The 266,648-nt window shown below is 42.1% G+C and overlaps 6 protein-coding genes, 1 long non-coding RNA gene and 1 pseudogene across 28 annotated transcripts; 3 read left to right on the top strand and 5 right to left on the bottom strand.

The window, feature by feature from the left end:
• The first annotated feature begins 23,279 nt into the window (after window positions 1–23,279).
• trdn (triadin) lies at window positions 23,280–79,166 on the top strand. Of its 20 annotated transcripts, none has more exons than XM_071413575.1 (36): window positions 23,280–23,709; window positions 25,542–25,751; window positions 28,192–28,230; window positions 33,100–33,156; window positions 34,331–34,462; window positions 37,331–37,357; window positions 38,932–38,958; window positions 41,163–42,587; window positions 45,158–45,379; window positions 49,669–49,707; window positions 49,840–49,905; window positions 53,552–53,596; window positions 53,768–53,809; window positions 54,068–54,112; window positions 54,421–54,459; window positions 54,560–54,607; window positions 54,861–54,917; window positions 55,100–55,147; window positions 55,930–56,286; window positions 56,532–56,573; window positions 56,659–56,697; window positions 56,910–56,939; window positions 57,025–57,072; window positions 57,159–57,206; window positions 57,317–57,364; window positions 57,469–57,513; window positions 57,591–57,659; window positions 57,748–57,795; window positions 57,909–58,052; window positions 58,159–58,200; window positions 60,164–60,199; window positions 61,686–61,736; window positions 62,496–62,729; window positions 62,835–62,864; window positions 76,253–76,300; window positions 76,559–79,166. In XM_071413575.1, the coding sequence occupies exons 1-36, from the start codon at window positions 23,691–23,693 to the stop codon at window positions 76,717–76,719; spliced, it is 4,107 nt and encodes a 1,368-aa protein (XP_071269676.1). In that variant the 5' UTR covers window positions 23,280–23,690; the 3' UTR covers window positions 76,720–79,166. The 20 variants fall into 20 exon arrangements, with proteins under 20 accessions (XP_071269676.1, XP_071269686.1, XP_071269685.1 ...); XM_071413585.1 differs by having other exon boundaries at window positions 55,903–56,286; window positions 57,909–57,971; window positions 60,167–60,199; XM_071413584.1 differs by having other exon boundaries at window positions 55,903–56,286; window positions 57,909–57,971.
• An 8,075-nt stretch (window positions 79,167–87,241) lies between these two features.
• Window positions 87,242–103,045, bottom strand: clvs2 (clavesin 2). Its single transcript, XM_071413570.1, has 5 exons — window positions 102,657–103,045; window positions 101,749–101,923; window positions 93,083–93,193; window positions 92,565–92,785; window positions 87,242–90,312 (listed from the first exon to the last, which is right to left on the bottom strand). Exons 1-5 carry the CDS (start codon window positions 103,043–103,045, stop codon window positions 90,219–90,221), a joined length of 990 nt encoding a protein of 329 aa, XP_071269671.1. The 3' UTR covers window positions 87,242–90,218.
• Window positions 102,973–136,008, top strand: LOC139582999 (uncharacterized). Its single transcript, XR_011676465.1, has 3 exons — window positions 102,973–103,081; window positions 134,656–134,748; window positions 134,878–136,008. It is a non-coding gene; the product is annotated as an uncharacterized lncRNA (long non-coding RNA).
• On the bottom strand, window positions 117,923–130,318 carry LOC139583641 (cyclic GMP-AMP phosphodiesterase SMPDL3A-like; annotated as a pseudogene).
• A 4,602-nt stretch (window positions 136,009–140,610) lies between the features above and the next one.
• On the bottom strand, window positions 140,611–142,259 carry LOC139582998 (fatty acid-binding protein, brain-like). Its single transcript, XM_071413571.1, has 4 exons — window positions 142,083–142,259; window positions 141,776–141,948; window positions 141,391–141,492; window positions 140,611–140,902 (listed from the first exon to the last, which is right to left on the bottom strand). The coding sequence occupies exons 1-4, from the start codon at window positions 142,153–142,155 to the stop codon at window positions 140,852–140,854; spliced, it is 399 nt and encodes a 132-aa protein (XP_071269672.1). The 5' UTR covers window positions 142,156–142,259; the 3' UTR covers window positions 140,611–140,851.
• Window positions 142,260–143,528: 1,269 nt separating this feature from the next.
• On the bottom strand, window positions 143,529–168,674 carry pkib (protein kinase (cAMP-dependent, catalytic) inhibitor beta). 2 transcript variants are annotated; one of them, XM_071413567.1, is made up of 3 exons: window positions 168,514–168,674; window positions 145,573–145,732; window positions 143,529–144,357 (listed from the first exon to the last, which is right to left on the bottom strand). In XM_071413567.1, the coding sequence occupies exons 2-3, from the start codon at window positions 145,703–145,705 to the stop codon at window positions 144,269–144,271; spliced, it is 222 nt and encodes a 73-aa protein (XP_071269668.1). In that variant the 5' UTR covers window positions 145,706–145,732; window positions 168,514–168,674; the 3' UTR covers window positions 143,529–144,268. The 2 variants fall into 2 exon arrangements, with proteins under 2 accessions (XP_071269668.1, XP_071269669.1); XM_071413568.1 differs by lacking the exon at window positions 168,514–168,674 and adding an exon at window positions 159,940–160,074.
• A 14,328-nt stretch (window positions 168,675–183,002) lies between these two features.
• On the top strand, window positions 183,003–188,184 carry serinc1 (serine incorporator 1). The gene is made up of 10 exons (XM_071413566.1): window positions 183,003–183,157; window positions 184,148–184,309; window positions 184,642–184,835; window positions 185,017–185,096; window positions 185,202–185,339; window positions 185,487–185,656; window positions 185,801–185,891; window positions 185,997–186,141; window positions 186,477–186,701; window positions 186,841–188,184. The coding sequence occupies exons 1-10, from the start codon at window positions 183,119–183,121 to the stop codon at window positions 186,977–186,979; spliced, it is 1,383 nt and encodes a 460-aa protein (XP_071269667.1). The 5' UTR covers window positions 183,003–183,118; the 3' UTR covers window positions 186,980–188,184.
• hsf2 (heat shock transcription factor 2) lies at window positions 187,833–191,676 on the bottom strand. 2 transcript variants are annotated; one of them, XM_071413565.1, is made up of 12 exons: window positions 191,484–191,676; window positions 190,885–190,993; window positions 190,677–190,804; window positions 190,435–190,559; window positions 190,254–190,329; window positions 190,026–190,087; window positions 189,849–189,930; window positions 189,472–189,581; window positions 189,127–189,384; window positions 188,849–188,951; window positions 188,680–188,736; window positions 188,416–188,554 (listed from the first exon to the last, which is right to left on the bottom strand). In XM_071413565.1, exons 1-11 carry the CDS (start codon window positions 191,574–191,576, stop codon window positions 188,680–188,682), a joined length of 1,203 nt encoding a protein of 400 aa, XP_071269666.1. In that variant the 5' UTR covers window positions 191,577–191,676; the 3' UTR covers window positions 188,416–188,554. The 2 variants fall into 2 exon arrangements, with proteins under 2 accessions (XP_071269665.1, XP_071269666.1); XM_071413564.1 differs by lacking the exon at window positions 188,680–188,736 and having other exon boundaries at window positions 187,833–188,554.
• Window positions 191,677–266,648: the final 74,972 nt, after the last annotated feature.

Below are 266,648 nucleotides of genomic sequence, written 5' to 3'. Positions count from 1 at the left end.
AGTTGAGTTCATAGATGCTAACTATCTTAAGTGCCTATTCTGGATGGGGGTGTTTTGTTAAGAGCCCAACGCTTGCTCTAAACGGTAACACGCATCGCTTGCGATAACATAAGGAACACATCTTTAAAATCAGCGAGAGAGAATTTCCCAAAAACTAAAGGTTAAATGACTACACACGGGTTAAGGTTCCCACACGGCCATATTTCCATGTTACAGCGCTTGTTTACGGAAAACAAACGGAAGACAGAGTCGACTATCTGTGCTAATTGGCTATCTTCTTCTCCAAACACCTGCGTGTGAACTGAAGATGGACACCACAAATGTGTTGTTAACTGTGTACAGTGCATGGCCCTAACTACATACTGCATGAAGTCAGCGAGGTCCAGACCTAGGTATTTTTTATGTATCTTTCTTTAAATATATACACAGTAGTACACAATACAGAAAATCAATTACGGGTCAACATCTAAATATTAGGCTACTCCCAGCGTTGATCAAAGTTCAGAACCCTTTATATTCTCGATCCGACTAAGTTCTGATGGATCCAACATTTAATTAAATGGAATTGAGCATAAATAAAACCACTACCCAGCTAACAATTCTAGTGAGAGAGAACGTTTTCTGGAGGCTACCAACTAGCCCACTATCTAAGGGGACCAATCTAATTGCACACGTAAAAGGATGCAAACTGGGTCAAACATCCTTTTACCATACACCTTTGAGTAGGCCTACTCATAACAACAATATTTACAAATTAGCATCACTTAGGCCTAATTCTAAACAAAACCGAAGAGTGGAGCTAGTACACCATGTCCTTCGTCCCTGCTTGTCCTGCCTGTAAAGTTAACAGATCTGCATGACAGACAGTCAATCAATCAATCAATCAAATGTATTTCTAAAGCCATTTTTACATCAGCCGATGTCTCAAAGTGCTGTACAGAAACCCAGCCTAAAACCCCAAACAGCAAGCAATGCAGATGTAGAAACATGGTGGCTTGGAAAAACTCCATAGAAATGCCGAAACCTAGAGAGGAACCAGGCTCTGAGGGGTGGCCAGTCTTCTTCTGGCTGTGCTGGGTGGAGATTATAACAGTACATGGCCAAGATGTTCAAATGTTCATTGATGACCAGCAGGGTCAGATAATAATAATCACAGTGGTTGTAGAGGGTGCAACAGGTCAGCACCTCAGGAGTAAATGTCAGTTGGCTTTTCATAGCCGATCATTCAGTTAGAGACAGCAGGTGCGGTAGAGAGAGAGTCCAAAACAGCAGGTCCAGTGAACAGGTCAGGGTTCCATAGCCGCAGGCAGAACAGTTGAAACTGGAGCAGCAGCATGACCAGGTGGACTGGGGATAGCAAGGAGTCATCAGGCCAGGTAGTCCTGAGGCATGGTCCTAGGGCTCAGGTCCTCTGAGAAAAGAGAGAGAGAAGGAGAAAGAGAGATAAAGAGAGAGAGAGAATTAGAGGGAGCATACTTAAATTCACACAGGACACCGGATGAGACAGGAGAAATACTCCAGATATAACAGACTGACCCTAGCCCCCCGACACATAAACTATTGCAGCATCAATACTGGAGGCTGAGACAGGAGGGGTCGGGAGACACTATGGCCCTGTTCAACGATACCCCCGGACAGGGCCAAACAGGCAGGATATAACCCCACCCACTTTGCCAAAGCACAGCCTCCACATCACTAGATGGATATCTTCAACCACTAGCATACAGTGCTCGGCAGTGACCGTCCTTCAGCTAGTGGTGGAGGTTGGAAGACTGTTGCAGCAAAACAGTGAGAGGGAGACACAAGGTTTGAGTTGACATATAAATCCTCCCCTAGATTAATGCCCATTGCTTGAAATAAAGGAAAGTGATTATTGCATGAGTGAGCCCATAGGTTAATCAGCAAGCGTGGTGAAATTGCCTTAGTCTGTCATGGATGAAGTTAATAGGCGAATGACATTTCACATGCTTGCTAATAGTAAAGGAAGAGGAGACACATGATGCTGTGCTCACGAAGTAACGTTATAATCGTTAGTAATGATTAAAACGTTACCTCATCAGCATAGCCAGTATTTATAGGGTAGTGTTTATAATGTGATAACATTACAAACGCTATCCTATAAATACTGACACAGGCGGAAGGCTAACTTAGTAGCGTACAGTCCTAGCTTCAAAATGGACCAATAGAAGCATAAAGAGTTTGAACACCCCCTATGCAGGAACGCATGAATTGCGGGCTGCAATGTCACCTTTGTCACTAATACTGGCTCATTCGGGTGCACTTTGGGACGCACCGCAGAGCACATGACTGGCCAGTGGAAGCACGACAAGAACACAAACAAAAGAAACAACTATATTAAATTAAACATAAAGCAAACCTCTACCTCGCTAACAATTCTAGGGAGAGAGAACGTTTTTGTAATGTTTTTGCGTTAAAACTAAAGGCTGATTTACCTAGCTTGGTAGAGACATGAGGGACCTGTGAGTTAATCAACCCTGTGAGCGGGAATAGTGCCTCAAATATTTATACTTAAACAGAGAAGTGAGACATGTTGTAAGCTTGTGCAGGAGAACTTTGTAAACAAAAAGGGAGACATTAAGTGATCTATGGGAATTCAGAAAGGTCCAGCCGACCTTCTGATAAAGGATACAGTGATGAGTATTAAAGCTGTCACCTGTGATAAAGCGAAGCGCGCTAATGTCCACTGCATCCAAGGGTTTTAGAGTAGTGGCTGCTGCATTCTAATAAATGGTGTCACCATAATCAAGAGCTGGCAGGAACGTTGCCTGTACAACCTGTTTCCTGCTGTTTAGGGAGAGGCATGATCTATTTCTATAAAAGAAGCCTCCTTTAAATCTCAGCTTCTTAACTAGCTCATCCATATGTTTTTTTAATGTATTTTTTTTGTCAATCCAAAAGCCCAGATATTTATAGGCAAGAAAATGCTCGACGAGAGAACCATCCAATGCATAAATGTGTATAACCAACGGAAATACTTCTACGAGATTTAGAAAACATACATTTAGTTTTTCCTGCATTTAGTACCAATTTGAAATAAACAAGGGCTTTCTGCAAAGAAGCAAAATCTGATTGCAGCTCTAGCATACCCTGGTCAGCTGTAGGGGAATAGTGTACATAAGTGTCATCTGCATACAGAGGAATGTTTTTGCAGATAGACCATTATTACTTATATAAATAGTAAAGAGGACAGGTCCCAAAATTGACCCCTCTGGGACACCTTTAGTAATAGCGAGGTAACTTAACACCATCAGAAAGCACAACTTGTGCACTGTCTGAGAGATAGTTCCCGAACCACTTGCAAGACGCCTGGTCGAGGGCCATTTCAGACAACCTTTGAATGAGTAGGGGATGGTCGACAGTATCAAAGGCCTTGGCTAGGTCTATAAATATGGCATATAAATATGGCAGCACAGTGATTCCTACGATCTAAGCAATTGAACACATTCTTTAAGACAAGCGTAGCTGCTTAAACAGTGCTATGTCTAGGTCTAAAACTAGACCGGTGCACATTAAGAATATACAGTAATTTTAAGTTTTAAAAGTTCTTAGCTGAGCATTTGCCAGTGATTTTAACATTTTTGCAAGGCAAGATAGTTTAGAAATTGAGCGATTGTTATCTAGGTCAGAAGGATCCCTGGAGGAGGAGGAGTACATGCGCCGCCTTCCAGATCTTAGAGATAGCACCAGAAGCAATTGTTAAATAAAAATGTAGTTCAAAGTTTCAACAATGAGAGGGGCAGAAAGCTGATTCAAATTAGGAAAAAAAGAGTGAGTTCCTGGAAGTGAATCATTCTCTACTATCTGTTTAGAGGTGAATAAACGACTCTCTCTAGTGGAACTATAGGAATTTTCAGAAACAATTCTTTCAAACAGGTGAGAAAAAAATGGTTATTAAAAGCACCACGACATGGGACCTGAGGCTATGTAGATAAAACAACAGCTAATCAAATGGCTACCCAAACTATTTGCATAGGGGGAACATATTGAATATACTGTATAAATGAACATGCACAAAATCTATTCCATGTCAATGTGTAGATTAGTGAAAATCCACTTTGACTGAGGATGATAGAGAATTAGTGTGAAAGGAATTTGACAATACAGCTTCAATCTGATTCCATTATCATGTATTATGGTCAATTTAGACTGAGAATAGTATCTAGTGATGGTAAGTATAGCCAGTTATAATTGTAACAGCTTAGCATATTATTAAAAAAATAAGATCTGTCTTTATATGGCTAAAATTGTAATGCGTCTGTGTGTAGCTGGTGAGATGAGTCAGGCGCAGGACAGCAGATATGAGTAATGAAAGCAATTTTACTCAATATTATAACAATACACGTCGTATAAATACAAGGCCACAAATACGGACTGCAATACAATAAACAATTACTCACAAACAAACATGGGGGAACAGAGGGTTAAATAATGAACAAGTAATTGGGGAATTGAAACCAGGTGTGTAAGACAAAGACAAAACAAATGGAAAATGAAAAGTGGATCGGCGATGGTTAGTAGGCCAGTGACGTCGACCGCCGAACGCCGCCCGGACAAGGAGAGGGACCGACTTCGGCGGAAGTCGTGACAAAAATAAAAGGAATATAACATATACTGTTTACAGGAAACTCACGGGAAAAGGAATGGGGTGGTGAAATAATTTTCTGTCATGGACAAAGGAACTCAAAAGGTGTGATGATATTAATTAACAAAAATGTTGATCTGTCAGGATCCTTTTGAAAATGAAAGTGGATGAAAAACAGATTTGGCTCATTAATCTATATGGTCCATATCAAGATGATCAATACTACTTCAAAAATAGTTATACCAATATATTGAACTTAGAGGCAACAAACGATCAAATCATTATGGTGGGAGACTATAACACAGTGTTAAGTACACTACCGGTCACTTAGACATTTCCTTGTTTTTGAAAGAAAAGCACATTTTTTGTCCGTTAAAATAACCTAAAAATGATTAGTAGACATTGTTAATGTTGTAAATGACTATTGTAGCTGGAAATGGCTGATTTGTAATGGAATATCTACATACTGTAGGCATAGAGAGACCCATTATCAGCAACCACCACTCCTGTGTTCCAATGGCACATTGTGTGAGCTAATCCAAGTTTATCATTTTAAAAGGCTAATTGATCACTAGAAAACCATTTTGCAATTATGTTAGTACAGCTGAAAACTGTTGTTCTGATTAAAGAAGCAATAAAACTAGACTTCTTTAGACTAGTTGAGGATCTGGAGCATCAGCATTTGTGGGTTCGATTACAGGCTCAAAATGGGCAGAAACAAAGTACTTTCTTCTGAAACTCGTCAATCTATTCTTGTTCTGAGAAATGAAGGCTATTCCATGCGAGAAATTGCCAAGAAACTGAAGTACCATAAAGAAAAACAATACAAACTATCATCACTGTGCCATTGAGGAAATCCCAAATATTATGGACACATTACAAATGATAGATATTTGGAGACTAAAAAACCCTGACCTAGTGAGATATACATGGAGGAGACTTAATCAAGCTAGTCGGCTTGACTACTTTCTTGTCTCTTTCTCTCTTGCATCAAAGGTTAAACAAGTATTGATAGGAGAGAGAATGCGATCAGATAATCATCTGATTGGCCTTCACATAACTCTTACAGAATTTCCACGTGGACGGGGATATTGGAAATGTTATCAAAATTCAACTGTAGGACAACTTATTTTGAACTAAGACAAAATCATTTATAACTGAATTTTTCCAGTACAATATAGGTTCCAGAAAATCTCCTTCTTGTTTGGGATACCTTTACATGTACCTTCAGAGGACATTCAATTCAATATTCATCAATAATAAAAATACAAAAGCAGTTTCTGTCTAAAGAGACAAGTCTAACAAGCGAAATACATGAACTAATGGTACAGGTAGATAGCAATAAAAACGATACTACAGAGATACAAAATAAGTTAGAGGAAAAACAAAACAAACTGGAGGAACTTATTCAAGAATGATCTAATGTAATCTATTACAAAAACAAAGCAAACTGGATGGAATATGGAGAAAAATGCACCAAATTCTTCCTGAATCTCCAACACAGGAATGCTACCAAAAAGAATTTGCAGAAACTCGCTACTAAAGATAGAGTCATCTATGATTCTACAAATTATATTTTAAAAAAGGAAGATAAATATTTTATGCAGATATTTTCTTTTCCATCTCATCCTCACCCTCTGAACAATGATTATTGTAAGGAATTCTTTCCAAATAATAAATACAAAACAAATGTACAAAAAGATCAGTGTAATGGCTATTAAATCCTTTCAGTCTGGAAAAACCCCAGGGCTTGATGGCATACTGGTAGAGGTATATCCAGCCTTTTTTGATATACTAAAAGCTCCATTGTTAGCTTTTTTTTAACTACTCCTATAGAAATGGTAGTCTGTCAGGTACTCAGCAGGAAGGTCTGATTTCACTATTACTAAAACAAGACCCTGATGGCAAATATAAAGATACAGTCTATCTAAAAACAAACTAGAGGCCTCTTAAACTTCAAAACTTGCGTTGCAAAAATACTAATGAAATGCATAGCACTCAGAATTCAAAATGTTTTAGCAGGTATTGTTCGTCCTGATCCATGGACGATACATTGGAGATAATAGAACAACATGAAACATCTAAGAAGCCAGGCCTGGATTTTGAAAAGGCCTTTTATTTATAAATGCAACATGAAACATATCAAAATCCAGGCCTGGCTTCTTAGATGTATATTATCTCCAATGTATAGCAAACCAAGGCGTAAAATAGTAAATAGCGGCTATTTATCAGAGAGTTTTGAATTGTCAAGAGCAGTTAAACAAGGGTGTTCACTGTCACCATATCCATTCATTATGGCCATTGAAATGCTAGCTATTAAAATCAGATAAAATAATAACATTAGAGGGTTAAAAATCCAAGACTTAAAAACAAGTGTGCCCATGTATGCTGATGAGTCAAGCTAGATCCCTGCAATGTCTCATTGAATATCTAGATAACTTTTCTGGACTCTCTGGACTAAAACGTAATTATGATAAGTGTACAATATTATGTATTGGATCTTTAAAAAATACAACTTTTACATTACCCTGCAGTTTACCTATAAAATGGGCTGACGGTGAAGTAGACATACTTGGTATTCATATCACAAAAGATATAAATGAGCTCTCCACAATGAATTTCAATAGAAAACTAGTAAAAATAGACAAGATCCTTCAAGCATGGAGAGGTAAATACCTGTCTTTTATGGAACAATTGCACTGATTAACTCCTTAGTCGTATCTCAGTTTACTCACTTACTTATGGTGCTGCCTACTCCCGATGATTCATTTTTCAAATCATATCAGCAAAAAGTATTTAGCTCTATCTGGGATGCTGAAACGGACAAGATAAAGTGTGCCTATCTATATAATGAATATGAACTGGGTGGGCTGATATTATTAAATATAAAATCACTAAACCTCTCTCTAAAATCGTCACTTACACAAACGTTTTACTTGAACCCTAAATGGTTCTCAGGTAGATTACTAAGAAAAGCTCATCCATTGTTCAAAAATTGTATTTTCTCCTTTGTGCAGATAAATTGAAAATGAAACCTTTTTCAACGTATTTCTCTTTTTCAAACAAGCATTGCAGGTGTAACGGCTGTCTTCGGGTGAAAGAGAGGAGGACCAAGATGCAGCGTGAATATAATCCATATTTAATGGGAAATACTTAAACACCGAACAAAACAACAAACCGACAAAAAGGAACGAAGACGATACAGTCCCGTAACGTGAACACTAAACACTGGTACACTGAAACAGGAACAATCACCCACAAACAAACAGTGAAAACAGGCTACCTTAATATGGTTCCCAATCAGAGACAATGACAAACACCTGCCTCTGACTGAGAACCATATTAGGCCAAACAACAAACCCAACATAGAAACACAAAACATAGAATGCCCACCCAGCTCACGTCCTGACCAACTAAACAAAGACTAAACAAAGGAAATAAGGTCAGGAACGTGACAGCAGGGCTGGTTACAATTTCAATTTCATCTCCCTGAAAAGATTACAACAAATAGTATGGCTGAACTCAAATGTGCTGATTGATAAAATACCTGTATTTATGGAAAAGATGTTTGAAATAGGTATTTTGTTTTTAAATTAAATTGTAAATTGCTATGGTAGAGTTATGTTTTTCATGGAGTTATCAGAATTGTATGGGAAGGTCTGCTCAATCCAAGATTACAACTGATTGATTACAGCATTACCCCAAAAATGGAAGAGGCAGGTGGCAGCGAGAGGAGGTAGGAAACTGGTCTGTCTGCCCAATATAAGTATCAAAACTAGCAGAAGAATAAAAATAGCATAAATCGGAAAGTATACCCGTTTCATTTGAGGATCAGGATGTTGACAGCTGTGCCATACAGATTGCAAAATAGTTGGGAAGAGATTTTTGATGTACCGATTCCATGGTGCAGGGTGTATGAGTTGATATATAAAATGACGCAAGATTCAAGACTTCGTGCTTTTCAGCTAAAATTATTGTACAGAATTCTTGCCACCAACACAATGTTGTTCTGCAGATTTTGTTGTGAGGATACAGAACCAATAGACCATTTGTTTTGGTATTGCCCTCAGGTAACATGTTTCTGGTCTCAGGTTCAGGAATGGCTGAAAAAACATAACCTTTATCCAACATTGACCCTAGACATAGCATTGTTGGGAGAATATACTAATATACTAATACTCTTAGTAAAAGCTTTTTCTTCAACTCACAATCTGTGGATTCTGTTCGATTAGATAGATTCAAGTTGTATGTTAAACATCACTGCATTGTTGAAAGATATACAGTACCAGTCAAAGGTTAGGACACACCTACTTATTCAAGGGTTTTTATTTTTTTAAACTATTTTCTACATTGTAGAATAATACACTGCTCAAAAAAATAAAGGGAACACTTAAACAACACAATGTAACTCCAAGTCAATCACACTTCTATGAAATCAAACTGTCCACTTAGGAAGCAACACTGATTGACAATACATTTCACATGCTGTTGTGCAAATGGAATAGACAAAAGGTGGAAATTATAGGCAATTAGCAAGACACCGCCAATAAAGGAGTGGTTCTGCAGGTGGTGACCACAGACCACTTCTCAGTTCCTATACTTCCTGGCTGATGTTTTGGTCACTTTTGAATGCTGGCGGTGCTTTCACTCTAGTGGTAGCATGAGACGGAGTCTACAACCCACACAAGTGGCTCACGTAGTGCAGCTCATCCAGGATGGCACATCAATGCGAGCTGTGGCAAGAAGGTTCGCTGTGTCTGTCAGCGTAGTGTCCAGAGCATGGAGGCGCTACCAGGAGACAGGCCAGTACATCAGGAGACGTGGAGGAGGCCGTAGGAGGGCAACAACCCAGCAGCAGGACCGCTACCTCCGCCTTTGTGCAAGGAGGAGCACTGCCAGAGCCCTGCAAAATGACCTCCAGCAGGCCAATAGTTTCACTAAATATAATGTGGAACTCTACGCACGCTGCGCCTTGGTGCACTCATTTCTACAATTGTGACATTCCCTTAGTTAAATCACATAAAAGAGCAGCAGAAGGGTTCTGGAAACCTTGGTTTCCAGAAGTTGTATAAAAAGTTGTATAAAAAGTTTCTCACAAATCCCTTTCTCCTGTATTCTGCAAATTACAAAAACTATAAGAACAAAATTTACTCACCTGCTTCAGATATCAAAATACACATTTTACTAACAAATTCCAAGAATCCTTAAATAATATAAAGTCAACTTGGAAAATCATCAATCGACTGTCCCATCTCAATGTATTGTTGAAAATAAGATCTATAGCAATCCTGATGTTGTTTCATATGAATTGAATAACTTTTTTGCGAATGTGGGTTCCTCTGTCAAATAAATATTTAAGGGAACCTGATTGAGGGACATTAAGGGACATTTCCCTTCTCTGCTTCAGTTTGATCCTTCGGAATTAATGGAGGTGATGGAGGTCAAACTTAAAAGATAATCAGCAGCAGGTCATAATGAGATTGGGCCTCTTTGGTGAAATCAGTGTCTTCCTCGATTACCGAGGCTCTAACGTATATCTTCCCCAAATCTATGCAATCTGGTACTGTTCCTTAATATTTGAAAATTGATTTGAAAAAGTTATCCCCCTTTATAAATCACAGGATCCAAGATATTTTACAAATAATCGCCCAATATCTGTACTACCATGGTTTTCTAAAATCCTAGAAAAATTGGTATATAAGAGAATGTTAAAACATTTAAAATCAACACTATTCTATATGAGAACCAATGTGATTTTTGTAAAAACTACTCCACAGATATGGCTCTTTTGCAACTTGTGGATAAAATCTTTACAGCCCTGACCAACAATGAACACGCTCTTATTTATTTATTTATCCAAAGTGTTTGATATGGTTGATCATTAAATATGATTTTCAAAACTAAATTACGTTTTTCATGATTATACATATAATTGGTTATATAGTGATGTTTATGATAGAGAACAATTTGTTTATGCAAATAGCTGTGCATCTACCAGGGCCAAAATATCCTGTGACGTGCCACAGGGTTTGATAATTGGACCTTTATTATCTCTCATTTATATCAATTACATTGCTGCTGTGTCTTCCACTGTACAGTACTTCCCATTCTTTTTGCTGATGTTACCAATTTGATTTTAATCACAAAAATGTTAATTCACTCATTAATAAAGACAATTCAGGCATGGGCAAATTTTCTGACTGGTTCCAGATAAACAAATTCTTAAAAATGTTTTTTTTAAAATGCAACTTTATTGTTTTCACTAGTAAGAATAAGTAATAAATAATAAATATTGTAAAAGAAAAGAGACAGAATCTCAATTGGTGGGAATGAAATGGAACAAGTCACAACCATTAGATTCCTCAGAATTCTAATTGAGGAAAAGTTATCATGGAAAGATCATATCAATTTGTCTGAAGCAAAGTGATGAAATCTGTTGGTATCAGAAGGATTTGTGGTTTGGTTCATCAGGCTTGCTTCCTAACTATATACACTATAGCTACATTTACTGTAATATTGTCTGGACCAGTACATTTGCCTCCTATCTACACAAGTTACTCCTCATACAAAATAAATGTACAAGACTAGCTACCTCCTCTAATTACCTAGCTCCATCTGCATCTTTGTTTAAGAAACTCAATACCTTGTCTATTTATGTCATTAATGTACGCCAATTACGCACTTTCGTCTACTAATACTCATACCTTCCAGACAGTTGACCTAAGCCCTTCAATGGAATTTTCCAGGTTAATTCTGAAATACATCTATACAACTCAAGACACTGCATTAACATTCACCCTCCCCAATGCCACACCTCACATAGTCAATTCTCTATCAGATACAGAGGTACCATACTCTGGAATTCTTATCTTCACATTGCCAGAATATCATCCCTCAATGACTTCAAACAAAGACTGGGGGTCAGCCTGATGAACAAAACTACTCAGTCATCTCCTCCATATAGCCCAACTCTCACATGCACAAACACATTTTTATTACTGATCAATTCATTTATTAATAGGTTTTGTTCTATATTTTACCCCCTTTTTCATGATATTCAATTGCAATCTTGTCTCATCACTGCAACTCCCCAACGGGCTCAGTAGAGGCGAAGGTCGAGTCATGCGTCCTCCCGAAACATGACCCGCCAAACCGAGCTTCTCAACACCCGCCCGCTTAACCCAGAAGCACCAATGTGTCGGAGGAAACAGCGTTCAACTGACATCCGAAGTCAGCCTGCAGGCGCCCGGCCCGCCACAAGGAGTCGCTAGAGAGCAATGAGCCAAGTTTTGAGCCAATTGTGCGCAACCTTATGGGACTCCCGGTCACGGCCGGTTGTGACACCACCTGGGATCGAATCGGGGTCTGTAGTGACGCCTCAAGCACTGCAATGCCTTAGACCACTGCACCACTCGGGAGGCCAGGTCAGGAGAATTGATCAACACGATTGCCATACAGTGATAGTGTAACGGTTGTCTTCGTCCTCCTCTGACGAGGAGTAGTGGGAAGGATCGGAGGACCAAAGCGCAGCGTGGTAAGTGTTCATCATTAATTTATTAAACAGAGAACACTAAACAAAATAACAAAGGAGAACGCAACGAAACAGTTCTGTAAGGTGACAGACACATAACAGAAAATAATCACCCACAAAAACCAAAGAAAAACAGGCTACCTAAATATGGCTCCCAATCAGAGACAACGACTGACACCTGCCTCTGATTGGGAACCATACTAGGCCAAACACAGAAATAGACAACCTAGACATACAACATAGAATGCCCACCCACATCACACCCTGACCAAACAAATCATAGAAACATACAAAGCAATCTATGGTCATGGCGTGACAGATAGTATTTGTCTCAGATGGGAATGGAAACATTGGCGAGGCGATGAAACCAGATTTAGTTATGAACAGTGGATCGGATAGAAAGGCATGTCTGAGCTGTAGGAAGTAGGTGAGTGGTTAGTAAGGGCTGGGGTTAGATAGCTGAAACCGGTAGACTTGTGGTTCTGCTAAACTGATCAGTTTACTGTGTTTGATGGTGAAGATATATTTGTCAAGGATAGTAATATCTGACATAATGAAAAGGGATGTAGGTAGAAAAAGAGGATCAGCAGTGGCCACATGGCCAGCGGGACTTTGTTGGATCTAATGACGAAGCGAGGAAGAGAATGGATGCGAAGTGGAGGGTGTTGGGTGAAGGAAGAGCCAGGGTGGCCGTCGAGAGGGAATGGTGAGCCAGAGGCCAGGGCGGGCAGTGAAAACTGGAACATTGAGGCAATTGGCTCACTGAACTGAGAGGTCACAGCTGTGAGGAACAGGGGCAGAGCCACAGTTGGAGGAGCAGGAACATATAGCTGGCTGAGCTGTTGTCGCTGGCAGAGAAGAAGGTGAGGCACTGCAGCGGTCACAGGACCAGTGGGACCGTAGGCGAAGATGGAGTTTGTCACTGGTGGAGGGGATGAGCCACTGCTGTAATGGATGCTCGGCCAATTGTGTGCCATCCTATGGGACTCCCGGCCACGGCCGGTTGTGGTACAGCCCAGGAATGAACCCAGGTCTGTAGTAACACCTCTAGCACTGCGGTGCAGCGGTGCAGCACCACTCGGGAGGCCCCAAAAATAAAGTTTTTAATGAAAATATGTAAATCATTATTTGAATATGTTGGTAACCTGTTGTATAAAAGTGATAATGCCCTCAAAGCCAGTGTTTGGAGAATATAATGGCACGTGCCAATAAATCCTCAAAACACCGGCTCCGAGGCCATCACCACTTTAGGGAGCTGCGTTCAAGGCAACTATTGCATTCAAGTCTGGTCCTCTCTCCTGAATTTTTGTTAATTCTTAACACCATAGACAGAAGAAAAAAATACTTTAAATCACTACACACCTTTTATAGGGTTATGGTTCTCATACAGCCATATTTCCATGTTACAGTGCTTGTTTACGGGAAACAGACAGAAGACAGAGGCTAATCAGCTATCTGTGTCTCTCGAACACTTGTGTGTAAACGGAAGACGAATGCCACAAACATGTCACTGAAAAATACTGTCAGCTGCAACTGTGTTAAAACCAATTAAAACATTAACACTGTACATTGTTAATTTGTGAAATGATTTTGATGTGATATGAAAGTAGAGGGCTTTGTGTTTCTAGAACCATACCACAATTGAGAATTGAGTCACATTTAGATGGAGTATTTGGCTGTTTTTGCTGCCTGTTACGTTCCCTGGCAAGAAAACCAAAAAATGTCGCTCAAACAGAAGGGGGAACTAACAAAGAGTCACTGACACACGAGGTTGGTGGCACCTTAATTGAGAATGGGCTCTCGGTAATGGTTGGAATGTAATGAGTAGAATGACATCAAATACATCAAACATGGATTCCATGTGTTAGATGCCATTCGATTTGCTCCTTTCCAGCCATTATTATGAGCCGTCCTCCCCTCTGCAGCTTCCACTGCAATGAGAACCAAAACGAAACAGGCTGGGTTTTAGGAGGGGTTCTGGAAGACACTCATGGGGGTGTCCACTGAAAGTTGACTAGCAACAACAACTGGTACCTAAAAGACACCCACCATAAATTTGCCCAAGATAAAGCAAACAAAAGAAAAACCCACAGCAATCTTAAAGACAGAAAGCAAACCAAAAAGCAGAGCAAAACATAAATAGGGAAGATCATGTAAAGGATTGTTCTTCTAGAACTCAAATAGGGAGCGCTAACTAAAGGTGTTAACCCTCCACATCTCTCAAGACAACTGGAGCACTGGGCCAGCCACTCTTAAATATCACCTAGGTCAGGACAGGTGAAACACCTTCCAACTAACGAGATGGACAAGCCAGCACTGGTGTAACACATACTGACTAACAAGGTGACACCAATCGGTTCGCCCCACGTGCTAACGTGCTAACGTCCAACCTCAAAATATAAATGGAAAAACCAAAGCCTGTAAAACTGCCAAAGCTAATTTGCCTTCAACAGAACATGTAAGGTCCTTTGGACTCTAAGGTGTAACGTTAGGCTCTTTTGGTCCATTATTGGGCTAGCTGCACTCATGCCTAAAATTGAAGTGCCATTTAAATGGTGGCCTACCTGGATCAAGTACTTGGCAGAAATGGTCAATTAGGCCTACACAGATACACTGCGTTTATAAATTGCATGCATGCGTTTGTGTGTGGGTCTGCATGTGTGAATGTATGTTTACTTTACCACTCTCGACAGTCACACTATCACCCACTCAGTGAGAATCTGGATGGTAGCAGGTGTTATAGGAAAGCTGGGTTTGGTTTGACTACAGCAGCCATAAACCCTTGGGACATGCAGGTTGATGGCCAAATGGAAGCAGCCCATAGACAGAACGTGGTGGCTGTGGAAACCAGCCTAACATGGCCTTATTATTCCCAGCCTGTGTGTTGTTGCAGGCTGTAGCAGCAGCAGCAGCAGCAGCAGCAACATTGAGGGCAGTGTGAGATGAGATCAGCATACGCCAACTCCTTAACAACACCACACTGATGTTCTGTCTCAAGAAGATGAGGCTGATGAACATGGAGGAGACACACCACACATGAAGAGATGAATGGGGAATCGGTTTGTTTTCACCCCAAATTACATTCCTCATCCGGTGGGATATGAGAACAGCCTGGTACTACACCTGGTTTGACAGCTTGGTTACTACTCACATATCTGTGGTTCTGTTTCTCTCTCTCTCCTCTCGTCCTCACCAGCTTGTGACGTCATTAATAACACTGTGTGTACACACCCTCAGCAATTAGCCCAGAGTTTTCACGTCTGCACATCTCAAGAATAATAACCTTGTTGACTTTGCGACTGTAATGTATTTCATGCAACTGGATGTTTTGAGCAGCAGCAGCAGGATCTCCCTGCCCTGAGGGAAGCCTTCCTCCCCCATTGAAAGCTGCCAAAGAGATGGAAGGCGGCTAGCCAAGTACCTCATCTCCTCCACGGAGTTGAGCAGAGACTAGAGTTTTTTTAAAGGACTCCTTTGAGTCGCTATGCGTCGCTACTTAAAAATGTACATTTAAATCCTTACTGTGTATATACGTTTGTCTTCTGTAGTTGCGTGCCTTTCTTTGTTTACTGAAATCCGTACTTTTTAATAAAACGTTAATCAAATACATCCACCGACTGTTTCCTTGTTGAGATTCAATTGGCACATGCACATTCGTGCTGAGTTGCCATCTTAGAGGAAACAGTCAATAGTTGTATTTGATTAACGTTTTATAAAAAAGTACGGATTTCAGCAAACAAAGAAAGGCATGCACAAACAGAGGACAAACATAGGTACACGGTAAGGGTTTAAATGTACATTTTTAAGTAGCGACGCATAGCGACTCAAAGGAGTCCTTTAAAAAAACTCTAGTCTCTGCTCAACTCCGTGGAGGAGATGAGGTACTTGGCTAGCCGCCTTCCATCTCTTTGGCAGCTTTCAATGGGGAGGTCCTTAATTGATGGTGTACCATCTCAACACAGGGACACATAAGACTACTACTAAGTGGAGCATGTTGGAGTGTAACTATAACGTTATGTGGCTGACATCAGCAGTCTTTTGGGGTGCCCACTGCCTGTAAATTAGCCTAACCCTGGGTCACCTTTCTCAGCACTGGTCAGGAGGAGAGAGAGAGTGAGAGAGATGGTGTACCATGCCGGTCAGATAGTTGTATTCATGCATAATTATCACTAACTATAGATTTTTGGGCTTCAAAAGGGGTATTTTGCCAAATCGAGAGCTCGGGACTACGTTTCTATCTGCAAATCGAGAGCTTGGAACTTTAAGTTTCTATCTGCAAAAAGCTTTAAAGTTCCAAACCCTCATTGTTTCGAATGATGTCAGCAATTTGAGCTTGTATTCTTTTGAACTTAACAACACAAATTGGGTATTTAGAGTACAATATAGGTAGAGAACATTGAAGAGAACAAGGCTATGTCAATAACTACATTTGGACAAAAATGCAAATAGAACCTTATGATCCCAATCTCTTGAATTGTATTTGGAGTTGCTGTTTTATTGTAGCCTTTAGTGTGATGGACTGGCTGTGATCGAGCAGGCAGCAGCCGAGGGGGCTATGGTTGAAATCCCAGGTGAGTCACTATTGATATTCCCTTGGCTCCGAGGACAGGATTTTATGGATTACTCCTGTGAACGAGACCTGCATAACGAGGTAACAACATTAGAGTTAGACAAGCATGAGGCACATGAATTATTCTGGGTAAGCGTCACCTGAAGAACAAGAATAAAGAATACATCAAACCAAAGAATAGATCATCGCACTCACCCATTTGAATGTGATCTGAGCTTAGTCTTTCTACCTGTAGCCGTTAGAAACCATCTTCTGTCAGGCATACATCAAGTGAATGTGCACTTTGTATTCTGAGCATGACTTGATAAAAGCCCCTGCAGTGTACATAATACACTGCATGACCAGTCAGCTATCCAATTCATCCCAAGGTGTTTGATGGGGTTGAGGTTAGGACTCTGTGTAGGTCAGTCAAGTTCTTCCACACAAATCTTGACAAACCATTTCTGTATGGACCTTTCTTTGTGCATGGGGGCACTGTCATGCTCAAACAGGAAAGGGCCTTCCCCAAATTGTTGCCACAAAGTTGGAAGCACAGAATGTCATTGAACAGTTCTTGTGCTGACACTGCTTCCAGAGGCAGTTTGGAACTCAGTAGTGAGTGTTGCAATCGAGGACAGATGATTTTTACGTGCTACATGCTTCAGCACTCGGTGGTTCCGTTCTGTGAGCTTGTGTGGCCTACCACTTTGCGGCTGAGCCATTGTTGTTCCTAGAGGTTTCCACTTAAGTGATAATGCCCTCGAAGCTGGTATTGTTAGGCAAACCGTGCCAATATATCCTCCAAACACCGGTTTCGAGGGCATTATCACTTTTATACAACGGGTTACCAACATATTTAAATAATGATTTACATATTAATTTATTCATACCATTTCCTCCTTCCACAAGATATAGTCCCAACACAAATCTAGGGTTGTTACCCAAGCCGGCTGGTTGTTCGTTCTATAGGTTCCAGAGACGTGACCCAGTCATTCAGTCTTTTTGTTCTGTATCTATGGATGCGATACAGTCGTTCATTCTAAATGTTCCATTGCCATACTGGCTGGCAATGCTCTTATCCATTGCTTGCTAGCTAGCCAACTATGGCTAACTTACAGTCACATCAAAAAGCCAGAATAACAGCAAATTAGTTGCATTTGCAATTGTTTAAGCTGTTTTCTAGTGACATTTATTTGTATACTTCCATAACAATGAGCTAATGAGGCACTATCTCGCCTGGCATAGAAAATGTGATCACTTGTCGGGACACTGTTGTTCAGAGGAGCTAGCCAACAACACAGCCAACAACACAATTCAAACTGAAGCTGGAAAGACTGCAAACTAGCTGCACTTCGTTTAGTTTTACCTTTTTTGAATTGACATTTCTTTGTATATCTCCCCAAAAATTATGCCAGCTGATTCATGATTTCGACTGTCTGAGAAACGCTGCCTGCCTGTCTGTCTCGTCCCGACTCGTTCATTACTATGGGACAGCTGGAGATTTGAATATTGAAACAATGTTGCAAATGTCGGGGAGACAGACAGCAAAGTTTATACAAATCTCCACTGTTGAAAATGAAATGTTAGTCTAAAAGAAATGTCAGATAATGTCTAGATGCTTTTTATAGTGGAGATCAAGTTTATAAATTGCATGGCTGGGCTAATGAGACAGTGGATTGCGCAGTCAGATGGAACAGAGTAAATAGGAATTTTAACATCATAGATTTAACCTGTGGTAACTTGTGGAATAGACACCGGCTGGAATGTGGTTTTAACTAATCAGCATTCAGGATTAGACCCACCTGTTGTATAATTCACAATAACAGCACTTACAGTTGATCGGGGCAGCTTTAGTAGGGCAGAAATTTGACGAACTGACTTGTCGGAAAGGTGGCATCCTATGACGGTGCCACTTTCAAAGTCTCCAAGCTCTTCAGTAAGGCCATTCTACTAACAATGTTTGTCTATGGAGATTGCATGGCTGTGTGCCCGATTTTATACACCTGTCAGCAAAGCGTGTGGCTGAAATAGCCGAATGCACTAATTTGACGATGTGTCCACATACTTTTGTATATATAGTGTATGTTTACCATATGTTGAGCTCCAGCCTGAGGACCTGTAGGGCACAGTCTTCAAAAAGGCCTGTACATTGAAACATATTGGATAGAATTGTCATAAAGCAGAAAATGCGTCAACCCACATTTTATAACCCTCTCAATCTGATTGGTGAAAGTGTTGATATTCTGGCAAACTCCATCAAATCAGCTTGCTTTTCAAACAAAGGCCTACTTCCCCTTGGTTTTATTTGCAGAGTGTTATGTGATACACAGTCATTTCTACTGAATGATTACAGTAGATCCATAGCCTTATTGTTGTCTGAGAGCGCAGTTGGCCCTTTGTGTTTTCAGATATTTTCCCTGTAGCGCTAAGCTTGGTTGTTGCTTTTTTGCAGCATGAATCCAGATGGCCACTTAAAGCTGACAGGACAAAATAATGATTTGGTTTGACATAGCAAAACTGTGGCCCAACACATTTGGAGCATTGTTTATGTGTCTGCTATGCTAATGCACAACAACATCATTAGATGTCATTGTGGTGTCAATTGTACATCAACAGTTGCTTTTGTATCATCTTGTCTTGACCCCTTTCTCTATAATGGTCATTTAGCGTGAGTAGTTCCTGCACTTGAGGCCTGCTGCCATTAAGTATTAATGACTACATTAGCAGCAGAGCTCCAGATGCCATTTTACTTGATCAGTTAGGTGTCTCTAACATTATGCTTCATCCACACAAACTCAGAAAAGCGAATGAATGTGGAAGTAAACAGCGCTTACAGTTTAAACAGCCGTAGAAGGTAATGTGTCTCTTTCTAGCTGCCATTAGATGTAGTTTTCTTTCCGTTGAGGACTCATGAATATCTCATTGCTGGGGCTTCGTACAATGCTAGGTTAGTAATAGCCCGCTGATCAACAGAAGGACTTTTAGTGCCTTACATATTTATGTGACAATGGCAAGCTCTTTGCTTTGTCCTTTAACGATCACATCTCAGAGTAAATTCTACGCATCTTGACAGAAAGCACTGAAATGATGCAATGTCTTTATTGTACCGTCCAGATCTAAACACATCTCAATGCCTTTCGCTACTTGTGTTCGCTTGATCTCAAATGTTCAGGTAGCCTATTGGTTCTGTCGCTCATCAGTCATTGAGGGGTTTGCTTGTAAAGTAGCTCCAGGCTATTATAATTCTCAGTTCTTAGCTCTATATTATTAGCCTGATATGCCACTCAAAATCATTCATTGAGAGGTCTGCTCGTAAAGTAATTTCAGGATCAGTTCATACACCATTTAATTATTAGCCTTACTTCTAGCTTTTCATTTTTGGGGGGCTTACTGCTATCCTTCCATGTTTGCAATGTTTGCATCATCCATATCTTTCATGAATTTCTTTGAAATTCCAGCTTCTATAAAACTCATGTATGGCAGCAATGGAGATAGAGTTTATATTATATATTATATTAAGCTCTAAGACTGATTGAGCTGTGAAAATAATGACCTAGATAGACTTGCGCGGTCTCTATAGGCAAGAAGTCATACCAAAAGGCTATACAGTTGGGGTCTATCACTACCAGTACATGATTTATAGTTCTCAAATGTTTTTTTTAACACTTTTGAGGTTTTGTGTTGTAATGATGCCCTAAAGGTGTCATAGTAGATCTGTAAGAAAGGCAGGGACTGTGAACGTCTGCGTGTGCCACACACACTAGTGTGTGGCACGCTCTGCAGGGTGAGGGTTTTTCCCCTGATTGCACACGATTTCATCAGCAGCCCTCTCTGTTTTATCCCACTGGAAGCTGCCTGTGCTGTGCTGCCAATGTAATGACTGTTACTAGTTATGGAGGAAAAACAACATTCCGTTTTATTTGTCTCGTCTGAATGCCTGCACATCCTAATCAAAAGATAGAATGTCGTGAAGATCACAAAAGTAGATATATTTCCATCTCTTTGTATAAAGCTCATAGGATACTCAGGGTTGGGTAGGTTACTTTCTAAATGTAATCCGTTACAGTTACTACACTGAACGAAAATATAAACGCCACATGTGAAGTGTTGGTTCCATGTTTCATGAGCTGAAATAAAATATGCACAAATTTGATTACATTCCTGTTAGTGAGCATTTCTCCTTTGCCAAGATAACACCTGCCATCCACCTGACAGGTGTGGAATATCAAGAAGCTGATTATAAAGTATAATCATTACACAGGTGCACCTTGTACTGGGGACAATAAAAGGCCACTCTAAAATGTGCAGTTTTGTCACAGAACACAATGCCACAGATATCTCAAGTTTTGGGGGCACGTGCAATTGGCATGCTGACTACAGGAATGTCTACCAGAGCTGTTGCCAGAAAATTGTATGTTAATTTCTCTACCATAAGCCAACTCCAACGTCGTTTTAGAGAATTTGGCAGTACATCCAACCTGCCTCATAGATGCAGACCACGTGTATATCGCCATGTGAGTGGTTTGCTGATGTCAACATTGTTTACTGAGTGACCCATGGTGGCGGTGGGGTTATGGTATGGGCAGGCATAAGATAAGGGACACAATTGCACAGAGATACTGTGATGAGGTCCTGAGGCCCATTGTCGTGCCATTTATCTGCCGCCATCACGTCATATTGCAGCATGATAATTCACAGCTCCATGTCGCAAGGATCTGTTCACAATTCCTGAAAGCTCAAATGTCCCAGTTCTGCCATGGCCTGCATACTCACCAGACATGTCACCCAATGAGCGTGTTCGGGATGCTCTGGATCAACGTGTACGACAGTGTGTTCCAGTTCCCGCCAATATTCAGCAATTTCACAATGCCATTGAAGAGAAGTGGGACAACATTCCATAGGCCACAATCAACAGCCTGATCAACTCTATGAGAAGGAGATGTGTCACGCTGCATGAGGCAAATGGTGGTCATACAAGATACTGACTGATTTTCGGATCCACACCTTTTTTAAGGTACAGTATCTTTATCCTGTGTTTAGCTCCAGCCTGAGGATTTGTAGAAATTGCATCAACCTACATTTTATAACCGTCTCATTCTGATTGTTGAAAGTGTTTATATTCTGGCGAACTCAAACGTCAAATCAACTTGCTTTTCAAACAAAGGCCTACTGGTGATATTCGCAGAGTGTTGTGTGATGCACAGTCATTTCTGCTGAATGAATGATTAGATCCATAGCCAGAAGTTTGACGAACTGACTTGTTGGAAAGGTGACATCCTACGACGGTGCCACGTTGAAAGTCACTGAGCTCTTCAGTGAGGCCAGTCTACTGCTAATGTTTGTCTATGGAGATTGCATGGCGATGTGCTCAATTTTATACACCTGCAATAGCCGAATCCATGGATTTGGAGGCGTGTCCACATACTTTTGTATAAATAGTATAAAATGGGATCAAATCTAATCTTTGTATATATAGTGTATCTGTGACCAACATATGCATATCTGTATTCACAGTCATATGAAATCCATAGATTCGAGCATAATCAATGTATTTCAATTGACTGATTTCCTTATATGAACTGTAACTCAGTAAAATCTTTGAAATTGTTGCATGATGCATTTATATTTTTGTTTAGTGTAGTAACCTGTCAACTTGTTTGCAGCAACGTAACTTTTGGATTACCCAAACTCAGTACTGTAGGCTACTAATATCCTCAGATGAAATGTGTCTTTTCAGCCCTTTATGTGGGTTCAGGGATTAGTCAGCAGTCCAACTGCTTTAGCTTGTCAGAAAGGCTTCTCAGCAGAGGTGTGTGGTTTCCAAGAAAGGAGGGTGGTGAAAATGCATTGAATTTCTTCCACTGAGGTCAACTGCTTTACATTTTAAACATGCAATATTCTTCCTTGTGGGAGATTTAAAGGACAAAATCAAACAGCAGCATCAATTTTCATGGATTTCTGTGGTGATTTTGATTCATGTTTTGAGAGGTTCATGAATCTGAGATTCATACAATGTAGGTGGTTATATTCCAGAAATCACATCAGATATGCTTTGGCTTTACAGCTGTAAAGATAATCCAGCAATAATTGGAATAACCATGCCTAAGGCAGGCCTTGGTGGCTGCCAGGTGCCAGTCTGTTGACTAGGTACCTAGTGAGTGGGCAGTGACTGACCAGACTGGCTTGCACCCAGATAAGAATATGGGCACAGCTCTTGACAGGTAATGTTGGGAAGCAGTGGTGGTCTTTATCTTGTATTCCATGTTCACAAAGGTAAACACAAGGTAAACATGGCACTTTGGCTGCATCCACTTTGGCTGCTATCAGTCTGGCACCAAGGCCAGGCTAATAGAGGTCTGTAGGCCAGATGAACAGCTCCTGCCTGTGGCCATTTTCCTCCACTGTCAGTGACGTGACGTCTCTGTCTGCCAGTCCCAGTCCCAGGCCAGCAGATGGATACGGCAGTGCAGGAGAGCAGTGCTGATGCCCCCTCTGCTACCCTACTCGATGACAGCACAGGTCTGTTGGAGGGGGTCACGCCCCCAGCCTAAAAAGGCAAAGCAGAATGCAGCTGGTGCGGCTAGCTCTAAGAATAACCCAGGCAGGCAGGGCAGAATAGCCTGGGTTAAGGTTACCTTGAAGCCCCTGTCCCGTCCTAAGCTTCCTGATCTACACCAATCATGGGCAGGGGAAACTTTTAGGCTGGATCCCGAACTCTCCACTGGCCGGCCCTGGAACTTTTTCCCTCGACTTTTTGCTCTCTTCCTGGACATTAACTGAACCTCTTCAGAGACCCTGAGACTGTGACCCTTTGGTATATTTTACATTGTGATTCTTTAGGGGGGATTAAACATCCAGTCCAGACACCAGGTGTAATATATTTAGGGTCTTTTTGCATGGTCCCATCCTCTCCTTGACGATCAGGACTCAAACAGGATTAGCCCTGAGGCGCTGCATGTATTTTTTTCAACACAACTCTGTTGCTGAAATTACATTTTCAAATTGCCATGACTGAGGGAGTCGAAGGTACAGTATCTACACAAGTCTAAGTATGTCTTTACATTTTACTTCCTTATTATAGGTCATTTCATTTGTCATTTTAAATGTTTAAAAACGTGACATAGTTCTGCAGACAATTTAGAAGCTTCTGAAAAAATAGTGTATATCATGATAGCATAATTGGCTATTTGCTACGCAGCCTTGAAACACTTGTGACTTCAGCACGGCTTTAAGTATCTTGCACTTCACGTGCACAATCCACATCCATCCTCACTGTTACAACTGAGAAAAGTTGACGTTATCTTACTTTTGGGAATCAAACTTAATGATTCTGTCTGATGTACCTTGTTTTCCCTCAGTCTTACACGTCAGTTCCAATAAGAAAGGCTTGATTTGAACAAACATGAGCCTGGGTGTAAAACGTCTATTCAACAGTAATTCAAATAGACCTAGAAGTGAATCAGAGTATATATTGAGGGCACCCAGGAGAGGATAAGATCATACCAGTGTTTTGTTGGCTGACTCTATCAGACTGTATTACTGGCTCTCCATTACTGTCCTGAGATCAGTTGTCATGGAGAACTACTTAGGGTTCCCATGACAGGGACGTCAACTTCAGGCAGCAAGAGGTCAGGAGAGAGGTAAAGTAGATGTGTTGAAGCGTACATTCTTTTTGATTCTTTTACAGCACAGCACATTTGCGTGATGCATTCCATCACTATCCCCACTCCACTACTCCTGGATTCCAGGATATTACAACTCTGTAAATGCCATTACTGTAACCCTGACAAACACACTCAAATGCACATACATAAACACACACACACAAACACACAAACACACACACACACACACACACACACACACACACACACACACACACACACACACACACACACACACACACACACACACACACACACACACACACACACACACACACACACACACACACACACCGTGCTAGTCGCAGTATGACAGTATGTATTGTATTTTGTTGAATCAAAGTGAGAAGAAGCAGGGCATATGGTGTTTGTTAGCAGAGCCTCTTGAGTCAGCAGATTGAGGGGACATGGGGACCCATAATCCCCCATTGCTGACAACAGGGTGCAGGCCATGGCGAAGAGATCCAACAGGTGGCCTGAGCCATGCTGGGCGAATACACACATGCACTTATTCTCTTTCTATCTTTCTTTTTCTCTCTCTTTCACACTCACAACATACATACGTTCATAAACATGCAACACACAAAAATCATGGGGTCTGGAGCGGCATTTCCGTCAGATACTATCTCTGTCATGGGCCGTCTAAGAAAACACACCAGAGACCCATGCCACCAGCAACAGCTTCTGTCTGGTTTGCACCGGCCTGATTTCACAGTATAAAAGCAGCAGATAACGTTTTAGAGACTGAACACTGCATTCTAACTATTGCACCTTCTCAAGAATCAATGGCTTATTCTGACCTAGTCTGCCACATTCTGGTAAATCGATGAGCAGCCTTGTAAAATGAATCCCGCACATAAAGGTCATATGCTGTGTTTGTAAGGAAGCATGGCCAGCCCATCTCTCTCCATTTAACATCAAATCAAATTGCCACGCTACAGAGATTTATATTCATTTAGAGAGAGAGCTCTTTGATGGCTAAGTCAAAAGATCACAGAGACAACACATTCCACACAAAACATTATATGGATTCCTTTGACACTGTGTACCATACAGTGTAGTACCTTCAGTGTATAGCTATTCCCCTGTCAAAAACTTGTCTCAGTGCAGTCTATTCATGAACTAACCCTTCACTGGGCCTTTATGGTTGGTTCAGCATCAGGCCAACAACCTATCTTTTGTCCTTTCTTCCAGCGCAATCCTTCACCACAACCATGGTCATTGAGAGCAAAAATGGAGAGGCAGGACACCCCCCAGCCAGGGTGACCAAGAGGACCGCAACTGACGACCTGTACACCACCTTCAGTTCCCCTATGGCCTGGATCCTGGTCGTAGCCCTGGTCGTCACCTGGTCTTGTGTGGCCATCATCATGTTTGATCTGATGGACTACAAGGGCCTCACAGGTAAGTCCTGAACCTTTCCTTTCCTCCTATACTGTTCCTACCACCATGCATTGGGATGTTACTTATCTGTGTTAGGGTTTCGTTTTTGCTTTCTACCTGATACATCATAGGTCTCTGTAGGTTAGAGCTAGGCTTCCTTTTTCCTTGTTGGGGCTCATTAGGATGAAAAGGGGCAGTAGTTTATGTGATGCATCATGCATTGAGTAATCTTGGTCGTTTAGACTCTGGTTTTTAATGATGTGGATATAGATATGATCCCATTTTATACTATTTATACAAAAGTATGTGGACACCCCTTCAAATGAGTGGATTCGGCTATTTCAGCCACAACAACAGGTGTATAAAATCGAGCACACAGCCATGCAATCTCCATAGACAAACATTGGCAGTAGAATGGCCTTTACTGAAGAGCTCAGTGACTTTCAACGTGGCACCATCATAGGATGCCACCTTTCCAACAAGTCAGTTCGTCAAATTTCTGCCTTGCTAGAGCTGCCCCGGTCAACTGTAAGTGCTGTTATTGTGAAGTGGAAAGGTATAGGAGCAACTATGGCTCAGCCACGAAGTGGTAGGCCACACAAGCTCACAGAACGTGACCACAGAGTGCTAAAAATTGTCTGTCCTCGGTTGCAACACTCACTACCGAGTTCCAAACTGCCTCTGCAAGCAATGTCAGCACAAGAACAGTTTGTTGGGAGCTTCATGAAATGGGTTTCCATGGCCGAGCAGCCGCACAAAAGCCTAAGATCACCATGCGCAATGCCAAGCTTCAGATGGAGTGGTGTAAAGCTCACCGCCATTAGACTCTGGAGCAATGGAAACAGGTTCTCTGGAGTGATGAATCCCGCTTCACCATCTGGCAGTCCGACAGACTAATCTAGATTTGGCGGATGCCAGGAGAATGCTACCTGCCCCAATGCATAGTGTCAACTGTAAAGTTTGGTGGAGTAGGAATTATGGTCTGGGGCAGTTTTTCATGGTTTGTGCTAGTTCGAGTGAAGGGAAATCGCTACAGCATACAATTTGTGGCAATAGTTTGAGGAAGGCCCTTTCCTGTTTCAGCATGACAATGCCCGAGTACACAAACCGAGGTCCATACAGAAATGGTTTGTCGAGATTGGTGTGGGTAAACTTGACTGGCCTGCACAGAGCCCTGACCTCAACCCCATCGAACCCCTTTGGAATGAATTGGAAAGCCGACTGCGAGCCAGGCCTAATCGCCCAACATCAGTTCCCAACCTCACTAATGCTCTTGTGGTTGAATGGAAGCAAGTCCCTGCAGCAATGTTCCAACATCTAGTGGAAAGCCTTCCCAGAAGAGAGGAGGCTGTTATAGCAGCAAAGGGGAGAGGCCAACTCCCTAATAATGCCCATGATTCTAAAATGAGATGTTCGATGAGCAGGTGTCCACATATTTTTTGTCATGTAGTGTAAATAGTCCCTCTTCTAAGGTTTGTTTAATAATTTAGCCTTAACCTTTAGCTTGGGTGAAACAAGTTCATAGATAATGGCTTAAACAGGCGATACAGGAATGCAGCGAGCTCAGTGAAAGCGATAAGGCCCAGTAGCTTGTTGTTTCCAGGCTGGCACTACTTTATCCAACGGCGTGTGGGCTCTCAGGGTAGCCAGGAGCTCATTGTCTGGTTACTAATAGTACTGACAGTGACAAAGATAGATAGGGCATAGCATTGCAGTTTACTGGGCCTGGGCCCTATCTGCAGCAGTTGCTGAGAGGGTTTGGCAGAATTAGCCATGCCTCTCTCCCAGTCAAACAGCTTTGAGTCAAATAGCCAAATAGATTTACTGGTAGATTAGTTTTGAGATACATTGCTTCAGTCAGTAGGGATGTTATTGTATCACAGAATTATGATTGATATAGTTCATTACAACTGTTGCAGACGTAATGGTGAAACTCTCTGTAGAGGGAATGTGTAACGTATTGTATTCTTTAAAGTTGTTTTCAGTGTGATTTTGTGGTTTAAAAATAAAGTTGTACAATGACAATTTTCAGTGTTTGAGAGTTTGCTGTTTGCCGATGTGGATCAGTACGTGCGAGAAATTGTCATTGGTGTACATGGATTCTTTCTCCATTTTCATGTCATATGCCATTCACATTTCATTTCATGTAAAAGGTCTTCCATGTCAGACCTTGCACATACATTTTTGAAGCAAACTTCAAAAGTGGGCCACCATTGTCACGTACTGCAGATCCGATTAACTCACAAGTCACGATAGTAGTTGAAGGCTGACGTACTCTGGGGGCGTGGAGTCTAGTCCACCAACCCAAAGTCATTCTAGCCTTCACTGAAATCACATGCACCTCACTCCCTTTATTTATTCAGTTCCGTAGCGACGTTCACGCTCTCATTTCTAATCTAGTTTCCTCCTCTTTTCACCCTGTCCATCCCCATGTGCCATCCTGTTCCCATCCAATAAAAAGATCATACATTATACTGTGACGACCCCTGTTTGCCACCTGGTAAAGACTCTCTGCCTGCAGTGTAGTGCTCATACCCATCTGTGTGTTCGCTTCCGCTCTGCTACTAACAACCTGCATGCTTTAATTGCTGACAGGGAGCAATTGTCACACACTCCAGTCAGTGTTGTGGTGGCTTGATGCTACGCAATAATGGATTCATGTACACATGGTCCATCAAGTGTTGATTCTGGTTCATTCAAGGCTGCACAGGTTACATCTGGTACTAAGTGAGTCTGTACACCTTTTTCACACTAGTAGATTATCACAATTGAAGTGGACTATTTTGCCTAATAAAACTCACGGTAATGCAGAGATACAGTGTCTCCGTTCTGATGGTAACTCTGATGCCAACCATAGTTGTACATACGTTCATAAAGTCCACCATAATCTCCCTATGTGAATAGTTTAAGGCTATAGCTTCCATGATAAATCCTTCACTGAACTGACTTATTGCTGCTTTGTGATTGGAAAGGTATACAGCCTATTTAGTAGTCACTTGACGTGTCATTTAACTAGCTACTATTTACCTTTTTTGGTTTGTTTGTAGTTTAACAAAACATACTACAATAACGCTGTAGTGTGTAACGCCGTAGTGTGTAACATTAAAGTAACATTCATTACAAGAAATGTATTTATGTGTGTGTGTGTGTGTGTGTGTGTGTGTGTGTGTGTGTGTGTGTGTGTGTGTGTGTGTGTGTGTGTGGGTGGGTGGGTGGGTGGGTGGGTGGGTGGGTGGGTGGGTGGGTGTGGGTGGGGTGGGTGTGTGGGTGGGTGTGTGTGTGTGTGTGTGGTGTGTGTGTGTGTGTGTGTGTGTGTGTGGGTGTGTGTGTGGGTGTGTGTGTGGGTGTGTGTGTGTGTGTGTGTGTGTGTGTGTGTGTGTGTGTGTGTGTGTGTGTGTGTGTGTGTGTGTGTGTGTGTGTGTGTGTGTGTGTGTGTGTGTGTGTGTGTGTGTGTGTGTGTGTGTGTGTGTGTGTGTGTGTGTGTGTGTGTGTGTGTGTGGTGTGTGTGTGTGTGTGTGTGTGTGTGTGTGTGTGTGTGTGTGTGTGTGTGTGTGTGTGTGTGTGTGTGTGTGTGTGTGTGTGTGTGTGTGTGTGTGTGTGTGTGTGTGTGTGTGTGTGTGTGTGTGTGTGTGTGTGTGTGTGTGTGGGTGTGTGTGTGTGTGTGTGTGTGTGTGTGTGTGTGTGTGTGTGTGTGTGTGTGTGTGTGTGTGTGTGTGTGTGTGTGTGTGTGTGTGTGTGTGTGTGTGTGTGTGTGTGTGTGTGTGTGTGTGTGTGTGTGTGTGTGTGTGTGTGTGTGTGGGTGGGTGGGTGGGTGGGTGGGTGGGTGTGTGTGTGTCCATGTGTGTTTTTTACTTGATGTCCAGTGAAATGTGTTTAGTGTATGAAGTGCTCATTTGTGATGAATGTGTAGCTAACTGTACTATTTTAAGTTGGCTGTAGCATTGCCTGCCGCAGCCAATTTAATTTGACCAATTATTACATAACCAGAAAGCTTTAGAATCTATTGAGGCTGTATCACAGTACGTACTAGAATGTTTTGTGCCAGGTTAAGCTGTAAAGAATGGCGCAACAATTTGAGTGTTGCATGTTTTTTTGTGCCCTTACATAATTGAGCAAAATAGGCCACCACGATTATAGGAAAAATAACCATTACATTCACCTGAAATCAGTGCTTGACTTGGACTGAAATAGGTGCCGGTACTCATTTTGGGTGCTTGTACCGTTTATATTTAGTTGCAGGAATTCCTCAATATTTTTTTAGATAATATTCGATAAGAGGTGCAAGAACTCAAGCAGAAGAACATTTGAGGTGACAGTACTCAGTTCAGGTGAGCTTCTGCCCAAGTCAAGTACAGCCTGAAATCACTATTATGCTACTGTCAAGTGGTCAGACATGAGATTTTATGAGTGTTATGAGTGTTATTTATTTATTTATTTATTTAGCCTTATTTCCTGGCAACATGATCCCAATTAATTGTGTGCCAATTGCTCCCATGCATCCGGCCTATGTTAACTTTAGTTGCCTTTCCCGTCTCAATTCATGCACAATTGCCTTGATGCTAACATCAATAATGGCACATTGAGAGCATATCAGCTTGTGTTGGTGTTATTAACTGTGTGGTATTGAGTAATAACTCCTTCTGGCCATGGAGAATGCCTTTCTCTTTGATTGAGTTCTGCTTTTGAGAAGGATACACCAATCTGATGTGCTTTAATATTTATAATTGAATATTCTATGTTGCAGATAAGCCTGCAAGGAGAGATATAGATTTCCTCTACAATGCATACTACTGAGCATTGAATGTGGCCAATACCGAAGGTCATCTACGGAGGAATGACCTCCTGACCTCCTGAACCATTCCACATGGAATCATGGGAAGGAATTGACGCTGTGGCCATTTCTATCAAAGCCTCTCAGCCGAGTCATAACAATACAAGAGTCTTTATTAGGTGTAGAAGTCAGACTGTAGCTAAACTATGTCCTTGACGAATGTATTAAACAGTAGACGTATTAATTGATAGCAAAAGGACTGGGGTCACGCATCCCTAAATTAGATTAGGAAAAGGGGGGTTATGGTTAGCTAAGAATATACCAGGGGATACTGTATGGCACCAGGACAACACATGTGGAATGGGAGGGTGATAATCACCACACAAAACCCTGGCACCATGGATAAACCCTTGAAAGGAAAAACAGGAGCTATGTACATATTAATAAATTACTAGATTTCCAAAAAAGAACAAACACGTACAGTATAATGTAAATACCCATATGATATTAATCTTATATAAGGAAATGGCCTTTGAAGCCACAATCTTTGAGGACAATGTGTAATCTGCACCACAGTAAATGTATGTAACCAACATGTATCTTAAAAATAAGTAAATTATCTATCAGGTATCAATCTGTTCCAATCGAAAGGGTTTTTGGTCAAATTGGTTTGTAAGACCACACAGTAATAGCGAAAGAAAGTCTCATGTTCTTGCTTTTAAGAATCGGGTAGCTATATATAGCACTAGGTCCCCTGTAGGATACTGAGCGGTATCACTCTGTCTCTCTCTATGAGGGATGGCTGTGTAGCTGGACGCCCTTTCTTAGACTGGTCCTCTCTGTTCATTTGAACCCCTCACTGTCAGAAAGGAGACTGCCAGAGACAGTGGAATTTACGGGAATAGCTAGAGTACCTGTCAGTCATCATTTCAAATATTTATAGTACTGGAACCAAGTGGATATACAACATGGAGTTTTGGAATTTGTATTATTAAATGTTTTGTATTTTTGTAGACAGTGGTTAGTGACAGCAGATGTCTTATTTCATCCCCACACCCATTAAATACTACTTTTTGAACACATAAAGAGGTACAGTAGCAGGGAAAATGCTAAATTATTTCACCAAGGTCACAAACTAATAGATGTGTGAAGCAAAAGGCTGTCTGCCCATTACAAAAATGTTAAATGACGAACCTGCCCATTACACAACCATTTAGTTGGACAGCAAATGGGTATTAAAATTGCACTTTTAATAAGATGCAATTTTTCCCACCATGACATTTCAATAAAGGGTGACACTGTGAAAATTAAATACTAAACCAACATTTTGGAACAATGGGCAAGAGTGCTGGCTGTGAGGAAATGGAATTCCCCTTGATGTGCACTGCATAGCCTGGGAGGCGTCCAATTGGAGTTAAATCAATTCTATTGCCATGCCTCCATTGCTTCCCGTTAGAGAGAGGGGGGTAGAGGGAGAGGGGGAGAGTGAGGCAGGGGAGGATAGGGAGAGTGAAAGGGAGGAGAATGAGAGAGAGAGAGGGAGGAGAGGGAGCGAGAGAGAGAGAAAACAGTGCTTTCATTAGCTCCTTCAACTTCCTGCTAAAGAGGGACACCTGCAAACTGGAGCCTGACGGAAGTAGTGTCAGAGACCTCCTGAATACAGGAATGAATGTGTTGCCAGGTGACATGGTGCTAGTTATACTGCCACCCACACTTCACTGGTTTCTCTAAACTAAACCCTCCAAAGTGTTTTGGAACAATCCACATAGCCTTTCCGTAATGAGGGACTTAGTTTGGAGGGTTGATTCCCTTTCCACTCCCAAGTCCCTTGCCTTCTTTACCACTTCTTTCAGGTTAATATGTCATTTATTTCTGTGGATTTAGTTGCAGTCTCCATGCCAGGAACCAGTGTAGATAGAGGACAATGTGAGGGGTTCAAATGCACAAGCATTGAGGGATATATTTTTTCTGCTTTATGACGTAGGTTGAAGTGCCAATCAAACAAATGCCACTGAATTAATCAGTATTTCATTAGTATTCCTAGTTGGAGTCAATTTCACATTGTTACTCAATGCCATGAATTTTGATGTACTGCTTCAAATCACAGCATTATGTTATTGCACATTATTTATTGGAACAAATTAATCAAGTCAATGAGAATACATTTAAAATAAAAACATGCCAAGCACAGAGGAAGAACTGTTGTTATAGCAGATTCAATAAAGAGTGAAAGACATACTGTGTTTGCTATAGTTACAGCACAGCATGTTGCTGTTCTATCCTGTTTCTCACTCCTATTGCACTATGGGTGTTTACTGTTCGTATGTTGATGTGTTCTCTACACTACGGCCAATCTTTGTTTCCATTGTGATGAACGTCTATGATGACGTTGAGTTCTTCTGTCACCATATGGTGGTTGTGAATCGTGAGTAATTGTGTCTCTGTGCCATTGTTTCTTGTGGTAAGACTGTCCAGTTCTTCCTCCCAGAATGCATCACTCTGGAGTCTGTTCTCCCCGCATTGATCATGTGCATGTGATGGAGACTGTTCACTGTCCCTGTCCCTGTGCCACTGCTTATGTACCTCTCCTCCTAACAGGGGTCTCCCCACCTCCCGCTGTCAGGAAAGTAATTAAGGATGCAGGAAGGTCTAGAGGCAAGCCATTATACTACGCTTTTAACTTTGTCATGCTGATTTGAGGCCTCTGAGGCCCTTAGTGAGTTTGGATTGACATACTGTAGCAACTAACTTTAAAGGAGAAGATAAAACTAATTAATTTAATAAAATTAAATATAATACAATTGATTATAAGCGACTAATATAGCAAGTAATCAGTCCATTAACTCATGTTATGATAAATACCTTTGGATACACTTGAAATAAGCCTTTAGATATTGTCTTTAGCTGAGACATCTATTTGTTCTGAATTGCATAGACAATTAATTCCCACGTGAATATGTTCAATTCCAGGAACCAAAATGTTCCTTTGTTGAATTTGGCTATATCAACCGTGTTTCCTTAACCCACTCAGTCTGATTGAACACTACTATGGATTAAATAACTAACAATCACTCTCTTCTGAATATCAGAAATACTGCTTTGATAATTGATCACTAAAGAGCACTCACGAGTCTAAAATGCAATCTCTAAAGACCAGTCAGTCATATTCTGCTGAGAGTTGTCACTAACACAGTGCTGGGGTACACTTCGCTGGCAGTGGTGTCTGACATGTCCTGTAGTGTGTTGCATGTTTACCTGTCATGGATGCCTATTGCCTTCTGTATGTCTCTGCCTCTGACGAAATGGAAATGTCTGTCTCACGCGGTTTGCCTGCACTGCACAGCAGAAAGCTGTAAAGAATGGCGCAACAGGTGGTGGTCTACACCGTATACAGACATTTGAAGTTACCCATTGGACCATGGATGGACAGAGGATATGTTATACTACATCACATTGGTTATAGTTGATTAGTTCCAAGCTATAGTTAATAGTCATGTGCACATTCATCTTCATATCTATAGTCTATATTGCTGAATTTGTTTCTGGGTATAAATTCCTTTGTTGTGATTTGCTTGTTCTCATATTGTTCTCTAAGTGCAGAACATTTGAATGGTGTACAGTATGATTGCATTTGAAAGATTAAGGACAGCATATTGTCAAATGACTGTTTTTATTGTGTATAATATAATGTGGTGGTAATTAATTGGGTATTCCTTAAGTCTTTTAGTCCAGGTTTAAGTGTGTGTAGAGAAAGGGTGTGTGTAAATGCATGCTGGCTATATTATGCTATTAAATCTTGGCTCACACAGCCTGTTCACCACACTCTCAGGAAGCATTCAGCATATCAGCTCGGACCCCATGAAAGTGGTGAACGAGGCGGTGGAGGAGTCCACTGACTGGGGCAAACTGCTTCTGACCTTTGTCTCCAGCCTGGTAGCACCCGAGGAGGAGGAAATCGAAGGTATATTTCACAAGTTGTCTCTTGAGCCACCCTAATAATAGATGAAACAACAGCAACAACAGTAACATAATAAACGAACCACCATGTTATTTCAAAAAGAAAAAAAGGGCTGACCCACTGTGACTTGACGAGTCACCTGGCAGGTCATGCCACATTCAACGTCAAGCTGTTTGATTTATACCATTTCACTTCCACCATTTCACCTCTATAGGTTCACATATTCAGTTAATGGCTCCCCTGTAACAATTCAGCCCTTAAGTCTATATGGCTTAGGGTGTGATGCAGGATGAGTCTGGCAGATTGAGAACCTGTGAACCATAGCCAAGCTTCTTTCCAAGGCTAGCTTGTGGTTTAATAAACACTCAACACACGACTGTGTATACCACACATATCAACCCGACACTGTTTATCATATCTCATAGTAGATGATGTATTGTAATATTAAATACAGCACCACGTCCATCTGTACAAGCTAATAACAGAAACGTAGGAGGTGACATTCATTCCCAAATCCGAACTCCAAACTAAAGAACGGGACACTGTTTTCCAGCCTTTCACGCAGAAGAATTTTGAAGCGGAAGAACAAGGCTCTCGACCTACCTTTAACTCCTGTACCACATTTGTGTGTGACTGTTCTAAAAAAAGAAAATAAAGTCATCCAAAGAAAGCAGAAATCACCTCTCTCTCTCATCAATCCCTTGCTTGTGTCTTTTCACCACCCACTGTGCTCGCCACGCTCACTTTAATGTGCACATCTCATCTCCAAGCTTCCTCCAAACCATCATTATCAACATTATACTCAGCAGTTCATGTTAGGTGTCTTTCACAACAACATCAGCTCATACAGTTTATACAATGTTAGCTAAAGGATATCTGATATAGCCACAGTGCTAATCTCAATTCCTTAGTTTAGCCTAAAATTCAGCTGGGTATTAAATGCATTTTTACCAGCCTTATTGAAACAGGAAGGCAACTTGACATCAGGCATTCAATTTCAATGACAACCTAGCAATTTACTTTTATAAGAGGAGCTCTAAGCATACCACAGTGTGGAGGACAACTACTGTACTACAGTTCAGGGACAAACTTCCTGCTAAACAGTAATGATTTGTGGCAGAGGAATGAACGCACAACAGTGTGATTTGGCAGAGCAAATGTATTAAGTCAATTTAGCAGCAGCACCACACATACAGTAGGCCTACAGCAGCCATTACTGAATCACAGTACAGAATATTAATGTAGGCAAATAAATGTAACTTACAGTTGTTGTGCAGTAAAGGGAACGCAGAATTTAGGCACTGATTTCAGTCCCAATGAAGAAACCAATGTAGTTTTAATATGAACACACACATGAAATTAGAGCTGGAGTGAATCAATTAAAACCTACACAGATGGACTAACTCTATACAGGCAGCTGCTGCATTATTGTTGTTTTTCTAAATCATACCATATGCCATTGATTACCGGGATGCACACACACTGTTATTAGGTCACTTCTATAAGGATGGTATTTCAGATAATAGTATTATGCCATCTGGGGATCAACAGTACCCCTGGCCTTAGAGCAGTGACCTTCTGCCTAGGCCAATAGAGTGCATTAAAATGTAAAAGGTACAGTAGGTATTGGGTAAAAACATGTATTAGGAAACAGGCATATAATGCACATTTGAGTTCATTAACAATACAAATGAACATACTGTATTGTATACATTCAGTATGACAGTAGCTTATCATCCGAAGGTGTCTGTCAGACAGACTAAAGTTTCTACGTATCTCAACTGACCACTCTGCACCCCTCCTTGCCTCAGTCATATCGGAATCACACACACTCACGCACGCACGCAAACACACACACACACACATGCGCGCGCACACACACACACACACGTAACTGTGACCTCTGCTCCCTGTTAAATGATGGAGAGAGTGAGTCTGTGGAGGGGTGGAGGTGCAAGACGAAGGGAGATAATAGAAAAAGAGAGAAAGCAAGAGGGAATGGTCGTCCCCACAATGGCTATGCATAGCTCAGTGGACTAATGCAGAAAGATGCTGACCTGCCTGGCGGTTTGACAGCTGTCTGTGAGTTACGACTCAAAGGGCAGAGACTATTTCGGTCTCACTTTAGAGTAGCTACTCTAAAACAGGCACACTGTCTCACTGTAGCCTAGCCACTCTAACCACTCTCAGGGCACAGTATAGTTTCCAGGTTATGACACCAAAGCAATGCCAACTTCCTAATAGAGAATCATAGCACTAAATAACAAATTATTAAATACATTTCTACCCTGGCCTCAGGATAAACTTTAAAATATTATTTGTTGCTTTAATTTATTTACACAACCTGGAAACTTTATCCCTCAGGCTAATGTGCTTTGAAAGGAGCTATATCTCAAACACATCCCCAAAACATCAAACACACCCTGGAGAACGAACATTTTCCTCTCACTTAACTTCTGAGGGGGGAAAAAACCATCATAATGTGGATATCTGCTATTCATAGCTAGTGCCGGTTTAGCACAAACGAGGTTGGTGTATTTTCAAATCTCCTTTGAAGAATGGCTGACTAGTCCAATCATTTCACTAAATCCACCTTTGCTCTGAGATGCATAGTAAACAAAATGTAGCCTACTAGCTGTTGTTGCTGTTGTTGTGTAGCCTACAGTACCGCCTTTCATTGAGTTGACTTGTACTCTTTAGCTCCTTAGTGATTTTTAAGAGTTGAGAATAAGCTGCCTGCAGCTGAAGAAAAACCGTTCTTCCACTCTGATCCACATTCATCATTTATTCTGCCTTCATCAATGTTTTACTAAATCTATTTGGTTGGTTCCTTTCTTAAGCTGACATCTTTGTCGCCCCTCTGCTATTTAGGTGAGCTACATCCGGTTAAGAAAAAAGGTTTGTATTCATGCATCTATTAATTTTGCCGTTTACTTATTCATCAATGTATTATAAAAGCCGTCTCCTTCATGCTCTTTGTGCCACAGCTGTTAGGGAAAGGAAAACACCTCTTTGTCGAGAAATGCTTCCTGGCTATAGTGCTATTGTCAGTCAACGTGAACACTAACTCTTCTGCCTGCTACTCTACATCCTGTTTCATTAAAGGACTGACACAAAGCTACAGGTTATTGTGAGGACGTGGGCTTGGCTTTAGAGTTTAGCAGGCGTCCGCATGACCTGAGATAACAAAATGCACTTATCCGGGCCACTAATGACGCTTTAGAAGTGAAAGCCTTGTTTCTTTCAGCAAGAGCTTAGACGTGCTGCGCGATTAGTCACTCCAAACCTGCTGCTGAAATGCAGGGTCACTGCATGGAGTCAGACCTACAAGACCTACACCATTTGTAATCTGCTGTACAGATGTAGGATCTTAATTTGATCACCCAGTTGCGGTAGAACTTTCCTGCAATGCAGGACATTTTAAAAGTTGTAGTGTATGTGGTTTAAAAAGGCTCCCGAAGTTTGTAATTTCCACTTGGAAATTTCAGACTTGATTTTCAACCCCTACAAAAATGTCCATTAATTATAATCCACATAATAATTCACATTTCCGGTTGCTGCAGGATCCTGCTGTAGCAAGCTGCCTCGTATTAAGATCCTACATCTGTAGGGTAAGATATGCTATACATGCTTGGCTGTGCCAGAAACCCTAACAGAATGTAGGCCTAAATCTCTCTTAACACACTGCTGTCTAATACCTAAGGATTCTGCCCTTCTATCCTTCTCTATGGTATTTTGAAACCATTCCATCGCTTATTTTTCCACCGCTTATCTACACTATGCCATTCCCCTCACACTCTTTAGAAGCCCTCACATCATTGACAAAACGCACAAGCAAAATAAAAGATTGACTAATGAAATGATGCGTGTTTTAGTTTTTTATGACCTAATCAAATTGGAACATTTCAACATTGATTAATGTAGGTTAGCTGTTCCACGTTTTAGGACTTGAAAAGGTGATACAGGCTGAGGTTAATGGGGTAGATTTTGTGGAGTGTGATATTTTATGGATGTTCACCTTGGCACTTAACTGTAAAACCGTCCCAAAAGATGTACGATGGTTCGTGGAAGAGTTACAAGCTGAGGCTGAATGTACCATGGCCATGCTTTCCATGTTTATAGGTAAACATACATGTAGATGTTTACTATATGTAAACTACATTAGATCTAATGTAGTTCAACTAAAATGACAACGTAGCAAATGCACAAACCGGTAAGCACACTCAATGGTCATTTACTCTAATCATGCTATTGCGCAGTGCTAACAAATGGTTTTGTTGTTTTGTGGCTTTGCTAAAATGCTTAGTTTTCCTCCGCATAACCATCATAGTAACTTGGCAACTTACAGTACTTTAACTCTGTATCCATAATCACACGTTGTGTACTTGTCAAGGAACGTGGATCGTGTTTTAATATTATTTTTTGTGTTCTAACCTCTTGCTGTTGGAATCCCCTTCCTTCCTACCTCATAGCTGCATTCCTACCGTCCAGAAAACAAGGTCTGTGCCCTCCTGTTCTTTATATGATGCTCATATTGAAAACGAATTTGTCAGGAAATAACATCAGGCATGTGATGATGATCGATACATCTTTTTGATGGGAATGAGGCATTTTGCTACGTGACGTAAGCGGTCATTTGCGCTGTCGCCAGAGCAACTTTTGGAAAATGGGTGCAATCCTGTCAATAATTGCTATGTAATGTGATATTACTAGCCTGTATCTGTGTGTAACTGCTGGCTCTATTTGTTCCCAGACACCGTAATTATACTCCCAGAAGCTACTCTAGACAACTTGTCCAGTAGCCTTAATTCATGATCACTGTAATATATGGTCACTACATGTCTTCTAGATGTTTATTTTGTAGTAGGAAAAATCGAATAGTACAATAAAACTCAGTAAATACACATTTCAACTGTCGTAGTCGATTGCAGTTGTTAAATAGACCACTACAGTTTCTCTCGATGTATCTTATTATTTAGTAGTACTATGGTACAAATAGTATTAGTTAAGGACACAACTCATTTGTGTGAGCATGAATTCACCAATACTGCATCTTGTAAACACATGTTTCAATGTGAATACTGCCCTGCAAACAATAACGAGTATTTAGGACATCCCTGGGACATTATGAAATGGCCGCCTAAAGTCTTCACGGCGTTGTGTCATGGTCCTGTGGAGGTTTTGTCTAGTTCCCGGTTTGTTCCGAGGACGTCCCCAATGATGTTTGTAGGACGTTCTTAGAACATTTTGTCATGGTACCCTGGATGTTTTTGTCTACTACCTGGTTGGTTCCGGTGATGTCCTCAAGGACATTTATAAGATTCTCTTAGAACGTTCTGTCATGGCCCCCGGGAGGTTTTTGTGTAGTTCAGGGCTTGATCTGGGGACGTCACCCGATTCTTGCAAAGAAACGCTCACACCTTGTTACTGTTTTTACTGTTGTACCCCGTCAGAACCCAAAGTATAAGCTTGTTTTACTTTCTTTGTAAACAAAGAAAATGTAAAGAAAACACCATAAATGTAAACAAACACTATATAGCCTCAAAACATCGTTAAAACCCTCAAAGGTTGATGTCCGTGCCCCAGCGGAAATCTAATTAGCATTAAAAAAAATCCCCATAACAATCCAACAGCTAAAGCTAGAGATATCTGTTTAGTGCAAAAAAAAGGGGTTAAATACATGACAAAATATATCTGATCTTTCTTATACCTCTCAGATATAGGACAGACACTTCAGAACAAACTTCCTTTTGATATTTTTTGGGGGACTATCTGTTGTTCCATGTAGTGAATCGGTTATTCAATGCGTTTGTATGGGCTAAAAGCAGTAAGGCCATAATATTTATTTTTGATACTTAAAATTCTAAATGAAATATCAAAATTATCCTTGGCACGACCTTCTTAAAACAATTCCATATAGCTTAGTAGAACCCCCACCATGGATGGTCAGTCCTTGCATACATAGCTCTGTCTATGAATTTGAGAGTGATGACATTTCTCCAGCCCCAACCCTCAGCTCTTTACTAAAACGGGGTTGGGAGGAGGCTTTGTTATTTGTTCTACTGCTGATTGCTGCTTTAATTCTTGACAGGACTTTTGTATTGTTTGGTTTTGTTCTGTTCTGTTCTGTTGTTATTTTTTTGGTCTGGGGTTTTAAATGTTTTGGATTGCTTTTCATACCCAGCATCATAACCATGAGAGTATTCTCCCTCACTACCACAGAAATAACAACTCTTCACTGACAGAATTACTCTTTGTGAATTGACAATTTCTGAACTATTATTTTCCTCAAACAAGTCAACATCTGCAAGTATAACTATATATGCATTTGTCATTTTGTATGGAGTCAGTCTTTGAGGTCTCCTGCATGGAACACTGTCATTATGTTTACGCCACTGCTGCAATGTACAGTAATGTAGAGAAAGCATTATATTGGCCATATTTATGATATGGAATAATGATAACAGCACATACACACTGAGGTATTCATGTAGTGTAAACTCACTACTAGGTGTATATGTCTCAGGTGAGCAGAGAGCAGCTTGTCAGGTGTAAGCATTATGAGTACACAATAAAGATATTGTGTTAATTGTGTTGCAGTGTGTTGTGTTGTCTTGAAAAGAATGAATTATGGGCCTTATTGTTATCTTTTTGGTTACGGCCCACTGCACTGAATGTCACTTTTACGCTGTTAATTCTGTAGTTGCAGGGATGTTTGCCGAGGAAAAGGAACCAGTTGCGGAAGTAGAGGAGGAGGAGGAGGAGGAAGAGGAAGATGATGTAGATGAAGTGGAAGATGAGGAAGAGGATGGAGAGGATGGAGAGGATGAGGATACGGAAGAAGAGGATGAAGATGAGGAAGAAGATGATGAGGGTGAGGAAGAGGAGGAAGAAGATGAAGAAGAGGAGGAAGAGGATGAGGAAGAGGAAGCAGCAGCTGAGGCCGAGGTAGATGAGGATGATGATGATGACGATGACGATGATGGTGAAGCAGATGAAGAGGACTCTGCTGCAGCGACTGAAGAAGATGATGATGAGGACGAAGAGGTGGCTTCAGAGGCTGATGATGAGGAGGGTGATGATGAGGAGGGTGATGATGAGGAGGAAGAAGTGGCTTCAGAGGCTGATGATGAGGAGGATGATGAGGAGGAGGAGGAAGAGGTTGCTCCACAGGCTGATGAGGAGGATGAGGAGGAGGTGGAAGAGGCTGTTCCAGAGGTGGCTGCTGCTGAGGCTGATGATGAGGAAGAGGAGGAGGAGGAGGAAGAAGCAGCTGCAGCTGATGAGGTGGCAGAGGAAAATGAAGGTGAAGATGAAGCTGCTGCAGAGGTCATTGCTGAGATTGATGAGGATGAGGGCCCCATTCTGATTGATGTTGATGACACAGAGACAGAAACTTCTGCTGGAGATGATGGAGAGGAGGATGACACCATAGCTGAAGCTGAAACTGAAGCAATTACAGATGAGGATGCCAGTGATGCTGCTTCCACTGATGATGATGATGATGATGATGATGATGATGATGATGATGATGGTGATAATGAAGAGGATGAAAATGCTGTAGCTGGTCCTGCTGCTGCTGCCAGTGATGAAGCCACAGATGATGCTCCTGTTTCGACTGCAGATGATGATGATGATAATGTTGATGAGGAAGATCATAGCATAGATGTTGACCAAACAGATGACGATACTAAACCCATTGACCTAGAAGATGACGATGATGACGATGATGATATCAAAGTCGATCTTGCTGATAGTGAGGATATGGATATCTCAGACACATTAGCTGAGGATACAACTGATGACTCTACAGATTTAAAGGACACTGATGATGACGATGATGGCAAAGTCAGTGAGGACAGTGGTGCCGATGACAATGACAAAACAGTCGAGGATTCAGGACAGACTGTTATAGATGTCTCAGACATTTCTGATGACACAGAAGACGATGATGATGATGATGATGATGATGAGGTGAAGGATTCAGCTGAAGAGATCGGCAAAGAAGATGACGATGAGGATAATGAAATCACAACAGAAGCCTTTGATAGTTCAGCACCTGAAGAAGATGATCTATCCAAGGATGACGACGATGATGATGATGACATTGATGACCTTCTTTTGACAGGTATTGACCAATAACTTTCATTACATTGATGTTTCATCATCATGCATAACCCTTATACCTGTGTAGTAAATGAGAAAGATAATATCATTAATACATTGTTATCAACTAACTGGTCAGAATTAAAACTAGCTGTCTGTTTCACAGGGTACATTATTGATATTACTATTCTTGATTAGTAACGGACTGAAATCTGATATACAATATAGATAAGCGTTAAAATGTGTCTGAATATTACACACTTTTTACTGATCCATAATAGAACAATCTGTCTTAAAACAAAAGCTTTCTTAGAGTTACTGTTACATTATACAGCATCGCAAAAATATATATTTTTTTTTATCCATGAGTGATGGTTGGGGATTTATCATGGTGTTAGTCCAATTGTTCCTGGTATCAAGGCCTTCAATCATATTGATATATTTAGCATTAATTGTTACCTAAAGACTGCCCATGATATTTAAAATTGTATTAAATTATGATATTTGACACAGATAATATAAAGATTGTAAGGAAGCCTCATGATGGAAGGATGGAAGACGTATGAATACAGTGATACAATAGTACAATTAATGAGTATAATAAATGTGTTATTGTCAACCAGAGTGGCCCAGGTAGATACAGTAAAAACAAAATATGATCTTCTGTTCCTCAGTACATAATGAAATTTTACGTTTCAATGGCAACCACCAAAGAAGATGGTAGTTGCCTGGGTAATGGGATTCTTTCTCCCTCTGTAACAGGGCCTGTGTAGATTGTATTTTTCCCAATATCAGGCTGATTAGCCACCACAACAAAACAGGAAATATTATAACACATTATTGTTTTCGTGACCAGTGGTGTAAAGTACTTAAGTAAAAATACTTCAAAGTACTACTTAAGTGGTTTTTGGGGTATCTTTACTTTACTATTCATATTTTGAAGAAAATAATGTACTTTTTACTCCATACATTTTTCCTAAGACCCAAAAGTACTCTTTGTATTTTGAGTGCTTAGCAGGACAGGAAAATGGTCTAGTTCACCCACTTATCAAGAGAACATCCCTGGTCATCCCTTCTTTCTCTGATCTGGTAGACTCACTAAACAAACACAAATGCTTCATTTGCTAACCGTAACAAATGTACAACATAAAAAATAGTGGCGTCTGGTTTGCTTGATATAAGGAATTTGAAATGAGTTCTACTTTTGATACTTAAGTATATTTTAGCAATTACATTTACTTTGACACTTAAAACCAAATACTTTTAGACTTTTACTCAAGTAAGTATTTTACTGGGAGACTTTCCCTTTTACTTGAGTCATGTTCTATTAAGGTATCTTTACTTTTACTCAAGTAGTATTTTACTGGGAGACTTTCCCTTTTACTTGAGTCATGTTCTATTAAGGTATCTTTACTTTTACTCAAGTATGACAATGGGTACTTTTCCAACACTGTTCGTGGCACACATTTTGTAATGTTCTGGTTTAGATAAATCGAAAAAAGTCTTATTTGGACCTATTTCAAGATGATACACTGGTTTGGTTTGGCAGCGAACCCACCAAGACATGAGTATTAATTACATCAGGTGAGGAGATGTGTGTGGCCATGCATGTTCTGGGGGTTCTGATAGAAATCCCTGTATTCATGCTGTGTAGATCAGGGGATAGCAGCTGCTGTTGCTCTGTAGGGTTGCCAGGCCAGTACCCCTTTAAGGCAGGGGGTACCAGAGTCAGCTTTCATGTGTGAACTTGCCACTTACCAAGCTACTGTGGCTAGCTATTTTTTACTCCAGCAGTTGAAGTTGACGGTGTATGTAGTAGGTGTTGTAGAAACAATAGTATTTTACTCATGATTTTTGAAATTGAAATGCATTTATAATTCATTATCTTATATCATATTTGTTTATCATAATTACTCACCACAGGCACAGATTTTACTAATATGTCCCCGTAGTCTAGCTTTAATAGTTAGTAATAGTGTAATAGTAGTAATAGTGTAATAGTTTAATAGTTTAATAGTATTGCCAAAAGATGACATTCATCCATTCATCCAAGATGCCATTCATCCGTTCATCCAAGATGCCATTCATCCATTCATCCAAGATGACATTCATCCGTTCATCCAAGATGACATTCATCCATTCATCCAAGATGCCATTCATCCGTTCATCCAAGATGCCATTCATCCGTTCATCCAAGATGCCATTCATCCATTCATCCAAGATGCCATTCTTCCGCTGCGCCACTTGAGAGACCCCTGATTAGATTTTCTAACATGACTAATTGCATTCATTACAGTAACACCGCCCATTGAAGAAAAGTAACCCCACTTCTGAAGAGGCTAAAGAGAGTGAAATATAGGAGGAAAAGACAGAGGAGATCGCAGATGCAAATGAATGCTTTTCTCACTCGTGGAGGTCAAATGTGCACCAAATGTTATGTAACCTACTGATGTTAGTAGCATATTATTCCATTGAAAGTCGACATGACCCTTACAAAAGCTGTATAATATCCCCTAACGTTAAGTTGGGTTCTGCATTGATGCATTGAATCCTGGCAAAACTATTTAGCTCCAGCTGTGAATATATTCTCAGAGATCATCCTTTCAGAAGCACCGGAGGAGGAGGAGGAGACTGAGGAAACATCTGCTGAACCAGAACTGACAATAGAGGAAGCTCTGGAAGAGGTAGTGGAGGAAGGGACAGCAGAGCCCAAACCTGAGGAGAAGGTACAACCCATCACTGAACGAGAGGGGTTAGCACCAGAGCCCAAGAGGGTATTACCTAAACCCGAGGAGGTAGAACCTGCAGCCGAAGGTAAATAAAAAGAGGGGGTTGATGTTAGACACAGGATGAGAGGAGATAAGAAATAGGTCGAAGAAGAGAAAAGGGTCATGTTCCATAGCAATTTATCTATGTCATGTGTTCAATTAATTGCTACACAGATATTGAACCGAGTTGACAGTGTACAGTCGGAGTGCTTGAATAGAGGGAACGAGGGAGTAGAGTAGGAGGAGCAGGGGGGTGGGAGTGGAGAGAAAGGCTTTAGGACAATTCTTTGATCTCTCTCCATCTTCTACATTACTCATTCTCCCAGCTGTTCTTTTCTATCAATATGAAATATATGTCTGGCGGTTGGCATGTCTGCACTGAAGACTGTGTCACAGGCTGTGCCACTAACTACCTCAGAGACCTGATCAATAACAGTGGTCTGGCTTTGAATTTTTCAACTTTACCCTTACAGCTTTAGTGGAGAAGGATGTTTACTCTTTCTGTACGTTTACTTGAACAGATTTGCAAAATGGTCAACAACATTCAAATAGGCTAATTAAAATATGACCCCAAAAATTATCCCCTCACAAAGACTTCAATCAAACCTTTATCAGAATGATATAGAAGCTATGCATTCCGTTGAGGTACCTCAGCTTGAAATGACATATTATCTGACCTGGTAGCAGTGAGAACGATAATAATTTTATATGGTTGAGTTGTGATTGAGTTGAGTTGTGATCAAAGGAATATTTTTGTTGCTTGATGTGCCATACTTACACTAAGAGGCTTGGCAGATGTTTTTCCCTCCAGTGATATCGGACCCCATACAGAATGGCCATGGTCACATATAAACAGAACAGCTGAACCATCCACAACTGCTACAACACATTTGTTTCATTGTGATTTGACATTCAGGACACTCATCACACAGCCAAGATATAATTCCATTCTCAATGTTTGGGGATTGCCATTCCCATTTCTGTTTACATTTGGAGACACGCTGTGAATGAACTGATCTGCAATAGGAGGGAAATGTGATGTGACTGGAATGGAAATATATAGATTTCTCTGGGTTTCAAGAGTAAAAGAGATGCCCAGATTACCTCGGGTAGAATACAGGAGTGCAACTGGAAATGACAGTGTAGCTCCCACAAAGCTAAGGGTTGTAGTGGCTCTGAGGTATACATCTAAACATCTAATAGGCTGGAGACAATTTCATATGATTGTACAGGAGCCATCGTCATCTAATAGCGGTGAACAAGTGTTTGCATGAAAGACCATCATCTTCACTCTCCGATAGTCCCTATCGGGAGGAGGTACACTCTGCACAGCCAGAGTCCCTGTGGAGAGGCAGGACAGGATCGTCTACAGTATTAGAGGGAAATCATGATGGCCTTTGATGCAAACCCTTGTTCATCGCTATTAGATGATGATATAATGCCATGCCTCTCATTACATTTTAGGTCAATGATATTGCTTCCTAGAGCTATTTTGAATGATATAGTCAAGTAGGACGTGTAAGGATGTCGAATTCTGACATTTGATAAAGATATTTTTTGTTTTCAACCGAGCTTGCTAGCAGACTTCTGTGTTAGCATGACCGCATTTTGCATTCAGCTAAACATCTGAATAATTGAAAAGCTATAGAACGTCATCCATACCACCACAGTATTTGTTATTGTCACCGAGTCACAACCACAAGGCCATTCCACAGCAATACGAGCAATTCCACGATAACAGAATGATGCTATAACAGAATGATGCTATAACAGAATGATTACTTAGCTTTTCCACTTTAAAATGTATGCCATACAAAAACCAATAATTGCAAAGTTAAACAAACCATTACAACTCTATGCACAAGGACGACTTTTGAGAAATTCCACAGAAAATTGGACACATTTACTTGGAAGAACAGTGCAGATTAAACGTTTTGTAACAGAATGACAGCACAAACAGCACGACCCGTCCTTCTGTTATCAAACTTTGTGTCTGCACTGCTCTTCAAGTAAATATGTTTTTGTAACATTGTCAGTAGAGTTGTATAGTCTGTGCAATCATTGGTTTTTGTTTGACATACATTTGAAAGTGAAAAATCGGAGTATCAGCATCATTCTGTTACCGTGGAACTGTCCATACGCTATTGTAGTGGTTCCCAGACTTGGGATCAGGAACCTATGTGGGGTTCCCTGATATTGAAATGGGGCCCCTTGAGAAAATGTGTTGTAATTCTTAAACAAATTAAGAACATAGGTATATCCAACCAAGTCAACTAACTGTATTGTACACTGTTAGACTACACCTGGAGGGCAGTATTATGTGTTGAGGCAGCCTGGGGTAGACTAGTATTGAGTAAATATAAACACACAGCGATAACAGGCAAGATAACATACTAATTGGGGTCCCATGATTTTTTAGACATGAATTTGTGGAGCAGAAAAAGGTGGGGAACCCCTGTCCTATTTCCTCCAAAATGCAGTAGATGGGAATCTAGGTTCTGAATCCACACAGTGGACTTCCTTACAGGAGCGCCTGTAGGCTAGCCTGAGAGGAACAACTCCCCTTTGCCCCTGCAACTGTCTTAGAACCATGAAATCATAAAACTGGTATGGATTCACTGTCCATTCTGATGTGGCAGACATGGGCTTTGTAAAGATGTATTTATTGAATACTGTTCTGTTTATGCACTTGTTGACTTTGTCAGCTGTAGTGTTCGCTTGCACAACGTTAGCTTACATGCATTACATACATTTAGATCATTTTGTATACCAATCACTCCTATAGGCTACACAATACTCTTCTAAACTAAGTACAGATGTCCACTTACAGTGTACTGTATGAGTTATTCATTCTCTTCAGAATCCGAGGACACCTTGCCACGACAAAAAGTATTATGTTAAAGGGGAAGGGAAACACTAGGATTCAGAACGCCAGCTAACATGTTTAGTATTAGTGGATTGAATACATCTCTTGCTTAGATTTACTTCCTGAAGTGTTTCTATTCCCCTTTAATGTCTGTGGAACTTTCAATTTTTCTTCTGTCTCGTGAAGTGGTTTGACCTTAAGCTTCGAAACAGCATTTGTTGATAACTGTTTATTTTTGTCATGTCTTGCAAAAGGCTCTACTTAAACTGGAATGAAAAAACGTTTCCATCAAATGAGCATCTATTGTACACTAGATGTTCTGTTGTGTTTGTAGCTGGTTGAGAAAGAAGGACAATGTTCCCGAACTACAGTTTGCGTAATAACATATATTTTAATATGATAGAAAGGGAAACTAGTAAGTATACAAATGAACAGCAAACAGATACATGAGTTTATAGTGTAACGGATCAGTGATCGTGACATGATCATCTTATAGTTTCATTTGTCCTGTTTTGTCCTACAGCCATAAAGCATTTACCTGTTGATGATGAGGACGTACGCAGTGTCTTCTCTAGCACGCCTGTTCAAACTACGAAAGTATAGTTCACAGAAGACTGAAACAATCAAACCTCCGTATTTTGAAATATGTCCTCCCCGATGATCATGTATTAGACCACATGGTTGAGTAGTATTGTTTTGGGGCTAAAATCTTTCCAATGAGATCAGTCTCAATGTCCCCCGAAAGCATCTGAGAAGCAGCTCCAGATTTGATTTCTGTAGCATGATATTTGGATTTACACAAACTGGAAGTATTGCGGTATCCTTAAATTGTATTTCCCAAATTAAGCATATGGCCTCAAACGCTATGGTAACCACCATTCTTTTCTCTGTTATCTGCAGCTTTGTCATGTGCCACTAGTTTCAGCCAGATAGGTTCGCTGTGAATATCTCATCTCTCCAGTGAAAGGTTGCCGTTTAATCAAAATGTGTCACATTAATTCTGACAAATTCAAGCAATCCAGATTTCTAATAAAGCTGTCATATTCGCATCCTGTGACTTACTGTCTCCACTTTTCAAATTAATTCCAGTCATAACCTTTTGATTTATGAATGCATAATGTAAACGCTACAGGAGCTCTGACTTTTACAGAAGGAAGCATGCTTATTGTTAGCTCTGAAAAGCACTTTTTTTGGGGATGAATATTGATTTTCCAAGAAAAAAAATCTCCCTCTTGGTTGAATAATTAATTCTATTAATTGTCTGTGATTCACCTACCTTTTCTTTTCCCCTGTTCTTGGAGCATATTACCACATGTCTTTTATGAGGTGATATCTGTGTGACATCAAAGAAAAAGAGCTCCACCTTACATTTACATTGATTGATTATTTCGAAGAGGATTTAGTATACCAGACCATTTTGCTGTTTATATATTTATTAGTATTGATCAGTAAATCTACTTCTTTTTCAGAACTAAAGGTCAAGCAAGCTGCTCCTCCTGCAGAACAAGGTATATCAGAGCCGCCTGTTCTGTAATGATCTGAATATAAGTGAAAAGGAAACAATTAAAAATAGGGAATTGCACATTTCAATAATCTATTCCGCTCTATGTAGTCTTAAAGCTATGCATTCCATTTTACAGTAGTGTGCCCTTGTATGCATTCGTCCAAGCCCAAAGAGGCCAAAAGTGAGCCAACGGAGGAGAAAGGTATTAATATACCGATAATAGATCAATATCATGCATGGTTGTGGAGAAGTGAGAGCCATTCATTACTAACCCCTTTTTATCTTTACCATATCTTCGGCTGATATTATTTCTCATAGTAAGGGCTGTGTTCCCCTATGAGCCAGATGCATTTGTATATGACAAATATTGGAGTGATTCTTTCTGCATTGCTTTAAATCAAATCAAATCAAATTTTATTTTTCTTTAGTCTTGAATTCATCTTGAATGTAGAACTTGCTGTAGAGAGAAGCTTTACAAATGGCAAGAAGTATCCTCTGACTTTGAGAGGATCTTCTGTGTAGTAGACTCAACATCTGTTTCTGTTTCTGACTCATGAGTCTATTGGCAATACTTAAAAGTTTGGTTTGGCGATATCCGTGTTGTGAGTTCCATTTGTGGCTTAAATTGTGTTGTTGACATGCTAACTCTCAAGTAATGCGAAGTCCATTGTTACAACTTGCAGTGTTTCTACCAAACATATATTAAAAGTTCAGTAATGACAATCCTCAGTGACTTCATATTGCGATATGGTTGGTGTTTCCTTGGTTTTGCTTCTCAAAGTCGCCATCTAGTGGAAAGGTTTAGATAAGCCACGCATTAGGGTGCATTTCACTAACTGCCGGTATATCTGTGACATATAGCTAAAAGTGTCAAGAGGGAATTAGCCAGGGAAGGTATGTTAGAGTCACTTTATCCTTCGTGTGGTTAGGAATAGCAGCACAGTAGTGTATCTCTTCTTGCTCCCTACGGAGGGTGTTGGTCGCTGTTGAAGTAAGAGCTTATATAGAAGTAGAGGAACAGGAATGCACAGCCGTTAACATGCCCAGAGCAGCACTCTCAATATGTAACTCTCAGTGTGTAAAAATGTGTAGGGCGGCAGGTAGCCTAGCGGCTAGAGCGTTGGACCAGAAACCAAAAGATCGCTCGAATGCCCTATGGAAAGTACTGTAAACTGTGATGCATCCATGTATGCTGTAAATGATATGCACCAGTGACGCTGGTTTCACGTTTTTGCATGTTTTTGTAAGATTTCACTTGAAGTGTTCAGATGAAGTGTGTTTTTGTCTTAATAACATGTTTGTAACTGGAAGTACATTGAGACCTCAGAGAGCATGGCAGTATTGAAGCTTGCTGCAATAGGCACAATGCTGGCCCCTGCTGTTTGAAAAGAGGCAAATCTACATTGGTGATGGATACAGTATGTCTATATCTACAGTGAGGGAAAAAAGTATTTGATCCCCTGCTGATTTTGTACGTTTGCCCACTGACAAAGAAATGATCAGTCTATAATTTTAATGGTAGGTTTATTTGAACAGTGAGAGACAGAATATCAACAAAAAAATCCAGAAAAACGCATGTCAAAAATGTTATGAATTGATTTGCATTTTAATGAGGGAAATAAGTATTTGACCCCTCTGCAAAACATGACTTAGTACTTGGTGGCAAAACCCTTGTTGGCAATCACAGAGGTCAGACGTTTCTTGTAGTTGGCCACCAGGTTTGCACACATCTCAGGAGGGATTTTGTCCCACTCCTCTTTGCAGATCTTCTTCAAGTCATTAAGGTTTCGAGGCTGACGTTTGGCAACTCGAACCTTCAGCTCCCTCCACAGATTTTCTATGGGATTAAGGTCTGGAGACTGGCTAGGCCACTCCAGGACCTTAATGTGCTTCTTCTTGAGCCACTCCTTTGTTGCCTTGGCCGTGTGTTTTGGGTCATTGTCATGCTGGAATACCCATCCACGACCCATTTTCAATACCCTGGCTGAGGGAAGGAGGTTTTCACCCAAGATTTGACGGTACATGGCCCCGTCCATCGTCCCTTTGATGCGGTGAAGTTGTCCTGTCCCTTTAGCAGGAAAACACCCCCAAAGCATAATGTTTCCACCTCCATGTTTGACGGTGGGGATGGTTTCTTGGGGTCATAGGCAGCATTCCTCCTCCTCCAAACACGGCAAGTTGGGTTGATGCCAAAGAACTCCATTTTGGTCTCATCTGACCACAACACGTTCACCCAGTTGTCCTCTGAATCATTCAGATGTTCATTGGCAAACTTCAGACGGGCATGTATATGTGCTTTCTTGAGCAGGGGGACCTTGCGGGCGCTGCAGGATTTCAGTCCTTCACGGCATAGTGTGTTACCAATTGTTTTCTTGATGACTATGGTCCCAGCTGCCTTGAGATCATTGACAAGATCCTCCTGTGTAGTTCTGGGCTGATTCCTCACCGTTCTCATGATCATTGCAACTCCACGAGGTGAGATCTTGCATGGAGCCCCAGGCTGAGGGAGATTGACAGTTCTTTTGTGTTTCTTCCATTTGCGAATAATCACAGAAACTGTTGTCACCTTCTCACCAAGCTGCTTGGCGATGGTCTTGTAGCCCATTCCAGCCTTGTGTAGGTCTACAATCTTGTCCCTGACATCCTTGGAGAGCTCTTTGGTCTTGGCCATGGTGGAGAGTTTGGAATCTGATTGATTGATTGCTTCTGTGGACAGGTATCTTTTATACAGGTAAGAAACTGAGATTAGGAGCACTCCCTTTAAGAGTGTGCTCCTAATCTCCGTTCCTTACCTGTATGAAAGACACCTGGGAGCCAGAAATCTTTTTGATTGAGAAGGGGTCAAATACTTATTTCCCTCATTAAAATGCAAATCAATTTATAACATTTTTGACATGCATTTTTCTGGATATTTTTGTTGTTATTCTGTCTCTCACTGTTCAAATAAACCTACCATTAAAATTATAGACTGATAATTTCTTTGTCAGTGGGCAAACGTACAAAATCAGCAGGGGATCAAATACTTTTTTCCCTCACTGTATACATTGCGCCGATGTGTTTTCTGTTTGATAGCGCTATGCTAGATAGGCACATTATATGAGCATTGCATCATAAAGTATGCACTCTACTTTGTAGAATCTCAAGTGTCCTATTGCTTGTCTGAAATTACCTTTTTCAGAGTAAGATAAAAGGTTAAAGACAATCAAAATTGAATACTGGTCTAACACATTCATATTATATGTGTTAGCTGAGTCCGAGCCTAATTTAAAATGTATTAATAATATCATTTTTCAAAACTGAACTTTGTGACTTGTTTGACTACACCAATTTTGTCATCCACAGTTAAAATGGCCACTCCCGACAGGAAGAGTATGTGTTGTGAAGCTGATATAATATTGCTTTGAAAGTAGCTTTGAAAGTAGCATAGAGACTAGAGGCGACGGATGAACCAATTCAATCTTAGTGCAAATCTGTTGATCTTTATACTAGTGGAGGGTCTTTCATTCTCTTCCGGTTTGATCAGGTATCTTTTCAAAGTTAAAGATGGAACAAAGATTGAATTGTATATTCTTGATGGTTTATCTGCTTCACCTCTTTGCTACATTTGACATAAGTAGTTAGCTGTTCAATATAATAATGCCAATGATGATCTAAGCTATTTAAATGTTCACACATTTTTCATTTTCATAAATTTTTTAAAATATAATATGGTTTTATTATAAAACAGCTATACATGCCTGAACGTGTTCTCAAAAAGCTTGCGTCTATCTTTGGCATGCAACTACAGTGCAAAGCAAGAATGCGGATACAATGTTCCCTTATGTCATGTATTCTGCTTTCATTTTCAGAGGCAGAGCCCCCTAAAAAGGAACCAGTAGTGAGAGCTAAGAGAGGTACTGTGTGACAACTATGTGTTTTCTGTACTTTTACTGTGTATTTTGAATGTTGATCATACAGAATATTAGGTAAGGAAGAAACAAGCTGAAAGTAATAGTTGCTCGATATATGAGAAGAACATCAATGACATGTATTCATTATTGATTTTCCCCTTTTCTGTCATAAAGAGCGTGACATGTGCAGGCCAGTTGAGAAGCCAAAAAGGAGAGGTAGGAATCATCTCCGTTTGCAGCTCATTATAACATCTCTGAAATAGCAGATGAAAAATGTCTATAAGATGAACGGCAAGTGACCTTATGCAATAGCCTACTATATTGCTGCATTTCAAATGAATAACAGGGAAATGCTGTTTGCAAGTTGTTTGAATAAAACAAAACAAAACGAAACAATGAATAAATGTAAATATTCTAAGATCACTTTACATGTGTGGCTGAATCTCTGTAACTCCAACTATGTCATTTAACCAGAGGCTGCAAGGAAATTGGAATTAGAAGCGGCGATCAGGAAGAGAGGTAAGACATTCTGAAATACAGTACAAGCCCAAGATGAATGACTTAGCCGTGTATATGTAAACATATATTCAAATCTTCCTCAATGTCCTTTGGCTGTACACTGCAGAACAGTACATACTTCTGTGTAGTTAGATGGAGGAAAAAGTATATTCGATGATTAAAAGGTATTCTTTCTCAGTGCCTACCACCATTCATCAGTTATAGTGGGGAGATGAAGGTCTTTAGAGCGGCTGAGGTGGAAAAAGACTTCAAAGTCAACTATCAGATGTAACCCCATTGTACCGTACCGTTTCCCTTTCCCTCCTTAGAACTAAGACTTAAAAAGGAAGCGAAGGCCACAAAGGAAGGTAACTCAGTCATGCAATAATCACACCGTGGTTTTAACAGTCCTTCTGTAAAGGTACTTGTGTTATGTTTGTCCAACACCTATTTTTTATCACATTGCAGAGTCTCAACATGTAGATGCTGGGGTGCCTGCACCTGCAACTGCGCCAGGTACATTTGTAGAGATAAAACATTTAGATTCTGTAGCACTGTGTCATCTTAGGACACATTGCAGCAGTACAAGAGAACATGCAAGAATGAGAGAGATCATACAGTAGATACGAATCAGACCACCTTTTGAGCATGTTGTTTTTCTAACATGCACTTTAATAAAGCATTCTTTCAAGCGAAAGGTTCTTGAATACATTAAACATATCATAACGTATGTAGGTTCTGTATGAATGTGCGTTGTTGTATGTTGCAGTTCCCGCCTGTCAACCCACACAAGTCTACTGGCCATCATCATCTCCTGGCTGGTATTGTAAGTATACACTAACGCTCTAAAGCACCCCCTGAATATACTGTACAATATCAGTGGTATTTATTTTTCTGTATACTGTATGCCACTTTTCTATTGCAGTATAATACAGTCCTGTACATGTGCAGTGTAATATATCCTTCTCAAACTTGACTGAAAAGGTGTTGATTCCATTTATCTTCCAGTGCATCATATATTCACAGACAATCCATTTCCACCTACAACTATGACAGGTATTTGGTATTATTTTAATTCTTTCCAATCAGGCATTTAATGTCAACATTAACAATATTTAAATGTGCCTGACATTTTGGGCTGTTATTTGGGCGAAGAGTTTCTCCTGACCATATGACTACACCAGGAAAACTTCCAGGCCCTAGTTACTAGGGCTGAGAGTTATTTGCGTCATAGCCTCTGTTTACTGTATGTCCTTATGGCCTTGTATAGGTTTCTAATGATTATCTCTGGGTGAACATTTGAGTAGTGTTAGCAACAACCATTTAGAAAATACTACAGATTTACATCTTTAAACTGTTCTGTACTATGTTCCTTTATTGGTCTGTCAGCTCCTCGAGTTACAGTGGCTTTTCCCAGTAGTCTCTTGGTGTTTCCTGGTGCTTCTCACCTCAAAGATCTTTATTATTTTCAATTAGATTCTGTCACCTGAATTACTTTTCATGCACCATATTTTATAACTTCAGTACCATTTAAGTACAGTACATGGTTACCAAGTATGCAATGAAAAGGCATTGTACGTAGAAGTCTAACTGATCTGTTTTCTTGCTCTTTAACATTATTTAACATCCCTGGTTTAGTCCCTTGTTGCTCACCACCTCAGCTACTTTTTTCTCCTTGTCGTCACATACAATTTTAACTAGCTAACCTGTTTGATTTTATCTAGAGTTACATAATACATGATGAGATATGTCATCTGGGTCCATTTGAATTTACAACTTTTTTTTATCATCTCCACTGCCAATTCCAACAGCTCCTCCAGCTCAGCCATTTTATCAAGCTCCTCCAGCTCAGCCATTTTATCAAGCTCCTCCAGCTCAGCCATTTTATCAAGCTCCTCCAGCTCAGCCATTTTATCAAGCTCCTCCAGCTTATCAAGTTTATCAAGCTCCTCCAGCTCATCCAGCACCAGCTCAACCAACAGCTCCAGTTCAACCAGCACCAGCTCAACCAGCACCAGCTCAACCAACAGCTCCAGTTCAACCAGCACCAGCTCAACCAGCACCAGCTCAACCAATAGCTCCAGTTCAACCAGCACCAGCTCAACCAGCTCAAACAACAGCTCCAGTTCAACCAGCTCAACCAGCACCTGCACCAGCACCAGCACCTGGACCTGCACCAGCTCCATCGACTCAAGGTAATTATTCTCTCAGAACTTAAACTCTAACTTAGTAGCTGATATTGGAACTAGGTCATCTTTCTCTAAAGGGATAGAGTGCTTGCAAATAATATGAATATTACTTTTCCACAAAGATAGAAACAATGCTTATATTCTCTCCATGTAAATTAAAATGCTCATATTCAATGCCATATTCTTTATTTATTGACCCTTGATACTGTGCTTGAAAGGAAACTCTTAACAGACTGTTTTTGCCATTGAAGAACCACAGGCTCCCAAAGAAAAGGCTGCCTCCACAAAGACGGGTACGAACATATTGTGTTGATTCAAAGGGATACACTTATATAACTTGTTCATGTCTGATCGGAACACAATCTTCTTCACTCTTAGTTCCAAAGGAAAAGACCAAGGCAGCTGCCTCAAAGACGGGTAAGAGACTCTCTACATACCAAATCATCCTTCACACTAACTGAAAACTGTATATGTTCAGTACTTGTTATGTAAATGAACTCAATGGTAAGAGTTTCAGTGTTAGAAGTTACTTCAGGTAAAGGTAAGATAGCTGCTTATAAGTATTACACCATACCAGACACACATCGATCAGATTTTCTACTTATATTTTGTCAATCATTTTTTTCCAGAGTCTCCTAAAGGAAAAGTTAAGAAGCAAGGTAAGAATTTGTACAATTGAACGGGATCATTGCTTTCTGTATTTAAATACAGTTAGATAGTTTATATTTCTTTCTTTCCTTCTAGAACTTGTGGTGTCCAAAGGGAAGTTCAAACCAGCTGTTGTAAAGAAAGGTACAGATTTTGGTAGTACATTATTAATAACATGCTGCGTACTTGACTTGTATTTGAAAATGTTGACCATGATATTTCCATTCCAGAAGCTGTTGTCTCTGAAGAAAAGACAAAACCTTCCACGACAAAGAAAGGTACTTCAGTGTATGTTGTAATGTGTATACACAGACATTTTATATATGTTTACTTTTTAGAGTTGTTCAGTGGGTGAATTTAAGTTATTGGTCTGTGTTCTTTGTTTCAGAGGTTGTTGTTTCCGAAGATAAAGCTAAGACAACAGCTGCCAAGAAAGGTAACAAATATATGTAGCTGCTATGTGATTCTCAGAGCAACATTGAGCTGTATGAATACTGTACTTTGAATGATGAGCATATTTCTTATTTTCCTTTGTCTCAGATCCTGTGGAAAAGGACAAGGACAAAATAACTCCTACAAAGAAAGGTAACATCAACTTAGATCAAGTTATTCCAGTCAACAAATGAACACATGTTCTAAGTGTGGATATATTACTATTTTAGAGCCTGCAATCTCCAAAGAAAAAGTCAAGGCAACCACTAGCAAGACAACCACACCCACTACCAAGAAAGGTAATACTGTATTTCACAAATGTTAACTTGAGCAAATGCTCACTATGAACTGCAGTTAAACACTTATTACATTTATTGTTTCTATCAGAACCGTCACCTGCAAAAGCCAACGCCAAATGGTCGCTTGTAAAGAATGGTATAGCGCTTCCTGCATCCTGCTTGGCTTAATTAACTTGTTCAATCAGGAGCCTTATTATCTTTTTGTTTTATTAGTATGTAATGTAATAAATAATAGAATCTCTGCACTAGTTGTTTTGGAACCCGAGCCCCCTAAAGAGAAAGCCACTCCAAGAGTTCCCACTATGAGAAAAGGTAACCACACAAATGTAGTGGTGCCAATGGTAAAAGCCACCGCAAGAGTTGTCGCTATAAGACCCATATCTACAAAAAAAGGTAACCACACAGCAATTGAAATGTTTTTCACACTAAATACAGATTATTTTCAGTTAGATACAATGAAAATTGGAATCAGGCTGTCTAACTGTTCTCACACTTTTAGGTCCTGCAGTGAAGGAGAAGCTAACTAACGCACCTGAAGCAGGTACAGTAAAGTGCACCACTCCTATCTATTAGTGTGTCGAGCAGAAACTGACTATTATGTCTTTCACTGTTTTCCTTTTGCATTTTTACTACGTGGTACATTATTAAAAACTTCTTCTCATCAGCAAAAGACAAACTGAAAGCGGCAGAGAAAAAAAGTAAGAATGAGTTGACTATGCTTCGAGTGGACTTTTGAGTTTTTTTGGAAACAAACAGGTTAACACTTCAAGGGAAGTTAGAGGTAGTTGCGAGCAGATACCCATAGACTTCCAGTCATTGCGCTAATGCTAGTTAGCATTGGCTGGCGAACTTCCTTCATACTGGACACAGAGACATAAAAATGGTACCCACCAATTCATCTGACTCTGGGGAAGTTGTCAAAATCCTGAAGTATCCCTTTTTAAACAGCTGAAACAGGGGGGTGCGCTTATGACCTGGACCTACAGCGGTTTAACAGCTCTCTCCCATGATGTACTCTAGCACCTAATGGTTATGAAACCTACAGGATGACGCCTATTAGCAGAGTGGGAGCTTGGTTTTGTGCACAATATATCATATGCCACTTGCAAAATCCTTCAGAAGGATGCTGCAACATCTCTAATACATCCAGTATTTCTTCCAGCTATCTCTGGATGTTAATAAGATTGTGCTGTTCCATTTCCTCTGTTGGTGAACACCGGCATCACGTACACAACCCTCCATCACGTTACTATAGCAACCCTTCGCCGAGGCCCACAACATGGATGGGTTTATTTACTCACTCAATTACTGTATTGGCTAAACAAGTATAAACAACCTCTGAAATCCAGCATACTAAATAACTGAATATGTGTTCTGCGGAGCATGGAGCGATCAGGTCACGTATGTAGGATTGAGTCTCTCATACAGCCATCCTGATTGTCTCCACACTCTCCTGAGCAGTTAAATGTACGGTTCAAATGTTTACCTGACATTTCTTTTTTGTCTACAATCAGCATATGTTCTGCTCCTTCCACCCAATGCCTAATTTCCTCCATCTATCTAGACCATTACCGTAGGATCCCTCTGAATTACCTCCCTGTATATCGCCTGTGGTTTGTCTGCACGGTAGAGCAAAGTGCTTATTTACTGACCTGGGTAATGGGTTTGGAAGAACTTCACTCCAGATGTACAGTAATTCCCTTCAAGGACTTAAACCCTAAAATCAAACACAAACAGTGGGACATCTGTGAAAACAAAACAAACATGGTTAACGATATATGGCTTTGCTGTGTTTTGACTTCATTGATGATAGGCATACAGTAGGGTGAAATATGGTGTTATCTGGGTATTACATATCCTTTTGCATAACTGATTAATCTATTTTCATTAGAATGAAGAACTGATTTCAACAGTTTAACTCCCTTGTCTAATTCCAAAGAAAGAACCTGGTAGCTTTGTGAGATTCTCAAAAGCTTGCCTTTAACCCTATAAAACACACTTCCGTGCGATTTACCCTGGCTTTACCCTGAGGCTGTTTACACCACCCAAAGATGAATTTAAAAAGTCCCCTTTGCATTGTTTCATAGAGCTTAATGCTGAAACTTATCTTGTAAAGGGTCACATGTTGGGGTTATTGTAGAATGTTATGTAGGCAAAACAGGTAGCTATGAAGCAAAATTTTATCTGTGGTGTTTCTTAGATTGGATTCTTATTGGGGTCAAAACCCAGATTCCTATTGTATGTCTTACTGCACTGCAGGCAATCCATTGTACAGCACTGAACCCGATTCATACGTTCCCACACAAGGTTTGGGAAAGAGTATGCATAGAGTATGTGTAATGTAACATCTTCAAGCAGTTTTTTATAAAAGACGGGAATCTATTTGGATTTGTAATATAGATGGACCCGATGACTGCTGAGATTGGCATGTTCCTACTGTTTGACGTTTTCACAGCTAGATTAGAATACCTGTATCTCATATACATCTTTCCTCCTTGCGTAAGAAGAAGACAAGGTGAAGGATGTGAAGACATCAGACGGTGAGTTCTGTTCATATAAAAGTATATAAATGCTATGATCTAGTTTGAATAGATGCTGCCATTGAATTAAAAACAGATTAGATGTTATAAAAGCTAGCTACCATAGCAACATCTACGCAGTATACCGTATCTGTTTACACAACTACAAACAGACTCTTCTTTTATCTTTCAATAGAGTGAACAGATATTACAGTTCTTATTTGACTAAGCCTCATCCTTTAGCTATGGGGTATGTGGGATGGGCTGCAACGTCTTATTGCACAGGCCAACAACACTAGATTCCATTAGGGGGATGTTCTAATGCGTGAACCAGTGGATTCTTGATATTCTAGTCCCATCCCTTCCTGACCCATCTTCCCAGTTACTCTCTCCTCGCGTCCTGTGTGATTTGCCTCACAGTGCACACTGAACCTTAAGCAATACTTAATCCTTATTGTCAGTATGATGGCTATCTATATGTAATGTATGTACAATATTAAAGCAAAACTGACTGATTTACATATCTTTTAAGACCTGATTGATCAGCAGTTACTTTCTTTTAAATAGTTGTTGTAGTCATGCTTGTGTTCACTGCCATGTCCTTCCCACTCTCTGCAGTTAGGGTATGGTAAACAAACATACAGTACAGTATATATACTCTAACACTGTTGGTAATGCACAGCTCCAGTGTTTCCCCTATATTCATTTAGCAACGGTGGGCCACTCCCAAAAATGTGATGTAATTTTTGGGGGGGACATTTAAAAAAAAAAAAAAAGGATTAGATGTTATCAAACCTAGCTACCATAGCAATGTCTATGCGGTATATCTGTTTACACAACTACAAACAGCATCTCCTTTTATCTTCCAATAGAGCGATCAGATATTACAGTCCTTGTTTGACTAAGCCTCATCCTCTAGCTGTGGGATATTTGGGATGGGCTGCAACCTTTCATTGCCAGGCCAACAACACTAGATTCCAGTAATGAACTGATCTGAGGAAAAGTGGAAATCTGGTATTGACCATGTGAAATGCAGCCTATATCAAAGTGCGGCTGCCAAGACTTTTAGTCAATAAACCTGAGGCAAATGGCTCAATTTAATTAATGACCTCAGGCCAACTAGAGTGATCAATCAATAGATTGTGATGCAGCATTGAGTTTTTCCATGCCATTTCAGTCCCTCCTTCACATAAATACGTAAAAGACTAGAATTGTTTACTGCATGCATAGTTAATTCTCAAAGTTTTATTGACGTGACGTGTTAACGCAAGATGCACAGATTGGCTTATAGTTGTCATTAAACATTTTAAATGCTGTATGTGAATGACTTGTTCAAATTTCAACTAATTCAAAAGCTGTTTACATAATTACAGTTGAATAATACATTGTTGCTGAATAATGTACATGGTGCAAAACCTTTATCTGATCCCGGCATACACTAAATGCTTGTAAATGTATTATTGTATTATTATTGTAAATGTACTTATGGTTTATTTTTTTCTTTCAGCCAAAGCTAAAGCCACACACTCTGTGAAGACAGCCCAGCCCACTAAACCACGTAAGTAAATATTCAATCCCGAAGCAAGACATCTCCTTTGTTTTGATAAGCAGGTCACTTCCTGTCTTTTGTTTGTTTACCACGTGAATCCATGTGGGGCTTAATGCATTCCTTATCTTGCCTAAAACTGGAGAAGCCACAAAGAAGTGGTTTCAAGGGTTTGAATACATCTGTCATGCTAAATAGCACCATCAAATGCATATATTTTTTATTATTCATTGTTTTGTTGAGGGGCTCCTTGTCCATGGATCAGCCTTGTAAATGTCATATTCTCATCACTGGATGCCCTCTTCTTCTCTATTATAGTGTTTTGTAAAGCGGCACATTTATATTGAATAGCATGCCACGCATAATGGTATAGTATTATAGTGATAGGTTGACTACATGCCAGCATCAGTTAACTTTCTCATGCTTATTAAACACAAAACACTAGTTGACAAGAAGAAATTGGATCCTTCAAACGCCATGGCTTTAGACAAAGGCCCGGCAGAATTACTTTGGGTACTCGACAGCACAGATCTGTTTTGAATAAGCGTTGCATGATTCTCTTTCACATCAATCATTATGTACATTTTCCCGGAACAAACAACACATGAAAAATAAAATCAGTCTCTCGTCACTTGATTAGAGAGGACGTTTATGCATGGCAAAACTGCAATTACAGCCATGTCACTTTGTGTTACAGTTTGAGGAGAAAACGTTTGAGATTATAAACAGAGTTTGAAGAACAGGTTAAATGGCATTTGTATCTTCTCATAGATAAAGCTGAGAAGACTGAGAAGGCTGAGAAGACTGAGGAGGCTGAGAAGACTGAGAAGGCTGAGAAGACTAAGAAGGCTGAGAAGACTGAGAAGGCTAAGAAGACTGAGAAGGCTGAGAAGGCTGAGAAGACTGAGAAGACTGAGAAGGCTAAGAAGACTGAGAAGGCTGAGAAGACTACGAAGACTGAGAAGGCTGAGAAGACTGAGAAGAAAGCTGTGAAAGAGGCTCAAGGTATGTTGGCTCAAAGTATCAAATGATACCTTTCCTCAAACAGTTCATACATTATTGATGTCTTTTGATTATTTATGCTTGATTCTTTTTTTCCTATGATTTCAGAAAAAGAAGTAAAGACCCCTGGTGAAGCAAGTGAGTAAATACCAATGCCTTGTGCCTGTGCTTGATTCAAATGAGAGATACGGATGTAGCATGGTGGTGCTCTGTCTAACCTAATGATTTTTTGATGCATTTACTATTTAGGATTATCTCAGTGTGTGGTCCCAGACTAGTAAAATCCAAATGTAATGCGTAAAACATTTACTGCTACAGTAGTCTGGAAGTGGGAGTCATATATATGTGATTTTTTTATGATTTCATATTTACACATAATTTGTACAATTGATGTAATGTTGATCATATGCAAATATGATTTTTATTAATTAGCTACTGTAGCAACAGTTTCCCTTGCAATTTCACATTAGAATTATCATATGTTTACCATTTCTAGAGATTGGTGCAGAATCTTCTTTAGCTTCTACTCAGGACTAAGGTAGTAGCTATATCTTCCACTCTACTGGTCAACTCAAAGAGAATAGGATTCTCTCTCTACTGTTAATTGCTCTGTGGTGATTTATTGGGAGTAAATTAATGATGTTGATGATGTGCTATTAAACACTGTTCATGGAGCCAGCATTTAGTTATTGAGAGAGATTATGCCTAGTGATAAATAGTAATAACACTTGCTGGATTTGAAACCAAATGCGTTAAAGACATTAGGGGGATGTTCTAATGCGTGAACCAGGGGATTCTTGATATTCTAGTCCCATCCCTTCCTGACCCATCTTCCAAGTCACTCTCTCCTCACGTCCTGTGTGATTAACCTCACACCGCACCCTGAACCTTATGCAATACTACATGTACTGTATGTATAATATTATAGCAAACTGACTGATATATACAGTATATATATTTTAAGACCTGCAGCAGTTGCTTTCTTTTAAATAAGGGTTGTAGTCATGCTTGTGTTCCCTGCCATGACCTTCCCTCTCTCTACACTTAGGTTATGGTAAACAAACATACAGTACAGTATATATACCATGTATATGTTTTGTATGGGCATACTGTATATGGTGGAAACATATATACCCATAAATGCTTATATATGTATCCACACATATAAGTGGCAGCTTCATTAAATAGTACCCACAAAACACCAGTCTCAACGTCAACAGTGAAGAAGCGACTCCGGGATGCGGGCCTTCTTCTGAGAGTTCAGAGTTCTTCTGTCCAGTGTCTGTGTTCTTTTGCCCATCTTAATCTTTTCTTTTTATTGGCCAGTCTGAGATATGGCTTTTTCTTTGCAACTCTGCCTAGAAGGCCAGCATCCCGGAGTCGTCTCTTCACTGTTGACGTTGAGACTGGTGTTTTGCGGGTACTATTTAATGAAGCTGCAAGTTGAGGACTTGTGAGGCGTCTGTTTCCAGCTACAATAGTCATTTACAACATTAACAATGTCTACACTGTATTTCTGATCAATTTGATGTTATTTTAATGGACAAAAAATGTGCTTCTCTTTCAAAAACAAGGACATTTCTAAGTGACCCCAAACTTTTGAACGGTAGTGTATGTCTCATACAGTATATGTTGAAATATACATGAATTGGCCCTTTTCATATATGTGACATATATTTCTGCCTTATATTCACATACAGTACCAGTCAAAAGTTTGGACACACCTACTCATTCCAGGGTTTTTCTTTATATTTACTATTTTCTATATTGTAGAATAATAGTGACAACATCAAAACTATGAAATAACACACATGGAATCATGTATTAACCAAAAAAGGGTTAAACAAATCTAAATCTATCTTACATTTGAGATTCTTCAAAGTAGCCACCCTTTGCCTTGGTGACAGCTTTGCACACTCTTGGCAATCTCTCAACCAGCTTCATGAGGTAGTCATCTGGAATGCATTTCAATTAACAGGTGTGCCTTGTTAAAAGTTAATTTGTGGAATTTCTTTCCATAATGCGTTTGAGCCAATCAGTTGTGTTGTGACAGGGTAGGGCTGGTATACAGAAGACAGCCCTATTTGATAAAAGACCAAGTCCATATTATGGCAAAAACAGCTCAAATAAGCAAAGAAAAACGACATATATGCTTGACACATAGTATTGAAATGTTTATTACATTAATGTCCCTTATATGTGTAACGGCTGTCGTCTTCCTCCTCGTCTGAGGAGGAGAAGTTTGAAGGATCAGAGGACCAATGCGCAGCGTGGTAATTGTTCATCTTAATTAATGGAAGTGAACAACTCAAAATACAAAAACAACAAAGTGAAAACCGAAACAGTTCTATCTGGTGCAGACACACAAAGACTGAAAATAACCACCCACAAAACCCAACAGAAAACAGGCTACCTAAATATGGTTCCCAATCAGGGACAACAATTGACAGCTGCCTCTGATTGAGAACCATATCAGGCCAAACACAGAAATAGAAAATCATAGAAAAACTAACATAGACAACCCACCCAACTCACGCCCTGACCATACTAAAACAAAAGACCAAACAAAGGAACTAAGGTCAGAACGTGACAATATGTCACAATACATGTTAACAATATGTGTTAACATATATGTTTCAGGAGCATTATTTCAGTGATACTTGGTAATAAAACATTAGGAAAAAATTACACAAAACACAAACCTAATTTAATCCTATACCTTACATTTTTTCTCTCATCGCTTCTCAATTCAGCCATTTTACTGTTTTAAGCCGTTCCCGCTTGTCCCTTTCTTGCATCCGGGAAGCGCTTCATGACAGTATCTGTGGTGGGAAAGAAACAATTGTAAGATAAAGAGAACATAGAACAGTTAGGGGTTGGGTTTGGGCTCATACATCAATGTGAAAAGATTCAGTTTAATAAGAAATCCTTGACCATTAATGCCCTATTTACAATGATTGACTTGTACATTTAATTAAGGGATAGTTCACTTGTTTACACCTTATAGCCAGTCAGATGGTTCCTTACCCTGAATGTAGTCTATGGGCCAGTAGGGAACTGTAATCCATAATTCAAAGTTGTTTAAATAGTCACTATTAACTTGAGGGGATTTAGCCACAAACATTTAACTTAGTCAAATGTGTGTTTTTTTTGTTAGCCATCTGACTATTTGGTGTAAAAAAGTGAACTATCCTTTTTTAACATCTTCACTTATATTAAATAGAAATTGACCACAACCTGTTATGGGGTATTCATTTTTAAAGGGATACTGACAGATTTCGAGATTTAGGTCGTTTTTCTACTTACCCAGAGATTAACTCATGAATACCATGTATATCTCTGCATGCAGTTTGGAGATTATTGAAGTTAGCATGCCATGAGTGATGTCATAGTCTCTTTAAAAATATCATGACTATACCCGCACACTGTCAAATGCTCATTTGAAATTGATGAACAAAAAACTACTCGGCAGTTATTGCAGTACCCTTTTCACTTTTTCTCCCAGTCTTCTCTCCTTTTAGCTTTGCCACCTATCATTTTTTCAAATGAAATAAGTGTGTCATAATAATTCTCCAAAGTCATAATGACACAGCCAGATATTCAAATTTGAGTTAGTTCTGAAGATAATGTATTTTTTGGTTTCACCTTTATTTAACCAGGTAGCCCAGTTGAGAACAAGCTCTCATTTACAACTGCGACCTGGACAAGATAAAGCAAAACAGCGTGACACAAACAACAACACAGAGTTACACATGGACAGTGTGTGCAAGTGAAGTAAGATTAGAGAATGACTCTGGCTTATCTGTACAACACTAGAGATAATACATACATAGACATACTTGTACCACAGCCATTGTCGCATAGAATTGGAATGAGTAAAATGGACATTCCCACCCGAAACAGTGTTGGTTTGGGTGAACCTAGCCTCTTCCTAGAAGCCTCTTCACAGGCAATGTATCTCTGACACAACGCCTGTTATCCGTATATGAGCAGAATGTCGGCCCAGGTTCACCTAGTTCCATCCTCTCCCACTACCCGCGACTGGACTTCCTCTCACTACCATATTTGGTGGTGAGAAAACATTCTAAACTGATGCTTCAGCTTTATAGATCCTGTGATGTGTCTGGGTTCGCCCTTCTGTTGGTGACCACAAAGTGCATTCGGAAAGTATTCAGACCTCTTGACTTTTCCCACATTTTGTTACGTTACAGTCTTCTAAAATTAATTAAATAAAACAATTCTACACACAACACCCCATAATGACAAAGCGAAAACAGGTTTTAGAAATGTTTGCACATTTATTAAAATGCGCAATCGGGGGAGAAATCCTTGACCATTAATGCCTGACCCAGTGGTCAGGGAGGTGACCAAGAACCTGATGGTCACTCTGACAGAGCTCCAGAGTTCCTCTGTGGAGATGGGAGAACCTTCCAGAAGGACAACCATTTCGGCAGCACTCCACTAATCAGGCCTTTATGGTAGTGGCCAGATGGAAGCCACTCCTCAGTAAAAGGCACATGACAGCCCCCTTGGAGTTTGCCAAAAGGCACCTAAAGGACTCTCAGACCATGAGAAACAAGATTCTCCGGTCTGATAAAACCAAGATTGAACTCTTTTGCCTGAATGCCAAGCTTCACATCTGGAGGAAACCTGGCACCATCCCTATGGTGCAGCATAGTGGTGGCAGTATCATGCTGTGGGGATGTTTTTAAGTGGCATGGACTGGGAGACTAGTCAGGATCGAGGAAAATATGAATGGAGCACTCAGAATGGAGCACTCAGAGCACTAAGTGTTAAGTTCATGTTTTAAGTATCCCTATATTTCTGTTATTACGGGGCTATCACTCAGTCAAGAGTGCGCATGCGCAGGAAGTCTTGTCGTTGGACCTAGCCTCGAGTGTAATGGCTACTTGTATTGTGTTCATATAGTATTGTAAACTTTGTTAAACTGGAACCTTGTCATTGTGTCATTTCGAATTAACATTGGTAGCAGAGGATGGTTTCTAACTACAACGTGCCACCTCGCTTCGACGAGAAGAAAAAAGTTGGAAAAATGAACTGGGAATCTGGACACGCGTTACTAATCTGGACGCGAAAAAGCAAGCACTTGCGGTGGTATTATCGCTTGAGGGAAGAGCGAGAGATACAGCACTGGAAATATCCGTTGAGGATTTGAACAAGGATGACGGTATGGGAACTTTGATCACAGCACTGGATTCTGTATTTCTTAAAGAAGAGAAAGACCGTGCCTACGAGGCATATTCAAACTTTGACAGTGTTACGAGAGATATTTCGGTTGCAATGGCGGACTACATCATTGATTTCGAACAGAGGTACAATAGAATGCGCAAGTACGACATGGTTCTCCCAGATGCAGTGTTAGGGTTCAGGTTGCTAGACACTGCTTGTCTAGATGGTAGGGAGAAACAGTTGGCTTTGACTGCTTGTACTGTGCTGACTTTTGCATCTATGAAGTCGGCACTAAAAATAATATTTGGTGAGAAGACGTCTGTCGCGCCAATAACAGATGGAATGCAAGTGAGTGACGCAGCATATTACACCGAGCAGCACAGAAAAGGCGCCAACAAGTCACGTTCTCAAGACAACCAGAAGAGGGCGCCATTTCCCGGCACAAATCCACTGGACAAATATGGAAGGAGATCGAAATGTGCAATTTGTCAAAGCACTTACCATTGGGTTAAAGACTGTCCTCATAAAAATGAACAGAGGAAAATGTAAACACAGAGATAGAGCAGTGTAACATTACACTGTTTTCAAATGAATCTGATACTGAGATTTTTATAGTTGAATCCTTAGGATCTGCTGTGATTGATACTGCATGTACACGGACAGTGTGTGGTGCAAAATGGCTTGATAGCTATGTCAGTGAACTAAATATGAAAGAAGTACAAAATATGATTGACACACCAAGCAAAAGAGCTTTCAAATTTGGAGATGGGAGAATTGTCCATTCTACCAAGAGAGTTAAGATACCAGCAAAAATTGGTCAGACTAAGTGTCACATTGAAACAGAGGTGGTCCCTACAGATATCCCCTTACTATTAAGCAAAGCTTCCCTCAAGAAGGCAGAGGCTGTACTAGACATAAAAAATGACAAGGCAGTGATGTTTAAACAACCAGTGACTCTTGAACTTACTACCTCAGGCCACTATTGTGTAAACATTTTAGACAAAGGCATCTCACAGAGTCCATGCAAAAATGAGATTCTGACTGACACAGAGCACATGGAGATTCTGACAGTCACAGAGAACATGAGCACTAAAGAAAAACACAAAGTATTGCAAAAGCTTTACAAACAGTTTGGACATGATACAGTTGACAGACTTCAGAAGTTACTCAGCAGTTCAGGGAATAATGATGATGAGAAGTACGAAACTGGAAACAAAGTGTACTACAAACGAGTTGACTGTCAAGAGTGGAAAGGACCGGGAGTAGTCATTGGTCAAGATGGTGTGGTGATATTTGTGAGGCACGAAGGCATGATTGTCAGGGTGCATCACTCAAGATTGCGGAAAGTAAATGATCAACAAGATAGAGGGGCTGTAGCTGAGAATCAGTCTCCTAATGAAAATGACAAAAAGGACACAGTAACAGACACAAACCTACCAGATGTCACATCCAATGATATGGACACTGAAACTGACACAGGAAATGGAGCAGAGACCTTTAACCATGCCACAGGTAATACTATTGAGCGTTCAAATGAGGAAAACATTCAACAACAGCCATATGTGTTAAGAGAACATGGTTGTTCCAATCTGAAAACAGGACAAACTGTTAAATACATGGACAGAGAAAGTGGTATTCCACATACAGCAACCGTCATTGGACGAGCAGGAAAAGTAAAACACAAGAACTGGTACAACTTGCAGTACTCTGAACCAGCTACACTTTCTGGTACAACAGGGTCAGCTGACCTGTCACTTGTAGATAATATCAGAATTGAATCAATGGAAAATCGAGAAAAACAGAATGACATTCAAAATGATGATGTACTTGAAACAAAGGACGTGTCATTTGGCTCAGCTAAGCTAGATGAGCTCAGTAATTGGAGGAAAAATGGAGTGTTTGAGGAAGTCAAAGACATTGGCCAAAAATGCGTCTCAACAAGGTGGGTGTGGACCCTTAAAGAATCCTTAACTGGAATAGTGCCTAAAGCACGTCTAGTGGCTAGAGGTTTTGAGGAGCTGGCTGCTAAAGAACTCTCAAAAGACTCACCGACATGCGCCTCAGAGTCACTCAGATTGCTGATGTCAGTGATCTGCCAGAAAAAATGGAAACTTAATTCCATAGACATCAAATCTGGATTTTTGCAGGGAACAGAGCTGTCAAGGGACATTCACATCCGACCTCCGCCCGAAGCTAAAAGCGAAGGAACACTGTGGAAACTAAAAAAGTGTGTGTATGGACTGGCAGATGGATCACTCTAAATCAAATCAAATCAAATCAAATTTTATTAGTCACATACACATGGTTAGCAGATGTTAATGCGAGTGTAGCGAAATGCTTGTGCTTCTAGTTCCGACAATGCAGTAATAACCAACAAGTAATCTAACCTAACAATTCCACAACTACTACCTTACACACACACACACAAGTGTAAAGGGATAAAGAATATGTACATAAAGATATATGAATGAGTGGTGGTACAGAACGGCATGGCAGATGCAGTAGATGGTATAGAGTACGGTATATACATATGAGATGAGTACTGTAGGGTATGTAAACATAAAGTGGCATAGTTTAAAGTGGCTAGTGGTACATGTATTACATAAAGATGGCAAGATGCAGTAGATGATATAGAGTACAGTATATACATATGAGATGGGTAATGTAGGGTATGTAAACATTATATTAAGTGGCATTGTTTAAAGTGGCTAGTGGTACATTTTTACATAATTTCCATCAATTCCCATTTTTAAAGTGGCTGGAGTTGAGTCAGTATGTTGGCAGCGGCCGCTAAATGTTAGTGGTGGCTGTTTAACAGTCTGATGGCCTTGAGATAGAAGCTGTTTTTCAGTCTCTCGGTCCCTGCTTTGATGCACCTGTACTGACCTCGCCTTCTGGATGATAGCGGGGTGAACAGGCAGTGGCTTGGGTGGTTGTTGTCCTTGATGATCTTTATGGCCTTCCTGTGACATCGGGTGGTGTAGGTGTCCTGGAGGGCAGGTAGTTTGCCCCCGGTGATGCGTTCTGCAGACCTCACTACCCTCTGGAGAGCCTTACGGTTGTGGGCGGAGCAGTTGCCGTACCAGGCGGTGATACAGCCCGACAGGATGCTCTCGATTGTGCATCTGTAGAAGTTTGTGAGTGCTTTTGGTGACAAGCCGAATTTCTTCAGCCTCCTGAGGTTGAAGAGGCGCTGCTGCGCCTTCTTCACAACGCTGTCTGTGTGGGTGGACCAATTCAGTTTGTCCGTGATGTGTACACCGAGGAACTTAAAACTTTCCACCTTCTCCACTACTGACCCGTCGATGTGGATAGGGGGGTGCTCCCTCTGCTGTTTCCTGAAGTCCACAATCATCTCCTTTGTTTTGTTGACGTTGAGTGTGAGGTTATTTTCCTGACACCACACTCCGAGGGCCCTCACCTCCTCCCTGTAGGCCGTCTCGTCGTTGTTGGTAATCAAGCCTACCACTGTAGTGTCATCCGCAAACTTGATGATTGAGTTGGAGGCGTGCATGGCCACGCAGTCGTGGGTGAACAGGGAGTACAGGAGAGGGCTCAGAACGCACCCTTGTGGGGCCCCAGTGTTGAGGATCAGCGGGGTGGAGATGTTGTTACCTACCCTCACCACCTGGGGGCGGCCCGTCAGGAAGTCCAGGACCCAGTTGCACAGGGCGGGGTCGAGACCCAGGGTCTCGAGCTTGATGACGAGTTTGGAGGGTACTATGGTGTTGAATGCTGAGCTGTAATCGATGAACAGCATTCTCACATGGGTATTCCTCTTGTCCAGATGGGTTAGGGCAGTGTGCAGTGTGGTTGCGATTGCGTCGTCTGTGGACCTATTGGGTCGGTAAGCAAATTGGAGTGGGTCTAGGGTGTCCGGTAGGGTGGAGGTGATATGGTCCTTGACTAGTCTCTCAAAGCACTTCATGATGACGGAAGTGAGTGCTACGGGGCGGTAGTCGTTTAGCTCAGTTACCTTAGCTTTCTTGGGAACAGGAACAATGGTGGCCCTCTTGAAGCATGTGGGAACAGCAGACTGGGATAAGGATTGATTGAATATGTCCGTAAACACACCAGCCAGCTGGTCTGCGCATGCTCTGAGGACGCGGCTGGGAATGCCGTCTGGGCCTGCAGCCTTGCGAGGGTTAACACGTTTAAATGTTTTACTCACCTCGGCTGCAGTGAAGGAGAGCCCGCAGGTTTTGGTAGGGGGCCGTGTCAGTGGCACTGTATTGTCCTCAAAGCGGGCAAAAAAGTTGTTTAGCCTGTCTGGGAGCAAGACATCCTGGTCCGCGACGGGGCTGGTTTTCTTTTTGTAATCCGTGATTGACTGTAGACCCTGCCACATACCTCTTGTGTCTGAGCTGTTGAATTGCGACTCGATTTTGTCTCTGTACTGGGACTTAGCCTGTTTGATTGCCTTGCGGAGAGAATAGCTACACTGTTTGTATTCGGTCATGCTTCCGGTCACCTTGCCCTGGTTAAAAGCAGTGGTTCGCGCTTTCAGTTTCACGCGAATGCTGCCGTCAATCCACGGTTTCTGGTTTGGGAATGTTTTAATCGTTGCTGTGGGTACGACATCGTCAATGCACTTCCTAATGAACTCGCTCACCGAATCAGCATATTCGTCAATATTGTTGTTGGACGCGATGCGGAACATATTCCAATCCGCGTGATCGAAGCAGTCTTGAAGCGTGGATTCAGATTGGTCGGACCAGCGTTGAACAGACCTGAGCGCGGGAGCTTGTTGTTTGAGTTTCTGTTTGTAGGCTGGAATCAACAAAATGGAGTCGTGGTCAGCTTTTCCGAAAGGGGGGCGGGGGAGGGCCTTATATGCGTCGCGGAAATTAGTATAACAATGATCTAGGGTTTTTCCAGCCCTGGTAGCACAATCGATATGCTGATAGAGTTTAGGGAGTTTTGTTTTTAGATTAGCCTTGTTAAAATCCCCAGCTACGATGAATGCAGCCTCAGGGTGTGTGGTTTCCAGTTTACAAAGAGTCAGATAAAGTTCGTTCAGGGCCATCTGCTTGGGGGGGAATATATACGGCTGTGATTATGATTGAAGAGAATTCCCTTGGTAGATAATGCGGTCGACATTTGATTGTGAGGAGTTCTAGATCAGGTGAACAGAATGACTTGAGTTCCTGTGTGTTGTTATGATGATCACACCACTTCTCGTTAATCATAAGGCATACCCCCCCGCCCCTCTTCTTACCGGAAAGATGTTTGTTTCTGTCGGCGCGATGCATGAAGAAACCAGCTGGCTGCACCGACTCCGTTAGCGTCCCTTGAGTTAGCCATGTTTCCGTGAAGCAGAGCACGTTGCAATCCCTGATGTCTCTCTGGAATGCTACCCGTGCTCGGATTTCATCAACCTTATTGTCAAGAGACTGGACATTGGCGAGTAGTATGCTAGGGAGTGGAGCGCGATGTGCCCGTCTCCGAAGCCTGACCACGAGACCGCCTCGTTTGCCCCTTTTTCGGCGTCGCACAGGGTCGCCGGCTGGGATCAGATCCATTGTATTGGGTGGAAGGCAAAACACTGGATCCGTTTCGGGAAAGTCATATTCCTGGTAGGAACGATGATGAGTTGACGTTAATCGTATATTCAGTAGTTCCTCCCGACTGTATGTAATGAAACCTAAGATTACCTGGGGTACCGATGTAAGAAATAACACATAAAAGAACAAAATACTGCATATTTTCCAAGGAACGCGAAGCGAGGCGGCCATCTCTTTTCGGCGCCGGAAGTTCTAAGTTCTAAGTACAGCAAGTACTCTACTGGTACAACAAAGTCAAGGCAACAATGCTGAATACAGGTGGAAAAATGTCACAAGTGGATCCTGCAGTCTTCTATTGGCTTGATAAAGACTGCAATGTGACTGGAGTACTTGCCTGTCATGTTGATGACTTTATCTGGGCTATCATTCAGTGCGCATGTGCAGGAAGTCTTGTCGTTGTTGGACCTAGCCTCGAGTGTAATGGCTACTTGTAGTGTGTTCATATAGTATAGTAAACTTTGTTAAACTGGAACCTTGTCGTTGTGTCATTTCGAATTAACACTAAGGACCTCAGGCTGGGACGAAGGTTCATCTTCCAACGACCCTAAGCACACAGCCAAAACAATGCAGGAGTGGCTTTGGGACAAGTCTCTGAATGTCCTTGAGTGGCCCAGCCAGAGCCCAGACTTGAACTCAAATCAAACATCTCTGGAGTGACCTGAAAATAGCTGTGCAGCGACGCTCCCCATCCAACCTGACAGAGCTTGAGAGGATCTGCAGAGAAGAATGGGAGAAACTCCCCAAATACAGGTGTGCCATACCCAAGAAGACTTGATGCTGTAATTGCTGCCAAAAGTGCATCAACAAAGTACTGAGTAAAGGGTCTGAATACTTATGTAAATGTGATATTTCAGTTTTTTTATGTGCAAAATAACTGTTTTTGTTTTGTCATTATGGGGTATTGTGTGTAGATTGATGAGAGGGAAAAACTTTGTAATCCATTTTAGAATAAGGCTATAACGTAACAAAATGTGAAAAAAGTCAAGGGGTCTGAATACTTTCCGAATGCACTGTATCTGTTTAAGAGAACAAAGAAAAAGAGACAGGAAGAGAAACGGTTAGTTGTCACTTCTTCGAGTGTTGTTGAGGGGAGGGGGGACACAAACCACTGTGCTCCCCCGCCTCCTGCTGGTCGCAAAAGGCATGAACAATACCCAAAGGAAGTCCTTGGAGGGCTCAGGCCCAAATAAACGTGGATTTCAACGATATACAGTCATGGATTAAAACAACAACATCTTAACCATGTTTAATAAATACAATGTGATTCCATTGTAACGGCAGCCTTCCTCCTCTTCGTCTGAAGAGGAGGTGTAGCAGGGATCGGACCAAGACGCAGCGTATTCCGTGTTCAACATGTTTTAATAAAGAGACGATAACGTGAACACTATACAAATACAAAATAACAAACGTGGCAAACCGAAACAGTCCTATCTGGTGCAGAGAACACAAAGACAGAAGACAACCACCCACAAATCCCAACACAAAACAGGCTACCTTAATATGGTTCCCAATCAGAGACAATGACAAACACCTGCCTCTTGATTGAGAACCATAAAACATAGAATGCCCACCCAGCTCACGTCCTGACCAACACTAAAACAAGAAAACACAAAAGAACTATGGTCAGAACGTGACATCCATAACCTTATGGGCAGCCACAACTATACTGTACAAAAATAAACATTCATTCTTAGATAGGTTTTTGTGTGTTTTAAAACTTTTCAATCACAAATCATAAACCTACAATAGTCTACGCCATCCCAATCTAATCTCAAAATGATTTGGCAGGTGTCATATACAGTAGATACAGGAAACAACAAAGTAATCATACTTAACACTAAATGCAATTAGAAAATAATTTATTCCTACATGTAAAATGTATGTATTGTTTATAAATATATGCCATTTAAAAAACTAAAATGTTTCTGGAATAGATTTCAAAGCAATAAATGGGGGGTGACTTATATATGTTATTAAAATATAAGATCTTATATTTTAAAATGTATGTCACGTTTATATATAGGTTTTGAATATATGATGATATATTTAAAAAATAATATGTCATGTTCTTTGATATGCAGTGCCAGTCAAAAGTTTGGAGACACCTACTCATTCAAGGGTTTTTCTTTATTTTGACTATGGTAACAGCTCCGCTTCCTGAGGTAATTGCGGTTGTTAATGCATTCATCTTATTAGTTAAGTGTATCCAAGGTTCCAGCATTTAGCCATATTTTCCTTATTTAGCAACAGGTCAGCTAGTTTTGCGGTTTGGATTTATGCTGTGGATTCTCTGTTTTTCTCCCTGAGGACCGAACAAAAACCCTGTGTCATATTTGATTAGATTAAAAACATTTAAAACATCTCTTTCTAATGGGGAAATGATTCTCCTTTCTTCATCCATCGCAGGAGTTTTTAAGGTCATCTGTATCATTGAAATTCACAGTCCATTTTCCCCAGTGGACTACTATAGACTTTCTGATCAGAATTCCCCAGGAGAGTGAGCCTTTCTCATGTCTGCACAGCCACACACATTCTCTGCATCCCTGTAGTCTCCACAGGGCTGGAGAAGTCCCATTGGGCTTGAAAGGGTCTGCTTTGAAATTCCATTCTCTGTAATGGATATATTAAATCTACAGTAGGGGTAAGAGAGAGCCATCACATTGTGTATTTATACAAGGAGAATATATACATTGGGTACCTTGAGATAGTCTTTGTCCTCTCACTCTCATACATGTTCTATCTCTGATTCTCTGTGTTCTTATCCCACGTCAGAAGATTCTCAGACTGAGGAGAGAGCCACGGACAAGAAGAAGACGTCGGGTAAGATCACTGATGGAGAAAGTTCTGTCCATCTTAAAGGGAAACTCCACTCAAAAACTGTCTTTTGGTATTTGATTCATTAGTCCACTGTTGATACAGTCCCAAAATGTTTTGCATGTCAGCAGTTTTCAAGATATTGAAAACTGAAGCAAAGTGTCACTGGCCACAGCATCATGCTTCTTCTTCCTGTTATACAAACACATGCAAAAATAACAAATCCTTCATTTATTCCTTATTTTCCCTCATTGTATCTTACAGGTCAAACAGTCTTGCAGTGTGTTTTTATTGGTGGAAAGAGTGCCCACTACCCTTTGCTACCTCCCACCCCTGGTGTGACCCCTGTGTCGATGAGCCCAGCCATGCAGTCCATGATGATGCAGCAGGTGCAGCAGCAAAAAGCCCGAGCAGTGGGACAGTAGACTAGCTCCTCACCCCTATGCTGCTCCCTCATCTCAGTCTGCACTTCAACGTTAACCAGCAGGTGGCGCTGCTTGTATTTACTTCTGGCCCACTGGCTTCTCATTGAAAACGGAGGACAATCAGGAACTAAAGGGGAAGGATGGATGGACAGTACAGTATTATTTATTTTTCTATGACCGGTCGAGCTCCCGTGAGTTTCTAAGTCCCTAAATTCCTTTCCTTTAGCTGTGGCTTTGCTGCTTTTTCAACACTCTTAGAAAAACGGTTACGAAAGGGATCTCTGTCTGTCCCAATAGGAGAACCCTTTTTGTTCCAGGTAAAACCGTTTTTGGTTCCAAGTAGAACCATTTTGGGTTCCATGTAAGACCCTCTGCGAACAGGGTTCTACATGGAACCCGAAAGGGTTATACTTGGAACCAAAATGGTTCTATCTGGAACCAACAAGAATTCTTCAAAGGGTTCTTCTATGGGGACAGCCGAATAACCCTTTTAGGTTCTAGATTACACCTTTTGCGCTCAGTGTTGAGTTCTTTGTGATCTATGCTTTTCTGTAGATGTATTTATTATGAAAGGAGTGTAAGTTATGGATACATCACCTTCAGCAGCAAATGGAATTGATCATTTCTGTACATTTCAACCAAATGCAATGTACACATGCATTTCATTTGTAATTAGGCTGAAGTTCAATGTACTGTATATAATGTACATCTTGATATGACATCGTGTAGTTTACGTTTGTTGAATGGTTACTTCACATCATTATTTTTGTTACATCACAACATTCATCAAGTTAATGATTGCAATACTTGTCTGTACATTGATTTTTGGGCCATACATCTATGGCACTCGGATATAAATGGAGTTAGGAGTTTTATTTCATGTTTTGATTCTATTTTGTTAAGGAAACTCACTGAAAATGATATGCAATAACAAATGAACAATGTTACTCAGTTTGGCCGAACATGTCCATATCGGTAGGTTTCTGTTGATGTGTGTCATACCCTGCTGATATTGCACTCTGTGCCTTACCTGTGTCAGGAAATCCTAAACCATATTTTGAGACACTATTGTAGAAGTTGCGCATCAAATCCAGAGTACAAAAGATACCGCAAATAAACAATGACCCACTGGGCAAAAACAGGTTGAATGAACGTTGTTTCCACGTAATTTCGACCCAAAAAATGTATGTGAAGATTGTGGAATCAACGTGGAAAACTGATTAGATTAAGTAATCAACGTAAGGGCATTTCATATTCTTTTCACCCAACTTTATACTAAGTCTAATGACATGGTGACATTTGTCGTTGATTTCAAGTTGAATTCACGTTAGTTGACAATTCAACCAAATGCAAATCAAAACTAGACGTTGAACTGACGTCTGTGCCCAGTGGGGAAGATCTTCAGAAAATATATTTTTTTAATTGTGTGGCTTTGTGCATCATAGTTTGGCCAAGAAAGAGGATATATATTTGTTTTTGCCAAAAAATGGCCATATCATTAGTTAATGAAAAAAAGTTAAAATGTAGTCCCCCTTACAAAGATGACAAGGAGTTTTCACCTACGGTAAACGTGTCCATTCATTGTCAGAAGTTATAAAATATGGTTCACAGGCATGCTAACACCTACTGTATACATCTGCCCAGATCTGCATACACACATGAACATTGCCTTATCACTCATTACTTACACTGTGATGTTGTTTTATGTATTGTATGTTAAATGTGTTGCTTCCATGTAAATAACTGCATCAGCTTGTATTTTGCTGCTTGGCATGTCGGTAAAGGATTGTGGGATATTGAGTATGGTAGAATTACTCATGGGAGCTCCCGTTGTTAACCAGAAGAACCTCTCTCTCTCTCTCATCCTCTGAGGAGTGTGTGTAATGAGAATGCAACACTAGAGGAGGTCAAGTCAATGACTGTCCACACGTTTTTTTTATGACCAACAAGGATTATCGTGAGATGGTGTTATGATGTTATCCTGTGATATATAGGTGTGGGTGACTTCATCATCCAGTCATGTTCCTATCATAGCGTTTGCTTCTATGCGCAGCAGCCAACTGCTGAAATACAGTGCCCTCCATAATTATTGGGACAGTGAAGCATTTGTTTCTTATTTTGGCTCTGTACTACAAAAGTTTGTATTTGAAATCAAACAGTGACAATGAGGTTAAAGTGCTGACTGAGAGCTTTAATTTGAGGGTATTTTCATCCATATCGGTTGAACCGTTTAGAAATTACAGCACTGTTTGTGCATAGTCCCCCCATTTTAGGTGAGCAAAAGTATTGGGACAAAGTAGTACAAATGTAAGTATTTTGACCTATATTCATGGCACGCAATGACTACATCAAGCTTGTGACTCTACAAACTTGTTGGATGCATTTGCTGTTTGTTTGGTTGTGTTTCAGATTATTTTGTGCCCAGTAGAAATAAATGGTAAATAATGTATTGTGACATTTTGCAGTCCCTATTATTGTAAATAAGAATAGAAAATGTTTCTTAACACTTATACATCAATGTAGATGGTACCATATGATTACGGATACTTTTTTATGAATCGTGAAATGATGAGTGAGTTACAGACAAAAAGTTACAAAAACAAAAATGTCATACCCCCAAGACATGCTAACCTCTCACCATTACAATAACAGTGGAGGTTATCATTTTTGTGAGTCTTTTTGTGCCTCTCACTCATCATTATTCACGATTCATTCAGGATTATCCGTAATATGGCAGCTTCCACATGGCAGCATCCACACATCCACATATTCTCATTCACAATAAAAGTGACTCCAAAATGACACAATACATTATTTACCATAAATTTCTATTGGGTACAAAATAATCTGAAACACAACCAAAACAAACAGCAAATGCATCCAATAAATTTGTAGCTTTACAAACTTGATGTAGTAATTGCGTGCTGTGAATATGGGACCAGATAATTAACTACTTGCAAGTACTTGCTTCACTGTCTCAATAAGGAGGGCACTGCATTTTCAAGTAGGTGTACCTTTTTCTGATAATGGTGTTGCTCGAGACTTGATGGTCAGGAGTCCATGTTTCAAGACCGTGTGAAAGAAACTATTGGATCTGAGCTTAGATGTCCTCGCTACAACAGAAGGGACGATAAGTACAGTTGAAGTCGGAAGTTGACATACACTTAGGTTGGAGTCATTAAAATTCGTTTTTCAACCACTCCACAAATTTGTTGTTAACCAACTATAGTTTTGGCAAGTCGGTTAGGACATCTACTTTGTGCATGACGCAAGTAATTTTTCCAACAATTGTTTACAGACAGAATATTTCACTTATAATTCACTGTATCACAATTCCAGTGGATCAGAAGTTTACATACACTAAGTTGACTGTGCCTTTAAACACCTTGGAAAATTCCAGAAAATGATGTAATGGCTTCAAAAGCTTCTGATAGGCTAATTGACATCCTTTGAGTCAATTGGAGGTGTACCTGTGGATGTATTTCAAGTCCTACCTTCAAACAATCAGCCAAGACCTAAGAAAATAAATTGTAGACCTCCACAAGTCTGGTTCATCCTTGGAAGCAATTTCCAAATGCCTGAAGGTACCGCGTTCATCTGTACAAACAATTGTACGCAAGTATAAACACCATGGGACCACGCAGCAGTCATACCGCTCAGGAAGGAGACGCGTTCTGTCTCCTAGAGATGAACGTACTTTGGTGCAAAAAGTGCAAATCAATCCCAGAACAACAGCAAAGGACCTTGTGAAGATGCTGGAGGAAACAGGTACAAAAGTATCAATATCCACAGTAAAACAAGTCCTATATCGACATAACCTGAAAGGCTGCTCAGCAAGGAAGAAGCCACTGCTCCAAAACCGCCATACAAAAGCCAGAATACGGTTGCAACTGCACATGGGGACAAAGATCATACTTTTTGGAGAAATGTCCTCTGGTCTGATGAAACAAAAATAGAACTGTTTGGCCAAAATGACCATCGTTGTGTTTGGAGGAAAAAGGGTGAGGCTTGCAAGCCAAAGAACACCATCCCAACCGTGAAGCACGGGGGTGGCAGCATCATGTTGTGGGGTTGCTTTGCTGCAGGAGGGATTGATGCACTTCACAAAATAAATGGCATCATAAAGGAAGGGAAATTATGTGGATATATTGAAGCAACATCTCAAGACATCAGTCAGGAAGTTAAGCTTGGTCGCAAATGGGTCTTCCAAATGGACAATGACCCCATGCATACTTCCAAAGTTGTGGCAAAATAGCTTAAGGACAACAAAGTCAAGGTATTGGAGTGACCATCACAAAGCCCTGACCTCAATCACATAGAAAATTTGTGGGCTGAACTGAAAAAGCTTGTGCGAGCAAGGAGGCCTACCAACCTGACTCAGTTACACCAGCTCTGTAAGGAGGAATGGGCCAAAATTCCCCCAACTTATTGTGGGAAGCTTGTGGAAGGCTACCCGAAACGTTTGACCCAAGTTAAACAATTTAAAGGCAATGCTACCAAATACTAATTGAGTGTACGTAAACTTCTGACCCACTGGGAATGTAATGAAAGACATAAAAGCTGAAATAAATCATTCTCTCTACTATTAATCTGACGTTTCACATTCTTAAAATAAAGTGGTGATCCTAACTGACCTAAAACAGGGCATTTTTACTAGGATTAAATGTCAGGAATTGTGAAAAACTGACGTGAAAATGTATTTGGCTAAGGTGTATGTAAATTTCCGACTTCAACTGTATAGACAATACATGGTGACTTGAGAGCCCATACTGTGAAAGCCTGAGCGTAAAGGCTGAGCAATGACTTTGTTTTGACTGTAGCTGTCTCAGCCTGCTGTATGGTATCTATCTACTATCTATCCATACATTTTGCAGTGGTACAGTAAACTGTCTTTTTCCAAGGACACGTGCATCCACAGTCAGCAACAACAACTCGACAAAGTATTGAGAAGTAGGCCAGAGAATAAAAGAAACTTGACTTTGAAGTTCCAGAGCTCCATTTCCTGTTCCACCAGAGGAAATGCTGCTGTGTGCTGTGTGTTGTTTTCTGTGGATCTGACTAATGGCTGGGGGCAGAGCCCCCCCACCATGAGATACACTCATCAACGATAAACATCAACAACAACATCAGTGAATACTATTTTTTCATAATTATAACTATGTCTTACCTTTCTATTCTTGTATTTTTTGTCAGGGAAACTTGTTTACCGGTGGTGGAAAGTACTTGTTGGTTGACTGCTCTTTCATCATGAGCTTGGTCGTATCATCATACCTTTCTCGGTCACTAGGTATAACAAACCAACAGCAAAGACAACCGTACCGTATGAGGTTTTAATACCTTAAGTTTACTTGATTTACACCAGTGCCGCTGGCACATTTCAGTGAATTTATTCACTTGTGGAATTTCTTGACAGAGTACAGACCTCAGATATACATGATTTATAAGCACTGAGTATGTGCCGATTATGTGAGCTGTAACAATGTCATTTCAAAAACATTATTCAGAATTGAAATATGTTTTGGGTTGTTTTGTTCTTTAAGATGATTCAGTTTTGTTAATTGCCTGTATTATGCATGACTGTTATTTGAACAAAGACAACACATTTTGCAGTTATTGTCCCTTGTTTTCAGCAACACTCTGGTGAGTACTGTAGGACTTGTTGCACTACTGTAGGACTTGAAATATTAGCTATTAACAGACCTGTCAGACATCAGTTGAGCTACATGTAATGGATGGATATAGATTGCGTTGCTGTGAGATGTGTACGCTCTGTTGATTTCCTGACATGCACAGAGGAAAACAAACTCTCCACCTTATGTAACAGCAACAATATGAGATATGTTCCCAAAGACTAATTTAAATTTAGATACATTTTCTTGCAAAAAAATACACAAGGGACATTTTTTATTTTGGGATATTCCTTTTTTATAGCCCTTTACCCTGGGTTACCTTGTCAGTGCTCTATTGCTACTTTGTGAGACTATTGCTAAACTTTCTCCCTGCTCTGCTGTAGCTCTGTCCTGCAATTAATCACAACAGGATGTCACTGATATGTTTAATGATACTGTTCTTATGTTGTAGTTTTAGTTTTTGAACAGTTTTAACCAAGTCCAAACTCTTATTTAAACAACAGCACATTATTTATTTTAAATCCCCCCCCAAAATATATTTTGAAAGTATGTTGTACATGGAGCATAAAACAACTGGTAATACAGTACTTATATAGCATTACAGTATTTATATGAATTCTTATTTTTTTGTTTCTTTGTTTTGTTTTCAGAACAATGCTCTCTTTACTTTTTTTTGTCAACCTCGTTTAGTTTTTAGTATACAGTACTTTAAGCAAAATGTGGCTCTGGACTACACATGGCAATGCAATGTTAGCTTTACGAATTGAGTAAACATGTTACCATTTTAAAGGTCTTTGTGTTTTATTTTTGGTATGGGCTAACTTCATATTATAGATATAGATGTCTTTAATACCTTCGAGTCATAGAAGGGATAGTTCGGGATTTTGGCAATGAGGCCCCTTTTATCTAATTCCCCAGAGTCAGATGAACTCATGGATACATTTTTTGTGTATCTGTGTTCAGTTTGAAGGAAGCTGCTAACTAGCGTTAGCACTCTTACTAACTAGCGTTAGCACAGTTTCTAACTAGCGTTAGCACTCTTACTAACTAGCGTTAGCACTCTTACAAACTAGCGTTAGCACAGTTTCTAACTAGCGTTAGCAAATCTTCAGTAATCTGTCCTTAAACTGTTGTATTCTGCACAGCACATTGTCATGCCACCCAACAACAAAGTTATCTGAAACTTAGGCACAACAGTGACTATAAAGACTGTTGTTTAGGTCCAATCCTCTTATGTCCATCTTCCCCTGTGTAACAGCAGTCCTTATAGACAGGGACTAATATTAAGGGAATAAAACAGCAACAATAATACTGTTTCTGCAACAGAGGGATAATCCTACCTGACATTTTTATTGCTTTTTTTTTTACCCCAGTTATGAAGCAGGCAACCTTATGTGCTGCTGTAGAGTGCTTCCATCAATTGCTGCTGTGTTTTTATGACACTTTACCAGCTATGCAGCCTTTAAGACTCCCAGGACGGTGTATATTCCATTCCCAGGCTTGAGAGGGGAACTACAAATAAGACAGAGTACTTGAGGTGTGTTTGCCTAAATATCATGCAGTCCAGATAAGTGCTGTTGTTAACATTGAGTCAGTTCCACAGATACTGTATGAGTGGAGGCTACTGTATGCCAAGGTACCTTAGTGGTACTGTATAATTTGATTATTGGGTCCGTCCATTCTATTTTCTCTCAAGGCTCCTCCCAAACTGGCCCAACAAGATGAGTCAGTCAGCCCAGCCCACGCCTGGGCCATTCATAAATCTAATGGGATCGAATCTGCTCAGGACAGGGCAGGGAACAAAAATAGAATCCAGTGAGTCAATCTCTCTCTTACATGGGTTTCCTGCTAAAACCATGTTACTTTAATGCATGTTTTCTGTCCCCTAAAAGCAGTACACTATTTACTGTAAATGTTTAATTCTCCATGGTTCTGCAGCTGCGAAATAAATCAAATCCAAGCAGAGGAGAGATGTTTGTTCTGAGGTCCCTATGCTCCCTGAGCTACAGTAACAGGGTACCACAAAGAGAGAGAGCCACGCTAGGCCTCATCATCAGCTGATGAGCCAGGGGATCTGGGTCAGCCAGAGCACTAAATTAGTACAATGTGCCTCATGCTCGGTAATGCCATCTCTTGCAATAAATAACACAAGGGATGTTCAAAAAAAAACAACCACTTGTTGTTTTAGGTTTGGAGCTACCGTGGAGTTTTGGGTGAAAACAGAGTGAAATCAAGGATGCTGTGGGGGTTGTTTGAATTCCTGTATAACCACTGTGCAGACAGAGACATTAAAGAGAATATTGCTCCAGAGCGGGTGAGTCTCATGCGTGTGATGGTGAGTAAGAGACCTGAGGTAAAGAGGTGTGATTCATCTCTGCCTATTTGGCCACAGCATCCTCCACAACACAACTCCCTCCAGCATCAACAGCCTAAACACGCAGGCGGCAGGCAGGCAGCTCACAGAGGCCACCTCAGGCCAGGATTAGACCTCCAATCTCCATAAGAGACTGTCTGGGAGTGGACCAGGGCAAGGTAAGGCAATATGGAAGCTGTTGGTTCTACCTCTGGCTCCTCACACTCTCAGCAGAGTGACACAGCTATAGAACAAAGAGTGCTACATTGATACATTGACGTCAATGGGGAAGACCAGTAGACTCAGTCAAGGTGGAGAAACCCATGTGAAATCATAAATCGCACCACGTCTGTTGTCTCAGTCAGTATGGGCCTCTGACTGGGTGAACCAACTAGCCAAACAGACTGCACCGTGATGGTCATGTGGGAGGGAATAACGATGGCTTTCTCAATGAATAATTCAAAAAGCTTGTGGGTTTGCTGCTGTGTGTGTTCAGTAAGGGATTGAGGTGTGTCCTCTTCTTCACACACACTGCAGTAAACCCAGGGTGGCTCAGTATGGCTCAACTTCAGGAGGCTGAAGAAATGTTTCGTGTCACCTAAAACCCTGACAAACTTTTACAGATACACAATCGAGAGCATCCTGTCGGGCTGTATCACCCCCTGGTACAGAAACTGCACTGCTCGCATCCGCAGGTCTCTCCAGAGGGTGGTGCGGTCTGCCCAACGCATCACCGGGGGCAAACTACCTTCCCTCCAGGACATCTACAGCACCCAATATCACAGGAAGGCCCCAAAAAATATCCAGGACATTAACCACTCGAGCCACAGCCTGTTCACCCCACTATCATCCAGATGGCGTGATCAGTACAGGTGCATCAAAACTGGGACCGTGAGACTGAAAAACAGCTTCTATCTTAAGGCCATCAGACTGTTAAATAGCCATCACTAGCCGGCTTACGCAACCCTGCACCTTAGAGGGTGCTGCCCTATATACATAAACGTGCAATCACTGGCCACTTTAATCATGTTTAAATAATGTTCACATACTGCTTTACTCATCTCATATACTGTATTCTATTCTACTGTATTTTAGTCAATGCCACTCCGACATTGCTCAATCTAATATTTATATATTTCTTAAATCCATTATTTTACTTTTAGATTTGTTTGTATTGTTGAGAATCGTTTTTAGATACCACCGCACTGTTAGATACTACTGCACTGTTAGATACTACTGCACTGTTAGATACTACCGCACTGTTAGATACTACTGCAGTGTTAGATACTACTGCACTGTTAGACACTACTGCACTGTTAGATACTACTGCACTGTTAGATACTACCGCACTGTTAGATACTACTGCAGTGTTAGATACTACTGCACTGTTAGATACTACTGCACTGTTAGATACTACCGCACTGTTAGATACTACTGCACTGTTAGATACTACTGCACTGTTAGATACTACTGCACTGTTAGATACTACTGCACTGTTAGATACTACCGCACTGTTAGATACTACCGCACTGTTAGATACTACTGCAGTGTTAGATACTACTGCACTGTTAGACACTACTGCACTGTTAGATACTACTGCACTGTTAGATACTACCGCACTGTTAGATACTACTGCAGTGTTAGATACTACTGCACTGTTAGATACTACTGCACTGTTAGATACTACCGCACTGTTAGATACTACTGCACTGTTAGATACTACTGCACTGTTAGATACTACTGCACTGTTAGATACTACTGCACTGTTAGATACTACCGCACTGTTAGATACTACCGCACTGTTAGATACTACTGCACTGTTAGATACTACCGCACTGTTAGATACTACCGCACTGTTAGATACTACTGCACTGTTAGATACTACTGCACTGTTGGAGCTAGGAACACAAGTGTTGCGCTACACCCACAATAACATCTGCTAAATATGTGTATCTGACCAATACAATTTGATTTGATTTGATTTATAGGTAAGGATGGAAAAATCCTTCTGCTGCGACAATTCCTCATATTAGCTCTCTACACAGACACCAGCCGCTTGTATTTTGCTGAAACGCGGCCTAGACGTATTCTGAGGTAATTTTCCACTCGACCAATTACCCTGATCAGACAGCTTTTGATATCTTTCAGAGCTTTTCATGTATTCATCGGCAAATTTGCCAATACACATGTGTTTAGTGAAGGTGCTCTCGTTTGAATGCGACCTGCTTAATTAACACTTTGAAGGTCTCTCAATTACCTGCTGTTATCATAATGTATCCAGTTCAGTGGTCTGCCACTCATACTTCAACAGCAGAGGTCCGTCTAACAAAAGTGCCTATAAATACAAGGTCAGTTTCACCTTCAGCATAACCTTGGTCTTGACACTGTTTGGATCACACTCTTATGCCTTACTGCCAAGCTGGAATTGGTGTGCGTCAGGAGTATGGCTTTCCATTTTAGGATATTCATTCGACGTAAACATAGTATGCAGTATACAGGAGTGCAAAACAGCTAAATAAGAGAGCAGAGTGATACCAACCTGTGTGTCCATATTTATTGGTTTCTCATGTTTGATTCATTTACATAATTTAATTCAGTTGTTTAAAGTTGTTTTTAAGGACATTTAAACATTAAACACTCTTCCCAACACGTCCGCTTTGAATAATCTGTGATTTGACAAGACCTCTAATTTGAGTTTCTCTCTTATCTGTTCCTACATGTACACTACCGTTCAAACGTTTGGGGTCACTTAGAAATGTCCTTGTTTTTGAAAGAAAAGCAAATTTTTTGTCCATTAAAATAACATCAAATTGATCCAAAATACATTGTAGACATTGTTAATGTTGTAAATGACTATTGTAGCTGGAAACCGCAGATTTTTTTATGGAATATCTACATAGGCGTACAGAGGCCCATTATCAGCAACCATCACTCCTGTGTTCCAATGGCACGGTGTGTTAGCTAATCCAAGTTCCTCTGTCCAGTGTCTGTGTTCTTTTGCCCATCTTAATCTTTTATTTTTATTGTCCAGTCTGAAATATGGCTTTTTCTTTGCAACTCTGCAAAACCAGCATCGCGGAGTTGCCTTTTCATGTTGACGTTGAGACTGGTGTTTTGCGGGTACTATTTAATGAAGCTGCCAGTTGAGGACTTGTGAGGCGTCTGTTTCTCAAACTAGACACTCTGATGTACTTGTTCTCTTGCTCAGTTGTGCACTGGGGCCTCCCACTCCTCTTTCTATTCTGGTTAGAGACAGTTTGCGCTGTTCTGTGAGGGAAGTAATAAGTAATATTCAGTTTCTTGGCAATTTCTCGCATGGAATAGCCTTCATTTCTCAGAACAAGAATAGACTGATCAGTTTCAGAAGAAAGTGCTTCTTTAATCAGCACAACAGTTTTCAGCTGTGCTAACATCATTTCAAAAGGGTTTTCTAATTATCAATTAGACTTTTAAAATGATAAACTTGGATTAGCTAACACAACGTGCCATTGGAACACAGGAGTGATGGTTGCTGATAATGGGCCTCTGTACGCCTATGTAGATATTCCATAACAAATCTGCCGTTTCCAGCTACAATAGTCATTTACAGCATTAACAATGTCTACACTGTATTTCGGATCAATTTGATGTTATGTTAATGGAAAAAAAATTGCTTTTCTTTCAAAAACAAGGAGATTTCTAAGTGACCCCAAACTTTTGAACGGTAGTGTATATACAATCAAATTGACATGGAAACATGAAACCAAAGGATTAACTCAAAGCAATAATATGCATTCAATTCATGAACAATTATTAACTGTCATAAGAAGTCGTTACTGTACCTTCAAGCCATGGATGAAGTAAAGCATTATACAATAAAGACGTTGTTTTGTCAAAGGGGGGCTTTGGATGAAATGGCAAGTCTGCATACATGAAAATAGTTGGAAGAATATTACAAATGCTAAACATATTCAATTCTCAAACGTGTGTTCAAACCTCAAAAGGTTTCTGCTGTTGTTGTATCATCTTTCTGTAATGTAGGATGATCTGAAAAGTGCACAGGACAAACGAGTCATGGATGCCTTAAAATACTGATGAACATCACACAAAAACATGAAACACTTTAAACCAGGGTGAAACACACAGACAGCAGCATCCGATCAATGAGGCTTCAGATAACAATACCATTGTTCAGCTATCGGGTTATTGCAACGCCTCTCACACATCGCTACCTAACGGCCGCTACAGACAGACTGGGTAACACTGACAAGCTGTTACGGCGCCCTCACTTCACCAAAAAAAACAAAGAGGTTCCTGGGTCTGCAGCAGCTGAGTCCCTCAGTCATCGAGCTGGAGATGATATTGCCTGGACCGTGTGATCACTGGGTATTAGGACTGTCGATCTGTCTGGCCTAGTTCTGGGCAGCCAAGCAGCCACGCCAGAGTGAATCCATGTTAGTGCCATAGCAGGAAGGCAGCACTGTGTCAGGGCTCAGAGGCTCCAGAGCTGAACACTGCCTCGAGCTTCACCGCCATGCAAGGAGAAACAAAGGAGCGAGCAACGGAAGATCACACAGTGGCATAAACTGACTGTATCCCTGCAGCCATCACAAAAGCTTGATATCATATATAAATAAGTATACAGTATACTGTATCTTAACTTCCAGCATCCTAAAATAAGATATGAGAAAATAATATCTATATCTTTTAAATAGTGTATCTAAATTGGTTTTCAAGTAGGTGTGTGCTGTAGTGGGCGACATCTCTCCTATTGAAACAGATCGTTTCAAGATAATCCTTGAATAGAAACACATTTTTGGAATCACATGACACAGCGACAACACTGTTACCTCTTCTGAGCTGAACCAATAGCTGATACTAAATCCTTTCAAAATACGAGACATTTGTCATGTTTTCGTGGTTACTGGCAGTTAACCCACTGATCCCCGGTAGGCCTTCATTGTAAATAAGAATTTGTTCTTAACTGACTTGCCTAGTTAAATAAAGGTTAAATGTAAAAATAAAAACATTATTAGAACAAATCCCGAGCTGCACTTGCCGGTTTGGAAATGTTAAATACTGTACCAAAAGCCCCCAGCCTCCAATCCCCTTTAAGCGTGATTTCCCATCAACCTCCTATGGTACCACTTTTTTCACAAAACATTTCACGAGAAGCACATACAGAATATTAACAGCAGTCTTTGCATGTTTTCCTGTCACAATGACTCCACCATCCCCCTAGTGTTTAGATCAGAAGTGTATTTACAGTTTTGAATTGGCACTTGACAATAAAATTTGGACCTCCACCATTAGCTTCTCTTCCCTTTTTGTTTTTAGAAATATCTCTCAAAATGCCGTCTTTGCCCATCTTTATGATGCTAGAAGAGGTTCTCCTCCTGCTCCAATCTCTTCCCTCGCATCGTTATGTCTCTGTGTTCTTTTGTTTGTTTGAGGGAGCATGGGAATTCTCTCCCCTCTGTCTGTCTTTCTGTCTGAGGGCGATGTTTCTTGGTCTGCATGTGTTGTCGAGCCGTACTTTAGTCCAGCGAGAGCAGCGGCTGCATGTTCTCCTCCTCGCTCTTCACTTTTTCTGGCCGTTTAAGCACTCCGGGCTCCACCACCGACTGGGACCTGTGGATATGAATAAAAGATGACTGGCATCAGAGAGGCCTGTGTTCATTGAAGCACTATCACTGAGGACTTCTCACCTAGTACAAAGGAGTGGGATGCAAAGGTGCAAGCACCAGAGAACCCTTGCATCCTGCAGAGCAGGTAGCATACAAAGGAATCATACAAGGTCATAGACGATTGGTTTCATAAATGCATCCCAAAATCCCTCCAGCACAAATTGTTTTAGGAGGCCTCGGGTCACGTGCAATACCCAAAAACACTAAAACGTACACACACGTGCACGTGCAAACGAAACATTAAAAATGCTCTTCCCCTACAATTGTTGTTGTCTTGTATAGTTACATGAGCCCGAAAAGGTCATTTGATCACAAAATGTCACCCTCAGACACTGCTCTAACCTATTTCTGATGTATTTCTCCAATAGAAACCTAAGCTGCTTTTGGGGGAACAGGAGCATTGATTCCTCATGCAGAAGTCTGGTCTCCTGTGTCTGCCGTGACAGATAAACATTCATATGACTGATGAGGATTACTAAGAAAACAACCAGAGCTTCAATCACCTGTGGCAAAAAAACACCCACAAACAAAATAATAGAGATGATTGCACAGTATTTACACAGGGGCTCAAATGGCCTTTGGAATAGTAACTAGTAGGATCCTGTCAGCCTCAGTGAGCTTAACATTTAGAAGTTCATAAAGCTACTGCTGCTAGTGGGGACCTATGTAATTACTGCAGCAGTGAACAGTGACGTAAAACAGATCTGCCTCGGAGTCAGTCCACCACTCACACACACACATCACAGTCATACAGTTCAGTATGGCTGTGTCATTATGGGGTGGCCATGATACAGCGGCTCATCATTCATAGCATATGGTTCTCCAACAGTGACTCATAGCCAATTTTGCTATTTTTTAATCAAGTAATGGATAAGACAATGTTGGCTTGACCTTTGTGGAGCGTATAAATCGCAGCGTAAAGTGGGGACCTGAAAGCCCTGACTAAAATAAGTCACTTCAGATCATATGGCTGCAGGTGATTTACAGCATTACGTTCACCATATATCAGGCCCCTGACCAAGATGCTATGATACACCAATCAAATGCTTCTGTCACAGATTCAGGCCAGATCAGGGTAAAAGAGGGCTTAGGTAACAATAGGAAAAAATACATTATTAAATGCTTTTATGAAAATCCCATACAGTACCTTATCTCTCATTGCTTTGACTGCTGCGTCAGTGTATTGTCTTGGTAAGCAGAAATGTCATTGACAGTACATTTCACTGATAAAAATCTGCTGAACCAAAACATTTTCTTTTTTACTAAGGATACTGTGCTATGCATGGGGAAAGAGCATGTACTTTCTCTCCTTCAGTCATACACACACAAACAACAAATTGACATGGCTCTTGGAAAAAAAAGGACAAAAGGACATTGGATAACCTAATATTCTCAAGGAAAGAAGGCCTTCATGACAATGTCATATGTCTATACAGGTTCAGTCAGAGGGTTGTGTGTGGCAGCAGGAGTGGAACTGAGCTTATTGCCGAAGGTAAAACTCCATCACTTCTGTTCATGCTCCAGAAGGTAGCTAGCGCACTCCATTGAGTGCAGATCAGAGCATCATATTAATCTATTTTGCCTAATGCTCATTTCATGAGCCAGTAAGTGGAGAGAGACAGCCCTGAAGAAACTCACCGAGACAAGGGACTGTCACGAAAGCAAACTAAAGTCACCATGCCTAATTTATTATTTCTATAAAACATACAAAACTATCTGCCATGGAGGATTTCAGAAACTAAACCACTCACCTGAATGAAACACTGAGAACAATTTCTCTGAATAAGTTTCGCATTTTGAACAGTGAATACATATTATAATATCCAAGTATACCATTTCCTATGCTTATGTCTACCCCCTGAATAATGTTGGTGAGAGGCCTTTAGCACCCAACACACAAACCAGAATATAGATATCTGTGCTCTGTACTCCCGTGTTGTGCAATTGAATTACTCCTACTGTAGAAAATCAATCATGTGTTTTCCATGTATCTTATAGATCTAGGAATCCCTAGTTATGTCCAATTTCTGCCCTGCTTCTGTGGTTATTACCTGGAAGAAAACGCATCAGCTATGACATATCTGACAGACTAACCTGTCCGTTTCTTAGAAGACACCTCTACTTGTATCTCGTATGAAGACAACAACACACAATCTATCACATTGACACACGCGAATAACATGAGTCTAGACGGACCTCTTCATGGCTTTGGGAGACAGGTCTTTCTCCAGGTCTTTGACAGACAGGCTGTAGGACTCGGGGCAATACTCGGTCTCCTCGTCATAGGCGTGGTCCAGAAGGGTGCGGGCCCAGGTGCCCATGTCGTAGGGTGGCATCATCCCACCCAGCTCAGAGGGCAGGATCTCAGGGTGCATGAGCTGGTGAAGGCTGTTCAAGTTGTTCCCATGCATGAAGATCTGCAGAGGGGCGGACAAAACAACAACACAACATTGACACAGATAGATAAATGAGCATATACAGTCTAACAGCATGCAAAAGTCTACAGTATGTTAGAGAGGATAGGTTCGCCATTGTGAAAAGCTGACCTGAACACTGTTTATATGACCACGGCTATTCAGAAGGCTACCATAAATGATGCTGAACACATTGAACATACATTCATTGGTTATACTGTACAGCAGCACAGTTGACCCGGTGGTCTCTGTCGAAAATATTTTTCATTATGTTCCCGCAACAACAAACTCTCCTCCTACCCGTTTCCTCGTCTTGTCCTTCAGAAAGGGGCGTATGACGGTGTAAAGGGCGTGGATGTACCAAGGCTGGTTCACAAAATGGATTCCTCCGAACCTGGCAGGGAAGCTGTCCTGTGGGCAACAAAGAACACAAATACACTCATTATTCTGCCTGTTGGTATGGTTACTAACTTAATCCTATTTTGATTTGTTAATTTTATTCTATTCAAATAACAGTATGTCAGAGGAGAGTATGTTTTAATGAGAGTGGATTTGAACATTGTTATGTAGAATGTAAATTGAACATCATCAAGTGATTTTCCCATTCCCTTTTCCATCATCTTGATGGGTTTGCATATTGGGATTATGTTAATGTTGCTCATCGAAAATCACCCAGTCCATTTATTTGACTAGCTACTGTATATTGAATTAACATTGAATTGTTCAGTGCTGTTGTCTTCTGGGCAATGTTGCATTGCCATGCAGGTTGGAGACTGGCAGCCAGGGCATTTCTCATAGGTTGGACACTATTCTCATAACGGTCTAATCTCTATGTCAAAATTTGGACACAGGGAGTATGCTGAGATTATATCCTGATATAACAGGGTTGGCTGGCGAGCACCAGAACTGGATCCCTGGAGAAACATTTATGTAAATGAGTAATCTGATGATTTAGGGGATTGTCTGTGAGGTGGACACAGGAGGAACACCCAGAGTACACCATGTAACCTAGTGACACAGCCTGGGGGAAACTCTGGCCACACAGGGCCCGCTGGAGCGGGAAATCACCTGGAACGCTCAAAATATACAATAGTCTCACATAACATTTAACGAGTTGGTAATGGCTCAGTTTCATATAAGTGTGGTTTCCATCTGTTCTGAAGACTTTACTGAGGTTTAAGACTGGTGTAATGGTGACCTGTATCATTCTAATTAGCTAATGAAGGTAGTTAATGATGGTGTCGCTAGCTTACTGCAGCTCTCCCGCTTAAATCTGTCCGTTATTCATCCATATTCATCAGGCTCGACATTTAAGATCACAGACATGACTGTCATTATGGAGTTTTTCCCTCCCACGCTGTTAATTCTTCATTAACGCAAGCCTTGCTGTACCTTTCTACCGAGCAGAACGTACACCTCCACTGACTAAGCACGGCAATCAACTCATATCACAATACAGATACAGGGGATACTAATTCTTTCTATCACACTTTCAGACAACAAGTTGAAGTGCCAGAGGATGTTCTTGCCGTGGGAGATAGATCTTGCCTCTTGGCTAAGCATATGGATTTTTTGAAAGTTTGCAGATAAGCAGATGGCTGTTCTTTTTTAAAACAGGACAGTATTGGCTTCATGTGCACATGTAGTCCTTACACCTTAAACCTTTTACAAACAGGCACTGTGATCCCAGGGATCAGGGTGTTAAGAGTCCATTGTTTGTTCAGGATACTCGTCATCACCTTCAGTGGGGCTACCATGTGTCTGAGAGAGAAAAGAGTCATGTACTTTGATGGCAAAGATGACAGAACTGAGCTTTAAGGCCTCTTTCCGTCTCAGAAATGGACAGCCTCTGTCGCCACGGTGATGCTGAACAGCTGGGTTAGCGTCCCTTGGCCTGGCTGCAAGGACACCGGGCGGTCCAGAGTCTGGCACCAGCGGAGCCGCTCACAGTTTTCTGGCACAAGATCTGACACCAACGAACAGAGACAGCTGACAGTGGACAGGAACAGGGCAGAGGTCCGAGTCGCCTCACCCGGCCAAATCTCCCAGGCTGCCTCAGCCTGGAGTATGTTCCTGAGAGCAGCATCAGCCTACCCTAATATTCGTCCCTCCTGCTTTGTGATCCATCCGACAGCTTTGACTAGGATGAAGGCGCCATCTGCATTATACATGAAACACAAATCAGAATACATGATGGACGCTCTGTCTTCCTCCTCTGGTTGTTGGTAGTGGAAGTGGATTGATCTGTACCCCTAGTGGGGGAGTGAGAAAGGGGGAAGGGGGAAGAAAAGAAACCACCTCCGCCCTCATGTATTTATTTATTCAAACTACAAGATACTTCTGCTGCTGCTTAATTTGGGGAGGACAACCTCCAAAAATGTGAGAGCATGAAGCTCAACTGTGATCATCTGTTCATGTTCTATGCTGTTGGCCTCAGATGTTTGGATGTCATCTGCCTTTTTTAGCTGATCCGTTTCAAGTGACATTAGCCACCTAAGATGGATGCCCGCATACACGGGAATCTAATTGGCATAATAAAAAAATCCCCATAACATCCATCAGTTTAAGCTAGAGATATCTGCATTGGATGCGTCTCAATCCACCACATCTGCCGACTTCGCACTTCCGCATCTGCGATGAAAGGTGACAGAGCTAGAGTGGTGTTTGTGAGATTGTCTGGAGCATCCGAACGGTTTGGCCTATAATACTATTACGGCCCCTCGAAGAAAGACGAGACTCTCACAAACACGATGGTATTCACAGTTTTGCTCTATGACCACCACAAGCTTCTTGAGAATTGTCTGAAGTCAGTACAGCCAATCTGCCAACTTCTGTCTGTAGCGTCCAAACAGTTTGGGCTGCACACTAATATGACCCCTCTGTGGAAAGGTGAGACTCTCACAAACACGTACAGTAGCAGTCGAAAGTTTGGACACACCTACTCATTCAAGGGCTTTTCTTTATTTTTACTATTTTCTACATTGTAGAATAATAGTGAAGACAACAAAACTATGAAATAACACATATGGAATCAAGTAGTAACCAAAAAAGTGTTAAACAAATCTAAATAAACAAATAAAAATAAAAATATACAGCCCCTTCCTCTGGCTCAGACAGGGCTTAGACTCCTATAGGTTAAACTTGAAACTTGAAACTGATTAGCTAAAAAGGCAGATGACATCCAAACATCATCTGAGGCCAGCAGCGCGGAACATGAACAGATGGACATTGGCGTACATGGGCCATTTTGCAGGGCTCCAAAGCTCTTTTATCACAAGATCATTCCAATTGATTTATTAGCTTATTTAGCTTATGTTTGGACATATTAGTTAATAGACACATGTCATTGCTTTGATCTCTTGGGGGCTGTGATGTCACAGCTTAGCCTCCTGATGTCCTTTTGTTGGATATCTAGAAGTTTCCTGATGCTACATCGCAGATTTTCCCAAGCAACTAAAGCTCGAGACTAGAGCTGAGGTTCAGGCAGAGATTGCTGATGGGACATTCCCTTGCATTGCAAAGAGCCATTTATGGCAATAGAAGCCTATAAAGCCAAGCTGTCACACTCATAAGTGAACACTGATGAACACATACTGTCAAAGTCCCAGAATGAGGAGCTTACAAACTGCGTTGTTCCACAAGGAGTCAACGGTATACACTGATGACATGTTATTTGTCTACCAAAACATGCTGATTAGCCGATTGCAACAGTGACTATCATTTGATCTTGGCAGAGCCCCACCTGTTTTGAGCCCCCCAAAAAACAAGATTTGCATGCTAAAAACGCCACTGATAGCCTATAATATGTCAATCTTATTTGATTTTTCAATCTGGGCTTCTTCCACTACTGTCGATGTTGAACATTACGGCATGCGGCTCTCAAGTCTCCCCGTTCTTTTTTTAGAAGCTGATGAGCCCATCTTTTCCTGTCTTGACGAGCTCTCTAAATTCTGCTCTGCTCCTGTCAGGAGTCATTGATAAAGGATGAGTGAACTCATCCTGCGGTGAAAATGAAAAAATAAAACGTACATATAGCAGAGCCCTTTTTAAAAAGGAAACGTAGCCTGAAGTGAAGATGCTACTTTGTTATATCTCTTTACCGGAATCAGACCTCTTCGTGTGCACTAGTTTAAAAGCAGATTACAGTAAGCAGCAGCATTATCCTCGGGGAAGGCTTTTGATTGAGAGCCACGTTAAGTAAATTTAAAATGACAAAACCATTGCACATTCTCTGCTTTCTTTGAAGAGATACACCCTGGAATTAACACATTTAGCCATGGTAATAGAGAGGAGAAAGGAGAGACAGAAGAGAGACGCAGTCACAAACGATAGGTCACGTCAATATCAGGAGACACTTTATCGGCATTAGCCAGATACAGCCTGCTTTACTTAGCAGTGCGAGTGAGGGATGAAGCGCCATTCATTGGCTAGTCCAATCCTGTTGCAGACCAGACCAGCACAGTTCTGCTGCAGTAGAAACAACAACACAACTCCAGAGAGAATCGGAATCTGAGGCAAGCAGACTAACAATTCGTATTCCTCTGCCAGTCGGTCCCAGGTATGTCTGCTGCTGTTTCCTGAGCCAGCCGAGAGTCTCCTGGATGGGGCTGTGGGATAGGAGCCAGTGGAGCTGAACATCCAGATGGGAGATTCACAGTCAGACAGCCAGATGGAGGGAGTACTTTGTTTGGACTTGATACATGTGTGTAATGCACTATTGATCACAGCATTGAATAATCCCTGACCTCTCATGAGGAAAGGTTATCTTCTTCTGAATCACACTAAATGTGTTAACGGAGCAAATCTGTGAATATTATACAAACTTCTTGCCCTCGATAAAAGTCCAAACTTGACTGAGGGAGGGTAAAATCCATGTGTTATCGACAAGCTTGGAGAACCATGTTGAGCGGTTTACTGCTTTCAACTCATCCATCCTTTGGGTGGGCTTAATAAAACATGCAATCGATGGGATACAGTACATCAGAGCTCAATGAGGTATTCATAGAATGGCATTAGGATCCGGTCAGTGTTCTTCTGTTGGTCTTTTCACCACTTCAGTAGAAAAGGACGGACACTTTGTTTAACCCCTTCAAAGCTCAGTGGGTATTTTATCGATCTGTAATGACATTACTGCCTATGGATGAATCAAACCTTCATAGCTTCCATCCAAACAATACAGAAACACTGAGATGGCTGAGAATACTGACCAATACAAAAAACGTGTCTTCTTTTTTTTTCTCAGTGGATTGTAAGAAGCATTTGCCTAGGAAAATGTTTTTCTCCCTGCAGTACTACCTACACATAATGTGTACAGTAGCTACAGTGTGTAGAAGAGCACCAAGTTAAATCCCAGCAACAATTTTTTTTTGAATAAACCTTGTGGTCAAAATAGTCCATCAAATTATCCAGCACTTTCATTCTCAAGCATAAAGCCATCAAACCTATTTATACTACATCACTTCACAAAAGGACTTTCCTAATCCCAATACTCAGACAGAACAGCATATAATGTCGGGCCTCAAAGCACAAAACAGCCGTGTCTCCTACTACTGAAACAAGTCTATTAGCCATATGCAGAAAAAAAACACATTTGTGAAATCCATCTTTCTACGTATTAGAAAGAAATGTCAGTGCAGTATGAATACTTTATAGAGTGCTAATAAACAGAGCTCTGAAGATAGCTCCAAGCATGAACCTCTCGCAGTTCCAATTATTTCAGTAACAATGTCCTACTATCATTATTAAAAGTAATGAGAATTTGGCCACATTAAATCTTGTTGGACAAGAGCTTTTGAAAAATGTGTTGCCCTCATATATAATTAAAACTGATGGATTGAGCCTGGCTAAATGGGTATAAGCTGTCACCTTAGCACCATTGCACCATGTTACATAATTATGGAGAAACAGGCCAAATCGACAGAGGGACTGACTACAGCCCTACATCTGCAGAATTAGGTTAAAGGCTCAGTGCAGTCAAAAACGTGATTTCCCTGTGTTTTATATATATTTGCACACTATGCGGTTTGAATAATACTGTGAAATTGTGAAAATGATCACGTCATTTTAGTGTAAGAGCTGTTTGAAAAGAATGCCTGAAATCACAGCCTGTTTTGGTGGAATTGAGTTTTGGCCTGACTGGTGACATCACCAGGTGGTAAATTAGTTAATAGACCAATCAGAAAGACAGTTCCAAACCTCTCTGCCAATAACAGCTAGTTTTCCATTTTCCCCTCCACACTCCCAGACAGAAATTGCTATTTGCTAAGAAGCTATTTTTTTAAATCTTTTTGACCATTTTAATTGAACTCAATCACACTAAGTTACTTAATTTTTACCCAGATATGATTTGATATTGAGATATATATAAAAAAACAGCTGCATTGGACCTTTAATGTAAACAGGTTGAAAAATAGATTCATCCCCCATTCTGTCTAAAACCCACAGAAACAATGTACACATCATCACCCACACTGAGGGAGAATGGCAGAAGTGTTTTTCTCTCATCTAGCAGCACAACCCATCTGGAGAGTACATAGCATGGCGGATGGACAGGTTGCCACGGAAACTCAGTGTGGGGTGGGATGGGGAGGACTGATCTATTGTGATTGGCTGCTGAACACAAGTTATTTCTCTAGACTGATAGGGACAAAAGGCATCGGTAAGACAGAGAGAGAGGGAGCAAAAGGAAACAACAGAGGCTCTAAGATAACAAAGTATAGCTTGGGGAAACCAAGGCCAGCATGATGTGTTCTACTCATTCCAAGCATTTGTTTTTCTTGGAATTGATTTGCCAAGAATATCTGCGCTCTGAACAAGTATTAATTTCTTTCGCCTCTTTTGCCAATACACAATGAAATCTCTACTGGAGTTTGTGCTCTCTGTATTAGCCATTCCAACTACAATAGATGTGACAGTCAGTTCGGGAATAAGGAACTCAATTACCACACAGTTGAAATATCCTTATGGACTATCTTCAGATTTTCTTTGAATTTTCATTTCTCTGTTCAGCTTCAGAATCTTCCAAAGTCTCTGTAAAGAAACTGCCGGCAGAGTGTTTTTTTATTGTTGCCCGTGGTAGTGTTAAACAGTTTTCATTGTTGTCAGTAGTGTTGAAATTCTTCATGGTATTCTGAACACATCACCCATGTGCAATAGCAAATGTACTGGCAGGAAATGATAAACAACCTGAACCAAGATCCTGAAGATCACACATGTACGCACACACGCACGCACGCAAATACACACACATAGCAACACACACACACACACACACACACTGGTGGGCAGCGAACAGTGAGCTGCACCTGGTACAAGTACCAATGATATGTAAGATGGATAGATCATCAGCTACTACAGGTCCTTCACAACATAATATGAAAAAACAACATCTTGACATGTCTTGTTCTTTTCAAAAATCAATAACCATACAGGCAACGAGTGTTAACCTCAGCTGAGGATGAAACCCTAATGTTGAAAGTGCTTCTGCCCTTAATGACAGGCATAGTGACACATGAGGTGTGCTGGCACACATATGAGACCCTTAAAGTCATTACAAAACCCACCAGGGGGCCGCAACACCCAGAGATAGTCGCAGTGCTCAGTGTCAAGTGGGCTCACAGATAGGGTGTCACCACTATTGATTACAATAGGAGAAGCGTTTCTCTCTGGCGTTAGCATTATGAGGAGAGGGGTCACATATTGTGTCTGAGGTGGAAAATCCATAGTGGTATAACATACCATGTAATAATATCCTATATACCTTGTGAAGTACCCACTATTGTAGAGCTGATGAACATATATGAATTACTGTAGATAAAGTATAAACTCGATTGAATGGAAACAGATTCAGTTGGGGCTTTTCAGTCTCCGACTCAGACAGGGAAGAAAATGTGGCTGATTCCATTAGTTATACAATGTTTCTGTGTGTTTTCTTTTGTTTTCCATTCAAGTGTGTTCCCGCATGATTTGGTAGCGGGCACATTGGGAGACTGAGATACTAATAGCAGTGATCAATTATTCACAGTCTATTCTGTGTCTGGAGAAGCAATGGAATGTGCAACGGCCTCGTCATGGTCCTCCATTGATATTCAGTCAACAAACCTCTCTGATGGTAACTGCCTATGCTCTACATGGTACATTATACACAGCTACACGGCTAGCCTATCTAAACTTTTCATACACTGGAATTTGAATAATGGGTTACAAGAGGAATTGGCTGACATTCACAAGGACGTTCAGAAAAATGTCTGTATGCATTTTGTTGTTAGGCTATAGGCTTAGGCTCCACATCATATTTATATTTTAGTTGGCCAGCTACCAAAGGATGCACTTGGTCAGAGATCTTGTATTTTTCTCTTCCATTAGAAAGGATTGAACAGGGTCAAAGGAATGCTGTCAAAGGAATAGGCCTACACTGCCAGCAATCAAAATATGAATATCATTATTTATTTATTATGCAAGTCTTTGATTGTAATGTCGTTTCTGAGAGTGCAGAAGAGTGATTATTGAGTGAAAGTGCTTTTACATTTGAACAGTTTGTCACATAACCAAGAGAAGGATAAGATAGTTGATCAGAAACAGTTTCACATGAAGATTCCGAGACGTGTCCACCTTCTCCAGTAGGTATGCAGGACCATGTGTGGTAAGCGGGTTGAAACAGAGCCTGTCTCTAATGTTCAACGCATATAAACTAGCAACAGTAGTGCTATACTTCCGTCAGAACAACGGAGATCTGCACTTCAAAAATGCAGCACCTGACAAGTGTCTGGTGTATTCAAAATCCCAAGAGGACAAGATCCCTGTGGCAGGCTTGACTAAGGTGATTAAATGTAGCAAACCCATGTAAATTAGGAGTGATCTGGGTAATCTCAGTAAATGGAGACAAGTGTCAAAAGTAGCTAAGAACTTCATATGAGTGATGTGGAGCCCAGCAAAGAGAAGGGTTAGAAAAATGTTGAGACTGTTACCTGTAGACCTTCTATGGCCAGTCTCAGCATACTCGGTGTTAGTTTGGAGGCTTGCTTGAATGTGAAGTTGCTCCAGTCGATGATCAGGACAAATCCATTCACCTGTAACTCTGGATCTTCGATCATGGACTCCAGCGACAACAGAATAGCTCGCAGTATGTCCACAAATGTATACCTATAGACGTGAGAAAAAGCATTAAGGGACTTTTCTAAGTAGCCTAGATTACAAACATAAGACAAAGTAGTCATTAAGTGACTATTGTGAAATTATTACGTAATAACAAATGTACCAAATAATCTTAGTATTTTAATTCCAGTTAAAATGAAATGTAACCAGCATACCCTTGTTTGGCATTATATACAGAAGGTGACTCTTTACCATTTTCATTCAGGAGAGTAATACAGAGAATCAGATTGGAGAGACAATTTGACTTGTGTGAGTGCTGTTATGGATTAAGTTAATGGCCATTCCTGATGGCATTTTGCTTGTTCGTCACATCCTGCTATTGCATGAGGTCTGAAAAGGCTGTTTTAAATGACTCATGTAATTGTCATTGTGACTATGGAGATCACAAAAAGTCAAATCTTTGAAATAAAGTAATTTGACTGTATCTGATTTAGTCCTTAAATTCAACATTCACTAGTGGGGTGATGATATAATTTCTACTGGCCTGTGCAGCCTAAACTTTTCTCATTTCCTGGCCTACATCCATGATACTGACAGGGATTGCCTTTGGGTTCATAGTTCAGTTTGTGGGGATTATGTTTCGGTTATGTTCATAAGACTAGGCTCTAACAAATCCAATAACACAGATTTGTGAAAAATAAATAGTCGACAGCAAGCAAACTGTCAAGTGGTGTTAGAGTAGTTCTGAAAAGACAGCTCCCTAATATCAGACGGACATTACCTGCTCTGGTCCCAGTTAGCAGCGAAGAGAATCAGTATTTTCCTGCCATATCTGTCCAAGTTGGTCAACACCCCCGGAAATCCGTCTTTGAGAGCTTGCTTGATGCCCGGATCGGTTGCTTTGAGGTTTTTGAACATATCCAGATTTTGCTGACGATACTCAAAATACTGGGCCAAGAGGCGGAACGCCTCGAAATGGTTAAATTTCCGAGCTCTGAGAAAGCGTAGGATGAAAGCATCATCGGTCCTAAGAAAGCCAATGTCTGGGCGCGTGATAATCATGTCCCTCACCTCCTGAATGTCCTGATGTGCAGTGTCGGGGTTCTCCTTTAACTCCACCTTGGCTTTCTCCAGTGTTTCTGGGGACAAGCCGGATTGTAAGTGAGTCATCGTTCTTGCTTCAACGTCCACCGCCAATATTGAATGGTAGGTAAAATGTTACCGTAGATAGAGGCAAAAGTCGTTAACAATGAATGCGTCACGTACAGGCCTATTGAACCTTCTCAATCAGGACCCTAAAATCAAAGCCTGACTTCAGATATCGTCCTGCTTCCCTGAGTATGATAGAAGGTGCTAGCAACATAGGCTGTATTCACTTTTTGGACAGCTCCATTTGGTTTCCACCTGTACCGTACATTTGACTTCTGTTTCCAAGTTTCTTTTCATACGTCGATATTTATAGCTCTCAATTCAGTCACAATACTGGCTGTGGATGACTTCCCAAATGGGTCTAAATATGTTGTTGGCTATGTTGAAAGCCTAACCACACAATTGTAAGACAGCCATTATCGTCCATCCCCACCCAAAATACCAATATTACAATTACAATAAAAGCATGACACTATCCAAGCGAGCAGGCAATGCGGCACCCTGCACTCTTGTCATAACTCTCCTTACCGAAAGCATTTCAATTCAAAATCAGAGAGATGCTGTCACCGACTGCTAGAAATTACAGTCGAAGAATCAAGGCGACATATTCCGTCGACATCCTCACTCCATCCAGCCTGCAGTCTATTTCCATTCTGTGTGTTTGGTACCAAAATTGTTTGGATGTGGGACCAACTTCATGTCCCGTTGTTCTGAGCGCCGTGCTGCTCCGGTTCTGTGGTGGCGGCTTTACGTCAAGTGCTACTGTTGCCGTTTTGTTGCTGTTGAAAGTGACTAAAACCATCGCTCCGGTGATACAGTCAGTCTGACCGTCATCACATGGTGGAGGGGGGAGAATCCCCCACTCTCCTCTCTCTATTCATCGCACCCAAACACCTGCTCACTGGCTGCTACCAGACCGCATATGGGCTCCTCACTCTGATTTTACATCCGAATTGATGCTGATTTCTACTCTATCCTCGTCTCAATCTGTCTCTCATCATTTTGTGTGGCGTGCATTATTCATTTTATTTTAGGCTGTAATGGTGCTGTCGCTTATGAAATACATTTTTGAAACGACCGCCAACCTATGCAGTCCCATCATGTTGATTTCATTTAGCATTTGCATTGGGGGACCAATTCTGCATTAGGCTATACATTTTCATATGGCTATGGCCTACAATTAGAACGAAAAAAACAAGTGTCCTTATGACTTATTGGTTAATTGTCTTTCTCTTTACATGTTCCCTCAACTAACGCGAATTCAACGTGAAATCAACGAAAAGTTGATGACTTTTTCCCACGTTGTTTCATTATTGTTACACTTCGCATCAAAATGCATACAATGTTGCTACAAATAGACTACACAAGTGGTTTGATAGATCTATTTAACTGATTGCAGGAACATCCCGACATGGCCTTTGTTTCAATAAGGCAAATTCATTGTCTTGTGGTGCCCGCTGAACTGAATATACCAACCTGTCCGGTCCAGCATTTGTTGCGTTTGTTGCTCTCTCCCCCTGGACACATTTTTTTAATCACAAGATGTGCTACACGGTTGTCCACATTCTGCCAAGCTCTCAGAGCGAAAATCAACGGTGAACCCTGATGAGGAAGACTTGGCATGCGCACAGGTGCACACACACACACACACACACACACACACAGGAACCCCGTGGCTTAGTTGACAGATGTCCAGTCGATGTGATTTTCTTAGCTAACATCCGCATCATGGCTGCTGATTTGAGCCCTTACAATGATGCGTAAACCTCCCACTGGGCACAGACGTCAATTCAACGTCTATTCCACGTTCAACGAGATTTCCAGTGAGTTCCGTGTGTAGGCCTGTAGGCTATTCTATTTGCCAGCCTGGAGAATAATCATAGGTCCTGCATGTTGTTTGAACAAATGTTCTCCTATTCACTCAAAGTGGAACCAATTGTGCATTGTACCTTGTGTATTTTCTTCGGATTCAGTCACACATTCTGCAAAGCTTGTGTGAGGTTTATTAATTGGTTATTTCGTTTAGTGAATCACAGTGTTAGTTAGCAATCAGGTATGCGGGAACGTCACCCAGTTGCTCCCAAGCTCGAGGCGCCACTGGTGACTAAGTGGCGGGAGATAAGGCGCAGCGCGTGGATCATAATGTCATGTAGCGTGAGCGGCCAGAGAGAGCAGGGGACTGACTGACAGCTGAGCACCGTGAAAGGGAGGAAAAACTAACTCCCGCGGGAGGTGGAAATGGGCAGCCGATAATTACATTCTGTTCTGACGGGTGTGTGTGGAGGAAATCAAATGAATGGACGGACCTGCATAGGAAATTACCTTTGTGTCGAAGGTGCAGCTGTCATTTTGAGGAGCTCGCTCACGCTCTGTGAAAATACATTTACATTTACATTTAAGTCATTTAGCAGACGCTCTTATCCAGAGCGACTTACAAATTGGTGCATTCACCTTATGATATCCAGTGGAACAACCACTTTACAATAGTGCATCTAACTCTTTTAAGGGGGGGGGGGGGGTTAGAAGGATTACTTTATCCTATCCTAGGTATTCCTTAAAGAATGTCATTTGATCTTTCGATGGTTGATTCCTTGATTAGAAAATGGGTAGCCTAAGATGACTTTAAACTCAGTTTGCAGTATTTGTATTGGTGCATGGCATTCAGAATGACATTAGGCTATGCTTGAAGAAAATTACCCCCATCTCCCCCCCCCAAAAAAAATAGATTTGTCTTGAGCAGTTCTCAGTTAAAACAAGTTAGATATTTACAAAATTCTTAATAGGGAAGAAGACACATATTACAGAGCGTGATCGCAAAGGTGTCATTAAATTAGTCACCACAGCGACCGAACTCCTGTGCTGCCCGTGGCGGTTTCAGCACCATGTGAGTGGACAGCGCCTTGTTGACTCTGCACTAGCGCTGCCGGGACCTTGGAAGCTACTGTTTTCACTGGTATAAATGAGGGCGATGTTAGATAACTCATGCATTATTTTAGATGTTTACATTGGGGTGTAGATGTAAAGATCAAAACATCCCAAATATATAGTAGTGAGTCGAAACAGGTTACTTAATAAACAGCACAGCACCATTAGGCCTGAACACAGTCAGATTTGGACAATGGACGCTCTTTGGCATGCTGTGAACTCTCCATACCTAAATGTAAGTGTGAGTGAAGCAAACCACCCCTGCATGGCAAGATGCCATGAGTTGAAAAATAGCCTATTTTGGGAACTACACGATTTAAACAAATAAATAGTGTAAGGCTATTCACCTCGAATATCAAGTGGTGGCGTGATTCAATTGCATATCTGAATGCAAAGACAGTGATCTCAGTTTGAGTTGTGATTTTTCTACAGTCAAGCTAATGAATTACATAAATTCATCATAGGCCCGGGGCTTCAGCCTCTGACCTTGGCTGGTCCACAAGCGTGTTTGTGTGAAAACCACTAGTCTGGTTCTGCTTCAATATTACACCGGGTGAGCGCCCATCAAGGCAATGCCCAGGAGCTTATCTCAATAGCCAGATGATGGAGGGAAAACGATCTCTGGAAGTTATGGGAGCACGTAGCCTGTTGAGCCTTCAACTGAAAATGGAGCAAATTACCAGAAGTGCCGTTTAAAGAATCTCGATAATTGTCATGAATTATTTTCATGAAAACATTATTTTTTTCTTAGCATTTCAGTTCCCTGTTCCAGCAAGATCAGAGAAATGGGTGAGTGGGTTCAACATGGCTGGCTCCCAGTGCTGAGTAGCGTCAGTGCTGCCAGGCCGGATGTGTTCGCTCGTCCAGACAGACAGTGATTCAGATGGCACTTAATGGACTCGTGTTGTTGGTTTATCGGAGGCTTGCCCAGGGGCGTCGCTAATATGGTCGTTGTGTGTGCACTAATGTTCAGATGGAGCAATATGCTTGAACTGCTGTATAAGTCATGATCAATTACACGCCATATTGCGAGCCGGCCCGTGGTTTAGGACTGACCCAATCTCACTATTTTACATCTGGTCAAACGCAGCCTTCATAATGTTATCAGTGGCGACAGGTTCAATTAATGATCTGGGAATTGAGGGATTTTGTCATAACTGGGCTCAGGTCCAGGAGACCAATAATGTTATGTTCACTGATTATGTTACAACATATAGGCCTAAAAATCTGTTTTGTACACCATGGTTATCTCTGTTGAACATTATGATTTTATTTTTTGGGGTTATATGTCAGTATATCTACATTTATCTCAGAATCACGTATACTATTGTTAGGAAGGTTCTCTTTCAATGAAGCACACACACACACACACACTAGGTTGGAGAGGCTGGAGCGTAGGGATGCCGCAGTGCAGAGCCCAATGAGCAGATTAGAGGGGTTAAATTCCTTGCTGGAGGGAACATCGCCATTGGGTATGATATGAGGAATGACATTCAATTCCATCAAGCTATACACATACCATCCTGACATGTTTATTGTTATTCTTATAATTTATTTAAAATGTCAGTCTGGTCACATCACACGTTTCCAACGGCAAATTGTGCAATTAAGTAAAAAGCACACCACCACCATATAAACAGATTACCCATGCACTCCACAATCAGTGCAACGTTTTGGCAGGATTTTCTTCAGAAGGATGCAATGCACATACAATGCCAGAGGATGGCACTGTTGTAGCAGTTAATCTTACAGTCTCCCACACTTTGCCATAAGTGCATAGCCTATTGCATTTTGGGTCAGAAGCTATGGATAGTTTGCATTGTTTGAATGATAATTTGATAAACCGAAGATGATCATAATGAAGGTTTTAATAGCCAGTTTAAAACTAAACCTAGCCTGTGGGTTGATTGTAGCAAACTACATAAATCTTAGTTTTGTTGGCCTGTATCGGTAATATGTGCAGTCAATACAGTGGTCAAATGACTGTAAGGTCATAGTCACATCATATTGATTGTCTGTGTCAAAACTGAGGTGGCAGCAGACATCCATTTTCCACATGAGCAGAATGCATGGGCCAGGTCTGATTGTGTTAAAGTATGCCCTGGTAACCTTCACACATCACTTCCTCTCCAATAAACAGCACAATCCCATATTCAAGATTTAGCTCATCACACCATAGCAATGAAGATGGCAATATACTGTGTCATGCATCCAACAGTGTAAAGTAAGTGTGGGGTAAAAAAGTATCTCGGGAATTGAAAGTCAACCTGATAATATTGAGGAATAGAATAGTATTTCAGAATAGTATTTCTACCAGTGGAGGCTCCCCAGATGAGGAAGTGGAGGACCATCCTCCTCAGTGAATTTCCTAAAACTTAAACATGTTAAAACATTTTAAAACGTATAATTTTTAGATAAAATTGTATTAAATATAATCACGTCACCAAATAATTGATTAAAACACACTATTTTGCAAAGAAGGTCTACAGTAGCCTTAACAGCACTCTGTAGGGTAGCACCATGATGTAGCCGGAGGAGAACTCCTTTCATCCTCCTCTAGATACACTGACTTCAATACAAAACCTAGGAGGCTCATGGTTCTCACGTCCTTCCATGGACTAACACTAATTATGACAATTTCCGGAGGACGTTCTCCAACATATTAGAGCTCTTGCAGCATGAACTGACATGTTGTCCACCCAATCAAATGATCAGAGAATTAATCTAGTACTGAAAGCATAAACTACATCTAGCTAGCACTGCAGTGCATAAAATGTGGTGAGTAGTTGACTAAAAGAGAGAGAAAGAAAATAAATGAACAGTTTTGAACAAATTAATGTCTTCCTAAATGAAGGAGAAGCAAGACAGAAATAGAGAGAGAGATACATTTCATCATATCTTTTCACTTTCAGTGTCACTTACTTAGCTAGCAAATGCAGCTAGCTAGTTTATCCTACTGAAACACCCTGCTCAAACAGAGGGATGCTATGTTAGCTAGCTGTCGATGACTATCCAATACAACACTGTAACTCTTCCAAGTCAAGGTAAGCTTTTGGTTCGACTAATTTAATGCCACTGGGGCCCGCCGGTGTAACTGCTTACTGACTGTACACCGTAACGTTACTACATCACCATAACATTACTGCATAACAAGTTAGTTCTATTAGCTATGCTGACTATGACGTTACTTTACTAGCTAATATGGTGACAACGATGTAGGCTGTGTGTAGCGGTTTGGCTTGGAAAGGTGTTTTCGCCTAGTCACATACAGCTGAAGTCCACAAGCGAAGGGAAGAGGTGAAAGGAGGAGAGTGCATAACGTACTGTAGATGCGAGAAGGAATACAACGTGGTTGCTATGAAACTGTGAACTGTGTTTACGTGTGATCAGGGGTGTATTCATTCTGCCGAATCTGTTGAAAAGTGTTTCTTAAACAGAAGCAAATGGAACAAAATGGGGATAAACATACCATAATTTGTCCAATAGAAACTCTCGTTTGAACTGTTGGACTAATGATTACACCCAATATCAGCTAGATGCAGGCAAGAGTGTGCAAGGTATTGAATGTCCCGGTCTGTCCATGTGTCATTGTCTGTCACATCAAATTTGTCTCTCAACCTGTGTGCACCTACGTTGTAAACTTTCATTCATAATCTAGGTTACAGCAACCTCATGATGGGTATAGGGAAAATTTGAGTATCATATAGTAGCCTAAACCTATTGCTGTTACATTTATCTGGGTGAATGGAATATGAATGACATTCATCCAATATGCTGTAATAGAAATAAGGCCAAGCTCATGAAAAAAAAAATCATCCTCCCTCATCTAAAACGGAACTGACCGCCACTGATTTCTACTGTGAATTATTTCAAGTACTATTTGTACAGTGTTTCTCAGAGCAATGGTTCATATCCATATCGAACTAGCCTGGTTAATGCATGTAACAAAGGTGAACATCAAGAATTCAAAAGGCAGTTAGCAGGGCCTAAATGAGCAAACCTGCCTTTAGAAATTAACCAGCGCTGTGCCCGACAGTGCACTAAGCTGCAGGAAGGGTCATCTGTTGGCCTGTGTGTTTCCAAATGGCACCCTATTCCCTACATAGTGCACTACTGTGTGCCCTGGTTAAAAGTAGTGCACATATTAGGAAATAGGGTACCATTTGGGATGCATTCATAGTATCATGGGTCAGTACCGTTGTCATCATGTGGAATAAAAGGGGTCATGACCCCCAGGCTCCACTCTGATCAAAGACCTTGGCCAACCTGTTCCATCCTGGGAAAACCCATTGACCCTGAACTAGTCTGCCTACTGAGGCCCAGCACAAACCAAGAATAAACCCCAAGGGAGAAAACGTGCAGCAAAGACAATTGGCTTCGGGCTGTCTTTAGAAAATCATTATTGACTGTCCTTCAATCAATCAAAAATGTCCTTCTGTTCACATATTTAGATGAAGCCACAGGGCGGGGGTAGATGGAACATGATCCTAAGATTTTAGTCTGTTATTTATGAAAGGAAACATAGGATGCCAGACGGATGCAAATCACAAGAAGACAGTCTACATTCATCAAGGATTTGGTCATTTCTACTATGGTTTGTAGGTCATTATTAATTAATATCAATCATCTTGTTCACAGATGATGTTAGGCTGAAAACTATGCAGCTACTGTCCATAGTCTCACAAAATGTTTGGGGAAAATTCTAAGTGTCATGATCACATCGTGTCAATTCTTCACTTTTGTCTAAATCCATTGAAGCAATAACAATGCACAAATTGGTTCAATAACTATTCACACTCTCTGTCAAGCAAAAATACTGTCAGTTGTATTCTTTCCAAATGACAACTTAATTCACATTATTTTCGTTTTGTATATTTCTGCTGACCACTGTCTCTTGCATGCATAAGGTACACTTCCCACTTCCACAGTCAGAGCTCTGTGTCTACAGACAATACGTTAACCCTAGTGTAACATGAGAATCTCCAGCCCCAGCACAGTGGGGTACATTTTAATTGGCAGTAGTCACCATAATGGTGATTTTCCCTGTATGTTTGACCCACTTCTAAACACTCCCTCATTCACTACTACAAGCCAATTTGTAAAATATGTCCCTGCAGAAATGGGTATTTTGTTCTCTCTACACTTTGTTGTGTATTCCTAGAGAGAAGTTCTCATGGAAGGCACGATGGAGTTCCATTCTTTTCCCAGAGTGCCTTTCTTCCTCTCAAATGGAAAAAGAGGGAGTTTTTAGTGTGCTTGCCATAGACATCATCTGACTGTGAGGTAATACCCTAGCTGCATACCCATTGGCTGATGGGGATCAGGCTATGCTCGGCCCACAAAGGACAGGGTACAATCAGATCTGAACCCCGATTTCATAAAAGGTGTCCATTCATGCTGGCTGACAAATTGCCACTGAAGCATGAGACGAAAGGACCCCCCCCCCCCCCTTTCCCCCTTCAAGACACCCTCTCTTACCACCGTATTGGGGAAACAGGCTGAATTGCACAATCACCCAGCCTCCCTCAATGGCTGTCTGTGCCAAGTTTGGCTTTGAAAATCTGTGCCACTCACTCTCTTCATATTCTGTATGAGAAGGAGTAGGGTGTGAGAGCTAGCACCACATGAGGTTCGCTCTATGAGTAGAACATTGTGTTTGTCTACAAGGGAATCTGGCCATGCCAAGAGTGATATTAAACTTTATACAGGGTTTTTGATTTACTAAGTGCTTGATGAAGTAGCAATGGCTATCTTTCATTTCACCAAATATAAACAATGTAAAACACTTGCCGTTCCTGTGAATTTGCAACGCTGAACATTTTAATTTAAATGTCTAATCTCCTGTAATGTTAAAAAGGACTATATGCCCATGCGTCTCTTCGTTTCACCTCTCTGTGAGTTAAGTTACAAAGGGATTAATCAAAGTCCCTACTTGATGAAGGAAAAACAGTGTTGTAAGCCAACAATATTAGTCTCAATTACATTCTGGGGGGAAGAAACACAAAGTTGGGAGTGAGACAGAGTGAACTGGCCAGTCAGCAGAAGTTACAGTAAGCAATATTTACAGACCAAGGGCATTTCCCCCAGGAGGATTACAGGGCTAGGTTAGGGAGATAGGTTACTAGAAGTAACAGACCAGATGACTCCTCTCCTTGTTGACGCAGATTCAGCACCAAGGCCTTGCATTGAGGAAGGAGAACCTAAAGATGACCCACAATTGAGAGGTGTGACTGAAAAGTATCTCTCCGGATCATCTACTCTTAATATAATACAATACTTCTCATGACTCATAGGGTTGAAGGGTTTGTATAGGTCTTGCCCAGCCCTGCAGCTATACTAGCTATAATAGGATCCTATAGGCCAACTGCACAGTTAAATGGAAGTAGCTGTATTTTAGCTGAGTCTGCAATGTACACTGACATTATCCAACAATGTTACATCATTCATTGTCTACAAGCACAAATTACTTGTTGCAGGAATAGACCCACTGGTATTTAGGCTACTCTGTGCTGTAAATGGCATCCTTTTAGGTTTTAGTTGCTGCATCAAAAGTCCTTTTAAAAATAGGTAAGGCCCCGATGTCAGATATTCTGACATTGAAATCAAGTGACAGAGAGGAGGGTGTGAGGACAGGTATCACTGATACGCACTACTCTTCACCAAAATGGCTGAAGACTTGTCTCTTCATTAGACTGAAGGTGTGAAATATTGACCTGGGGTATGAGACTCGTTCACACAACACCTCCACATAATTATCATGCACACTACAACCATGCACCACAACTGTTACTAGACAGTTTTATATAAATAAATACAGTACCAGTCAAAAGATAACACACCTACTCATTCAAGGGGTTTTCTTTATTTTTACTATTTTCTACATTGTAGAATAATAGTGAAGACATCAAAACTATGAAACAACACATATGGAATCATGTAGTAACCAAAAAAGTGTTAAACAAATTCAAATATATTTTATATTTGAGATTCTTCAAAGTAGCCACCCTTTGCCTTGACAGCTTTGCACACTCTTGGCATTCTCTCAACCAGCTTCATGAGGTAGTCACCTGGAATGCATTTAAATGAACATGTGTGCCTTTTAAAAGTTAATTTGGGGAATTTCTTTCCTTCTTAATGCGTTTGAGCCAATCAGTTGTGTTGGTAAACAGAAGATAGCCCTATTTGGTGAAAGACCAAGTCCATATTAGTGCAAGAACAGCTCAAATAAGCAAAGAGAAATGACAGTCCATCATTACCTTAAGACATGAAGATCAGTCAATGTGGAAAATTTCATGAACTTTCAAAGTTTCTTCAAGTGCAGTCGCAAAAACCATCAAGCGCTATGATGAAACTGGCTCTCATGAGGATCGCCACAGGAATGGAAGACCCAGAGTTACCTCTGCTGCAGAGGATAAGTTCATGAGAGTTACAAGCCTCAGAAATTGTCAAGTAACTGCACCACAGACTGCAGCTCAAATAAATGCTTCACAGAGTTCAAGTAAGACACATCTCAACATCAACTGTTCAGAGGAGACGGTGAGAATCACGCCTTCATGGTCGAATTGCTCCAAAGAAACCACTACTAAAAGACACCAATAAGAAGAAGAGACTTGCTTGGGCCAAGAAACACGAGAAATGGACATTAGAGCGGTGGACATCTGTCCTTTGGTCTGATGAGTCCAAATCTGAGATTTTTGGTTCCAACCGCCGTGTCTTTGTGAGACGCAGAGTAGGTGAACGGGTGATCTGCCGGTGACACTGGTGATTTATTTAGAATTCAAGGCACACTTAACGAGCATGGCTACCACAGCATTCTGCATCGATATGCCATCCCATCTGTTTTGCGCTTAGTGGGACTATCATTTGTTTTTCAACAAGACAATGACCCAAAACACACCTCCAGGCTGTGTAAGGCCCATTTGACAAAGAAGGAGAGTGATGGAGTGCTGCATCAGATGACCTGGCCTCCACAATCACCCGACCTCAACCCAATTGAGAATGTTTGGGATGAGTTGGACCGCAGAGTGAAGGAAAAGCAGCCAACAAGTGCTGAGCATATAAGACTGTTGGAAAAGCATTCCTCATGAAGCTGGTTGAGAGAATGCCAAGATTGTGCAAAGCTGTCATCAAGGCAAAGGGTGGCTACTTTGAAGAATCTCAAATATAAAATATATTTATTTCAACTTTTTTGGTTACTACAGTACATGTAGAAAATAGTAAAAATATAGAAAAACCCTTGAATGAGTAGGTGTGTCCAAACTTTTGACTGGTAATGTATATATATATATATATATATATATATATATATATATATATATATATATATATATATACACACACATGTATATATAATTCATATGCCATTTAGCAGATGCTTTTATCTAAAGTGACTTACAGTCATGCTTGCATACATTTTACGTAGGGGTGGTCCCGGGAGTCAAACCCACTACCCTAGCGTTACAAGTGTCATGCTCTACCATCTGAGCTAAAGGACCCTTTTTAATGTCTGAACAAGTTCATTACTGGCTACTACCCCTCTTTTCCTCCACAACGCAACCCTGTAGTGTCTTAGAGACACAGCCAAGATAAACGGGACAACAAAACAATGCACAGCTGCCTCTAACACATAACACCATGGCCGTAGACGGAAAGACTGTGTGGGCACGGTGAAGTAATTTAAGACACATAAAAGAGGATGTTTGACTGTTAAAAACGTTTTAAACAAAGCCTTGGATAAGACTTGGATAATCCAAGTAACTGAACAGATGCTCTAAGCCTAGGGATAGTAAGACTAGGTATCACTCCCTTATTAACTAACATCGTGTCCTTGCTCTCCATGTTGAATGAAAGCCTCCCTGATCAAAGTAAGACATTGTAATCTCTACTTTTGCTATGCCGTGTGTGTGTTCTCTACTCTGCCACCATCCCTTGAATTTAACAGTCATATTCCACAGATTCCAGTTCCCCAGGGGCCTGCCCAGTTACAAAATCTTGACAGTAATCCACAGATTAAATGTTTTGCGGCATCAACCCAGCCAGCAGGAACAAAAGCGCTGTGAGGAGCGGCGACTGATCACAGTCTGCTTGACCATAATGAGGGCTGGTGTTTAGCGTAGACTTGACCTACTGGGGTCCCTCACATTGACCTCATAACTACAGCTCTTAAGGTTTTCAGGAAGCATAGAGGGCCTAAGCATTCGTGACAGCATTAACCGTGCCTTATTACCCACTTAATTGGCTACAGTTCAGTGCAGATAAAAGGAAATCAACAAAATCCTATTCAGACAGAGAAACATGGACATGTCGAGCTTGTGTTCTGAGTTTTTACATCTTAAAACATAGATTGTTTATGTTACATCACTGATATCACAAAGAGATATAGCAATACTCTCCATTACATAAGCAAGGCAGGCTGTTGAGTTCCTAGTATCGCCCTAGTTCACTCTGTAAGGCGATACAAAGGGCAGAGGGGGTATATAATGGTATTAAGTCCACTACGGCTTAAGAGCTTGGCCTTCTGTCATTATTGTCTGTGTGGATTATTGGTTTGAAATGTAGAGCCTTGGTGGCTTTCTGAGAAAATGTGCCTCGCTTCTCATAAGATGCCTGGAATACTGCTGATATTTAGAAAAGTGTCTAATGGGCTTAGCCACATCCCTCGCTCACCTCAGTTCCACCCTACCCAAAACATTTTCCAGAGGGTCTACAGTGCCTTCAGAAATAATTCACACCCCTTGACTTTTTCCACGTATTGTTTGGTTACAGCCTGAATTGAAAAATAACTACATTGAGATTTTTGGGGGGTCACTGGCCTACACACAATACCCCATAATGTCAAAGTGGAATTCTGTTTATTTTTCAACCCCTTTATTATGGCAATCCTAAATAAGTTCAGGAGTAAAAATTGACTTAACAAGTCACATAATAATGTATATAGACTCACTCTGTGTTCAATAATAGTGTTTAACATGATTTTTGAATGACTACCTAATCTCTGTACGTACCCCACACATACAATTATCTGTAAGGTCCCTCAGTCAAGCAGTGAATTTCAAACACAGATTCAACCACAAAGACCAGGGAGGTTTTCCAATGCCTCGCAAAGAAGAGAACCAATAGGTAGATGGGTAAAAAATAAAAAGCAGTCATTGAATATCATGGAGAATGGTGAAGTTATTAATTATACTTTGGGTGGCGTATCAATAAACCCAGTCACTACAAAAGATACAGGCGTCCTTCCTAACTCAGTTGCTGGAGAGGAAGGAACCGCTCAGGGATTTCACCATGAGGCCAATGGTGACTTTAAAACAGTTACAGAGTTGAAAGGCTGTGATAGGAGAAAACTGAGGATGGATCAACAGCATTGTAGTTACTCCACAATACTAACCTAATAGTATTAGTTACTCCACAATACTAACCTAATTGATAGAGTGGGTATGCTTGTCATCAGCAAGGACTAGGGAGTTTGTTAGGGGAAAAATCGTATGGAATAGAGCTAAGCACAGGCAAAATCCTAGAGGAAAACCTGGTTCTGTCTGCTTTCCAACAGACACTGGAAGACAAATTCACCTTTCAGCAGGACAACAACCTAAAACACAAGGCCAAACATACACTGGAGTTGATTACCAAGTCGACATGAAATCTTCCTGAGTGGCCTAGTTACAGTTTTGACTTAAATCGGCTTGAAAAACTTTTGTCAAGACCTGAAAATGGCTGTTTAGCAATTATCAACAACCAACTTGACAGAGCTTGAAAAATGTTTAAAAGAATAATGGGCAAATGTTGCACAATCCAGGTGTGGAACGCTTTTAAGAGACTTACCCCAAAAGACTCACAGCTGTAATCGCTGCCAAACATGTTGCTGACATGTATTGACATAGGGGTTTGAATACCTATGTAATCAAGATAGGTTGTTTTTTTGGTTCTTTAAAAACATTATAATATTTTTTTTTTTTTTACAAATGTTAGAATTTTTCTTCCACTTTGACATTGGAGTATTTTTTGTAGTTCATTGACACATTTTTTAAAATTAAATCCATTTTAATCCCACATTGCAACAACAAAATGTTGAAAAGGTCAGGTGGGGTGAATACTTTCTGAAGGCCATGTATAAGAAGTGGTGTGGAGGAGGCCAATCCAGGCATTCACTTCTACTGCCCACTGCAGGAGGATCACAGTCTCCTGCTAGATTTATACTGTTGTTTAAAGCCTGGCCTGAACCCAGGACAACTCAGGGAGGCTTGCGGGTAGTGAAGACTGAAGAGCAAGAGACCCATTCTAGTCTCAAACAGTCACATCGACAGGGCAAATATTGACCCATCTCTCTCTCGCTTGCTCCATCAGTGGCTGGTCCTTTGAGGGGAACCAGCCCGTCTGATTGGCAGTCCAGTGATTCACGCTTATTAGTGCATCACAGAGTCATTAGTGAGGCCTGCCAGAGTTCTGCTGCAGTTACCCCGGAGTCGTCTTTATCACCATGTCAACCACTAACCTCATTTCCACAGTCCCTTCCACCAGGCATTGTGACTCTCCAAGACTCTTTCAGCCCCTGAATGCTAATGTTAAACCCAGTTGAGGGCATATGAGTGAAAAGATTTCGTCCCCAAATCCAAAAGGCAAGGGCAGATAGTCCTTCTGGACTGTGGGGAGAGGGGGAGAGAAGTGGGGAACAAGGGGAGAGGAGGAGAGGGTCGAATAGGGTTGGGGCTGTCTGATCCCCCCTCCCCCGCAGAGTGGTTTGGTCTAGAGTGGCATTTGCTAGCTTTTCATTTTCTCCAGCGAGGTCATGAGTTAACCTCTCTCACAGTACAGCTATAGAGGGGACTGGGGAGCAGGTGAAGAGGAGAACTGTAGCATGACAGCTGGAAAAACAATCTCCAAACTAGGGCCACTTTGATCCAGAGAGTTTGATCTCTGCACATGAGAAACTGATGGTGTCTCAGAGAAAAAAATATCACAACTTACAAATGCAGAGAAAATTGTTGTGCCATCTTTTATTTTTGGGAAATAAACATGTGCATTTAAAAATAAAAATATATTTTTTCTCATGAATGCCCTCCCCTTTTGTGCAACAGTACCACTTAAGAGGCAATTTGCTTTATACTGCAAGCAAAGCAATTCACAGTTTACAGTTTATTCAATAACTGCCAGACATTTTAAAAGCAATAACCATACAGTGTACTTAGCAGTTAGTGATCTATTTCTCCTTCATTTCAACATGTCACAGAGAAATCAATAAGAGGTCAAAAAAAGTTGGACACAATATTTGGCCTTTTGCTATTATATAATCATCAACATTATCATCTGGTATCGTGTCCGTATTTCAACCTCAGAGATGCTTAAATTGTCATCATTTAATTGAAAGTATTACATTATACATTTATATTTCATGGTCATGTGAAAACATATGAAATATCTCTACAGCATTAATAAAATCCCTGAATTTTTCCATTACAGTAGTTCACAATAAAAAGATCCCTGTTTTAGTGTCCCTTTTCAATATGTTTGAAATAGGAGGTATAGTCCAAGGACTGCACCGCAAAGACCTGAGTCAGCTTGCAGGCCCCGTCACACACAATGTTATCATCATAGCTCACCATAAAATGGCAAAAATACTTCTGAAACGCTTCACTTTGCCCCATCTCAAAACTCAGGGCAAGTTGAAACCAGCTGTGTGGTTGAATATCCTTTGATCCAAATGGTTCAGTGATTACTTATTCAAGTTTCCAGTCAGATCTTTTTTCTTGGTTGGCTTCGATGAGATTCAAGTAGTACTGCCAAATATCCTTCAGAGAGAGAAAAATACTATTTCAAAACCATGAAAAGCCATGTAAAAAACCTTGCTCTGAGAGAGTACCTTGATTAGAATTAGATTTGTTATGAATGACAGCACCATTAATCATGAAGGAACAACATTGCTGTGGGCGGGGATCATCAACTAGATTCAGCTGCGGGCCGATTTTTTCTTGAGCGGATGGTCGGGGGGCCGGAACATATTTACAAATCATTTGTAGACTGCAAATTGACAGCAAGAAGCACAAACCAATATAATATTTGACTAAAACATAATGATTTTCAGCCTTGCTTGCATTTGTATACGATCACGTGTGTCTCTCTCTATTATGTGTGGAAATACTAGGGAATAGACTTCCAAAATGTATAATCATTTGGAGCTGATTTCCAAGGCTTTTTACAGTCTTTAATGTCCAACAATGAAAATCCCCCCGCTCCCTCCCCCCAAAATGACTGCCAGTTGGGGAACCCTGGTCTAGGGATTTGTTAAGCTGTTGAGACTGAATGCTCCCCATTTGAAAAAGTGTTGTCAAGATGTTTCTGATTCGTTCTTATTTTCCACATTGCTTTTCTTAACAGATTACCCCATGAAGTAGAGCTACAAAGAGACTAACAGTGATTTTCAAAGCCTGGGCACTCCCCACTGTTGACTGTGGCGGTTACATGTTTGAGCTCCCGTCTTTGGGGCATACTGAAATCACATGTAAGCTACTCTGAGCTCTATGCTGTATGAGCGAGAATCACATTGGGATTGCTCTGTTGAAACTGTACTTGAATAAACCAAGCCAAGGACAGATCAATGCTGACCGTATGAAAATAATAGGAGGGAAAGTGAAAAAGCAAAACTGAAATCAGCCTCTGCATGGTAATCATGAAATAAGTTCAGCTTAACTACATCACCTTGAGAGGGTTAATGTTAGACATGAGGATGATAATACATAATGAATGCATATTTCCAAATGAAAGTAGATTGTCCCAAACCCCTGGATAATGGTGGTTCACAAGTTAACTAAGTTCCCTACTTACCAGCAGCCCGTAGTCCTATGGGTCATAGTACTACATGTGGAAGGCTCTGTTGTTGGAGTACGGCTCTTCTGCACTTTTGATTGGAGTAACAGCCGATGTGACAAACAGGGAATTAACCGGCTCCCCTTCAAAGCAAACAAATGATCATTTGGGTAAATAAATACATGGCTAAAGGCATTAATTCCTTAGTTTCTCCTCCATTGCATTAAGCTAGCTAATTATACAAACAAGCATTTTTGTGGCTGTGGGGATTCTAGCCAACACTGACAGTCAGGATAACACTGAACCCACAGGAGGTGAATGGGTCACATTGGTGGATGTCGATTGTCTGAGTAATTTGAGGTGGAGTTGAACACGATATAAACGCGTCATTATAGTTGGAAAGGTACAAAAGGTCACTTAGCGTATGATGCCTCGTTCACACAATGATACTGTATGTAGGAAGTAGAGTTCAGAATTTGATGACAGATACAAATAATGTCCAAACTTCATCCTGACCCAGGCACTTACCAGACATAAATGTACTTTTGCAAAAGAGGCTATGATTAAGTTAACAGCATATGATCTATTGAATACTATCGAATGCTATCAATACTATAAGTTAATCAATACTAGTTACTCCTTGATGACAGTCACTTATCCAACGCAGAGCCTTGACGCTATCCAGTGACTCACCTTGCTGATCCTGCAAGAACATTATGCTGTCTCTGTGAGTGTGGCCATAGAAATGCCTTGAGATGATCTCCCTGTAGTTGCGAATTATCTTCACAAGTCTCTCACTGTAGAGTTCTCTGACGGCCGTGGTGTTCCTGGCATAGGTCAAGTAACCCACTGGAACATGAGCAATGTTCAGGAGAAACAGCATGCTTAGGCATGATAGGACTGGTTTGGAGTCAAACCTTGCTTTAAAAAAGACATGTCAGTCTTCCATGTTATATCCTGTATAACCAGTCTTCTGGTGCTTAGAATCCATGCAGGACTATTCAGAAGCCCTCCGCACCTGGCTAGATATATTCCTTCTACTAAGTAATGTAGCTACAGTGCCTTCAGAAAGTATTCACAACCCTTGAGTTTTTTCCAAATTTTGTTGTGTTACAGCCCGAATTTAAAAATTATTAGATAGAGATTTTTTTGTCACTGGCCTACACACAATACCCCTTAATGTCAGTGTAATTATGTTTTTCATTTATTTTTATTATAATAAAATGAAAAGCTGAAAATGTCTTGAGTCAATAAGTTTTCAACCCCTTTGTTATGGCAAGCCTAAATAAGTTCATGAGTAAAAATGTGCTTAACAAGTCACATAATAAGTTGCATGGACTCACTCTGTGTGCAATAATAGTGTTTAATATGATCTTTGATTGACTACCTCATCTCTGTACCCCACACATACAATTATCTGCAAGGTCCCTCAGTCGAGCAGTGAATTTCAAACACAGATTCAACCATAAAGACCAGGGAGGTTTTCCAATGCCTCGCAAAGAAGGGTACCTATTCGTAGATGGGTAAAAATTTAAAAAGCAGGCATTTGAATATCCCTTTGAGCATGGTGAAGTTATTAATTACAGTTTGAATGGTGTATCAATACACCCAGTCACTACAAAGATACAGGCGTACTTCCTAACTCAGTTGCTGGAGAGGAAGGAAACCGCTCAGGGATTTCACCATGAGGCCAATGTGTCACGACTTCTGCCGAAGTCGTTGCCTCTCCTTGTCCGGACGGTGTTCGGCGGTCGACGTCACCGGCCTTCTAGCCATCATCGATCCATTTTTCATTTTCCATTGGTTTTGTCTTGTCTTCCCACACACCTGTTGTCAATCCCATTCATTACCTGTTGTGTATTTAACCCTCTGTTTCCCCTCATGTGTTTGTCAGAGATTGTTTTATGTCAAGTGTTGATTCTTGGTGTATAGGTGCGCGACGGGTCCTTGTACCCATGTTTATTTTATGTATGTATATTTTTGTGTTTGGAGCATGTTATGTGGACATTTATTAAAAGTCTCCATTTACACTTCGTTTAACTCTCCTGCGCCTGACTTCCCTGCCACCTACAGTGGGGAGAACAAGTATTTGATACACTGCCGATTATGCAGGTTTTCCTACTTACAAAGCATGTAGAGGTTTGTAATTTTTTATCATAGGTACACTTCAACTGTGAGAGACGGAATCTAAAACAAAAATCCAGAAAATCACATTGTATGATTTTTAAGTAATTAATTTGCATTTTATTGCATGACATAAGTATTTGATACATCAGAAAAGCAGAACTTAATATTTGGTACAGAAACCTTTGTTTGCAATTACAGAGATCATACGTTTCCTGTAGTTCTTGACCAGGTTTGCACACACTGCAGCAGGGATTTTGGCCCACTCCTCCATACAGACCTTCTCCAGATCCTTCAGGTTTCGGGGCTGTCGCTGGGCAATACGGACTTTCAGCTCCCTCCAAAGATTTTCTATTGGGTTCAGGTCTGGAGACTGGCTAGGCCACTCCAGGACCTTGAGATGCTTCTTACGGAGCCACTCCTTAGTTGCCCTGGCTGTGTGTTTCGGGTCGTTGTCATGCTGGAAGACCCAGCCACGACCTATCTTCAATGCTCTTACTGAGGGAAGGAGGTTGTTGGCCAAGATCTCGCGATGCATGGCCCCATCCATCCTCCCCTCAATACGGTGCAGTCATCCTGTCCCCTTTGCAGAAAAGCATCCCCAAAGAATGATGTTTCCACCTCCAAGCTTCACGGTTAGGATGGTGTTCTTGGGGTTGTACTAATCCTTCTTCTTCCTCCAAACACGGCGAGTGGAGTTTAGACCAAAAAGCTCTATTTTTGTCTCATCAGACCACATGACCTTCTCCAATTCCTCCTCTGGATCATCCAGATGGTCATTGGCAAACTTCAGACGGGCCTGGACATGCGCTGGCTTGAGCAGGGGGACCTTGCGTGCGCTGCAGGATTTTAATCCATGACGGCGTAGTGTGTTACTAATGGTTTTCTTTGAGACTGTGGTCCCAGCTCTCTTCAGGTCATTGACCAGGTCCTGCCGTGTAGTTCTGGGCTGATCCCTCACATTCCTCATGATCATTGATGCCCCACGAGGTGAGATCTTGCATGGAGCCCCAGACCGAGGGTGATTGACCGTCATCTTGAACTTCTTCCATTTTCTAATAATTGCGCCAACAGTTGTTGCCTTCTCACCAAGCTGCTTGCCTATTGTCCTGTAGCCCATCCCAGCCTTGTGCAGGTCTACAATTTTATCCCTGATGTCCTTACACAGCTCTCTGGTCTTGGCCATGGAGAGGTTGGAGTATGTTTGATTGAGTGTGTGGACAGGTGTCTTTTATACAGGTAACGAGTTCAAACAGGTGCAGTTAATACAGGTAATGAGTGGAGAGCAGGAGGGCTTCTTAAAGAAAAACTAACAGGTCTGTGAGAGCCGGAATTCTTACTGGTTGGTAGGTGATCAAATACTTATGTCATGCAATAAAATGCTAATTAATTACTTAAAAATCATACAATGTGATTTTCTGGATTTTTGTTTTAGATTCCGTCTCTCACAGTTGAAGTGTACCTATGATAAAAATTACAGACCTCTACATGCTTTGTAAGTAGGAAAACCTGCAAAATCGGCAGTGTATCAAATACTTGTTCTCCCCACTGTATACACATGACGTTGACAGAATCTCTGACCCAAAAAATTAAGTCAGCAGGAGGAGGCATTTCGCTAATGGAGGTAGAGGAACGCGTCATGGAACAAGCGGAGGAGATTGACAGTCTGAGCGCTGCCATGGATCGCATTGTCCAGAATATGGACCGCTGGGAGAGACAGGGAGCTTTTCCAGCACCTCCACCACCACCACCTGGAATTCCTTTGAACGCTTTTCCTCCTCCTGAACAGAACAGGATCCATTTATCCCTACCCACGGGATACAATGGAGATACTGCCAGCTGCCAGGGTTTTCTCCTAAAACTGAACTTGTATCTGGCCACGGTCTCTCCAGTACCATCAGACCGTGAGAAAAGTTCCGCCCTCGTCTCATGCCTCACCGGGAAAGCCCTGGAGTGGGCCAACGCTGTGTGTGGAGAGGATACGGCGTTGGACCATTTTGAGGAGTTCATCTGCCATTTCCGGAAGGTATTCGACCACCCATCCGAAGGCAGAGCAGCGGGTGAGCTCCTTTATCATCTGAGGCAGGGGACGAGGAGTGCACAGGAGTTCGCTTTAGAGTTTAGGACTTTGGCTGCCGGCACTGGATGGAGCGACAGGGCCCTGATCGACCACTACCGTTGTAGTCTACGCGAGGACGTCCGTCGGGAGCTGGCCTGTAGAGACACCACCCTCAACTTCGACCAGCTGGTGGATATGTCCATCAGGCTGGACAACATGCTGGCTACTCGAGGACGTCTAGATCGGGGTCTGGTTGTTCCATCCTCCCGCACTCTCTCTCCCGAACCTATGGAATTGGGAGGGATGGTGCGCAGGGAGACCGGAGGGGGTACCCGCTCGAGCACCATCTATGATCGCAGAGATCACACTGCTGATCGGTGCCGGGTTGGTTCCTCTGGGAATAGAGAAGGCAGGCAGGGCACTCTGGCATCACCCCAGGTGAGTAGGCACCATACTCATCCAGAGCCCTCTGCTGCACTTATGTTTGTCTCTGTCACTTTTCCGGATTTTTCCCTGCATTCCCAGTATAAGGCGCTAGTAGATTCAGGCGCGGCTGGGAATTTCATTAATAAAAATTTAGCTCATAGTTTAGGGATTCCTATTGTTTCTGTGGATATGCCTTTCCCTATTCATGCCTTAGATAGTCGACCAATAGTTTATCAGGGAGGTCACCGCACCTTTATCTATGATAACGCAGGAGGGTCACAAGGAGAAGATTAGTCTTTTCCTTATTGATTCCCCTGCGTATTCTGTGGTGCTAGGCCTGCCCTGGTTAACTTATCATAACCCCACTGTTTCTTGGCCACAGAGGGCTCTCACGGGGTGGTCGCGAGAGTGCTCAGGTAGGTGTGTAGGGGTTTCCGTTGGTGCTACTACGGTGGAAAGTCCAGACCAGGTCTCCACCGTGCGCATTCCCCCAGAATATGCCGATTTGGCACTCGCCTTCTGTAAAAAGAAGGCGACTCAATTACCACCCCATCGACAGGGGGATTGTGCGATAGATCTCCTGGTAGACGCTGCATATCCCAGGAGTCACGTGTATCCCCTGTCGCAAGCGGAGACAGTGGCTATGGATACATATATCTCTGAATCCCTGCGTCAGGGGTTCATTCAGCCATCCATTTCACCCGTCTCTTCGAGTTTCTTTTTTGTGAAGAAGAAGGATGGCGGTTTACGCCCGTGCATTGATTATCGAGATCTCAATAAAATCACGGTAAAATATAGTTACCCGCTACCTTTGATCAATACAGTAATGGAGTCAATGCGCGGGGCCCGCTTCTTCACAAAATTGGATCTCAGGAGTGCGTACAATCTGGTGCGTATTAGGAAGGGTGATGAGTGGAAGACGGCATTTAGCACCACCTCAGGTCATTATGAGTACCTGGTCATGCCATATGGGTTGATGAATGCTCCATCAGTCTTCCAATCATTTGTAGATGAGATCTTCAGGGACCTGCAAGGGCAGGGTGTAGTGGTGTATATCGATGATATTTTGATATACTCCGCTGCACGCGCCGAGCATGTGTCCCTGGTGCGCAGGGTGCTTGGTCGCCTGTTGGAGCATGATCTATATATCAAGGCTGAGAAATGCTTGTTCTTCCAACAATCCATCTCCTTCCTAGGGCATCAGATTTCCACTTCAGGAGTGGAAATGGAGAGCGACCGCATTACAGCCGTGCGTAATTGGCCGACTCCAACCACGGTAAAGGAGGTGCAGCGTTTTTTAGGGTTTGCCAATTACTACCGGAGATTTGTCCGGGGTTTTGGTCAGGTTGCAGCTCCCATTACCTCACTGCTAAAGGGGGGACCGGTGCGCTTGCAGTGGTCGGCCGAGGCGAATAGGGCTTTTGGACAACTGAAGGCTCTGTTTACCTCGGCGCCTGTGTTGGCTCATCCGGATCCCTCTTTGCCATTCATAGTAGAGGTGGATGCATCCGAAGCTGGGATAGGAGCAGTGCTCTCTCAGCGTTCGGGTGTGCCACTGAAGCTTCGCCCCTGTGCTTTCTTTTCGAAGAAGCTCAGCCCGGCGGAGCGAAACTATGATGTGGGGGACCGAGAGCTGTTAGCTGTCGTAAAAGCCTTGAAGGTGTGGAGGCATTGGCTTGAGGGGGCTAATCACCCTTTTCTCATCTGGACTGACCACCGCAATCTGGAGTACATCCGGCAGGCGAAGAGACTAAATCCTCGCCAGGCAAGGTGGGCCATGTTTTTCACTCGTTTTGTGTTTACGCTTACTTACAGACCAGGCTCCCAGAACGTCAAGGCAGACGCATTGTCTCGGCTGTATGACACAGAGGAGCGGCCCATGGATCCCACTCCCATACTCCCAGAGTCGTGTTTGGTGGCGCCAGTAGTGTGGGAGCTGGACGCGGACATTGAGCGGGCGTCACGTGCAGAGCCCTCTCCTCCTGAGTGTCCAGCTGGTCGTCTGTACGTTCCGTCTGCTGTCCGCGACCGATTGATTTATTGGGCTCACACATCACCCTCCTCTGGTCATCCTGGGATAGGTCGGACGATGCGCTGTCTTGATGGGAGGTACTGGTGGCCCACTTTAGCTAAGGACGTGAGGATTTATGTTTCCTCCTGTTCGGTGTGCGCCCAGTGCAAGGCTCCTAGACACCTGCCTAGAGGTAAGCTTCTACCTTTACCCGTTCCTCAACGGCCGTGGTCACACCTGTCAGTGGATTTTTTGACTGATCTTCCACCTTCACAGGGTTACACCATGATCCTGGTCGTTGTGGATCGGTTCTCTAAGTCCTGTCGTCTCCTCCCTTTGCCCGGTCTCCCTACGGCCTTACAAACTGCAGAGGCCCTGTTTACACATGTTTTCCGGCACTATGGGGTGCCTGAGGATATAGTGTCTGATCGGGGTCCCCAGTTCACGTCAAGGGTCTGGAAGGCGTTCATGGAACGTCTGGGGATCTCGGTTAGTCTTACCTCAGGTTTTCACCCCGAGAGTAATGGGCAGGTGGAGAGAGTTAACCAGGATGTGGGCAGGTTTCTGCGGTCCTATTGCCAGGACCGGCCGGGGGAGTGGGCGAAGTTCGTGCCCTGGGCAGAGATGGCCCAGAACTCGCTACGTCACTCCTCCACTAACCTTACCCCTTTTCAATGTGTATTAGGGTATCAGCCGGTTCTGGCTCCTTGGCATCAGAGTCAGACCGAAGCTCCTGCGGTGGACAATTGGTTTCGGCACGCTGAGGAAACCTGGGAGGCAGCCCACGTCCACCTTCAGCGTGCCATAAGGCGCCAGAAAATTGGCGCAGACCGTCGCCGCAGTGAGGCCCCGGTGTTCGCACCAGGGGACAGGGTCTGGCTCTCGACCCGAAACCTGCCCCTCCGCCTGCTCTGCCGGAAGCTGGGTCCGCGGTTTGTGGGGCCGTTTAAAGTCCTGAGGAGAGTGAACGAGGTATGTTATAGGTTACAACTGCCCACTAATTACCGTATTAACCCCTCGTTCCAGGTGTCTCTCCTCAGGCCGGTGGTGGCTGGCCCGCTCCAGGAGGCTGAAGTGCGTGAAGTTCCTCCGCCTCCTCTAGACATCGAGGGGGTCCCGGCGTACTCTGTTCGATCCATTTTGGATTCGAGACGTCGGGCGAGGGGCCTTCAGTACCTCGTGGACTGGGAGGGGTACGGGCCGGAGGAGAGATGCTGGGTTCCGGTGGAGGACGTTTTAGATCCTTCCATGTTAAAAGAATTCCACCGCCTCCATCCGGATCGCCCTGCACCTCGCCCTCCGGGTCGTCCCCGAGGCCGGTGTCGACGCGCTGCTGGAGCCGTGCGTCAGGGGGGGGGTAATGTCACGACTTCTGCCGAAGTCGTTGCCTCTCCTTGTCCGGGCGGTGTTCGGCGGTCGACGTCACCGGCCTTCTAGCCATCATCGATCCATTTTTCATTTTCCATTGGTTTTGTCTTGTCTTCCCACACACCTGTTGTCAATCCCATTCATTACCTGTTGTGTATTTAACCCTCTGTTTCCCCTCATGTGTTTGTCAGAGATTGTTTTATGTCAAGTGTTGATTCTTGGTGTATAGGTGCGCGACGGGTCCTTGTACCCATGTTTATTTTATGTATGTATATTTTTGTGTTTGGAGCATGTTATGTGGACATTTATTAAAAGTCTCCATTTACACTTCGTTTAACTCTCCTGCGCCTGACTTCCCTGCCACCTATACACACGACGTTGACACAATGGTTACTTTTAAACAGTTACAGAGTTTAAAAGCTTTGATAGGAGAAAACTGCGGATGGATCAACAACATTGTAGTAAGTCCACAATACTCACCGAATTGACAGAGTGAGAAGAAGGAAGCCTGTACAGAATACATGTTTTCCTGTCTGCAACAAGGCAATAAAGAAATACTGCAAAACATATGGCAAAGCAATGAACTTCTTGTCCTGAATACAAAGTGTTATATTTGGGGCAAATCCAACAAAACACATCCCTGAGTACCACTCTCCATATTTTCAAGCATAGTGGTGGCTGCATCATGTTATGGGTATGCTTGTAATCGTTAAGGACTGCACAGGCAATATTTTAGAGGAAATCCTGGTTCAGTCTGCTTTCCACCAGATACTGGGAGATTAATTCACCTTTCAGCAGGACAAAACCTAAAACACAAGGCCAAATCTACACTGGAGTTGCTTACCAAGAAGACAGTGAATGTTTCTTAATGGCCGAGTCACAGTTTTGACTGAAATCTGCTTGAAAATATATGTCAAGACCTGAAAAAGGTTTTCTAGTAATGACCAACAACCAATATGACAGAGCTTGAAGAATTTCAAATAGAATAATGGTAAAATGTTGCACAATCCAGGTGTGGAAAGCTCTTAGAGACTTACCCAGAAAGACTCACAGTTGTAATCGCTGCCAAAGGTGATTCTAACATGTATTGACACAAGCAACTTACCTTCAGAGTTACAAGGGCTTCTGGCTTCAAGCAAGGCTCTCACAGTTTGGCTGCAGCCTGGTAAATATCATTGGTGAAGGTCAGAAGTTGATCCTGAAAATAAAGTTTAACACTATCTTGAAAATACAGTACATATACAAAACATGAAACAGAAACCTTCTTATAGAGGTAAAATAGGCAAGCAACTGCTGCCCACACTAAAAATGCATGAAGGAAACTATCTTTCAGCATATAACCAGATGTCTATCCATCACAGGTCATCTCCACGTGTGAAATAGAATAACTGGGGCCAGTAGTCGTGGTTCCCGAGGGCGGGGTACACCGGCATGTCTAGGAGGAACTCCCTGATGGTTTGAGTCATGTTGCTGATGACTTGGATCACCACGTCCGTGGACAGCTCCCCTGATGGGACATGTGGAGGGCTGTCTCTGGAGAGAGGAATAAGCTCAATCAAATAACTTATTAGAGAGAGCCCAGGGCAGAATTAATGAAATAAAACAAAGATCTGCTAATGTGTTACCCATAAATCCCTGTAATCCAGGAGTTGTCTTTTTTCACATTTGAATCAAGGTGCAGTGGCAGGGCCTTTCACCAAAGCATTTTAATTATGCTTAACAAGCATTATACATGCCAATAAAATGTCAGGCTTAACCGATTAACTGAAGATTTGTGAAATGAACTAGCTTAGCACCATACACATGCAGTACAAGTCCTTTCGTGTTATGTGTGATTAAAATGTTCAGGCCTTAGCATAGCATTTAGTAAATTTTTAGTAGCCTTTGCTATGCATTGCTCTTTATTCATATGCACACCTATCTGATGCGGATTTGTCCCCACTGGTTGAACGTTGGCATAATTACTTTATAGCACTTGGTTTTAATATCAGCAGAAGTTATTGTATGGATGATTTATGGCCTATTTGGCTGCTGTGCAAATTACCTTTTGCATTTCGGGTCGAGACAAAGCCTAGAGCCGTTTCAAGACGATACACTATACAGACATTGTTCATGCTTCAGTGAGCAAATCACTGATTGGTTGCTTATTTTACAACAATTCCATCAGTGACAATATCATTGTTAGTTATCCAATGACAGGAAGGAGGAAGCAATATGTTTTTGTTAGTTGTTTAACCTCTCAAAAGGTGTACAGGGTATTTCTCCATTAGCGTTGTATATGAAACAGGAACACGAAACCCACATTAACACCACATGTTGTTTTCCATACCATATACAGCTACAAACCTTGTCCAGATCATAAACTCTGGCTGTGGAGTAACGTGTTTCATGTGCTGGAAAGCTGACAGGATGAGCTGGTAGAGTCACACATGAAGTTTCCAAAAAGACCAGGGTTTGAGGCTGGGACACCCTTAGAGGAGAAACACACTTTGGTGTATTCATCAGTCACATGGTAGATGGGGTCAAAATGCAGGTCAGAGATGTGCCAGAATTTCCCCGAAATTGAAATATTATTTGGCATGTTATATCAATCTATTTTATTACATGTAGGGGATTATGTAATTAATGCTAGTCAGGATGTATTAACTATAGGTAACACAACTCAGTGGCCAGTTTATTAGGTAAACCCATCAAGTACCGGGTTGGACCCCCCTTTGACTCCAGAACATCCTGAATTATTTGGGGCATGGATCCTACAAGACGTGGAGTTCAAACATTGCTTAATTGGTATCAAGGGACCTAACTTGTGCCAGAAACATTCCCCACACCATTACACCACCGCCACCAGCTTGTACCGTTGACACCAGGCAGGATGGGGACATGCGACTCCTGCTGCTTAAGCCAAATACACAAAATTCAAAATCACACTATCAGTGTCATACCATGTACAATACATGGATAGATCTAGGCAATGGGGACAGTCTAATTTTGTTATGATGTTTTACAATATTGCGGACAGGCAGAGATGTAGAGAATGAAGTTGGGTTAGTCCTAAGTCATTATCTTCAACATTGTTACCTTCCATTACAGAACTTTGCTTGTGTGTGGATTGAGGCCTATACATTCAAATCACTGGTTTCTCCATTGTGTTGACATTTCCTTATTTATATTGTCGATGGTGTTTCTGTGGACCAATGGAAAGTCTACAAAACTATAAGCAAACCAGCCTTTGTATTGAATACATGAAATTGTGATGACACTGATTAATGAATTCGATTAGATTTTTTTAAATCCCCTTATTTTACCAGCTAAATTGACTGAGAACACATTCTCATCGACAGCAACAACCTGGGGAATAGTTACAGGGGATGAATGAGCCAATTGTAAGCTGGGGATGATTAGGTGACCGTGATGGTATGAGGGCCAGATTGGGAATTTAGCCAGTACACCTGGGTTAACAACCCTACTCTTACAATAAGTGCCATGGGATCATTAGTGACCACAGAGAATCAGGACACCCGTTTAAGTCCCATCTGAAAGACAGCACCCTACACAGGGCAATGTCCCCAATCACTGCACTGGGGCATTGGGAAATTATTATTTTTAGACCAGAGGAAAGGGTACCTCCTACTGGCCCTCCAAAACCCCTTCCAACAGCATCTGTTCTCCCACCCAGGGACTGACCAGGACAAAACCTACTGAGCTTCAGAAGCAAGCCCACAGTTGGATGCAGGGTGGTATGCTGCTGGAATATATATTCAATTGTTTGGTAAAATATGCTTAACATTTTTGTAATTACCCATAATTCTACACATTTGAATACTTGTACTTCCAATTTTGATCATCATGATTTAGAGACTGTAAATAAAATGTGTTGATCTACTGGGATTTTTTTTTAAATGTTCTGTTCTGTTTGCTTGGACTCACGAGATTAATAGCCTATGGTTGCCTTAATCTTTTGCAGGCAGTTATGTTCTTTTGTTAATGTATTCGCAATTTTGATGGTATAATATAATTTTGATAAATATAAACTCAGGAAAAAAAGAAAAGTCCTCACTGTCAACAGCGTTTATTAAAGGCAAACTTAACATGTGTAAATATTTGTACACTTTAAAAAATGACCCACGGGCTTAGTAAATACTGCAAAAGAAAATCAATGATTTTTACTTAAAATAATAGGTTTCTGGTTTTACTTACATTTTTGAAAATAGTACTTAATTTATATGTGTTGTAAAAGACTGGCATTTGCAAATAAAAATCCAAGGTAATATGCTGCTAAATTTGAACGAATATTTCTAAGTAACAACCATCAACTTAAAAATATGATATTCAAAATATCATTATTATGTTGGAGTGACTTGCTAGATCAAGTTCTGAACTTATATTGTGCTTGGAACAGCTCAATGGACCTCGTCTTGATCTTTCTCCTCTGGAAAGGCCATGCAGCAGGTAAGGACCAAATTATAACTTGGAATGTAGTTTGGATCTTTCTACACATATTTTCGATGAAATGTAGAAAATATTTGTGGAAAACTTTAACCTCTCTGGGATATGTGGGACGCTAGCGTCCCAACTGGCCAACATCCAGTGAAAATGTAGAGCGCCAAATTCAAATAAATTACTATAAGAATTTTACTTTCATGAAATCACACATGCAATAGCCCAAATTAAAGCTACACTTGTTGTGAATCCAGCCAACGTGTCAGATTTCAAAAAGGCTTTACAGCGAAAGCAAACGATGCTATTATCTGAGGACAGCACCTCAGCAAACAAACACAGACCATCATATTTCAACCCTCCAGGCGCGACACAAAACGCAGAAATAAAGATATAATTCATGCCTTACCTTTGACGAGCTTCTTCTGTTGGCACTCCAATATGTCCCATAAACATCACAAATGATCCTTTTGTTCGATTAATTCCGTCGATATATATCAAAAATGTCCATTTATTTGGCGCGTTTGATCCAGAAAAACACCGGTTCCAACTCGCGCAACATGACTACAAAAGTTACCTGTAAGCTTTGTCCAAACATTTCAAACTACTTCCTAATATAACTTTAGGTCTTTTTTTACGTAAATAATTGATAAAATTTAAGACGGGATATACTGTGTTCAATACCGGAGGAAAACAATGTGTAACGCGCCTCTAACAAAGATTACACTTCCTTCTAGCCTCGTTCTGAACAGTGCTACTTCTTCATTTCTCAAAGGAAAAACCTCAACCAATTTCTAAAGACTGTTGACATCCAGTGGAAGCGATAGGAACTGCAAGAAAGTCGATTAGAAATCTGGATTCCCAATGAAAACCCATTGAAAAGAGAGTGACCTCAAAAATAAAATTCTTAATGGCTTGTCCTCGGGGTTTCGCCTGCCAAATAAGTTCTGTTATACTCACAGACATGATTCAAACAGTTTTAGAAACTTCAGAGTGTTTTCTATCCAAATCTACTAATAATATGCATATCGTAGCTTCTGGGCCTGAGTAGCAGGCAGTTTATTTTGGGCACGCTTTTCATCCAAAATTCCGAATGCTGCCCCCTATCCTAGAGAAGTTTTAACAAATATTCTTAAAGTACGAAAAGCTTTTAGCTGGCTATATTGCCAGAGTACGTTATATATTTGCAAGTTGATAAGCTAGCTAGTTAACGGCCGTGATGTCTGTATAGTTAGCTAGTGGTGGGCATGCTACTAGCTAGTAAGTTAGCAGTGCATTTACTCACCTCGGCGCTGTTTCTAACCTTTGTCATTTTTGTGTACGTTTTATATTGACCGAAATCGCTATGTAACATATTAGCTACCTAGCTTACCAAAAAGTGCATCGTCATCAAACATTACAGTAGAACTGAACACATGGTTCCCCTGCAATGTAATATTTGCCTGCCAGGCAAGCTAGCCAGGCAGAAACAGGAACGAACAATACGTAGCTAGCTAACTACATCTGGCTATCTAGCTACACCTGTCCTTGCGGAAACCTTGTTGTTCATATATTCACAACATGTTCAAGGCAGCACTGCAAACGTTGACCTTGTGCAGTAGTTATCTAGCTAAATGAAATAACTGGGCTGGTTAGTAAGATAGATAACAAGCAGCTCTTCCAAGTCAGCTAGGATTGCGATGTTTCTGCTAGCTATCTAAAGCTGAAGTCATTCAAGTTTTATTTTCCTGACATTGTCATAGATTTTAATACAACTCCTCTTCTTTAGGTATAGGTATTCAGACGTTCCTGGATACTGGATGTAATATTCATATGTGTAAACATACTGAATTATAATTGGATGCATTTTACCGCCATATCATACTGTGCTATGATTGGTTAAACCACCCAAATGGTTAGGTCATGGTCAGTTTGATCCTGGTTGGCGATACGTGAACATGCCAGTTATAGCTAGCTAATAAAGAGCTACGTTAAGAAATATCCTGTATTGAAATATCTGAAATATCCTGCATTTTATTATTTTGTACAAAGTGTGCAAAACAAGACACTGAACAGACCATATTTTCCAGAATGCATTGACATGGTATGTAAATATATTCAAATGTCTTTGTGTTGTCATTGTAGCTCACATTAGGGCTTGTAAGGCCCTATGATTTCCGCAATGCCGAAATGTAAACAGAATACACGGTACCCCTCGGGCAGGATACACAGGATATTTTTATTACAGTAACCCAACATTAGTGTGAATAATATGTATTAGATATATACTGTATTTTTGAAATCACCCAAATGGATTGAACACATTAGGCAACAAAATGTTAACACGGAATACCGGAAAATAAAACGGCATTTGGGGGAAAAAAGGACAAAGATTTCATATGGCCTTATTAGTGTTTTACACAATGCGTTGTCACCCAGGCAGGTATTGACAATGTGTGTCTTCCTTTGCCGGTATTAAATGCATATCACATCATATTACAGTGCGACACGATCCAGGAAAGGAGAGACAGTGTGATCCATGGCCTGATCATATACCTTGGCGAGAGGGTTGAAGACCTTATCACAGAATACAAGGTAAAGGTTTTTATTTTTGTATCCGTATTTATCTCTAAATGATGTATTTTCCCTTCTTTCCCTCTCTCCTCTCAAATTGCACAGTTAATCTAGTAGCCTAGTCTGTTATTTCTTTTTTTTTTCACTCAGGATGCCGACAACACCATGATCCAAGAGGACATCGTTCAGCAGGTGATGAAGGTGTTCACTGTGAAGGATCTACACCAGAATATAGAGCATGGGATCTGCATCGAAGGAGCAAAGGTCCTGGCTGGTATTCCCAGTGTTACATGGTCATGTATGTTGCTTATGGGCCTCATCTATGGCTTAAATCTGAGGTACCCAAAGAACTGAAATATACATTTGAGGTGTTCCAAAAAGTATTCTTGGAACTTGATGATCTCAGGGTCTCCCCACGGGTCCAAGCTCTAAAGATGAAGTTACTTGTTTTCAGAGATATCTAAAGATATCTATGAGAACTCTCAAAGGGCCACTCACAAACTGTGGTCTAAACCCTACTCAGTTAGCTGAAAAGCTAGTTGCTAGATAGTATAGGAGCTACAGTTTATATGATGCTCTTTGTCAGGTGAAGTCATAAGAGACATTGTCCATTCCTGTTTAAAAAACAGCTTTGTTTTAAAATTTACTCCATGTGCACTAGTGGATATCTGAGATTATTTGTCAGGTGCAAGCTATCTGGATGTAACTTTACCTAAGGAGGCAAGATGGAGTTATACCCAGAATGCTTGTACCTGTCAAAACAATATGTGCATATGGAGTCAGGTTAAAGGGAGAATTTGGCATATATTTTGTAACAAATGTGCAATGTATGTTTTGAATACCCATGTTTAGATTAATCTAAAACAGATTGAATGAGGTTGTATTTGAGCTAAGGTTCATATTGTGCTTTGTGTAAAGTCTGTGAGGACAAATTGTTAATTTACGTTTCTGTTAAAATATTGCTTTGTTGTTAAGTGGCACACAGACCACCAGAAAATCTTTGCCAAACTGTACACGATGTGCGGTCAAAATGCTAATCCCAAACTATCACCTAAACTTTATGCAGTTGTGAAGATCTATAATTATTTGTAGTCAGGTGCAAGCTATCTGGATGTAACTTTACCTAAGGAGCCAAGGTGTAGTTATACCAAGAATGCTTACAGATGACACAATATGAATGCCTAAGGAGTAAGGTTTAAAGGGCAATTTGAGATTGAAGTTTGAAGAAATTATAAAATGATAACATTTATTTTATTAAAAATAAAGGCGTGGAAGTTTGAAGTTGAACACTTTTGTTTCTTTTTGCATATTCCCTTGTATAGAAATAATACTTTTTAGTAAATTATCCCAAGTATATTGAGGTAACTATTTGCATCAGCTTTTTAAGTATAGTTGTGAATACATTTGAAGTCAAAGTTTACATACACCATAGCCAAATACATTTAACTCAGTTTTTCACAATTCCTGACATTTAATCCTAGTAAAAATCCCCTGTCTTATGCCAGTTAGGATCACCACTTTATTTTAAGAATGTGAAATGTCAGAATAATAGTAGAGAATGATTTATTTCAGCTTTTATTTCTTTCATCACATTCCCAGTGGGTCAGAAGTTTACATACACTCAATTAGTATTTGGTAGCATTGCCTTTAAATTGTTTAACTTGTGTCAAACATTTTGGGTAGCCTTCCACAAGCTTCCCACAATAAGTTGGGTGAATTTTGGCCCATTCCTCCTGACAGAGCTGGTGTAACTGAGTCAGGTTTGTAGGCCTCCTTGCTCGCACACACTTTTTCAGTTCTGCCCACAAATTTTCAATAGGATTGAGGTCAGGGCTTTGTGATGGCCACTCCCAATACCTTGCCATTGTTGTCCTTAATCCATTTTGCCACAACTTTGGACGTATGCTTGGGGTCATTGTCCATTTGGAAGACCCATTTGCGACCAAGCTTTAACTTCCTGACTGATGTCTTGAGATATTGCTTCAATATATCCACAATTTTTCTTCATGAAGCCATCTGTTTTGTGAAGTGCACCAGTCCTTCCTGCAGCAAAGCACCCCCACAACGTGATGCTGCCACCCCCGTGCTTCACGTTTGGGATGGTGCTCTTCGGCTTGCAAGCCTCCCCCTTTTTCCTCCAAACATGACAATGGTCATTATGGCCAAACAGTTATATTTTTGTTTCATCAGACCAGAGGACATTTCTCCAAAAAGTACTATATTTTTCCCCATGTGCAGTTGCAAACCATAGTATGGCTTTTTAACGGCGGTTTTGGAGCAGTGGCTTCTTCCTTGCTGAGCGGCCTTTCAGGTTGTGTCAATATAGGACTCGTTTTACTGTGGATATTGATACTTTTGTACCCGTTTCCTCCAGCATCTTCACAAGGTCCTTTGCTGTTGTTCTGGGATTGGTTTTCACTTTTAGCACCAAAGTACGTTCATCTCTAGGAGACAGAACGCATCTCCTTCCTGAGCGGTATGATGGCTGTGTGGTCCCATGGTGTTTATACTTGCTTACTATTGTTGGTACAGATGAACGTGGTACCTTCAGGCATTTGGAAATTGCTCCCAAGGATGAACCAGACTTGCGGAGGTCTACAATTTCTTTCCTGAGGTCTTGGCTGATTTCTTTTGATTTTCCCATGATGTCAAGCAAAGAGGCACTGAGTTTGAAGGTAGGCCTTGAAATACATACAAAAATACAGGTACACCTCCAATTGACTCAAATGATGTCAATTAACCTATCAGAAGCTTCTAAAGCCATGACATCATTTTCTGAAATTTTCCAAGCTGTTTAAAGGCACAGTCAACTTAGTGTATGTAAACTTCTGACCCACTGGAATTGTGATACAGTGAATTATAAGTGAAATAATCTGTCTAAACAATTGTTGGACAAATTACTTGTGTCATGCACAAAGTAGATGTCCTAACCGACTTGCCAAAACTACAGTTTGTTAACAAGACATTTGTGGAGTGGTTGAAAAACAAGTTTTAATGACTCCAACCTTAGTGTATGTAAACTTCCGACTTCAACTGTATATATTTGAGTAGTAGGAACCCAATTAAAATACATTTTACTAACCTGAGTACCATAAGTAACTCAGCAAAAAACATTTGTAGATAAAACAGAATATAAATTACTATACTGAGTAAATTCAGCAAAATAAACGTACAATATTAGCTCTGTAACGGATTGCATTAAGTATATCAAACTTATAACATTAGTTCTGGGACTTGAAGGATTTAAGCAGGTCAAACAAACAAAAATATGTTCTGAACCTGATAAAATTAAGTTGAATGAAAGTAATGTTTGAGATCCAGTTAGTTGTTTGCCCTTCACATATTTGAGTTTGTAATACACTAAAAGCGAAGAATATTATACTTAAAACATCCTCCTTGTTGGATTTACTTAAAAAGCTGATGCAAATAGTTACCTACATTTTTTTAAGTAAAAGTGGCACAATATGTTTTACAGTGTATGAACATAAGATTCAACAACTGAGACATAAACTGAACAATTTCCACAGACATGTGACTAACAGAAATGGAATAATGTGTCCCTGAACAAAGGGGGGTTCAAAAGTAACAGTCACTATGTGGTATGACCACCAGTTGCATTATGTACTGCAGGGCATCTTCTCCTCATGGACTGCACCAGATTTGCCAGTTCTTGCTGTGAGATGTTACCCCACTCTACCACCGAGGCACCTGCAAGTTCCCGGACATTTCTGGGGGGGAATGGCCCTAGCCCTCACCCTCCGATCCAACAGGTCCCAGACATGCTCAATGGGATTGAGATCCAGGCTCTTTGCTGGCCATGGCAGAACACTGACATTCCTGTCTTGCAGGAAATCCCGCAGAGAACAAGCAGTATGGCTGGTGGCATTGTCATGCTGGAGGGTCATGTCAGGATGAGCTTGCAGGAAGGGTACCACATGAGGGAGCAGAATGTCTTCCCTGTAACGCACAGCGTTGAGATTGCCTGCAATGACAACAAGCTCAGTCTGATGATGTTGTGACACACCGCCCCAGACCATGACGGACCCTCCACCTCCAAATCGATCCCGCTCCAGAGTACAGGCCTCGGTGTAATGCTCATTCCTTCGACGATAAACATGAATCCGACCATCACCCCTGGTGAGACAAAACCGCGACTCGTCAGTGAAGAGCACTTTTTGCCAGTCCTGTCTGGTGCAGCGACGGTGGGTTTGTGCCCATAGTCTACGTTGTTGCCGGTGATGTCTGGTGAGCATCTGCCTTACAACAGGCCTACAAGCCCTCAGTCCAGCTTCTCTCAGCCTATTGCGGACAGTCTGAGCACTGATGGAGGGATTGTGCATTCCTGGTGCTTTCCTGGTGTAATTCTGGCAGTTGTTGTTGCCATCCTGTACCTGTCCCACAGCTGTGATGTTCAGATGTACCGATCCTGTGCAGGTGTTGTTACACGTGGTCTGCCACTGCGAGGACGATCAGCTGTCTGTCCTGTCTCCCTGTAGCGCTGTCTTAGGCGTCTCACAGTATGGACATTGCAATTTATTGCCCTGGCCACATCTGCAGTCCTCATGCTTTCTTGCAGAATGCCTCCTCTGCACATTCACGCAGATGAGCAGGGACCCTGGGCATCTTTCTTTTGGTGTTTTTCAGAGTCAGTAAAAAGTCCTCTTTAGTGTCCTAAGTTTTCATAACTGTGACCTTAATTGCATACCATCTGTAAGCTGTTAGTGTCTTAAAGACCATTCCACAGGTGCATGTTCATTAATTGTTTATGGTTCATTGAACAAGCATGGGAAACCGTGTTCAATCCTTTACAATGAAGATCTGTGAAGTTATTTGGATTTTTAAGAATTATCTTTGAAAGACAGGGTCCTGAAAAAGAGACGTTTCTTTTTTTGAGTTTATTTATGTTTTGAGAAGGCAACCACATTTTGAAAACGCATTTACTGTTTTTCAAAAGGTCACAGAGTTGTGAGCATCGACAATATTGTAAAAAATAAAAAGGCTGTACATGATTGAGAAAAACTGTACAAACATAGAATAGAATATAAAGGCAAATATCAGCATGCGCTTTCATTTTACATGCAAAAATGGTTGACAGCTCAACAATCAGCCTGACAAAATAATTAATTGGTGCAATCAACGCATATAAACAATCTACCTATGCTTGGCAGGTAAATGCTATTTACAGGTGCAAGAGGCGCCGCGTAAATCAGCAGCCCGTTGAACAGCAGCCCAACCAGAAGGAAGACGACGCCCATACTCTCACATTAAGCTCATAAAATGTGAGCGAAAATGCGTCGTAGAAGTTTTCTCAGCAGATACAAACAGGAAGTATGGCGGTCATGTGACTGCTTTATCCGCTCCCTGGTTGTGAAAACAGTGCGGTCACGGTAGCACTTTAGATAGCTTACATTTCAGAGAGAGTCGAGAGAGAGCTGAGGTCGCTCGGCGCAGATCTACTAAAATTATATTTGACTTTGGCGCAGGCATACACACGCCAAAGCACTTTTTGCAACATTGTTTCAACATGGACTTCCAAGGGATGTGAGCTTGATTTCTGCTGAGACATTGTATCGAATAGTCATAAAATGAATACATTGTGGCAGACACTTACGACATAGGATCTTACCTACGAGAACAACATCCTGCAATGCAGGACGTTTAAAACTTGTAGTGTATTTGAGGTTTCCACTTTGAAATGTCAGACTTAATTTTTTCTTACAAAAATTTGATCAAACGCTATAAAAAATGTCTATGAATTATAATCGACATATTAATTCACATTTCCTGTTGCTGCAGAACTATTTTACCGCTGTAGCAAACCGGCTACAAATAAGATCCTACATATTAAAGCTACGCACTGTAAATAATAGAGTAAAAAATATATACTTTTTGAGTTAATTTTTTTATTTCAGCATGTTTCACACATGTTTACAAAGTATGATCTATCATGAAAGAAATGTATATAAAAATGTCTTTAAAAAAAAGATTTCCAGCCCATGTCATAAAACATTTGGAAGGATGAAGTGCAACGGTCAGCATACAGTAAAAAAAAAAAAATGATGATAACATTGGCTGTCTTCCAGTAAAATGGACTCAAATGATTTAAATAGTGATGTCTCCCAGCTCATGCCTTCTCATAGGTACGCACTGCCACAATGTCTTCAAATGTGAGAGTCTGTGGATCAAATGAAATAACAAATAAATCACTGTGAAATGAGCAAATCAAACATGAAAGAGTGTAAATAAACATCATTATTAAAAGTAAGATATTGCTTGTTTTATGGTGATAAAAATAAGACTCCATTTTCTATTAGCTAAATACATCCCACCAGGTCACACCAGAAATGATCATTTAATATGATAATTGTATAATATGATAAATGCATAACATGGACAACTAGAGGTAAGCCTGCAAACTTGCATTAAAAAAATAGATATATAACTGCAGTCATCATGCTGAACTGATGAGGACAATGAACATTTTCTTTACTAATTTTCACGTCTCCACATTGACAACTAGACTACTGTACTTCAGAATAAAGGCTTTCAGCATAGAAATACCCTCTCCACCAGTACTAGTGGGCTTGCTTCCTCGCCGCCTTGTTTCATCATCCATATTATCCAGGAATTCACATTTCATAATTAACTCAGTAAGGCTCTTACCATGACCAATTTTCCATCCTTGATATCTCTCACAAACTTGGTCTCCTTGCCGTCCCACTTCTGAACGTGCGCAAGCTTATTGCCTTCCAAGCTCACAGTGGACTACAAACAGACGGGCAAAATAGGTCAGAATATTGCTCTCACCAACTAGTTACATATAATTACAATGTTATTGTAACTTCTATCAAGCAAGAGATATAATCATACAACATCCAAAACATAATCCAGACCATATTACTGTTACAAATTTGGACTGGGCTCTGTAACAGGCTTCTCAAACCCAGTGAAAAATATGAGCTGTTCCAACTGCCAAAGCCTATAGCTAAGTAGTGTCTAGTGCATATATCCCCAATTTGGACCATAAATCCCACATTGTAGCACTTACTTTACAGTTTCTGTCATCGGCAGTGGCTTCGTCAAACTCCTCCCCCAGGTTGAAGGATATTTCAGTGTTCTTGAAAGTACTCTGGGTTTTTACGACCACTTTGTCCCCCTCTTTTGAGATGATAACCGTTGGTTTGGTCACATTTCCGACCTGCCTTGTTGCAAAACCAACACCTGCGAAATTAAGGAAAATTTGAAATAAGAGGTGTGATCATGCGAACTACCATACATCATGTAATTTATGAAATATAAGTCATAAATAAACTGTATTATTATTAGGTTATACTTTTAAAGTTATAAAAACTCACCAAGTGCTTTCATGTACTCATCGAAGTTTTCACTGTCGACCAGTTTCCAGGTGGCACAGAAGGCATCAACCATGGTGAAGAGTTAGAGGACCGTGCAATAAGAGAACTGAGGTAAAGTTAATACTGACGGTGCCGTGAGTCTGTGAGCGTTTTCCCGTACTCCTACGTTATTTGTTTGGGGCTTATTAATATGCATCCTATAAGGGGCGGAGAATTACTTCCCATTGGCTCAGGAGATACACTCTACCTTCTGATTGGCGTTGAGCGCTTCTAAAGCTATATTTCGATTTTTACTTTACATAGATTTGACCCAGCGTACCCATTGCAAATTACAAATACTATTTATCAACTGCTCGTGCATCGATTGCAGTTGCAGATCCGTCTTGTGACTTACTAGAGGAAAGTTCTGCACAACACTAACTGCTCTCCTTGCTCTGCAAGACAGACTGTAAAAGGAATATGTCATATCTAGGTGTGTGAAAATACTCAGCCGGAATCAGAGCTTGTTTGATAATTCTTTGTCGTTAAGTGGATTAATCCACTCAAACAGTCGCATGGGCATTCTGCATGGAGGACAGCCATTATGCACTCTGTGAGCATTCGACTAGGCTATATGTTTCAGGCAAAGAAAGCTATTCATTTTCAGTATCATAAATCTGAAGGAAAGTAAAAATGGAACATTCATGTATTGCATTATTGAGTAGGCTATGGTTACAGTAATTATTTCATAGCATGACATCAGGTTCTGACTATTCTGATTAAATATGTGATGAATATGTATGCATGTGCATGTATGAATACTATTAGAAGACAATCATCTTTTTTACTTGGCCCTCTAAAGTGGTTCAGTGCTTTGTTTCCAAGCGCTTTGACATTTGATACAGAGTAAGTTAACATGGGTAGCCTAATTCATAGCATGGAGATTTCTTACTACAGTAACATACATAATCCATATTTGAACAAATATTTATCCTTCATTTATTGTTTCAATATCTATATTCAGTTAACAATTTGCTATATATTTAATGTCAATAAAAAAGGGTGTTATAAAGAGAATGTACTGTGTATTTGCCAGTGGATTCTGAAAGATCCATTAATGTTGGCGTGAAAGATATGTTTGGTGCCCTCCTCTGGCCAAATCAGTCACCAGACACTGTTTCAATACAGTATAAGACATAAATAAGACTAAAATAAATATTTTTTCATTGGTGACAAACACAACAATATTCTGGTTTCATGGCTAAGAAAAGCTCTACTGACATACTGTATTATTGCAGCTGACTAAGGAAAAGTAGGACAGACAATGTAATCACCATTTTACTGCCAATGATTGCACAAAGTTGGTATCAATTTCACTGTGTAATGAGATGCCTCCCCTGTACAAAGACAACAAACAAACATATTTTTTTTTATTATAGCATCTGAAAAATATTCACAACAATGCCGTACGTAGAGGATCATGTTTATTAGCTGCAGTGGACATTGAAATGCATCTTTACAGGGAGGCAAATATAATGTAAAACTATATTTACAGACCGAAAATACATATATTTTTTACTTCTATTCACTCAGTTGTTAATAATGTTGATTTTAACAGTAAAAAACACACAGTAGAGGTTTGCACTGTAGCACACTAATAAATCACAATTATAAGATAAAAATTGTACTTACATCACCAAATGGAATGTTTATACTTTTGTTGTGCAAAGAGACATTCCTGCAACTACATGTTGACATTCTGAGAAAATGCTTTCATTGGAACACCTCCGTATGCAACGTATGTACAAGTCACTCTCGCTCAAATATGAAATGACATTTTTCAGAGTCATGCCCAACTGTCAGCCACTTCACCAGTTCACTGCATATGCTAAGATGAACAATACATAAATACAGGCTCATTCACCGTACATGTAATGAATTATGGGTAATCTTGAATGAATACCCCCTTAAAGCTACAAAGAAACAACCACTTCATTCCTAGCGACAGAGCTCTCCCTTCCCTTCATCATCCAACAGCTCTATAAGTTTTCATCATAGGTGTCCTGATGTTGCATAGCACGGTGCATGGCGATTACAGTTGTCTGGTCAATGGGGTTTGTTTGAGGAGAAGTGGTCCATGTTAGAGACAGTCTCTCTCTTGTTCTCCATCTTCTCTCGTAGTCAGTTAGCCAGAGACCAAGGCCCAATTACGTCCCCTCTGCCTTCTCCTCACCCTCTGTAGGACTCTTCGGTGGGCTTCCAGAGGACGAGCCCTCTCCTCCTTCTCCTCCATCATCTGAGAAACACACAGAACAGCATTCATTATTTTAGTCAGAAACATATAATTGAAAATGCCTGAAGGCCCATGTAATGGAAAATGTCTGCATTCCAATTATAATCCAAGCTGTGTACTCTCCCCTCTTTTGTGTTGCTTTGTAAGATATGGATGATATGTTGCATTCACAAGATAAAAGGAATATGAGATTACCAACCTCAGCACATAACACAAAGCTGGCTGACACCTTGAATATCAACAGAGACTAATCATAGCATAGACCCTCAACTCAACCGCTTTGTTCATATCCAGCATTTTAATACTGTTTTGAACACTGACAAAGTGCAACACGCCACATAGAGACGAGAATCTTCTGAGGAAATGGGCCAATACCGACTGCTACTTGCCAGACACTTACAGTATTTTATTCTACCGATCAAACACTACTCTGCTTTGATCCTCATAGGGCAATGCCTAGGGGATTTATACTGCAAATTCAAAAACAACTATGTTATATCTGGTTCATGCCCTCTATAACTTGAGGACCTATGGACCCCGACATTGCACTGCAGCCACTAAGTGAAAAGAAGCAGAGCTGAGTAATACAGTTATACATCTACAGAGGCCTCCAACTAACAATTACTTCCCCACCCCTATGAACCAATGCATTGATTGGCTTCCCCTCACTGATAGATAACCCTTTCCAAATGACCCTCACAGCCATTGAGCTATTACTAAAAAGAGAGAGATGGCTGTTCCCTTCTTTAGTTTCCATTTAAACAGTTAAAGCTGTGGTACATTTTCCATACTGTTAACTTCCAGATGCCCTTTCCACTAAACCCTGCTTGATTAATGGAAAGCTGGCTGTCCAGACAGACACTTGCTAATGGTGATGGGTACTGGGCTGGCAGGGCCTAACAAAAGCACTCAACCATCTATTTATGACAGAGTGCTTTGTTCTTTGTTAAGTGATGTTCTGCCATGCTTTTCCCTTATATTTAGGTTTGGATTGTATAATTTATGGAAAAGTGCAATACTACATCTAAAGTAAACTGGTAGAACTGTTCATCTAAATGTTGAGATGAAAATACCTGCAATTCAAAAATGAAAATACCTGCAATTCATCCTAATCATTAACAGAGTGAAAGCATGCAGGCCTATGTAAATTATTGTAAATATTGCTGAAAGTATGCAGTCAAGTACTGTATGTAATTAAAAATACATTTCACTACCCACCTACAACAGAAAGCTCGGCTAGTTTGTCTGACAGGTCAGCAGGCCCCGCCTCAACGATATCAGGTACAGCGTTCCTCCGGCCAGTCCTCCCCGTGGCTGCAAAGTCGGTGACAACAGGCTCCACATCAGTCATCGCTGGGCCCTGTCCTCATAGCATAGTCTGGAGGGAAAGGAACACAACACCATATAGTGTATTTTATGTCTAAACATATTGTAACTGGTTGATAACACTGCGTTATAAATCATTACACAAGCTCTCAGTCACACATCCCAGTACAACAGAATATCTGCAGTGCATATTACAGAGGTAATCACTCACAGGAAGTTGGTGGCACCTTAATTGGGGAGGACGGACTCGTGGTTACGGCTGGAGCGGAATAGTTGGAATGGTATCAAATACATCAAACGGATGGTTTCCATGTGTTTGATGCCATTCCATTGACTCTGTTCCAGCCATTATTATGAGCCGTCCTCCCCTCAGCAGCCTGCACTGTAATCAATGTATTGGGCACGCTGCACTTGTAACAATAAGCAGTAACAGGCCTAATATTTTTTGAACAAAAATTATGTTCAGAATGAATCAGTCTATATTTCTTCGTCTGGTAAAGTGTCATGCTTTTAACTCCAACTATCTGGTAAGGTATTGTACAGTATCAAATCAAATTTTATTTGTCACATACACATGGTTAGCAGATGTTAATGCGAGTGTAGCGAAATGCTTGTGCTTCTAGTTCCGACAATGCAGTAATAACCCAACGAGTAATCTAACCTAACAATTTCACAACAACTACCTTATACACACAAGTGTAAAGGGATGAAGAATATGTACATAAAAATGTATGAATGAGTGATGGTACAGAACGGCATAGGCAAGATGCAGTAGATGGTATAGAGTACAGTATATACATATGAGATGAGTAATGTAGGGTATGTAAACATATAAAAGTGGCATTGTTTAAAGTGGCTAGTGATACATGTATTACATAAAGATCTCCAGCTTCATGTATTACATGAAGCTGGAGTTGAGTCAGTATGTTGGCAGCAGCCACTCAATGTTGGTGGTGGCTGTTTAACAGTCTGATGGCCTTGAGATAGAAGCTGTTTTTCAGTCTCTCGGTCCCTGCTTTGATGCACCTGTACTGACCTCGCCTTCTGTATGATAGTGGGGTGAACAGGCAGTGGCTCGGGTGGTTGTTGTCCTTGATGATCTTTATGGCCTTCCTGTGACATCGGGTGGTGTAGGTGTCCTGGAGGGCAGGTAGTTTGCCCCCGGTGATGCGTTGTGCAGACCTCACTACCCTTTGGAGAGCCTTACGGTTGTGGGCGGAGCAGTTGCCGTACCAGGCGGTTATACAGCCCGACAGGATGCTCTCGATTGTGCATCTGTAAAAGTTTGTAAGTGCTTTTGGTGACAAGCCAAATTTCTTCAGCCTCCTGAGGTTGAAGAGGCGTTGCTGCGCCTTCTTCACCACGCTGTCTGTGTGGGTGGATCAATTCAGTTTGTCCGTGATGTGTACACCGAGGAACATAAAACTTACTACCCTCTCCACTACTGTCCCGTCGATGTGGATAGGGGGGTGCTCCTTCTGCTGTTTCCTGAAGTACACGGTCATCTCCTTTGTTTTGTTGACGTTGAGTGTGAGGTTATTTTCCTGACACCACACTCCGAGGGCCCTCACCTCCTCCCTGTAGGCCGTCTCGTCGTTGTTGGTAATCAAGCCTACCACAGTATAGTAAAGCTCTACAGACAGAACCCTGATATGAGCAATATTACAGATCATAGTGCTTTCAGTAAGAGCACTGCTTCAATACCCTGCTCTAATGCCATTTGGTCCTTTAGCTCTAGTCTAAATATCCAGGACCTTTGTTAACTTGGCCTAAAGGCAATTGATTGGTATTACTACAGGGACATATACATCTGATCAATATTGTGATCAATACTCAACTATGTGTTACGCAACCTTTCGTGCAGCTCCATTTCCCCTTTGAATAAACAACCCTGCGTTTTACATTATGAGACCAAATGTAGGAAGACTAAATACCATGCAATGCAGTGTACAACTTGACCAGCAGAGGGCGCATTTCACATCAATACAGTATTGTAGGTCTAATAATAATCTACTGGTCATGTTAAACAGGGAGTAACTCATTCCCTCTTGTTTTGTTTTGTTAACGCTAAGTAAAGATACTCAGAGATTGGATTACAGTCTCTCCTGGACTATTCACTATCTTATATTTTTAACACCCACCAGCGATAACATTTAGACAGCCTATACATTTCCAAAGGCAATATGTCCTACCTCCAAGAACACAGCACACACACAGATAGTGCCTAAAAAACCCATCTAGCCATCCTTCAACAGATGGTGCATCGCCTCCAGTGGGTGTAGATCAAGGCCGTAGGTGATAAGCACCCACTGGATGTCACAAGATTTAGAATTTAATCAAACCCCCTAAATCAACACAGGCTATTCTTGGATTAGCTTTGTCGCTATTTTAAATAGGGCTCCAGCTTAACACCTGGGGCACCGGTGAGGCAGGTCAGACGGACACAGGGAGACGTTAGTCAGAATCAGGGCCACGCAGGGAGATGTTAGTCAGAATCAGGGCCAAGCAGGGAGATGTTAGTCAGAATCAGGGCCAAGCTGGGAGATGTTAGTCAGAATCAGGGCCAAGCAGGGAGACGTTAGTCAGAATCAGGGCCAAGCAGGGAGACGTTAGTCAGAATCAGGGCCAAGCAGGAAGACGTTAGTCAGAATCAGGGCCAAGCCGGGAGACGTTAGTCAGAATCAGGGCCACGCAGGGAGACGTTAGTCAGAATCAGGGCCAAGCAGGGAGACGTTAGTCAGAATCAGGGCCAAGCCGGGAGACGTTAGTCAGAATCAGGGCCAAGCCGGGAGACGTTAGTCAGAATCAGGGCCACGCAGGGAGACATTAGTCAGAATCAGGGCCAAGCAGGGAGACGTTAGTCAGAATCAGGGCCAAGCAGGGAGATGTTAGTCAGAATCAGGACCAAGCAGGGAGACGTTAGTCAGAATCAGGGCCAAGCAGGGAGACGTTAGTCAGAATCAGGGCCAAGCAGGGAGATGTTAGTCAGAATCAGGGCCAAGCAGGGAGATGTTAGTCAGAATCAGGGCCAAGCAGGGAGACGTTAGTCAGAATCAGGGCCAAGCAGGGAGACGTTAGTCAGAGTCAGGGCCAAGCAGGGAGACGTTAGTCAGAGTCAGGGCCAAGCAGGGAGACGTTAGTCAGAATCAGGGCCAAGCAGGGAGACGTTAGTCAGAATCAGGGCCAAGCAGGAAGACGTTAGTCAGAGTCAGGGCCAAGCAGGGAGACGTTAGTCAGAATCAGGGCCAAGCAGGGAGACGTTAGTCAGAATCAGGGCCAAGCAGGGAGACGTTAGTCAGAATCAGGGCCAAGCAGGGAGACGTTAGTCAGAATCAGGGCCAAGCAGGAAGACGTTAGTCAGAGTCAGGGCCAAGCAGGGAGACGTTAGTCAGAATCAGGGCCAAGCAGGGAGACGTTAGTCAGAATCAGGGCCAAGCAGGAAGACGTTAGTCAGAGTCAGGGCCAAGCAGGGAGACGTTAGTCAGAATCAGGGCCACGCAGGGAGACGTTAGTCAGAATCAGGGCCAAGTAGCGAGACGTTAGTCAGAGTCAGGGCCAAGCAGGGAGACGTTAGTCAGAATCAGGGCCAAGCAGGGAGACGTTAGTCAGAATCAGGGCCAAGCAGGGCCATTTGGACTAGAAATGTAATTGTTTTGACGGTGAGTGACTAACGGTGTTATGCAGTGGTGTAAAGTACTCAAGTACAATCACTTTAACATACTACTTAAGTAATTTTTGGGGGTACTGTACTTTACTATTTATATTTTTGACAACTTTTACTTCACTACATTCCTAAAGAAAATATTGTTACATTTTGGATGCTTAGCAGGACAGGAAAATTATCCAATTCACACACTTATCAAGAGAACATCCCTGGTCATCCCTAATGCCTTTGATCTGGCAGACTCGCTAAACATAAATGCTTTGTTTATAAATTATGTCTGAATGTTAGGATGTGACCCTGGCTATTCGTAAATAAATAGAAAAACAAGAAAATTGTGCCCTCTGATTTGCTTAATATATATAAGGATTTTGAAATGATTTATACTTTTACTTTTGATACTAAAGTCTATTTAAAACCAAATACTTTTACTCAAGTAGTATTTTGCTGGGTGACTTTTCTATTAAGGTGTTTTTACTTTTACTTAACAATTGGGTACTTTTTTCACCACCGGTGTTATGTATGGCCAGCTTCATCTGTTTACCAGCTTTAGAAGACAGAATGCTGGTTAAGCAGCATGGCCCATATAAAGGCCCTGTGTGCGCTGAGAGTGAGACCCTCGGAGGAGTGATCCTGCATGTTTAAAGGCCCACTGCTAAACACATGCATCCATAATCCAAGATGGCGTAGCAGTGTAGACGTGTATTTTTTAGTGCTCTCGTGCACATTGTATTTTTTCGTACTTCTTGTATATATTTATTATTATTTTTTCTATCTCTTTTCGATTTTCAATTCGATTATACCTTCCGGTAACCTACCTCACCCAATGTGGTACGGAATCGCTATCATTTTTTATCTTTGGAACACATCCACGAACCCCCAGTAGCTAACCAGCTACAAGCTACCAGCTACAAGCTACTTAGCCATTTTTAACCGATGCTAGCAGCTTTTACCGTTGGAACTGTGGAACACATTCAAGAACCCCCAGTAGCTAACCAGCTACAAGCTACCAGCTACAAGCTACTTAGCCATTTTTAACCGATGCTAGCAGCTTTTACTTTCGGCACAGACACCAGCCCTGTTATTAGCCTGGATATTACTCACCAATTTAACAGCATCGGACTGTCTCTCGACAACAACGCCGGATCCCTGCCGTAATCCCTGAGCCACTACTTCTGATCCTCACAGCTAGCCTGCAGCTAACGCAGCTAGCACAGCTAGTGCCACTGCTACGAAGCTAGCATCAGTTAGCAAACACAATTCTACAATCACAACCTCTCTCTCGCCATCCGGCCTGGATTCTCTGTCGACACGTCCACATCTGGTCTGCAGACGAATACCCCTTCCGCTGTACCCTCAACCGGCCTCCGTCTGAGCAGACCCCCTTCGTCTGAGCAGACTCACCCCCCCGGGCTACTAACTTTAAACACCGCGTGCTAGCTTAGCGGCGACTTCCCTGCTCCATCTACGGCTGCCCCCTGGACACTATGATCACCTGGCTACATAGCTGATGCCTGCCGGACTGTCCATTAATTTACGGTACTCCATTCTGTTTACTTGTGTTTTATCTGTCGGCTCTGTGTTTTAACTCAGGCTCTGTGTGTAGTTAATCCGACCCTCTCTGCCTAGTCGTCGCCATTTTTACCTGCTGTTGCTGTGTTAGCTGACTAGCTGCTGTTATCTCACCTGTTGTTTTAGCTAGCTCTCCCAATCAAGACCTGCAATCACTTTATGCCTTACTGTATGTCTCTGCCAAATATCAATATGCCTTGTATACTGTTGTTCAGGCTAGTTATCATAGTTATCATTGTTTTGGTTTGCAATGGACCCCGTAGTTCCACTCTCCGTACCTCTGATACCTCCTTTGTCCCACCCCCCACACATGCGGTGACCTCACCCATTGAGACCAGCATGTCCAGAGATACAACCTCTCTTATCATCACCAGTGCCTGGGCTTGCCTCCGCTGTACCCGTGCCCCACCATACCCCTGTCTGCACATTATGCCCAGAATCTATTCTACCACGGCCATAAATCTGCTCCTTTTATTCCTTGTCTCCAACGCTCTAGGCGACCAGTTTTGATAGCCTTTAGCCGCACCCTCATCCTACTACTCCTCTGTTCCTCGGGTGATGTGGAGGTTAACCCAGGCCCTGCATGTCCCCAGGCACCCTCATTTGTTGACTTCTGTGATCGAAAAAGCCTTGGCCTCATGCATGTCAACATCAGAAGCCTCCTCCATAAGTTTGTCTTACTCACCGCTTTAGCACACTCTGCCAACCCTGATGTCCTTGCCGTGTCTGAATCCTGGCTTAGGAAGGCCACCAAAAATTCTGAGATTTCCATACCCAACTATAACACTTTCCGTCAAGATAGAACTGCCAAAGGGGGAGGAGTTGCAATCTACTGCAGAGATAGCCTGCAAAGTTCTGTCATACTTTCCAGGTCTATGCCCAAACAGTTCGAACTTCTAATTTTAAAAATTAATCTCTCCAGAAATAAGTCTCTCACTGTTGCCGCCTGCTACCGGCCCCCCTCAGCTCCCAGCTGTGCCCTGGACACCATCTGTGAATTGATCGCTCCCCATCTAGCTTCAGAGTTTGTTCTGTTAGGTGACCTAAACTGGGATATGCTTAACACCCCGGCAGTCCTACAATCTAAGCTAGATGCCCTCAATCTCACACAAATCATCAAGGAACCTACCAGGTACAACCCTAAATCCGTCAGCATGGGCACCCTAATAGACATTATCCTGACCAACCTGCCCTCCAAATACACCGCTGCTGTCTTCAATCAAGATCTCAGCGATCACTGCCTCATTGCCTGTATCCGCTGCGGGTCCGCGGTCAAACGACCACCCCTCATCACTATCAAACGCTCCCTAAAACACTTCTGCGAGCAGGCCTTTCTAATCGACCTGGCCCGGGTACCCTGGATGGATATTGACCTCATCCCGTCAGTTGAGGATGCCTGGTCATTCTTTAAAAGTTACTTCCTCACCATATTAGACAAGCATGCTCCGTTCAAAAAATGCAGAACTAAGAACAGATATAGCCCTTGGTTCACTCCAGACCTGACTGCCCTCGACCAGCACAAAAACATCCTGTGGCGAACTGCAATAGCATCGAAGAGCCCACGCGATATGCAACTGTTCAGGGAAGTCAGGAACCAATACACGCAGTCAGTCAGGAAAGCAAAGGCCAGCTTTTTCAAGCAGAAATTTGCATCCTGTAGCTCTAACTCCAAAAAGTTCTGGGATACTGTAAAGTCCATGGAGAACAAGAGCACCTCCTCCCAGCTGCCCACTGCACTGAGGCTAGGTAACACAGTCACCACCGATAAATCCGTGATGATCGAAGACTTCAACAAGCATTTCTCAATGGCTGGCCATGCCTTCCTCCTGGCGACTCCAACCTTGGCCAACCCCCCCCCCCCCCCCCCCCGCTACTCGCCCAAGCCTCCCCAGCTTCTCCTTTACCCAAATCCAGATAGCAGTTGTTCTGAAAGAGCTGGAAAACCTGGACCCATACAAATCAGCTGGGCTTGACAATCTGGACCCCCTATTTCTGAAACTGTCCGCCGCCATTGTCGCACCCCCTATTACCAGCCTGTTCAACCTCTCCTTCGTATCATCTGAGATCCCCAAGGATTGGAAAGCTGCCGCGGTCATCCCCCTCTTCAAAGGGGGAGACACCCTGGACCCAAACTGTTACAGCCATATATCCATCCTGCCCTGCCTATCTAAGGCCTTCGAAAGCCAAGTCAACAAACAGATCACTGACCATCTCGAATCCCACCGTACCTTCTCCGCTGTGCAATCCGGTTTCCGAGCCGGTCACGGGTGCACTTCAGCCACGCTCAAGGTACTAAATGATATCATAACCGGCATCGATAAAAGACAGTACTGTGCTGCCGTCTTCATCGACCTGGCAAAGGCTTTCGACTCTGTCAATCACCATATTCTTATCGGCAGACTCAGTAGCCTCGGTTTTTCTAATGACTGCCTTGCCTGGTTCACCAACTACTTTGCAGACAGAGTTCAGTGCGTCAAATCGGAAGGCATGTTGTCCGGTCCTCTGGCAGTCTCTATGGGGGTACCACAGGGTTCAATTCTCGGGCCGACTCTTTTCTCTGTATATATCAATGATGTTGCTCTTGCTGCGGGCGATTCCCTGATCCACCTCTACGCAGACGACACCATTCTGTATACTTCTGGCCCTTCTTTGGACACTGTGATAACCAACCTCCAAACGAGCTTCAATGCCATTCAACACTCCTTCCGTGGCCTCCAACTGCTCTTAAACGCTAGTAAAACCAAATGCATGCTCTTCAACCGTTCGCTGCCTGCACCCGCACGCCCGACTAGCATCACCACCCTGGACGGTTCTGACCTAGAATATGTGGACATCTATAAGTACCTAGGTGTCTGGCTAGACTGCAAACTCTCCTTCCAGACTCATATCACACATCTCCAATCCAAAATCAGATCTAGAGTCGGCTTTCTATTTCGCAACAGAGCCTCCTTCACTCACGCCGCCAAACTCACCCTAGTGAAACTGACTATCCTACCGATCCTCGACTTCGGCGATGTCATCTACAAAATGGCTTCCAATACTCTACTCAAACTACTCTAGCAAACTGGATGCAGTTTATCACAGTGCCATCCGTTTTGTTACTAAAGCACCTTATTCGACCCACCACTGCGACCTGTATGCCCTAGTCGGCTGGCCCTCGCTACATGTTCGCCGTCAGACCCACTGGCTCCAGGTCATCTACAAGGCTATGCTAGGTAAAGTGCCGCCTTATCTCAGTTCACTGGTCACGATGGCTACACCCACCCGTAGCACGCGCTCTAGCAGGTGTATCTCACTGATCATCCCTAAAGCCAAAACCTCATTTGGACGCCTTTCCTTCCAGTTCTCTGCTGCCTGCGACTGGAACGAATTGCAAAAATCTCTGAAGTTGGAGACTTTTATCTCCCTCAACAACTTTAAACATCTGCTATCCGAGCAGCTAACCGATCGCTGCAGCTGTACATAGTCCATCGGTATATAGCCCACCCAATTTACCTACCTCACCCTCCCCATACTGCTTTTATTTCCTTTTCTGCTTTTTTTGCACACCAGTATCTCTACTTGCACATGATCATCTGATGATTTACCACTCCAGTGTTAATCTGCTAAATTGTAATTATCTGATTTATTGCCTACCTCCTCATGCCTTTTGCACACATTGTATATAGATTATCTTTTTTTTATTTTTTTCTACCATGTTATTGACTTGTTTATTGTTTACTCCATGTGTAACTCTGTGTTGTTGTCTGTTCACACTGCTATGCTTTATCTTGGCCAGGTCGCAGTTGCAAATGAGAACTTGTTCTCAACTAGCCTACCTGGTTAAATAAAGGTGAAATAAAATTTAAAAAAATAAAATAAAAAAAATAACTGTCTGGGACTACAGAGAGACTGCTGTATTTGGACTTGGGTCCCATCCAATAGAGGGCTCTGAGTAGCAGTGGAACCAACAGTGCCCTCACAGAGTGGGAGCAGCAGGAACTGGTGTTGGCATTCTCCTCAGTGCAGCCATTCAATCATCTACGTCCACTGGAATAAAAGGAGCTGGCTGCGTTGCCAGCAGGCCCCTGTGCCAAGCAGCCAACGAGAGCCCAGTGCCAGAAGACAGGAGGGAGGCAGCAGCTTGTGTGTGTTTGACTGAGAACATCACTGCCCACTGCTGTTAGAAACACAAGCTTGTCTCCGTATGGTTGAGCTCACTCACACACTGCAGCAAGGAGGGCGTCGTAAAGCATCCTATGCATATGTGGGTTGAAAGGTGTAGGTGTGAAAAGGCCTATTGTTGTCAGAATCAGAAAGGATAGAATCTGTTTACAGGTTAGACCACTAAAGACTGACTATAAGAGCCTTGCCAATCAGCAAACATGTTTCCCTTAAAAGGTCTCCTGAGTGGCGCAGTTGTCTAAGGCACTGCATCGCAGTGCTAGCTGTACCACTAGAGATTCTGGGTTTGAGTCCAGGCTCTGTCGCAGCCGGCCGTGACCGGGAGACCCATGGGGCGGCACACAATTGGCCCAGCGTCGTCCGGGTTAGGGGAGGGTTTGGCTGGCAGGGATGTCCTTGTCCCATCATGCGCTAGCGACTCCTGTGGCGACCGGGTACCGTGCACGCTGACACGGTTGCCAGGTGCACAGTGTTTCCGCCGACACATTGGTGTGGCTGGCTTCCGGGTTAAGTGGGCATTGTGTCAAGAAGCAGTGCGGCTTGGTTGGGTTGTGTTTCAGAGGATGCACGGCTCTCGACCTTCGAGTCTGTACGGGAGTTGCAGTGATGAGACAAGACTGTAACTACCAATTGGATACCATGAAATTGGGGAGAAAATGGGGTAAAAAAATTAATAAAAAATGTTTCCCTTGAAAGTATGCAAGGAAGTCAAATATCTTGAAGTCAGCACTTGAGCAACACTAGCCTGGTGGAACCAGCCTGATTGCTGCATTCACCATTCTGATTCACAAGTAAAATAGAATGATGAACACAGTGATCAGACTGGTTCTACTTCAACACATGCATTATCTAATAACAAACCCCTCTAAAACAAAGACTGTTAATCCAGTCTTGATCAGTCTTAATCCTTAACAGTGTTGGAGTAGCACAACATCTTATCTCCTTCTAATTCTTTACAACTTTCCAGCTACAGTACAGTATGACAACAAGAAGTTGTTAATGGAGAGAAATCTCCTCATTCCTGAATGCGTTTCCTTTCATGTCTATTTACGGTAATGCTCAATGACTACCCAGCTAGGACATTTGGTTCCTTGGAAGTTGTGGGAGTGTACGTTTTGGTTTCCCATTGGTTCTGGGAACGAAGCCATACGTTTCCCGACTGGAATATTTTTTAAACGTTCTGAAAACGGAAGTGAACATTTCGTCTGTTCTGGGAATGTTCATTTTTAGGTTGCAGGGAGGTTCTGAGAATGTTTTACTATGGTTCCCTGAACGTTCCTGGGAGGTTTTATTAATGTTCCGAGAACGGAAATGATAGGTTATCTGTTCTGCAATTAAGTTGGGGATGGGATTGAAGGGACAAATATAGGAAAAATATACTAACTGAGCACAGCACAGATGACTGACATCTCTCCATCAGATGAAGATTGACAATCTTGACAAAAACATGAAACCCAGTTAACAGTTCCAAAATGCAAACAATAATGTGGAATATCTCCAAAACATTTGCAATTATTATAGTCAACAACAGAGGAGGTAGAGCCGTCTTGCATTTCAGGCATGTCAAAGCTAAATATACAAGGTAACACTACTTTGGAAGTACACAAATAAGTCCATAAATATGCAAAAATAGGTCTAAATGGCTGACCTAGGAATGGACCCTGGGAGATGAGTGATTCATGCTAAAAACTCAGATTATGTTCCAATTTATCAAAAGATTAAATCAGTTGTAATGGACTTAATATACTTCACACTAATTTGAAAAACAAGCCTTAAAATACTCAGCCCATCTTATTGACTTAATGAGCCATCCCTTTAAAACATAGGATTGGTTATAGGGACAACAGGATTATACAGATACTTATATATGCAGCAAGCACTCATGCATACGATGAAAAATGTACGATGTGTGACCACTCCACGTTACATTTTATGAAGCATGAAAAGAAACACACCGTGTAAAAAACTGTGGGAATATAACGATCAGGTCAAAAACTTACTGGACATATAACCCTCAGGTCGTTTGGGTTCTATTTACGTTCCAACAAACAAGATAAACATGCTTGAGTTCAGTGAATATTCGCTGCTCCACGGAGTGGGGATAAGATGTGCACAGCCACTGTGCCGCAATGCCATTCCATTCACATGGCATTTCCCAGGAGACACTGTACATTCTAAAACTAACTCTGCACAAAGTCGTAAACACACTTAACTAGGCTCTGCTGCTCTACTTCTGAGAATGTCTCACTGCAGAACTCTTTGTGGAAAATACCTGGATGAGCCTACTACTTGTCTTTCTGAAATTTGAATGGAAATCTGTCCTTAGTTGTAAATGGAAGCGTCTTATGTCATGTGGTCTGTCCTCACAACCTGTCAAAGCTTTGTTATTTTAGTGGCTTGAATTGTCTCACTAACTAATGGCTGAACTGTAAACCGTCTCCCTCTGTCCACCAGTGCTGGTTGGACCAATGTGGAGTGATGACCTAGAGCAGCTTGGCTGAGTGTGATAAGGGTAACGGCCATTGGAAGCTCCTACTCCTGTGTCAGAACAGCAAACAACACGTGGAGCCCCAGCTAATTTACTTAGTGACAATGGCTTGAAAGAGAACCATTACTCTGGGCTAGGCTGACCTTCAAGCTCAGACGGCCACCACCACTCATCACTAGCGTTGCACACCCTGCCAGCCACAAGGTTTCTTGATCCTCCTCATATTAAATGGAGAATATAGCACACTTTCAATAACCCCACTGCCTCTTAATCTACATGGAAATAAGCTTTCAATTGAGGTAAGAGGATTCATAGGTGAGGGAAAGTGGAGCAGTTACAACAGCTCAGGTGTGACACAGGGTGCAGAGTCAACATGCCAATTAGCTCATAAGGGAACGAAAATAACTTCAGTGCACTTTTCTATTTCAACCAACTGTTTCTAGAGCCTTCTATACTATGTCATCTCTAGGTGATGAATACAATTTGTAAGCAAATCATGCACCATAAACTACATTCAACCAGCTGTCATAAAGGCCATTGTTGTGAGAAGGTTATCCGACAGTACCCGTATGTCCGATTGCCAGGAGGCTTACATGGACAGATATAAGTGATCCTCTGTAGCTCAGTTGGTAGAGCAAGGTGCTTGCAATAGTAGGATATTGAGTTCAATTCCCAGGACCACCCATACTTAAAATGTATGCACACGACTGACAAAGCTGCTTTGGATAAAAGCATCTGCTAAATGGCATATATATAATGTGGATGAATTGTGGATGAACTGCATGCAGAGAGAAAAACACCTGAGGCTCAACCAGGACCCTGTCCCTGGGTTCCCCCTCTTCTTTACACTCCACTGAGAGAAGAGAGAGCTCCCGACGTCTGATAATGAGCCGTGTTCAGTGGGAAACTTAAGGGAATTAAGTCACATGGCAGCTTTGTGAATAAACAGTTGGCTGTTCATTATTCAGGTGGGTCAGGGACTCTCATTACTGTAGCCCATAAACAAACAAAAGAGTCCTGCTCACAGAGCATAGTGAACAGCCTGCCTCTCCACTCCCACTGTTTACTCATATAGCAGCGCAAAGCATAACATGACATCATTGATCTGGCACCATTGTCCACTGAGGTATTATTGAAAACAATGATTTTCCACAGATGGAAGATACTCTACAAGGAAGAGAAATGTGACAGTGTCCTATTTATATCTGAGAGATGTCCATCCAAGAATGTTGTATCCTGCCCCTATGGGCTCTTTACCCAACCCAGTGGTAGCTGTGTTGATCCCTCTGTGAGTGACAGTGTGGAAGGCCGGCCCGTCCTCGGTCTGTCCCTCTCAGCAGGCTCACAGGCTTTTCCCAGCAACCCTCTGTCCAAAAGGGCAGCATGTGACCGAGCGAGCGGTCAGATAACACGGCCAACACAGAGAGACCCCAGCAAGGCAACGGGGATGACTGCCAAACATAACTTAGAAATACTGTTACAACATTTGATTAAGGCACAGCAGGTCCAGAAATAAAAAAACAAACGCGCACGTAACAGCCATTAGGCGAAGGAAGAAAATTAGTCATCTCTTTGAATGTTGTAGGAGCCAAATGCTTGTTGATGTAACTGATAAGAAACCACATTACATTGCGAAAACATGCAATTAAATGAATCACAGGCATCACGGCTACAGTACAGTATGTCTCTGCACAATGTTATTTCAGCGTTATTATAAAGCCTTGACAGCAGATGCCCATTTGATCATGTTACACTGCTCATTGGACATCTTCTACCCAGAAATATATCCTAGTTGGGGAGCCCACAATATTTCCTCTCAACTACTAATATTTGTCATTTTGCTATGGAAAGATGTAATTCGAAACAAAGCCTACAAAAGTTGCCTCCATGTTTTGCAGCATAGAGAGGGTAATTAAGTAAATGTCTCCCATAGCAGCCGGGAAGAGAAGAGGGCCCTCCACCTCCATATAGGGCTATATTTGGACAGGCGATCTCCTGATGACTGGGATTTAGAGGACACAGCTCCCAGGGCTGCACATTCTCTGTCACTCATATGTAAGAGCACCAAACTGACAAGTGACTTTAGTGCACTGAAAAGCTTATCTTTTTCAAATCACTGAGTAGGGCTCCTCCAGGGTATTTCCAATCGAGAGATTCATAAGCCTGATTGAGCATCTCTTGAGTTCATACCATCTGCAAATTCTTGTTGCCATTTCTCATAAATATCCTACATTATTGTAGCTAGTGTCACATCTGGTCAGACAGAGTCATTCTTAAAGCCACTGATGAGCTCATAAAACGTCTTTATAAACACCCCCAGTGCTCAAAGAATACATATAACAAGCAATGGAGAGAGAAAAAAACATAAACATACTTAGCAGGCGAGTTGAAGATGCTGTGCAGGTAAGCCGGATGAGAGGTTTTAATCTTTCCCTATTTATAGCCAAGTGAGTTGGCCTGAGCAGCAGCAGCGAGGAGAGATGGAGATGAGGCAGAGCAGAGAGGCAATGTGATTCATCATCTACTGACCACTGTAGAGGCGGGACTATGGTCGTTCTCCCATTCCAGACGGAGGGAGAGAGGCCGTCCCTAGAGGATGCCTGTCCTGCTGGCCACCTGACTCCTCAAACAAACATGAAACATTCTCCCGATAGGCTTCATATGGGCTGTTTCCAAAATGGCACACTATCCACTGTATAGTGCACTATGTTTGACCAGGGCGCATAGGTCAGCGTAAAAGGTTTTGGGTTGGCATTTGGGACACAAATATGATCAAATCCCTCCAAGATTTACTAAAATCCTTTGAACTGGATAGTCAATTGGATATCTACATGCTTTGAAGTGAAGAAAGCCAGTATCTGATCTTGAAATAAGCCACACCAGAGCTTTGGAAAACAGCTGCCCGTGGCTGAGTTGGCAATTTACAGAACACAACACATTGAGGTCTTATTGAAGTTGAGCATTTGAGGAACAAAATGCCTTTTTCCTAGCTAAGTCATAATATCTAAGAAAATCACCCAGATGCCTAAAATAGTCCCACAAAAAATATAATACCGAAACAAACATTTCTATCACACCAGTGTGTTAAACTGATCAAGGCTATATTGAAGCAATAAGGCCAGAGGGGGTGTGGTATATTGCTAAAATACTGTGTCACGGCATGACGCAACACCGTGGGATAGGTACGATGCAACGCCGTGGTATATTGGCCATATACCACAAACCCCCGAGGTGCCTTATTGCTATTATAAACTGGTTACCAGCGTAATTAGAACAGTGAACAATACATTTTGTGTCATATCTGTGGTATACCATGGCTTTCAGCCAATCAGCATTCAGAGATCAAACGACCCCGTTTATAATCACAATTAATGCAAATCTTAGATGCTGGTTTCAAAGCTTGATGCTGTGACCCGTCGTGTTGCCAAGGGCATCTTTGAGACTCACTGTCAATTCATGGCCCTCTCCCCCAGGAAGCAGCCTGTGACTTTGAAAAGGCTTCCTCCCTTTGCACTTTGTTGAAAAATCACCTTGAGAAGATTCATGAGGAGTTTAATGTCGGGGAGAGCAAGAGTCAGGGAGCGGAAATTCTGAAAGCCGATTCATTACACACGCCTGCCAGAAGAGGTATGCACTCCAACACTGTAACTCCTCTCTCTGGTAGGTCTGATGGCCTCACCATTATGTGCCCGAGTGACAGTGACCCCATCAAATAAAAACAGCTCTCTCTGCTCACCCAAGATTGACTACAATTGCATAATTAATGATATAAGCGGATTTGAATAAAATATTTATATTTTGTACTGTGTATATGCACACACATGCACTGGCATTCTCTACAAATAGATATTTATAGTGACTCATCTATTTGGCTACATGTGAAATAACACATTTTCAATAGGCCCAAAGACCCTCCTTTATAATCAGTCAATCGATGCATTCAGAAAGTATTTACACCCCTTTACTTTTTCCCACATTTGTTGTGTTAAAGCCTGAACGTAAAATGTATTAAATTGCAATTAATTTGTCACTGGCCTACACACAATACCCCATAATATCAAAGTGGAATAATGTTTTTAGACATTTTTACAAATGTATTAAAAATGAAAAGCTGAAATGTCTTGAGTCAATAAGTATTCAACCCCTTTATTATGGCAAGCCTACCCTGTGTGCAATAATAGTGTTTAACATGATTTCTTAATGACTGTTTCATCTCTGTACCCCACACATACAATTATCAGCAAGGTCCCTCAGTCAAGCAGTGAATTTCAGATACAGATTCAACCACAAAGACCAGGGAGGTTTTCCAATGCCTCGCAAAGAAGAGAACCAATAGGTAGATGGGTAAAAAATAAATAAAAAGCAAACATTGAATATCCCTTTGAGCATCGTGAAGTTATTAATTACACTTTGGATGGTGTATCAATACACCCAGTCACTACAAAGATACAGGCGTCCTTCCTAACTCAGTTGCCGGAGAGGAAGGAGACCGCTCAGGGAATTCACCATGAGGCCAATGATGACTTTAAAACAGTTACAGAGTTTAAAAGCTGTGATAGGAGAAAACTGAGGACGGATCAACAACATTGTATCTACTCCACAACACTCACCTAATTGACCTAAGCAAAAAGAAGGAACCCTAACAGAATAAAAAATATTCCAAAACATGCATCCTGTTTGTAACAAAGCACTAAAGTAATACTGAAATACATTTGGCAAAGGAATTAACTTCTTGTCCTGAATACAAAGTCTTATGTTTGGGGCAAATCTAACGCAACACATTACTGAGTACCACTCTCCATATTTTCAAGCATAGTGGTGGCTGCATCATGTTATGGGTATGCTTGTAATCATTTAGGACTGGAGAGTTTTTCAGGATTAAAAATAAAACGTAATGGAGTTAAGCACAGGCAAAATCCTAGAGGAAAACCTTGTTCAATCTGCATTCCACCAGACACTAGGAGATGAATTCACCTTTCAGCAGGACAATAACCTAAAACACAAGGTCAAATCTATACTGGTGTTGCTTAGAAAGACAGTGAATGTTCCTTAATGGCCGAGTTACAGTTTTGACTTAAATCTGCTTGAAATCCTATGGCAAGACCTGAAAATGGTTGTCTAGCAATGACCAACAACCAATTTGACAGAGCTTGAAGAATTTTGAAAAGAAAACTGGGAAAATGTTGCACAATCCAGGTGTGGAAAACTCTTAGAGACTTACCCAGAAAGACTCACAACTGTAATCGCTGCCAAAGGTGATTCTAACATGTATTGATTCAGGGGGTTGAATACAGATATTTGTGTTTTATTTTTCATCAATTTTTCATCTACTTTGACATTTGCGTATTTTGTGTAGATTGTTGACAAAAAAATTACAATGAAATCAATTTTAATACCATTTTGTAACAGCAAAATGTGGAAAAAGTCAAGGGGTGTGAATACTTTCTGAAGGCAGTGTATCTGCACAATTTCCACAGCAATTTTGCTTAAAACAATCCAGATTAACAAGGTTTATTACACATGAAAGGAAAAACAATCATCCAAGACTCTTGGATAACATGGTGCCTCTTGGGCAATTCAAAAGACTGATTGAGGACCTTTTACCTGAATAATGTGTTTTTCTATGATTGTGTTTTGCTCTTCTAGTATTGATATGAATATTGATATGTACTGCTGTATATACAGGGCTAATCAGTAAAATAAACCTTGGTCTCAGCATAACTCCCTGTCAAAATTGTTGCGGATAGTTCACCCAAATTACACATTGGTTTCCTTACCCTGTAAGCAGTCTATGGACAAGGTATGAAAGGAATCCATTCTTTGGTTTAGATTCCCTGGCACGGTTTCCACATGCTAACGTTTTAGCATTTTTGGCACAAATCCCATTCAAGTCATGGGACTGATATTAGCATTTTTCGCACATCATGTCCAAATAATTTGAAAGTATCTCAAATGGATTGTGAAGCTCAACAAAGTCACATACCTGCATTGAACATGATGCGCGAAAAATGCTAATATCAGTCCCATGACTTGAATGGGATTTGTGCTACAAATGCTAAAATGTTAGCATGTGGGAAAAGTTCCAGGGAAACTAAACCAAAGCATGGATTGCTGTCATAACTTGTCCATAGACTGCTTACAGGCTAAGGAAACTAATACGTAATTTTGTAATTTATTTACAAACTATTGCTTGTAAATAAAATAAATAAAAACTTAAATTATCAATGGCTTTAATAAATAATTAATTTCCTCACATTCGAGAGAATTCCTGCCAGAGGTTAATAACAAACTTTGTGAATGAAACCCTTGTCTTTATATCGGCCCATATATCATGTGTCACAGACTTCATGAGCAGACAGGTGGTTTGTCTAGCAGTAAATGAGAGTACCATTTCATCAAATCACATAGGGCAGTCTACAATAAACAACCGGCTTGTTGACGACTTTACCAGGCAGTTGTGCGGTCTGCTGGGGCCAAACAATCATAGCTAGGTGGTCTATTTCATATTTGTTATTCCTCGTACAGTGTCTCGTTCAACCGCAGCTTCATCAACAGAGTGCAACGCAGGATATAAAGCAGGGCGACGAGTACAGCCTAGATTGCTTGTGGTTTATCTTTAGCCTCTGTGATGACTCGGCTCAAATCCAGTGATTTAAGATTACACAATCCTGGTTGTTTTATTGCCCCAAGTCTCTAGACTTTACACAAGGCTGGATAAAACAAGGATTAGGCCTTCATCTACTGACTGTGGGGCTCTTCATCTACTGTGTGCACTCTGTGAATTATAACGTGTATGGTTATAATTTATACAGATGTACACTACCTGTCAAAAGTTTTAGAACACTTATTCATTCAAGGGTTTTTCTTTAGTTTTTACTATTTTCTAGATTGTAGAATAATAGTGAATACATCAAAACTATGAAATAACACATATGGAATCATGTAGTAACCAAAACAGTGTTAAAAAAATCTAAATATATTTTCTATTTGAGATTCTTCAAATGCCCACGATTTTCCTTGATGACAGCTTTGCACACTCTTGGCATTCTCTCAACCAGCATTATGAGGTAATCACCTGAAATGTGTGCCTTCTTAAAAGTTAATTTGTGGAATTTATTTCCTTCTAAATGTGTTTGAGCCAATCAGTTGTGTTGTGACAAGGTAGATAGCCCTATTTGGTAAAATACTGCCAATATTATGGCAAGAACAGCTCAAATAAGCAAAGAGAAATGACAGTCTATCATTACTTTAAGACCTGAAGGTCAGTCAATACGGAAAATGTCAAGAACTTTGAAAGTTACTTCAAGTGCAGTCGCAAAAACCATCATGATGAAACTGGCTCTCATGAGGACTGCCACAGGAATGGAAGACCCAGAGTTACCTCTGCAGCAGAGGATAAGTTCATTAGAGTTACCAGCCTCAGAAACTGCAGCCCAAATAACTTCACAGAGTTCAAGTAACAGACACATCTCAACATCAACTCTTCAGAGGAGACTGTGTGAATCAGGCCTTCATGGTAGAAGTGCTGCAAAGAAACCACTACTAAAGGACACCAATAGTAACAAGATACTTGCTTGGGCCTAGAAACACGATCAATGGACATTAGACCGGTGGAAATATGTTCTTGGTCTGATGAGTCCAATTTTGAGATTATTGGTGAACGGATGATCTCCGCATGTATGGTTCTCACCGTAAAGCATGGAGGAGGAGCTGTTATTGTGTGGGGGTGCTTTGCTTGTGAACCAGTTCATGATTTATTTAGAATTCAAGACACACTTAACACTCTACTACAGTACACAACATAAGAATAATGTGGGATTGCATTGCTGTTCTGCCACTAAACCAATGGCTCCTTTCATTACCAAAATGCCAGAGGTTTAAAGGGCTAAAAAGGACCAAATGTGACCCAGCAGTATGGATAAAGCATTACCAATACATCCCAAAATAGTTTCCTCGTATTCAATATTTCACAGAAAGGACATGTGTGTGTGCAGCAGCCTCTGGAAGCTGTTCTGACTCTGGCAGTGCAGTCCAGAATGACAATGTTAGACTCCCACAATGGGCCAGATTTGTGATCATTTTATTGACTCAATAGTGAGAGGAGCGAGAGCATGCTTGACTAAGTGCTAAAACTGATGCGGTTTCACAAGAGCCAATAGAGAGAAATATTAACTGCGTCTTTTTGTAGGCACTAACTCTGCCATGGTTCGTTGGACAAAGCCTATGGGAAAGTTAATTTAGTTTTTGTAGGGTTTTTTGATAAACACAGAAAATAGCATATGTGGTAAACACAGGTTTAGGAGATTTTATACGTTTTGTTCTATGTGATAATCTTCATCAGCTAAAGTCACTTTCTGTGCATTTTGAAGCATTTATGTAATAAAAAAACACATGAAGGCTTTATAATTCATAAAGGTCATGTTAACTGACTGATATTACAATCATAGAACAAAATGTATAAAATCTCCTAAACCTGTGTTTACCTTATTTTCTACCTTTATCCCACAACCATATTCTTTCCTCATTAATTTTCTCCATATGAATGGCTGAACGAACCAGAGTTAACTCAGTTCTGTTTTTTAGGACTACAAGCTGTCGAGCTCTATTAATTACCATAGGGCAGACTAAGCTGAGAGGGAGCCAGGCAGAAGAGAGGAATGATGGGAAAGAGGAGCCCTCCTGGGGCATTGCTAGTGAAATACCAGCACAGAAACTGTCAAAAGGCATTCACAGATGCATTGATGACACTCACTGAAGAAAAAAACACTTCAAACAGCATGAGCCACAACAAAACCGCTTTCCTGTAGCAGGCAGACTGTAGTTAAAGATGGCCAAATTGAAATGCCACCTATTGTCAGCGTTTACCTGACTAAGCCCTAATCCTTTCAGATGCCATCTTTAAAAGACAGTTGGTCTCTGGGGATTTAAGGTAGAGGTGTCTTCGATCAAACTCCTGATGAGTCTCTGATCAGGTTACAGCTTACCCTCTTTGTTTGATACAATAAAAAGCACAGTTTCTCTCTGCATTTGTTTTATCAGACATTCCTGAGAAAAACGTTTAATGTGTAGATACGACACAATGTGATAACAGGGAAATAAGGGGTACCAAACTGCCCTTTTCATTCCCACCATGTGTGCAATTACACACACTAGTAGGCAGACAACATTACTAATTCTCTGTCATCAACTCAGCCAATTAACAGGATTATACAAATGGGAGGCACCTAAGCTCATTACCTGAATACATGTTTTTAAAGTACAGTCACGACTGACCAATTTGGAATGATCTACTGTGATATAAGATCCTTAGTGACAGGCAGATGATGGTCACTGGTCCACATGAATGATGAATAGTTATATTTGCATATCTAACACCGGACAACCTCCAGATAGCAGGAATATAAGCCTATAGGCAGCTACCAGCTCGGGACATACAAACCCCACCTCTAAGGTGAAAAGGGTAACAGCGTTCTTCACATTTCTCTTGACCTTTCCAGAGAGTAATAATAATGGTATAGCGTTGCGAGGTGAAGGAGCGCTGAGTCTATTTGACAAAGTGCTGACCAGAGGAAGCAGAGGGGGGTGTAATGCTATGTCCCCATGCAACTTCAGCTGTCGCTCTGGATATACGTTAACAACATCTCACTTCTACTTTTAGTATCCTCTTTAGAAAATACAGCAGTCCGTTGACAACAACAGCCTGGTCCAAGCTGAGTGGCACTTGTTTGGATGGTAAACTGACACCTACACGACAGTAATTCTAAACTTACACAATGATTATGGTGGAGAAGGTCAGACAGATTGTGCGACGGGGTCTGGAAATGACATGTTACACAGGATTCTAAAGACTAGAGCAGGCAGTCAACATATTTAAGATTAGAATGTGTCTGCAATCTCTTCCCTCTCCATGTCATAATCAACACATTTCCCCAGGCTGGCTCATTATTCTGCCAGTCATGTAGTCTCTCAGGGCAGGTGTTGACTGGTGGATGTGTTGATGGTGGGAGTGAAAGGAATAGCATGGTGCTTACCCTCTACTCAGCAGGAGCTAGGGAGTCAGACACTGGAATGGAATGCATGCTGTAATCAGGAATAAACCCAGTGCTTGGAGATCACCATAAATACAACATCCTACTGCATGATGCACGTAGAGCAGACACGGTTTCAAACCATAGGTTTGAGTTGTCATCGGAAAGGTTTTAGCTGAGTGTCACCTTCCTCAAACAGCTTATTCAAAAGATGAGAGCCACATAAATGTGACCATGCTTTATTTCATCAGTGGGAATAATATAAGATATAATATAAAATAAATGAGGAAACACTGATTGATAGAATCAGTATTGTTCTTCGTGATTGCACTGCAGTCAGGTAAGCTAATTGAAACATTTATGGCATTAAATCAAATCAACTAGGTATTCAGACAGAGCGACAAACAATTGAATTAGAGATAGGTGAGCTTTGTTTCAAGTATTGAATAGCCTTCAAAGGCTAATGTCATTTGGAATGAGAGGAGGATTTGTCCTTAAAATACAACGACCTTATGAACAATTATTAATAACCCTGATTATCAATCAATCCAAGTAGCATGATATTCGTTGATATTCTTCTGCATGACAAACAACATGATTGTTCAATAACAATGGAATGCATGTAGCCTACAACGGATAGATCGATTGAAAAAAAGGTTGCTCGAACATCTGCACATTGTAGCCTATAGTGTGTATGACATTGCATATACGGCATTGTCATGTGTGGAATTTACATGACTGAAATTCTCTGGCTGCAGATTTCTACCGCAAGTAATGACAACAATAACCAGCTGAATTAAGAACCGTATAACTTGCGCATAAATTAGGCTTCAGCAGCCTGTAGGTTACTTGTCGGCATTGGGCAACAACCTGACGACGAGTAACCTTCCAAAACACGAAATATTGTGACACTTACTTACCCAATGTGTAGAGCAAATGGTTGTTACAATAATGTGCTTAAAATGCGCTCCCCCGAAATATATATTTCACCATCGACAACCCATGGATAGGACGCGTTGTGCACAGTCCATCCTCATCGTGATTTCCTCTACTCTCTTTATTCTAGTGAGTGGAACAATATCCCCGCCACGGTGACATCACACAGACATACTTCGCACGGGAACGCGCAGAGGCCAGTGCGGGTTTAACTTGAGCACGTTTGTTTCGTCCTCTATCACAGTATCTTTGAAGTCTATAATAATGTAATTACGACCCTATATCACCAGTTTGATGGACATTCAGATTGACATATGTTCTGATAAGGAACTGATAATGTAGTATTGGCATTTGCATTGCATCAGTTTGAATTTAACTGTCATGTAATGAGAAACAAAGACTTTGGCCTACTATGTCATTAAAGCAATTCCAGTCATTGCATATTTCTGATGGATAAAGATAGTTTACCAAATGAATGCTTGAATTTCTTACTTGTCTAGTGGTTCATTTATTTGTATAATAAATATGCATCACTGAACACTATGATGAACACATGTATGCCTCCACATTATTGCTCTGTATCCAGAAATAAAATGAGCAATGAGGTTTCCTGTAAATTGTGAAATGTAACGTTAAATTCCAGAGCAGACAGGCAGCCACAGAGAAAATTAGTTTTCCAAGATATAATTGTGCGTATATGCATGGGAGGACAGGGAAAAACACTTTTTCAGCTGGAGAAAACACAGACTAACTGAACGGGGACAATGCCAAACGCAGCACAGTTGTGTGTAATGAACTATATGTATCAGATGCAATTCCATTTCACGAGTTTCAAATTGTTGGGGTCTCTTGTGATGTTGAGATTTGTTATACTTCTTTATGAATTGCATGAATTTCCCCCAGACCTTCCTGTTCTATTACACCATCAGGGATAGGCTATAGTAAGTAGCTTGGAAAGGTAAACCAAACTAACACTTATATAAGTATGCATACTGCATATCTGCAAATGTGATTTCACTTATCACTGCATTCAAACATCAGTATCATATACTGAGAATGTATGAAGACCCTTTGGAGAATTAGGCTGCTTCCAATCAATGCAATGTGTTTTATGTACTGTCTGAACAAGCAGTAGCTGTTGTAAAAGAAAAGCCACTGCTTTGACTTAAATTAAATGTGATTTCAAACCATCTGTCACTCTTCTTACTGTAAAGAGTAGGCCTATGTCAGGCTTTCATCCAAACTAAACAGGTGAAGAATATAATTAGATAAGGGAGGAAATGTATCTTCTAAATCTAACTAAAGCAATTAAAATAGCAACAAGATCAGACTGTGCTTGTTATGCTGGTGAATGAGGACCCAAAAGCGACGTAATAGAAACAGAGTCTTTATTCCAGTATCAAACAAACAATGATTCTCCTGGATATATCAAAGGTAAATCCAAAACAGGAAACTGAAATCCTCTCGTCAGTAGAGAGGAACGACTGGAGACGCGACCACAGACTGCAGGTCGCTTCAGGAAGGCACAGGCCGTAGCTGACATAGACACCTGCTCACACGCAGCATCTGAAGAAGGCAAAAACACGACAGGGCGGAACAAGGACACAGGACAGCAAACATCAAACAAGAATCCGACAAGGACAGAAGCGGAAAACAGAGGGAGAAATAGGGACTCTAATCAGAGGGCAAAATAGGGGACAGGTGTGAAAGAGTAAATGAGGTCGTTAGGAGAATGAGAAACAGCTGGGAGCAGGAACGGAACGATAGAGAGAGAGAGCGGGAGAGGGAGAGAGGGAGGAGGAGAGAGAGAGAGAGAAAGAGGGAAAGAACCTAATAAGACCAGCAGAGGGAAGCACAGGGACAAGACATGATGATCAAAGACAAAACATGACAGTACCCCCCCACTCACCGAGCGCCTCCTGGCGCACTCGAGGAGGAACCCTGGCGGCAACGAAGGAAATCATCAATCAACGAACGGTCCAGCACGTCCCGAGATGGAACCCAACTCCTCTCCTCAGGACCGTAACCCTCCCAATCCACTAAGTACTGGTGACCACGTCCCCGAGAACGCATGTCCATGATCTTCCGTACCTTGTAAATAGGAGCGCCCTCGACAAGGACGGGGGGGGGGGGGGGAAGACGAACGGGGGCGCGAAGAAAAGGCTTGACACAAGAGACATGGAAGACAGGGTGGACGCGACGAAGATGTCGCGGAAGAAGCAGTCGCACAGCGACAAGATTGACGACCTGAGAGACACGGAACGGACCAATGAACCGCGGAGTCAACTTGCGAGAAGCTGTCGTAAGGGGAAGGTTACGAGTGGAAAGCCACACTCTCTGACCGCGACAATACCTAGGACTCTTAATCCTACGTTTATTGGCGGCTCTCACAGTCTGCGCCCTGTAACGGCAAAGTGCAGACCTGACCCTCCTCCAGGTGCGCTCACAACGTTGGACAAAAGCCTGAGCGGAGGGAACGCTGGACTCGGCGAGCTGGGACGAGAACAGAGGAGGCTGGTACCCAAGACTACTCTGAAACGGAGATAGCCCGGTAGCAGACGAAGGAAGCGAGTTGTGAGCGTACTCAGCCCAGGGGAGCTGTTCTGCCCAAGACGCAGGGTTTCGAAACGAAAGGCTGCGTAATATGCGATCAATCGACTGATTGGCCCTTTCTGCTTGACCGTTAGACTGGGGATGAAACCCGGAAGAGAGACTGACGGAAGCACCAATCAAACGACAGAACTCCCTCCAAAACTGTGACGTGAATTGCGGACCTCTGTCTGAAACGGCGTCTAACGGGAGGCCATGAATTCTGAACACATTCTCAATGATGATTTGTGCCGTCTCCTTAGCGGAAGGAAGCTTAGCGAGGGGAATGAAATGTGCCGCCTTAGAGAACCTATCGATAACCGTAAGAATCACAGTCTTCCCCGCAGACGAAGGCAGACCGGTAATAAAGTCTAAGGCGACGTGAGACCATGGTCGAGAAGGAATGGGAAGCGGTCTGAGACGACCGGCAGGAGGAGAGTTACCTGACTTAGTCTGCGCGCAGTCCGAACAAGCAGCCACGAAACGGCGCGTGTCCCGCTCCTGAGTAGGCCACCAAAACCGCTGGCGAATAGAAGCAAGCGTACCCCGAACGCCGGGGTGGCCAGCTAACTTGGCAGAGTGAGCCCACTGAAGAACAGCCAGACGAGTAGAGACAGGAACGAACAGAAGGTTACTAGGACAAGCGCGCGGCGACGCAGTGTGAGTGAGTGCTTGCTTTACCTGTCTCTCAATTCCCCAGACAGTCAACCCGACAACACGCCCTTCAGGGAGAATCCCCTCGGGGTCGGTAGAAGCCACAGAAGAACTAAAGAGACGGGATAAGGCATCAGGCTTGGTGTTCTTATTTCCCGGACGATAGGAAATCACGAACTCGAAACGAGCGAAAAACAACGCCCAACGAGCTTGACGTGCATTAAGTCGTTTGGCAGAACGGATGTACTCAAGGTTCTTATGGTCAGTCCAAACGACAAAAGGGACGGTCGCCCCCTCCAACCACTGTCGCCATTCGCCTATGGCTAAGCGGATGGCGAGCAGTTCGCGGTTACCCACATCATAGTTGCGTTCCGATGGCGACAGGCGATGAGAAAAGTAAGCGCAAGGATGGACCTTATCGTCAGAATGGAAGCGCTGAGACAGAATGGCTCCCACGCCCACCTCTGAAGCGTCAACCTCGACAATGAATTGTTTAGTGACGTCAGGAGTAACAAGGATAGGGGCGGATGTAAAACGCTTCTTGAGGAGATCAAAAGCTCCCTGGGCGGAACCGGACCACTTAAAGCAAGTCTTGACAGAAGTCAGAGCTGTGAGAGGGGCAGCCACTTGACCGAAATTACGAATGAAACGCCGATAGAAATTAGCGAAACCGAGAAAGCGCTGCAACTCGACACGTGACTTAGGAACGGACCAATCGCTGACAGCCTGGACCTTAGCGGGATCCATCTGAATGCCTTCAGCGGAAATAACAGAACCGAGAAATGTGACAGAGGAGACATGAAAGGCGCACTTCTCAGCCTTCACGTAGAGACAATTCTCTAAAAGGCGCTGGAGTACACGTCGAACGTGCTGAACATGAATCTCGAGTGACGGTGAAAAAATCAGGATATCGTCAAGGTAAACGAAAACAAAAATGTTCAGCATGTCTCTCAGTACATCATTAACTAATGCCTGAAAGACAGCTGGAGCATTAGCGAGACCGAACGGCAGAACCCGGTATTCAAAATGCCCTAACGGAGTGTTAAACGCCGTTTTCCACTCGTCCCCCTCTCTGATGCGTACGAGATGGTAAGCGTTACGAAGGTCCAACTTAGTAAAGAACCTGGCTCCCTGCAAAATCTCGAAGGCTGACGACATAAGGGGAAGCGGATAACGATTCTTAACCGTTATGTCATTCAGCCCTCGATAATCCACGCAGGGGCGCAGAGTACCGTCCTTCTTCTTAACAAAGAAAAATCCCGCTCCGGCGGGAGAGGAAGAAGGCACCACGGTACCGGCGTCGAGAGAAACAGACAGATAATCCTCGAGAGCCTTACGTTCGGGAGCCGACAGAGAGTATAGTCTACCCCGAGGGGGAGTGGTCCCCGGAAGGAGATCAATACAACAATCATACGACCGGTGAGGAGGAAGGGAGCTGGCTCTGGACCGACTGAAGACCGTGCGCAGATCATGATATTCCTCCGGCACTCCTGTCAAATCACCAGGTTCCTCCTGAGTAGAGGGGACAGAAGACACAGGAGGGATAGCAGACATTAAACACTTCACATGACAAGAAACGTTCCAGGATAGGATAGAATTACTAGACCAATTAATAGAAGGATTATGACATACTAGCCAGGGATGACCCAAAACAACAGGTGTAAAAGGTGAACGAAAAATCAAAAAGGAAATGGTCTCACTGTGGTTACCAGATACTGTGAGGGTTAAAGGTAGTGTCTCACATCTGATACTGGGGAGAAGACTACCATCTAAGGCGAACATGGGCGTGGGCTTCCCTAACTGTCTGAGAGGAATGTCATGTTTCCGAGCCCATGCTTCGTCCATAAAACAACCCTCAGCCCCAGAGTCTATCAAGGCACTGCAGGAAGCAGCCGAACCGGTCCAGCGTAGATGGACCGACAAGGTAGTACAGGATCTTGATGGAGAGACCTGAGTAGTAGCGCTCACCAGTAGCCCTCCGCTTACTGATGAGCTCTGGCTTTTACTGGACATGACATGACAAAATGTCCAGCAGAACCGCAATAGAGGCAAAGGCGGTTGGTGATTCTCCGTTCCCTCTCCTTAGTCGAGATGCGAATACCTCCCAGCTGCATGGGCTCAGTCTCTGAGCCGGTGGGAGGAGATGGTTGAGATGCGGAGAGGGGAAACACCGTTAACGCGAGCTCTCTTCCACGAGCTCGGTGACGAAGATCTACCCGTCGTTCTATGCGGATGGCGAGTGCAATCAAAGAGTCCACGCTGGAAGGAACCTCCCGGGAGAGAATCTCATCCTTAACCTCAGCGTGGAGTCCCTCCAGAAAACGAGCGAGCAACGCCGGCTCGTTCCAGTCACTGGATGCAGCAAGAGTGCGAAACTCTATAGAGTAATCCGTTATGGATCGATCACCCTGACATAGGGAAGCCAGGGCCCTGGAAGCCTCCTTCCCAAAAACTGAACGATCAAAAACCCGTATCATCTCCTCTTTAAAGCTCTGATAAACGTTAGAACACTCAGCCCTTGCCTCCCAGATAGCTGTGCCCCACTCCCGAGCCCGACCAGTAAGGAGTGATATGACGTAAGCGATCCGAGCTCTCTCTCTTGAGTACGTGTTGGGCTGGAGAGAGAACACAATATCACACTGGGTGAGAAAGGAGCGACACTCAGTGGGCTGCCCAGAGTAACATGGTGGGTTATTAACCCTAGGTTCCGGAGACTCGGAAGACCAGGAAGTAGCTGGTGGCACGAGACGAAGACTCAGAAACTGTCCAGAGAGATCGGAGACCTGAGCGGCCAGGGTCTCAACGGCATGACGAGCAGCAAACAATTCCTGCTCGTGTCTGCCGAGCATTGCTCCCTGGAACTCGACGGCAGTGTTGAGAGAATCCATAGTCGCTGGGTCCATCTTGGTCGGATTCTTCTGTTAAATCCAAAACAGGAAACTGAAATCCTCTCGTCAGTAGAGAGGAACGACTGGAGACGCGACCACAGACTGCAGGTCGCTTCAGGAAGGCACAGGCCGTAGCTGACATAGACACCTGCTCACACGCAGCATCTGAAGAAGGCAAAAACACGACAGGGCGGAACAAGGACACAGGACAGCAAACATCAAACAAGAATCCGACAAGGACAGAAGCGGAAAACAGAGGGAGAAATAGGGACTCTAATCAGAGGGCAAAATAGGGGACAGGTGTGAAAGAGTAAATGAGGTCGTTAGGAGAATGAGAAACAGCTGGGAGCAGGAACGGAACGATAGAGAGAGAGAGCGGGAGAGGGAGAGAGGGAGGAGGAGAGAGAGAGAGAGAAAGAGGGAAAGAACCTAATAAGACCAGCAGAGGGAAGCACAGGGACAAGACATGATGATCAAAGACAAAACATGACAGTGCTCCCCTTCCACAGCCAAAATCAGGGTAGCCTAATATTCAGTAAGGAAAGGCTCAATTATCACCTGAGCAAGGTACCTGGCTGATAAACTGATGCCCATGTGAAACCCACAAGCCAAGGCTCGTGCAAGACTACTTACATACTTACTAATTTACATGTGAAAGCCAAGGTACTCATGAATGACTTCCTAATACTCCATAGCCAGAATATGTGATTATCCAAATTAGCCTAATCTGATATGTTGAAGGTAACAAAGCTACCACATATCTGACTGTGAATTTTAACAGTAGCCCTTTGTACTGTTGCTCACTGCAAAAAGCCACGAATGACTCATTTACATACTTATTTTCCACACATTATCTTTTTTCCCTATCTTAATGTCTCCCACTGCTGAGGCCATTAGTGAATGATTCAGAGCAGCATTTTGTGCTCAGGGGGAATGCAATTGGGATACATTTTTCTTCTCAAATTAAAGTGATGGTGATGGAATCCATGAGAGATTTAAGCGAGTCCATTTGACCCCCTTGATTGATAAATATATTTCTTCCCATTAACATGATTCCAGAATTATCCCTGCTTGTCCCTTTGAAAACAGCCCAGGGTCTATTAATAGAGGTTTCCTAGGGATGACCTTGTTGTGACAAGGAGGTGTCTGAGCTCACTCCTCGCCAGAGCTGTCTGCTGTCTCCAACAGCTGGCCATTTTGGGTAGAGAAAAGCTCTAATGTCTGTCTTGTAGAATGTGTCATGCTCTATAACACCTTCTAATCTGTTGGGTTCATGCTAAATCATTGCTACTATGGGTTTTTATTGGTTGGATGGGTTGTAGTAGCTATAAGTATAAGGTGAGACACATGGTTGAGCAGGAAATTTGGCATCCACTATTCAAGAAGTGAATGACTTCACTTGAATAGGAAATATACTGAAAAAAAATGTAAATGCAACATGCAACAATTTCAACAATTTCACTGAGTTACAGTTCATATAAGGAAATCAGTCAATTGAAATAAATTCATTAGGCCCTAATTTATGGAGTTCACATGACTGGGCAGGGGCACAGTCATGGGTGAGCCTGGGAGGGCATAGGCCCACCCACTGGGGAGCCAGGCCGAGCCAATCAGAATAAGTTTCTCCCCACTAAAGGGCTTTATTACAGACATAAATACTCCTGTTTCATCAGCTGTCTGGGTGGCTGGTCTCAGATGATCCTGCAGGTGATGAAGCCAGATGTGGAGGTCCTGGGCTGGCATGGTTACACGTGGTCTGTAGTTGCCAAATTCTCTAAAGCAACGTTGGAGATGGCTTATGGTAGAGAAATCAACAATCAATTCTCTGGCAGCAGCTCTGATTCCTGCAGCCATCTGTGGCGTTGTGTTGTGTTATAAAACATTTTAGAGTGGCCTTCTATTTTCCCAGCACAAGGTGCACCTGTGTAATGATAATTCTGTTTAATCACCTTCTTGATATGTAACACCTGTGAGGTGGATAGATTATCTTGGTAAAGGAGAAATGCTCACTAACAGGGTTGTAAACAAATTTGTGACATTTTAGAGAAATAAGCTTTTTTATGGGTATGGAACATTGCTGGGATCTTTTATTTCAGCTCATGAAACATGGGACCAGCACTTTACATGTTACATTCATATTTTTGTTCAGTATAGAACTATCAACTGACACGGAACAGGTTGAGCCATCCAGCAAAGAGGGAGCTGAATTATAGATACTTCCTTTGTCTGGAGTGAAATTGAATGGAATGTGTGCCAATGACTTTGAATATTTCCACCCCTGGATACTGTTGCCTTCCTTCATTGTGTTACAATGTTCATTCAACAACAATGAGGTCATTGTTTTTAGAACAAACAAACAGAATCAAAGCAAAAAATGTGGCAATTTTCTGAGTATGCTGCATTTATTCACACTTGTGCATGATCACATCTCTGATCACACACACCGGAAATGAGTCATAGATTGAGGTGTTTCCCATGTAAAAGAAACGGGAAAGTCAGTGAGATCGTAAACAGACGATGAGCGGGTAAGAAAAATGGTGTCCCTTGAGAGGGCAAACACAAGATGTACAGTATGTCAGGAGAAGTGCAATATTCTACTAAGGAGATGTACACCTGGAATGCGGAGGGGGACTGGAGGGAAAAAGAGAGACAGAAGAGGTCAAAGAGAGAGAGGGAGGAAGAGCGTGAGCTTGAATTGGTTAAAAATGGTGGGGAAAAAGGGAAATGGTTTGTTAAAGAAGAATGGTTGAAAGTGTAAGCAGAGTGAGCTGTACACTGGATCGAAGACAGGAGGAGAAATGGATTGAGTGAGGGCGAAGTATCAGAGGGGGTAGGTGTGGTGAAGTTCTCAGAGCCAGAGGCTTGCACCAAGGGTCAGGATAAAGATGAGACGTGAAGGTAGGAGTGACATTTTTGGAAAAAGTGTATCCTTGCCTTTTGGCTGATCCATTTGTGGTTTCAGGGTGGATGAAAAATGAGCTGGGTGCTGTGGAATCGGTGAAGGTTGTTGATAATTGTTTGTGCTTCTGCTGGTCAGAGGAAGCAGGCCATCCGCATTTAAACGAATGGGGACAAGAGACGTGAATTTTTTATTTATTTTTTGCTCTCAAGATAAGGGTGCCATTGAAAGGAGTGATTACTGAGGTAGCGGTAAACGTGAAGTTGACAAACTGAAGGAGAAGATTCCAGGTGCTTGTGATGCTTGTCATTTGGTGCGATGCAGACAGGGTGGCGTGAGTGGTGAAACAGAAGAGTCGTTGTCTGTTCTTTTGAGTTTTGATGTTGAGTCTTGGCCTGACAAAGTGATGGTAGAATATATAAGTTATCCCGTGTGTCAAACACATTACGTTGTTACAGGTGTCAAGCTTATGGGCATGTAGCAGCAGTGTGTGGGAGGGAGGTTCCTCGGTGTGAGACATAAAGAAGGGCATGAGACAAAGGAATGTGTAGCATTGGGGAAAGTAGTGGTATGTGTTAATTGTAGGGGTTCCCATGGTGCTGGGGATCAGAAATGTCTGGAGGAGAGAGGCAGGTTGAGGTTTCCAGAGTTAGAGTAGTGCAGAAGTTGTCATATGCTGAGGCAGTAAAGATAGAAGAGGAAAATGGGTCAAGGGGGAGGGATCCTGAGAGGAGTGGTGTGAGTAGTAGATCTGTACCAGTACAGAGGGATAAGCCAACAAGTGATATATGCTTCAGTAAGATTGGATTTTTAGCGTTTACAACAATGGTTATCAATTGTACTGCAGGGATGGTACATAAGTTGCAGACAAATTAGGTTATGGTAGCAGCTGCAGAGAGGTATTTGGATGTAAAAGACGTGACGTCAGAAGAGTTACAAGGTGTGTTGAGTGGTGGTGTCCCGTCCTTTCTGGCTGTTGCCCTGAGGTAGGACTAGATAGATGTAAATAGTGGAGTAGGGTGGTATGTTTTTAGTGAGCGTAGGATTAGATGGTAGGGTATTTGTTGATTTTTTATTTATATAGAGCACCATTCAAACGTTTGGACATACTGTACCTACTCATTCTAGGGTTTTTCTTTATTTGTATTATTTTCTACATTGTATAATAATAGTGAAGAAATAAAAACTATGAAATAACACATATGGAATTATGTAGTAAGCAAAAAAGTGTTAAACAAATCTAAATATATTTTATATTTGTTATGCCCTGACCGTAGAGAGCTTTTTATGTCTCTATTTTGGTTTGGTCAGGGTGTGATTTGGGTGGGCATTCTATGTTCATTTTCTATGTTTTGTATTTCTTTGTGTTTGGCCGGGTGTGGTTCTCAATCAGAGGCAGCTGTCTATCGTTGTCGTTGATTGAGAATCATACTTAGGTAGCTTTTCATCGGTGGGTAGTTATTTTCTGTTTTGTGTTTCTGCACCTGACAGGACTGTTTCGGTTTTCATTCATTTTCTTTGTTATTAGTGTTCAGTTGTAATAAAAAGCATGAACACTTACCATGCTGCGCTTTGGTCCGATCCTTCTTCAACAGACGACCGTTACAATATTTGAGATTCTTCAAAGTAGCCATCCTTAGCCTTGATGACAGCTTTGCACACTCTTGGCATTCTCTCAACCAGCTTCATGAGGTAGTCACCTGGAAGGCATTTCAATTAACAGGTGTTCCATGTTAAAATAGAAGGTAGTGTAACGGTTGTCGTCGGAAGGATGAGACCAAGGTGCAGCGTTCTTTGTGTTCCACATAATTTATTAACATTTACATTTAAGTCATTTAGCAGACGCTCTTATCCAGAGCGACTTACAAATTGGTGCATTCACCTTATGATATCCAGTGGAACAACCACTTTACAATAGTGCATCTAACTCTTTTAAGGGGGGGGGGTTAGAAGGATTACTTTATCCTATCCTAGGTATTCCTTAAAGAATATAACCAATTAAAACTTTTAACTTTTAACAATTAACCAAGTGAAACTTTAGAAAAGACAAAACAATAAAGAATACAATGACCGAACAGCTTCGTTGTGCAAACTACCTGCACACAAACAAATAATAAGATCCCACACAGAAGGAGGGAACAGGGCTGCCTAAGTATGATCCCCAATCAGAGACAACGATAGACAGCTGCCTCTGATTGGGAACCACACTCGGCCAGAAACAAAGAAATAAAGAACATAGAATGCCCACCCAAATCACACCCTGACCAAACCAAAATAGAGACATAAAAAGGCTCTCTAAGGTCAGGGCGTGACAGTACCCCCCCCAAAGGTGTGGACTCCGGCTGCAAAACCTGAACCTATCGGGGATCCATCCGCGGTGGCGGCTCTAGTGCGGGACGTAGACCCCCCTCCACCTCTGACTCACCCCACTTTGGTGGCGCCTCTGGTGCGGGGACCCTCGCCGCGGGCCCCGGACTGGGGACCCTCATCGCGGGCCCCGGACTGGAGAACGTCGCTGGAGGCTCCGGACTGGAGATCGTCGCTGGAGGCTCCGGACTGGAGACCGTCGCTGGAGGCTCCGGACTGGAGACCGTCGCTGGAGGCTTCGTGCCATGGATCGTCGCTGGAGACTTCGTGCCATGGATCGTCACTGGAGGCTTTGTGCCATGGATCACCACTGGAGGCTTCGTGCCATGGATCACCACTGGAGGCTTCGTGCCATGGATCACCACTGGATGCTTCGTGCCATGGATTACCACTGGAGGCTTCGTGCCATGGATCACCACTGGAGGCTTCGTGCCATGGATCATCACTGGACTGGTTTGACACACAGGAGGCCTGTTTCGTGGAGCAGGCCCAACCCCTTCTGGCTGGATACCCAATACAACCCGGCACGTTCAAGGCGCTGACACAGGACGCACTGGGCTGTGCAGGCGCATTGGAGACACCTTGCGCAGAGCCGGCGCAGGATACACTGGACCATGGAGGCGCACCGGAGGTCTGGAGCGCAGAGCTAGCACAACGCGTCCTGGCTGGATACCCCCTGTAGCCCAGCAAGTGCGGGGAGCTGGAACAGGCCGCACTGGGCTGTGCTGGCGAAACGGGGACACCGTGCGTAGAGCTGGCGCAGGATAACCTGGGCCGAAGAGACGCACTTGAGGCCAGGAGCGCTGAGCCGGCACCTTCCGTCCTGGCTGGATGCCCACTCTAGCCCGGCCGATGCGGGGAGCTGAAATATAGCGCACCGGGCTATGAGTGTGCACTGGAGACACTGTGCGCTTTACCGCATAACACGGTGCCTGCCCGGTCACTCTCTCCCCACGGCAAGCACGGGAAGTTGGCTCTGGTCTATAACCTGCCTCCGCCAATCTCCCCATATGCCCCCCCCCCCCAAAAAAAAAATTCTGGGTCTGCCTCTCGTGCACGCTTCGTTGAGCCAACTCCTCGTAGCATCGCCATTCCGCCCTTGCTGCTTCCAGCTCCTCCTTAGGATGGCGATATTCACCCGCCTGTGCCCAGGGTCCCTTGCCTTCCAGTATCTCCTCCCATGTCCACTCCTCCAGGAAACGCTGCTTGGTCTTTTTGTGGTGGGATCTTCTGTAACGGTTGTCGTCGGAAGAATGAGACTAAGGCGCAGCATTCTTTGTGTTCCACATAATTTATTAACGAAGTGACTTTAGAAAAGACAAAACAATAAAGAATACAACGACCAAACAGCTTCGTTGTGCAAACTACCTGCACACAAACAAAGAACAAGATCCCACACAGAAGGAGGGAAAGGGCTGCCTAAGTAGGATCCCCATTCAGAGACAACGATAGACAGCTGCCTCTGATTGGGAACCACACTCGGCCAGAAACAAAGAAATAAAGAACATAGAATGCCCACCCAAATCACACCCTGACCAAACCAAAATAGAGACATAAAAAGGCTCTCTAAGCTCAGGGCGTGACAGGTAGGGCTATTTGGTAAAAGACCAAGTCCATATTATGGCAAGAACAGCTGAAATAAGCAAAGAGAAATGACAGTCTATCATTACTTTAAGACATGCAGGTCAGTCAATACGGAAAATGTCAAGAACTTTCAAAGTTTCTTCAAGTGCAGTCGCAAAAACCATCAAGGACTGTGATGAAACTGTCTCTCATGAGGACCACCACAGGAGAGGAAGACCCAGAGAAACCTCTCCTAGAGAGGATAAGTTCATTAGAGTTACCCACCTCAAAAGTTGCAGCCCAAATAAATGCTTCACAGAGTTCAAGTAACAGACACATCTCAACATCACCTGTTCAGAGGCGACTGCGTGAATCAGGCCATCATGGTCAAATTGCTGCAAAGAAACTACTACTAAAAGACACCAATAAGAAGAGACTTGCTTGGGACCAGAAACACGAGCAATGGATATTAGACCAGTAGAAATCTGCCCTTTGGTCTGATGAGTCCAAATTTGAGATTTTTGGTTCCAACCTCCATGTCTTTGTAAGACGCAGAGTAGGTGAACGGATGGCCTCCGCATGTTTGGTTCCCACCATGAAGCATGGAGGAGGAGGTGTGATGGTGTGGGGGTGCTTTGCTGGTGACACTGTCTGTGATTTATTTAGAATTTAAGGCACACTTAACCAGCATGGCTACCACAGCATTCTGCAGCTGTACGCCATCCCATCTAGTTTGCGCTTAGTGGGACTATCATATGCTTTTTAACAGGACAATGACCCAACAAACCTCCAGGCTGTGTAAGGGCTATTTGACCAAGAAGGAGAGTGATGGAGTGCTGCATCAGATGACCTGGCCTCCACAATCACCCGACCTCAACCCAGTTGATCCATGGTTTGGGATGAGTTGGACCACAGAGTAAAGGAAAAGTAGCCAACAAGTGCTCAGCATATGTGGGAACTCCTTCAAGAATGTTGGAAAATGATTCCAGGTTAAGCTGGTTGAGAGAATGCCAAGTGTGAGCAAAGCAGTCATCAAGGCAAAGGGTGGCTACTTTGAATCATCTAAAATTAAATATATTTTTATTTGTTTAACACTTTTTTGTTTACTACATGATACCATGGGTTTACTACATGATACCATGGGGCGGCAGGTAGCTTAGTGGTTAGACCGTTGGACTAGTAACCGAAAGGTTGCAAGATTGAATCCCTGAGCTGACAAGGAAAAATCTGTCGTTCTGCCCCTGAACAAGGCAGTTAACCCACTGTTCCTAGGCTGTCATTGAAAATAAGAATTTGTTCTTAACTTACTTGTCTAGTTAAATAAAGGTAAAATAAAAATACCATATGTGTAAATTCATCGTTTTTATGTCTTCACTATTATTTTACAATGCAGAAAATAGTCAAATAAGAAAAACCCTTGAATGTGTGTCCACATTTTTGACCGGTACTTTATATTTATTTGTTTTTAAGCAAAGTGTAAGGGAGTTATACTCCAGTCTAGTAGGTGGCGGTAATGCATCATTTATTGGATGCCAACCGCGGTTAAACCTCATTGAAGAAGAAGAGATCGTAAACAGACGAGAAGCATCCATATTTTGTCACGGAGAAGTCGTATTTCAGCAAAACACCATGGGGGCCGTTCTTGGACTGTGCTCCATGGCGAGTTGGGTAAGTATTTTCTTAATTAAAATAAAAGTGGACATCATATCCAGTTATAAAAAACAAAAGGGCCGAATCAACAATCTCTTCCGAGATAGCTTCGCTAGCTCAGTTGCTAACCTACTGTAGCAAATGCGCAACAACAAAGGCAAGCAAGGGTGGTTCCTCCCTGTTCAGCTGTCGGGATTGGCGCATTGCCTTTTTAATGAAATCAATTGGCCTGTGATAATATTTCCAAAACATGAACGCAAATTATTGAAAAGGAATTATTTTATTTGGCAAACAACCGTCATAACTATTTGGGGTTTGACAGTTCGACCCCGACCAGGTTTTATTCAAATTAACGATTGCGCTCTCTCTACCGTCTACGTTTGACATTTTCGATACTACACAGCAATGTAGCCTTATGTGAAAGCTAACTAGATAGTTAGCCACTTTGTCATTGATAGCTAAGCTAACGTTAACTACCGGTACTTGGAAATATTGCAACACCGTCAAAGCAGAGTCAAATGTCAGATAACAGCTACAGCTATGACGTCTCCACTTAACGTTAGCCTAGTAGTGAATTGCGAAATGTGCGTCCTGAAAATAGACTAAGTTCATGTAGAGACAATAACAGGCATAGGTCTGTTTTTTTCTATTTGGTTATACTAATACTATTCCTGAAACCGTTTAAGCTGAAAGTGTAACGTTAGCTGTTTGGTCTTTCTCTTCCACATTGGTATCCACTTGATTAAGTTTGACACCAGTCATGGCCAGATCTCTATTGTTGGCAGGGATTTGGTTTCCATAATAGTTAGCAACTTGTCAAAAACAACAGTGTTGGTGTTATGTTAACCCTAGGTGGATTGATTAACTTTAATCAATGTTAATCTGTTGGTACCATTATTCTATTTGTTCAACCATTCAGTGGTAGCTAGGCAGATGCATAATTCTGTCACCATCAGTTCAATGCTTGTATTATTAGCTAATTGATTAATAATGTTGTCTTCCCTGTAGATCCCCTGCCTGTGTGGCACTGCCCCCTGCCTGCTGTGCAGATGCTGCCCCAGTGGGAATAACTCCACTGTCACCCGACTTATCTATGCCTTCTTCCTCCTTCTGGGTGTGGGCATCGCATGCATCATGCTAATGCCAGGGATGGAAGAGCAACTCAAGAAGGTACCAAACTATGTTATATGTTTGATGTACAACATGTACACTTGAACCGATGCTCCTGGCACCTACTACCATACCCTGTTCAAAGGCACGTAAATCTTGTCTCGAGGCTTAAAAATCCTTCTTTAATCTGTCTCCTCCCTTTTATGTACACTGATTTGAAGGGGATTTAACAAGTGACCTCAATAAGGGATCATAGCTTTAACCTGGATTCACCTGGTCAGTGTGTCATGGAAAGAGCACGTGTTCATAATGTTTTGTGTGCTCAGTGACCTCTAATTCTATCCATTTTTCTATTCACCTGACTAATTACCTGTGCATCTTGGCTCTTGCAGATTCCAGGATTCTGTGATGGGGGGATGGGTACATCAATCCCAGGTGTGGAGGGTCATGTCAACTGTGATGTCTTGGTTGGCTACAAGGCTGTGTACCGTGTCTGCTTCGGCATGGCCATGTTCTTCCTGCTCTTCTCCCTCCTTATGGTCAAGGTCAAGAGTAGCCAGGATCCTAGAGCTGCAGTACACAACGGGTAAAAATGGCACAGCAAGTCTTATTTATTATTATTATTATTTATAATCATAATAGGTAATGATGATATCAGTAAGCTTAAAAACTGCAAGGCAGGAAGATAATTAATAAATAAGGGTATCTGTTTATAAGGAAGTTAAAACAAAAGGTCAGACAGTTAAAATACTTATGCTTTCTTTTAGGTTTTGGTTCTTCAAGTTTGCTGCTGCGACTGCCATTACCACCGGTGCATTTTTCATTCCAGAGGGTGCCTTCACAACTGGTAACGCCCCTTTTCATTCGAATATATTTTTCTGTCTCATGGAAATATTAGCAGATCCTGCAGCTCTTTTGAAAGTAGTTCACACATTGCCCTTCTCTCCCATAGTTTGGTTCTACATAGGAATGGCTGGAGCTTTTTGCTTCATCCTGATCCAGCTGGTCCTGCTGATTGACTTTGCCCACTCCTGGAATGAGTCCTGGGTGGAGAAAATGGAGGAGGGCAACTCTCGCTGCTGGTATGCAGGTATGGGACTCGATGTGAGCTTCTCTTTGAGAATACCTTGTGGAAATGGTGACGGGTTGAGTTAAAGCAGTCTTCAGCGTCTACTCTCCTCTAACCTCTGTCCCCATTGTCCAGAAATAACCATCAAGTGTCATTCCTCCCTTGCAGCTCTGCTGTCTGCTACAACCATCAACTACATCCTGTCCCTTGTGTCTCTGGTCATGTTCTACGTCTACTACACCCACACTGACGGCTGCACTGAGAACAAGGCCTTCATCACTGTCAACATGCTGCTGTGTGTGGGAGCCTCAGTCATGTCCATCCTGCCACAGATTCAGGTAAGGAAGTGCATTGGACCAGCATGTCACCTACACTCCATGTTGTATCCCTAAAACCTTCATGATGTTATATAATAAACATGTCATTATAATATGTTCTAAGACATTTACATGTCTGTGTTATCTCACCCCTTTTCTCAACAGGAGTCCCAGCCAAGGTCCGGGTTGCTGCAGTCTTCCATTGTGACTCTGTACACCATGTATCTCACCTGGTCTGCCATGACCAATGAGCCAGGTGAGGATTTTAATGAGCCAGTGTCTCCCTTTTCAATACACCAATCAGTGGCTAGCTCTTCATCAAGACAACTTGAGTGAATGTATTGGTTTTTGCCATCCACAGACAGGAAATGCAACCCAAGCTTGCTGGGTATCATTGGCCTCAACAACACCACCCCAGCTGGCAAGGACCATCCTGTTGTTCAGTGGTGGGATGCCCAGGGCATTGTGGGGCTGGTCCTGTTCCTGATGTGTGTTCTATACTCAAGGTAGAAAACAGGTTAAACTCTAACTGTCTGCAGTTTCCTATAAGAAGGAACTGCTAATGTTATTTTATCATCAGGTAGCCTAGTGGTTAGAGCGTTGGACTAGTAACCGAAAGGTTGCAAGATCGAATCCCCTAGCTGACAAGGTAAAAATATGTTGTTCTGCCCCTGAACAAGACATTTAACCCACTGTTCCTAGGCCGTCATTGAAAATAAGAATTTGTTCTTAACTGACTTGCCTAGTTAAATAAAGGTAAAATATATATATTTTTTTTTTACCAGCTTCGTGTAGTTGCCATTGACCGTAACAATAACAAGTTATCCATTCATTCCTCTAGCGTCCGCAACTCCTCCAACACCCAAGTGAACAAACTGACTCTGACCAGTGACGAGTCTGCACTGATCGAGGATGGCCCCCACCCTGAGAACTTTGACGTGGAAGATGGCGAGAACCGGGCCGTGGACAACGAGAAGGACGGAGTCACCTACAGCTACTCCTTCTTCCACTTCATGCTCTTCCTGGCCTCCCTCTACATCATGATGACCCTCACCAACTGGTACAGGTGTGTATCTCTCACTCCCTGGTTGATCTGGTCTTATACATGAGAATTAGGCAATAATGAGTCTGCTGCTTAAGTATTGAATATTGTGAACATATACACAGGTCATTCATTTTAAAAGGTCTGTTTTTGATTTCCCCAGCCCCGACTCCAGCTATGAGACAATGACCAGCAAGTGGCCCTCTGTGTGGGTGAAGATCTCCTCCAGCTGGATCTGCATTGCCCTGTATGTGTGGACCCTGGCTGCCCCACTGGTCCTGGTCAATCGAGACTTTGACTGATGAACTAAAGAATTAGAGGGGGGGCGCAATCATTTGCTCATGATCGTGACTATTCAAAATTGTATAAGGTGAACAAGCTGTGTGTATTCCCCGTGGATAACCCACCCACCCTTTTTGTTTTTAACAAACGGCATGCATGCAAGTATTGAGTACATGTGTTATCCACTGTTTTTATCCTATTGTACAATTTAAAGAATGAAGATTACTTTTGCAGAGTTGGGGTTGTAAAGGTTGCTGGGGCTTGGGGAGATGGTCAGTTAAAGAAGGGAGGACTGTTCCTCAACTAATCGGTTCTGGATAGGACATTCAGAAAGAACTTAATTTGTTACAAAATGGGTAAGACTGCTTTGTTTATGCTACACTTTCCTTCACTTTAAGTTAGGCATATGTAGAGGAAATGCAGGGTTCCAGATATTAGCTAACATTTATCCTAGGTTCATTTCCATCAGTGAGCATGATATTATAGGCTAATCTACCATCATGTAAATCTTAATGTTGTTGTGGTTTCCTTTTCAGAATATCCGCCCCGATTGCTAACCTGCAGCTTTACCTTTTGAGCAACTTGCACATCTTGTAATAGGTCAAATAAGACCTTCAGTTTTATGTACCTTGTGTTAACTAGTGCAAATCATAAGTATCTTCTAAAGATAAAATACTGATGTGGATAAGTTATTTTGTAGATGCGTTAGCATAATTTAAGGTGTATTAAGTGTTTCTAGCAGACAAGATACATGTCAGAAAATGTCAACTCCCATTTCGCCAGAATAGTTTGCCTTTCGATATGTATTAAAGTGCATTGTAACCCAAGGCAAACCATGCTTTTTCTTGAATTTTGCCACTTCATTATACTGCATTCAGAATGAAAATACACTTTATTTGAATGTCATTGTGAAGCTTAACAGTGAATCTCACAGAATAGGCAAAATCAGACACCTTATGATACACACCAGACTGCAGTATTTGAAATGCTGAGCACTGTAGTTCTAGGACAATGAAATATGCAGGCACTTGTTTTTTTCATTTAAAGATTGATGTGATCATTAACCTATCAATAATACAGTGAAACAAAATTGCAGCCTTTTTTTAATCAGGGTTTACCTTCAACTGCTAGTGGAGAAACCATATCAACAGCTACATTATGGAATGTCTTACTTTTGACCTAAATGTACCAAAAGATACAAGGAAATAAATACAGTAAATCATTGCGTTTTTTCTGTTCCTTGGTTAAATCTCCAGCTGTGTCGAGTCAGTGGCGCTCCCTTCTGGGTTGAGTTCACACAGGTAGAAAAGCGTGGTCTCTGCCTCAGTCAGGGGCTCTAGGCGGATCAGGGAGCTCCGTGGAGGCTCCTCATCTGGCTCCAGGAGGTCTGTGGGTACCTCAGTGCTGGGCTGCAGCAGGCTGTCTCCCAGTTCTGTGGCTATGCTGCTGTCTGGCTCTGGGGCCAAAGGGGTGCAGCCATCCAGGAAGGCCAGCAGAGGGCAGGACGTGTACTGGACCAGCTGCTTGTCTGCAGAGACACCAGACTTGCCTCCTTTGGATAGCAGCCCTGCATTTCCTTTGGAACCACCACTCTCCTAAAGATTACATAATTGAGTGAAATTAATTCAGACAGGAAGGCTTGACGTTGAGTAAAGAGAGGGGAAGCAGGTAAACAGAGCCTCACTATCGACTTGTGTATTGCCTGTTTGACAGGACTCACTTAAGCTGTGCAGATGCTGAAATCTTGCAAGTTCACAGGGCAATTTGAACTGAAAAACTGAAGAGGAATCATAGAACTGAGTAAAAGTAATATTTTGTATGAAATGTCATTAACATAAACATCTGTGGCCTATCAACTTCCCGGTTACATTTAAAAATGAAAAGCATACCTCTAAAATATCTGGATCAATGCTGAACTGCTTCCCGTACAACATAGCCTGAAAGTCTTCCAAACTGCAGTCAATGCTGTCCAAGTAGTCCATTAGCTCAACCCTGTTAAAACATATGGATGCTTCTTATTAACTGTAAGCTGAAACAAATTCCATAGGCCTATATATCCTTAGTAATGCAAAAATGCTATCCAGTAATATGGGACATATTGTGAGAGCCTTTTCAAGTTCTTCAGGAACTACGGACCACGAAGGTAAAGGAAGTCAAGTCCACTTACTTTCCGAGGAGGTTGATATTCTGAGAAATAGCTCCACTCTCATTGAGGATTGAGTCCATCATCTTCATGGGATCCTCCAGGCTCAAGCCTGATGGTTTGTTGAGTTGCAAGACGCTGCTGGTTGGAAGGCTATCATATGTGCTTATGGTGGTCTCTTCTGGTTCGAATACCAAAGAGTTGGTCTGGCCTGGATTGTCAGCGCCATCTGTCTGTGACACAATATTGCTGTCGAAGATCTCAACAATTTCTACATCCCCCCTAAGAATGAAGGAGAGGTGAACAGGCATGAGGATAGATGGCACAGACGGAAATATACATGAAACAAAAATGTAGATGTTGACTTACGATTGATCCATTATTGAGGGGCCCTCTGTGATTTCTGTATCGTCGTCAGTTACGTCACAGATGACAACATCATCAGTAAGATCAGCGTTCTTCAAACCACTGACAGAGGGCTGGGAGAGGGCTCAGAATATACATTTTTAGAATGCTTTTCATTGAAATAACATTATAAACTCATATTGGAAAATTCCCCCCTGTCAAGTTTCATTGACTCACAATTTAAGCAATTTTCCTGGGCAATGATCCTGCCTTAATCTTGTCAAGAAAAAAAGATATAGCTAGTGTATTTGCTAGTATCATTAGTGTGATGTCTGAATGGATGGACATCCCCATGTATACCTTACATAAGGAGGTAAATCCCTTCAGACCTCTACACATACTTTGTTGTGCTCCAGAGGAGGTTCATCGTAGATTTCATGGATGTATTTAGGCTTCTTTCCATTGTTGTTCAGTAGAATAGGTCTGAAAAATGGTGATCGAGAAGTAAAATGTATTAATAATGTTTCATAATCGATGATGTCATTCGGTGGAAGAATTGTTATACTATGAAGGCTTACCGTTTGCGTTTTAAACCCATAATCCGGTTCTTCTGTACGAATGTGACAATGAATTGTATCAACTGCAATGAACAAAGACCACAACAAGCAAAGTTAGATTCAACTTTTATAGCCTTAAGGCCAATTATGCATTCAATGGTTAAGCTGTTTTATTGTGAGAAAATTGTTTCCAATTCAATTTCCACTGAATATGTGAAGTAATTTGGGGTGAAGAACGTTTTACTGCACCTTCTTAATGATTTGCTGCTGTTGGGAGTGCTTCTGTCTCAGGTCTGATATTTCCCTCCATAGACCTTCATTATCTCTGTAAACAGAAATTCAAGCATCAGCATAGTATCATCTCCAAACCAACATATCACTACTAATTTTATACCCCCATTTAATTGCCAGGGCATGGTAGTTTGCATACCTTTTCAATGTGTTGAGTCGGGAATCAATGCTTTCTTGTTTTCCATGAACATTCTGAACACTGGCCAAAATATTGGACAGGTCTTCCTGTTTGATCTTAGTATCCTCTGGTCTTGCATTAGAAACCTGGGGGGAAAAAATATGCCCATCACACAATGTCTACCTTATTCAGTTTGACCACTTACTGATATAGGTAATTTATGTGTTTACCATTATATGTTTGTTTCCCTATGATGGTCTCACCTTTCTTTTGATGTTTTCCAGCAAGTCATCCTGCCCATGTTTAAAGTAAGGATGCTGGAATTCAACTGGTCCATCACGCTCTTGCTTCACTATGCCTGTGTCAATGTGCATCACTTTGCGAAATCCATCTGCAGAGAGACCACCCATTAGACAGCTGCACAGGGGGCATTCCACTAGAACAGCTATGTTTATAGAATAGCTGACTTACACATATTTAGCTGTCTGACAAAGCTGGCCATGTTGTTGTGTTTGAAGAACTTGGGAAGGATCTCCTTGGCAAATCGCTGTTCGTTCATGACGAGGAAACTGTTACCCTCCTAGAAAACAAAACATTATTATAGTTATGAGACTGCAATGTCAACAACTACTTCCACTAAAGGGAATGTATTTGTGCTACATTTCAGGAACTAAACAGTGTATGGACTTTCTTGCCTGACGGAATGCTTATTGATGTGCTCTTATAAGGACACTAGCCAACATTCAAACCGATATTTCAAATAACACTAGCTAGCTATAACGTTAGCTTCTGGGGGGAGGGTTGTAGCGGAGGCTACTATGCAAGCTTTAGCAAACACGGACAACAATAGCAAATTCTTTGACATCAGTAGCAAAACAAAATTATGCTTCTTGAAGCCTACCAGTGACACCTGCATTTAAGACTAGGAAGAAATACTATAACTCGGTCTATGAGGCAACAGGTGATAAATCGCTAACGTTAGCTGGCTAACTCGTTCGTTTCACACCCTGCAGTGCTAGCGCTTACTCGCTAGCTAGCTCTGATACGCTCAGCGGGGCAATTTAATTTACCTGACTCCAACAAATAAATTCATTCGTATCAGAATCCTCCACAAGAGTCCAAAGCTTGGTGAGGAAAGCTGGAACATTTGAGTTTTGTTTCATTTTGCAAACTGAAGGTGGAAAGATGCCTTTTTGGGATGAAAAAAGCAAGTCGCTGAGAAGAAAATAACGTCGTAAACATGCACACAACTTCCTGTTTGAAGAGCAGAAGCTGATTGGTTGAATGTTGATTTACGTAACTTGTATCACGTGTAACGTAGAAGCATGGCTCAATTAGCAATCTGCAAATTATTGCTGAAATATGTTACCAATTTTTTTTCTGTGAAATGCTTTCAGGTAACTGGAAATGTTTTCACATATATATTGATAGCTCTCGAGTCAGCTGGCATGAGAGGATGCTCATAACTAGGTAACCGTACGTACCTAGGTTTGTTTACGTTCGATTGATGAGTCATTATATCTATTGCCACTAGGTGTCAGCCTTAGATTATGTAAATTCCAGCCTAATGTGAATAATGGCACCGTAGTCCTTAGGATAACCTTGTCACCACTCAAATTTAGTCACTACAGGTAGCATGTAATATTTTTAGGATAGTTTTCTACTTCAGATATTTCTCAAATTTCTGCTCCTATGTGTTAGTTTTCATCTTACAGTTTGCTTTCATTCACCTATTTACTGCATAAGGGTCTAACACAAATACAAGTATAACAATTATCAAAGTACTGAAGTGAAATGAAGGTTACATTTTTAATTGATCTGAATCATTCATTACATTTCTGTAATATCTGTAATATTTGCAATGTTCAGGACAAATGTCCTGAAAAGAATGGAAAGGAAAAAACGATTTGCTTTTATAGCCATCTCGGTGGAAAAAGCCACAAAAGATAGTTTAGGGGTTAAGTAAAACCGTTTCCCCCAACAGGTTGAGAGGACTACTGTTGACTACCTACCAGCTAGAGTTGGTTGGCCGTAACTCCCTGCTTTGTGAAACAGATAAGTAAGGATGTAATTTATTCCCAATAGAGGGCATTTCTCATTTGACATTAAAAGTACACTATTGTGATCTAGGTAACTTTTCATTCGATTGGTATATTTTGCATTCTTCAAAGGGATTCATGCAAATGTTTAAGAATCACCAAACACTGCACAAGAAGAACATTTAATGATATTATACTGTATTTATCAAACACACATACATACACTTAATTTCTGTGGCTTAACAACATACACTAAGTAGGCTAACATACTACACAGAGTGGGGCACGTTTTGCAGAAAGATCTATGTTGCCAACAGTGCATGCCTCTTCTACTCAGACATCATAACAAAATGAGGTTGACAAGTGCACAGCTAATTGGGACAGACAGTAATATTACATCAAAAGACGTCATGAAGTCCTTTTAAATGGCACTAATTAGGACATTCTTTGATTCTGAGACAGCGAGATTATAGGAAAGGCAAAAATCACAGCACATTAAAGTAAGACAGGTGACATTCTGCCTTTCATTGTATAGTACAGGGAAGTAAGCTCAGTGCCATATTTACAATTGTTCTGGATAGAAGTGAAATACTGCTTGAGCCTTGACCATTAATATATTTAAACAGTATGGTGCTGCTGTAATGTAAGTTGCTTCTTATTATATTTGACAAAAGCCATGCCACAGTTGAAAAACGTCCAAATGCTGGAGAGTAGGTGTAGTAACAGAAAATACAGTATGTATTGCTAAATCTGAAGGGGACTTACAGTATGTCTCACTTGGTGGCAGCATTGTTAAAGGGCTAATTCAGAAGATTAATTTGGTTTGACTTTGTGTTTGGTGAATGTCATGAGTCTTTGACATACTGGCCAATCAGAAGTGACACCCTTCTTATCTGACCCTTCCTATCTGACTTAAGGAGTTAATGCCATAGGAAAATATAGAATTAGCTGTGAACTGATCCATGTAGGGCTGCTTACAGTGTTCCAAAAAGAGATGGCTACTGTATATGACTTGGCCTACATTAATATGTTTTACAGCGACTTTAATTCAGGCCTGTGTTAATATGAAGAGTTTCATACCAAAATGCTATATATCAATTTTCAGAAATGTTGGTAAATGAGCTTTTATTGTTTAAAGACATTTTGAAAGAGATTGGTGAGTTTTTTTCCCAAGATCTAATCATGGCATGGGGTTGTTCAATGACAGAAATATATTTGTTTAAAATCTATAACTTGATGGTTTCATTTCAGAAAGACAAATAATCATGTTTTTTTGCAAAATTCTATATATCCACCTCATTCTCAGAGAAAGAAGTAGTACTGCTAGGTTTTACACAGTCAAATGTAACAAATAACTACATCTTTAATAAAGACATTTACAAATTGTACATTTGTGACATCGACATTTATTTAATAAAAAATAAAAATCAATAAATTTATTTGAAATTTACATTTGACATTTTAGTCATTCATCAAATCCTCTTATCGGGAGCGATTTACAGTAAGTGCATTCAACTTAAGAAGATGGCTAGGTGAGACAACCACATATCACAGTCAAATATACAGCAATACGAACATTCCATTCCAACTAAACAATGGATATAGCATTTTGTAAAAAAAAACTAAAACATTTTCATAAACATCTAAAATCTATTAATAAAAAGTCTGAGAACAGTAAACACGTGAACAATTTGTGGAAGTAGCGTTTTGGAAATGAAATCTTCATCTGTAACCTTGTGGAGGACAAAAGCACTGTTAAGGTTAAAGTTTTACCAAAGCATCCCTTAATCATGCCCATTCTTTGGATCAGGTCCAGGGTGTTCAGGTAGTGGTTGTGAAGCTGCATACTCACTCTCCCTTTTTTTGCAGCAGCAGAGTTGGAACAAAAACTTTGGAATGAATTTACATTTTCCATTGGATGTAGAACTTGGGCCCGCGTTTTATAGTTGTTGTTCTCATTATTCGATGAATCTTGAAGTCTTAACAGAAAAGAACCAAAGTAAAATATATTAGTGCTGATCTCAGCAGATTTAGTTTTTACTTAATGAATAAATAAGTTCTGAGTTTGCCATGCAGGTATTAGACTTCCTTCAGACTGCCAAACGAGTGGTTTACATCTTTGATTCAGTGTTACCGAGCGGGAATGCCTCTGTATATTAATTAATGCTGCATTTCCAAATTACACCACACAAATTGAATGATCTCACCAAATAAATTGTTATTTTTAAGACCTATGTATTAAAGAGCAAAAATAAAACACACCTTCTCAGTTGGATGTTAGAGACAAAAAAAAATGTTTTTCTTTACTTTGAGGAAGTTCTTTGTAAAAAGAGTATTACATCCATTTATTTACTTTTAGCTGAGTGAGACTTGGAAATGATATGGCTACTTACAAGCCAGAACCCATAAAAGACATGTATGCACATTTCACATTAGTGTTAAGTCCTGGGTCAAGAATAAATGGGTTACAGCATGGAGGGGGCATTTAGGTCAATAGGGGCTGGGATGTGGAACATCCTAGGCACTTAATTTAGTGAATTTGTTTTAATTAACTTTGTCCTCAGATTGATGACATACCGTATAGGCCTAGTAAAATTGTTGACAGAATTCAGAAACCTGGCCATTACTTACCCATCAGCCCTCATTTTCTTTAGGGAACAATGATGTCTTAATACTTTATACTTTACCTTTATTTAACTAGGCAAGTCAGTTAAGAACAAACTCTTATTTACAATGACGGCCTAGGAACAGTGGGTTAACTGCCTTGTTCAGGGGCAGAATGACAAGTTTTTACCTTATCAGCTCGGGGATTCAAACTAGCAACCTTTCGGTTACTGGCCCAACGCTCTAACCACTAGGCTACCTGCCAAAATCTAAAATCTTTTGCTTTGTCCAAATGGTCTTATTTCGTATTTTTCCTCCATCCTCCACCAGCTGATGCCAATGACATACACTAGATCACTAGACACTTCAAAAAAAGTTGAAATAGGGACATTTGATTGGTTGAATTCGAAAACCTCAACAATCATGGGACTATTTTGAAGGGGAAGAAAACTTCACCTTTAAATTCCGGAAAAGGCTGTTTGAAACATATACCTCAGTGATATGAAACCGATATTTAATTTCAAAATGCGTTAAAATTAGCTTAAGTTTAGCTTTAAGGTAAGGGTCAGTTTTAGATTTTGATGTCCTTATAGACTTTTGTTGTTTGTTTACTTGACTGGTAACACTTTAATTGACCACAGACGTCGTAACACATTATTACTGTACATGGTCATAACCATGTCATAAAATGCCACAACAGCTGACATAACTTGTCATAACTTGTCATATAATGGCCATAACACTGCCATGACTCATATATTTACACCTGTTGTGACATATATTGCATTATTTTATGGCTGGTTATGACACCTACATAAGAGTGTCAAAACGCACATTTATTCAAATGTGTTTTTTCCCTGCCAAGAAGTTTCCTTTTGTAACGGCTTTCTTCCATAGGTGAAGGAGAGGACCAAAGTGCAGCGCGGCTAGTGTTCAACATGTTTAATAAAAGAACAAGTGAAACACTACAAACAACATACAAAATAACAAAATGTGCAAAAACTGAGACAGACCTATCTGGTGCAGACAACCACAGAGACAGGAAACAACCACCCACGACAAACAATGTGAAACCACCTACCTTAATATGGTTCTCAATCAGAGGAGATGAAAACCACCTGCCTCTAATTGAGAACCATATCAAGTCACCCATTACCAACATAGAAACACATAACATAGACTACCCACCCAAACTCACACCCTGACCGTACAAACACATACAAAATAACAGAAAACCGGTCAGGAACATGACACCTTTCATTTGAAAGTTTGTTTCTTAAGTCCTTTGTTGTTGTTGTAGTAATTCATTCTGTTTACATATTTTAAATAACTTGAAGAAAATACACTTTATGACACTGTCATGAAGCATTATGACCATCCTATGTCACTTTACTTGGACTAAGAAAATGCACCTTATGATACTGTCAAGAAGCATTATGACCATCATAATCATTTTAGCCAGATAGACCTATTACGTACATGCCCTTATGTCATTCATCAATCAAAAAGTGAGTGTCTTGTCCTGCTCCTGAAATCTGCTCCTACATTGATCCCTGTCATCATCAACAGAGCGTTGGGGTAGGGGCATGTCTGACATCAATTTATGCGCAATTACAATGATCATTTAATACGGTCAATTTTTGAAAATGTTATATAACATAAACATAATGTTGACATGTAGACTATGGTGTAATGGAATGTTTTGCCTTGTGTGGTAGGTTTTGACACTCTTATGTAGGTGTCATAACCAGCCATAAGATAATACAATATATGTCACAACAGTTCGAAATATATGTGTCATGACAGTGTTATGACCATATTATGACATGTTATAACACATAATGTCAGCTGTTATGACATATTATGACATGGTTATGACCATGTCATAAAGTGTTATGACACTGGGTGTCAAGTAAAGTGTTACCAGACAGGTATTCACCAGTGAATTTGATAGCTAGTACTGATATTAATTACAGTAAAGTAAAACTAGTGCCGGCCAGCTATTAAGATGAACAGTTAAACTTTCAGCAGCCTTTACTTGTCCCATTTGCTCATTTGACGTACGTTTTGTTTCATCATACAAACAATTCTAGGTTGTGCTTGTCTTTTACTTGTGGATGGAATAACAAACTGCCTGTTGTGGCCTCCCAACCGGTTCGTAACCAACCTGGGTTAAAGTGATGCTCAGGAACTTTTGTATAATTTCATCCAGTAGTTTTGAAAGTGGTGCTCACATGCCAAAACGTGCCCCCCCGCTTTTTGTGTACTATGTCATCCATTTGTGTACTACGTTGTCCATTTCGTATGATATGTTACGTCCGACAATTTTTTTATATACAGTACCAGTCAAAGGTTTGGACACACCTACTTATTCCAAGTTTTTTTTTTCTTTTTACTATTTTCTACATTGTAGGATAATAGTGAAGACATCAAAACTATGAAAGAACACAAATTGAATAATGTAGTAACCAAAAAAGTGTTAAACAAATCAAAATATATTTTAGATTTTAGATTCTTCAAAGTAGCCACCCTTTGCCTTGATGATATCTTTGCACATCTCAACCAGCTTCAACTGGAATACTTTTCCAACAGTCTTGAAGGAGTTCCCACATATGCTGAGCACTTGTTGGCTTTTCCTTCACTCTGCGGTCCAACTCATCCCAAACCATCTCAATTGGGTTGAGGTCGGGTGATTGTGGAGGCCAGGTCATCTGATGCAGCACTCCTGTCGATGACAATAGGGGCGTGATCCCCCCCCTGTTTCCTGTATTCAATGATTAGCTTCTTGATTTTGATGACGTTGAGGGAGATGCCGTTTTTTGTTTACCCTTGCACAACGTCTGTTTGAGCCTTTAACGGATGGAAACTACAAGTGTAATGGCTGTGCTCAATGCAATGGCACTTATAAATGTAGAATTTTCAAACACCCCCAAACAGGGAAACAGATCACAATCAAAGGTGTTATCACGTGCTGGAAGCGAACCACTCGATTTCGTCCCTACGTTATATCGGCATCAAACACGTCACCTTCCCTAGGAGAGGCGGTGACCTTGACAATGTATTGTTATAACAAGAGGCTACCTGTATCTTTAATTTAAAGACCCTTGCTCCCTTTGGTCTCAACGTAGGCTTTGATCTGAAGCCATTCTTATGATTATTGTGATTTTGCTATTCATTGTAAATGTTTGTAGGGCTATGTAGCCAAATTTTATCTATGATTGTATACTATCCATTTATGTTTTTAAATGTTCTATTTATATCTGTAAATTAACCAATGATATCAAGCCACACCTGGCCATGATTACAGACTACAGATTACAGTGTGTATCCTTTGACACTATATAAACTAGTGACCCGCAGTGTTGGTCATTATACCCTGATGAAAACAGCTTGTCTGGCCAAACGTTGGTTATTAGGTTATTCAATTATTGCATCGGAGTGTGCGGCTCTCCTTTTCTTTTTCAAGAGGCTGTTTCCTAGCACCACTCTGCCAGGGCTCTAACCTCCTCCCTGAAGGCTGTCTCATCGCTGTCGGTGATCAGGCCCACCCCCTTTGTGTCATCTGAAAACTTTATGATGGTGTTGGAGTTGTGAGTGGCCACACAGTCATGGGTGTACAGGGAGTATAGGAGGGGGCTGAGCATTCACTCCTGGGGGGCTCCCGTGTTGAAGGTCAGTGTGGCGGAGGTGTTGTTGCCTACTCTCACCACCTGGGGTCTGCCTATCAGGAAGTAGACAAATGTATGCTCTCACTGCTAAGTCACTCTGAATAAGAGCTTCTGCTAAATGACTAAAATGTCAAATATAAATGTAAGTCCAGGATCCAGTTGCAGAGGGAGGCGTTCACACCCAGGTTCTTGAGCTTAGTGTCGAACTTAGAGGGGATCATGGTGTTGAACCCTGAGCTGTAGTCAATGAACAGCATTCTCACATAGGTGTTCCTTCTGTCTAGGTGGGATAGGGCAGTGTGTAGAGCAATGGCGATTGCGTCATTCATGTATCTGTTGGGACGGTATGCAAATTGGAGTGGGTCCAGGGTGTCAGGTAAGCTGATGTGGTCCTTGACCAGCCTCTCGAAGCACTTTATGACGACAGAAGTGAGTGCTACAGGGGGATAGTAATTTAGGCAAGTTACATTAGTTTGCTTGTGTACATGGACAATGGTGGACATCTTGAAGCATGTGGGGATCATAGACTGGGACAAGGAGAGGTTGAATATGTCCGTGAACATACAAGTAGCTAGTAGGCCTATGACTGTCAAATGTGATTGTGTATGTAGTAGTATTTATGTATTTGACAACTGCTGATTTAGTAGAAAGGGCTTTATAGCTATATAAAATGTATTGACATTTGTTTGTATGTGTCTCTACAAGACTGGGCCACTATTTCTTCCTTGGAAGGCCTGTCCGCTCCAAGACCTATCCATCAACATTGACTACTCCATTGTGTCCCAGACTGCAAAGAACCACGGTGTGACCTTGGACAACACCCTGTCGTGTAGTTCAGAGCCGAACCAATGGTGCTGCAATGCATAGACTACTACTGCTGCAACTCACACTGATTCACAGGTAAGTTGTACCTGTATGTTTGTATTCATTTATTAATCTCAGGCTCTGCCCTCTCTTTGTTGGCATCATAACTGGCATGTACCTGGCTCTCTGTGAGCCAGTCATATTGAGCACACTGAGGACACAATTGTTTACAGATGGTCTCACACATTGTATGACTCACAAATGTGATGTCTTGTAATTATTGTGGTTTGATAAAGGACAAAATATAAAAATGGTTATTTTATTATGTCAAACATGATTCTTTCTCACAATTTATTTGCTGCAGGAATAAAGACAGACACAAATCCAGGTTTGCATCTGTTTTGTATTCAGGTTATAGCCTGTTAATTCAGGTTTTCTACTCTCCCACCATCTGTGTGAGGTGACATCATTTTATGTACAACGATACCATACCTGTGACATCACTTTATAATAATGATATCAAGCTTTTTTAGAAAACAACTAATCCCTCCATAAAATCATTAGCAGTAGAACAGGGATAAAAACGGGATGGGGCACAGATGGCTTTGTTCTAACTAGACATCTACTGTATAGTTCATTACTTGACTAACACCTCCACATCCTTGGGGTTAGCTCCACGTCCTATGTCTGAAAATACTGCTCAATCTTCAACTCGTTGCACTTTCTCACCATGTCTTCCCTGATTGACCTTTCGGTAATTAAATCAAGCAATTTGGCCTGCTCTATCCCTGTGTGACACTTTTACTTTTACTCTTGCATGCCAAGAGTAATAAAAGTAAATATATATATATATATATATAAACAAAGCCTCCAGACTTTCAGAACCACCTGGCACACATGTTTATGTGTACCGGTATGAACATTTTCTTGTACTTTATTACTCAGAAAACACTTATAGCTGTGTCACTAGGCCACGGTGACACAGAGCACAGCCCACTAGGCATTTTCACCCAGGAGTGAACTACAACATGAGGTGAGGAGACGGGTCACTGAAGGGTAACAGAGATTTGGCCTTTGGCCCAGTCAAGGCGATTAGGACACACCTTTTTGTCTGATGGTTGAATATCTTGAAGAGTGGTTTTAGAAAGGTGGACAGCAGTTTTCTTCTGTACATAAGGTGCGGTAGATTTCCAGCAAGCTGTGATTTTCCAGGTGTCCCTCATTGTGTTGATATGGGATAATACAGTCTCATTTTTATACAAACGAGCAGTACATAGACTAGGAAATACATAGGAAATACTTTGACTGTGCCTGCTGCCAGATGCCTGCTGGGCTTCTGCATATTCAGCACTTTAGAGGCTATTCAAAAAAAATGGAGGCACTAATGCTTCTTGAAGCCACTATCATCCCAAGAGTTTGGGCAAAACCTTAATGGCTTTCCCTCTCACTCTTGGAGATAAACAGCACATGTCTGACAGTGATTTCAACGCACTGAAGCGTATTTCCAGCATAGAGCATTTCCACATACCTGTGGTGACGTGCACAAGTTCAGTTTGCGATGCTTGTTTTTCTGGCAGCTATGAGGTCTGTGCAGGGCTATAAGACTCTTGGACTGACTCCAGTAGTCCTGTTGCGAAGAACAGAAACAGTACTACCACGTCACTGGCAGCTGCTCTCTCTCTCTCTCTCTCTCTCTCTCTCTCTCTCTCTCTCTCTCTCTCTCTCTCTCTCTCTCTCTCTCTCTCTCTCTCTCTCTCTCAATGTGATTTAATGGCATGAACAACAAGGTGATATACACAATAATGAAAACAACAGTGACAACAATAAAAACAGTAGTAGCTAAAATACTTAAAAGAAAATATTATATATATTATATAACAAATAAATATCTAATACAAAAATGTAATAATGGTCAATGTTCAGAATCTAATCCATGACACAAAATGAAAAGTTTAAATAAATACAATTTTAAAAAAGGAAATTAAAATTAAAATGATTTTGGTATTCATGTTGTCTATATACTATAGTTATAATGCATGCTTTTTATGTTTCCTCCCTTAACTTTTTGCAAGCTGTGATGTATTTTGCTGTCAACGCTATCACAACAGACCTTTCCCCCCAAAAATATGCAACGTTTATCTTTGTTTGATTTTTCTGTCAATTTTGTAGACATTTGTAGACATTTTAAGTAATCTATATTTGGGGCAGAAGGACTCTCTAAGTAATCTATATTTGGGGCAGAAGGACTCTCTAAGTAATCTATATTTGGGGAAGAAGGACACTCTAAGTAATCTATATTTGGGGTAGAACGACTCTCTAAGTAATCTATCCATCTAGGACTTCCTGATCCCTTTGAGAGAATATATGGTAACATTTCATTTTAAGTGGTCGTTATTACAGTGTAATTACATGTGTAATTACACTAACAGATATTGTAGTTAATTTGGTACGACAGTTCTTACTCCTCGTCAGAGGAGGACGAAGAAAACCGTTACAGAACCACCCACCAACAAAGGACCAAGCAGCGTGGTAGCGGGCAAAAGCAGCAGCAGCGATCGTAGGACTCTTGGACCTGGGAGGAGATTGGAGGAGGAGGAGGACCTGGGAGGAGATTCTGGACGGCAAGGGACCCTTGTAATGGGCACAGGCTGGAGAGTATCGCCGCCCCAAAGCTGAGCTGGAAGCAGCGAAAGAGGAGAGGCGGTGGTATGAGGAGGCTGCACGTAAGCGCGGCTGGAAGCCAGAGAGGCAGCCCCAAAAATGTATTGGGGGGAGCACACGGGGAGTGTGGCTAAGCCAGGTAGGAGACCTGAGCCAACTCCCCGTGCTTACCTTGGAGAGAGAGGGACCGGGCAGGCACCGTGTTATGCCGTGAGGCGCACGGTGTCCCCGGTGAGCAGGCATAGCCCGGTGCGGTACATAGCAGCGCCTCGTATCGGCCGGGTTAGAGTGGGCATCGAGCCAGGTGCCATGAAGCCGGCTCAATGCATCTGGTCTCCAGTGCGTCTCCTCGGGCCAGGGTACATGGCACCAGCCCTACGCATGGTGTCCCCGGTTCGCCAGCACAGCTCAGTGCGGCCTATTCCACCTCGCCGCACTGGCTTGGCTACGGGGAGCATTCAGCCAGGTAGGGTTGGGCAGGCTCGGTGCTCGAGACCTGTAGTGCGCCTTCACGGTCCGGTCTATCCGGTGCCACCTCCACGCACCAGCCCTCCGGTGGCAGCCCCCCGCACCAGGCTGTCTCTCTGTCTCCTCACTACAGGTGCTCCCGTCTGTCCAGCGCCGCCTGAGCCGCCCGTCTGTCCAGCGCCGTCTGAGCCGCCCGTCTGTCCAGCGCCGTCAGAGCCGCCCGTCTGTCAGGAGCCGCCAGAGCCGCCCGTCTGTCAGGAGCCGCCAGAGCCGTCCGTCAGTCAGGAGCCGCCAGAGCCGTCCTTCAGTCCGGAGCTGCCCTTCAGTCCGGAGCTGCCCCTCAGTCCGGAGCTGCCCCTCAGTCCGGAGCCAAGACCCTCCCCTATAGGTTCAGGTTTTGCGGCCGGAGTCCGCACCTTGGGGGGGGGGGGGTACTGTCACGTTCTGACCCTAGTTCTTTTGTTATTTCTTTGTTTTAGTGTGGTCAGGGCGTGAGTTGGGTGGGTTATCTATGTTCGTTTTTCTATGTTGGTTATTTCGTTTGGCCTGGTATCATTCTCAATCAGAGGCAGGTGTCGTTAGTTGTCTCTGATTGAGAATCATACTTAGGTAGCCTTTTTTCACCTGGGTTTCTTGGGTGGTTATTTTCCGTGTCAGTGTTTGTCCCACACGGAACTGTTTCGGTTTGTATTTCACGTATCGTTTATTGTTTTGTTTCTGTGTTCGTTTGTATCATTAAAATATATTATGGACACATACCACGCTGCGCATTGGTCCGACAGTTCTTACTCCTCGTCAGAGGAGGACGAAGAAAACCGTTACACAGCCATTGAAGAGGAGTAGGACAAAATTCCACAGGTCACAATCAACAGACTGATCAACTATATTCGAAGATGTGTCGTGCTGCAAATGGTTGTCACACCAGATACTGACAGGTTTTCTGATCCACGCCTCTACCTTACATTTTAAGGTATCTGTAACCAACAGATGCATATACAGTGGGGAGAACAAGTATTTGATACACTGCCGATTTTGCAGGTTTTCCTACTTACAAAGCATGTAGAGGTCTGTAATTTTTATCATAGGTACACTTCAACTGTGAGAGACGGAATCTAAAACAAAAATCCAGAAAATCACATTGTGTGATTTTTAAATAATTAATTTGCATTTTATTGCATGACATAAGTATTTGATACATCAGAAAAGCAGAACTTAATATTTGGTACAGAAACCTTTGTTTGCAATTACAGAGCTCATACGTTTCCTGTAGTTCTTGACCATGTTTGCACACACTGCAGCAGGGATTTTGGCCCACTCCTCCATACAGACCTTCCCCAGATCCTTCAGGTTTCGGGGCTGTCGCTGGGCAATACGGACTTTCAGCTCCCTCCAAAGATTTTCTATTGGGTTCAGGTCTGGAGACTGGCTAGACCACTCCAGGACCTTGAGATGCTTCTTACGGAGCCACTCCTTAGTTGCCCTGGCTGTGTGTTTTGTTTCGTTGTCATGCTGGAAGACCCAGCCACGACCCATCTTCAATGCTCTTACTGAGGGAAGGAGGTTGTTGGCCAAGATCTTGCGATACATGGCCCCATCCATCCTCCCCTCAATACGGTGCATTCGTCCTGACCCCTTTGCAGAAAAGCATCCCCAAAGAATGATGTTTCCACCTCCATGCTTCACGGTTGGGATGGGTTCTTGGGGTTGTACTCATCATCCTTCTTCCTCCAAACACGGCGAGTGGAGTTTAGACCAAAAAGCTCTATTTTTGTCTCATCAGACCAAACGACCTTCTCCTATTCCTCCTCTGGATCATCCAGATGGTCATTGGCAAACTTCAGACGGGCCTGGACATGCGCTGGCTTGAGCAGGGGGACCTTGCATGCGCTGCAGGATTTTAATCCATGATGGCGTAGTGTGTTACTAATGGTTTTCTTTGAGACTGTGGTCCCAGCTCTCTTCAGGTCATTGACCAGGTCCTGCTGTGTAGTTCTGGGCTGATTCCTCACCTTCCTCATGATCATTGATGCCCCACGAGGTGAGATCTTGCATGGAGCTCCAGACCGAGGGTGATTGACCGTCATCTTGAACTTCTTCCATTTTCTAATAATTGCGCCAACAGTTGTTGCCTTCTCACCAAGCTGCTTGCCTATTGTCCTGTAGCCCATCCCAGCCTTGTGCAGGTCTACAATTTTATCCCTGATGTCCTTACACAGCTCTCTGGTCTTGGCCATTGTGGAGAGGTTGGAGTCTGTTTGATTGAGTGTGTGGACAGGTGTCTTTTATACAGGTAACGAGTTCCAACAGGTGCAGTTAATACAGGTAATGAGTGGAGAACAGGAGGGCTTCTTAAAGAAAAACTAACAGGTCTGTGAGAGCCGGAATTCTTACTGGTTGGTAGGTGATCAAATACTTATGTCATGTAATAAAATGCAAATTAATTACTTAAAAATCATACAATGTGATTTTCTGGATTTTTGTTTTAGATTTCGTCTCTCACAGTTGAAGTGTACCTATGATAAAAAATTACAGACCTCTACATGCTTTGTAAGTAGGAAAACCTGCAAAATCGGCAGTGTATCAAATACTTGTTCTCCCCACTGTATATATTCCCAGTCATGTGAAATCCATAGATCAGGGCCTAATGAATGTATTTCAATTGACTGATTTCCTTATATGACCTGTAACTCAGAGAAGAAAAAGACATACAAATACATGGCTCTGGATAGCATACAGGTCAGCTACAACCAAGACAATGTAACTTTGTAGCTAGCTGGCATTTCTTCCATGAACGAAGAAAACTAGTTAGCTACAAACCTAGTGAAATGGAGGCTTGATAACAAGAGAGTAGTGTTGATGATTTTATAGAAAGGTTAGGAAACGGAGTCTATTAATTATTCATTAGACAATCTAGCAAGTCCAGCGGTAGTCTGCAAATTGTTTCCTATCCATTCCTATGTGTTCTTGAGTCCAGCTTTCTGGCGCTCGTAACCTGGAACTACCAAAACGGGTTTGTTTATAAACATTCTGATTTGGCCTGTTTTTAATTGGCTTACGCTTATTATGTGGTTTGTGCAGGCTGAAATATGGTGCGTTGGGATGCTATCGGAAACTTTATCATTTGTAACAAGCATTGTAACAACCATTCGTTGTTACACCCCTGTAATTACAGACTGCAATTACCACCAGATACATGTTGTTATTACAGTATAACTATGAATTACTACAATGAATTACAATACTTGTTACAATGTAATTACATATCTAATTACACTGTAATAAGGAGTGATACCGAATATACCTTTTGTAAATCAAATGAATGACCATAATGTTTCTTATTTAGTAATACTGTATATTCAACTACAGCCTGGTCTCATAGACTAGATTTAACATACAGTTGAAGTCGGAAGTTTACATACACCTTAACCAAATACATTTAAACTCAGTTTTTCACAATTCCTGACATTTAATACTAGTAAAGTTTCCCTGTCTTAGGTCAGTTAGAATCACCACTTTATTTTAAGAATGTGAAATGTCAGAATAATAGTAGAGAGAGTGATTTATTTCAGCTTTAATTTCTTTCATCACATTCCCAGTGTGTCAGAAGTTTACATACACTCAATTAGTATTTGGTAGCATTGCCTTACAAATTGTTTAACTTGGGTCAAACGTTTCGGGTAGCCTTCCACAAGCTTCCCACAATAAGTTGGGGGAATTTTGGCCCATTCCTCCTTACAGAGCTGGTGTAACTGAGTCAGCTTGGTAGGCCTCCTTGCTCGCACAAGCTTTTTCAGTTCAGCCCACAAATTTTCTATGGGATTGAGGTCAGGGCTTTGTGATGGCCACTCCAATACCTTGACTTTGTTGTCCTTAAGCTATTTTGCCACAACTTTGGAAGTATGCTTGGGGTCATTGTCCATTTGGAAGACCCATTTGCGACCAAGCTTTAACTTCCTGACTGATGTCTTGAGATGTTGCCTCAATATATTCACATAATTTTCCTTCCTCATGATGCCATATATTTTGTGAAGTGCACCAGTCCCTCCTCCAGCAAAGCACCCCCACAACATGATGCTGCCACCCCCTTGCTTCACGTATGGGATGGTGTTCTTCGGCTTGCAAGCCTCCCCCTTTTTCCTCCAAACATAACGATGGTCATTATGTCCAAACTGTTCTATTTTTGTTTCATCAGACCAGAGGACATTTCTCCAAAAAGTACGATCTTTGTCCCCATGTGCAGTTGCAAACCGTAGTCTGTCTTTTTTTATGGCGGTTTTGGAGCAGTGGCTTCTTCCTTGCTGAGCGACCTTTCAGGTTATGTCGATATAGGACTTGTTTTGCTGTGGATATAGATACTTTTGTACCTGTTTCCTCCAGCATCTTCACAAGGTCCTTTGCTGTTGTTCTGGGATTGATTTGCACTTTTCACACCAAATTACGTTCATCTCTAGGAGACAGAACATGTCTACTTCCTGAGCGGTATGACGGCTGCGTGGTCCCATGCTGTTTATACCTGCGTACTATTGTTTGTACATATGAACGTGGTACCTTCAGGCGTTTGGAAATTGCTCCCAAGCATGAACCAGACTTGTGGAGGTCTACAAATTGTTTTTTGAGGTCTTGGCTGATTTCTTTTGATTTTCCCATGATGTCAAGAAAAGAGGCACTGAGTTTGAAGGTAGGCCTTGAAATACATCCACAGGTACACCTCCAATTGACTCAAATGATGTCAATTAGCCTATCAGAAGCTTCTAAAGCCATGACATCATTTTCTGGAATTTTCCAAGCTGTTTAAAGGCACAGTCAACTTAGTGTATGTAAACTTCTGACCCACTGGAATTGTGATACAGTGGATTGTAAGTGAAAGAATCTGTCTGTTAACAATTGTTGGAAAAATTACTTCTGTCATGCATAAAGTAGATATACTAACCGACTTGCCAAAACTGTAGTTTGTTAACAAGACATTTTTGGAGTGGTTGAAAAACGAGTTTTAATGACTCCAACCTAAGTGTATGTTAACTTCCGACTTCAACTGTAGTAAATGTAAATCCAGGACACTCAAATTTGTGTGATATGTTACGTTTGGTGTGGTTACATAAGACAGAAGGTTACTTAAAGATGAAAAGAAAGTAGGGTGATTGGGTGGGCGTATAACGCAAACGTCTAGCAACACAAAGGTTGTGTGTTCGAATCTCATCACGGACAACTTTAGCAACTTGGCAACTACTTCCAACTTTTTAGCTACTTTGCAACTATTTAGCATGTTAGCTAACCCTTCCCCTAACCCTAACACTGACCTTTTAACCTGACTCCTAACCCTGACCCTAACCTTAACCCCATAGCCTAGCTAACATTATCCACAACAAATTGGAATTCGTAACATATCATACATTTGCTAATTCGTAACATATTGTACGAATTGCAATTTGTAACATATTATATGAAATGGATGATGGACATCCACAAATTAGTACATACAATACGAAACATTACATATCACTCTAATTGGAGTGTCCCTGATTTACATTTACTAGGTTGTCAACTATGATGACACATAAGGCAACTTGAGTTCAACATGCAAACAGAGAGACAACGGACACATTGGACAGCCCACTGAAAGACTGCTTAAATTCAACAACAAAGTGTCTTCCTTAGTATTGCTCCATGGCAACAAACATTCTAAGCTTGATTTGTAAGCGGAGTATGTGAGGAAATTACTGATACTGAATATAACCATCCTTCTTATATAACTTCCAAATCCCAATAATATTTTATTTAACTAGGCAAGACAGTTAAGAACAAATTCTTATTTACAATGACGGCCTACCCCGGCCAAACACTAACCCAGACGACACTGGGCCAATTGTGCGCTCCCCTATGGGACTCCCAAACACAGCCAATTGTGATACAGCCTGGAACCGAACCAGGGTCTGTAGTAACACCTCTAGCACTGAGATCCAGTGCCTTAGAATGCTGCGCCACTCAGGAGGGTACTTGTTTGTTTATATATGAATAGGGAGTGTTAGGCGGTCACATGTTGCAAGTTAGACGTTGCATGGCTGGACACGTATAGGTGAACAGTAAACTAATAATCTTTAATGTACATGAGATCCACTCTCAGCACAGGCAGTCTTATACCTGAGCAGTATAATGAACACGGTCACTCAAATATCTGTGAATTTACTTTTTATCAACAGATACCATAGGAAATTCAAATAATTTGCAGTGATATAGGCTGTAACCAACCAATACTGGTGTTATTTGACATTGATTATCTGGGTTGCAGTGGCTTGTTAAAATCTATCCTGTTTAAAGATGTGTTTGTCCGGAGCGTGAACCTGCATGCTGCCAAGGAGATTATTTACAGTCGGCCCTTTGTATTTAGAGAGATACACCAACACTGGGCTTTTCAGAAATTTGTCCTTGGGTTTTCCTACTGACGTGAACATGCTTTTGTTCTCGTCAGTAGTCTCATCCCACATGCATTTCCCAGGTGGTTGAATTCAATGCATGCTTGACCTGATCACTTCATTTAGATACAAATGTCTAAGTGCATCAGACACAAATGTGTCCAACTTTGCATTGCTACTAATACAGTAGTGTAGACCTTGTGTGTCCTCATTCACCCTCCTCGTGTTGGGATGATAGAGGACACTACAGTCACACTGGAGGAGTGTGTTGTCAATGGCAGGCAAGGACTTCCAGGGGAGATGTGTTAGCCTTGGCATGCTCAAAAGGGGAAAACACTTGCTGAAGAAGATAGGCTGCACCTGTGGTTTCCAGAAATGAGTATGTCAGCAAATCTATTCATTATACATTTACAAATCCCTTCAGATTTTGCGAAAATGTACGTGCTGCATCTTCTACAGCTCTAATGACTTCTCAGACAGAGTTCACCCAAGTCCCTGGTGCACTTGAAAAAGCAGGGCATCTCTTTGTCTGGCTTTGCAGTGCCCTTTTCCCAGTACCCCATTGTGAATTCACTTAAGCATTCCGTACACATCCACCCCCCACCACTCACAGTACCATAGGAGAGGTTATCCTTTGTAAGTCCATCTCTACAATTCACCATGTGCCTGATGGGCTGTACCAACACTGCCAGAGAAATTAGAAATGCCCAGTAATCATTGGCTAGCCGCAGTGGAAGTACATAGAATTCCTTGACAATGCTCTTTTCTCTGGTCTGTCAGTGCCCTCCAGAGAAATTGTGACTTATAATCAAGAAATTGAATTATCGGGGGTATAAAACACAGATTGTCTTTTCACTTAACATTTGCTTTTATTGAATAGATGCAGGTCCATAGCTTATTTGGGGCACATGCAGGGAGATGAAGAGATTTAGGAAGCCTGAGCAGAATTCTAGGATATGTGAACAAGGAAACATTTTCCTTCGTGCTTCGGACAATGAGATGTTGTAAAAATCTAAATAAATGATTGTATTAGTATCTGCATTTAATAGAAATGTTGTTACATTTTTGTTTCACCAATGTTCCATATTCACCCATAATAATTGGTTAACTGTGTCAAATAAAGTTGTTGAATTTATTTAAAACTCATTAAGAGGTTTTATGGCTTTGGCAGCCATGTCCCCTGCTCAGGGTATTGTGGCTAAACTTGTATCAATCAATGAAGCAAGAACTTTAATGGAAGATAGTTAAAGGAATCACAGTTTTGTTCCACGACCACACCATGAACGTTCTATTTTGGAATTTATGTAATTACCCCACTTTAGCTCTGTTAATTGGCTCCGTTCACATCTAGGTGTTAAACCAAATCAAAGCACTGCGATGGAGAATGTCACATAGAGTTGATAGCTGTGGATGGAACTGGGATATAGGACACTTGGAAGTAACTTTATTTAATATTTAGTTACGTTTTCCTGCTGGAGTGGGTAACAAGTTAAGAATCAGTATCCTACCTCATGTAAAAAAGAGATACTGTAGATCTGCCAGTCTGAGACAGCTAAACAGGGAAGTGTGTGATCTCACTGCCTTGATGGATTTATTTTGGATGACAGAGGCACTCTGAATGACATTGAATCCGTGCTTAAAGTCAAAGTGGAGAGGACAGACAGGAAGGGAGAGGGGTTCTATGCCACAGATCCACTTCCTCTCAGTGGCTTGCTTGGTGTTTTGTCTCCGAACACTGAGGTTTTTAGTGTTCCACTTTTTTTCTCTTCCCTTTGTCCAAAACTCATTTGATTCTAGTCAGCCCCCCCTCTTCAGCCATGACATCTGGAACTTCCCCTCATGGTCCAAACCACAGCAGATTGTTTTGCACAATGTTATATTTTCTATCAGTAGACTGAGAAGAGCAGCTGATATTAACATTTTACAGGCTAATGGAATAGACCCACAGAGACCCACAGAGCTCTGAAACAATGCCTTTGATGTGTTGTATTCCATCTGCCTGAAGTTGATACTGAAGTATGGCTTCCGTCAAGATTGGAGAGATCATGTCTTTCCCAGCACTCACTGAATCCTGGTACAACAAAAAAGATTGCATTATGATGCTATGTTGTATTACATTATATTATTCAACATAATGGGTATCCTCATAAACCAATAGCATCATGTATGTGAACAGAATTTTTTGGAGTTTGGGCTGTTCGTTGCATGACATTATGAATGATAATTTCCCTACACAACATAAACCACGTTTCCATCTGCAGTCTCTATGCAAGTAAATTTAAAAGGTTAAATCACGACAGCTGTGATGGTACAATTGTATAAATGCCTACAGATAATTTGTTTCTTTCGACATGGTGGGATCTTTTTGTGTCGGTTAAAATGAATTATGCGAGAAATGGCGGTGGAAACACCTTTATGGGCAAATATTGATATAATAACCATCATATCGAAGTAAACTTGGAGTAACAGGATGATATGGTGTGTGGTCCTCCCACTACAACTCAGGGTAACCATGCAGTTTATTAGGCTACAGATTAAATAAGTTACGATGAACTTCACAGGGTGGTGAAAGTGCACCGTGATCTTGATGCTCCTTTCCAATAAATATCAAAGGTCTTATTCTGGTGACATGACGATCGATGCTTTGACTGCCATTTTGACAAATACAAATGAAAAATCTGTCGCCAATTGGATGAAAACCTAGCTACAGTTCAACAAAATTTGTCTTAGGCATAAAAAGTAAGCTCTTAACCCAATGTTTCTTTTGCTCTGAGGTCAAGACAACACTTTAACACTTAAGTTGACCTAGTTGACCCCGTTGTCAAGCACTTTATATTACGTTTATAGTAACCAGAATGAACCCAATGGAACTTTAATGCCATGTATATTCCTTTACTATGTTCTTTGGGCCACATTTAAGACACTTCCACTGCACCATGTGGTTATGCCACCGGCCAGGATTCTCAAAGAGGAAGAGAGAATGTGTAAAAAAGGAAGTATAAGCATTTGAAAACTACAAGTAATTGCATGTTGCTGGCAGAGGCAGTGCTACATGCTTGTTTAATTTTGTGTGTGGCAAGAAAGTGGTTTGCTTGTTTTATACTAACCAGCAGATACGCACAAAACCCTTTAACTTTTGTGCATGTATACAGTTGTAAATACTGGCAAATAAGCCTGTATATTCAGGAGGCCGGAGTGTGAGAGAACCAACACTGGGCAACAAGTGGCATAATGGGTGGTATTTACATGTACATTTGAGAGTCTTAAACATATTTTAAGTGCTTAAAAGCTATTTAAACGTATTTTTCAAAGACTAAAGTAAGGGTGTAGTGATAAAGTTTGATAATATCCCTTCAAATTCTATTCAATTAAACTTGACATGTCAAGCCATGTCAACCCCAACTGTTCCATTTTCATTAGGACTAACTGTTAAGGAACTTAAAATACTTCCCCTTTCAACCCAAAATTGTCTTGGATGGAGAAAGAGAATGCCAGAGTTAGTTTTGTCATAAGTCCGCCACATGATCAAGATTAATTCAAATCGTATTAAGAATTTCAACAACTCCACAACTCAAGAGTCCATCCACATCTTTGCAGTTAGTCTATCATCAGGAAGTAGTGGTGGAGGGCTGGTGCACACCTGTGTTGACCTTACTCTATGGTTCTCTGGCCATTCTGTCTGTGTCCTTAAAGAGATGTACAGAGGAGGAAACTCAAACAGAGTTTTGTATTGGTCTCTTGGGCTCCATTCAGCTGAAATCTCCTAGATATGGACCTTTGAAGAAGGGGATTTCTTTATTAAAAGACAAGTGACAGTGTAATCACCAGCTCCCAGACAAAACCACTGTGTTGAAATATTGACTGTAAACAGCAAGGGAATGCTAATTATGCACTGGCTCCGATCTTAAAGGACTAAATGGATTTAACTTGTAATTTTGAATGGTGGAGGAGAAACCTCACACATGGCTGTGTGGGGGATTGCACTGTATAGCAAGTTCAGTGTATCACCAGCATGAGCTTCCTGTATGAAATAATATTTTTGGTAACTCCTCTGTAGCATGCTAGCTATCTAATTGGCTGTAGCATGTGTTTAGTCTGTCCTAGGGCAGGGATGGGAATAGGAGAATACACATGGTACAATTTTGAAATGTGGTTGTGCATCAGCATTTTTTGTCTTTTTGTCAGTCACTGACAGTCACTCAATTAGCCCATGACAGTTAAATGTTTTTCGATTGGTTAATTAGTCTAGCCAGCTAATCATGGGGCTCCCATTGATTTTCTAAGTCACTCTCACTCAGATATCATATTAACATGGCATAAGTCAGGGCAATTGTAGTGTCGAATTGCAGGAGATGAGCTTAAAAACGGAAAACATTTCTCTGCACCCTATGGCAAAATGTGTAGAATTACATGAAATTAGTTATAAACATTTTCTCTATGCCCGATGGTAAAATGTCTAGAATTGCAGTAAATTAAATCTAAAACATCATTTTTTAACTCCTCTATTAAGAGCGGGCTGCTAGAGCCGGCTCTGACTGCTTGTGTGGATATGGATTTGGGTACACAGATCTTCGAGCCACTGCAGCCCCTCGTGATGAGTGGGGGCTCCCACCCCCATCAAAGTTGCCCTTCCCTGTTGTAGGGTTTAAAACCTCTGTTTATATGACATCATGTTGGTTGAAATATACTTATTGGTCAAAGACCACCTGCACCAGTGCTAAGTCCCACTTTCCGACAACACTGATTATAGTCGAGAAACAACCCTTATTTAACTAGGCAAGTCAGTTAAGAACAAATTCTTATTTACAATGACGGCCTACCAGGGAACAGTGGGTTAACTGCCATGTTCAGGGGCAGAACAACAACAGATTGTTACCTTGCCAGCTCGAGGATTCGATCTAGAAACCTTTCGGTTACTGGCCCAACGCTCTAACCACTAGGCTACCTGCCCCAGGTAGACTGAAGGTAGACTGGTAGACTGAAGAAAGAGTAAAAGATAGACTAAAAGATAGACTAAAAGAAAAACAACTCAATGTAGTTAGACTATGATGAGAGTTTCTTGATGATGTCTGGCCTGAAACTCTCATCATAGGCTAACTACATTGAGTTGTTTTTCTTTTAGTCTATCTTTTAGTCTATCTTTTAGTCTATCTTCAGTCTACCTGGGGCGGCAGGTAGCCTAGTGGTTAGAGCGTTGGGCCATATTGACTCTAAGCAGCTTCACATCTTTAATAAACCTTTGAACACATGTCTTTTCATTGTGTATGACCATGGTCTCATCCCTTGGACAATTGCTTCAGCTAAACAACATGCTTATGAAATGAAATAGAAAGATGGAAAAATGTAAACAAAGTAACCTTCATCAAAGAACAGAGACTCATTCATATCAGTTAATGGGTGCTGATTTGGATGCAAAAGGTTTTGTTTAGTAGTAGCAATGTGGTTTCAGTTACATTATACCATATGCTTTGAAATCTAAGTTAGCTGTTACTAGAAGACAAGCTGAAGTCAGAACAAAAACACAGACTTGCCTTCCAAAGCTTGTGAAAGCACACATTTTAATCTACTGTGTAAGAAACAAAGCCCATCATTTAAAAAAGAATACATTGAATACATCTAAAACCAAAAACAGCACTGTCACCTGTTTTACATTTCTTTTCACAGTATTTAGCTGTACTTTTGTAAATCCTGTTAGTTCCCGCAGATCCAGGAGCGGAGTTGGCTGTAAATGCAGAGTTTCCAGCAGAGGTCCTTCTTTTATCAATTTTATAGTGACAGGTTACAGAGCGCCGGGTCAGGGGGGTGAACCTCATTGCTTTTACACAGGGATTCAAGCCCCACCACACATGCTCAGATTTTTTGCCACACAGAAACACACACCAAGTCAACAAGGGGTCACACTTTTTTTGTTACTTAGGTAATTTACTGGGGTAGACTTAATGAGAGTGGAGCCTCTGGGGTTGGAAGCGGCACTGAGCCAGTTGTCAGTTCATTTCACAACCACGCAGCACATGATGAGGAGGCTGATTAGCATTGATTGCTTTGTCAGTTGATTAGTGAGTAATAAAAGATTGACTAATTGTCATCCAAGGTATGAATATGTGACTATGACTCAGGATTCTAGTCTCTGACTCACCATAATCTGAAATTATAGGCACATTCCTGTTTTACTCATTAGGACATGTAGGTTGAATAGATTTAGTTTCAAAAGTCTGCACGCTAAATAAACCCACATACATTTGAGCAAATTATGTTACTTTTAATTTAGGGTAGCATATTCTGCTGTAATTTAATAGGCAAGCTCTGTCTGACTCTGGCATCATAACGGAGAAGAATGGGATAATTAAAGCTTTTAATCTTCATTTTATCTCGGCAGGCTTTATATTTGAGAGAAACGGTGGTATAGTTGACCCTGGTCACTCAATCGACTGCTCTTCCCTCTGCCAGCCTCTAGCTGACTCAACGATTAACCCGTCAACTTCTAGTGAATCTTTGTTTTCATTTCAACTATTTATTATCTGTGATGTGCTCGATGCCTTGCTTAAGACAGATTTTTTTTTAAATACACTGGAGTTTATATGTTTATAAATTTTTGCTGCAGCTCTCTGCCCCCCGATTGCTGAATCACTAACCCATATTTTTAACCTGACGGTTATATCTGGTACTATCCCAAGGTTTTGAAGGCAGCCAATGTACTCCCCCTTCACAAAGGTGGTGACCCTTGTGACCTAAAGAATTATCGGCCTATTCATAAACTTTCTTGCCTAGCTAAAATATTAGAATCTTTGATTAATTCTCAGCTAAGATCTTTCTTATCTTTGAAATGTATTCTAAAGGTACATGTCAGGTTTTAGACCAGGTCGTAGCACTATCTCTGCTGCATCCCTAGTTATAAATGATGTGGTTAACTCAATGGATAAAAGGCAACATTGTGCTGTCCTCTACTTTACCTGTCAAAGGCTTTTGATACTGTTGATCACTCACTGGTAATTCATAGACTTTCCTCAGCTGGCCTAGACCAGGTTGCATGTAACTGGTTTAAAAATGACTTGACAGATGTACAGATATATCTAAAAATCATGTTTCCTGGATATTACGAAAGGTGTCCTGCAGGGGTCGATTCTGGGTCCTGTACTTTTTACTGTTTACATTAACAATATCGACTTGTTCGCATTTTTTTTAACCTGCACTTCTATGCCGATGTTACTGTTGTGTACTGTATGCTATTGCCCCCACAGTTGACCAGGCTCTATCTGAACTACAGTCTGCCTTCATTGTATTACAGAAAAACTTTATTGACCTGAAATTAGTACTGAATGCAGGTAAAACTAAGTATATGTAGTTCTCTAGAGAGCATAAAAATAAGATGATTTCAGCATATGTATTTTGGATGGTGTCCATATTGATCGTGTCCCTGCTTACAAATATCTGGGCATCTGGATAGATGAAAAGCTTTCTTTTAAAAAGCATATTGATGAGTTAGATAAGAAGCTGAGAATAAAAATGGGCTTCTGCTGTAGAAACAGGTCCTGCCTCTCGCTAAATAGTAGAAAGCAGATTATTCAGTCAACGTTCCTATCGGTCCTAGACTTTGGCGACATCATCTATATGAACGCAGCTGCCAATTCATTAAAGCCGTTAGATGCAGTTTATCATAACGCACTGCGCTTTATTACAGGTGACAATTTTAGTACTCCTCACTACCAACTCAGAAAGTTGGTTGGCCCTCTCTTTTTTTTCTTACCCCTTTTTTCTCCCCAATTTCGTGGTATCCAATTGGTAGTAGTTACAGTCTTGTCTCATCGCTGCAACTCCTGTATGGGTCGAGAGCCATGCGTCCTCCGAAACACAACCCAACCAAGCCGCACTGCTTCTTTGACACAATGCACATCCAACCCAGAAGCCAGCCGCACCAATGTGTCGGAGGAAACACCGTACACCTGGCGACCTGATCAGCGTGCAATGCGCCCGGCCCGCCACAGGAGTCGCTAGTGTGCGATGAGACAAGGATATCCCTGCCGGCCAAACCCTCCATAACCCGTACGATGCTGGTCCAATTGCGGCCGGCTGCGACAGAGCCTGGGCTTGAACCCAGAATCTCTGTTTGCACAGCTAGCACTGCGATGCAGTGCCTTAGACCACTGCGCCACCCGGGAGGCGATTGGCCCTCTTTGATGTCACGTAGGTTGATACATTGCTATGTTTTCATTTATAAAGCCCTTCTACAAAAAGTCCCACTGCTCCACTGCTCCCGAGTGGCGCAGCGGTCTAAGGCACTGCATCTCAGCATCATACAACATTGCATCCCACTGCTGGCTTGCTTCTGAAGCTAAGTAGGGTTGGTCCCTGGATGGGAGACCAGATGCTGCTGGAAGTGGTATTGGAGGGCCAGTAGGAGGCACCCTTTCCTCTCGTCTAAAAAATTCCCCAGGGCAGTGATTGGGGACATTGCCCTGTGTAGGGTGCCGTCTTTCGGATGGGATGTTAAACGGGTGTCCTGACTCTCTGTGGTCACTAAAGATCCCATGGCACTTATTGTTAGAGTAGGGGTGTTAACCCCGGTGTCCTGGCTAAATTCCTAATCTGGCCCCTCATACCATCATGGTCACCTAATAATCCCCAATTTACAATTGGCTCATTCATCCTCTCCCATGTAACTGTTCCCCAGGTTGTTGCTGTAAATGAGAATATGTTCTCAGTCTCAGTCTTACCTTGTTAAATAAAAAATAAAAATAAATACATCTCAGTGCTAGAGGCGTCACTACAGACACCCTGGTTCAAATCCAGGCTGTATCACAACTGGCCGTGATTGGGCGGTGCACAATTTGGCCAGTGTCGGCTGTCATTGTAAATAAGTAATTTGTTCTAAACTGACTTGCCTAGTTAAATAAAGGTTAATAAAAAAAACTAACATTACTAAACTTTAGACATGTGAATTACCACGCCCCGTATCAGGAATGGCTAACTGGAAATTAATTTGGTTTCTACTCAGTTAGATAAATCAGCTTTTTGTTTTCTTGCACCTTATCTGTGGAACAATCTTCAAAATATTTTTTCATGTGATGTTCTGGTGTTCTATGGCAATTCAGAAAGCTGGTTGAGGACGTTATTACTGATCAATGTGTTGTTTTTTATGACCGTGCTTCTACTTGCATTTTGCATTTATATTTTGATGTGTATATTTTCTGTAATTTATGTAATTCAGGGCACATCTGTAAAAAATACCTTGATGATCGTTATCCTTCACAATTATGTACTTTGACTCCATGATAAAATAAAGGTTAAATAAAAATAAAATAAATGTACAATGTATTCTTGATTAAGTTAGACCTTTAAACATTTACCTTTCACTATGACTTGAGTCTTTGTTCGAGGATGTTTATGATCTTAAGAAGCTAACATTTAGATCTGACATGTTTATCAACTACCTTGGCAACTGTCCAGGGATCCTTACGCTGACCTCACCATTGGCACAACAAACTTCCATGTTCAGGCAATAGTCAGTAATACAGTACATAATTGTGAATTTTTACAATCATCATGGGTCATGGCAGGCAAAAATGAATGTTATTTGATTCATCTTCAAATGGTCAAACCCTAGATTGACATCAGTATGTCAGTAAATCTCCCTGAAGATTCCACATTCCCAACTGTCTTTGAACTCATTGTCCCTGTCTTTGAATTTTTCTGCGTACCTGTGTTTCAATTTCCTGTGGACTCAAACAATGGCATTCCAGACAATTTCAATAAAAGTAAACAAATCCCCTGATGGAAATCAAAGCTGCCGTACTCTGGCAAATAAATACAAACGACATACTCTAAAGTATACAATGTCTGTGCACCAGAGCCCCCCACTGATGACCAAAGGCACCAAAGAATTCATGTAACGTGAGAGACATTTCTGCAGATTTCAGGGCATAAAGTCATGGAAATTACTTTTTATTTGTGCTTGTATCTCTGTTATTCTTTTGTAGCTATAGCACGTGTTGCATGTGCAAACTCAGTGTGGTCAGACCCTGAACCTTTAAAAACTTAGCACAGAGGGAGCGACAGTAATCTTCCTATCTTATTTGTACTTCTCCAGCTGTTGGATAAACAGTGTGATGAGCATACCAGAGCTAGTGAGCAGTCAGTGACTGTGAGGTCAGCACACTATGGTACATCTAAATTCAGCAAAAAAAGAAACGTCCTCTCACTGTCAACTGTGTTTATTTTCAGCAAACTTAACTTGTAAATATTTGTATGAACGTAACAGATTCAACAACTGAGACATAAACTGAACAAGTTCCACAGACATGTGACTAACAGAAATGGAATAATGTGTCCCTGAACAAAGGGGGTCAAAATCCAAAATAACATTCAGTATCTGGTGTGGCCACCAGCTGCATTAAGTACTGCAGTGCATCTCCTCATGAACTGCACCAGATTTGCCAGTCCTTGCTGTGAGATGTTTCCCCACTCTTCCACCAAGGCACCTGCAAGTTCATAGACATTTCTGGGGGGAACGGCCCTGGCCCTAGCCCTCCCCCTCCGATCCAACAGGTCCCAGATGTGCTCAATGGGATTGAGATCCGGGCTCTTCGCTGGCCATGGCAGAACACTGACATTCCTGTCTTGCAGGAAATCATGCACAGAATGAGCAGAATGGCTTGTGGCATTGTCATGCTGGAGGGTCATGTCAGGATGAGCCTGCAGGAAGGGTACCACTTGAGGGAAGAGGATGCCTTCCCTGTAACGCACAGTGTTGTGATTGCCTGCAATGACAACAATCTCAGTCCGCCCCAGACCATGACGGACCCTCCACCTCCAAATCGATCCCACTCCAGAGTACAGGCCTTGGTGTAACGCTCATTCCTTCGACAATAAACGCGAATCCGACCATCACCCCTGGTGAGACAAACCGCGACTCGTCAGTGAAGATCAATTTTTGCCAGTCCTGTCTGGTCCAGCGATGGTGGGTTTGTGCCCATAGGCAACGTTGTAGCCGGTGATGTCTGGTGAGGACCTGCCTTACAACAAGCCTACAAGCCCTCAGTTCAGCCTCTCTCAGCCTATTGAGGACAGTCTGAGCACTGATGGAGGGATTGTGCATTCCTGGTGTAACTCGGGCAGTTGTTGTTGCCATCCTGTACCTGTCCTGCAGGTGTGATGTTCAGATGTACCAATCCTGTGCAGGTGTTGTTACACATGGTCTGCCACTGCGAGGATGATCCTGTCTCCCTGTAGCGCTGTCTTAGGCGTCTCACAGTACGGACATTGCAATTTATTGCCGGGGCCACATCTGCAGTCCTCATGCCTCCTTGCAGCATGCCTAAGGCACGTTCACGCAGATGAGCAGGGACCCTGGGCATCTTTCTTTTGGTGTTTTTCAGAGTCAGTAGAAAGGCCTCTTTAGTGTCCTAACTTTTCATAACTGTGACCTTAATTGCCTACCATCTGTAAGCTGTTTGTGTCTTAACGACCGTTCCACAGGTGCATGTTCATTAATTATTTATGGTTCATTGAACAAGCATGGGAAACAGTGTTTAAACCCTTTACAATGAAGATCTGTGAAGTTATTTGGATTTTTAGGAATTTTCTTTGAAAGACAGGGTCCTTTTTTTGCTGAGTTTATTTCCATTGACAGGTCAATCACTCACTGATATGAAAAAGAGGAGAGGTAAACATGTCAGAGGGACCCTTTTCCTTCTACGAAGTCATGCTCCTGTACGGGGTTGTTTTTCCGATGGCGACCTGGCAGGTATTCAACTTCATTATAGGGTCTCTTTGTCGACTGTTATATAACACAGAATCCGTAAATAATGTCAGGACATTTCCAGCACCTTGTGTTCCGCATGTTAAATTCATGAAAAGTTCCTCAGTGATATAATTTTGTAGGGGGACAAAGCTGTTGCTAAGCATGGCCATTCACCACTGAAGAAATGCACTATTTCTTCTGACTCTCCGTTGAAGGCTCTCTCTCAACATGCAGGAAGGTACCTCGAGGCTTCTGGGCAGCGCGGCTTTGCCTGGCTGTTTTGGCTGGATGCTAGAAAGCCATCAGCGTGTGTGATGGGACTAAAGCCTCTGTGGACAAGGGATAAAGAGGGATAGAGCTGAAACCTGCACTTTGAACCTCCTTCTAAAACACTGGGTGTAAATTGGCACAGATGGTTCAGTACACCATGGCTACAGAGGGGACATTCACACAGCCATTTAGCTACTGATCACAACAAACACACGTGGGTGTTCCATGTGAAGTAGAATCCCCATTTGAACTCCATGTGAAGCAGCTAGAGCCTTGCTAGCCTTAGTGTTTGCAGGTAGCTGCAGTCCATCTGATGAGAGGGGTTTCTGCACTCCATTTATGGATGCAACACAACTACTATCGCAGTATCTTTCTCTTTCTCAGATCGTCCGTGTTTCACTTAATTACCATCTGTCTGTAATCATTCCACAATCAAACGTCGAGCCCCATTAACTAGGGGGAGAGTGTAGAAAAATGAGGTGCCACATCCCGTCTCCCGTTGATGCAATATCTATGCCAAGCATGAAATGATGAAGGCTTGATTGAGTTTCAGATGTCTGCTGCACAAATATTTAAACTCTAACCACTGCTTTGATGTTGCGTTACGTCTAGACCATACATCATTTGAGAGTGTGGCACCAGCTGGTGCCATGTTCCCTCTCTACCATCTCTTCAGGGTTCCCACATACTGTAGAATGTCCCTTTGCTTTCTCTGAGAAAGTATATAGGCTTATACTGAAGGGTCCTGCTCTGAAGGGTTCTGCTCTGTGACACTCTCTCAACACAAAGACAGGGGAGAACTCAATACTTTCCACATGAGAAGTAGCGTGTAGAGAGGTGGACTGCATATCAAACATATTAGAACTTGATTGAACTGTTTAACCATAGGCCTAACTGAACATTAGGGTTAATGTCACAAGATCTACAGTCGTGGCCAAAAGTTTTGAGAATGACACAAATATTAATTTTCACAAAGTCTGCTGCCTCAGTTTGTATGATGGCAATTTGCATATACTCCAGAATGTTATGAAGAGTGATCAGATGAATTGCAATTAATTGCAAAGTCCCTCTTTGCCATGCAAATGAACTGAATCCCCCAAAACATTTCCACTGCATTTCAGCCCTGCCACAAAAGGACCAGTTGACATCATGTCAGTGATTCTCTCGTTAACACAGGTGTGAGTGTTGACGGGGACACGGCTGGAGATCACTCTGTCATGCTGATTGAGTTCGAATAACAGACTGGAAGCTTCAAAAGGAGGGTGGTGCTTGGAATCATTGTTCTTCCTCTGTCAACCATGGTTACCTGGAAGGAAACACGTGCCGTCATCATTGCTTTGCACAAAAAGGGCTTCACAGGCAAGGATATTGCTGCCAGTAAGATTGCACCTAAATCAACCATTTATCGGATCATCAAGAACTTCAAGGAGAGCGGTTCAATTGTTGTGAAGAAGACTTCAGGGTGCCCAAGAAAGTCCAGCAAGCACCAGGACCGTCTCCTAAAGTTTATTTAGCTGTGGGATCGTGGCACCACCAGTACAGAGCTTGCTCAGGAATGGCAGCAGGCAGGTGTGAGTGCATCTGCACGCACAGTGAGGCGAAGACTTTTGGGGGATGGCCTGGTGGCCAAGAAGGGCAGCAAAGAAGCCACTTCTCTCCAGGAAAAACATCAGGGACAGACTGATATTCTGCAAAAGGTACAGGGATTGGACTGCTGAGGACTGGGGTAAAGTCATTTTCTCGGATGAATCCCCTTTCCGATTGTTTGGGGCATCCGGAAAAAAAGCTTGTCTAGAGAAGACAAGGTGAGCGCTACCATCAGTCCTGTGTCATGCCAACAGTAAAGCATCCTGAGACCATTCATGTGTGGGGTTGCTTCTCAGCTAAGGGAGTGGGCTCACTCCCAATTTTGGCTAAGAACACAGCCATGAATAAATAATGGTCCCAACACATCCTCCAAGAGCAACTTCTCCCAACCATCCAGGAACAGTTTGGTGACGAACAATGCCTTTTCCAGCATGATGGAGCACCTAGCCATAAGGCAAAAGTGATAACTAAGTGGCTCGGGGAACAAAACATCGATATTTTGGGTCCATGGTCAGGAAACTCCCCAGACCTTAATCCCATTGAGAAGTTGTGGTTAATCCTCAAGAGGCGGGTAGACAAACAAAACCCCACAAATTCTGACAAACTCCAAGCATTGATTATGCAAGAATGGGCTGCCATCAGTCAGGATGTGGCCCAGAAGTTAATTGACAGCATGCCAGGGCGGATTGTAGAGGTCTTGAAAAAGAAGGGTCAACAATGCAAATATTGACTCTTTGCATCAACTTCATGTAATTGTCAATAAAAGCCTTTGACACTTATGAAATGTTTGTAATTATACTTCAGCATTCCATAGTAACATCTGACAAAAATATCTAAAGACACTGAAGCAGCAAACTTTGTGAAAATTTATATTTATGTCATTCTCAAAACTTTTGGTCACGACTGTACAGCAGGTCTTTGGAGTCCTGGTTAATGACACGTCCAGGACGGTATCGTACATGCATCAGTAGTCAAATGACCTCCCAGGAACTCCTGTACAGTTTAAAGGGTGGGTTATATGATGTCAAAGGTCACCTGTGTTCAAGGCCATGTACATTATGTAAGAAAAACAGTTTGAGAAGCATTCGGACATATAATATTAATAATGGAATGCATTTATACAGCGCCTATATATACCTACAGTAGGTGCTCAAAGCGCTTTACATAGTAAGGGGGTAACACATCTCTTCCACCACCAATGTTTAGCACCCACTTGGGTGATGCACAGCAACCATTTTGAGCCAGAACGCTCATGAGGGATAGGTGAGGAGTGATATATGCCAATTGGGAATCAGAGGGCCATGATAGAAGGTGGCCAGGTTGGGAATTTAGCCAGGGCACCAGGGTTAACACCCCTACTCTTACAATAAGTGCCATGGGATTTTTAATAACCACAGAGAGTCAGGACACCCATTTTAACATCTCATCTAAAAAACAGCACCCTACACAGGGTAATAGCCCTATTATGCCCTGGGGCATTGCAATCTCCATAGCTCAGAAGGAAGAGTGCCCCCTACTGTGGTCAGATTCCAGCATCATCTGGTCTCCAATCCAGTGACTGACCAAGACTGACCCTGCTTAGCTACAGAGAGAAGTCAGCAGTGGGATGCAGGGTGTTACGGAGGATGCAGGGTGTTATGGAGGATGCAGGGTGTTACGCTTAATTTCTCTTCACTTTAGAAATGTGACGTGTCATTCTTATACAGGCTTTATAGCACATTATGAATGCTCTATGAAGGCTTTAGGAATGCTTAAGTCTATGAAGTCACACTGAATCTGCTTCAAAATGGGACCGTATCTCATAATGTAGTTGGATTATAATAATAAACTACATTCATCAATCTGACTTCATTATTATGTGAATAAAGGCAACAGGCTCTGTACGTCTCTGGAGGATCTAGTCAAGGTAGTGAGCCTTGACTCACTCCTCAGTATGACTAGACATGTGTCTCTCTTGCACTGTTATGCAATTATTGAGAGAATAGATACAAATAGCTAATCCTAGCGATCAATGTTCAAGCATTAATTTACTGAGTCAAGTAGACCAGGGCTGCCAAGGTGGAACCCAAGCTATGTTTAGTGTAAATAATATTCACCAATAAATAAAATTCTACTATATTTTAGTATAATTCATACTAAATTATGAATGTATAGTCAATCAAAGAATGACTCTGTAAAACGAGGAATGCATTTACTCAATTCAACTAATAGGATTTATTAGTCACAAAATAATTAACACTCAAACAATTACAGTGTACATGAAATACATGATACATTACAGAATAACACAGTGTAAATGACTATCCACTAAATAAGATTTAACGTGGTTACTCGTACCTTCAGTTCAAAATGATCTCTGAGATAAAAAATTATACACACAGGAGCTGCTAACAAGTTCTCAAAGTAGGAATGAATTCCCTGTACTTGTCACCAAATGCAAGCAGAAAATCACGCCCAACCTGAACTACAATTTCTTTGCACTTTGCTAATAAAAAAAATAGGCAGGAAAACACATCCAGATTCTAATCGAATCAACTCAATTTAAATGGTAGAAGCACACCCCTGTGTCACTCCTCTTTGAACTATTCCCCATTTGATGAATAGAATAACAGCACCTGCAAATTGCGAGTATCACCTTCTTTAATTTTCCCATCACAATAACACCAGCTGCACCTGGTCTGAGTTAACATGACAGTCATACAACTGAACATAGCCTGTTATGATTAATTGAAGTGATATGAATTCAACTGATGCAAAGCCCATCCCCTTCAGCCAAAGGAGTTCATGTGTCTTGCCTTGTTTGTCTGTGTGTATCGGTCCGTATTGTGACTTGCCTGACTGAAAGTACACTGCTGGTGAATGACAACACCACAGCACATGTGGATGAGGTTGTAACCATGGAGGATTAGAGTTGTGTGGCCTGCCCTTTGACACACAATGCCGAGATCCATATCCCTGACAATGTGGGATGTCTCAGATCACACAGGATCAAATGGAGAGCTGCCACTGGCCAACCTTCACAAAGACATTCAGATGCTTCAATGGATTTAGGGCAAGCAAAAAAATGAAAAAATGATAAACAGGATTAACAGCCAGATAATCTCTAATGTTATGTCAGTGCTGGTGCCTTGTGTTAAAGATCAACTGATAATCCTTACCAAGCTATGGCAAGTGTCTTCAATGATAAAGGTCATTGAGTCCATGTTTTCTCAAATTGTTTAGTCATTTTCGAGAAATGGTGGTGCAAGATATCCGGTTACTCACACGAATATCTGACAACAACACTCTGTATGAAGTCTTTCCAGGCATCTCTGATTTTCCCAACATCTGGCAATAACACCTTGGCTTACCTTGGTAGTCCCACACTCTTAGAAAAAAGTTTACCAAAAGGGTTCTTCTTTGAAAACCCCTTTTTGGTTCTAGCTAGAACCATTTTGGATTCCAGGTAGAACCCTTTTTAGTTCCAGGTAGAACCATTTTGGGTTCCATGTAGAGCCCTCTGTGGAAAGGGTTCTACCTGGAACCCAAAATAGTTCTTCAAAGGGGTTTCATATGGGGACAGCCAAGAACCCTTTTAGGTTCTAGAAAGCACCTTTTTTTCTAGAAGTGCAGATAGAATGTGTATCCCCAAGGAATACAGATTATAACTGAGGTCTACATGAGAAGCTTTGGGAAGTGTGAAGTGTCTTTTGTAGAATAAATACAGTACCTGTCAAGGAATGGTTTACCAACGTACCACAGTGGCAGTGAGTGAGTCATGGCTAATTAATGACGTTATTGTTTATGTAGTGGAATTTGCAATGCTAGGCCTCATTGTGCTATTTTACCCTCAGAAGGGAAGCATATCAGTGCCCTTGAATGCCCCCTTTGAAATATTCCTCAATGGGAATATATGGTATATCAACAGGAGGAAGTGTCTCATGCCTAGTTTCCTGTGAATCTCCGAAACTCGAAGATAGTTGATCGTTCTTGATTGTGGGCATCATTGTGGTGGTGGTATAAGGCCACACAGAGAGAATGGCCACTACTTGCACCTAGTCAGGCTATGCCCTGGAAAACATGGCATTTATAACCAAAGCATTCCACATGATTAGCAAGATAGAGGGGTATTGTAGATGAAGGCCTGGTTTATATTGAGCTGTAGGAGTCTCAGGGCATCAATCCACACTGAGAGCACTGCAACACGCTCTGCTATTCCCCTGTGCTCCTGCAGCAGATGGTTCACATTTTTACAGAGAAGAATGAAATAATAATAATAATAACACATTCTGAATGACATGGAATGGGATGGAAAATTCATATTGGGAACAAAAATAAAAGTTTCCGACATGATTCCAGCCATGACTGAACTTCGTGACAGTATGTGGGTCAAGTAAGGGCTGGAGCGAGAGGGCTGGATGGCGATAAATCCAAAGCCCTGAACGTTGCACCTTTGCAGAGCAGCACTTTGATTCTTCAATGTGAGCACTATCCACTATCTCTGTATCTTTAACTGATGAGGTTAAACAGACAAGGTTAGCGTTATTCCTTGAAATGAGACTGGCCAGAATAACTGACAGACTGGCCAATAGCTTCTGCCCCCAGACCATCAGGCTGCTGAAAAGCCACCACTAGACTTCCTGCCCCTCCCTCCAGCCCTGCTCCCCCATTGACATTTTACCACTTTTTCCTACTCTATTATTTTACTTTGTATTATTACTATTATTATTTGTATTATTGACTCATAAACTCTGCTTTGGTTTGATTTGAGTGAAATGCTTACGTTTTTCACCATACAATGGACTTCAACAATGATGTGTTATTGTCATCTTTATTTATTTTGTACCGTATACTAAATAAGTTCTGCAACTAATTCTGACAATTCTCTCTCCCCCAATATCTGATGCAAACTGCTGGAAAGTTGTGCTACTTTTGAGTGGGGTTAAGGGGGTCAGGTTGCTATGGCCAGTGTTGCGAAGACACACACCACGCGCGCACGTGCACACACACACACACACACACACACACACACACACACACACACACACACACACACACACACACACACACACACACACACACACACACACACACACACACACACACACACACACACACACACACACACACACACACACACACACACAGTAATAGTTCCTTAATTAGATGATTTTGGATGTTACAGGTGTCCAGAGCCTATACCCAGCTTATCATGTTTCTAATTTTCTTTATATGAAAAAGTAGGTCTAGAAAAGTACAAATGCAGCATTTTTGGCCCTTACTGAAATAGGTAATAATCAAATAAAAGAACTCGGTGTTCTCCTCTAAATCTGCGAATAGCTCAATAATTAATCACTGAATCAACTTTATTATACCCGCAGCATTTTATGATGCAGACAAAGGCTTTCATAGAGAGAACTTTTTTACCTGGCACTTTCAAATGGACATACAGTGGGCAGCTTTGCATCAACAGTTTGTACATTTCAAGTATGTAGATGGCGTACATTTACCATTGAGTTGATAATGGATTCCAAGTCATATCTTACGAGACGAAACTACATGGATGGACTACAGTTCCAGATAGCACTGGAACTGCTCAAGAACATAGTGGATGCCAGAACGTTCAAGCCAGCTCTCCAATGACAATGACAAATAACAATTCTCAAGGAATTGTTAGGCATTCCCAAGTTGAGCAGTTATTTGCATTGAGACTAGTCACAATGAGGGATCCTTCCTCACTCTTTCTTGTCATGTGTTGTGAACTGGCCTTGGGTGGCCTCTTTGTCAGTCCCTCTACAGCTGCAGTACCGAATCCATGCAGATTTGTTACACTGACATTGTTTCTCTGATGATTTCAACTATAAAGCATAACATTTCCATTCTTTTTGATTCAAATAAGCATTTAATTTCTGAGGGCCCTCTGTGGTTTGGCTGCCAGCTGCTGTTTGTACAGCGTGCGGCGATGCGGCACAATGATAAGCCGTTCGCTGGAGAAACTGGAGAGCACTGCAGCACTGGCGAAACCCAAATGCCAGAGGTAGCCAATAAATGCTATAAAATCCATGTGGTCCTGGTGGAGTGGAAGATATAGCCGTGCACTGCTGCTCTTAGGCCTGGGCTTTGGCTCGTTCACATGGTGGGGAATAAAAAGGCTGAGTGGTTCAATGTGGCTCGCTCGCTGGGCGAAGCAGCATGGCAACCCGTTGACCTCTGCAAAGGCTGCTCCATGTGCTGCTCATGCCTCAGAACCGCCATTCCGAGGAGGAGAGGGAGGAAAAGGCCAACTGCCTCAGAACCGCCATTCCGAGGAGGAGAGGGAGGAAAAGGCCAACTGCCTCAGAACCGCCATTCCGAGGAGGAGAGGGAGGAAAAGGCCAACTGCCTCAGAACCGCCATTCCGAGGAGGAGAGGGAGGAAAAGGCCAACTGCCTCAGGCGCTGCTGCGGTTGGTGGTCTCCGTGTGTTTAACTGATTGGCTTTTCAGCAGGGAAGGTTTAGCTCGTTCTTCAAAGGAACGCGTAGAGAGGTGTGTTGACCACGGTGATCGACCAGACCACAGTCTGAAGACACTGGAAGCGTCTGGTTTTATTTGTTCAACATCTCCCAGACAAAGCACTGACTCCCTTCTGGCGGCGTCGGTCAGAATCATGAGATGCCATTGGGTGTTAACGTATGGGCTGATAAAAAAATGAGGGGTTCATCATCAAAGCCCAGTACCTCAGATCCCATCTCCACACTACATGGCCCAGTCTCGGCCCGGGCCCTAGGCTTAGTGCTACTATTATTATCTTTCTATTTTTTGCTCAGCGCCACATTCTTTGGCCTCTGCAAGGGCATGTAACAATTGAGTTCAGATGCATACAAACCCTCCACGGAGTCATTAGAAAGGTTAGAGGACTTGATTTAAAAGCCAGTGTGGTGTGTTTATGCATGCTAGATTATCCAGGTACAGGCCGAAGGGAGCCCTCATGCCGCCTTGGTGACACTTACACACTTTATTCGAAATAGTTGTAACAGTAATGTGCCACTTGAGGAACTGCCCCCACTAGAAATAGCTACAAGGGAGCTATGCAATATTTTTTTGGTGAAAATCTTTCCAATAACACTAAACCTCATAAAACTCAGGGAGGCAATAGAAATATGAACATTCCTCTTAAAGTAAAAACATTTTGCTTTGCTGCAATACACATGGGCATCTTTAACATTCATATAATTTATTACAATACTTATAACCAACAGGATAAGATCTGGATGCTTCCACTGCAAGGGGGACCTGTAAGGGACAGTTCAAAATTTACTGGGTGGGGGGATGGTCCAAAATAGGGGAGGGTTGTCAAATTATTATTTTTGCTTTGGGGAGGGTTGAGTGGTTTTTTATTGGACACAGGAGAGGCTAGCGCGTTCGTCCCTGGCTTACATTCACTTTTTTTTCCATCCTAGCCAAACTTTATCAACTGCTTTCATACGTCTTATTATGCACTACGCTTTTCCACCAGCTAACTATACCACAGGTCAATATTCTACCATTGTAACTGTCTATCCTGCCCTCTATCCACTGTTCTGCATAACATTAATGTTACATGAATAGTTTGTCCAGATCTGCAATAGGCTAATCTAGCATGATACTTCACATAAAATAATTCAAAGCTCCACCAGTTTTCTATGAGAGCAGAGAGGCCAGGTGTGTCATTGCGCGTGAAAGAACAGCGAAGGCTGCTCAAAAAGATCCCCTATTGATCTTGTTTATGGACAATACAGTTATCCTACCTAGACTAGCCTACAACACCACAATGCAATAAATAATTGCATTATTGTTTTCAGGTGAGTACAAAATTCTACTCTTGGCTGTAAACTGCCATGAAAATGTCATTTGAATAATGGCTCAGAAGCCATGTGATTTGTATATTTAGTTCCATTTGGATCCGTTGTTGGTCTACTTTTGACAGTTTATAAGGTCTAGAATGGTACAGTAGCAGGCCAGTCTGGCTGTATTTGAAGTTCTGATACTGAGATGCGCTGTCTGTTGCGGATCATCATTCTCCCAAGTCGTCCTATAATAATGTGGCCACATATGTTCCACATCTCCCATCCGAGCTGCTCTTGGTTGCACACCTAGAACCCAACGCTTCAATATAGCATAAATATTTGTCATTTAACTTAGAAAATGTTTCACCTTTTATGTGTGGTGTAAACACAAAAAGTCACAGTGTTTTAAACTGATTAGTCTACTGCAAAAATCTTCTGTAGGCTACTTGCACAGATTAGTCCAAAATATAAACTCTGCAGCAGTCATTTGATGATTGGAAAGAAACATCTGTTACAAAACACCATGAAATGTAGTGACATTCGGAGATTGTCAAGTTAAGCTTTTGATAATGGTTAGGCCTACAAGGTAGGGAGGGATGTAGGCCTACCTTCTGTTGAGATTGACATAATCTATTTTATTGTGGTGTTTAAAATGCAAAGCATGATGTTGAAGTGCCTGAAGTCAGTATGCTTTGCTTATTGGTTGTGTGGTGTATTGGGACAGAAACTTGTTAGTGGAAAATGTATTGCACATATTTTATATAATTAAGCAATAAGGCCCGAGGGGGTGTGGTATACGGCCAATATAAAAGTTTCAAGTGTTAATGTCACATGCACAGGTACAGTGAAATGCCTTTCTTGGAAAATCAAAACCCAACAATTAAATAATCAATAACAATGTATGACTAGAAAAAAACACATGAGAAATAAGAATAAGAAATATGAAATACACAATAAAGTAAGTAAGTAAGTAAGCATACTATTTACAGTAAATATTTAAAAAGTCAGTTCCAATACCATATTTATATGTGCAGGGATACAGTGCATTTGGAAAGTATTCAGTATTTCCACATTTTGTTACGTTACAGAAGTATTCTATAATGGATTAAATTTATTATTTTCTTCATCAATATTCACACAATACACCACAATGACAAAGCAAAAACAGGTTTATAGAAAATGTTGTAAATGTATAAAAAGTTAAAACAAAAATACCTTATTTACATAAGTATTCAGACCCTTTGCTATGAGACTCGAAATTGAGTTCAGGTAATCCTGTTTCCATTGAACATCCTTGAGATGTTTCTGCAACTTGGAGTCCACTTGTGGTAAATTCAATTGATTGGACATGATTTGGAAAGGCACACACCTATCTATATTAGGTCCCACAGTTGACAGTGCATGTCAGAGCAAAAACCAAGCCAAAAGGTCGAAGGAATTGTCCGTAGAGATCAGAGACAGGATTGTATGGAGGCCCAGATCTGGTGAAGGGTAACAAAAAAATGTCTGCAGCATTGAAGGTCCCCAAGAACACAGTGGCCTCCATCATTCATAAATGGAAGAAGTTTGGAACCACCAAGACTTTTCCTAGAGCTGGCCGTCTGGCCAAACTGAGCAGTTGGCGGAGAAGGGCTTTGGAGAACCCGATGGTCACTCTGACAGAGCTCCAGAGTTCTTCTGTGGGGATGGGAGAACCTTCCAGAAGGACAACCATCTCTGCGGTACTCCACCAATCAGGCCTTTATGGTAGAGTGGCCAGATGAAAGCTTACTCCTCAGTAAAAGGCACATGACAGCCCGCTTGGAGTTTGCCAAAAGGCACCCAAAGACTCATACCATGAGAAACAAGATTCTCTAGTCTGATGAAACCAAGATTGAATTCTTTGGCCTGAATGCCAAGTTTCACATCTGGAGGAAACCAGGCACCATCTCTACGGTGAAGCATGGTGGTGGCAACATCATGCTGTGAGGATGTTTTTCAGCGGCAGGGATTGGGAGACTAGTCAGAATTGAGGGAAAGATGAACGGAGCAAAGTACAGAGAGATCCTTGATGAAAACCTACTCCAGAGCACCCCGATGTCCTAAGCTTAGTGACAAGCTTGGAGGGAATAATGGTGTTGAATGCTGAGCTGTAGTCAATGAACAGCATTCTCACATAGGTATTTCTCTTATCTAGGTAGATGAGGGAAGTGTGGAGAGCAATTGAGATTGCTTCTTCTATGGATCCGCCAGTAGTACCGGCGCCGACCGAGATGCCCGCCTTGCTTCGCGTTCCTAGGAAACTTTGCAGTATTTTGTTGTTTTATGTGTTATTCCTTACATTGGTACCCCAGGTAATCTTAGGTTTCATTACATACAGTCGGGAGGAACTACTGAATATAAGAGCAACGTCAACTCACCATCGTTACAACCAGGAATATGACTCTCCCGAAGCGGATCTGGTGTTTTGCCTTCCACCCAATACAATGGATCTGATCCCAGCCGGTGACCCTAAACAACGACGCCGAAAAAGGGGCAAACGAGGCGGTCTCCTGGTCAGGCTTCGGAGACGGGCACATCGCGCTCCATTCCCTAGCATACTACTCGCCAATGTCCAGTCTCTTGACAATAAGGTTGATGAAATCCGAGCACGGGTAACATTCCAGAGAGACATCAGGGATTGTAACGTTCTTTGCTTCACGGAAACATGGCTCACTCGAGAGACGCTAACGGAGTCGGTGCAGCCAGCTGGTTTCTTCACGCATCGCACCGACAGAAACAAACATCTTTCTGGTAAGAAGAGGGGCGGGGGTGTATGCCTTATGATCAACGAGACGTGGTGTGATCATAACAACATACAGGAACTCAAGTCCTTCTGTTCACCTGACTTAGAATTCCTCACAATCAAATGTTGACCGCATTATCTACCAAGGGAATTCTCTTCGATTATAATCACAGCCGTATATATTCCCCCCCAAGCAGACACATCGATGGCCCTGAACGAACTTTATCTGACTCTTTGTAAACTGGAAACCACACACCCTGAGGCTGCATTCATCGTAGCTGGGGATTTTAACAAGGCTAATCTGAAAACAAAACTCCCTAAATTCTATCAGCATATCGATTGTGCTACCAGGGCTGGTAAAACCTTGGATCATTGTTATACTAACTTCCGCGATGCATATAAGGCCCTCCCCCGCCCTCCTTTCGGAAAAGCTGACCACGACTCCATTTTGTTGCTTCCAGCCTACAAACAGAAACTAAAACAGCAAGCTCCCGCGCTCAGGTCTGTTCAACGCTGGTCCGACCAATCTGATTCCACGCTTCAAGACTGCTTCGATCACGTGGATTGGGATATGTTCCGCATTGCGTCCAACAACAACATTGACGAATATGCTGATTCGGTGAGCGAGTTCATTAGAAAGTGCATTGACGATGTCGTACCCACAGCAACGATTAAAACATTCCCAAACCAGAAACCGTGGATTGATGGCAGCATTCGCGTGAAACTGAAAGCGCAAACCACTGCTTTTAACCAGGGCAAGGTGACCGGAAACATGACCGAATACAAACAGTGTAGCTATTCCCTCCGCAAGGCAATCAAACAAGCTAAGTCCCAGTATAGAGACAAAGTAGAGTCGCAATTCAACAGCTCAGACACAAGAGGTATGTGGCAGGGTCTACAGTCAATCACGGATTACAAAAAGAAAACCAGCCCCGTCGCGGACCAGGATGTCTTGCTCCCAGACAGACTAAATAACTTTTTTGCTCGCTTTGAGGACAATACAGTGCCACTGACACGGCCCGCTACCAAAACCTGCGGGCTCTCCTTCACTGCAACCGAGGTGAGTAAAACATTTAAACGTGTTAACCCTCGCAAGGCTGCAGGCCCAGACGGCATTCCCAGCCGCGTCCTCAGAGCATGCGCAGACCAGCTGGCTGGTGTGTTTAAGGACATATTCAATCAATCCTTATCCCAGTCTGCTGTTCCCACATGCTTCAAGAGGGCCACCATTGTTCCTGTTCCCAAGAAAGCTAAGGTAACTGAGCTAAACGACTACCGCCCCGTAGCACTCACTTCCGTCATCATGAAGTGCTTTGAGAGACTAGTCAAGGACCATATCACCTCCACCCTACCTGACACCCTAGACCCACTCCAATTTGCTTACCGACCCAATAGGTCCACAGACGACGCAATCGCAACCACACTGCACACTGCCCTAACCCATCTGGACAAGAGGAATACCTATGTGAGAATGCTGTTCATCGACTACAGCTCAGCATTTAACACCATAGTACCCTCCAAACTCGTCATCAAGCTCGAGACCCTGGGTCTCGACCCCGCCCTGTGCAACTGGGTCCTGGACTTCCTGACGGGCCGCCCCCAGGTGGTGAGGGTAGGTAACAACATCTCCACCCCGCTGATCCTCAACCCTGGGGCCCCACAAGGGTGCGTTCTGAGCCCTCTCCTGTACTCCCTGTTCACCCATGACTGCGTGGCCATGCACGCCTCCAACTCAATCATCAAGTTTGAGGACGACACTACAGTGGTAGGCTTGATTACCAACAACGACGAGACGGCCTACAGGGAGGAGGTGAGGGCCCTCGGAGTGTGGTGTCAGGAAAATAACCTCACACTCAATGTCAACAAAACAAAGGAGATGATTGTGGACTTCAGGAAACAGCAGAGGGAGCACCCCCCTATCCACATCGACGGGACAGTAGTGGAGAAGGTGGAAAGTTTTAAGTTCCTCGGTGTACACATCACGGACAAACTGAATTGGTCCACCCACACAGACAGCGTTGTGAAGAAGGCGCAGCAGCGCCTCTTCAACCTCAGGAGGCTGAAGAAATTCGGCTTGTCACCAAAAGCACTCACAAACTTCTACAGATGCACAATCGAGAGCATCCTGTCAGGCTGTATCACCGCCTGGTACGGCAACTGCTCCGCCCACAACCGTAAGGCTCTCCAGAGGGTAGTGAGGTCTGCACAACACATCCCCGGGGGCAAACTACCTGCGTTCCAGGACACCTACACCACCCGATGTCACAGGAAGGCCATAAAGATCCTCAAGGACAACAACCACCCGAGCCACTGCCTGTTCACCCCGCTATCATCCAGAAGGCGAGGTCAGTACAGGTGCATCAAAGCAGGGACCGAGAGACTGAAAAACAGCTTCTATCTCAAGGCCATCAGACTGTTAAACAGCCACCACTAACATTTAGTGCCCGCTGCCAACATACTGACTCAACTCCAGCCACTTTAATAATGGGAATTGATGGAAATTATGTAAAAATGTATCACTAGCCACTTTAAACAATGCCACTTAATATAATGTTTACATACCCTACATTACTCATCTCATATGTATAGACTGTACACTATACCATCTACTGCATCTTGCCTATGCCGTTCTGTACCATCACTCATTCATATATCTTTATGTACATCAATTTCAATCAATTTTATTTTATATAGCCCTTCGTACATCAGCTAATATCTCGAAGTGCTGTACAGACACCCAGCCTAAAACCCCAAACAGCTAGTAATGCAGGTGTAGAAGCACGGTGGCTAGGAAAAACTCCCTAGAAAGGCCAAAACCTAGGAAGAAACCTAGAGAGGAACCAGGCTATGAGGGGTGGCCAGTCCTCTTCTGGCTGTGCCGGGTGGAGATTATAACAGAACTATGCCAAGATGTTCAAAAAATTTCATAAGTGACAAGCATGGTCAAATAATAATCATGAATAATTTTCAGTTGGCTTTTCATAGCCGATCATCAAGAGTTGAAAAACAACAGGTCTGGGACAGGTGGCGGTTCCATAACCGCAGGCAGAACAGCTGAAACTGGAATAGCAGCAAGGCCAGGCGGACTGGGGACAGCAAGGAGTCACCACGGGCGGCAGTCCCGACGCATGGTCCTAGGGCCCAGGTCCTCCGAGAGAAAGAAAGAGAGAAGGAGAAAATTAGAGAGAGCCAAGATTTTCAAAATTTCCATAAATGACAAGCATGGTCAAATAATAATCAGGAATAAATCTCAGTTGGCTTTTCATAGCCGATCATTAAGAGTTGAAAACAGCAGGTCTGGGACAGGTAGGGGTTCCATGACCGCAGGCAGAACAGTTGAAACTGGAATAGCAGCAAGGCCAGGCGGACTGGGGACAGCAAGGAGTCACCACGGCCGGTAGTCCCGACGTATGGTCCTAGGGCTCAGGTCCTCCGAGAGAAAGAAAGAGAGAAGGAGAAAATTAGAGAGAGCCAAGATTTTCAAAATGTTCATAAATGACAAGCATGGTCAAATAATAATCAGGAATAAATCTCAGTTGGCTTTTCATAGCCGATCATTAAGAGTTGAAAACAGCAGGTCTGGGACAGGTAGGGGTTCCGTAACCACAGGCAGAACAGTTGAAACTGGAATAGCAGCAAGGCCAGGCGGACTGGGGACAGCAAGGTGTCATCATGCCCGGTAGTCCTGACGTATGGTCCTAGGGCTCAGGTTCTCAGAGAGAAAGAGAGAACGAGAGAATTAGAGAGAGCATACTTAAATTCACACAGGACACTGGATAAGACAGGAGAAGTACTCCAGGTAACCAACTGACCCTAGCCCCCCGACACAAACTACTGCAGCATAAATACTGGAGGCTGAGACAGGAGCGGTCAGGAGACACTGTGGCCCCATCCGAAGAAACCCCCGGACAGGGCCAAATAGGAAGGATATAACCCCACCCACTTTGCCAAAGCACAGCCCCCGCACCACTAGAGGGAAATCCTCAACCACCAACTTACAATCCTGAGACAAGGCCGAGTATAGCCCACAAAGGTCTCCACCACATCACAAACCAAGGGGGGGCGCCAACCCAGACAGGAAGATGTACATATTCTTTATCCCTTTACACTTGTGTGTATAAGGTAGTAGTTGTGGAATTGTTAGGTTAGATTACTTGTTGGTTATTACTGCATTGTCGGAACTAGAAGCACAAGCATTTCGCTACACTCGCATTAACATCTGCTAACCATGTGTATGTGACAAATACAATTTGATTTGATTTGATTTGATTTGTTGGGGCGGTATGCATATTGAGTGGGTGGCTGGGATGGTGGAGTTAAACAGCCTCTCAAAACACTTCATGATTACAGAAGTGAGTGCTACAGGGCGGTAATCATTGTGGCATCAAGCCTTAGAGTTCTTAGGAACGGGGATGATTGTGGTCATCTTAAAACATGTGAGGATTACAGACTGGGACAAGGAGAGGTTGAAAATTACAGTGAATATTCCTGCCAGCTGTTCTGCGCATGCTCTGAGAACGCGCCCTGGAATACCGTCGGGACCCTTGGGCGTGTTGACCTGATTAAAGACCCTTCTCACGTCGGCCTCGGAGAGTGAGATCACCCAGTCCTCTAGATCGGTGGCGGCCCTCAAACCCGGCTCAATGTTGTTGTTGTCAAAGCGTGCATAAAATGCATTGAGTTCGTCTGGTAGAGAGGCATCGTTGGGGAGATCACGGTTGGGTTTTCCTTTGTAATCTGTAATGGACTGTAGTCCCTGCCATATGCGGCGTGCGGCGGAACCTGTGTAATGTGATTCCACCTTGTTCCTGTATTGACTCTGTGGCGGGCCTTCTTGTACTTATTCCTGTCTTCGGCCGTAGCATCAGGGTTGTCTATGACACCACAGCTAAGGGCTGTTCTTAGGCACGACGCAACAGCCCTTAGCCATTGTATATTTGCCATATACCACAAACCCCTGGGGTGCCTTATTGCTATTATAAACAGGTTACCAATGTAATTATAACAGTCATTTTGCATCATACTCATGGTATATTGTCTGATATACCACGGCTTTCAGCCAACCAGCATCCAGGGCTCAAATGTCCCGGTGTATAATTGTAAATATAGCGTCAAAATGTTGAAAATCTGATTTCTACCTAGCTGATAATTGTCTGCAGCCAGCTCTGATTGTCGTCTAAGGAAACAGGCAGGGAGAGTTAGCACATCCGTGGTGGTCGGCAAACCCTCAACCTTCTGGCCCGTAGCCCAGCGTGACATTGACTGTACCACAAAAGCATGCTGAAGTGACAAAGTCTATCACGTATCAGGAGAAGACCCAGATGCAGACAGTGTCGAAGTAACAAAAGTTTATTACTAGAACAGGGGGCAGGCAAACTGACAGGTCAAGGGCAGGCAGAGGTCAGTAATCCAGATCAGAGTCCATAAGGTACGGAATGGCAAGCAGTCTCAGGGTCAGGGCAGGCAGAGGTCAATAATCCAGGGTGGTATGACAAGGTACAGAACGGCAGGCAGGCTCAGGGTCAGGGCAGGCAGAATGGTCAAAACCGGGAAAACTAGAAAACAGGAACTAGAAAAAGACAGGAGCAAGGGGAAAATGCTGGTAGGCTTGACGAACAAAATGAACTGGCAACAGACAAACAGAGAACACAGGTATAAAGACACAGGGGATAATGGGGAAGATGGGCGACACCTGGAGGTGGGTGGAGACAAGCACAAAGACAGGTGAAACAGATCAGGGTGTGACAAAGTCGATATCTACGGTTATGAACACAATTATTTTTATTTGTGGTCGTAAACATTATTCTGAGTTAATCCTATGAGGTATACAGTATAACGGAAGGGTCATGTGAAAATATACAATGAATAGAGTGACAGATACACTGAATGGAGTTTCCAAAGTTATTTGGGAATGCAGAAAGTACTCTTTCAATAAGATTTTAAACAATCTGGAGTGTCACCACTGACCCTAAATATTGGCTTGAAGATAAGTGTTAAAGTGACCCGGAAAATGCCAGATGTCCCAAATCAGTAACAATTAGGTTAAGAAGCTTATATGAGAGGTGCTGTATTCCCCATCACTATTTTTAGAATGCCGAGCATTTTTAAAGAGGAAAGAAACAGCCGGCAAAGTATTCTTAAATGTTGATTAAATTGGGCATTACCTCTTGTGACTAATCACATGGTCTACCAGAGGTATGTCTGTGGGGTGAAAAATGTTAAGCAGGCTCACATGGTCAGGAAGATAAATGGGGATAAATGGAGGTCTTTGGAAAGTGTGAAACTGGAAAAATGTGCGTTTGGTCTGCACTGCCAGTGTTAGTACAAGGCAGTGCACTCGGGGAGGTGGGAATGTTATAGTTCTACACTGGTCTCCTGGGAACCGGGAGGCAGAATAGGCCGTGAGGGAACCTATGTCAATAATGGCAGTAAAGAAAGGGAAGGAATTAGATTTTAAGTCGGTGCTCATTTCAACACAGAACCCATATCCCTGTCACTCAAATAGACTCAAATCATTATGAAACACTCACTTCTACTAAGTACAAGGCCCATATGTGTATACCATAAATCATCAGGTTGGTCTAACACTGGGAGGCATTCCATTCCTAGCTGGTTCGGTCCAGCTTTAACGTGGCAAGACCCTCAGCACACTGGCCTGCAGCGGACTGGCAGACTGGCTTGATGCTTGGCAGAGAGAGTAGAGAGAGAGCGGGGCTGCAGAGAGTCGTTGGCATGCTGAAAAGAGAAGGCTAGAAAGATGTAGTGGTGTTTAAAGGGCTTTGAGAACCACAGCAGTGGGGCAGAATAGACCCGGCCATCACAGTCAGCCCAGACACTTTGTTTCCCTTTCTCATCCATTTCAATAAACGTCTCCCTCACACTCTCACCCCACAAAGGGGATCCCTAACAACTTAGGGTGGCTCTGTTCACAGGCATATGACTCTGAATACCAATATGTCTCTGCATCACACTTCTGATCAAAACATGTTTGGGAGAGTATGAATTTGTCTGCGTTTGTATTTTGAGAATGTGTTTTCTGCCTGCCACATATTTTAAGATCCGTGCTCTTTCATGTGCTGTGCTGTGTAGTAACTGGTGGAATGCCTGCTGACTGTTGCAGTCGGTTCTGGTTCTGATTGTTCTCTTGCCTGCAGCTCATCTGTCTCCTTTACACCTCCCCTTTAATCAGAAGATCATCTGCGTCTAGTCTCTAAAGGCATGTACCGTCCCTTTTATGTCCCCGCCTCAGTGTCCACACACACACGCACACACACACGCACACACACACACAAGCCGCAGTGTGGAGAAGCAGCAGGTCCTGCTTTGTATCTTCCCTTAAGTCTCTTTAAAAAGGGGGTGGGAAGAGAAGAACAGCTTGAACAGTTCAAGAGTTACTGTTGGTGGGTTGTTTTATGCTATTTCATGCTAATTTATATAGTTATAGTTGATAAAAGTTTTTAAGAAATTGAAGTTAGCATAGACTGAACATGAGAAAGTTAGTTCGGTGTCTCTAGCTTGAACGGTTCAATAGTTACTGTTGGTGAGTTATTTTATGCAAATGTTTGCGCATTTATATAGTTATAGTTGTTTAAAGTACTTACGAATTTGAAGTTAGGATTGCCTGAACAGGTAAAAGTTGGTTCGGTGTCTCTAGCTTAAATGGATCAAGAGTTACTTTTGGTGAGTTATTTTATGCACATTTCTGCAAATGTGTATAGTTATAGTTGATTAAGAGCTTAAAGAATTTGAAGTTAGGATAGCCTGAATGTTTAAAAATTGGTATTATAGCTTAATTGGCCAAGGAGCAGGTCCGTTTTAGATAGAACCACAGTAATACAGTGGTAGCTAATTCAAACCCATGTTAATACACTGCTCAAAAAAATAAAGGGAACACTTAAACAACACAATGTAACTCCAAGTCAATGACACTTCTGTGAAATCAAACTGTCCAATTAGGAAGCAACACTGATTGACAATAAATTTCACATGCTGTTGTGCAAATGGAATAGACAAAAGGTGGAAATTATAGGCAATTAGCAAGACACCCACAAAAAAGGAGTGATTCTGCAGGTGGTGACCACAGACAACTTCTCAGTTCCTATGCTTCCTGGCTGATGTTTTGGTCACTTTTGAATGCTGGCGGTGCTCTCACTCTAGTGGTAGCATGAGACGGAGTCTACAACCCACACAAGTGGCTCAGGTAGTGCAGTTCATCCAGGATGGCACATCAATGCGAGCTGTGGCAAAAAGGTTTGCTGTGTCTGTCAGTGTAGTGTCCAGAGCATGGAGGCGCTACCAGGAGACAGGCCAGTACATCAGGAGACGTGGAGGAGGCCATAGGAGGGCAACAACCCAGCAGCAGGACCGCTACCTCCGCCTTTGTGCAAGGAGGTGCACTGCCAGAGCCCTGCAAAATGACCTCCAGCAGGCCACAAATGTGCATGTGTCTGCTCAAACGGTCAGAAACAGACTCCATGAGGGTGGTATGAGGGCCCGACATCCACAGGTGGGGGTTGTGCTTACAGCCCAGCACCGTGCAGGACGTTTGGCATTTGCCAGAGAACACCAAGATTGGCAAATTCGCCACTGGCGCCCTGTGCTCTTCACAGATGAAAGCAGGTTCACACTGAGCACATGAGCACATGTGACAGACGTGACAGAGTCTGGAGACGCCGTGGAGAACGTTCTGCTGCCTGCAACATCCTCCAGCATGACCGGTTTGGCGGTGGGTCAGTCATGGTGTGGGGTGGCATTTCTTTGTGGGGCCGCACAGCCCTCCATGTGTTCGCCAGAGGTAGCCTGACTGCCATTAGGTACCGAGATGAGATCCTCAGACCCCTTGTGAGACCATATGCTGACACATGCACATTTGTGGCCTGCTGGAGGTCATTTTGCAGGGCTCTGGCAGTGCACCTCCTTGCACAAAGGCGGAGGTAGCGGTCCTGCTGCTGGGTTGTTGCCCTCCTACGGCCTCCTCCACGTCTCCTGATGTACTGGCCTGTCTCCTGGTAGCGCCTCCATGCTCTGGACACTACGCTGACAGACACAGCAAACCTTTTTGCCACAGCTCGCATTGATGTGCCATCCTGGATGAACTGCACTACCTGAGCCACTTGTGTGGGTTGTAGACTCCGTCTCATGCTACCACTAGAGTGAGAGCACCGCCAGCATTCAAAAGTGACCAAAACATCAGCCAGGAAGCATAGGAACTGAGAAGTGGTCTGTGGTCACCACCTGCAGAATCACTCCTTTTTTGTGGGTGTCTTGCTAATTGCCTATAATTTCCACCTTTTGTCTATTCCATTTGCACAACAGCATGTGAAATGTATTGTCAATCAGTGTTGCTTCCTAAGTGGACAGTTTGATTTCATAGAAGTGTGATTGACTTGGAGTTACATTGTGTTGTTTAAGTGTTCCCTTTATTTTTTTGAGCAGTGTATATGCAAAAATTCAATGCTTATATTTTACAGAGTATAAATAGTATAACAAATCTGAATGTAAGCAATCTAAGTAGGGTCAGTCTGAACATCTCAACATTAACTTGGCGTTGATATCTTAAATGGTGAAAGAAGAGATAAGTCTAGAATTTATGTTTTTTTGCCATTTCCCACATTGAAATGCATTGAGAGGTCATTTAAATATTGTTATATATGAAAAATATTTTCTCAAGCAATCTAAGTTGGGGCAGTCTACACATTTGTAAGTTGGTTTCGTGTTAGGGAGTGGTCGAAATTTACACAATTGTTACCGGAGGAAATTGGGGGAGGATAATCATTTTTCTATTTCGGTCAAGGGAAGGGTTTAGTATTTTTTCTTTATTTAGTCAAGGGGAGGGTCATGTAATTTGTAATCGATTAAATGTCATATTTCTCTGTGTTTGAGAATTAGTTTCTTATAATAAACTGGGTGGTTTGAGCCCTGGTATGATAAAACAATTATTTGTACTGTTTTAATTAAATTGTTAACCAGTTTATAATAGTGATAAGGCACCTGTGGAGTTTGTGGTATATGGCCAATATACTACAGTATATTGGCCAATATACTACAGTATATTGGCCATGTACCACACCCCCTTGTGCCTTATTGCTTAATTGTATCTCGATGTGTGCCCGATGCTGCCCCTCATCCCCGATTCTCTGCTGGGTGCCCAATAGCAAGTGCACCTAGTGTGGCCTCAATCAAATTACCCATAGCTTATACCCCTCAAACTCAACTCTAGACCTCGAAGCCAGTTCCACTGCATGTTTTCATTGTTCCCCTCGAATCAGGGACTGATTTAGACCTGGGACACCAGGTGGGTGCAATTAATTATCAGGTAGAACAGAAAACCAGCAGGCTTTGGATCTTATTGTGTAAGAGTTGAATATACCTGGCCTGAACTATAGAAAATAGTAAAAATAAAGAAAACCCTTGAATGAGTAAGTGTGTCCAGACTGTATGTAGATTTTTTTATATCGATCAGATTATATAAATTGATCTATAAGAACTCTTTAGTTCGCAATGCTTTATGCTAGAAACAAACTGAGGAGACTACGATGCCTTTGAGATGTATTTGGTTTGTCTCTATGACATTCAGAGGCTGCACTACAACCGTCTATAGCCAAGGAGACAAAACATTTACTTTACTTAGGAAGTAATGTGTGATTCTGTCACTATCATTTGACGTTCAACATTTCAAGATGCTATTGAACAACATACTAAATCAAAATCAGTCAGAAGCAAGTCAAGTAGCCTAGGAAAGAATTTAAATTAATTATTTAGGCTATATTATTAAACTCAGCAAAAAAAGAAACGTCCCTTTTTCAGGACCCTGTCTTTCAAAGATAATTCGTAAAAATCCAAATAACTTCACAGATCTTCATTGTAAAGGGTTTAAACACTGTTTCCCATGCTTGTTCAATGAACCATAAACAATTAATGAACATGCACCTGTGGAACGGTCGTTAAGACACTAACAGCTTACAGACAGTAGGCAATTAAGGTCACAGTTATGAAAACTTAGGACACTAAAGAGGCCTTTCTACTGACTCTGAAAAACACCAAAAGAAAGATGCCCAGGGTCCCTGCTTATCTGCCTGAATGTGCCTTAGGCATGCTACAAGGAGGCATGAGGAGTGCAGATGTGGCCAGGGCAATAAATTGCAATGTCCATACTCCATACAGTGTTACAGGGAGACAGGACGGACAGCTGATTGTCCTCGCAGTGGCAGACCACGAATAACAACACCTGCACAGGATCGGTACATCCGAACATCACACCTGCGGGACAGGAACAGGATGGCAACAACAACTGCCCGAGTTACACCAGGAATGCACAATCCCTCCATCAGTGCTCAGACTGTCCACAATAGGCTGAGAGAGGCTGGACTGTGGGCTTGTAGGCCTGTTGTACCGCAGGTCCTCACCAGACATCACCGGCAACAACGTCACCTATGGGCACAAACCCACCATCGCTGGACCAGACAGGACTGGCAAAAAGTGCTCTTCACTGACGAGTCGCGGTTTTGTCTCACCAGGGGTGATGGTCGGATTTGCGTTTATTGTCGAAGGAATGAGCGTTACACCGAGGCCTGTACTCTGGAGCGGGATCGATTTGGAGATGGAGGGTCTGTCATGGTCTGGGGCGGTGTGTCACAGCATCATCGGACTGAGCTTGTTGTTGCAGGCAATCACAATGCTGTGCGCTACAGGGAAGACATCCTCCTCCCTCAATCGATACCTTCCTACAGGCTCATGCTGACATGACCCTCCAGCATGACAATGCCACCAGCCATACTGCTCGTTCTGTACGTGATTTCCTGCAAGGCAGGAATGTCAGTGTTCTGCCATGGCCAGCGAAGAGCCCGGATCTCAATCCCATTGAGCACATCTGGGACCTGTTGGATCGGAGGGTGAGGGCTAGGGCCATTCCCCCCAGAAATGTCCGTGAACTTGCAGGTGCCTTGGTGGAAGAGTGGGGTAACATCTCACAGCAAGAAATCTGGTGCAGTTCACAAGGAGGAGATGCACTGCAGTACTTATTGCAGCTGGTGGCCACAGCAGATACTGAATGTTACTTTTGATTATGATCCCCCCTTTGTTCAGGGACCCATTATTCCATTTCTGTTAGTCACATGTCTGTGGAATTTGTTCAGTTTATGTCTCAGTTGTTGAATCTCGTGTTCATACAAATATTTACATGTTAAGTTTGCTGAAAATAAACTCAGTTGACAGTGAGAGGACGTTTCTTTTTTTGCTGAGTTTATTATTTCAAGCCTACAGCTTGCCGTTTAAGAAATGATTTGTGAAGTGTTTGTGACATGCTACAAGCTGGCAGGAGCGTTCAGCATTTCAACAACAACAGCACTTCAACAACATGCGTATATTTTTCACATTTAGGCTGTGTAGAACTTAGAATTAAGTAATAATGAAATGTAAAATGCCTGATTGGGCTATTCAGTCATTATACATTGCCTTTGAATTCACTTTTAGAAACACGAGTTTGTCCAGACTTTGGTTTGAGTGTCAAGCATTGAGCTTTGCATGCCTAGTTTGTTAAAGTAGCCTAGGAGATGCTCTTATATTCCCATTCCCTATTCACAGTCAACAGAAATCCATTTTGTAACAACAATATAAAGGAATAAAATAGAATAAATAAGAAAATGATAGTTTCCCAAATGAAAAAAAGTTACAAGTGCATTTAGGCCTACATGAAGATATGTGTTTTTTTTTTAATTATGCCGTTTTCTCAAATTCATTGATGATCAGATACTTCAGTTGTAACTGGTTCTGTTGTACTCAATTTTTACAGTTGATAGACAACTTTAGCACTGTTCCAAACTTAGACTATCCTCTTTTTTAACAATAGCCTGTATAGAACATCTCTGGTGCTGCAGCATGCGCTCACTCGTTGTCATGCTCTGTTGTGTCTCCAGTCATGTAACATGATGTAGAATTGCATGCAATGCGTTTATAAAAGGCATTTCTTTTTTATCAGACTGCAAATAGGATGATAGATTCATGCAGTGCTTTTATAATTGGAGATCTTTTCACCCCTACCCTTGTCCGCGGTGGTCTCTGTATCCAGAACCATCTGGCTACTTTGCCATGTAATGCTTACAAAATGAAGAACGGTTTCTTAAACTGGATCTAAGGCTCTGGTCTGTCGTAGAAGTAAGGGTAACAGTAGGCATGTTCTCTGCTATCCACTTTATGTTTTAGTTATTATTTTGGGTATAGGGGAAGGTCACTTGTTTTTTTTCAAACGTTCAGGGAGGGTCAGTTAAAAATATATTTTACTGAAGGGAGAGCCCCCGCATTTGAATTTCAGAGAGATCCAATTTTCTTCAGGTATCCCTCATTATAAATAATCTACAGTGCCTTAATAGATTATATTGTTTAAGATCTAGTGCAAGGCAAATAAATGAAATAACAATAATAATGTGATTATGTAAGAATTCGAGAGTTGTGCAGTACTTTGCATGCACACCTAATGAGCTTCTGAGCCAGCTAACATCAGCCATCCTGATCTCCAATTCCATCTAGCCTAATGCTTTGACAGACAAGCTGAGGTTTTACTAACCCCACCATTAGCTCATGCCTGCTGAATAACTCACAGTGTGTGATGCTCAGCCCTGTCAGAGTGGGTTATCTACATCGTATTGTACTTTCCGGGATGTGACCCCGAGTGAGAAATATAGTAATATCCCCGAAATGGAGGGCTAGTTGTTCCAGAGTAGACTCTCTCTCCCTGAGTTGTTTGGATCTGGTCCTTACACAGTGATACAACCATGATGAACATCTATGACTGAAACGGGTCCAACTGTGTGTATCACTTTGTCATAGCAATCCACTCAACCTCCATGTGTAGTGTTAAACCTTGAAATTCTTGACGACACGAGTAGTTATGTGGTGATTGATCCCCCACAAACATTCTGAGAAAAGAATGTCAGTAGCACACTGTCCCCCCCAAAAAATCCTGTCGTTTTAACGGTAACTTACTGGCAACCTGTTAGTTCCTAGAAAAAAAGGTACAGTATGTTACCGTAAATTTAAAAGAAACTTTGGTTTAACAGTTATTTACTGTTAAACGGTAACATACTACACTTTTTTTTACAGTAACTTACTGCCAGTAAGTTACCGTAAAATCAACAAGATTTTTGTTACAGTGCAGGAGTCTTTTCAGGACACCAATCTAGCCTCTAATGAAGTAACCCAATGGAAATAGAGCCTGGTGTATTCCTATGGCCTTCTTTCCCTCCACGCCACATAGCTGCACATCACACCAGTGGCCAAACAGCTCTCACCTTCGTGCTATGAATATCTGGGCTAAGAATAGATACAGCTTTCATTGGAGTAGACAGGATGAGGATGAGAACTCTCGTAGGCCTACATCACATTGGTCGCACATCTACGGTGGCTTTCCCATCATCATTTCTCATTACGGGACCCCTGGTAAGAGCTATTAAAGGAAAAGGAGGATGTACTGTCTGTGCAAGGCCTGCAGACTGCTAAATATTCTTGGAACATTTTGACGTGAGACAGCACACTCTCTCGCAGACATTTTTCCTGTCCAGAACTAATTTTGGGAGTGTGTTTTTTCTCGCCTTTTAAAAGAGGTGGTGGTGTTGAAGGTGCTGAAATACTTTGCATTGTCATGTGTTCTGCAGATGTTGGGGGAATGGGGGGGAGGGCAGCCTTCACAGCCTCGTGGAAGAATTAAAGTACAGATAAAGTTATCCCCACTGCAAGGTGAAGGCCTCGTTTTTACTGTTCATACCGGCATTAGAGCAATAAAACTGATTCCTGTATGCATAAACGTTTGATTCACTAGAGCCTGCCTCCTGTAAACACTTCCAATAGCTTGTCATATTAGCCTCTTAATTGATGTGATGGACAGAGCTGGGTCCTCCTGGCATCGTCCACCCTCCCTCAAAGTTTACTCTTTCTCTCACGCAGCTTGGGTTGATATTTTTTCTCTGCTCCGTTTGGAGACGTCCGCATGCTGTCAGTGACGTAGTTCACAACAAAACCAACTATGTCCAAAAGAAACATGAAAATGTTGGATTTCACAATATTACGACTATGTTTTGCTTAGGTGAGGTCTGGCGTGACTAGTGACTGTGTTTCCCCATCACTGGGGAATATGTGAGTGGTGAACACATGGTAACCCGAATATTGGCCAGTCCGTTTGGCCACAGGTTGTTACATCAAGACAGCATACCCACCCCCACACCAGCAACAGGAACGATCGATTTGCCTACAATACAACTGAGAAGCAATGTTCTGTGAAGTGTAATTGCTTTGCTTATTTCTCTGGACGTGTTTTGTACGGATAGATATGTAAATGTTTATGCGTATGACGTCCGATGTGGAGGGCTCTAAACTCTGAGGGAGTGCGTGTAGTCCACCTTATTGGCAGGCCCTCTACTCCGCCTTCTGAAGCTGCCTGTGTCTTGACAGTGCAGTGCTGTCCAGGCCAGGGTGGAGGCAGGGGCTATGGCTGCTCTATCCTAGGATGACGTGTGAACTCATGCTCCAGTCCCTGCTACCTGACACCAAAACACAGATGTTCACAGAGACGTTGCATGTGATGGTTAAATCAGGTCCGATCGGCACGTCCAGCAACATGTGCCACGATGCCAGTCAGTTGGTTTAACCCTGGGCCCTGGGGGGAGAGTTGCTGTTCAGCTGACACTGTGATCGGAGGCGGAAAGAGAGATGTCAGACAGACGGTCTGTGGGGTCTACAGAACACACACAAACACACACAGATCATGCCAAGGGCTTTCCCGAAACATAGAGTTTAATGTTATGTTAATGTTCTACCTATTTACCTTAGGGCCGAATAAGTAAAATATCATTATGTATTCAAAGTACATACAGTGCACATATCACATACACATATCAGATGTATTTTCTCTATGAGATCTATTCCTAAATTAAGCCTTCTGTCTGGTCTGATGCCAGTTGGTATGAATGAAACATCTGTCACTGTTAGAACGTACACAGACTGGGAGACTCAATAAGACACACTGGATCTTCTCAGATCATCCAGTCTCTATGTCTGGGCTGACAGGCTGCATAAATCACACAGGCCTCTCTGTCCCGCTCTGGGCCCTGTGGAGAGCACTGACTGCTGACTGACTGACTGTTTGAATGACAGATTGATTGTTTGTAGAGGAGGTGGTGGTCTGGGTGAATATAGTCTTGGATATTCTGAAAGTGCAGTTTAGAACAGTGTGATATCAGCAGCCAGCCACAGAGTGACAGTTTTTTGGGAGAACTCTGTATCCTGTTTTTCTTCATATGGTCCACCATATCCTCAACAAGACCCAGGCAGGCAGAATAGAAAAATCAAGATCGCTTCTCACGACAAGATGATCAGATCATGGGTGAATTACGCCAATTACTTCCATGCACGCTCGGGTTCAAACAGGCTCTCTGATGCAGCGTTTGGAGGGAGAGACATTCATCATCAACAGAAATAAATAAAAGGACATGAGAGATTGAAAAGCCTTTAAACACTTTCAATGTTATGAACCGAGTCTCAACATTCCTCTCTTTCTTGCAGTGGACAACATGTGCAAACAACATTCCTGTATGATCTATTGCAGGTTTCCTTTTCTATTTTACTAGGCCCTATATCAAACAGGCTGCAATTCCCCCTATGACTCAACTCTAAAAACTCACTGCACACGACGATTGTTTCCCCTGCTGAAATCCACTGAGCAGCATGTCCCAGTCCCATTCTGTCCCGTACAACCTCCAAAGCATTGTCCGTTCTGACATTAAACACCACGTGGAAACTGTAATGTACTGCAGATCCACAATCACATCTCTAGAGCAGCACAATGTTTGGGTACCGTGTTTAGGCGGCCAGCGAGAGTAAGTTAAGAAACATGACCTTGTAAACTAATTAAGACTTAACCAGACTGTATTCATTCAACATTTCATCATCTTATTTGATCTGAACTATAATGTTAAGTATGCATGCCATTTTTCAATTTCACTCTCATGATGTGTATCTATCACTGGAGTTTGGTGGCACCTTAATTGGGGAGGATGGGCTAGTGGTAATGGCTGGACTGGAATGGTATCAAATACATCAAACACATGGTTTCCATGTGTTTAATGCCATTCCATCAGCTCCGTACCAGCCATTATTATGAGCCGTCCTCCCCTCAGCAGCCTCCTGTGGTATCGATCAAATGTCCTTATCTGTTATTAAATAGTCTTACAATGCTGTCCAGGACAGCTCTTATGCGAGAGTCTTAGGTCCAGAGTACACTGTAAAACTTTTATTTAATTTAAGGACATACTGCTCTTGACCAGTTGCATCACCACCTGGTATGGCAACTGCTCGGCATCTGACCGTAAGGCGCTACAGAGGGTAGTGTGTACGGCCCAGTACATCACTGAGGCCAAGCTTCCTGCAATCCAGGACCTATATAATAGGCGGTGTCAGAGGAAAGCCCATAAAATTGTCAGAGACTCCAGTCACCCAAGTCATACACTGTTTTCTCTGCTACCACACGGCAAGTGGTACCGGAGCGCCAAGTCTACGACCAAAAGGCTCATTTATAGCTTCTACCCCAACCCATAAGACTGCTGAACAATTAATCAAATTGCCACTGGACTATTACATTGACCCCCCCCCCCCCCCCCCCCTCCCATTTGTTTTGGACACTGCTGCTTCTCGCTGCTTATTATCTATGCATAGTCACTTCACCCCTACCTACATGTACAAATGACCTCTAACCTGTACCCCTGCACACTGATTCGGTACCGGTACCCCCTGTATATAGCCTCGTTATTGTTATGTTATTGTGTTACTTTTCATAATTTTTTACCTTATTTGGTAAATATTATCTTAACTTTTCTTGAACTGTACTGTTGGTTAAGGGCTTGTAAGTAAGCATTTCACAGTAAGTTCTAAACTTGTTGTATTCGGGCACTTGTAACAAATAATGTTTGATTTGATTTTAATTAGGTAGTAATTTGTGCGGTCCTGGGTGTGTTAAGGATAGCTAGCTTTATCGGATATTAAGAAAATCATTACAGCAAAAGGCTATTATGCTAACGATACTGCTAATAACCATAACATATGTTTAAAACTAGGGATTTTAGGTCAACCTTCTGTTTCGAAGAGCTGGAAAAGATTTCTTGCGTAAAATATTTTTACAAACAGTATGTGTGGCAACATAAAATCCAATAACTCAAATCATTCTCCTACACAACAGGTTTCTGTCATGCATCAAGGTCCTTTGAGAGTACAAAAGGCATGCAACATAATTTGTTTATCCCCAACAATCCTTTAAATCAAAGCCAGATTCTCGACCAGCATTGCTGTGCTGCATCCAGTGCCGGCTCCTGTGCTGCCTCCAAGGCCGGCTCCAGGCATAAGCTAAATAAGCGGTAGCTTAGGATCCCAGGCCGCTCAACTCAACTTACTGTTGAGAGTTAGAATAGTGGAGTACACTATGTGCAAGTTCAAAATTTGGTTGTGCATCAGCAATTTCTTTCTTGTTATATCAGTGACTAACCACGTTTCCATCCACAGTTTTTACCCGAGTAAAGTCATATCGTATCATTTGTTTTATGACAGTAGTGATGGAAACAGGAAGTTTTGGTGTCATTTTATAAATGCTGACAGATAATTTGTTCGTTCTACATGGTGCGAACACATTGAACTTGAGATTTTTATTTGGTACATGAAAAAGTGAAAAAGTAAATTTTGTGTGCACTACGTCATCATGCACAAAGTCCATTTGGTGGAAACATACCACTGGTTGGGCCAGATTAATGCAGGGGTTTACCGGGGGTGTATTATTGTATCTATTATATACATTATTTTTTACTGCAACCACCAACCACAGGAAGACTCAGGAGCCCGCTGTCAATGAGTGTAGACAGTCTGCTAATGCCTGCGGCCGCTCTGATAGTCATCAGATGGGGGGAGGAGAGGAGGTAGGGGGCCCAAGTGGATAACTGGGGGGCCCTGCCTTGATTGGGTAAATGAATAATAAAAAATAAAATAAACGCATAATAAATAAATGTGATTGGTCAATTGAGTGGGTCAGGGGCTGAGCCTGAGATTACTTTTTTTTTCTTATTCAAATTTTTTATCCAACCACAGGAGCCCGTTGTCAATGTTCAAAATACACCAGAGTGCATAATTTAGCCACAGAGGCGATGCGATGAGCACTGCAGAGAACACCGGAAGAAGAATTATCACTGAATTACCACAGTGAATTATTGTAATGTTTGTTTATGTGCCAATTAATCCCATAAAGGATGGGTTGTCAATTGTCGATTTCAAACACGAAAATTAAATTAAATGAATTCATTAATTCATTCGATAGTTAAAAATAACTGTGGATTAAGTTTTATCCCAAGCACATACAGGTATCTGCCCAAATTAAGGAAACATAAAGTGTTTTGGGTGTTTTAGGCTGCCAGAACAGCTTCAATGCACCTTGGCATAGATTCCTCATGTGGACTTTTAAACCATGCCAGCAAAATGTACCCCACACCATAACATATACTTTGTATCCCTCGTTTACGCAAGTGTTTCTTTTATTTTGGCAGTTAACAGTATGCCTACAGTTGGGAAGGCCGCAGTTTAGGCAGCATGAGCACCAAATATAGGCTACAGCTTGTTGTGTTGTGGCCATAGACACACAGTTAAAAGTTTGGACACACCTACTCATTCAAGGATTTTTAAAAATCTTTTATGTTCTCACTTGTAGAATAATATTGAAGACATCAAAACTATGAAATAACACACATGGAATCATGTAATAACCAAAAAAGTGTTAAACAGATCAAAATATATTTTAGATTTTAGATTCTTCAAAGTAGCCACACTTTCCCTTGGTGACAGCTTTGCACACTTTTGGCATTCTCTCAACCAGCTTAATGAGGTAGTCACCTGGAATGCATTTCAATTAACAGGTGTGCCTTGTTAAAAGTACATTTCTGGAATTTCTTTCCTTCCTTAATGCATTTGAGCCAATCAATTGTGTTGTGACAAGGTATACAGAAGATAGCCCTATTTGGTAAAATACCAAGTCCATATTATGGCAAGAACAGCTCAAATAAGCAAAAAGAGTCGACACCCCATCATTACTTTAAGACATGAAGGTCAGACAATCCACTAAATTTCAAGAACTTTGAAAGCTTCTTCAAGTGCAGTCGCAAAAACCATCAAGCGCTACCTCTTGTGGTATGACAAATTATTTTCACTGTTTGCAATTCTAATAAAAGCAATCAGAGTTAATTCAAGTTGACTCCTCTGTAATGTGAAAATGTAATGTGAAAACGTGCCTGACATTCTAAGAATTAATTAGTGTTGGGCCGGCCCGGGTTTATGGTTTGCTCAACATTGTAGCCTATATAGACCAACGTGTGGCCATTGCTGTGGCAAGAGAGAGAAGTGTGTCTTTCTATTGTCTTGCTCCCGCTCTCTGCTCTGATAGACATGAGCCTGCAACTCGCATCTCTCCAGCATTGAAGTTCATAATTAACTAATTATTTTTTTCCCTCTGATAAATTGAAATACATTTGCCAATGTTATAGAATTACTGTTCTATGTTCAGAAATAAATTCAATAACTCCAAATACTACACCAGGAGTAGACCTATAATTTAGCCAAAAAGGGAAAAAACATAGCATAGCTGTGGATTGTGTGTAGACCAGTCACAAGGTATGCCTACAGTCGGGAACCGAGCATCAAATCTCTCCTTGAATAGCGTGCAGCCAAAACAGGCTTTAAGCAATATTTCAAATACAATCGCGAGGGAAACACAGGTTGGAAAGCAAATGGCTCCTGCTGAAAAGAGAAGACTAATCTGTCTGTAGGCTACCAAGTGATCAACTTCCAAATAGACCTATTGATTGAACAGCATTGTTTTACAAAGTAAAACAAAAGAGATTAGCTTTTGGCATGAATGCATCGGCCAATCACTGGTGAGTGAGCTGTGCATCATTGGGTGAGTCAGTTTAGGACTAAAATGCCTAGATTATTGATGGATTCAAGACAAGGTTGTTTTTGTCAATCTCAGATTCCTCAGAGGCCCCCAGGTCACCCCCCTCTTGGGCTCACTTTTTGTTCAGGCACCTCCCAATTTACAAATTAAGCACTGACCCCAACCGTACTCGCTTAGGGCCCCCAAAGGCTAGAACCGGCCCTGGCTGCATCTGCCTTGCCCTGTTTGAACCCTAAGGGGCTCCATTTGTAATGCACAAGATGATGCAAAGCATTATTGGGCCATAGCAGCCAGCTGGCCATTTGTAGTCATCCCTCTACTATTGAATCAGTGGCTGCAGCATGGTCCTAGATTTGATTTGTGTGTCAGCAGTAACGTTCTAATGAACACAGGTTTTCCAGCCTAATATATGTCCTCCCCAGCAAGATCTTGAGCACAACTAGAGCCAAAATGCCCTAGAGTCAACAGTGTGCTGGAAAGTGTTTTGCAGACAAGACTTTGAACAACACAGAATTAGTGTATTTCTAAATAATAGAAGTTTCAACAGAATAGTGTGTTGTGGAAGTAATTCTTACTCTCCTACACTAAATACTCACATACAATGCATTTGGAAAGAATTCAGACCCCTTGACTTTTTCCACATTTTGTTACGTTACAGCCTAATTATAAAATTGATGAAATAGTTTTTCCTCTAACCAATCTACATACAATACCCCATAATGACAAAGCAAAAACAAAAAAACTGAAATATTACATTTGCATAAGTATTCAGACCCTTTACTCAGTACTTTGTCGAAGCAGATTTGGCAGCAATTACAGCCTTGAGTCTTCTTTCGTATGAAGCTACAAGCTTGGCACACCTGTATTTGGGGCGTTTCTCCCATTCTTCTCTGCAGATCCTCTCAAGCTCTGTCAGGTTGGATGGGGAGCGTCGCTGCACAGCTATTCTCAGGTCTCTCCAGAGATGTTAGATCAGGTTCAAGTCCGGGCTCTGGCTGGGCCACTCAAGGACATTCAGAGACCTGTCCTGAAGCCACTCCTGCATTGTCTTGGCTGTGTGCTTAGGGTTGTTGTCCTGTTGGAAGGTAAACCTTCACCCAAGTCTGAGGTCCTGAGTGCTCTGGAGCAGGTTTCAATCAATGATCTCTCTGAAAAACATCACCACAGCATGATTCTGCCACCACCATGCTTCACCGTAGGGATGGTGCCAGGTTTCCTCCAGATGTGACACTTTGCATTCCGGCCAAAGAGTTCAATCTTGGTTTCATCAGATCAGATAATCTTGTTTCTCATGGTCTGAGAGTACTTTAGGAGACCTGCGTGGTTGTGGTTCTGGTTCTGACCGTCATTTTTGCCTATATTGAGCATAGCCCTGGTTCTCAAGGACGCAGTAGTATTTTATCTGAGCCTGTGTGACATAGGATGTGAAATCTGAAACCATTTGAAGCTCGGATGTCCCTCCTACCATTTTATTCGCTCTTCCGGCTGTCCATCAACTCCTGGCTGAACCCTACATCACAGCCATTGACAAAGCACATGCCCGCAATCGTTACATCGTAGCACAGCAGGAGAGAGGTTTCATTATAGTAACACATTCAGAGATCAATCTATCGCCATTAATCTAAAATAAGTCATAGATTTTAAACAACAAATACACTTTCTGTTAGTCATAGACAGACAGATTAATATGAGATTAATGTTCCTAACGAGTTCAGGAAGCCATGCTAGCCAAGCTAGCTAGCTCTCTAAAGCGTTCACAGCGATGGCAGATGTTTTGATCTTTAAAAATCTTTTGACCTTTAGAAAATATGCACATTTTCTCTAACACTAAACATACAAATATGTATTTTACAGTTATAAGGAAGGTGAAATCTTATAGTTAGTTGTTTTATCATTTGATTATGCTTTATTTACGAAGCATATAAGTCATTTCAAGCCTTATTTATACAGTTTTGTTGAATATGAAATACATCATATATATATCATTTTTGTACTGTATACTTGAGCTTGTGTCCTCAAAAGTGACTAAACCTCAGCGACTTAAAACAATTTTTTACCAGAAGGGTGAGATTTTAACATTTCTTTGAGTATGTAGCATTACTAGTTATTGTTTATGGCCCTTTCATGATAAATAATTACTTTTGGGGATTATTTAGATTACATTTTCGATTACATTTAGTTACATTTACCTGGTTATTAAATCTCTGAGAAGTTTCCCAAAACCATCGTTATTAACGTTGCACTTGAAAATGCTCATAATCTAACTGTCACGCCCTAACCATAGAGAGCCCTCGGGGTTCAGAGCGTGACTAGGGCGGTTTCTAGCGTTTCTATTTCTATGTTGGTGTGAGTATGGTTCCCAATTGGAGGCAGCTGAATATCGTTGCCTCTAATTGGGGATCATACTTAGTGTGGTCCGTTTCCCACCTGCTTTGTGGGATATTGTTTTGTTTTGGTTTAGTTTAGTGCTATGTGCGCTACGAACTGCACGTTCGTTCATTCTTTGTTGTTTTTTGAAGGTTTACTTTAATAAATATGTGGAACTCTACTCACGCTGCGCATTGGTCCGCTCATTATGTATACGACGAACCTGCCTCAGGTGTTAAAATATAAGCAGCCTACAGTAGGTTATAGGCCTATTTAATTATACTGAAAAACATTTAATGTTCAATCAATTGAGTTCTATTTTGCTAATTTTATGCTACTGTCTGTAATTTCTCTCAATATATTTAATGATGTGTAGCCTAAAACTGTGCGCAAATTATGTGCCAAATCTTGATTTAATGCATTATTATAGGGTAAACATTATAATAAGCCGCCTCAATATTTGCAGCCATAGGTGATATCTTTCTAGAAGCTGATTCGTTGTCAGTATCGTGAATAGTTACAATTTTAAGGTAAGATTTGAATAGAGAAAGCTGTGAGCAAGTGCTGAGTGGACCTTACTGACAGCTCTCACTGCAACCATCCTGCAAAGCAGCAAAAAACGACATGGGAGGCTTAAACTCATTATGAAACTGCTTCAGCATGTAATCCCAGAGCATGTTTACGCTATCGTACAAACTTCCCCTTCTCAGTCTCAGTGTCATTAAAATTGACCCACTATCAACAGATATTGTTTACAGCCTGCGCTGGTGCTGAACCATCCCCCACTGTGGGACTACAGGAATTGTTCACCATGGGAACTGTGTAAGGAGGAGGTTCTGGAGCCTGACACACATAGACAAGCACACACACGGCACGGACGTATACGAGTGTACACACACACTCAAACGCGCGTTTGAGAATCCTGTCGAACTGACAATGAACTTCAAAATGCACTATATGCATATCTCTCTCTCTCTCTCTCTCTCTCTCTCTCTCTCTCTCTCTCTCTCTCTCTCTCTCTCTCTCTCTCTCTCTCTCTCTCTCTCTCTCTCTCTCTCTCTCTCTCTCTCTCTCTCTCTCTCTCTCTCTCTCTCTCTCTCTCTCTCTCTCTCTCTCTCTCTCTCTCTCTCTCTCTCTCTCTCTCTCTCTCTCTCTCTCTCTCTCTCTCTCTCTCTCTCTCTCTCTCTCTCTCTCTCTCTCTCTCTCTCTCTCTCTCTCTCTCTCTCTCTCTCTCTCTTTCTTTTTTCTCTCTCTCCCCAGAGACAGTCTGTAGGCTTGTGTGAATAAGGGGAAGGGAGGAGCGGCGTCATGACATCCTCCTATAAGAGGAGTAACCAAATATTATCCTCAGGATGTCTCAGCCTCGGTCACTCACTGCTCACTTCCTGACCAAGAAGCAGAGGAGGAGGGAAACGTGAGCATCTGATGCCTGTGTCTGTGCTTTGCGCTCTCTGATCTTTGGCACAAATAAAAAGTGTGATCACCAACCGAAGCCGGTGAGGTTCTGTGAGAGTGGCATGGCAAAGGACCGCTCTATGGTTCTATAGGTTCCAGATGTTGAATACTGCTTCAAGAGAGAAAGGACCTATTTTCCACACATTCCAGATTATGTGTCTGGTATCCAAGTTGTAGTGTGGGTTCTTTTTTTTCTCTCACAGAGATGGAGAAGAAAAAAATTGTTGTTTAACTGTTATGCCAGCCAAATGCCACCATTGTTTTGTTATTATTGCGATGTCTCAGTCCAATTTGGGCACAGTAGCACACACGTAAGCAGAGTAGTCTATGGAACATTTAACAGATGCCCTCTCCAGATGATTGTACATGGGCCATATCCTGTAGAACGGCCGTCATCCCACCCCTTCCTGTTCATCATTCTGGGGAAACGTGGGCTGACAACTCATTGTGTTCATTGTGTCCGTGATTCACCAGAAATGCCAGGAGACATGGTTTTAGCCAAACTGACCAGCAAAGGAAAAACAGAAACAATCATCACACAGCAAAATAAATGACAACTGGTAATGCCAAGTCCTTGAACATTATCACATGGTATGTGGACACAGTGAGAGAGAAACCGCTGGCATAGGATGATAAAACAGGATGTCTGACTATTGATTCATTCTCCAGGGTCTCTACACTTATCACTGTTCTATTAGAATATGTAGGGCAAATATTCATTTGTATTTATATGAAATCTGGGTCATAAATCATGAGTTGAGCTGACTGGAGCAGAGAACATGTATTTTTGTCTGAAATTGAAGCAGCCGAAACCAGCCAGGAGACATGTTGCCTACTAACATTATGCTAACTGACTGCGTACAAACTGTGATTTGCAAAGGTCTGCAGGCAATTAGGAGATGTTCTTTGGAGATTGCAATGGCGCGGTAGCCACAGAGCACACAAAACTGATTACAGATTAGTTTTATAACTGCAAAATGTCAGCGTTGGTTGGTTGGCTGAGTGGGCCATGGGCCTGCTACTCTACCCTGGCCCTGGCTACATCATCCAACAACATCTGGCCTGTCCTCTGTGGCTGGGAAAGACCAGTGTGGCGAGGGAGCCGAGGGAGTTTAGCAGCTGAGAAGGAGACAAGACGGAGAGTGAGTGGCAGTGTGCACGGATATCCTGGTATATTCTAGCCTCCTCCAGCACCTTCTCCCAGGGGACTAATGAAAGCGAGAGAGAGGCAGAGAGGGAGGGGGCTGACAGAGTTCTTTCCCTTTGCTGAGTGGGCCGGAGCAAGCCCAGTTTCCTGAAGTGAAGTACTTAGTCAGCATGCCTTTGGTACGACCCTCTGTGGAGAGCCTTGTAATGAGCCCCAGAACAGTGACACATGCCTGGGAATTAATGGCACTTCAAAACCCAGGCCAGAACCCCTCCATCTATGTACATTTATTAACCCCCTTGCTGGGTGTTTGGTACATTGGAATGATGCAGTCACTTTAAAAAATATATAAACTTTGTGCCATGTTACTTTAACCTTGAACTTACTGTTGAGAGTTGGAATAATAGAATAAACAAGGTGCAAGACCAACATTTGGTTGTGCATCAGCAATTTTCCTCTTGTTATACCAGTCACTGAAAGTCACTCAGTTAGCCATGTCAGCTAACACTTTTCTGTCTAGCCAGCCATCCAAACGTGTAGTAATCATGGCAGAATAGTGTGCCCAGGTGCCCTGACCTCCAGTGGGCCCCAATTGATTTTGTTAGTCACTCTTACTATGATATCATTAACAAGGCATAAGTCATGCCAAAAATGTGTATAATTGCAGAAAATGTGGTTTAAAACTGAAACAAGGTCTCTCCACTGCATTGCAAATGGGTAGAATTGTAGGAAATTAGCTGTAAAACTGCAAAAAAATATATATTTGCCCCATTGCAAAATTTGTAGAATTGCATAAAATGCGTTATAACATTTTCTTTCTTGACAGCAGACTTTCAAAACCAAGTCAATCAAATCCAGGAAATATCTTAGAATCGCATTCATAAAACCAAGTACAGAATTTTGAAGTCTGTAATAAATGTGTGGCAGCCTACAAGAACCCTTCAGATGTCGTGGCCACTCATTGTTCGCAAATGTCAACATTCAACAAAAATGTGTTTTTGTGGATGTAACGAGGTGCGTACTGGCGGAAGAGAAGTCAGGCGCAGGAGAGTGAAAACTGATTTACAACAGTGTCGTTTAATAAACATAAACCACCGTCAACAGAACAATTCATGAAATGGGTCAAACAAAACCCGGTAAACGCCAGCATACCGTGCACAAGCACTACAAGAAACAATTACGGACAAGGACATGGGAGGGAATAGAGGGTTAAATACACAACATGTAATTGATGATATTGGAACCAGGTGTGTTGGAAGACAAGACAAAACCAATGGAAAATGAAAAGTGGATCGGCGATGGCTAGAAGGTCGGGGACGTCGACCGCCGAACGCCTCCCAAACAAGGAGAGGGACCAACATCGGCGGAAGTTGTGACAGTGGAAATTAAGATGTTGGATGTTTTGGATACATTAAAGCCTGTACTTTATTTGAATGTATTTGAAAATATTGTATGATTACTAAAGGGAAACATATTATTACCTAGCAAGATTCCCATTGCTAGTTAAAACTTCCCCTGGCCTGACGTGGGCGTCACAGCTGACTTGGCCCAATCACGATAACAGCCAATAGATAAATGAAATTAGGCTAGTTTAAACACAAAACAATTAGCTAGCTAGTTAGGATGCAGTTGTATAAAGCTGTCATTTACAATCAAATATTTAGTTCTGAACACAAGTAGTTGTCACACCCTGATCTGTTTCACCTGTCCTTGTGATTGTCTCCACCCCCTAAAGGTGTCGCATATTTTCCTTGGTGTATTTATCCCTGTGTTTCCTGTCTCTCTGTGCCAAATCGTCTTGTGTGGCTTTCAAGTCAACCAGCATTTTTTCCCATCCTCCTTCTTCTATTCTCTTATTGCTAGTCCTCGCCGGTTTTGATCCTTGCCTGTTTTCTGGACTCTGTACCCGCCTGCCTGACCATTCTGCCTGCCCTGACCTCGAGCCTGCCTGCCACTCTGTACCTCCTGGACTCTGAACTGGTTTTGACCTTTTGCCTGTCCACGACCATTCTCTTGCCTACCCCGTTTGGATTGAATAATAAATATCAAAGACTCAAACCATCTGCCTCCCGTGTCTGCATCTGGGTCTAGCCTTGTGCCCTTATAGTAGTCAGATTTTCTTTCAATGTTTTATTTAATAGTAGTACTATCAAGTAGGCTTCATCTTTGCCTGTGAGATTTGTGCTTACAGAAGTCAATAAGTTCAGTAAATAATGTATCCATTGTCTGACAGTATGATAGGTTAATGAATGGAGAGATTGAGTGTTGCGTGCTGCTGCTGATGAGGTCTGCTGAATCTGAGACAGGGGCCAGGGGCGATTCATATTTTCCACTGAAGCACAGTAGGATGACATTGTGTGTCTATTAATGAAGGGCAGAGTACTGTAGTCTACCCTGAGATATGACCCAAAAGTAGTTTGGTTTTCTGCTACATCCCCTTCCACTGACCACCACTCTGATTTAAAACACCACAAATCACTCAATATATCACAGCAACGGGACTTTTGGTTTCATGGGTAATTTTGACTAAAGTGGACTGCCAAGAAACCCAATACAACAGTGATATCCTTTATTCAATGCCAAAGGAGACCTCACACAACAACATACATTTAATTGGCCATGTTGTCATGTCCTAACTTCAACTGGCTAACATTGACAATTGGCCTTTTTGCTCTCATAGTCTCATCTATCTCATCGACTGGAGGCAACTTCTATTCACTGAACTTAACTAAACTTAACCTCCAGACTTAGGACCAAATCTCTTTAAGATTTTTAAACCAACCCTATGTTAATTTCCCAATAATCTACTAAAATAACATTATAAATACTTCATTTAAAGTGAGTCAGTGAGTGCTAGCGAACAGTCATAGTACAAACACAGAGACAGGAAACAATCACCCACAAATTCCCAACACAAAACAAGCCTCCTATATATGATTCTCAATCAGGGACAACGATTGACAGCTGCCTCTGATTGAGAACCATATTAGGCTGGACACAGAAACAGACAAACTAGACACACAACATAGAATTCCCACCCAGCTCACGTCCTGACCAACACTAAACAAGCAAAACACATAAGAACTCTGGTCAGGACGTTACAGTACCCCCCTCCTGAGGTGCGGACTCCGAACGCACCCCTAAAACTCAAGAGGAGGGTCTGGGTGGGCATCTGTCCGCGGTGGCGGCTCCGGCGCAGGATGAGGACACCACTCTACCACTGTCTTTGTCCCCCTCCTTAGCGTCCTTTGAGTGGCGACCCTTGCCCCCGACCTTGGTCTAGGAACCTTCACCAAGGCCCCCCCTAGATAGAGGAGATAGCTCAGGACAGAGAGGTAGCTCAGGACAGATAGGTAGCTCTCAGGACAGAGAGGTAGCTCAGGACAGAGAGGTAGCTCAAGACAGAGAGGTAGCTCACGACAGAGAGGTAGCTCACGACAGAGGGGCAACTCCGGACTGAAAAGCAGCTCCGGACAGAGAGGCAGCTCCGGACTAATGGCAGCTCCGGACTGAGTGGCAGCTCCGGACTGAAGGGCAGCTCCGGACTGAAGGGCAGCTCCGGACTGAAGGGCAGCTCCGGACTGAAGGGCAGCTCCGGACTGAAGGGCAGCTCATGACTGGGGGGCAGCTCATGACTGGAGGGCAGCTCATGACTGGAGGGCAGCTCATGACTGGGGGGCAGCTCATGACTGGAGGGCAGCTCATGACTGGGGGGCAGCTCATGACTGGAGGGCAGCTCATGACTGGAGGGCAGCTCATGACTGGAGGGCAGCTCATGACTGGAGGGCAGCTCCTGACTGGAGGGCAGCTCATGACTGGAGGGCAGCTCATGACTGGAGGGCAGCTCATGACTGTAGGGCAGCTCATGACTGTAGGGCAGCTCATGACTGGCAGGCAGCTCATGACTGGAGGGCAGCTCATGACTGGAGGGCAGCTCATGACTGGAGGGCAGCTCATGACTGGAGGGCAGCTCATGACTGGCTGGCGGCTCTGACAGCTCCTGACTGGCTGGCGGCTCTGGCAGCTCCTGACTGGCTGGCGGCTCTGGCAGCTCCTGACTGGCTGGCGGCTCTGGCAGCTCCTGACTGGCTGGCGGCTCTGGCAGCTCCTGACTGGCTGGCGGCTCTGGCAGCTTCTGACTGATTGGCGGCTCTGGCAGCTCCTGACTGGCTGGCGGCTCTGGCAGCTCCTGACTGGCTGGCGGCTCTGGCAGCTCCTGACTGGCTGGCGGCTCTGGCAGCTCCTGACTGGCTGGCGGCTCTGGCAGCTCCTGACTGGCTGGCGGCTCTGGCGGCTCCTGACTGACGGACGGCTCTAGCGGCTCCTGACTGACGGACGGCTCTAGCGGCTCCTGACTGACGGACGGCTCTAACAGCTCGGGACAGACGGGCGGCTCTAACGGCTCGGGACAGACAGGCGGGCAGGATGGCTCAGACGACGCTGGGCAGGCAGATGGCTCAGACGGCGCTGGGCAGGCAGATGGCTCAGACGGCGCTGGACAGACGAGCAGTGCAGGCGGCGTTGGACAGACGGCCGACTCTGACCTGCTGAGGCGCACAGTAGGCCTGGTGCGTGGTGCCGGAACTGGTGGTACCGGACTGGAGACACGCACCTCAAGGCTAGTGCGGGGAACAGGAACAGGGCACACTGGACTCTCGAGGCGCACTATAGGCCTGGTGCGTGGTACCGGAACAGGAGGTAAGAACTCTGGTCAGGACGTTACATACGCACTACGCAGGGCCCAGCCCATATCTCTGCAGTATGGGTTAAACTTATGGACGATAATGTATTGGCTATGTGTCGGCCGGGAGTTATCCTGCATACATGTTGCATTGATAAAATATCCATCTCATGACATCTGGATCTCAAACCAGGCAAAAGTAGATTGTTGGTAAACCAGTGGCTCTTGGGTTTGACAGTAATGTGTGTTTTCTCACACTGTCTGTCTACACCTTGAACTGAAGAGATCAGCTTGTGTGTGTATGACTCAAGCCAGTAAGTCTCTGCCTCATATGATTTACAGTTTGCTTCCAAATGGCTGGTTTCACATTCGTTTCCAGGGATCATAAGTAAAAATCCTCTAAAACAATTGCTACAGTATGTGTATTTACAATCGCCTTCTCCAAACAGATTACTCATTTACCTAGCTCTTATTGATATAGATGATCAAGTGGTAAATTATAGTACATGGAGAATGGAGTAATTTCTATCGGAAAAATTAAAGTAGATGCTTTTTCCACTTGGAAGCGGTAAGTTCGCTAGACCTTATTCAGAGTGGTCGAATTATTAGGGAATTAAGTCAAGGTCAGAATACAGTGTATATGTAGGCCCACCACACCTTTAATTTATTCAAGCTCCGCCTCAAACGAATAGTGGGTGAAATGATGCTATTCTCATGCTTCAGTTCAAGGTCAGAATATGCATAGACAGAAAAGCGCATAAAAAGGTAACTGAACTTGGGTCGGAATCTGGGCCATGGTGAATAAAAACAGACATGACGCTTCATCAGAGGACCAAGATCCAACATGTCCAATGGCTTCATAGAGATGTGCTGTAGAAAGTGATTTGTAAAGGGGAGATAAATGTCTTATTATCATACTAATTCTGACAGTGAGATTTAGTAACTGTAGTTTGTTCTCTTTCCACTGGGGTATAATTCATGTTCTGACCTTCATCAGTCTGTGTTAGCAGCATCACTCCTGGCTTCTACTCAGGGCTGTTACAACAAACTTCTGAGAAAAGAACATGACCTTGTTATCAGAGAATCTGTGCCCTGTCATTCTGCCTATGATTCATAACTACTGCAGATAAAATAGGCTGGTTGTTGTGTGTCTAAGTTGATAAGGACATGTGGTTAGCAGTTTTTTTTTTTTTTACTTTGGCTCGAGTGTTGGCTACTCAGTGAAGATATTGTAACTTCCTAAGGAAGAGATGCTTTGGAGTGCTCGCTGCATTTTATGATTGTTGATGCCCGAGCATGTTAATGCCCTAGTTATGTACAATGTAATATCTGAGTATGTGGTGCAGATGTAAGGATGTTTGAGGGTTGCTAAGGTAATAAAACAACAGGTTCTGGAATGAATCACCGTTTTGTTCTACCACTGACTGCTTTTGTGAGTGTATGTGTGTGTTAAACGTTTGTGATGAAAACGCAGCTATAATTTTGTTAGAAAACAACAAAAAAAGCAAGAACCTTGAGAAGGTGAGAATGCTGCCAAAATAAACCAATGAAAATTAAATTAGGTTGTCCATTGCAAACAAAGAACAACAAAACACGCCGAACTTCAGGACCAGCTCAATGGAACATTTGATTAATCAGATGAACTCTAATATTTACCTTTTAGTGTTTTGAGTCCATCACAGAGCTGATCCCAGTATAAATAGATGCCATCCGTTTCTGTCTTTGGATCAGAGGCTAAATACAAATTGGATGGCTTGGCCCTTTGCTGGGGTAAATAATATTTCCATTGCTAAAAAAATATAATCTTCCTGCAGAAAATGTGCAGCATAACCACATGTAGAAAATCCGCCATAACAATCACTATGAAGAAGGATTTCCACTTGTTGAGAAACTAGTTACAGTCATTTGTTATAGCACTTGGGAAGAGGTGTCTGTAAGCATTTAGCAGCATTGCATTGGTGCAGTCTATGGTCTCTGCTACTCAGCACCAGACCTTGGCTCCAAAATGATACATGCTATAATGTAACTTCAACCATTTGCCAGAGACTCTTTATTTGCACAATTATCTTGTAATCTTTAAAGTGTTTACTTATTGTTTTTATCACTACTGAAACAGGGAGCACTTATCTAAAACCTTTAATTAGCAGAAGTACTGTGAATACACAAGTCTTTGGAAAACCCTAGAAACCAACCCTATGAAATGGGGTAAGAGCAAACTTACTACAGTATATTGAACAAGTTCCTGAACAGGCATGAAACCGTATAAGAAAGCTGTGTGGAACAGACCGTAAACAGGCTTGCCAAGCTAGTAAGGCCTTCCATTCACTGACTACTCGGCATCAGTCAGCACTCAAATGTTTATAATTCATCATCATGTACAATGTGATGAGCGTTGTGTTTTGTTTTCTCTTGATGACTCCATTACTATTATGTTATATGAGGTGATATGTTTAATAATTATCTCACAGGTATGACACCATTACCAATGTACTGTAAGGTGCCATTATATTGGATGGTTATTTTTGGTGGAGGGGGGAATCTGAACCTACTGTAGGTCACTTTTCAGTTTGGACAGGCAAAAGGTGCAGATCGTTGGCAAACCACTGCTGCATTAAAACAAGGGCAACAAATAATCAGACTATTAAAAGAAATGGGATTCTGGCAAATATAGTCTTTATTCATTCTCTCTCCATTCCACATAGAGTTAGACGTTATTGGTACATAGTGAACCAGTGGACTGCACCAAGGCTCTGGATTTTAAAATGCTAAATTGGGTATAAAGAACAATTTTACTGCGTACCTAACAATGCTATTTTCAAG

Source organism: Salvelinus alpinus, chromosome 8 (assembly GCF_045679555.1).
Source record: "Salvelinus alpinus chromosome 8, SLU_Salpinus.1, whole genome shotgun sequence".
NCBI classification, from domain to species: Eukaryota; Metazoa; Chordata; class Actinopteri; order Salmoniformes; family Salmonidae; genus Salvelinus; species Salvelinus alpinus.
Note: the sequence above shows the minus strand (reverse complement) of the source record. Positions and strands in the feature narration are given on the sequence as shown.

What these genes read in the sequence shown, in the direction of transcription:
- trdn (XM_071413572.1), top strand. An exon ending in AACTAACGCACCTGAAGCAG is followed by an intron (nt 58,201 to 60,163) that starts GTACAGTAAAGT and finishes TCCTTGCGTAAG; the next exon opens with AAGAAGACAAGGTGAAGGAT. An exon ending in AGCCCAGCCCACTAAACCAC is followed by an intron (nt 61,737 to 62,495) that starts GTAAGTAAATAT and finishes ATCTTCTCATAG; the next exon opens with ATAAAGCTGAGAAGACTGAG.
- clvs2 (XM_071413570.1), bottom strand. Translation starts at nt 103,045, where the DNA reads ATGACTCACTTACAATCCGGCTTGTCCCCAGAAACACTGGAGAAAGCC. An exon ending in GCTAACTGGGACCAGAGCAG is followed by an intron (nt 101,924 to 102,656) that starts GTAATGTCCGTC and finishes TCACGTCTATAG; the next exon opens with GTATACATTTGTGGACATAC. An exon ending in TGGCCATAGAAGGTCTACAG is followed by an intron (nt 93,194 to 101,748) that starts GTAACAGTCTCA and finishes TGTTGCCCACAG; the next exon opens with GACAGCTTCCCTGCCAGGTT.
- pkib (XM_071413567.1), bottom strand. Translation starts at nt 145,705, where the DNA reads ATGACTGATGTGGAGCCTGTTGTCACCGACTTTGCAGCCACGGGGAGG. An exon ending in AGCCGAGCTTTCTGTTGTAG is followed by an intron (nt 144,358 to 145,572) that starts GTGGGTAGTGAA and finishes TGTGTTTCTCAG; the next exon opens with ATGATGGAGGAGAAGGAGGA.
- hsf2 (XM_071413564.1), bottom strand. Translation starts at nt 191,576, where the DNA reads ATGAAACAAAACTCAAATGTTCCAGCTTTCCTCACCAAGCTTTGGACT. An exon ending in TGGAAAACATCAAAAGAAAG is followed by an intron (nt 190,560 to 190,676) that starts GTGAGACCATCA and finishes TTTTCCCCCCAG; the next exon opens with GTTTCTAATGCAAGACCAGA. An exon ending in AATATCAACCTCCTCGGAAA is followed by an intron (nt 188,952 to 189,126) that starts GTAAGTGGACTT and finishes ATGTTTTAACAG; the next exon opens with GGTTGAGCTAATGGACTACT.
- serinc1 (XM_071413566.1), top strand. Translation starts at nt 183,119, where the DNA reads ATGGGGGCCGTTCTTGGACTGTGCTCCATGGCGAGTTGG. An exon ending in CCATCCTGCCACAGATTCAG is followed by an intron (nt 185,657 to 185,800) that starts GTAAGGAAGTGC and finishes TTTTCTCAACAG; the next exon opens with GAGTCCCAGCCAAGGTCCGG. An exon ending in ACCCTCACCAACTGGTACAG is followed by an intron (nt 186,702 to 186,840) that starts GTGTGTATCTCT and finishes TGATTTCCCCAG; the next exon opens with CCCCGACTCCAGCTATGAGA.
- LOC139582998 (XM_071413571.1), bottom strand. Translation starts at nt 142,155, where the DNA reads ATGGTTGATGCCTTCTGTGCCACCTGGAAACTGGTCGACAGTGAAAAC. An exon ending in TGAGTACATGAAAGCACTTG is followed by an intron (nt 141,949 to 142,082) that starts GTGAGTTTTTAT and finishes TTAATTTCGCAG; the next exon opens with GTGTTGGTTTTGCAACAAGG. An exon ending in CCGATGACAGAAACTGTAAA is followed by an intron (nt 141,493 to 141,775) that starts GTAAGTGCTACA and finishes GTCTGTTTGTAG; the next exon opens with TCCACTGTGAGCTTGGAAGG.